The sequence below is a fragment of the Monodelphis domestica genome, chromosome 8 (genome assembly GCF_027887165.1).
Source record: "Monodelphis domestica isolate mMonDom1 chromosome 8, mMonDom1.pri, whole genome shotgun sequence".
NCBI lineage: Eukaryota > Metazoa > Chordata > Mammalia > Didelphimorphia > Didelphidae > Monodelphis > Monodelphis domestica.
Genome location: NC_077234.1, coordinates 181,209,382 through 181,497,739, shown reverse-complemented (window position 1 = coordinate 181,497,739; position 288,358 = coordinate 181,209,382). Strand labels below are relative to the sequence as shown.

At 38.3% G+C, this 288,358-nt stretch overlaps 3 protein-coding genes across 17 annotated transcripts; 1 reads left to right on the top strand and 2 right to left on the bottom strand.

Annotated features, from left to right (window-relative positions):
- Positions 1-73,087: 73,087 nt before the first annotated feature.
- On the bottom strand, positions 73,088-81,503 carry ING1 (inhibitor of growth family member 1). 4 transcript variants are annotated; one of them, XM_001365121.5, is made up of 3 exons: positions 81,270-81,503; positions 80,671-81,114; positions 73,088-74,676 (listed from the first exon to the last, which is right to left on the bottom strand). In XM_001365121.5, the coding sequence occupies exons 2-3, from the start codon at positions 80,804-80,806 to the stop codon at positions 73,973-73,975; spliced, it is 840 nt and encodes a 279-aa protein (XP_001365158.1). In that variant the 5' UTR covers positions 80,807-81,114; positions 81,270-81,503; the 3' UTR covers positions 73,088-73,972. The 4 variants fall into 4 exon arrangements, with proteins under 4 accessions (XP_001365158.1, XP_056663928.1, XP_056663926.1 ...); XM_056807950.1 differs by lacking the exons at positions 80,671-81,114; positions 81,270-81,503 and adding an exon at positions 78,369-78,499; XM_056807948.1 differs by lacking the exons at positions 80,671-81,114; positions 81,270-81,503 and adding an exon at positions 78,175-78,313.
- On the top strand, positions 78,565-182,711 carry CARS2 (cysteinyl-tRNA synthetase 2, mitochondrial). Of its 9 annotated transcripts, none has more exons than XM_056807942.1 (16): positions 78,565-78,819; positions 86,662-86,748; positions 93,262-93,312; positions 101,968-102,085; positions 109,122-109,193; positions 109,354-109,459; positions 112,930-113,013; positions 119,805-119,934; positions 125,026-125,159; positions 136,542-136,606; positions 148,790-148,856; positions 163,525-163,663; positions 173,942-174,065; positions 177,477-177,575; positions 181,835-182,086; positions 182,515-182,711. In XM_056807942.1, the coding sequence occupies exons 2-16, from the start codon at positions 86,729-86,731 to the stop codon at positions 182,581-182,583; spliced, it is 1,530 nt and encodes a 509-aa protein (XP_056663920.1). In that variant the 5' UTR covers positions 78,565-78,819; positions 86,662-86,728; the 3' UTR covers positions 182,584-182,711. The 9 variants fall into 9 exon arrangements, with proteins under 9 accessions (XP_056663920.1, XP_056663922.1, XP_056663924.1 ...); XM_056807941.1 differs by lacking the exon at positions 78,565-78,819 and adding an exon at positions 82,557-82,819; XM_056807944.1 differs by lacking the exon at positions 86,662-86,748.
- Positions 182,712-198,016: 15,305 nt separating this feature from the next.
- Positions 198,017-272,968, bottom strand: NAXD (NAD(P)HX dehydratase). Of its 4 annotated transcripts, XM_007501290.3 has the most exons (11): positions 270,328-272,134; positions 267,638-268,009; positions 262,873-263,023; positions 259,177-259,222; positions 253,704-253,792; positions 233,507-233,615; positions 224,279-224,329; positions 224,086-224,190; positions 221,536-221,656; positions 200,243-200,363; positions 198,929-199,251 (listed from the first exon to the last, which is right to left on the bottom strand). In XM_007501290.3, the coding sequence occupies exons 1-11, from the start codon at positions 270,860-270,862 to the stop codon at positions 199,101-199,103; spliced, it is 1,851 nt and encodes a 616-aa protein (XP_007501352.2). In that variant the 5' UTR covers positions 270,863-272,134; the 3' UTR covers positions 198,929-199,100. The 4 variants fall into 4 exon arrangements, with proteins under 4 accessions (XP_007501354.2, XP_007501352.2, XP_007501353.2 ...); XM_007501292.3 differs by lacking the exon at positions 267,638-268,009 and having other exon boundaries at positions 198,017-199,251; positions 271,358-272,117; XM_007501291.3 differs by lacking the exons at positions 267,638-268,009; positions 270,328-272,134 and adding an exon at positions 272,579-272,968.
- Between the last annotated feature and the right edge of the window lie 15,390 nt (positions 272,969-288,358).

Here is a 288,358-nt window from a genome sequence, read left to right as displayed (position 1 = left end):
AGAGATGGGAGGTCCTGGGTTCAAATCTGGCCTCAGACCCTTCTTGGCTGTGTGACCCTGGGCAAGTCACTTAACCCCTATTGCCTAGCCCTTACCACTCTTTTGCCTTAGAATCAATACTCAGTATTGATTCTAAGACAGAAGGTAAGGGTTTTAAATAAAATTTTTAAAAGATCATATAAGCAGATAATATAATAGAGGAAGGAAATAAATTTTAACAGCTATCAAAAAGGGGAGAATTCTTAACTAAGAGATAAAAATAATTGTAAATGATAAAATGGATAATTTTAAATACACAAAACTGAAAAGCTTTTGAATAAGAGAAATCAATGCAGTTAGAATTAGAAAGGAAACAGTTAACTGGGAAAATATTTATAATAAATTTTTCTGTTAAAGAACCAATTCAACATATTCAAGATAGGTAGGGAATTGATAAAACCCTAATAACAAGAGCTATTTTCCAATGAATAAATTTGTCAAAGAATATGAAGATGTAGCATTTAAAAGAGTGTGCAATCTATCAGTAACCATATGAAAAAATGTTCTAAATCACTAACAAAAAAGAAATACACATTTTAAAAATTCTGAGGTTCCATCACACTTTTCTTTTTTCTTTTTTTAAAGTTTATTTAATTAATTAATTTAGAATATTTTTCCATGTTTACATGATTCATGTTCTTTCCCTCCCCCTCTCATAGCCAATGCACAAATCCACTGGGTATTACTTGTGTCCTTGATCAGAACCTATTTCCATGCTGTTGATGTTTGCACTAGGATGTTCATTTAGAGTCTACATCCCCAGTCATATCTCCCTCGACCCATGTGATCAAGCAGTTGTTTTTTTTTCTGTGTTTCTACTCCCATAGTGTTTCCTCTGAATGTGGATAGAATCTTTCTCATAAATCTCTCAGAATTGTCCTGGATCATTGCATTGCTGCTAATAGAGAAGTCCATTACATTCGATTGTGCCACAGTGTATCAGTCTCTGTGTACAATGTTCTCCTGGTTCTGCTCCTTTCACTCCACACTTTTCAAATTGTCAAAGGTGAAAGAAGAAACTGGAATTATTGGAGGAGCTAGTGGAGATGCACTTTCTTTACATCACCAACACCAACTACAAATGAACTGCCACTTACAGGCAGGAAAGTCCAAGATCCCTCTCTGTGCCTCCTGGGCCATAAATTCTGTTTCCAGACTGACCCCCACAGTCATCATTCTAGGAAGCAACTTCACCATGGAGGGTGAAAGATGAAATGACTGAGGAAACAAAGGTTTGACCTTCCAAGAATCTCGATTTATGAAGCAATATATGGTAAACCATTCAACAAAATAAGACTGGAACCACCTCAGGTTAGTCCTGGATTCTGAATACAGAGAGAGACAAACTTTTATACATTAAAACAATCAAATAAGACAAATTAATTAAAAGAAAACAATGTATCATTAAGTAATCTATTTTCTAATTGGAGGAAAGATTAGGGATTTTCTAAGGTGGGAGGAGCACAAAGTGGGGATAGGGGCAATCCTCTGAAACTGGGGAAAGAGGTGCAGAATCTTAATTATTATGAGTGCCTCCTCTTGCAAGAACGTTTTCACATTTCAATGATCCATTTATACTTTAGTGCAACCTTAATAAATAGCCCAGAAATTCTAGCTTCTCTTGCCCAAATTGACATTTTTCCAACTTTGAGAACAGATGGTTCTGGTACAGGTGCCGGAGAACTGTTTCTACCATGGTTAAATCCTGGCAAGGGTCCCATGAGTAAATCAAGATGTCACAGAGAAAAGCTACTCCCCTTTGATCCAGCAGGTTGCAACAGACTGAGTTCATAAATTGCTGGAAAACTGCAGGGACCTTATGGAACCCAAATGGCATAAATCTATATTTAAACTGACCCACACAATTTAGACTGTGTCTGAAAACATGGTCTTCCATTCATCCCCATCCAGACACCCTCTGCACATCCAGCTTAGTGAAAATGATTGCTTGATGATGCAGCTGATCCAGTCCATTGAAATCAAGGGCAGAGAGATCTGGTCTTGTGCCACGATTGGGTTGAAAGTACCGTTAGTTTACCATTTTTCTCCAGGAACATTAAGGAGAGTGCCAATAGGAGAAATATTACTAGCCCATCCTTGGGTCGTGCCAATATAATAAAAATGATGATATTACCTAAAGGTTCATAAATGAAACTCTAATGGGCATTTTTTTTCTCAAACACATTTATTTCTTATTTCTAAGCAAAGAATAATAATAATAAATGCTGTTCAAAGGAAATGTAGTGTTGGAAATCAAGTCAGTTATTTTAGGGACATCCTTAGAATATGAGGGACTTTGGGTAAATATTTTGGAGGAATTCTGTTTTTATAAATAATTTGATTTTAAAATATATTACAAAATCCATGGGCTCATGAGAAGAATACTAATTTATCAATAAATATTTCAAATAAATAGCTTCTGATAATTAATTCTACATAAATGTGCTGTGATTTAAATACTGAATTGTACAAAGATAAAATGACTGCATAATTTGGATTACTGTTATATTCTACCTGTCCATGACAGTTAATTCTTCATTTAATCCAGGAAAAATGTTTAAGCCTTGACCATTCGCCTTACTCCAATACTGCCTGAAGACCCTCAGCATGCCACAAACATCCATAGTTATATTTTCAGAAAGTTTTCAACAGCATTCCATATCTAATACCCATTAATTAGAATATATCAAACCACTTCCTAATACACCTCAATAATACACATTAAAAACCAAAACTACGTTTTGCCAGATGGAAATGAAAGGTCCTGAGTTCAAATGTGACCTCAGACCCTTCCTAGCTATGTGACCCTAGGCAAGTCTCCTGACCTCCATTGTCTAGCCCTTAGTGCTCTTCTGCCTTGGAACTTATATATAGTATTGATTCCAAGACAGAAGATAAAGTTTTTTTTAAAGACTGTAGGTAAAAGTGTCCATGATCTCTAAATAGGATGCATAGGATATGTTGCTCTTTTTGCAGTGGCATGTGTCAAGAGTATAAAATGCAGTGAATAAAAACTTTTTCATAAATCAGAACTCTGATTTTAGATATTTAATATGAAAAGAACCCTTCCTAGAAGGTCCTGTTAATCATATTCATTTTCATAAAATACAGGTTTTTGAAGATAATTTTGTTGCATCTCATGCTACATTGTTTGAAGATTGTTTGAACGTTGATTTATTGAATCTTATTTTCAAATCCTGATATCTTAAAGATATTATTTGTTGTGTTTGGCAGTACAAATAAAGCAGAGAATGGAATGTTAATATTGTCTTTGTATTTCACAGTGCCCTGATTTTTAAAACCTCTGATGTGATAATTCTCAAAATTAGAATAATAACAACTTTGTATTGAACATACAAAATATGTCTAAATTGTAATTAAAAAACAAAATCAACTAGAATTTAGGTTCCATTGCTAATATGAATTAATAGAAATATTTCATATTAAAACATACATTATACTTTGTTTTTTGCACTGTTTTACACCAGTTTAAACACAAAAAATGTCCCAGTCTGTACACAAACTATCAAGTTTCTAACATGTTGTGTAACAGAAGACAACATCCTACACAATATGGTGAGCTCACACACTTGGCACTTTGATGATAACTGTCGATCTGCCCCCTCTATAGATGGGAGAATTCTCAAATTTAAGCTTATTACAGCTACAGGCATAACGTTAATGATAACATTTCAAATTAAAATTAATTAAATTGGCTGTTTAGAAGCCAATTTGAAGAAATAGTGGCATATTTTGTGAATTATTAAGAATGTAGGTGGCAGTTAGGTGGTTCAGTGGATTGAGAGCCAGTCCTAGAGATTGGCAGGGGGAGAGGGGGTCCTAGGTTCAAATGTGGACTCAGAAACTTCCTAGCTGTGTGACCCTGAGCAAGTCACTTAACTTCCATTGCCTAGCCCTTATCACTCTTCTGCCTTGGAACCAATATACTGTATTGATTCTAAGAAAGAAGATAAGGATTTATTTTTCCAAAGAATTTAGGTAAAAATGCCTGTGATCTGTAAATAGCTAACATGGGATATAAAAGTAGACCTGAGAGATGTCAGGGGTTCAGTTCCATAACACCACAATAAAGTGAATAGAGCAATAAAATGAGTCACAAGAATTTTTGCTTTCCTGGTACATATAAAAGTTATGTTTACACTATACTGTAGTCTATTAAGTGTTTAATAAAATTATGTCTGAAAAAAATTCTCTATGCCTTAATTTAAAAAGAGTTTATTGCTAAAAAAATGCTATTATCTGAGCTTTCAGCAAGTCATCATGTCTTTGCTGGTGGTGGCTCTTGCCTCCCTGTTGATGGCTGCTGACTAATCAGGGTGGTTGGTGAAGACAATTTCTTAAAATAAGACAGCAACTAGATTTGCCACATCTATTGACACTTAATCTCTTCTGAACACTTAAAGTCCATCATAGGGTTATTAATTGATCTAATATCAATATTAATGTGTCTCAGGGAAAGGGAAGTTAGAGAAGAGGGAACTAGACAAGGAATGGCCCATCAGTGGAGTCATCAGAACACACAAAACATTTATCTTTTATGGGTACAATTTGTGGCACCAAAAATAAAGTAGAATAGTAACATTAAATATCACTGATTACAGATCACTATAATGTATAATAATAGTTTAAAAGTTTGAACTATTGTGAGAATGACCAAAATGTGGCAGAGACACAATATGTTGGGAATATGGCACCTGGAGACTTGCTCCCCAAAGGCTTGCCACAGACCTTCAATTTGTAAAAATCCTGGTATCTGTGAGCAGAAATAAAGCAAAGCACAATCAAATGAGATATACTCAAATTAGAAATTCTAAGAAGCAAATACAGGACCATCCCTCCTTCAGACCAAATCTATTGTAAAGATTAAAACTGATTATTCAATAACTATTATATTTAAAAAGTTTTATTAATAATAACTAAAGTAAAAGAACTACTTAACCCAGCCAGCCTGCTCCTGAAAAAAGAAAGGAAGGAGGAGGAGCTACAGAACTTATAACCAATCAAGCCACCACACACAAATATGAGGATGCGGGGAAAGGGATGCTGGGAGATACTAAAGGAATTCTGGGGAATGTAGTTCAAAGGTTCAAGATTTTCCAACTATATGCAATCAAGCTATATTTCCGCTGGTGCCTTCTTGCCACACAATCCAGAACAATTGGCTAACAATTTAGGTGTATTCAGATATGCCTATATTCTAAACAATTTCTCTCACACAAATAAGGCAACATTTGCCTGGCTGCACACCTCATTCATAATTATTTTGTTTTATTCTGAATATTTCATTTTTATCTTCATTTTTTAAATTGCCTTCCATGGTAGAATCAATTTTGTGTATTGGTTCCAAGGCAGAAGAGCTAGGCAATGGGGCATAAGTGAATAGCCCAAGGTCACACAACTAATAAGTGTTTGAGGCCAGATTTGAACCCAGGACTTCCCATCTCTGGAACTGGCTCTCAATTCACTGAGTCACCTAATTGTCTCCTTTTAGTTTTTTTGTACCTAAGATGAGTCAGGTCGTCCAAAGGGTGTTGCTGAGGTATGGTGTGTCTAAGGAAAGTACTGAATCACTTCATCTTTATCCAATAAAAGTGGAAGTGGGGGGGGGGGAGGGAGCTGGGTAGCTCAGTGGATTGAGAGCCAGGCCTAGAGATGGGAGGTCCTAGGTTCAAATCTGGCCTCAGACACTTCCCAGCTGTGTGACCCTGGGCAAGTCACTTGACCCCCATTGCCTAGCCCTTACCACTCTTCTGCCTTGGAACCGATCCACAGTATTGACTCCAAGATGGAAGGTAAGGGTTTAAAAAAAAAAAGTAAAATATGTAATATCATTATTCTCCATGTTAATGCCTGAGCATGTGCACTGACCGAGGCCCCTCTCTGCCCTCTGGGGCGCTGTAAAAAATAGACTCGAATACAGGACTACAATCCCCATGAGCCTTTGCTCCACTTCCCCAGAATGCCTTGTAATCTCACCTGGGCCGAGATCGAGAAGATATTTAAGCAAAGGCTTTTGAAGTCTTGGGGCCCTTTTGGACTTCCGTTTTTGGAGCAGAGGCGTCTCTTCCATGATGTGAGGTTATTTTGTCTAGGCCTCTGGCCTAGGCACATGTTTCTTACTTGTATATTCTTAATCTTTAACCTTTAATAAACCTCTAAAAATATATATATTCCTTGCAGAGAGAAACTAATTTCTACCTGCCTCAGTCTCCCCTTCTCCCCTAAATTTTAATCTTTACAGTTGGCGACCACTAGATTGGATGAGAACTTCTCAAAAAATTTTTAGCCTAGAGAATTTTTTTTTAAAGCCAAGGTTCTCCGAGATGCTCTTTAGAAAACCATCTTGATCAGCTCCTGCCTGCGGCCCTCTCCAGCTCCTGCTTCTGCTCCTGGCCTCTCACCTGGTGCCTGAGCTGTGCTCCAGCTCCCAGCCCGACCCACCCCGGCAGTCTGTCTCTCACCCATGAGCGTGACCCAGCCGGCTCATCACCCAGATCCTTGGAGCAGATCGCTGAGGACTCATTGCGACCAGCTGGTAACAGTATTGGCCACGTGGGCGGAGGGGAGAGAAGAGAGGAAAAGGAGACCGGGCAATTTTCCCTTAGGCTAAGCCTCCACGTGGCTGGGGGTATTATCAGAGAGGGGAAAGACAGAAAAGACTAAAGAGAAGAAACAGATCTTTTCAAACAGAAACTTAATAGCAATGGGCTGTTTAAAAGGATTTTTGACTCTTCTGGCAATTTCATTGATTTTACCTGCCTGTCTGGGAGCAGACTCAGCCCAAAGATTCAACTTTAACTTTGGGGAGGAAAATGGGTGGCCCAGCGAACTGGAAGCCAGGCCCAGAGATGGGAGGTCTCTAGTTAAAATCTGGCCTCCGATGCTTCCCAGCTATGGGGCCCTGGACGGATCCCTTGAACCCCACAGCCTAGCCTCTACTACTCTACCTTCTGACAATAGATATTTAAATGGATAAGAACCCAAGGAACTTTGAAGAGACTAAAGGCTATATTCTAAGGCATTTCAAACTGCAATGGTTTATAAAAAAATCTCTGTATTCTACTGCATTGTTTTGTTTAAGATATAACTTTGTGATTTTAAGTTCATATATTACTGGATTGAATATTATTCTGTGAACTGAAGGTTGATTGAATTTATTTTGAATGTACTGAGTTTTGAAATTCTGTTGTTTTCCCCTATAATTGTGTTGAACAAATATTGTGAATAAGCCCATATATGAAAAAACAGCCTTTTTCTATTTTGCTGAGGATAGATGGACTTCAGAACTGGTTATAATTGTATTAACAACCTTTGAAAATTTAATGTGCTAAATACCTCAAATGATTTGATTTTAAGGGTTTTTTAAATATGATTTTGGAATTTTTTTTAACAGTCTGGTTATTTTTGCCTGCCCCTACCACGAGGTAAGGCCCATTCTAGTAGCTGAAGTGAAATGTATTTTATAACCCCCAACCTTCCCACATGTGAATGGAAGTTGGGCAGTTAATTTCAGGGCATTTGTACCCTTAAAAAGCCTCCAAAAGGAGCACCCTTTATTTATACTCTTCAGCTCACTACTTTACTTGCACCAGAATGATATATAGATTTCTTGATTATGTTCTTAACCCAAGATGAGTTTTACTTTGTTTAAAAAAAAAATATATATATATATGTTTATTACCGAGGTTTAAAGATTGCTATGTTTGTAAAAATTGTGACAAATGTCCATCAATTCATAGGTTTTAAAAATGTCATACAGCAACTTATGTGAAATATGAAAGTGTGTTTGTTTGCTATTGTAATTAATTGGGCTATTGAGAATTTTGGGGATTTTGATATCTACATATTTGTACTACTATATTTTTAAAGATGAAAAATTGTTAACCTTGTTCAATTCATTTGCCTTCTACTCACAGTGATCATGGCCAGATACAAAGAGGAAATGGATCTCATTTTTTGGTGAGAAAGCCTTGTATTTTATATTTTCTTAACTGACACAGAGTGTCAATGGTCATAAGCTATATTTTTGAATTTTTTAAAGCTCTTTTATTATTATATTTTTCTTGCATGTGCAATATACTTTTTCAGTTTTTTAATTATTTTTTCTTTCCTTTTTATATTTGAAGCACATGTCACCAGTATTAAGATTTTCTTTAACCTTTTGATTTTCAGTGCTACAAGTTTAAGATACATTTTCTAATGCATGCCCTAAAAAGCTTGTGACTATGAAAATGATTCCACTAATTATTTAAATAAATTATGGGACTTTGCTTAATGATTCTGTCTGATTCCAGGACAAGAGCTACACACAAGAGCCATTTCATAGAGCCAAAGAAAGGCCAATCTAGGATGGATTAATGCACTTCTAGGCCAATACAAAGGTCTTGAACCTAGGGTGAAGACTCAAGGTTACTATGTTTAACATGTGTTAAGACATAGGCTTTCCTTGTATCTACACTCACTCTGAAGATACTCACAGATGAGTATCCCCAAAACCTTGGCTCCTACTTGGCTTCTATAATCTCGTCCCTTTCTTTTCTGCCTCTCATAGTGTGGTACCTTTCTGTAGTCCTGGCACTGACTGGGTAAATGCATCATTACTTAGATCATTTTGAGTGGGCCCTGATTGAAGGACCTGTTATCGATTTATTTTTCTTCTACTTGGAATTTTTACACATAAGACGTTGATAGTCTATATTTTCATCCAGAAATTTTTCTTTTCTTTTTGATTTTCTGATGTCTTTTTAATATCTCTTGCCAATTGATTCATATACCTCATACCTCAGCCATGCATCCCTAACTGATTCTGAATCTTTCAATCACCCACAACACGGGGGAATGTAAAAAATATCATTATTTAAATTGCAAAGTTTAAATTCCTTTTGAGAAGAATTTTAGGTGAAGAAGATGCTACCTCTCTGAATCCAGAACTGAACTGTTGGAGAAGCCACCATGAAGAAGCCTCCAGACCACAAGTTGCACAAAATTGAACTTTGGGTGTGGTTGATTGAACATTTATTTGTATGTATACTTTTATGCCAAAGGGGACTGCCCCCTAACGGCTTTTTGTCAATGTGTTCAGAAATTATTGGTTTTATTCTTTTTTCTCTTATCCTCACACTATTGTAATCTTTTAAGTTTATTATGTTTTTATGATCCTTTTGGGGAAAAATTAATTTTTCCACAAATGATCACACGGGGGGGATGTAAAAAATAGACTCGAATACAGGACTACAATCCCCATGAGCCTTTGCTCCACTTCCCCAGAATGCCTTGTAATCTCACCTGGGCCGAGATCGAGAAGATATTTAAGCAAAGGCTTTTGAAGTCTTGGGGCCCTTTTGGACTTCCGTTTTTGGAGCAGAGGTGTCTCTTCCATGATGTGAGGTTATTTTGTCTAGGCCTCTGGCCTAGGCACATGTTTCTTACTTGTATATTCTTAATCTTTAACCTTTAATAAACCTCTAAAAAATATATATTCCTTGCAGAGAGAAACTAATTTCTACCTGCCTCAGTCTCCCCCTCTCCCCTAAATTTTAATCTTTACAGCGCTCTGTGGGCTAGGTCATTCATAGCCCAGCCCCTTCATTATCAGGACTCTTCCAACCTTAAAGCTGTCCAAGGAGCATCTCAGGACTTGAGCCCGAGCACCCTTATCATCACCCTGTCCATACTCTTCTCCTGCCATGGTGGAACAGATTTGGTTCCTGATCCCAGCAAAACCGAACTCCTTTGACTAAGTTAGGTCAGGGAAAGAGGTTTTGGACAAGATGGCCAGATCTCTACCTGAAGAAATGGCACCCTGCCGGCGACCTTTCCCTGGCCCTGGCTATTTCTAGTCTTATGTGTCAAATAACTTGCTTGCATTATCTGATTCCCACTTTGGTAGTTCTTCTGTTGCTGCTTCCTAAATATCCCAAAGAACATCCCACCTGTGGCCCGGTGCCAAGCAGCTCCTCTCCCACCGCTGTTTCCCCAAGTCAGAGGAGCTGGATAATATTCTATCAATTCTTCATCATCTGCCTTCTTGGAAGGAAAAACTGACCTAAATAATACAAAACAGATGAGAACCCTGCTATCACTGATGCCCACATAAACGCATGCCCCTGCAACTCCACAGAAAGGGTGCAATTAGGAAGTAAGGGTGCTGTTTAAAACAACCATCTCAGAGTTTCTTACATACCAATAAATGCTGCTCCTTCAAAGTAGTTGCTTTGGGACACTCTACATTAGTTGTAGTAATGCTGCTTATTTCTCAGATCAGTTTTGGAAGAGTCCTTTTGGAAGTGCCTCAGAGACAACAGCAGAGTTGTTAAAAAGTCTTCAATGGTCCCCAATTTTTAACCTTCTACGACTAGAAGAGCTGGGGTTAAATATGGCCTCAGTCACTTCCTAGCTAGGTGATACTGGGACAAGTCACTTAACCCCCTCACCTTTACTGCTCTTCTGCCTTGGAACCAATACAGTTTTGATTCTAAGATGGAAGGTAAGGAAAAACAACTGCTTGATCACACGTTTCGATGGGGATATGATTGGGGATGTAGACTCTAAATGAACATCCTAGTGCAAATACCAATAATATGGAAATAGGTTTTGATCAAGGACACATGTAAAACCCAGTGGCATTGCTCATTGGCTACAGGAAGGGGGTGGGAGGAGGGGAGGGAAAGAACATGAATCATGGAACCATGGAAGAATATTCTAAATTAGTTAATTAAATAAATAAACTTAACTTAAAAAATTTAAAAAGATGGAATGTAAAAAAAAAAAGAAAGTGACAAAAATCAGTCTAGAAAAGAAAGCAGTAACTTAGAATTCTTTCACCTGGAGCAAAACCAATTAGGGAAGGTTGAGGAGGACAAGTGAAGAGGACAATCCAATGGCAATAGCTAGGGGGCAGGAGGAGCATTCTCTGGAGAGAAACCTGAGTTGGAAGTGGATGTGGTCCAAAAAGAAGGATGCCCTGGGAATGATGGCATAAAGTTCCATGAAGGAATAGAGCCAGAGCATCCAGGACAGTCTGGTAAAATAACTGTGAGGTTAGGACCAAAAAGGGTTTTGAACGGTGAAGGAGAGGAAAAGTTTCCCTCTCTGTTGGCACCTGAGGCAAAGCCCTGGTTGTGCCTTGCTAGTGATGGCTCTGCTAGTGAATAAAGTGGGTGGTCAGGCTAGGTAATGGTTTAGTCATCCCTTTACTCAAGAACACCTATTATATTGTAGGTACTCAGGATACAGAGACAAACACAGAATGGCCCCTATCCTCATTGTTGTTGTTGAGTCATGTACCCAACTCTTCATGGCCCCATTTGGGGTTTTCTTGGCAAAGATCCTGGCGTGGTTTGCCATTTCCTTCTCCAGCGCATTTTATAGATGAGGGAAACTGAGGCAGAATTAAGTGACTTGCTCAAGGTCACAGAGCTAGGAATTTATCTGAGGCCACATTTGAACCCAGGTCTTCCTGACTCTAGGCCACCTAGCTACCCCCATAGTAGATATAAATACATTTTAATATTAATACTTATTATCCATTAATATTTATTTTATGATATAATTTATAAAATATAAAAATAAATTATTTAATATTAAAATATTTTAAGCCTTTACTTTCTCTTTAGAATTGATACAATAGTGGTAATGGCAAGACAATGCGGATTGTGACTTTCCCAGGGTCACACAGTAAGGATATAATATATATTTAAAAAAAGAAAACTATATGTAGTTGTGTTTGTTTTACAGTCCTCTCTTGTTCTCCTTTATATGTTGAAATATGTGATTTATTGAAGATATCATTTCTTATTGTGATGATGTTGTTGAAATGTTTGTGTTCTTTGTTCAAAATAAAAGATAGTTGTTTTAAAATTCTCCTTGTGCTTGACATTAGGCAACATGTAGTGAAAAGTACTGGAAGTCTCTATTTTGGTATGCTAATAAAATTGGTGATCCATCTGCAAAAAATGAAAAGTTGATTGGGTTTTCTCTTTGATTTGGCGTCAGAGCTTCCTTGCTTCCTTCATTGTCTCAACAATGTCTGCCTTGCCTCTTTTAAGGTACATTTTTCCAGGCTTATTCAGCACTGCTTCATTGCAGGAACCCCACCTACCTTAGAAAACTGTACAATTTCTTTTTAGAATAACATTTATTTCAATGATCAAATGCCTCCACTTTCTTATTCTGGCAGCTAGAAAAGCTTCCACCTCACCAGGAAAGAAAAATGCTGCCGTTGCAGGGAGAGAAGTAGGAAAAAAATATCATATCAAGTTCATTTGAACACTTAGGGATTTTATTTTTATCTTATATTTGCCTTCCTGAGAATGAAATTTTTTAAAGTTGCAAAAGTTCAGTCTCGGGTGGAAAAATTCAAATGAAGGATGGATTGGAAGAGATTTTTAGCAAACCGGAGGCTCAAGCTATTTAAATATTAATTCTTCCCCAAAGTGAGAATTTAAGAGATAGCCCCATCTGTCTGAACTTCCTTTGATAAAACTGAGGAAGAGATTTCAGGCATTTTCCCCACCCCTATCTAACATCTTTTACAGACTTCACCTAGCTCTTCCCCATATTTTAACCCCTAAGGGGCCTATTTGAGTTTTCAGCTTAAAAAAAAAACTGCACAAGACTTCTGATAGAATCCAATTTCCCTTCTAGCATGATAATTTCCCCAAGGTATCAATCAGGCACCGAGATGGAGGGAGCTTCTGGCAGGGTCAGTGATGAAGACTGACGTGCTATCAGCGTGAGGGAGATCTTTATGGGCCCCAGCCCTGGCCTTGATCCCTTAATGTGCCGGTCTCCTCCGCTAGTGCCAGCCAAGGGTTCAATTGTCAAATTTAATTGCTGAAAGGTATGGGAAAAAGTTGAGGAAAATAAGAAAAAGCTGTTTCCCTCCTTCTTCAGAAATCGGGAGCGGAGTTTGGCAGCAGCTCTGGGCAGAGGGGCAACAGGGCAGCAAACAGGTGATGGACTAGTTAAGCCCCCCTCCCCCCATTTCCTTCTAATTTTTCCCCCGGAAGAAGAAAACATCCAACAACTGAAATGAATTCTCGATTGCAAGCAGCTATTCTTTACGCTGGCACGAGGAGACCAATTTTGCTTGACCATCGCGACCTCAAAATTAGGTTTTATTAAAATGCTTTAAAAATCTACGAGCCTCAATGTTTCTTTCGTATTTACTGAACAACTGGGGAGCCCTCCTGTGGCTAATTTAACACCTGTATATTCCCAGAGACATTAATTGCTACAGGGCGGAACTCCGCAGCCCACATAGTATCCTGAACCAACAAAGGGGACGAGAATAAACGCAGAGAGTGAAAAGGATTCGCAATTTCTTTTGGAAATCCTTCCTATTATTCTCCCCAAGTTGAACGGCTCATTAAGTCCTAGTTTTATTCCTTCAGACCACAAAATAGACTTTAAAATGTTATTATTAAAGAAATCTGTCCCTTTTCCTAGAGAGCCTTCTCCAGTGGATTAAACATAACACTGAGTCTAGACGGGAGACTTCTGTTCCCAAATCCTCTTCTGCTTTGCTGGGTGGCCTTAGGCAAGGTACTTACCCGAAAATCCGCTTTTCCCCCAGACCTGGAGAGCTTTTGCTGGGTACTAAAACCCCCTTAGAAGCCAGACAGAGCGGGGAATGACACTTACGGGCAAGGGCAAGTTTGTGATCATTTTTAAGTGATTTTTAAGCAGCACAAAAGTAACATACTCCATCTGCTAATGAACCCTCTGAAAAATAAGCTCCTCTAGAGGGGAACTGGTCAGATGAAAAATAAATTCCGCTGGCGTTTGTGCAGCAGGCTCAGCGAGGGACCCAGAGACAGAAAGGAGACCTCCCGTGCCCTCAAGGAATTTACATCCTACCGAGGTAGGGCCACAGATCCACCAAGCAAATGCAGTGTTGTGAGAGGCTCACACTTACGGAGGATGGACCCCCACAATTTCCAATTCTTTGCCCTAAGAATTATTCAAAGAAAAGACCTCAGGCATGATTGAACAACAAATTATTATTATTCCTCTTATTGGAACTAGAAAAGATGATACCAATTATTTATATAAACTCACTCTTAAGGATGAATGGATTTCGAGAGATTATACATTTAGCCCTGGAAGGGAAAAGGCAGTTTAGCTCTTTACAAAGAGGAGGTGCTCAGGACTGGAGAAGATAAATGAGGAGCCTTCAGGTCACCCCCAAATAGCAAATAGCTGAGCCAGGATTTGGAACTCCTTCTCCAAATCCATTGTTCTTTCCACTGTCCTATGCTTCCTCCTGTGAACTGATCTTCTCACAAAGGATTTTGGTTTTAAAATCTTTTATTTCTAATACTCTCGGTACAGTGGAGGTGAACCTGGAGTCTTGAAGGCTATTTTTCTTTGGCAGGTCCTACTCAGCTGAAGGAGCATCTAGGTGGCCCCTTGGTGCATAGAGTTCCATGCCTAAAGTCAGGGAGCATTCCCCCCGCCCCCAGACACTTATTAGCTTGGTGTCCCTGGGCAAGTCACTTAACCCTGTTTATCTCTGTTTCCTCATCTGTAAAATGCACTGGAGAAGGAAATGGCAAACTATTCTAGATTGTTAGCCAAGAAAACCACAAATGGGGCCATAAGGAGTGAGACAGGACTTAAATGATTTAACACACTAATCTGGAAAGGTTCTAAGTATGGGCTCCCATTCATGGACCAGACTAGTTAACATCAGAGGGGTTACATCACTAGGTAGATGGCAGGATGATGAATTTTTCAGCCTATCAGCTCTAAGACCAGCCATCAAATTTTAGATCTGATGATGATGATGATGATGATGATGATGATGATGGTAACTAATATTTACATAGTCCTTTAAAGTTTGCAAGGTGTTTTACAAATACTACCTCATTTTATTCTTATACCTCTTGGAAGCAGGTATTATACTCACTTTGAAGATGAAGAAAATGAGGCAGACTAAGGTTAATTGAGGCCCTTATGGTCATACAGTTAGTAAATCTCTAAAGCAGGATTTGAACTCATATTTTCCTCACTCCAGAACCAAACAAATGTGTCCATGGAAAGATACTAATACCAATGAATTTATAGATTCTTGAAGTATTAAAGTAAATGTCAGTCAATAAATATTTATAAGCACCCAGTGTGTTTCTTAATTATTGAATGAAACCTTTTGTCATATGTTTCTCTTTTAATTAGCCTTTAATGATGTGTTCTTATCAAAAATACCACATGTAATTTCCTATCCTAAAATTTATTCATTTTTTATTATATATTTTTCAAGATGACATGTAGATACAATTTTTAATCATCATTTTCTAACATTTTCTGATCTAGGTTCCCTCCCTGAGACAGCAGTTAATATGATATAGATTATTCATAGTTACATGTTCATCATGTTATAAAACAAGATACATATTGCTCATATTAGAAAAAAAATCTCATGAAGGAAATAAAGTGAAAGATGGTGGCTTCAATCCACATTCAGATGATCCGTTCCTTTTTTGGTGGTGGATAGAACTTTTTTTGTCATGAGTCTCTTGCATTGCTGTATCCTTGCATTGCTGATAATAGTGAAGTCATTCGCAGTTGGTCGCTGTTCTTTATTGCTATTGTTGTGTACAATTCTCTCCTGATCTGCTCACTTCACTGTACATTGCTTCATATGTCTTTCTGGTTTTTTTTTGTGTGTGTGATCATTCTATTTGTCATTTCTTATGGTTCAATAGTATTCCATTACAATCAAATACTACAACTTGTTCAGCCATTCCCCAATTGATGGATATTCCTTCAATTTCCAGTTCTTTGCCACCACACACACACACACACACAAAAGCAGTGATATTTTTATACAAGTAAGTCCTTTTCCCTTATCTTTGACCTCTTTGAGGTACAGATCTAGGAGTAGTTAGAATTTATTCATAATGTGAGGAGCATGCAGAGGTAGCTAAGTGGCTCAGTAGATAGAGCACTAGACCTGGAGTCAAAAGGATCTGGATTCAAATATGGCTTCTGACACTCATTAGTTGTATGACTCTGGACAAGTCATTTTTTAACCTCTGTTGACCTTAATCCCCTAGAGAAGGAAATGACAAACTACTCCAGTATCTTTGCCAAGAAAACCCCAAATGGAGTCATGAAGAGTCAGGCAAGAATGAACAACAAAAACAGTATCCATAGGGTAGTTATGACAGGGCCATCCCATTGAGCTTCTGTTGAAGAACTTCTGACATCCTTTAGGAACATGTGGGGCTCAGCACTGAAAAGCTTGGGGCTTTGAGAATTGGAAACTGAAGGGATGTCCCTCAATTGGAACATGGCTGAACAAACTGTGGTACATGACAGTGATGGAATACTATTGTGCTATAAGAAATGATGAACAGGGTGATTTCAGAAAGAGCTGGAAAGACCTGCATGAAGTGATGCAGAGTGAAATAAGCAGAACCAGGACAACATTATACACAGGAACTGAAATATTATAGGATGATCAAAAGTGAAAGATTTTGCTACCAACAACAATACAATGATCCAGGACAATTCTGAGGGACTTATGAAAAGAATGCTATCCAAATCAAGAGAAAGAACTGTGGGAGTCAGAATACAGATGAAAGCATATGATTTTCCAATTGTTTATTTGGATTTCTGTTTTTTGAAGTTTTGGTTCTTTATAGATTATTTACTTAGAAAAATGAATAATGTGAAAATGTTTTGTGTAATAATTCATATAACTCAAATTGAATTGCTTGCCAGCCCTAGGAAGGGAGAGGGAAGAAGGGAGAGTGACAATTTGGATCATATAATTTGGAAAACTTACATGGAAATTTGTTATTACATGTGATTGGTAAAAAATTTTTTTTAATTAAAAAAACTAAAAAACTAAAAAAAGAGGACTTCCAGGTAAACATGGCAGCAATTTAGATGCAGGACTCTTCCTCTCCTCTCCACCTACTGACATAGAATACCTCAAAAGGCCAAAAGAACCATTCATTTGAATGAAGGGATTCTACAGTAGGGCGCAGCATTAAAGGTATATGGGATTTGGGCATTTCCCATATATAAGGGGGTAAAATAGCTTCCACCAAAACACAAGCAGATCAACCTTCCCCCATCCCACCTAAAGAGCCAGAGCCAGAGTAAGAGCTAGCACACTCTAGAATCAGTGAATGAGTGAGGGGCACCTCTAAAGCGAGTGAAGGCCACCTCTAGGTCCTTGGCAGCTGATTAAGACCACCAAAGACCTACCCCTAAGTGTAGCTACATCTGAGACCCCAGGAGACTGAAGACCTCAGACCCTGGGCACCTGCACAGAGATAGCACAGAGAAGGGCAGTAAATAATAGAAACTGCAGAGGTGATCTCAGGCAAAAAAAAAAAAAGCTCCTTAGCTCCATACACAGAGAGGATGCCCTCCTCACTCAGACTTCTGACTGGAAAGGGAAGGAAAAACCACCATAGTGATGGCAAACAATGCCCAGGAAAAACAACTTCCCAACACCAAGAAAAACAAGAAGGCTTTGAACCCGGATAATTTTTATGGAGGAAAAATCCAGACTACAGAGGAAATAGCAGAAGAGGACATACAAATAAACATACACACACCTTACCAAAAAAATGGAAATTGGCCACAAGCTCTTGAAGAATTTAAATCAGATCTTATAAAAAATATGGAAGGATTCTGGCAAGAAAAGTGGGAAATAGTTCAAAAAAGAAAATAACAGTTTAAAGGACAGGAACTCTCAATTAGAGAAACAGCTGGAAGCCACAAAAAGCAGGATAGACCAAACCAAAGAGGAAAATCAAAAGATTATAGCAGAAAACCAGTCCTTAAAGACCAGAATTGGGCAATTGGAATGATCTTGCAAAACATCAAGAATTAATAAATCAAAGTCAAAAGATTGACAAAATAAAAGAAAATATCAAATATCTTACTGACAAGATGAGAGATCAGGAAAACCAGTCTCAAAGAGACAATTTGAGAATCATTGGTCTACCTGAAAACCCAGAAATAAACAGAAATTTTGATATCATACTACAAGAAATTATCCAGGAAAACTTCCCTGATGTTCTTGAACAAGGGAGCAAAATAGACATTGAAAGAGTTCATTCAATACCCTCTACACTAAAACCTCAAAAGACAACATCCAGGAATGTAATTGCCAAATTCAAGAGCTTCTAAGCTAAGGAGAAAATTTTGTAAGAAGCCAAAAGGAGACAATTCAGATATCAAGGAGCACCAATCAGGATTACACAAGATCTGCCAGCTTCCACATTAAAGGATTGTAAGGCTTGGAATATGGTATTTAGAAAGGCAAGAGAATTGGGTCTTCAAACAAGGATAACTTACCCATCAAAACTGACTATATAATTCCAGGGGAAAGAATGGGCATTCAAAAAAAAGAAGATTTCTAAGTATTTGTAAAGAAAAGACAAAAACTAAGTGGAAAGTGTGATATCCAAACACAAAAATCAAGAGAAACATGAAAAGGTAAATAAGAAAGAGAGGGGAAAGGAAAAAAGTTTTTTTTATTTAATCTTTTCTCTTTAAGGGCTTCAATAAGATCAAATTGTTTATATTAACAGATGGGAAAATGTTATTTGTAACTCTCAAAAATTATATTCACTATTATAGTAATTAGAAGAATCATTCTCAGGTAGAGATTGGGATGATAAGTTATATAAGATGATATAGAAAAAAGAAAGAGGGAGGGGGGAATAGAAGATGGCACCAAGAGAAACTTGAAGAAATAAGATAAATAGTATAATCTATATCACAGAGGCACATGGGAAGGGGAGGGGAAGAATACTATTATAAGGAGAGAAAGAGAGAGCTAATAGGTAATACTTAAAACTTACTCTCAGTGAAATCAGTTTTGAGAGGGAAGAGCATTTAGATCCATTGGGGTATCAAATTCTATCTTACCCTATAGGGAAAGTGAAAAGGGAAAACTAAGGAGGGGGAAAGTGAGGAGTACAAAAAGGAAGGTAAAGATAGGGGGGAGGGAACTTAACAGACCATTAAAAAATGAACCAGAAGGGGGGGCAGATGGGTAGCTCAGTGGATTGAGAGCCAGGCCTAGAGACGGGAGGTCCTAGGTTCAAATCTGGCCTCAGCCACTTCCCAGCTGTGTGACCCTGGGCAAGTCACTTGACCCCCATTGCCTAGCCCTTACCACTCTTCTGCCTTAGAGCCAATACATAGTATTGACTCCAAGATGGAAGGTAAGGGTTAAAAAAAAATTAACCAGAAGGGAACAAAAAGGGAGGGGGCAGAAAGGGTAGCATAATAAAGGTGGGGAGTAGGGTGACTGATTAAAAGAAAACCACTGAATTAAAAGGATATAGCAAAAGAAGAAAGGGCAGAACTAGGAGAGGATATCAAAATGTTGCGGAATACACAAGTGGCAATCATAACATTGAACATGAATGGGATGAACTCATCCATAAAATGAAAACAAATAGCAGAGTGGATTAGAAACCAAAATCCTACCATATGTTGTCTACAAGAAACACACATGAAGTTGGTAGACCATCACAGGGTTAGAATTAAAGGTTGGAGCAAAATCTATTGGGCCTCAACTGAGAAAAAGAAGGTAGGAGTTGCAATCATGATATCTCACAAAGTCAATCTAAAAATAGATCTGATTAAAAGAGATATGGAAGGTAATTACATTCTGATAAAAAGGCAGTATAGACAATGAGGAAATATCAGTAGCACCAAATGGTTTAGCATCCAAATTTCTAAAGAAGAAACTAGTGGAGTTGAAGGAGGAAATAGATAGTAAAACTATACTAGTGGGAGATCTGAAGCTTCCTCTATCAGATCTAGAAAAATCAAACCAAAAAATAAATAAGAAAGAGGTAAGAGATGTGAATGAAATCCTAGAAAAATTAGAGTTAATAGATATGTGGAGAAAAATAAATAGGGACAAAAAAGAATGCACCTTCTTTTCAGCAGTACCTGGTACATTCACAAAGACTGACCATGAACTAGGGCATAAAAACATTACAAACAAGTGCAAAAGAGCAGAAGTAATAAATGCAAACTTTTCAGATCACAATACAATGAAAACAATAATTAGTAAGGGTACATAGAGAGGCAAATCAAAAATTAATTGGAAATTAAACAATACAATTCTCCAAAATTGGTGAGTTAAAGAACAAAACATAGAAATAATTAATAATTTCATTGAAGAAAATTACAATGATGAGATCTCCTTTCAAAATCTATGGGATGCCACCAAAGCAGGACTCAGGGGGAAATTTATATCCTTGAATTCATATATTAACAAATTACGGAGGGCACAGGTCAATGAATTGGACATGTAAATCAAAAAACTAGAAAGTGAACAAATTAAAAATCCCCAGATAAAAACCAAATTAGAGATCCTAAAAATCAAAGGAGAAATTAATCAAATCGAAAGTGAAAGAACTATTGAATTAATAGATAAGACTAGAAGTTGGTATCTTGAAAAAAACAAATAAAATAGACAAAGTACTTGTCAATCTAATAAAAAAAGGAAAGAAAAAAACCAAATCAACAGTATCCAAGATGAAAGGGAGATCTCACCTCTAATGAAGAGGAAATTAAGGCAATCATTAAAAACTATTTTGTCCAATTATATGGCAACAAATATGGCAATTTAGGTTATATGGATGAATATTTACAAAAATATAAATTGCCTAGATTAACAGAAGAAGAAAAAGAATACTTAAATAATCCTGTATCAGAAAAAGAAATTGAACAAGCCATCAAAGAGCTCTCTAAGAAAAAATCCCCAGGACCAGATGGATTCACAAATGAATTCTAACAAACATTCAAAGAACAACTAATCCCAATATTATACAAACTATTTGACAGAATAAGCAAAGGAGTTCTACCAAATGCTTTTATGACACAAATATGGTACTGATTCCAAAGCCAGGCAGGTCAAAAACAAAAAAAGAAAACAATAGACCAATCTCCTTAATGTATATAGATGCAAAAATCTTAAATAGGATACTAGCACAAAGACTCCAGCAAGTGATCATGAGGGCTATTCATTATGATCAGGTGGGATTTATACCAGGAATGCAAGGATGGTTCAATATTAGGAAAACCATCCACATAATTGACCATATCAACATGCAAACCAACAAAAATCACATGATTGTCTCAATAGATGCAGAAAAAGCCTTTGACAAAAATACAACACTCATTCCTATTGAAAACACTAGAAAGTATAGGAATAGGAGGGCCTTTCCTAAAAATAATAAACATTATATATCTAAAACCATCAGCAAACATCATCTTCAATGGGGAAAAACTAGAAGCATTCCCAATAAAATTAGGAGTGAAACAAGGATGCCCATTAACACCTCTATTATTTAACATTGTGCTAGAAACACTAGCAGCAGCAATTAGAGAAGAAAAAGAAATTGAAAGTATTAAAATTGGCAATGAGGAGACCAAGCTATCACTCTTTGCAGATGATATGATGGTTTACTTAAAGAATCCTAGAGAATCAACTAAAAAGCTAGTGAAAATAATCAACAACTTTAACAAAGTTGCAGGATACAAAATAAACCCACATAAATCATCAGCATTTCTATATATTTCCAACACATCTCAGCAACAAAAATTAGAAAGAGAAATTCCATTTAAAATCACCCTAGATAATATAAAATACTTAGGAATCTATCTGCCAAGCCAAACACAGGAACTATATGTACACAACTACAAAACACTCTCCACACAATTAAAACTAGATCTAAATAATTGGAAAAACATTAATTGCTCATGGGTAGGATGAGCTAACATAATTAAAAATGACAATCATACCCAAACTTATTTACTTATTTAGTGCCATACCCATTGAATCACAAAGAAACTTCTTTACCAAATTAGAAAAAACCATAACAAAGTTCATTTGGAAGAACAAAATATCAAGGATATCCAGGGAAATCATGAAAAAAAAAATGGAAAGGAGGACTTGCAGTCCCAGATCTCAAACTATACTATAAAGCAGTTGTTATCAAAACAATTTGGTACTGGCTAAGATACAGAAAGGAAGATCAGTGGAATAGAGTTGGGGTAAATGACCTGAGCAAGACTGTATATGACAAACCCCAAAATCCCAGCTTTTGGGACAAAAATCCTATTTGAAAAAAAACTGTTGGGAAAATTGGAAGACAATATGGGAGAGATTGGGCTTGGATCAATATCTCACACCCTACACCAAGATAAATTTCAGAATGGGTGAATGATTTGAATATAAAGAAGGAAACTATAAGTAAATTAGGAGAACACAGAATAGTATACTTGTCAGATCTTTGGGAAAGGAAAGATTGTAAAACCAAACAAGAGTTAGAAAAAACTACAAAATGTAAAATAAATAATTTTGATTACATCAAATTAAAAAGGTTTTGTACAAACAAAACCAATGCAACCAAAATTAGAAGGGAAGCAACAAATTGGGAAACAATCTTCATAACAAAAACCTCTGACAAAGGTCTAATTACTCAAATGTATAAAGAGCTAAATCAATTGTATAAAAAATCAAGCCATTCTCCAATTGATAAATAAGGAGGGACATGAATAGGCAATTTTAAGAAAAATAAATCAAAATTATTAATAAGCACATGAAGAAGTGTTCTAAATCTCTTATAATCAGAGAAATGCAAATCAAAACAACTCTGAGGTACCACCTCACACCCAGCAGATTGACTAACATAACAGCTATTGAAAGTAATGAATGTTGGAGGGGATGTGGCAAAATTGGGAAACTAATGCACTGCTGGTTGAGTTGTAAATTGATCCAACCATTCTGGAGGGCAGTTTGGAACTATGCCCAAAGGGCACTAAAAGTCTGTCTGCCCTTTGATCCAGCCATAGCACTGCTGGGATTGTACCCCCAAAGAGATAATAAGGAAAAAGACCTGTACAATAATATTCATAGCTGCACTCTTTGTGGGGGCAAAAAATTGGAAAATGAGAGGATGCCCTTCAATTGGGGAATGGCTGAACAAATTGTGTTATATGTTGTTGATGGAATACTATTGTGCTCAAAGGAATAATAAAGTGGAGGAATTCCATGGGGACTGGAACAACCTCCAGGAATTGATGCAGAGTGAGAGGAGCAGAACCAGGGAAACATTGTACGCAGAGACTGATACACTGTGGTACAATTGAATGTAATGGACTTTTCCATTAGTGGCAATGCAGTGATCCTGAACAACTTGGAGGATCTATGAGAAAAAAACACTATCCACATCCAGAGGAAACAGTGGGAATAAAAACACCAAAGGAAAACAACTGCTTGAATACATGGGTTGAGGGGGATATGATTGGGGATGTAGACTATAAACAATCACCCTAGTGTAAACATCAACAATATGGAAGTAGGTTTTGATCAAGGACACATGTAAAACCCAGTGGAATTGTGCGTTGGCTATGGGAGGGGAGTGAGGAAGGGGAGGAAAATAACATAACTTTTGTAACCAAGGAAAAATATTCTGAATTGACTAATTAAATAAAAATTTTTTTAAAAACCTAAAAACTAAAAAAGAAAAGGTTGGGGCTTTAAGATGAGAAAGTAAGCACCATATTGTCAAGTAAACAAGAAGAGCCACTGACTCATTGGACTTTATATAGGAGTAACACTATGTTTGGTTCTTTCCTTCAAAATTGCTAAATATCCTTTCCTCAGGGGAGTGGGGGCAAGGTGAGCATTCTTTATCCATAGAAACAGATAAAGCACACATACAGGTTTAGATAAGTCAGATTTTGATCCTTCAGCTCTTGGCTACTGCTTCTGTTTTATTTCTTTCCTGTTGGAGGTGACTGAAAAGTGATGCTGAGATAGACATGTCCAGCTTTGGAGGTTGACAGATCCTCAGTCCTCACTGCAGAGAAGGAGTACTGGCTGGATGAGTCCAATCTTGTGCCTTGATTTCTAGAAGCCATGGACCTAGAGGAAATTATTTGAACAGAACTGATGTAAAATGTCAAATTTGTATTCACTGATCTTAGAAAATACTTTATGTTTCGCTGGTTTAAGTCTCAACCTCCTTTGATATTATATACTTTTTTAAGTCCTTAGTCGGTACACCCTTGTGGAACTTGTTTTAAGCAAAATCAGACACTTACTGGCTGTGTGACCTTAGGCAAATAAATTCTCCAAAAGCCTCCGTTTCCTCATTTGAAACATGGTACTAATTAAACTTGTATTCCTTCTTCCACTGGGGCATGGGGAAGAAGGCACATTATAAACCTTAAATGTGCTTCAGAAATCAAAACACTGATTATGTCTGGCTCTCTCATTTTACAGGTAGAAAGACTGAGACCCAGAGAGGTCAACTGCTTTGGCCTGAGGTCGCACAGCTAGTTAGTGACTGAGCTAGGATTAGAATGTACCAATTTCCTGAAATGGAAAGCAATTCAGAGATCTTTCCATTACACCATGGTGCCTGGGGTATTATTTCTCTCTGGTAATGAAGCTGAAAGGAGTGACATCATTAGAACACAGCCTACTTATTAATAGGATTATTACTTTCCTCCAACCCCTCCTTCTCCCCTTTTTTCCATCTGAGGGCTCCCCTGCTCCTCCCCTAAGGGCTTCAAATGTGTCTCAAGAGAAACTTTATATAGAAATCTACCATTAGTTGATGCATTCATCCCTCAAAGGCCCTCATTGTATTCTTAGGTGAAGGAAGACATAAGTCTTTTTCCTGGTGGACCTTCGGGCATTAGTTGGGTCAGTGCCACAAGTGCTGGTACAGGCTTTGTCTGCCTTTAGCTTCCTTTGTCACATTCTCCATTTTTATGCATGGTGCCATGGGAGCATCAATTAAGAGCCAGAAGGGAGCTCAGTGGTCATCAGGTCCCATTCCCTCTTTTCACATATGAGGAAACTCAGAAAGTTAATTGACTTGTTCAAAGTCATGTGGACAGCTAGGTGGCACAGTGGATAGAATGCCAGGCCTGGATGGAGGAAGATTCATCTTCCAGAGTTCAAATCTGGCCTTTGCCACTTACTAGTTGTGTGACTCTGGGCAAGTCATTTAATCCTATTTTCTTCCATTTCCTCATCTGGCAAATGAGCTGGAGAAGGAAATGGCAAACCCTTCCATTATCTTTGCCAAAAATACCCCAGATGGGGTCATGAAGAGTCAATAAAACAAAAATGAATGAGAGCAAATCATGACTGAAACAACTGAACCATAACAAGAACTTAAGCCACATAGGTCATGAGTGGCAGGACAAGGACTCCAAGTCAGGTCCTCTGGCTCCAAGATGAGGGCTCTTTCCAGGGTACTGTGCTGTCCTAATACTCTAGCCAGCACCCCTCGTGATACCATTAACTTCAGGGAATGGAGCATATTATTCACTGGAAAATTGGAAATGCCTTCTGCAGTCTTTAGTCAGCCCTTTGACCCAATAGAGATGTAATGATGGAATCAACTTTACTAATATTTGACATTAATCTCACAAAAAGTCAATCGATCTGAACATACAGAGATGCCAAATACTCTATCACCATTTCCAAGCTCAGAAAACTAAGGTTCAGAGTAAGTGATTTGTCCCATAAAACCTGGTTCGAAGCAAATGTCCCACATATTTTGAACGAATTAGTACCATGTGTATAATTGAAAATCTGTTACCCTAAAAAAAGAACCACATTTCCCAGGAGCCCACTGACTTCCTGTCATTACATACTTCCTGTAGACAGAGGATATTAGGCAGGGACTCAGAGGGTCCAGACCTCTTTGGCTTGATGGCAGTGAGCATGGTGGTGGTAAGTGAGGATTTGAACTGGCTGATCAGCCATCAGCACATGTTTTTTTTATTTTGTATCCCTTTTATTCCTTTATTTCTAATGATCATTTAATAAATTTCCTAAAATATAATGTTTTTATATTTGAGATCTAATTTTAATTTTTACATGCTCAAGGTTGGTGCTGCTTAACTGTTGTTCAGTCATGTTTGACTCTTCGTGATGCCATTTGGGGTTTTCTTGACAAAGATTCTAAAGTGGTTGGCCATTTCCTTCTCCAGCTCATTTTACAGATGAGGAAACGGAGGCAAATAGGGTCAAATAGTTTGCCCAGGGTGACCCAGTTAGTAAGTGTCTGAGGCCAGACTCGAAGTCAGGAAGAGGAGTCTTCATAACTTCAGACCTTTATCACTAAGCTACCCTACCATGCTATGAATTTAGTCGCCTAAGTAAAGCTCCTCTGATTCATTAACTTTTTTTCTTTTTGTTAGATATCTTGCCCTGATAGATAAATATGCAGGCAGTAAAACAAATAAAACCTGAACTTTACCCCCGTAGCCATATTACCTTGCAGATGGGCCAGAAATTATGCCCTGAAGAAATTAACTTTTCAACTCTGGAACTCTTGCCTTGGGATTCTCCTCTTCCTCTGCTCCTCACTCTGTTTCCATTCCCAGCAGTGGTCTAGGGACTACCTCAAGTGATTCCCCACTATCTAAGACTCCAGACATGCTTCACTTGACTCCCCCTTCATCTTCTCTCCAGTCGCCTTGCTCCTTGCCATGTGAAAACCTTCAGTGTCCTGCCCTAAGGGGAGAAATGGAGACACCAGGTAGGGAAGGAAGTAGAAGGCTAGACCTGATTTCCCACCTCAGATATTTGCTACCTGTGTTAACTTGGGCAAGTTTTTTAACATCTGCTTGCCTCAGTTTTCCCAATTATAAAATGGGGATAATAATGACATTTATCTTGCACATTGTTGTAAGGATCAAAGGAGATAATGTTTGGAAAGCATATAGCACAGTTTCTAGCATGTCATAGACATGAGACAAACGAATATTTCCTTCTTCTCTTCTCCTCTTTCTCCCACCACCAGAAATTATGGTTCCAGAATCATCATTGAATCAATGCTGGCATTGCTACTGTAAAGGGAGTGTGAATATCTCTCTTCTAGCTCCACTTTCCATCTCAGTACTTGCCAAACCAAAATAACCCGATCACCACTTCGTATATTTATTGTCTCCTCCATTACAATGTGGGCAGCTAGGTGGCCCAGAGGAAAGAGTGCTTGCCTGGCCTGGAGTCAAGAAGACTCCTCTTCTTGAATTTGAATCTGGACTCAGACCCTTACTAGCTGTATGATCCTGGACAAGTCAATTAACCTTGTTTCCCTCAGTTTCCTTATCTATAAAATGAGCTGGAAAAGGAAATAGCAAATCACTGCTGTATCACTGCCAAGAAAACCCCAAACAGGGTCATGAAGAGTCAGATATGATTAAAATGACTCAAACAACCATTATAATATGAGCTCCCTGAGGAAGCAACCACCTTTGCTTTTTTATTTCTGTTCCCAGCATTTAGCATAGTACTTAGTGGATTAAAATTACTAACATGATTTTTTATACATTCATTCATTTATTCCATTTTTTACTCTATGTAGCATTATTTGATATAGGTAATTTGGATATTTGCAAGGCTGTAGCAAGTTAGTGACAAGAACTTCCTTTAACCTCCCAATCATTTAAGTTCTATCCCATCATCTTAGTTCATAAATAAGATTTAATGAGACTGGTATAATACTTTAAAAGTAATTATAGTTGTACTCCCCAAATAGAAATTATAATAGCTCATATTTATAGCACATTACAGTTAACAAAGAACAATTTATGCATGTTACCTCATTTGATCCATATAACACCTTTGTAGTGTAGAAAATTCAAGTGTAATTACCCCCATTTTATAGACAATGAAACAGAGTCCCAATAAGCTGAAGAGACTTGCCCAAGGTCATCCAGCTAATAAATTGTAGAGTTGTCATCCACACACAGCTTCTACCTCCTGAGCTAGAACTCTTTCTATAACACATATCACCTCTCCAAAGGATAATTAATAAACATAGGATTTGATTGGATTATCAGGCTAAGTTCATGGAATTTTCCTTCAGAGATGACATTTGGGAAGTCTTTGAATATGTGTAGTTCCTAGTTATGGTTTAAGAGGTATTTGATCATTAATTATTTCTTTGTCATGCTCAATATGTTTTGATGGCATTCTGGGAACAATGGGCTTTTCCTCCTGTGGCTAATTTTCCATCTGTAAGTTTGGACAGCTGTTAACCTCAGACTTTGTGGCCTTATGGGAAAAGTTTTTATTTCATAATTCAAAGCCATTGAGTTTAAATCTTGTCAAAGTCAAACATTTCATTAAAATTTCTATTAACCTTTTCCCACCAGAGTGACTCTAAATTGATTAATTTTTATCCCATTTTGAAAACCAAAAAAAAAGTAAATTCAGTCATAGAAAGAAATGTTTCTGGAAGGAGACAAGGAAGAAAGGAAGGAAGGGGGGAGAAGGTAGGTAGAGAGAGAGAGAGAGAGAGAGAAGGTAGGGAAGAGAGAAAGAAAGAAAGAAAGAAAGAAAGAAAGAAAGAAAGAAAGAAAGAAAGAAAGAAAGAAAGAAAGAAAGAAAGAAAGAAAGAAAGAAAGAAAGAAAGAAAGAAAGAAAGAAAGAAAGAAAGAAAGAAAGAAAGAAAGAAAGAAAGAAAGAAAGAAAGAAAGAAAGAAAGAAAGAAAGAAAGAAAGAAGAAAGGAAGGAAGGAAGAAAGGAAGAAAGGAAGAAAAGAAAGAAGAAACAAAGAAAGGAAGGAAGGAAGGAAGGAAGGAAGGAAGGAAGGAAGGAAGGAAGAAAAGAAAGAAGAAACAAAGGAAGGAAGGAAGGAAGGAAGGAAGGAAGGAAGGAAGGAAGGAAGGAAGGAAGGAAGGAAGGAAAAAATAAAAAAGAAAGAGAGAGAGAAAAAAGAAAGAGAGGAAGGAAAATTGGAAGGAAGGAAAGAAGAATGGAAGGAGAAAAGGAAGGAATGAAGGAAGCAATAAAAAGGAAAATAAAGGAATATAGAGAAAAAGAAAGTCATCATTGGAATGATTAATAATCTAAGGGATGTAGTATTGTACTGTAAGAATTGGAAAATTTCATTTCTACCTGCATATACCACTTATTATATGTATTGTGAGGGGAGAGAGGGGCAATAGAGAAAATGGAAAATCCAAAATACTACTATATGTACCCAGCTTATCCAGAAGTCAGATGCCTGGAAACCTTAACTCTTCAAAACAAAGCCTTGGATCTGCAAGTTAGTGAAAAAAGTCCTTTGAGTATACCCAAATAGCTATCACACAGGTCTTACACTAAAGGCAATAAAAGTTAACATTTAGTATTGATTATATACACATCACTAATGAAACAAAGATGAAAAACAATATAATTTCAATCCTCAAGAAATGTAGAGTGCAATTGGGATAATATGAAACAGCCATAAAAGTCGCAAAGTAGATTGTAATAAGGGCCAGGAGAGGTCTTGACAAAGTGTGCTAGGGAAATTTTAGAAGCAAGCTGAGAGATCATATTAAGTCTTCATGAAGAGGTGATACAATCTAGACTTTAAAGAAACAGAAGGATGCCTATCAATGAAAAGGAAGAAATAAGTCCTAGGAATGGAGATCAGCCTGTGGGAATGAATGTGTGGATGTGGAAGAGTTTGGGGAAGATCAAGGAAGACCTAGCTAGTAGACCAGTTTCACTGGAATGGAGCAAATTTAGAGGGGTATCAAAAGAAGTTGGAAAGTTAGATTGGACCCAGTTTGTGGAAGACTTTAAATATCAGACTAAAGAGTTTGTCCTATAGGCAAAAGGGATCCAGGGAAGGTTTTTTCCTTTTCTTTTTATTTTTTTAAACAGAGGAATGACAAGTCTGACTGGTACCTTTGAAAAATTATTTTGGCAACTTTGTGAAGGATGGATCAGACACGGGAAAAATTAGGAGAGCAATTAGAAGATAATAAAATAGTTCAAGGAAGAGATGATGAGAGGAGTGGTGGCCAGATAAGTGGAGAAATAAAAGCACATCTGCTTTTCTGCTGGTTGCCCTCCATGCCTGAAATATACTCTTTTCTTCCCTCTTCCACTTCTCATTCCTTTCTTCCTTCAAGAGACAACTAAGGCATCATCTTCTGCATGAAGCTATTTCCTTCAATAGCTACTTCACTTCCTTCTACTTAACTATTTTGTTAGTAGTAGTAGTTGTAGTCTCTCGGTAACTGAGGATGACGATTGTCTTTGTGCGTTTTCATCTATGATAGATGAGTGTGCACAAAGATACTTGTGCGCGAAGGAGATTTAAGTGGACAAGTCGATGCAAAGAGACAGTCCCACTCCCTCGGCGTTGGAAGCCTGGGTCCAGTGGCACGAAAAGTCGTTACACCTGGAGACTTCCTCAGCTGCATTGGATGACCGGTTTGTCTTTTGTGCTCCAACACGCCCTAGGCACTCCACAGTGCTTTGTTGCGTTGCCCTCTCAGCCGTTGAACCTTCTTATTGGTTTCTTCCACCTGTTCCACTGAAGCAGTCTTCACATGCTGGGTGAGCAAAGCCCTGGTTCATCAGGGGTCGACAACAACCCGATGGCTACTCTCACAGGGTTTAGCTGGCCTGTCAAAGCCGTTGACTGGGGTGTGGCCACTGCCGCATGCTAGCAGCTACTCGGAGCCACAAGTGAGAGCTGGATGTCAGGTAGGGGTCAGAGGCTGGAGAGCTGCCCTAGGAGGGCACAACAAGCCCTCCATACCAGAGATACTAACCCTCCCTGAACACCCCATACACTATTTTGTATAGAATGACATTATAACACGGAAAATTATATGAAAGGAGAATACAACAGGAGGATAAAGGAAGTGTGACATAATAGGGTCAATTCAAGGGTTATTAATGAGGAAAGTGAGTTTTGACATCTCAAAAAGAGAAGAGCCTATGGGGAAGTGAATAAAGAGGAGTGAGAAAGATTGAAAAGGGATAGAAGAAAAGAATGGAGGTCTTACTTTTGAAATAGAAAGGAGTTCCACTGAAGAAGTTTCCTATGGGTGGAAGAAGGTAAAGGGCTTTACATGGGATAAGATCTAGAGGGTTTGGTGCTTGAATAGTCTACTTGTTCTGGGAGGAGAGAAATTGGAACCCCTAGGGCAACTGGCACATAAAGAAATGGGAGAGCATGGACATAGGGAGGAGATTTCCAAGAAAATATAGGGGAAGAAAAGATCAATGAGAGAGGACACAGGTCAGTGCTGAGGGAGGAGTCCTGCCATAGGACAATATCCTTTATGCTACTTGCACTAATTAGCATTATTCTGAGAATGGAGCACAATGGAAAAGGGGAATTCATAGAGTAAGCCCTACAAAGCAGTGGCAGAAAGTTCATAGAGAGGAAACCCTAAGATACCTTGGAAGCTTTGAATGTCTGAAGAACACAGAGAAAAGAAAGAGGCCAAATGGTTATAATAAGGATCATGAAACAGAGAATGAGAGTCTAGAGAAAACATAAAAAAAGAAAGTAAGAGGATTCCTTCTTTTCTGGAAAAGAGTGCAGAAAAGGAAATTTAAAAAAAAATAAAGAATAAGAATAGCTGAAGGGCAGGAGAGCATGGGGGCCATATACTTAAATAAAAGGGAAAAATAGGGGAAGAATTATATAACCAGATAAAAACAGGGAAGAGGAACTAATAAACAAATAAACAAAAACTCTAAATGAAAGGGCTAACAAACAAGAAGAGAGAATCAATGATGCAGGGAAGAGAGCCAAGGGCTATAGGGCCACCTTAAAAAAGATTGAAGTAACTGAAGGAAAATAATACTGTATTTATAAGAGGGAAAAAAAATCATAACTTGAAAAAAGACATTTTAGAGACATATAAGAGAAAATACAAAACTAACGCATATCTTTAAATGTGAATGGATTAAATAATCCAACAAAAATGAAAAAGAATGACAGATATAAAAACAAAACCTAACAATCTGTTGCTTATAAGGAACACTTTAAAAAAAAAATAAAGACATCCACAAACTAAAACTGGGAGAGGTGGATTGGAAAAAATTGCTATCGATAACTTTAATATTAAAGATTATACTATAAAAAATGAGAAAAGAAGCAGATCATATATCTCACTCAGCTATGGCTAAGAGAAGTACTTGTAACCAAACAAAAGACAGACAACTTTATTATTTGAAACTGAAAAGCTGTACAAACAACATTAAGGCATTTAGGGTAAGAGAAGATGAGAATTAATGGGGGAAAATCCTTTGTATCAAATTACTTCAGTTTGGTATCCAAGATATGTAAACAATTTATATATAATATATGTATGTATGTGTACATATTAAAATATATATTTACATGACTAACAGCCATTCCCCATGGAAAGGTTATGAACAGTTCTCAAAAGAAGAACTGTATTCACAACCCCATGAAAAAAATGACCCAAATCATTAATAATAAGAAAAACGCAAACCAAAACAACCTTGAAGTTTTATCTCATACTGAAAATTGGCAAAAATGTCCTGGAAATGGCAATGGTTAGAGCTAGGTAATGACAAAGTCATTTTGGAAAGCAAATTGGAGAGAGAACCATATTAGTGGAATGGTGGGGATGGAAGCCAGATTGTAGAAGATTAAGTCAGTAAGGCAGTAAAGGTAAGGAGACAGTGAATGCAAACAACTCAAGAATTTAGTAATGAAAGGGAGAAGAGACATAGGTAATAACTTTATGGATTGTAGAGGCTTTTTTTAGGATTGGAGTGATTCAAGTATGTCTAAGGTATAGCGAGGGAGAGACTAAAGATGAAGGAGGGAGAACCCTCAGGCTCTAACTTACACAATTTGTGGAAGACAGGTTGTTTTATTGCTGCCTTTTGACTTTGTGGCACTATCCCCACTTTCTCCTTTAAATCCTCCTTTATAGCAAATAAAAACTATTAATCAAAACCAACCAATATGAACTCAGCAACCTGGTTTGAAAGTGTATGCAACATTCTGTATACATAGTCCCCCTACCTCTCTTACTAAGAGGCAGAGGAGATGCGTTAAATTATTGATTCTCTGGAACTAAGATGAATTATTACAACCAATCAAAATTTGGCTGCTTTTAAATGTTATTTTCACTTAAATTGTTGGTTCATTATGTGCATTGTTCTGGTTCTGCTTACTTCTCTCTTATTAGTTCATATTGTAAGGATGATATTAGAAAATAAGTGTTGTTTTATTCGTTTAGAGATAAGTAGAGTGGCTGCTTGAGAAAAAAACTAGAGTTTGAAGCAGAGCTGAGAGAGCTTGTTAATTTCAACTGCTGACAGTTATAACTGTTTTTCCATGTCAATTACTCTCTCCAGCAATTGGCAGAGACACACTCTCAGAGACTCTCTTTTAGAGCTGGAGGAAGTAACATCTTTGCCTCTCTCTCTGTCTGAGGGAAAGATCTGAAGGAGCTCAGTGTTTTCCTTTCCCAACTTGGGAAACACTATTGACTATCTATTGGAGTTTTATAGATTATTTAACTCTGAGAAGACCAAAGAAAAACCTGGACTTTGGTTTGGACTCTGAGTCTCTTGTTGAGACTCAGCTAGCCTTTGCTATTTTATAATTTGAAGGTGAAGTTAAGATTTATAAGGAAAATAGCTTTTTATTGGTAGTTTTTATTTTAATAGTATAAATTTGGGTTAGTCAGATCAGGGAGGAATAGTGTAGCCTGTGAAGCACAGGAGAAGCAGTTCCTTGTGGAACCTGGGAATTTATTTGGGTGGATTTAGAATCCCTTAGAATTAGAATTAGAAATCCTTTATTTATCCTTATATATTTCAATAAATACTTTATTTTATAATAAGAGTCTCTTTAGCATTCTTGCACCTGGCTTTGAAGGGAAGTTCACATTTGAGTTTCACTACATCACTGAGGATACTTTTGATTACCTCCATCAAAAGTATCGGAAAGTATCTGAACCGTTTGACCCTGATTGGCAGGTAGTTTTGAAAAGTTTTGAACCTATATTGGAATAGTTTTTCCATCTAAATATTTTATTTTTATGACTTGCCAAATTTATTTTTATAACATAGGTCTTCCCATGTTTCTCTGAATTTCTAATTTTCATAATTTCTGATGATGTAATAGTATTCTATTACATTCCTATGCCACAATTTGTGTAGCCATTCTCTAATCAATAGGTAACTCCTCTTTCCCCCCAATTTTTTCAGCCACAAAAAGTGTTGTCTCATAAAATTCTTAATAATCCTGATTATTTGATTTTTCAGCCTACAGGAATCTAGGAACAATGAATTAGAATTGGTATGGGGGGACTATTAAAAGTTGGCTTAATCTCAACAATGATATTATTGAAGGGAACAACCTTTGTGAAGGAGTAGCAATAATGGCTAAAAGTTTTGGTGAGCATATATGTTTGATTTCTGTTTCATTTGAAATCAATCAAAGAGTCATTGGACAAAATTATCTCTGTTTTTACACTTCTCAAGGATTCCTGTATGTTTCTGACATACACTGAGTTCACTTCTTTTGAAGGGAGTTTTTAAGCTTTTTTTCCCTTTTTTCCCCTTTCTTTCCTCTACTGAAATGTTTTGTTTTGTTTTTGTAGTTCACAAATGACAAGCACATTGGATCTTATATTCTTTACATCTACATTCTCTAGGGAAGAGGGATTACATATGGATGGTGATATTTTCTAGATACTTTTATTTAGAGAAGATATTATGCTGATTGCAAAAAACTCCAGAATGCTGTAGCTCTCTTAAATGAAATTCATCATCACTAAAAAGAACTTGTTCATCTATCCACACAGGAAAAACCAAGTGGATGATTATTGCCAGATTATGATATGCTGCTGAATGAACAGCCCATAGAACTGATCCATCAGCCCATGCAACTTGGACATATACTATGAACCATGAACTAGGCTCAAATTAAATAAGTAGAAGAGATAGTTATATTGCCTTTGAGAAACTGCATAATGCTTTTAATAATTCCACCTTCTCCTTGAAACAAAGGCTCATCTTTTTAATGACAGTATTCTTTTGTTGAAGTTATATAATTCCAAGTCATGGGATATCAATATATCCAATGAATTAAAATTGCTGGTCATCCAAAGGACAATGAAGAGGCACAGAAGAATGGCTGGACAAATTGTGGCATAGGAATGTAATAGAAGAGGACAAAGAATAGGCACCAACATATTACCAACCTAGAACTGAGGAAAGATCACTCAATCAGCAAGCATATCAATTAATTAATATGCATTAAGCATATCAATTTATTAAGCAATGCAAGCCAATTGCCTAACAAATTGGAACCAGCCCCTTCCCCAGTTTAATGCCGGACCCCAAATGTAGGTAGACACACTTTTATGTATTAAAAACAATTAACCAAACAAAGCCAACTGATTAAAAGGAAAAATATTACATTAAGTCATTAACTAATCTGATTTATAATTGGAGGAAAGGTTAGGGACTTTCCAAATTGGGAGGGGGAGAGTGAACATGAACAGTTCTCTGAATTCAGGGAAAAAAGTGTCCCATTCCTCCCCAAGAATCTATAAACAATCAAAGGAACACAGAAACAGCAACTGATTGATCAGTATGAAACCAGTTTTCAGATGAGACACATGTTCCCTGAGATGTACAATTATAAGAAAACCCTTGGGATCTGACTGCGTTTCTCAGTTGACATAACCTAAATCTTAGGTTAAAGTTCTCTAAATAGCAGGAATAGGTGGTCCAGTTTCCCAGCCACACAGGGCTAGGTTCAAACAATGTGATACAGTTTTCTCCCAATTCCCACAATTCAATAAACTTTTGTTGTAAGATAGAATTTGGACTAGGTCTATAATTGAATAGAAGGGGAAGTTAGCTAGCTTATAGCCATAAAATAGAGTCAGAATGGTTCACTCAGTTCCCACAATTAACCACTTACTGTCCTAATCCCTTCAATTTCCTCCATTTCTCATACCAGGCACCTAAAAAAAAAAGGCAAAACAGCCCTAGCCCTAGGAGTTCCCATTATAAGGGAGGAGACATACTATATAAAGCTAGGTATATACAAGATATACATAGACTGAAAGTAATCTTACAGAAGAAGGCAGTAGCAGCTGGGGTCGAGGAAAGACTCTCCTGCAGAAGCTAAGATGAGCTGAGTCTTGAAGGAACCGAGAGGCAGAAATGGAGGAGTAAAACATTGCAAGGATGGAGGACATAGTATAATGGGAGAAGATGGAATTTTGTGTACAAAGAAGAGCAAACAGGCCAATATAGAATTCATGAAATGGGACAGGTTCTGAAGAGTATTAAAATGATCCTGGACTCAGTATTGACCTATTGGAGTTTGAGTAATGGGGTGTCATGAGGCACCTTAAGGAAAGTCATATTTGGCAGCTCATCAGATTTATCCAGCAAGTATAAGTGAGAAGTCAAGAATAATACTGAAGTTGCTTAGGTGATTAGGAAAATGGGAAGATGTTAGTATTCTTGAGAGTAACCAGAAACCTGGAAATAGAGGAGATTGGGGGGAGAGGGGGGAATGTGAGAGATGAGTCCTGTTTTGGATATATATTCAATTTGAGATGAATTTTTCAATCAATAAACATTTATTAAGTGCCTGCTATGTGACAGGCACTGTGCTAAGTACTGGGGATACAAATACAAATAAAAACAAAGACAGCCTCTGTCTACAAGGAGCTTAAAATCTAGTAGAGAAAATAACTATAAGACATTCAGTTAGAGATATCTAAAAGGCAGTTGGTGAATCTAGGGCTGGATATACAGATCAGAGAATCATCTGCATAGGGGTGGTAGTTGAAGAGCAGATACACTGACCAAGACAAAAGCAATGGAGAGAGAAGAGAAAAGAGGCCGTACAGAGTCTTAAGAGATATCCACAGTGGGACAAGCTAACATCATAAAAATGACCATCCTACCCAAACTTATCTATCTATTTAGTGCCATACCCATTGAACTACCAAGAAACTATTTTACTGAATTAGAGAAAACCATAACAAAGTTCATTTGGAAGAATAAAGGATCAAGGATATCCAGGGAAATAATTAAAAAAAAATACAAAGGAAGGTGGCCTTGCAGTCCCAGATCTCAAACTATACTATAAAACAGTGGTTATCAAAACAATTTGGTACTGGCTAAGAGACAGATAGGAGGATCAGTGGAATAGACTTGATGTAAATGATCTCAGCAAGACAGTCTTTGACAAACCCAAAGACCCCAGCTTTTGGGACAAAAATCCACTATTTGATAAAAACTGCTGGGAAAATTGGAAGACAGTGTGGGAGAGATTAGGTTTGGATCAACACCTCACACCCTGCACCAAGATAAACTCAGAATGGGTGAATGACTTGAATATAAAGAAGGAAACTATAAGTAAATTAGGTGAACACAGAATAGTATACCTGTCAGACCTTTGGGAAGGGAAAGAATTTAAAACCAAGCAAGACTTAGAAAGAGTCACAAAATGCAAAATAAATAATTTTGACTACATCAAATTAAAAAGCTTTTGTACAAACAAAACCAATGTAACCAAAATTAGAAGGAAAGCAACAAATTGGGAAATAATCTTCATAACAAAAATCTCTGACAAAGGTCTAATTACTCAAATTTATAAAGAGCTAAACCAGTTGTACAAAAAATCAAGCCATTCTCCAATTGAAAAATGGGCAAGGGACATGAATAGGCAATTTTCAGTTAAAGAAATCAAAACTATTAATAAGCACATGAAAAGTGTTCTAAATCTCTTATAATCAGAGAGATGCAAATCAAAACAACTCTGAGGTATCACCTCACACCTAACAGATTGTTCAACATGACAGCTATGGAAAGTAATGAATGCTGGAGGGGATGTGGCAAAGTTGGGACATTAATGCATTGCTGGTGGAGTTGTGAATTGATCCAACCATTCTGGAGGGCAATCTGGAACTATGCACAAAGGGCGATCAAAGACTGTCTGCCCTTTGATCCAGCCATAGCACTGCTAGGTTTGTACCCCAAAGAGATAATAAGGAAAAAGACTTGTACAAGAATATTCATAGCTGCGCTCTTTGTGGTGGTCAAAAATTGGAAAATGAGGGGATGCCCTTCAATTGGAAAATGGCTGAACAAATTGTGGTATATGATGGTGATGGAATACTATTGTGCTCAAAGGAATAATAAAGTGGAGGAATTCCATGGAGACTGGAACGACCTCCAGGAAGTGATGCAAAGTGAGAGGAGCAGAACCAGGAGAACATTGTCACAGAGACTGACACACTGTGGTACAAGAGAACATAATGGACTTCTCCATTAATAGCTTTACAATGTCCCTGAACAATCTGCAGGGATCGACAAGGAAAAAAACTATCCTCAAGCAGAGGACAAACTGAGGGAGTAAAAACACCGAGGAAAAGCAACTGCTTGACTACAGAGGTTGAGGGGACATGATCGAGGAGAGAAGCTAAATGAGCGCCCTAATGCAAATACCAACAACAAGGAAATGGGTTCAGAGCAAGGATGCATGTGATACCCAGACAAATCGCACATAGGCTAGGGAAGTGGTGGCGGGGGTGGGGGGAGGAAAAGAAAATGATCTGTTTCCAATGAATAATGTATGAAAATGACCAAATAAAATAATGTTTTAAAAACTTAAAAAAAGAGAGAGAGAGATATCTACAGTGAATGGGCACAACCTGAAGATGTATGAAAGAGACTCAAGAAGTGGGGCAGCTAGGTGGCTCAGTGGATAAAAAGTAAGGCCTGAAGATGGGAGGTCCTGGATTCAAATGTGACTTCAGACACTTCCTGACTCAGTGATCCTAAGGCAAGTCACTTAACCCTAACCTTAGTGCTCTTCTGACTTGGAACCAATACTTAGTGTTGATTCTAAAACTGAAAATAAGAGTTTTTAAAAAATAAATCTAAGAAGGAGCTGTCAGGCAGGTAGGAGGTGAAAAGTAGTGTCACAAAACCTAGAAAGTAAAGAGATCAAAATCTGCAGAGAGGTTGAGAAAAATGGGAAAAACTAATGGGGAAAGTTTATTAGATTTGGCAATTAAAAGAACATGGTAACTGTGTAGAAAAGAGTTTCAATTAAATGATGAGGTTAGGGGCTAGATTGTAGAGTGTTGACAAAAGAATGAGAAAAAAAAGATAGGGAGCTATCTGGTGAAGATGATTTTCTCAATGAATTTAGCAAAGGAGCACCAGAACTGGAATCAGGAGCACCCTGGGTTCAAATCTAGTCTCAGACATTGCCTAGCTATGTGATCTTGGGCAAGTCACTTAACCCCAGTTGTCTAGCCCTTACTGCTCTTCTGCCTCGGAATCCATACGCAGTATGAAAGAAAATAAGAAAATAGTAAGGGTTTTTAAATAAATGAGTTTGCAACAACAACAACAAAAAAAAAGCGGGGAAGGGGAGAAATATAGCACAGTGGCTAGCAGGAATAGTAGAATTAAATAAGGATTTTGAAAAGTTGAATGAAGAAAGTAGTGAGTGATAAAAGCGTTTATTAAGCATTTACTTTACAGTAAACACTATGCTTGGATCTTGGGATATAAATACAAAAGCAAGTCAGTCCCTTTCTTCAAGAAGCTCACATTCTAATGGGAAGGAAACAACACAAATAAGAGAGTGGTGACCAAGGAGATACACTTTGGTCCTAAAAGTTAAAGGAATGGTGATTCAGCCCTTCCATGAAGAGATTAGCAGACTCCAAATAAGAAAAATGCTAGTCGATTTGGAATTTTAGAACTGGAGGTAGAGTGGGATAGGGTGGATTATAGGCATGGTGACAAGGCAGTTGCTGAGGTTGTGAAGATGGCAGAAGGGTAAGAATGAATGGAGCTTTCATGAAATAATAGGTCTAGAGAGGTCTTCACCAATCAGAACAGAGAAGCCCCAGGGCAGCAGTTCCAGAGGTAAAAGGGTTTTGTATGCTTAATTACTATCCATGATGAGCCAAGAGTTCTAGAAGAAGGTCCATAAAATGTTGGACAGATGCCTTATGGAGAATTTGTAGAGAGGACTTGGACAAAAGAGACGTGAAGGCAGGTTGTAATTACCATTAGATGTGTATCATCATAGGGAATGCTCATAACAAGATCACAGATCCACTGAAGTAATTACAAAGTACTTCCCTCACAACAAGACTACGAAATATCAAGTCTCCATTTTACAGATGAGGGAACAGAATCTTTTTAGAAATCAAGACATTTACCCAGGGGCACCTAGCCAATAAATGTTATAAGTGAGATATAAACTCAGTTCTTCTGACTTTTGAGTTCCATACTTTTCCCCACTACAATTCATTTAGAAAGATTTACAAATGGTTAATATCAAATTTTGCTCCTTGAAGTAGAAAACATCTGGGAAATCCATTGTAGACCATTCTGCATTTCTCAGTGATGCCAGACTGATGAAGAATTAGTTACTTAGCATAAATACCTGGGAAATCTATCAGGTTTTGGCCACAGTTCAGAAAATGGTCATCTTAGACACTTGTATCTACAGGAAATTCAACAATAGTTTATTAAATTGTTCAAACAATAAGTTCATGCTATTATAATGAGGTAATGCTGGATTCATTAGAGTTATAATATTAATAAACTGTTCAAAGGAAGCTATGAAAGGAAGGAAGGCCAGCTGTGGCTACTGCTCAGAGGTTTCATTGAATTTTTTTAAGGTGCTTGAATGATAGTGAAATTTTCTATCCTCTCAAGAAGCATGCTTTTTCTGTTTTAAATAAGTGGACATTGATATGACCAAATTTAAAGCTGATGCAATGTTGGAAATTGCCTTTTCCTGAGTAGTCCTGGGTAAGTAGAGCAAGGTGGAGCTCAGCTAAGTGACCAAAGGATAAAGATGAACCAATGTTAAATGGAGGTTTGGGGATCTTAAAGTTGGTAATAAGCCATTGTTGATGTTCAGGCATGGTCTTCATCACCCAGTCTCTCATGATGATAACTCCTTGATAAGGTATGACTTACTAGGCTTGCTCTGGCCACTTATTGTCCTGCTGACACCATAGGATCATAGACTCACAGATGCAGAACTGGATGAAAGACTTTATAGGTAATTTTGTTCAAACTTTTCATTTTATAGAGGAATTGTCCAAATCATCACAGGAAAGTGAAGGTACTTTCTCAAAACCCTACTACTGGGTTGGTAGACTCCAGATTCTGACCCAGATTTTCCATCTCCAAATCAAGTACTTTTTCCATTGTCCCACATTGCTTCCTTATTGATGATGTTTGAAGAGCTAATGATGATTGATCTATGGCCCAGCTCACATACTAGAATTTTGCCTTTGGCCTGGAGTTTTAAAACAGGGCACAGCGAGGAAAAAAAAAAGAGGAAGTCTAGACAATGGAGAGCAAGGGATAGAGAATTGTGCAGAGAGGAAAGGCTGCACATCAATATGGATTTTGTTTTCTAAAGAGAGGTCTGTGTACATATGCAACCTCTCCAGACAACCATATGATTCTTGGACCAACTTGGGGAGTTACTGAATCAATCAGAAGAGTTTCTGAGCCACATTGAGTTAGTTTCTTCCTTCCTCTCTTCCTCTTTTCTTTTCTTCCTTCCTTCCTTTCCCTCTTCCTCCCTCCCTCCCTCTTTCTTTCCTTCTTCCTCTCCTTCCTTCCTGCATTTCTTTTTCTGTTTCTTCAGTAATGCTTCCTTTATTCCCAATTATATGTAAAAACAATTTTTGGCATTCCTTTTCCAATATCTTGAAATCCAAATTCTCTCCCTCTCTTCCTTTTCCTTACTCCTCCCTGAGATGGCAAGCAATTTGATATTGGCTATATTAAGTTTCCAGAATAAGTGAAAGAGTTCTTGGACAAAACTAGTGCCAGAGAAAAAAGAAAGCCTAACATAAGGAAAAAATCTGAACCTTGCCTTTCAGTAGTACTCTGAGTTACTTGGACTATGCATTCTAAAGAAGAGTGACTGACTTTCTATTAAATTCCAGTACTTGCTTCTTGGAATGGAGATAGGGATAGCATCCAAGGAAAGCTAGAAGACTGAATATGATCCCATGAGACAAAGAGCTATTGGATAAGAAAGGGCAGTTGTCTTGTTTATTTATGGGCCCAGGTTAATAAAACCTATTTTATGGCAGATATTTTTTAACCTGTGTGGGAGCTGAAGGTCATTTTCCTTTTTGAAGAGACCAGATGCAAGCCAAATTCTAATATTCCAAGGGGAAAGGCTAGGTTTGAAAAGTTGAAAAACTTGGGAGACTGCTAAGATTTTTTTAAAGACATAGATAGAAGATGGAAGTAAAATCACCATGGATGAATATGAAACCATATCATGGAGTTGACATATTAGAATGTTGGACCTAATAAGATGAAAGTTAATGAGGTCAAATAATTAGCTTCACAAGGGAGAGGCATAGTTAGACAGCAGTTAGGAATGAACTAAAAATATGTCAACTATGACATAGCAGTTGAGAAAGCTTTTTTTGTTGCATTGAAAAATTATAGTATTAGAGACAATGAGAGTATTCTGTGGCACTCTGTTCAGACTATATTTGGAGGTATTATGTTCAGTTTTTGGCACTATATGTCTTTTAAATAACATTTTATGGGGATAGCTAGGTAGCTCAGTGGATTGAGAGTCAGGCCCAGAGATGGGAGGTCCTGGGTTCAAATCTGGCCTTAGATACTTCCTAGCTGTGTGACCCTGGGCATGTCACTTGACCCTCATTGCCTAGTGTGAATTTCAAAACTACTCAATCCTATTCAGACCATTCTTTAGAAGATGGGATTTAGCTATTTCCTGATCAATAACAATAGAGATACTTGGAATAACAGAATCAGGTCTTGGAAAGTACAATCTCCACCCTACTCAGGGTAACAAGATCAGGAAGGGCTGCAGCAAAACTCAAGATTTAATTATTTGAGAATATGGCCTTCAAAAGACATGTGCAAAAAGGACAGACCTCTGGGCAGTCCTAGGTCAAGCTAGAGCCACCACTGGCACATGTGAGAGACAGGAAGTGAGGTAGAGGACAGCTCAGGAGTTCTGGGGACTTCCTGTGTGGAGGAAAAAAGGTGGTTGAAGCCTGGTGCTTGGAGTGGAGGAGCCCACAGACTGTTTCTCCATTTTGGTCACGTAAGTGATAGGGACTGATCTCTTTTCTTTGCCTCGGCTATCCAGGGCTTTGGACCTTTGGCTCAGCCTAAGCAGAGTGGGTATTTAAGCCCTATTTCCTTCTCTCCCTTTTCCCTCTCTCTCTCTCTCTCTCTCTCTCTCTCTCTCTCTCTCTCTCTCTCTCTCTCTCTCTCTCCCCCTCTCTCTCTCTCTCTCCCTCTAATACTTTTCTTCCTCCTGTTTGTAATTAAAACACCATAAAAAAGGTTGACAGCTGACTTGAATTTTCATTTAGGAATTACGTAGCTGAATTCCTTGGTGACCTTAAATTAATATATATCAGTCTTTTAAAGTGATTTCCATATCACACTAGCCCTTACCACTCTTCTGTCTTGGAACCAATACACAGTATTGACTCCAAGATGGAAGGTAAGTTGTTTTTTTAAAATAATAATAAATAAATAAATAAATAAATAACATTTTATTTCCCCAATTACATATAAAAACAATTTTTAACATTTTTTTTTTAAATTTGAGTTTCACAACCTCCAGGAAGTGATGCAGAGTGAAAGGAACAGAACCAGGAGAACATTGTCCACAGAGACTGATACATTGTGGCACAATCTAATGTAATAGACTTCTCCCTTAGTGGCAATGCAGTGATCCTGAACAACTTGGAGGGATTTACGAGAAAAAACACTATCCACATTCAGAAGAAAAACTGTGGGAGTAAAAACACTGAAGAAAAACAACTGCTTGATTACATGGGTCGAGGGGGATATGGTTGGGGATATAGACTCTAAATTAACATCCTAGTGCAAACATCAACAACATGGAAATAGGTTCTGATCAAGGACACATGTAATACCCAGTGGAATTGCATGTCGGCTACGGGAAGGACGGAGGGGGGAGGGGAAGGACAGAAATAATGTGATTCTTGTAACCAAGGAATAATGTTTGAAATTGACCAAATAAAATTTTTTTTAAAATGAGCTTCAAATTCTCTTCCTCACTTCCTTCTCCCTTCCCCAAGGTAGTAAAAAAAATCTGTTTAAATTAAAAACAACAACAACAATATTTTTCTATATTAGTCATCTTGTAGAAGAGCTCTTGAACAAGAAAAAAGAAAATGAAATATATTATGTTTTGGTCTGCATTCAGACTCTATCAGTTCTTTCTTTGGAGGCAGATGGTATTTTTCATTAGTCTTTGAGATCATCTTGGATCACTACGTTGTTGAAAATAGTTGTCATTTACAATTGTTCATCATATAATATTACTCTTATGTATAATATTCTTTTGGTTGTGCTCAATTCACTTTGGTCAGTTCATGTAGATCCTTCCAGGATTTTCTGAAATCATCTTGCTCATCATTTCTCATACTGGCACCACATTTAAGAAGGATATTGATAAGTTGCAAATTTCAGAGTACAGTAACCATATGGGAATGGGGGCAGGTAGGTGGTGTAGCAGATAGAATATAGATCCTGAAGTCAGGAAGATGAGTCTTTCCAAGTTTGATCTAGTCTCAGACATTTAGTAGCCTTAATAGCTTTGTGACCCTGGGAAAGTCCCATAACCCTGCTTGCCTCAGTTTCCTCATCTGTAAAATGAGCTGGAGAAGGAAATGGCAAACCATCCCATTATCTTTGCAGGAAAACCCCCAAAGGCTCATGAAGATTCAGGCTTGACTGAAAAATGGCAACAAACCATATGACGATAGGTTAAAGTAACCTGGCAGGTAGCTAGGTGGCTTAGTGGATTGAGAGCTAGTCTAGAAATGGGAGGTCTAAGAACTTCCTAGCTGTGTGACCCTGGGCAAGTCATTTAACCCCAACTGCCTAGCCTTTATCACTCTTCCTCCTTGGGACCAATACACATTCTTGATTCTGTGACCAAAAGTAAGGGTATTTAAAAAATAAAAATAAAATAATTTGGGCTGTTTAGCTTAGAGAAGAAAACAATTAAGAGAAGACACATTAGCATTCAAGTATTTAAAGAGTTATATTTTGGAAGAAGTATTAGATTTGTTCTGCTTGGCCCCAGACAGCAGAACTAGAAGCAAAGAGTGGAAGTTGCAGACTTTTAGCCTTGAAGCAAAGATATATTACTTATATTTTTATTATATTTATATAAATTTATAATATTATAACATTAACTATTAATAAATGTATTAATTAGAACTATTCAAAAATTAGAAAGGATTGATTGACAGATTGGAATTAACTTAAACAGGACTCAACTGGGAACACCTGATAAGAAACTTCACAGATAGATAGTATGGGCCTAGGTTCAGACTCTCAGATGAGTGGCTATCTACAGAGAAGAGGCTTCCCTGAAGCAAATAAACAGCCTGTCCCACCTGTCCTTAGAAAACCTTCAGATTTAATGGTACAAAGCTCAGGGGAGAAAGCTGTAGTTGGTTTGTCCAAGCCTTTGCCTTCAGTGCCCCACTGATTGTTCTCTTGAATAATAACGTCTCCTTAATAAGGTACCAATTGCTAGGTTTGCTCTGACCACTCCCTTGGATCATTGCCCACCACAGGATAATATAGAATCAGAGATTCAGAACTGGTAAATCCCTTCTAGCTGACTCTACCTCTGGGGAGGATTCAAGGAGCATACCTTTGGAAACACTGGAGGGAGTTCAGCCCATTATTTAGTGTTGTGTAGCTATTTAGCTAAAGTGATCATAGAACAATGCACTTAAGACCTCGAGTACTTTATTGCTTCATAAAAGAACTGATTTTGAAACTGAGCCTGAGAGAGGTGGCTGGAGAGGTATTGGGGGAAGACCATTGGAGGTCTTCAATCAAACACTGCATGACAACTTGAGGGGATGTTATTTTATATTATATTTAATTATGAGTTAGACTAGATGGCCATTGAAGTTCATTCCAACTCTAATAAATTATGTGAAGATTGGACTTGGTTCAAATAAGCCCAAAGGTTTTGTTCTGGGTCATCTCTCAGTGGTATTTGAAACAAATCTATTGGGGATGATATGACGGGGGCTCCAAGATTACAGTCAGAAGACCCAGGCTCCAATCCTGACATGTGTACTTACTAGTTGAAGGATCCTAGACAAGTTAACCTATCTAAGTCTCAGTTGCCTCTTTTGTATAATAGTAATAATGATAATATCTCAAAATGCTGTTGTAAGGAAAGGGTTTTTTTTTTTTTAATTTTTTATTAAACCCTTACCTTCTGTCTTGGAGTCAATACTGTGTATTGGCTCCAAGGCAGAAGAGTGGTAAGGGCTAGGCAATGGGGGTCAAGTGACTTGCCCAGGGTCACACACCTGGGAAGTGTCTGAGGCCAGATTTGAACCTAGGACCTCCCATCTCTAGGCCTGGCTCTCAATCCACTGAGCTACCCAGATGCCCCCTAAGGAAAGGGTTTTTAAACCTCAAAAGCCACAAGAGAAGGTTTTTTAAAGCCTCTCCAAGGGTATAGTGATACTTCATTCTATCACAGTCATTTTAAAAAGTGACAAATGTAATCAGTAGGTGGGCAAATTGACTAATTTTTCACTGATTTAATGAGTATACTAGCCGATCCAGAAGCCCACATGCCAGGAATAGTAGATATGTCCAAGAAACAACACTTTTTGTCCACTTATTTGGATTTTTCAAAGAGGCTGAGGGGAGAGAAAATGGCAATCAAGTGGGAATAGCTTGCCTAATACACACATACCCCTGCCAAAAAAAAAAAAAATTCCATTTGCTTTTGAAAGAATTCTAACTAGACAGTGGTTACTTTTTTCCCCTCTGCCAAGCCACATCCTAGCTTAGATAGACAAAAATATTGATACAACCCAGAAAGGGATGGAGCCAAGAGGCGAGTGGGAAACCAGAAGCTCTGAGAACTAGAATGAGGAAGCTTGGCACTTACCCCAGAGCACCCTCTGGTGTTGGGTGGCACATAAAACAGATGGAGCTAACCATTGGATTGACAGTCATATATACTATGCCTAGGGTTCTGATTACTGAATAGAACCAAGCATTGAGCATAGCACTGTACCCCTACTATGATTTCACATGTGAGAATATCTTATAAGTGATTTTTAAAATATAAAGATATTTTATTTTCCCAATTACATGTAATAATAATTTTCAATATGTTTTCCAAAATTATAAGATCCAAACTGTTGCCTTCCTGCCCTTCCCTCCCTGCCTCTCTGAGATAGTAAGCAATTTGATCTGGGTCATACATGTAATATCATGAAAAATACACTTTCTATATTGGTCATTGTTGTAAGAGCACAGCAAATGAATATTTTTAAGTAAATATTTTTTAAATATTATTTAGGAATCTTGCTTTGTGTCTCTTCCCTTTAGTTCTAAAAGACATGTTGGACTTTTCTATAAAGTACTCACCACCTGACATCAGAATTCTTTTAAGAGCAAGCTCCTGAAAAAGGGCATTTTCTCTGTCTTAGTCTCATTTAAAATCCCATGTGCCACCAATGTTTCACGCAAAGGCACACTTCATCTGTCATACCTATCCCTGATGGATACCATATCCCATATATGTGTAGACATATATAAGAAATTTTATATATACATAAAATTTCTAACATCCTATAAAGTATTGTCTTGTAAAGTAAGACAATTTGCAATTTCCTTCTGTAATTGAGTCAATTTTTTTGAAAAATGTGTTTCTTAGATACTCAATCAACATTTATTTTTAAATATTTAGAAAATTAATGAGCATTTATTTTCTTCTTCCTCATTGTACTTCAATGAAAAAGGGGTAAGAAAAAAGAAAGAAAAATCTTTCTAACAAATACAGCCAAGCAAAACAAATTCCTATGCTGGCTACATCCAAAAATGTCTGTCCTATTCTGCATCTTGAATCTATCACCCAACACATCTCTATCAGATGAGTAGCATTTTTCATCATCAATCATGTGGAATTATGATAGGTCTTTGCACTGATGCCAGTCCTTAAATCTTTCAAAGTTGTCTTTCGGAAGTTCAACAAGCATTCAAGTGGTTACTTTTCCCTAGGCTGTGTTAACAACTAAGGGGGGAAATAAAGGGGAAAACAAAACAAAACACATTGTTTCTGTTTTTCAAAGAGCTTACATTATTATATTAGAGGATACATGCAAATAACTTGGTACATATAAAATATATACAATGTAATTAGAAGGGAATATCAGACAGGAAGCAATAGTAATAGTACTAGAAAGGGACTAGAAAGACCTCCTCCAGAAAGTGAGAATTCAGCTGCCTTGAAGGAAACCCAGAAGAATACAAAGTGGAGGTGAGAGAGCATTCCAGATCTAATGAACTGGTATGTCTGGTTTGAGGAGGAACAAATATGCCAGTGAAAGTCAACTTTAGAGTGCAAGGAAGGAAGTAGAAAGGTAGGAAGGAGCCAAGTTGTAAAGGACTTTAAATGCCAGATAGAAAACTTTATATTTGATCCTGGAAGCAATAAGAAAGCTCTGGAATTTATCAAGTAGGGAAGATGTGGCATGGGGATGTGAGAAGACCTACCTTTTCTGAAAATCACTTTGGTGGTTTGAATGGAGGATTTATTAGAGTTGGAAAAGATTTGAGGCAGGGAAATTTAGGCAGCCTTGTTTGGGAAATTATTGCAATAATACACACACATACATGCAGGTATACATATACATACACACATGTGTTTAGGTGGCACAGTGGTATGTGTATAGGTAGAGCACTGGGCTTGGTAGCAGGCAGACTCATCTTTATGGGTTCAAATTTGAACTCAGACACCTACTTATGTGAGCTTAAGCAAGTCACTTAAATCTGTTTGCTTCAGTTTCCTCCTCTGTAAAATGAGTTGGAGAAGAAAATGGCACATCACTCTAGCATCTTTGCCAAGAAAACCTCAAAATGAGGTCCTGAAGAGTCAGGCTGAAATGAGTGAACAACAATAATTCACACACACACACACAGTCACACACACAGTCATACATATGATGATGTGAATGTGAAAGCAGTAAGATTTTACAGCTGATTTGACAAGTAAGGTGAATGCAAGTGATGAATCAAGAAAGGCAGAAAGGTTGGGAGCCAAGGCATAAATTGGTAGCATTCTTGACAACAATAAGAAATTTGAGAAGAACAAAGATTTTCAGAGTAAGGATGATGAGTTCTGTCTTGGGTGTATTGAATTGGGACTTTATTTTGCTTACTTTGTGTCACCAGGAGAGAATATAGAAAGAATAGTGAAAAAACCAGGACAGAACTCTTGGGGATACCTAAGTCACTTTGATGTAGACGAAGGTCCAGCAAAGTAAAATAGAAGCCAGTCAAGAAAAGAACCAGAAGAGAGCAGAATCATGAAAATTTAGAGAGGAGAGAATAATCATATCAAAAGAGTGATCAACAGGATAAGAATGGAGAAAGGACCATTAGATTTAGCAATTTAGGGATTGCTGGAAAATTTGGGAAAAGTAGTCTAAGCTGAAGGCTACAGAGAGTTTAGAAGTGAATCAAAGGCAAGGAAGTATAAATATCTGGTGCAGACTTTAGCTGAGAAGGGGAAGTGAGATATCAAACTAAAATGAGGTTTTTTTTATTTTTTTTGAAGAATTTTAGAGACAGGTTTGTCTAGGACATTGTCTAGGACATTGTCGCTAGACAATGAAGAAATATTAGTACTCAACATGTGTGTGCCAAATGGCATAGCATCCAAATTTCTAAAGGAGAAACTAGTGGAGCTCAAGGATGAAATAGATAGAAAAACTATATTAGTGGAAGACCTGAACCTTCCTCTATCAGATCTAGATAAATCAAACCAAAAAATAAATAAGAAAGAGGTAAGAAAGAGGTAAGAGATGTGAATGAAATCTTATTAAAATTAGAATAAGTAGATATGTGGAGAAAAATAAATAGGGACAAAAAAGAATACACCTTCTTTTCAGTAGCACATGAAACATAAAGATTGACCATGTACTGGGGCATAAAAGCATAAAGAACAAATCATAGAAACAATTAATAATTTCATTGAAGAAAATGACAATGATGAGACATCCTTTCAAAATCTATGGGATGCTGCCAAAGTAGTACTTAGAAGGAAATTTATATCTTTGAGTTCGTATATTGACAAATTAGGGAGGGCACAGGTCAATGAAGTGGGCATGCAAATTAGAAAACTAGAAAGTGAACAAATTAAAAATCCTCAGATGAAAATGAAATTAGAGATCCTAAAAATTAAGGGAGAAATTAATAAAATCGAAAGTGAAAGAACTATTGAATTAATAAAAAAGACAAACCTGGTATTTTGAAGATAAAACAAATAAAAAAGACAAAGTATTGGTCAATCTAATTTTAAAAAAGGAAAGAAGAAAACCAAATTGACAGTATCCAAGATGAAAAGGGAGACCTCATCTCTAATTAAGATGAAATTAAGGTAATCATTAAAAACTATTATACCAATTATATACCAATGGCAATAAATATGGAATCTAGGTTATATGGATGAATATATACAAAAATATAAATTGCCTAGACTAACAGAGGAAGAAATAAATTACCCAAACAACCCCATATCAGAAAAAGAAATTGAACAAGCCATTAAAGAAATCCCTAAGAAAAAATCCCCAGGGCCTGATGGATTCACAAGTGAATTCTATCAAACATTCAAAGAACAACTAATCCCAATGCTATAAAATGTTTCTTACAGGATCAATGAGCAAACACCCACTCTACCAGAAACAGACCTGTTTCTGAACCTTTGAATGAGGAAATTTCCTTCCGTGAAATAGAGATGGAAAACACCTTCCCTATAGCCCAATTAACAGACTGCTTCTCTCGTGCAGTGCAAATCTTGACTGAATTTAATCCCCAAAACCCTTCCCCTGCAATCCTAGTTTCTCATGTTCCCTCTCCTACAGAAAACCAAATTCCAACACAAAGGAGATCTTGTCCTCCTAGAGAAACCTGTCCTTGTCAAACTGACCCACAGGTACAAAATTCAACTAGAGGCCTGTTTCCTCTAAGATAAGTACCTGAAATAGGACGAAATGGGGATGTGGTGACTTTAAGACATAGGATACCGTTTACTCCCCAAGAAATAAATGAATTTACACAAAATATCCCCACATATGAACAAGATCCTTTTCTAGTAACAAAAAAGATGGGAGACATATTTTTTCAGTATAATCCTTCTTACAAGGACGTTGAGAACTTACTACAGGCTTTTTTAAGTGAACGTGAAAAAAATAAAATAATTGCTCATGTCAACAAAACCCGGGGGCGTAATGCAGCACATTGGCCATCTCAGGATCCCGAATGGGACTATAAAAATCCTGAGGATTATCTACAACTATATCGTTGTAGAGAGGCCATCCTCACGGCAATGAAGGAATGTGCAGACAGTACAGATAAGTGGATGGAACTTGAAAAAATTAAGCAAAAGGAAGAAGAAACACCCTCCAGATTTATGGATAGAATAATCGAGTTTGGGGACAGATACTTAGATTGGGACCTAACTAAAGAGAGTAGCTTAAGACAAGTTAGAAGGATCTTTGTAAATAACTCTTGCAAAGCAATTAAGAATTATTTTAGAACACAATGCCCAAGATGGTCAGATATGGACCTTGAAGAATTGTGAAAAACAGCTATATATGTTTTAAAGGGAAACAAAGAAAAGGAGGAAGAAAATAATGATGACATGGAGGAAATGAAGAAAAAATAAGATATTTAATAGATAGGATAACTAAATTAGAAAGTGGGCATGATAATGAACCAATGACAATTGCCCCTCTCCAGAAATCCAATTATCAATCCATTACTTGCCACTTCTGTGAGAAGAAGGGCCACAAAATGATGGAATGTAGAACCTTTCTTAAGATGATTGGAAGGAATACACAGTTTAATAATAGCTTTAGAAATAATAACTATAGAAATGATGATAATGGTTATAGAAACCAGAATTCTAGAAATTATAATAATGACTATGGAAATAACTATAATGAATATAGAAATAAGAACTTTAGAAACCAGAATTATAGAAATAGGAATTGGGAAAATAATGACAATTCTCCAAATGAAGAAAATGATAATACTCATCAACAATATATGAGAAATGGAGCTCATCCAAAAAATACTGGAGGTGCTAATGAACCTCAGAGAGGTGCCCTTCAGGAGGGTGCCCAGGGAACTTCCCAGTATAATGAAGATGATTCTTCTTAAATTGTATTGATTTTGTTGACATTAATTAACCTTTTTCAGTTTTTTTTTTCTCCTCTCCAAATAGTAGGAAAGAATGAACAAAGAACTTAAAGACTATGATTGGAAAATTATGCACTGAGACCCATTCTCCTTCTGGCCCTATTTTATCTTAGAAGCAGGCCTAGAGGAGACTTACATATTTCACCATTTGAGATGGTTTTTGGACATCTGCCTATACAGGCTAAGCCTTTCTCCCCGGCTTATACAACGCTATTAGGGGGAGATATTACTATTGCTTCCTATATACAGGAGTTACAGCACAAACTACGTGAACTTCATGAATCCGGAGCTGCAGTACAAGCTGGACCATTAGACTTTTCTCTGCATGACCTGAACCCAGGAGATAAAGTTTATATCAAGAATTTCAAGAGAACTGGAGCAACTCAACCTTCATGGAAAGGACCATTCCAAATATTATTAACTACTCCAACATCTATAAAGATTGGAGAAAAGGACTCTTGGATTCACTGCTTACATGTGAAGAAAGCATCTTCTGCTGAGACTGATTGACTGTATCCTATCATATGAATTGTGACTCTATCTTATCATATGAATTGGAGATAATAATCCATAGACAAATGGATGCTGTTTTTTCAAGAATATATTGAATTACTGATTTTTTTTCTTATTTTTCTTATTTCTTCTTTTCTTTTTTGATCAGAATATTTGAATTTTTTTCTCATTTTTTGTACTGAAGGTACACATAATTAATATTAATATTATTTTTTTCCTGCAGTAATACAAGTTAATATATATACTCTTGCTATAATATCAATATATGCCTAAAAGCTTTAAACTATGGGAACCTGCCATTTATTGATAAAATATTATAGGACTGTGATTAATGTTTGTGTCTGATTCCAGGAAAAGGGATAAAAACAAGGAGCACAGACTAAACCTGAATAGTGCCAATAGAGCACACAAGAAATATTAAAGTGAGACTCAAGGTTGCGACGCTTAACTTATGTTTAAGTCGTAGGACTTCCTCGTATCTACACTCTTTACTAAGTACTCAAACAAGCACAAAGCTTGAATATCATGCTGGCTCCCTATATCCCTGAAAAAAAAAATCAGACGAGGGAATGACATTTCCCCATCAAAATAGAATTCTAATCCTTTTCTTCTTATATTATGGCAACTTCCTGTAGTCTTGGCTACAAATGGCTAAGTGAAATATTACTGCATTCTGTCCTACATACTTGTGGGATAGAAATTACTTTAAGCTGGACCTATACAAGGCCTATTTTGAATTTTTCTTATGTTTTTGATTATTTTTCTATTCTTTTGATAATTGACACATACACCCCCATAACTGAACATTGCATTCTGAGCTAAATTTGATATTTTTTAAAATACTTACTTCAGGGGGGATTGTATTTTAATTTAAAATCTAAGAATTTTTTTTATTTTTGAATTTTTTTTGTTTAAGATTGTATTTTAATTTAAATTCTAAGAATTTTTGAATTTTTTGTTTGAGATTGTATTTTTATAAAAATCCAAGAATTTTGAATTTTGTTTAAGATTTTACTGGTATAAAAAATCAAAGATTTTGATTCTGTTCGAGAAAAGATCTTCAAGGAAGAAGCTTGAAACTTTTATATCCAGAGAATGAACTGTTGCAGAAAGATGCTGAAAACCTACACTTCATCAAGAAGATCAAGAATGAACTTTGGATATGATTGACTGGACTGAACTTTTGATTGAACATTTATTGTAATTGTACACATTTATGCCAAAAGGGACTGCCCCTAATTTGGCTTTCTGTCAATGCGCCTAGCAAAACATTGGTTTTGCTTTCTTTTCTTTTCCATTTCCTCTCTCACTATTCTAATTTCTCTTAGAAAATTGAATATTGTGTATATCTATAGTTAGAAGTGCATTTAGAACTACAAAATGATTATGTTAAATGATCAATGGGGAGACTAGTCTCCCAATGATCATCAGGGGGGATTGTAAACCTTAAAATTTCTTAGACTTATAAATGTTGGAAATTTCACCATTGGGAAATTTCATACTTGAAGAATTTCCTACTGATAGTGGGAACTCTATTGGAATGTGAACCCCATTGGCATGGGAGGTTCCTTCTCCTCCCTACTTAAGATTACTTTAGGACAGAAACCTTTTGCTGAACAATGGAAAGGACTTTGACCTATGCTTAAGCATAGAACAGGAAGTTCTTTGAGTCATGATTGATTTTAGAATTGATACAATGGAGATACTTGGAATGACAGAACCAGGTCTTGGAACTTCCAATCTCCACCCTACTCAGGATAACAGGATTTAGGAAGGGCTGCAGCAAAGGATCAAGATTTAATTATTTGAGAATATGACCTTCAACAGACATGTGCAAAGCCACAGACCTCTGGGCAGTCCTGGGCTAAGCTAGAGCCACCATTGGCACAGGGAAGACATGGACAGTGATTGGTAGATGTGAGAACTGAGGGGAGGGAACTGAGATGGTTTCCTTAAAGATAGCGAGGTCTGAGGACTGGGAGAGTTTGGAGAGGTTTTGCTCTGAGAGGTTGTGCTCTGAGAAACTTGCTCTGAAGGAAGTTGGAGGTGGAGGCCCCTGAGACTGTTTCTCCATTTTGGTCATGTGAGTGATAGGGACTGATCTCTTTTCTTTGCCTCAGCTATCTAAGGGCTTGGGCCTTTTGGCCCAGCCTAAACAGAGGAGGTATTTAAGCCCTATTCCCTTCTCTCCCCTTTCTCTCTCTCTCTCTCTCTCTCTCTCTCTCTCTCTCTCTCTCTCTCTCTCTCTCTCTCTCTCTCACATACCTTTCTTCCTCCTGTTTGTAATTAAAAACTCCATAAAAGATTGACTGCTGACTTGAGTTTTCATTTAGGAATTACATAGCTGAATTCCTTGGCGACCTAAATTAATATATATCAGTCTTTTAAAGTGATTTCCTTGTCACATATACAAACTATTTGACAGAATAAGCAAAGAAGGAGTTTTACCAAATATCTTTTATGACACAAATATGGTACTGATTCCAAAGTCAGGCAGCTCAAAAAATAGAGAAAGAAAACCATAGACCAATCTCCTTAATGAACATAGATGGAAAAATCTTAAATAGAATACTAGCAAAAAGATTCCAGCAAGGGATCATGAGGGTTATTCATCATGATCAGGTGGGAATTATACCAGGAATGCAAGGATGGTTCAATAAGGTAAGGGTTTAAAAAACAACAACAACACAGGATGAGCGAATGCAGGAGAGCGAATCTATTATACAGGGCTTAATGGGTAGACAACCTGCATCTATACAGATTAAATACATATTATTGGTGTGACCAGGGACAAATTAGCTAATCAACTTTAATGTTATCTTTAAAATAGAGGAAAATAATGCATGTACTACCTACCTCACAGGGTTTTGAGATGCTTTTTTTTTTTAACCCTTATCTTCTCTCTTAGAATCAATACTGTGTAAGGCAAGGAGGTTTAAGGACTAGGCAATGGAGGTTAAGTGACTTGCCCAGGATCACACAGCTAGGAAGTATATGAGGCTAGATTTGAACCCAAGACCTCCTGTCTCTAGTCCTGACTCCCAATCCATTAAGCTCCCCAGCTGCCCCTTGCATAGTATTTTTGAGCCAGAGTGCTCCCTGATCTCCCCAACAGGCTGCTGCTGTAGGAGGGTCTATCTCTTTTCTTCATTTTTATGAGTTGGAGTTAGGACCAGAAGAAGGCAATTACTCTCTTCCTAAAGGACTAATAATAACAGAACTATTGACTCAGAGCACTGAGATGCTTTCTCCCACTGAGCCAACTAGCTGCTTTTTGAGGTTAGTGTTTTTTTTTAATGCAACACTGTTTATTTGCAATGATTTTTCAAAAGGAACTGATAGTAGATCAATCATCACATCTATTAGAAATATCTCAGTACTATAGGCTGGGGTCCCTTCAGACTTTGGTTTTTTGGTGGTTTTTTTTTACAGTTTATTTATTTTTTGAAAATTTGAATTAATTCATTTTAGACATTTTTAGACAATTTAGACATTATTCCTTGGTTACAATAATCACATTATTTCCCTCCCTCCCCTCCACCCACCCTTCCCACAGCCCACACACAATTTCATTGGGTATTACTTGTGTCCTTGATCAGAACCTATTTCCATGTTGTTGGTGTTTGCATTAGGATGTTCATTTAGAGTCTACATCCCCAACCATATCCCCTCGACCCATGTAATCAAGCAATTGTTTTTCTTCAGTGTTTTTACTCCCACAGTTTTTCCTCTGAATGTGGATAGTGGTTTTTTCTCATAGATCCCTCCAGGTTGTTCAGGATCACTGCATTGCCACTCATGGAGGAATCCATTACATTGGATTGTACCATAGTGTATCAGTTTCTGTGTACGATGTTCTTCTGGTTCTGCTCCTCTCACTCTGCATCAATTCCTGGAGATCATTCCAGTTCACATGGAATTCCTCCACTTTATTATTCCTTTGAGCACAATAATATGCCATCACCAACATATACCACAATTTGTTCAGCCATTCCCCAACTGAAGGACATCCCCTCATTTTCCATTTTTTTGCCACTACAAAGAGCGCAACTATGAATATTCTTGTACAAGTCTTTTTCCTTATTATCTCTTTGGGGTACAAACTCAGCAGTGCTATGGCTGGATCAAAGGGCAGACAGTCTTTTAGCGCCCTTTGGGCATAGTTTCAAATTGCCCTCCAGAATGGTTGGATCAATTCACAACTCCACCAGCAATGCATTAATGTCCCAACTTTGCCACATCCCCTCCAGCATTCATTACTTTGCTTTGCTGTCATGTTAGCCAATCTGCTAGGTGTGAGGTAATACCTCAGAGTTGTTTTGATTTGCATTTCTCTGATTATAAGAGATTTAGAGCACTTTTCATGTGCTTATTAATAGTTTTGATTTCTTTAACTGAAAATTGCCTATTCATGTCCCTTGCCCATTTATCAGTTGGAGAATGGCTTGCTTTTTTGTACAATTGGTTTAGTTCTTTATAAATTTGAGTAATTAGACCTTTGTCAGAGGTTCTTGTTATGAAGATTGTTTCCCAATTTGTTGCTTCCCTTCTAATTTTGGATGCATTAGTTTTGTTTGTACAAAAACTTTTTAATTTGATGTAATCAAAAGGTTAGTGTCTTTTAAATGATGAAAGTCTATAAAATTTCAAGCTAGCTAGACCCAGACCAGCTCATTAACTATAATAGATATGCCTCTTGAGATCTTTCAGACGGGCTATTTCCAGAGTGTAATCTTTGCCTTGGTTCCTGCAGAGTCTAGATGCTGCTCATTCAACTTTAGCTAAACCACATCCCCAATCCTCTTACTGGACACTAGGTAATCAATTTTGGACCTGGGTTACAAGAACCTTTACATCTCAACCAGGTGACAGAGCAACCCTATGCCTGGACTCCTGAACTAGATGGAGGACAGTCTAAGAACTTCAGGACAGAAAACTTTAAACAATGGAGGGGAATTCATCATTTCCCATATGGTGTCTCTTCTATATTGGCTATCTACATCTAACATTAGGGTTGAGAAAATTTGGCATATGATGGTGATGGAATACTATTGTGCTGTAAGAAATGATGAACAAGAGCTGGGAAGACCAACATGAACTGATGCAGAGCAAAATAATCAGAACCAGGAGAACATTATACACAGTAACAGCAATATTGAACAATGATCAACTGTGAAAGACTTGGCTACTATCAGCAGTAGGATGATCCAGAACAATGCTGAGGGACTTGAGACAAAGTGTTATTCACTTCCAGAGAAAGAACTTTTGGGGTCAGAATGCATATCAAAACATACAATTTTTCATTATAGTTCATCTGAGTTTTTATTTGGGAGTTTCGGCTTCATATGACATTCTCTTATGAAAGTGTTTTGCATGATAATAGATGTATAACCCAGGTCAAGTTGCTTACCATCTCTGGGAACGGACAGGGAGACAATATGGGACTTATAACTTCAGAAAACTTGTATGGAAAATTGTTATTACACGTAATTGATCAAATAGAATATCTTTTAAAAAATAAATTTAACACTACTATGTTTGAATTGTTATATTTTAGCTTCAGCTATCTTTTTTTTACAATCAAAAATTTTGGATCACAAGAAGTACAAAATGTTTTTCTCACTGTGTATGTATGTCCTTCTCTGCAAGTCTCCTCTCTTCCCATACACTCCTCTTTCACCCTCCCCCTTTCTTTCTTTTGTGCTTCTGTCTTGCCAATAATGGTGAAAAGAAACTCATCTTAATAACATGAGATTACTTTTTGATTTTAAAAGGGGGGTCAAGAACAAAACTATCAAATCTAAACTTGACATAAGGTATGAAAGAAATATTCTACTGCTCCCTTATCAAAGATTTATTTAATGTCTTAGAAAACTATCTTAGCCAACCAAGTAGTTCTCTCAGAGAACCCCCAATTTTTTTTCTTCTTTCATTAAACAAAAATCATTTGCTTCGGTCTGAATGAGAAGATAGTCTTTGGCCTAGGCCAGGGGTTTTGGAACTCTTTTGTGGGATTTGTGGAATTCATTAAAAGAAAAGGCAATCACAGTGCACATTCCATACATGACTAGCCCAAGTTCTGGGGTTTGAAAAATCACAACTCTGACACAAGTTGTCAGTACTGATTTTGTAGTTGTCTTTTCAGTATGTTAAGAGTTACACTTTTCCTTTTGTTAACTCTCAGCTAGATCCACATTAGAGAATAGGAAGCTAGAATGGGAAAGAATGACTAACAATAAAAGGTAAAATGTGCATTTTCCATGGGCTGAGGGTGGATGGGTGGTTAGGAGGTCCCTGCTGGTCTTAAACTGGGTGTGTAAATGGGGATAAGAGGAGGGAAGAGAAAAAAGCTTCCAGAACTCATTGAGTTTTAGCTGTTGTCAAGTCAACCAGCCCTTGTTTTGATCTAGGTAGGTTTTTCTAAGATGTAAGAGATGTAAAACTTGGCAATCGCTCAAATCCCTTTTTATCAGTACAATCAAACTATATCTAGGAGAGCACTTATATTAGAAGGACATGTGGTCTAAGAGACAAAATTTTCTTAGTACTATACACCTATACTATACATATATATTTCAGACCACAAATTACCAAGAGGTTGAATTCAAAGGTCACCTATTCAGAGAATCCTTTTTAGGGGAACTCACAGTGGTCTTCTCAAGAAGACTTCTGGGTACTAGCTGCTATTTTTTAAAACGTGTTAAGGAAAATGTATTCAGCCTTTTGTATAGTTATTTTGCCCATATATTCATAATTGAATTTTTTCATATTTCTTTGTGTTCTAAAGTGAGAAAACCAGATTGCCAATAGGAAAGAGCATAATTGGGGCTTTAGAAGCTGAGTGTGGATATTAAACTAAGCAAAAAGGGTAAAAGCTCAATGACCTGAAATTTAGGCTTATCAGTGCTATGGTATATTTCCTCATCAAACTGCCAAAGGTCAATAGGAGCTAGATTTTGAAAACTATTTTCTGTAATGGGGCGGTAATTATTTACATGGAATAATATGAGCATAGACTAGATTGTCTTTATTTTCAAAATTCCAAATTACTTTCTAGAATGATTGTAGTCATTCTCAGCTCCATCAACAATGTATTAGGGGAGCTACATTTTGATGAGGTTGGAGAGTGGCAATAAGTCCTGGATAGCTAACTAGGGCAATGAATGGGGAACAGCAGCATGGATCTGAAAGTCAAATTCCATCTCTGTTGCAAGTTTGTACAATCTTGATTAAGTCTCTTGGTCTCTCTAGGTGCTAGTTTCTTCACCTATAAAACAAGAGTTAGTCTAAAACAGCTGTGCCAATTGTAAGTAGATCCAGTAATCTATACATAAGGATCCTTGTGCAGCTGCTACACAAGGATTTATTTATTTTGTTAAATATTTCCTTAAGATATTTTAATCTAGTTTGAGCTGCATTTAGAAATGTGGCTGTCCCATGTAGTCCATGTGTTTGACACCTCTAGTCCAGAAGATAAAGGTAGAATATGGTGGGAAGAGTCCTGTTACAAATTAGTGTAACTAGACATGCTTCTTCTTCTTTTGGGACTCAATTTCCTCAGCTGTAAAATGAGAGGGTTGGCCAAGATGATCTTTAAGGTACCTTCCAACTTGAAATCTTATTAAACTCTCTTAACAACAGAGGTATTTCCATGAAAGCTAGAAGGAAGTCATCAGAGTACCTGACCCATGTCACTGGGTCCAGGGCAGATGCCTGGGAGAATGGGAAAGGAAATTTTAAGAGATAAAGGAGGTTAAACATAAACTCTGCCTTCTTCAATTAGGATCATTCTATCTACCTCCCCTTTTTCATAGAATCACAGAATCTCAGAGTTGAAAAGGATTTCTGTGGCCATCTAGTACAATCTATACCTCAGTCAAATAATTAATCAACTCATCATTCAACAAACATTTACTACTTAGGTATCATGCTATGCATTCAGGTTATTAAGATCAAGTACCCAAAACCAGTAACAACAAAAATACAAAGTACTGAGGCTATAAAGACACAAATAAATGAAATAGCAAAGAATTTATATTCTATCTTGGGAAACAAAAGGTATACTTAAAAATAAATATAGAATTAAATCTAGGTAGTTTCAGGTGAAGGCACTTAGTAGCTGAGAGATCTAGGAAGGTCTCAAGGAGAAAATGGCACTGGAGCTGAATTTTTAAGAAAACTAAGGATTTTCTGAGATAAAAGTAAGGAAGAAGTTCATTACAGGCTTAGGTTGGGGGGAGGGGGGTTTCCACCTTTGCAAAGGCACAGACAGCAAGGGTAAGAAGGATAGTTTGTCTGGAATGTAGAGAGCTGGAAGGAAAATAATGTGGTATTACATTATTACGTAGCCTAGAAAAATTGGTTAGAGCTAAGTATAAAAATATAAATGTATAAATAACACACAGGGTGTCCCTAAAATCTTTAGTACAATTCTAAGCTTTAACAGTTTGGAGACTATTTTAAGCTTATTTTTTTTTCTTTTTCTAAAATCCTTACTTTCTGTCTTAGTAACAAGTCTTAAGACAGAAGGGCAAGGGCTAGGCAAATGGAGTTAAATGATTTGCCTAGGGTCACCCAGCTAGGAATTATCTGAGGCGAGATTCAGTTAGTGGCTCTGTGAGGGACAGATTGGAGAGGGAAGAGACAGGAGGAAGGAAGATAGCTTTGTGAAATAGTCCTCCCATGTGGTAGCTGAGGCGGTAGAATTGGTGAAATTGGACAACTTATTGGATATGTGGAATGAGAAGAGATTAAAAAGATGTTGGTGCCCTCCAAGAAATTGGGAAATTAGGAAAAGGGTGAATTTGTGTGGGGAAGAAGGGGAAGGTAATGAGTTCTGGTTTGGACTATACATGAGGAGGTCCTAATTTCAGGTAGGAAAGTCAATAAAAAGTCACAAGCTGAGAAGCCAAGAGAAAATGAGAGAAGGTAACCCAAGACAACCGAGCTAAGGAGTTCAACTGAACGGCTTGACTATGGCCAGCTCACTAGTGATGAAAGGCTCTGCAATTGATATGGGAAACTGAGCTGACTGGGGGAGAGCCTGTTGCAAGGACCTAACTATAGAAAAGAATATCCTATGTTGTGTGACTGGGGAAGAGCCCTTGTGGTCTCTAAGATTGTCTACAGTTTGAAGGAAAGAATCCAAGGATTAAAATAAATTGCTTTTCACCCAAAGTGTCATGCTGTTTCAGCATCTAGCCAAGGGTACATACCTGGAAAGTTCTGAAAATACCAGGCTTAAAAATGCTAAAGCAAAGATTAACTCCACTACAGCAGTTTAAGCATAGCAAAGGAGCAGATCTGTCCAAAAGCAGAATGGGAGGCTTAGAAAGGGAGCCAGTGACACATGGTACAGAGGGCATGGACATCCAGATCTGCAGGCCAATCATGAGCTGCCCTGAAATCATGGGTTGCCCTTCTTAAGTGACTCACTACTAAGTTCTTATACATATACTATGGACACTGATGGGAGAGGTCAACCTAACTTTAAAAATGGACTATTATATTTTGCTTATTCCTCCTTTTTCCTTCTATTGAATAAATGTTATGGTAGCATTTCTTGAAAGATGGTCCAGGGATTCCTGGGGGGCATACCAAGCCCCTTTCAGAGGATCTGCTAGATCAAAATTATTTTCATAATAATACTAAAATGTTTTAATTTCTAATATATTGATAGCTATAATCCACAAAAACAAAAATCTCTTTGGGAGGGGTTCCTCAATAGGTTTTTCCCTTATTATTAATAGAATTTATCCACAAGTGTCTTAGCCCCTCTTCTCCTCCCTGAATCACAGGGGGGCATCATCTGGGAGATGGACATATTCATACAAATTAGGTTTTTCATTCTTCTACCTCTCCAGAAGTAACATTTACAATTAATTCTTCAAGAACTGAAACTGTAGCCATGTATGGTTCTCTTAGTTCTACCCATTTCACTGTTCCTTGTCCTGTCTTAATACTTTTTAAGAGTATAAAGGGGTCCTAGAGAATAAAAAGTTTGAAAATCACTATTATGGTAGGATTGTTATTTCTTTCATCTTCTTGTTGAGTAAATGTTTCACAATTAATTCTTGATGGTAACAATTTTGTTGATTTATTTAAATGGAAAACAATGTTGAGCATTTTAGTAACTACAGTAGGAGTAGAAGACATATAACTTCTCCCTATACAAGGGTGACTTCTAGGACCTTAAGACTGAGTTGTAGCATCAGGGTCATCACTTCCAAGGAACCATTCCAAACTGCTGGAGTGGGTTCAGGTAAATTAGGCACTTAGCCTAGCCTAGAAAAGAAAGGTGGGGGGATGCCGTGTCCTTGCAGATGACAAGTTTGGATTCAGAACCTTACACATCTGGTTGGACTTGTCCAATAGATAACTGGTAATGAAAGACTACAGCACAGAGGAGAGACCAGGGCTAAATATATAGAACTGGGAGTCATCCACATAGAGAGGATCATTTAATTCATTGACTTAGTGAGATCACCAAGAGAAAGGGTGTAAAAGCAAAAAAAATGGGACAGAGCCTTTGGGTAGAACAACAGGATATGAATGATGACTCAGCAAAGAAGGCTAAGAAGAAATAGCCAGACAGGTAGGAGGAAAACCAAGAGGGAACAACATATAAAAACTCCCTCTACAACCTACTCAGCAGATGAGACTACTCAGCCAGAATTTGCTTGTACACTTTTAAGCAAAAAGGAACCACGCTGTCCCTAATTTTCTTAACTGTCCTGCTTTCCACTTGACCTCCATACCTACTCTGAGGCATCTCTCTTCATTTCCAAAGTCAATTTTGCAATATTCCAATGAAATATTTAAAAATACATTGCTCAAATATGTAATTCACTCCCCCACAAGATAAGAATTATTGAGTTTCTGTCAACACTAATGAAATAAAAACAATAAAAGACAAATGCCCTCACTCTAGGACGCTTTGTGGGTAGAAAATCCACAGTTTTGTGCTTTCACAATTTCCAGAAGTGCTTTATCTATGGTTTGAATGTAAAACTAACAGTTTTAGACTTCATGTTATGGCCTCAAGTCTTTCTCTTTAACTTCTCATATGGGGAGAAGGGGAAATAAAATTGTCTCTAAGATTTTGTGATAAAATGATTTCTGGCCCAACTTTATTACCATTATTTACTTACGATGAGAAGATCACATAACTAATTAGAGCCTACAGAATCAAGCAGAGACATTAGCTATAGCTTTAGTGTCACCTGGTTAGTTTTGGTGCTTGTTGCCAATTTTAGCTTAAAATAAAAGTCAGGTCTGGTATTTACCAATTAGTTTCCTGTTTTACCTTAAATCTTCCTTTTCTGCCATCTATTCTTTGACGTGTAAATCATTACCTCACTCAGCTGCTTTTGGTAAAATTTCATAGTACCCATCCTGCCTATGTAACCAAAACCTATATGATGCTTCCTAAAACATTTACTCAGGACTTACTGATTTTTATGCACAATGATGCCTATGCTCCAAACATAATAACCCAGTTTTTCTATCTTTCTGGGTTGTTCATTGTATAATTGGCAACAAACAGATCCTGACCATTTTTATTACACTTTGGAAATAGATATATAGGTTTTAGACAAATGCCGTTGTCAGAGTTGAGACAATCATTTGTGACTTTTTACCTTTAGCACATGTAGAGGAAAAATAAAAGCCTGTTTGCAGATACTGAGCTCCCACAAAGATCTATATATCACTATACCAAGTATCTGATATAACCTGAAATCAGATTGGCTTGGATAGGATTCCAAGCTTAACTTTAAGGATTCATTACCCTAATACCTATTTCATTCTCTCAAAATCTTTGTTCATTGTTTAAATATGACTTTACCTTCTATTATTAATTAATTATTTATCATTAATCATTAATCATTAATTAATTAATTATTTTTAATGTATTTATATATAATTAATTAATAATTAATTAATTATTAATTAATCTTGGATATCTTTTTAAAAAATAGATTTTAATGTAGAGACATTTCTCTTTCATAATGTCTTCAAATTGGACTTGTCCAGCTCTCTTTAATATTATTTCTTCTTTAAAAATGTTATTTTCCTAAGCCTTTAGTTTAGTTCTGGAGTTCTCCCTTTTTTCTCTAAGTTTTATTAATTTCTAAGTTGAATATCTCCATATTTCACATCTCTTCCTATCAATATGCAGAGAACAATGACTGTATTGTGTGTATTTCCATCAATATACATCTAGTGTTATGGTTTTATTAGGGATGGAAAAAGTTATCATTCACTACCTATTTCCTGTGGCCAATATAAAATATGAAAAATTAGGCAGATAAATAAGTTTCATAAGATTTGTGCAATGGAGTGAGCACATAAGAATACATGAGAAAATGGAAGGAGAGAATGTTTTGCTTTCTCTATCATTAATCCCAGGAATGACTGTAATCCACCTCAGATTTTTACTGCTATGGCTCTTACTTCTCATATATAGTCTGTTTTAATTGTTTTGTCTTTCTAAAAATTTAGATTGCAACCTCATTGGGCAGAAACTGTAGCTTCATCTCATATTTGTACAGCATGAGTGCCTTGGCAGAGCTCAATAAAAAAGAATAATATGCTTAATCCACAGTGAACTTCCTAGATCATCCTTTCAAGTAAGCTTGAGTAATGTTCAATAAAATCCATACTGTTTAGTTTTGCTTTATAATTATACTAACAAATTCTACTCTCAATCTTAATTTCTGCTACATAGACTTAGTTTTTCACTTTGGTTAGTGAGACTCTCAACTAATCAAGTTTTTGATTCATATCCTCTTACTCATGTGAAAATGATATACTGACTCAAAAAGGTGAACAGCATGACATGGAGACCAAATGTTAGGCTGTGCCGAGAGGAGTGCATGGAAAAAATGCGAGACCTCTGGTCAGACCATATCTGGAGTCCAACTTTGAATTCTGAGGGCTATCTCTTAGTGCAACCTGGCATCTAATCATCTCTACACCTTCCATATCATAGAGTTCAAATCATAGGGCATGTTCTTTGTAGTAGATCCCCCATTTGGCTTCCTTTGCTCCCACCAAATTAAAAAAAACAAAAAACAGCGAACTTCTGAAATCAAGTCTATCACATTGAGGTATTCAGTTGCTTTCCAAGGTGGCCCACCTAAGCAAGCAGCAGTGCAGAAACCATAAAATATTTCACTGGAACAAAAATGAAAAGCGAACAAAACTTGTCTTATGCAGCCTCCCAAGTGAATGCAGTGTTACTCCTTTTCTCCCATGGTAGTTTGCCATTCAAATTCCCCCAGAATTCATAGCTCCCAGACGAGGCATGCAATCTAAGCAGTACCACTAGCCAGACCTCAGCCTGAATATATCTGTGAGTGGGGCACATCCCCAACTCTCACGTATGGATAGCCCCTGCTCTATATCCCATATTTGTCTGTCAAGCTCTCAGATTGCTTGGTCTCAAGCACTTCTCTGTTTACCTCTAGCTTACCACTATTTCCATGCAGTTCCTGGTATAACTTGCCTTATATATTTCTCTCTATTCCACACATACACAAACCCAAGAGAACTCTCCATTACATCCTCCCAGGAGTGGTCTAACCACACCAATCCATAGTTACCTCTGGGCACGTGGATTCATGGTAAATGGAATTTCCATACATTTCTAATAAAACATGAACTCTAGGCCCAAGCAATGGCTTCCCAACCTTCTCCATGCTTGTTTTATAGCCGGGACATGAGAGCTGTCATTTTTCTGACTTTGTATCAGTTCTTAGACAGGAGCGTGGGGGTGGAGCCAAAATGGCGGCTTAGTAGCAGTGAAAGCTGGAACCACTCTGAGAATCTGCTAGGACAGCTACCTGCCAGACTTTTCTGATAAGTTATAAAGGAGTTGCAATTTATATTGGTAAAGAATCCACAACAATGAAATTACAACCACTGATATATGGTTGTACTACATGACCAAGTAGGAGGTCTCTTCCTATCCTGAAATTCTAAGATCTTGTTCAAGGCATTTCTCCCTAAGAGGAGAGTGGCACTGTACAATCATTAAACCAGCCCTCCAATTTCAGATTAGATGATTCTGAGTGTAAAAATCTCATGTTAGGCTAGAGAGAGAAGGTAGGGTCAGCCAAATTCAATAGGCTCTTTGATTCCCTCTGAAAAAAAAACACCACCAAAAACAATTCTAGTTTCCTTTCTTCAGAGGAATAGAATTATAAATCTCTCAACAAAGCAATTGCAATGAGTCACTCCTTAAGGAAGATGGGATAGAGATGATCATTTTCCTACTGATGCAAGGGTTGATTATATCTTTCCCTGAGATTGTTGAAGTAAAATATACATCCCTTGGCATAGACCTTTAAATCTGAGAGAGCTAAAAACAATTATACAAGATTTATTATTCAAATAGCAACTGATCAATCAGCCAAAGCTCTGTGGGTAAGTAATGTATTTCTTATTGTTCAGAAAATGGAGAAATAGATTGTTTTGGCTAGGGAAGGAATCAGTTATACTGGTATAATTTGCATGTGCCAGAGAAATACCTGATAAAAATGTTCCTTTAGGTAGAGTATGTTATTTCTGGCCAGTATTAGTAATTTTTAGAAGTAAAGCACTGGGCTACTAGTATTATTAACTGACAACCTAATTGATTTCCAAAAAGTATTTTCTATGTATTTAGAAGGGCAATTGAATTGTCATAGAATGTGCATTGCACCAAGCTTTGAAAAAGACTAATTTAATGGAGCATTAAATGCTTTAAAGACATTATTTAACCTATTACTCATCCTAGAAATTTTGCTTGCAGATGTTTCTCTTAGAAGATAGGGTTACAAAACGTGGAAATTACCACTCCTATTCTTAAGAACAAATCACTATGGCAAAGGATTGGAAGGAAAAGAAAATATGAAAACCAAACTTTTTACTGTTTCCACAAAAGATACTACTTTGGCTAAATTACTCTTGTATCAACAACATAGTATATGCAAAATGGGAGAAAGGATATAAAAAGATGCATACAACTTGTTTATGAAATTCATTTTTTTTCATGGGTTGCAAAGAAACAATTATTATGTATATTGGTTTAATAAATATTGAGAAGTAACTGCTAAAGTTTCTCCAGTTGTGCAAAACTTTAAGGAGTCTCTGATATGGCTGCATAAAATCTTTCTTGGTTGTCACTTAAAGAATTTTATTGCTAGAAGGATCCAAAACACTATATCTTAGGAAAGCAGGGGATACTTTAAATGTATTTTTCTTTCCTTTTCAAAGTTTTATTGATGCCTTTTGATTTCTACATTATTTACTAATATGCTTTCCTTCTCTTCATCCCACATCAAACTTCTTTATTTTACAGATAGGGTAAATTGAATGACATGCCCAAATAACTCATGGTAGACTCTAGATATCAATCCAAGGTCCCCTGGTGCCCAATATAGTCCTTTTCCTAATATACTCCTCAAGGTCTTTATTTCTCTTTTCTATATCTTTCTCAGTAATTAAAACCATTTCTGTAGGTTTTTATAGTACCTCCAGATAAATTAGGGGTGAGAATGATCTAAAGACAAATTATACCCAGGTGATCTTTCTAGATTGAAGAATCTCAGAATTATAAGAGTATAAAAATGCCCTTGGTAATCTAATACTTTAAGGTCAGGACACCGAAGCCCTGAGATAGATTCACTTAGTTGAGGACACTGACGTCCATGTATGAAAGGTGATTTGCCCAAGATCATAGCTAGTAAGAAGCAGAACTAGACCACTACTCCTAATAAGGTCTTTTGACCCCAAAGCTAACAGTATTTCTACTAACCCAGTCCAGAGCCCAGCTCCCAAGTTTTTTAAGACAACCTAAGGTGCAAAGTTGGCATACTAAAAATAGTTGTAAATCTTTCCTCAGAGGAGCTTTTGTCAGTTATATTTTATTTTAATTTTATTGCCAGTTATATTTAGAATGATTATAATCAATACACTGTAAATTCTTAAGCTGAATTCCTCAAAAACCACCCAGTCTGAGCCATATCTGGTCAACACTCACCTCTACAAAATACTCATTAAATGATCACTTAACTTATCCCTGAAGACATTCATTGAGGAGGAAATCAACTAGCTCCAAAGCAGCTCCTCTCACCTTTTGGACTGCTCTATGGGTTAGGGACATTTTTCTCACCTCAAGCTAAATTTGTCCCTTTACACAACTAGTACCCCCTGCCCCTGGGTCTCCCAGTGACCTCCAAAGGGCCAAGTATTACAAGTGGAATACCTCTTCCAAATGAGTTCAAGCCAGCTATCACATACTCCCTTGATCTTTCCTCCTCCAGGCAAAATATTTTCAGTTGTTTCAAGTAATTCCTCATATGGCATGAGTCTGAAGCCCTTCCCTATCTTGACTATCCTCCACTGGATGCTTTTCAGCTTATTAATTTCCTTCCAAAAGTATGGTGCCCAGAACTGAACAGAATGCTCCAGAAATGGTCAGAGAAGGCAGAGTCCTATGGGGCCATCACCTCCCTAATCCTAGGCACTATGCCTCTCTTCAAGCAGCTTAAATTGCATTAGCTAAATCACAGAACCTTAAGACAGGGGTTCCCAAACTATGGCCCGTGGGCCACACACAGCCCCTTGAGGCCATTTATCCAGCCCCCACCGCACTTCCCGAAGGGGCACCTCCTTCACTGGTGATCAGTGAGAGGAGCTCTACTTCAGGTGACATAATCTTTTGTGTGGCACCTTGTTCTGAGAGTAACTGAACAAGAGCAAGGCGCCACGCAAAGGATTATGGGGCTGCACAATGGAAGACATCAGCACGGTGAGCAGCGATCTGGGGGAGGGGATTTCACACTGTGTACTGCTGCTGCCCGGTATAGTGGTGGCAGTGATGGGCCTGTGCAAGGTGTGACAGGCTATCACAGCCAGCGCTGCAGCTTCGGCTATCTCAGACAGCGCTATACAGATTTGTTCATAGTTTTTTTCATAGTCCGGCCCTCCAACGGTCTGAGAGACGGTGAACTGGTCCCCTGTGTAAAAAGTTTGGGGACCCCTGCCTTAAGAGCTTCAAAGAGGCTTAAAGAGTTCATTGAATCCACTCATTTTATAGGTGAGAACACTGAGGCTTAGAAAGGGTTACTGCTCTGAAATCAAACTTAATTCACAGAAAAGAGTTCCTAAAAAGAAAGGCAAGGACAGGATTCCTCAATTTTCATAGTATGAATGGAAATTCTGAATGGCCTAACATGTACTTTTCAACACAGTAGATGCTTGATAAATGTTTGTTGTCACTGTTAAAAGTACATTCATAAATTTTACACCGGCACATTCTATGCGTGAGACAAACAAGCTTTTAAGTACACTTTATCTTTTTAAAAAATACTTAATAGCAATGTCCCCGAATAGCTAAGTTTAGTATTTATATCATTCTGCCTTGTTGAGAACAGTCATCATTGCTCACATTACATCATACAATAAAAGAACTACTATAAAATATCCAAATTTCCTGAGGGAAACAGAATCTAGAATGCATTTAAAGTGTTTTGCTTATGGAAAACCATTTTAGCATTCTCTTGTTAAATATTTCATTCATTCAGCTAGTTATTGAATACTTATTTCTAAGGCATTGTTCTATGTTACAAAATTACCTTTCATTACTTTTTAATACATTTTAGTATCAGCACAATTCACCAGGCATTACTTGAGCATCATATACTATATTTATTGCTTTTTGACTTGCAATAATAAAAACTTACTGGTTGTTTATTCATTCAACAAATATTTAAAGGATAGCAACTCTGATCTTTAAATAGCTTTTAGGGCAGCTGGATGGTTCAGTGGATAAGAGCCCTAGCCTGAAGTTGGGAAGACCTAAGTTCAAATATGACCTCAGACCCTTCCTGGCTGAGATATGGGCAAGTCACAACCCCTATTTCCTAGCCCTCACCAATCTTCTGCCTTAGAAACCATATTCAGCATCAATTCTAAGATAAGAAGGTATGGTTAAAATAGGGTCAGGCTATTATAGGTGGGTTATAAGGATAAAAATGAGAAGCTACTGGAAGACTGAAAAACCAATACAATTTCCCATTTCCAGTGTTCCTATTTTTAATTTAAGGGGCCAGGGGAATCTTCATCACAATCTATGCTCAGCGTGACAATGCAAACTTGGGCTCTATCAAGAAGCTGGGTCCAGGCTTAAGAAAGTTAGCCTGCTAACTCTGGTTTGTTCAGACCCTATCTGGAATATTATATTCCATCTGGGTTCCTTTAAGTTAGAAAGGGTCTAGATGTGAGCCACTGAGATCGTAAAGGGCTTTGAGTTCATGCTCTACAAGGCCTACTTAAAGAAACTTGAGTTTAGTCAAAAGTGGAGAAAAAGGAGAAAAACATGAGATGTGTTCATGTATCTGAAGGGTTGTCATGCGAAAGATTAGACTTGTCAGCTTGGTTCCAAAGAGTGTTAATAGGAGAAAAAGATGGAAATTGCACCCAACATAGGAAAACATATTGGGAAGTGGTGGATTTTCCTCTATGAGAGTCAAGTTAGGAAGCCTATTTGTCCGTATGTCAAAAGAAGGGCTTTTAAAATCAGGTACACTTTGGATTAGTTAGCTTGTAAATTAAAGGTTTGATCAACAAGCTTTTATTAAGCACTTCTTATGTACCACATAGTGTCCTAAGAAATTTGGAATAGAAATCAAAGCAAAAACAAAAAGTTTCTGCTCTCAAGGAATATTTCCCCCCTTCTAATGGGAGAGAACATGAAGTCCCTTTCAACTTAAAACTCTTTAGTTCAGAGAAGATATTGAACTCTTTATCTTTTCTGAGCTGTTTTATGAACTAAACATTTCCTAATTTTTCTGTAAAACCTACCTGTTTAAAAACAATCTTACTAAAATTTTGCTTTATAAACCCACTCACAAATGAGAACTTAACCAAAAGGTAGTTTAACTTTCCCTTTTTCTCCAGTCACAGGTATCTTTCTTTCCCCCTCTCCATACCAAGTCCAAGCCTTCCCTTAGGTTACTAAACTTTCCTCTTTTATCTTTTTTTAAGACAGAATGTATATAACCACAATGGCCATTGACGTTGCTTTTCCATTATCGTGATTAATTTTTCACCTTCTTACTTCTAGTTTTTTTTTCTATCTGCAACATGCCCATATGCCTTTTTTTTTTATCAAACCACCAAGTTTTTTTGTTTGTATAAAATTATTTATCAAAGAATGTCTTAAGTATTTCTGAATTTTCAAAAGCACTCCAAAAAATAAAATCACTGATATGCAAAACACTGCTTTTTCCCACTCTAAAGTTCTTTGTTTTATGGAGTATAAAATATATTGAGAATTTGTTCATAGGTAACAACTATAACTTTCATCTCATCACAAATGGGATTCATCAGGGAAGAACATGCTCAGCCAGCTAGTTTTAACAGTCATATGCAGTTCCATCATTTATTACTTCAATCCAGATCTGCTACTTCTTAGTCTGATAGCTCAAAACCTCTTATCCCTCTAAGAAGTTGAAACAGTCACCACTCTGGAATCCCATAACTAGTTAGCATGCCAGTCTTCACTATTGAAGTTAACTAGACAAATATCTCTACCAAGTTAAAACAGCCATATCCCACAAAAGGGCAGTGTAGCCCAATGGATATTTAATTGACCTTGGTGCAACAGACACATATGTTCAAATTCTACCTATAACACATACTGTTAGCTGTACTATTCTTAGGCTAGTCACTAACCTCTTAGTGTCTCCAGGAAACTAAGATTAACTCTAAGTTTCAGAGATAGAGCAAATCTTACATTGGTAGAGGGTTTCCTCATTCATTGAAATGGCCGCTATCCTTATTTAATAAATAAAAATGGAACCTATTATAATGAAGACTTGTTCGGCAGGCCTAGTGTTAACTTTGATACCATTATATCTATTTATAAATATATATATACGCACACATATATATAGCTGGTATAGCAAAAAAAAAAGTTTTAAAATGGCAAAAAAAAAAACCCTGACAAAAGCAGCTTTTTAGTTGCATTTAGTTGCAACTGTTCTTTAAAAGGTGACTTCTTTATTCATAGCATAAACTGTAGATACAACTATTTTTTACCAGCTTTAAGGCAGTCTTTACGGCAGAAGTGAAAAATTAAACAAATTGTTTTCTATTAGAAATAAGACACCACCATTTTCAACGTATTGGCAGATCTAGAGGGGGAAAAATGAAGTCTTAGGTAGGATGTTAAGAAAAGATGTAAATACTTTTTTGTGTTCATTTGTTGTCATCTTATTTCAATACTTATATACCCTGTAGGTCAATGATATATTCTACTCAGTTTCTAATCAACTTGTTGGTATTTGACATTTTAAGCAAATTTTTAAAAATACATTAATATTAAATGCTACTAAAAGAGCAAACTGTCCAAAGTTTGATTTATTCTTTAATATCACAGCTGTACAACTTTCATACATACAGAAGGAAATGCACATTGGTTTCACAATGGCAATTGGCTGCATTTCCGATTATAATACAGTAAGTGCAAGTCCACTCAAATTTACATTTATACAACTTATACAAATTAAAGATTGCTACACTATTATTTGTGACAGTATAAAGCTTGATTTGTGTTTAAGTTCCACTTCTAGATCACTTTCTGGTTAAATATAAAATGTACTCAATCATTTTAAAATGGGCCCTTTGGGACTAGGCCAGTATATAAAATATTGTCATGTAAAATTTAACCATTTTCTTTTTTAAAAAATAATCTTTTAACCCTAAACCTGTTATTGAACTGTTATACTGACACATACTATAGTAGCAAGAGTCATGTGTTTAATATCACATTGGTTATTTAAAAATGCAGCAGGCTGTATGTTTATTCAAATACAGCCATCTGGCTAAACATTTTCCAATTTTTTGTTAAGGTAAATATTTTCCTTACATAAAAAATTGGCTTTATGAAATTATTTTCTTTCATATATATTTTAATGGGCTTAAGTGCTTCCCGGGCATGAAAAGAAATTTGAGCCTCTTGACTCACTTGGGTGCTTTATCCAAATCTATTTTTGGAGTTTAAAAAAATGTTGATCCACAGACCACTTTCTGGTTCAGATGTACCAAATGAAAACAAAACAAACGAACAAACAAATCACTGCCACCCCTATAACAGGAATGGTTTATTTTCTAACTTTCTTTAAAAATATACATTTTACAATCCTTGTACCTCCACAAAGGTGGTAAAGGTAATAAATACACTGGTTTTAATTTTTTCCCCTCACTAGTAAAATAAATGTCTACAAACTACCTGTTATAAGCTCTTTCTTTTTTGGATTTCTCCAGTGCTTTGTCCATTGTTTTCTCATTTTCCCCTCTACATTTGGGGCAGTACCATTTGCCCTTTGGTTTATGATTAAGTCCTACACACGAGAAATGAAACCACTCAATTGGGCATTCATCATTATCACAACCTATCATTTCTCCATAGGAGACTTGATTACATAAGCAGTATGTTGGTTCATTTGGATCAATGGGAAGGTCTGCAGGGGAGGCCTCCCTCTCTGCTTTGGCCTTGGATCTCTTCTTTTTCTTTGAAGTTTTAGCTTTTTTCTCCTTTGGAGTTCCTGAGGTGATATCATCATGATCGTGATTATTAGATGCATTCTCCCGGTTCTCGTTATTGCGTTGCCGCCTGGATCGTTTATTATTGGGCTTTTCAGCTTGAGTGATTGTCTCATTCTTAGACTTATCCTGGCTAGTTTTGCCACTATTGCCAGTGGTATCATTAGCCTCTTGACAAGTCTCAAAAAGTTCCACATGACTGTCCACTTGCCTGGTCCGATTCTCAACTAGTTCCACCATTTGGCTAACAATCTGGATCTTTTCATCTCCGAGTTCCTGGCTCCGTATTAATGATCTTTGAATGCAGTGTAAAACTCTCCTCTTCTGTACTGAGTCGGTCTCTCGTTTGAACTTCTCATAATATTCATCCAATTCCTTTAAGATTTCTGCAATGGAAAATAACATTATATTTATACTACAAAAAAAAATTAATACTGTGTATGTGGATTGAAAACAAATTGTCTATATTATTTCTTATCCTATAAAAAAGGGTCACTACAAAGTAAAGTGCTAGAATCTGAGGAAAAAACTATCTTAAATCAAATAGAAGTGCCAACATCTTTCCTTAAAACATTCCAAATTTTTTAAGTAGAAAGAAAAGATGACATCCTTTGAGGAATGCTAATTAATGGGAAAACCTGTGGTTAACAAGTATCTGATCCTAAATCTTTTATTCTACCAAATTAAATGGTGTCCTCTATTTTTTTATATCTACTTATTTCTAGGTAACTCCATCATTTAAAGACTGTTCAGTTTGGAAAATCATTAGAGGAATTTATATTACATACTCATATTTTCTCAACTTTTGAGTTTAAATAGGCTCAAGAGACAGAAATTATTGAATGTTTCTCACCGACCTATCTTCAACCTGAGAACCTGTTATTTTTACACAAATGGAAAAAAATGTAGTTACAATATAGGGAAATAACCTGAGAAAAGTAATGCAATGAGCAATGAAAAGGAGTCAGATCTAGGTCCTAAACTGTTGTGCCACAAATAAGCTGTGTCAGAATATAAGTCTATTAGTCCTAACTATCAACCTAAGTAACGTCCATAAAGAGGCCTCATTAAAAAAAATAATAATAAGATTGGAGATGAGTTTGTGCAAACAGAAAGACATATTGTGGTTTACTTCATTCTCTATCCATGAGTGACTAAATTAGTTTACAGATATCATTTTTTAACCCCAAACCTGGAAGTAGTAAATGTTACCATTTTAAAGATAAAGAAAAAAGGCAAAATAAAATATGGTCAACTCAACTACCCAAAATTCAGTACTCAAAATTCCCAGAAGTCCCCCCTCCATTTTACCCCATCTATATCTTAACTTTCAGACAACATATTAACAAGTGATGATTTTTTAAAAAATGCATTTTGAAAATATATCAACTCAACTAAATTATTTTACAGATATATTTTTAAATGTAGTAAGTTCAACAGGGAAAGTAATCATGACTGTCAAAAGCCTACTTTAAGAGTGTATTTCTCACTATTCTGTACTATTAAGCTAAATGGAATATTTTTCCCTTGAAAGTTTGCAGTCTTTAAAAATACCTGACTTCTCAGGTATACAATTCTACAAACATGTTTATATAAAGCTGTATATTAAAATGTACAAAATGTGTATGTCAATTTCAAAATCTAAACTATAACTGTAATCTACAAAAAGTTGGTACAATAATCTAAGTACATAACAAAAAAGTAACCGTATAACTTACAATAAAAATATATTTCAGGACAATCTCCAAAATTACTGACACAGAGACTAACTAAAATAGCTTGTGTTGCTATTTCTTGGACAATATCCCCAAACTCAGAAGCTCTGATATACCCAAAGATTGGAACAAAGTGGAGATGATCACTAAAAAGTACAGGACTGCCTAATAGTGTCTCTTAATGTAGACAAATGCAACTACAATTTGTATTAGAAAATTCGAAGTTGAACACAAATTTACTATATTTACAAGTACTGTTATTCCATTGACTTGTAAAAAGCTTTGTGTTCATAATGAAATTAGAAACTAAACTAGCTGGGGCAGCTAAGTAGCTCTGTAGAGAGCCAGGCCTGTTGCCTAGAGGTCCTAGATTTAAATCTGTACTCAAGATACTTTTAATCTGTGTGACTCTGGGCAAGTCCTTTAACCCCTACTGCCTACCCTTTTAACTACTCTTTTGCCTGGGAATGGATATGGTAAGGATTTTTTTTAAATGAGGAAGAAAAAAAAACTAAGCAAAGTGGCATTTCACAGAAAAAAGGAGAAAACTAACCCTACTGTATTGCTAAATTAAAATGTAATTACATAGTTGTCTCAGAGTACCTAAAAAAGTAAGAAAAGAGAATTTGAGTTCTTAATAATTTGATACTTAGTACTAAGTACTGGGGAAAGTCCCACAATGTCTGCTAATCTTAATTTCCTATCTATAAATTGGTGAAAAATGAACAAGATTGATGCCTTATAAGAACCTTTTTAGTTGTAAAACTCTGATTCAAGAATGTTTTGTAGGCCACCGAGTTAGAAGTTGCTTGTATTTACTGATTAGTATATGATTCTGAAATACCTTCCTTAATAGGGCTGTAAATAATTGACAAGAGTTCATTTGTGAATTAAAAAAAAAAATCCTACCCAATGGCATTAAGTGCTTATAGAAGTCTACAAAACAGGAAACAAAATAATGCCAAATACAGAAAAGTCTCATTCTTTTTACTGACACCATATTGTTTTGACACTTCAGCCTCAGATTTTAAAAAACTTAAAAATCGCCCTCTAAGATTACAGTAACATGGTTTTGACTAATTTGACTAATTAGAAATGTGGAGGAATTCCAAAAAGCATTTGGACTGAAGTCTGAGATGTGTTAGTAAGTTTCAGGGACAGTGGGAGAAGTAAGAGGGAAGAGAAATGTGCCTACAAATACGAAAAGAATCAAGCATTCAGTGTAACTTTAAAAGACCCCATACACAGCCAACAGCTAATGAAAAACACTGCCTAATATTTATTAAGGCAAATCTCCTAAAGACTTTTTAAGCAACACCCTGTGAACCTATTGAGATGCTGTCTTTGAAAATAATAAAGCTTAAGTTCTTTTAAAAGATAATTTGGGTTAGTCTTCCTCTAAGCACAAATTATGCGAAATTTTTTACGTTAAGGAATGACATATAAATCAAGATGTATGACATGTTAGTACATCACTAAGCTTTCATTTTTCAAAGGGAAATTTAAGTGTGCCAATATCTGAATCATAGGATGGTAGAGCTAAAAAGACCTCTCATTTAACAGGGAAACTGAGGCCCAGAAAGGCACTCCATAAGCTTTATATTTAAGAAAAGTAAATGGTTATTATCATTGGGAAGAAATATCATCTACCTTTCTGATGGTCACAGAGTGGCTTTAGTAGCCCTAAAAACATTTAAGGATTCTAAATTGCATAGTTCAAAATCTACCGAAGAAATAGGGATTCAAATTCAATGACTCCGACCCAGCAATCACTTTAAAATATAGGATACAATAAAAATCACCACCTTTCTTTTTTTGCCTCAGCAATTAGCCACTTGTGGTAACGCTTTTTGGGGTAATGGTGATGAGAAGGTGTCTCTGAGTACGTAAACTGCTCATTCAGCCGTTTCTTACGGCAGATGGCTCGGTTCAGGAATGGCTAGCATTCCCGCGTCGATCAGCCAGGTCAGAGGTTAGGGGTGGCAAGGTGGTCCATTTCAGGGTAGTGGGTTATTCACACATCCCGAATACAGGACTCGAAGGTTTATCAGAGAACTTCTCCCACCCACCCCGGAGGCGGGGGGCTCTAGGCCAGCCCAAGGCCCGCCCGCTCCCGACAGCCAATCCGATTCCGACACAGCCTTCACCCCCCCCCCCTTCCCCGGAAACCTGCAGAGAAAGAAGAGCCGCGGGCCAAACAGGGGCGGTTAGGGAAAAACCTGGAATAGCAGGTGAGGGCATTATCTGGGACTACGTCTAGGCGGCGAAGGAAGGTTCCTTTCTCTTGGCCCATAAAGATATCTCAACCCCCCACTACCCGCTATGGGCGCGCGGCACACCAACAGGCCTGGCCGGGAACTCACTTTTCCCACGCAGCACCACAGCCAAGAAAGCTCTCCGGTTTCCACGCGCGAAGAGCGCGGATCTGTTCCAGGGACCCCGGCGAGCGGCGGCGTGAGTGACGAAATCCGTGGCGAAGGCAAAGAGGCGAAGCCGGGTGCCTCGGGCATCTCGGCCCCGAAGTGACCCGCCCGAAGCCCGCCAGTACAACAAACCCTTTAGGCGCTACAGCTAGCCTGGGGTAATAATCCGAGCCACGGCCCAGGGGAGTGGCCAGAGGTACAGTCGCCTCCAACCGCTACCTCCGCCCACCTTCCCGTGCTCTAACGGCCGGACGTGACACGCAGCCATTGTTCCCAGGCCGGAAACACACCGAGTTCTTTGGTGCCTTAGGAATGGCGAACTTAAAAATCTGACCTGGGCCGGAATCCGTCCAACCCCTCCCGGACGGGCCAATGGGGATCCAGTTTGCAGGTCAGAACTGCTCCACCTCTCCTCTACCCCACCCTGTGCCCTCCTCCTCCTTGAAAGAGAGCGCCTATCAGAATGGGAAGTTGAAGAAGGGTTAGGCTCAGAGACCCGCCCTTCTAAAGGGAAAGCTCCAATCCGTGGTTAGATGCAGAGGGACTGGCCCAGCCCGCGGATCCCAAAGTACCAATCTGAGGCTGGAGGCAAGGGGACTTCGAGATATTCAAAGCAATCCGACCTCCTACCTCCTCACTCCTCCCCGCTTTCTCCCCCAATCCCCCTCCGCCCTAGCCGGGAGGAAAAAAAAAAAGGAAAGCGGCGGAAACTGAGACCGAGGCAAGTCACTGGGCACAACCCACCCCCCCTTCATCCCAGAGACCAATAGCCCGGCGGTGAAGTGATAAGGACATTCCATGGGGAACGTCACGGCCAATTACTAAGAGGCTGAGGCGGGGACGTTCCGCAATATGCTAATAGAGTGAGCTATAAAATTCGCTGCGAAACCGACTATCCGGCAGAGCGCACAGGGCGCCTTCAAACGAGGGGGTCTCGGTTCTTGGGGGTAAGCCACTGCTTTCCCCGCCCTCCCCCCACTCCTCTTTGCTCCCTGCAGCACAGCCTGGTAAACGGTAAACATTAGAAAACTAAGAGTGAGGCTCTTCTGTCACAACCGACCCCACCACCACCATCACGCCGAGTGACCTCCGAGAAAAGTTTCCCCACAAGCAAACAATTCCCCACGGGCATTCCCTGTACCCCCTTCCTCAATACACCCTTCACAGCTAGATCTGTAGAGACTCACAGGTTCAATCCCCTGCTACCTTTCTACAGGTATTAATCTCTTCGCTGCTTCCTCATGAGCACAATATGGATCCGCGGTTTCCTCGCCTTCCCTCCAACCCCCTCCCCCATTACATGCACACACACACACACACACAAATACACACTGCATAAAATTTTTCCTTCAACCCCTCAGCAAACTACACCCTGCAAGCCTTTCCCTTGCAGATCAGTCTTAGTAAGTCTGCACTGAAGAGGAGGAAGTGCAAGAGGGGGGCTGGAAAAAAGAAGGTAGCAGGGACCGCGCGGTACAGAGTATGTACCCCCTACACTTTATGTAACACTTAGGTTTAAAGACCACCCGATGAGCTGATGATTGGGTGTTTAGGGGTACGAGGAGATAAGGAGGACGGAGGTACAAGCATTTCTCAGGAGGGACGTAGCCCTGGTTTGGACTAGACAACCTTGCCCAACAGCAGCAACCTCTCCTCGAACAGCCTCTTTACTATCAGTCTCTGTCTCTACTGCTACTACAGCCATAATGAACACTGTACATTCCTCAATGTTGTTGTGCTGTAATCTGTGTCCACCCTGCACTTCCCCCTTTTCCACCCCCCATTAAACACACACACACACACACAACCTCCAGCACACACCACCTCACCATCACCCCACTAGAAAGCTGTTCTTGTAGTCTAGCTTATATTAAGACCTTTCTTTCTCTCCTCCTTCTTTCTTGTCCCATGTTTTACACAGAAAGACCTTGGTGAATAAAAGAAGCTGAAGACCTTTTGTTCCGCCCCATGACAAGAGCTACCGCTGCAGATCCCCCTGTGCAGCTCTCTCCAGCTCAATAACAGTACTTGCCCCCTCCGCTTCTGCCACCCCCCAATGAAAATTCAACTACCCTTCTTAACCAGGGGCCGAGAAGAGGGAGGTGTAAGAGACTAGGAAAGGGGTAGAAGCATTCACACAATCTCTCACACACAGAACACACACACACACATACTCAGATGAGCTAGGGGGGAAAAAAGAGGGACCCGACCAACCGCCCCATCCATCACCCCCAGCTCTTACCTTGGTATTTCGCGTCTATTTCCCTCATCAAGGAGACGTTTCTCTGCAGATCGAAAGGCAGGGACTCGATGGAGTCCAGATAATCCTCCACATAGTTCACCAGGTGAATCTGCTCCCCGTTTGCAGGACTCAACATGGTTCACCCGAAAGGTCCCCGGCGACTCTGCACTGCTTTCCGCTTCCTCCACCCCCCACCCCCCGCCCCCCTAAAAAAATAGCACTGCAAAATGCAAAGCTCTCTCTCACCCCTACCCCCCACCCCCCGCGGTCTCCGGCTCTCAGACCCCCCAAGAAAGCTACATCTGCTGCTGCTGCTCCGTTTCTCCTTCCTCCTGCGAAACGGAGAGAGACCGAGGAGGAGAGACACCTCCCCCCAGGCCCCCCCTCCCCGCCTATTCGGCGGCGGAGAGATCGGCTGTCGCTCCGGTAACTCGCACACAGGAGCTGTAAGAACAAGCTGAGGGTCGGCTGGGGAGGAAGGGAAACGGAGAGGCGGAGGGGTGGGGGAGAGAATTAAAACAACCGCACAGCCCCCCCCCTCCCAGATGGTGGGGGGAGGAGTGAAGGGGGAGCCGAGCGTACGAAGCGCGCACACACACCCAGAAGGGAGGAGAGAGGAGTAGCAGCAGCGAAGCCGAGTTGCCTTCTATGTATTTGTGCGTGTGTGTGTCTGTCTTTCTCCCTGCCAGTACCGGCTCCGGTTCCGGGTCGGTAAGAAGGAGGAGGGAGGGGAGAAACAGAGCACAGCCTCCTCGCCGCTCGATGCGCCGTACTTATCCAACGTGGAAAACCCAAATACCAGTTTCAAACACTTGGGAAACATTCAGCCCCGCCACGCATGGCGCATGCGTGCCCCTTCCCCCTCTCTCCCTTTTCCCCCCTCCCATCTCCTTTTCACTCCCTCCTCCCTCTCGTAGTCCCCCCCCTCCCCCCGCCCTTTCCGGGGCAACGGCAGCCCCGCCTCCTCTCGGCCTCCCTCTCTAGCCTCACGATGCATAATGGGGGGCGCTGAGGGTGGCCGGGACATCTCCAGGGCCTGCCGTCTGGTTGGAAGTTTAGGTTTCTAATCTGGGGTTTTGTGTGTGTTTGACGGTGGCGGATGGGATCGATGAGAGGGCAGTGGAACCGGGCGCTCCGAGGGCTAGGCGGCGGCCGACTTGAGCCACAAACTTTATTGAGAGTTTTGCGCTTGGAGGCCAAATTGAGGCGGCGGCGCTGACAGCCCGCCTAGGAGCTAGGAGAGTCGCGCCCTCCCAGATCGTAGCTCCGCCTCCGGCCGGCCGGCTGGGCGGCGGAAGCGGCCCCGCCACCGCTACTACCCAGTTCGTGAACGGCCCCGTTACTTCCCCCTTAAACTCTCCCCAGCATCTCCTCCTCCCACATCGTAACGGTGTATAAGTATGACGTTGGCAAGAGTGGCGACTCCAGGATCCAATCTGCTGTTCTCCCTTAGCCGCACAATCCAATCAGAGAGAAGGGTCGACAGAAGGCGGGATGAGCACTGACAATTCATTTCAGGATTTTACTTACTGGAGCCCCGGGTCCTAGGTAGGGCGGAGGTTAGGGAATGAAGTGGGGAGTTTGGTGAGGAAGAATTGTCGGGAGCGTACATGCGCATCGCGAACTACTAACAAGAGGTGGGGGGAAGGGCAGAGGCAAGGGAGAATGTGTGTCCTATCGCCGTTTTAGGGCCGAACTACCATTCCCAGCCTCCTAGACGGCTTGGGCGCTTGCGCAGTTGGCAGCCGCCCTCCCTCCCGCCGTCCCTTTGTGTCTTTCTCAAGAGTTCAGTTTCGAACGCGCTGAAGACAAAGGGTCTTGGGAGTTTGCTTGTTCCTTCCCCAAAAGGGATGAGAGAAGCCAAGTAGGAGTCACGAGTCCCCACTATATCCCTTGGCTGTAAAACCAGTGCCCCGTAACCACCTTTCTCCTGTCTCTCCTGGCGGCCATGAACCCTTATGTCCCCAACAAACTCTTCTTTGCCCTAAACCTTCCCTGGCCTCTCTCTTCACGAATCCCTAAGGTCCATATCCCAGGGGATTTACAGATCCCTCAATCCTCAGACTCTCCTATCGTCTTCCCATTCTCCCGCTTAAGCCTCGAAGACTACCAACCCTTTTCCTCCCTTCAAATCCCAACCCCTGATCAAGTAAGTAAACAAACCGTATTTGAAACTAGCTGTACCCCTACCCTTCCGGACCTATCTGTTTCCATAGATGCTCTCTTCTTTCTCCCCTATTTGCTCTCCGTACTCCCTTCCCTACCCCCCCACCCCCAAACTCCCGGATTTAATGCTTTTTGAAAAGCTCAGGGGTTGATCAACCTCGTTGCCAGGACAACCAGAGATTGGCGAGGGTGAGCGGGCGCCGAGGCCCGGCCCCTCCTCTTCCCTCCCGGGCTTAAAACTCCACGCCCACCTCTTCCTCGTTACCTCCTTCTCTCTGGCTCGCTCCTCTACCCTCCCCCCCCTTTTTTCCCTTTTTTCTTTGCTTTCTAATCGCCCCTTACTACGCCGATCCCCTCCCCTACACTCTGAGCTTTCACGTTCGCTTTCGTTTTCGACGTTGTGGGGCTGTCTCTGTCTTTGTTTTCTTTCTTTAAAAACAAAACAATAATTTGGAATTTACCATCAGTGCAATAACAGGAACTGTGACTACCGCGGGAAGACTCATCGAGTGGGATTATTTGTAGGTAGCACATTTCCTCCTCCTTCCCTCCGTGACTCCTGAGAGACCACTTCTGGTGCACAAACTACTGTATAGTAGCTGAACAGACAGTAATAAAACCTGCAACATCTTTCAGTTAACCCTAGTTGCTTTTTGCTTTATCATCTATTTTGATGATACTGTCTCCTACTCGCTCAAGTGGAGAAGTCTTGATTTTATTTTCTTCCAACAGAAACTATCAAAGGTGATCTCTTTCTTTCTCACACACATTCCAGCCTTTTAGTATTTATGTGTGCCTGGTTTATTTTCTTATCTTTCTTTTTTATTTCAGGATTATTATGTCATTACTTTGCCAATCATCTTGGGAAAAACTATGAAAATCTTATGGTAGTTCTGAAATTTACCTGAGTATATACCTCTGGTGGTTTAATATGGAATGTCTTACAAAATAACTGGCTCCTTATATTGTGTGGAAAACTTGATATTTTGTTGTAGACAGAATGATCTGGTGAAATTTAAGAGTTCCGAAATTAAAAAGAAATGTAGTAAGGGACAGCTAGATGGTTCAAATCTGGCCTTAGTTCCTAGTTGTGTGACTGGAGAAGTCACTTAATGCCCATTTCCTACCCCTAACCAATCTTCTGCCTTGGAACCAATACACTGTATTGATTCTAGGATAAATAGTGAGGTTTAAAATATATATATATGTATATATATATAATGTATAAGACGATATCTTGTGATACTGTCTGGGAATAAAACTTGCTTGAGATGTACTGTGATTATAAGGATGTGTATCTAAGTTGTTAGCACTATAAATATCAACTGAGGTATTATTCATTGCTATCCTCAGGATCAGTTAAAGTTTTAGACTACTGGATGCAGCAATTTCATCACAAAGTCTAAGAAAAAAGATGACTGGCTATTTGCTTGGTAGTTGGAGAGTGAAATGTTTCCTTTGCTCACAGGTTTATATTTCTTTTAGATTTGACCCAGCTTAAAATGAAACCTGAAGCCATTTAGACATTTCTGAAGTTTTACATTTTTCAACACTCCAACTTTACCCTCAACATTAAAAAAGTAAAATGGATAAAAAATATACTTTTTTTTAAACACACTTACAAATATGTACTCTTCTCTTTGATCTGACCATTCTGATAGCTATTCTTCTATATAATCCATCAGATAAATAGCTTGCTTCTTGAGAAAGCTGTCTACACTGGGTAGGACCACTTCCTGTCCTATTGACTGATGATAAATTCTCTGCCATTTGTATTCCCACTTCTGATCTTTATAAAGTCAGTAATGATTTTTAAAAACTATGTCTTAGTAACCACTTTAAGAAGGGCAAACAGGGTTAAGTAACTTGTCCAGAGTCACACAGCTTGGCAGTATGTGAGACTGCATTTGAACCCAGGCCCTCCTAACTCCAGGCTTGGTGCTCTAGCCACGGAACCACCTATTGTCTCAGCCAGTGATTCTCTCTGTCTCTGTCTCTCTCTCTGTCTCTGTCTCTCTCTCTCTCAACCCTTACCATCTGTCTTAGAAATGAAGGCAGAAGAGCAGCAAGAGCTGGGCAATGGGGGTTAAGTGACTTGCCCAGGGTCACACAGCTATGAAGTGCCTGAGGCCAGAGTTGAACCCAGGACCTCCTCTCTCTGAGCTTGAGACTCCCATCTACTGAGCTACCCAGCTGCCCCCCCCCCCCCCTGATGATCTCTTAATGGCTAAATCTAATAGCCTTTCTTGGTCCTCAATTTTCTTGGCTTCTCTGCAGTCTTTGACAATATCAATTACTCTTTTTCTAAACTTATCTCTTAAGTTTTCCTCACACTACTTGCTTCTGGTTCTTCTCTTGCCTTTCTTGTCCTCTCTTCTCATTCTTTGTTGGAACTTCACCCAAGTCAAGCCAGCTAACTGTTAGATGCCCCCAAAGACTAGATTACTCTTTTTCTCCTGCCTAACTAGGGGTTCTTAATCCAGAGTTTGTTAACTTTGTTTCAAATACTGAATGTTTGTGTGTATATGCACATATATGTATATGTAATTAGTTTCTACTATGATCGTATTATATTTATGTATTTAAAACTTTTATTATGAGAATGAATTCACCAGACTGCTGGAGGGATCAATGACCAAAAAAAAAAAGTTAACTTCTGTTCTTTATCACTATTTGGTGAGTTCATCAACTCCTGTAAGTTTAGGAATCATCTCTATGCGTATCATTCATAGATCTGTATATACCCAGCTCTTGTTTCCTAAACTACATTCTGAAATCACCAAATGCCTTTTAGACATCTTGAACTGGACATGCCATAAACATCTCAAACTCATCATACTCAAAACAAAACTCGTGATCATCTTCTTCAAACCATCCCCTTTTCCTAACTTCTCTATTACTATTGAGAATATAACCATCCTCAAAATTACTCAAAATCTCAGTGTCATCATCTTCACCTCCTCAATGATAAGTCATCTCACATATCCAATCAAGTTTGTGCCTTCATAATCTATTTCCTATAGCTACCTTCCTTTTCATTCAGAGCTACCACTCTGGTACATGTCCTCATCCAGCCTTACTCCTGGACTATTTCATTAGCCTTCTTTGGTTTCTTGGCTTCTCACTCCCCATCCTCACCCCTTCCAAATCATCCTTAGAGATTCAGCTGCTAAAGCTAATTCACTTTTTACATTATACCTTTCCATGTACTCCACACTTTAGCAATACCTGCTTTCTTACTATTCTTCATCTCAAATTACTAACCATCTACTGGATTTCTCAAACTGAATATCTTATATCCCAAACTCAATGAATCCAAAACGACTCATTTCTCTTTGCTCCAAACCTCTCCCTTCCCATCTCTTAATTACCAAAGGCTTACAACCTCAGTCCTGAACACCTCGTACTCACTTCACATATTCAATTGCCTGACAAATTTTGTTGTTTCTACTTTTATAACGTCACTTATATAATGACTCCTCTCTTCTCACACATCTACTATCTTTATCATATCACACCTGGATTGTTTCTGATACCTTTTGGTTGGTTGTCCTGCCTCCAGTCTCTCTCTACTCTAGTCCATCCTCCATTCAGCAGCCAAAGTGGCCTTAAAGCACAAATCTGATGATGTTACCTTCCCTACTCAATAGACTCTAATGGCTCCTTATCTCCAAAACCAAAAATAAAACTTGCCCTTTGACAATTTAAAGGCTTTCACAAGCTGGCCCTACCTACCTGTCCAATTTTCTTATACTTCTAGCCTTCTTGATTTTGCTTAAACTAGACTCCCTACCTCCCAATAATGTGCCTTCTCTCCCTCCTTAGCACCACCTCCTGGCTTCCTTCAAGACTTAATTCATAATACTACCATTCTGGAGAGCAATGTGGAATCATGCCCAAAGGACCAAAAAAGTATGCATTCTTTTTGACCTAGCAATACTACTACTGGAACTGTATCCCAAAGAGATCAAAGGGTTTTACTTTTGCAGCTTTCTTTGTGGTGGCAAAGTAGTAGAAACTGAGGAGACATTGCCCATCAATAGGGGAATGGCTAAAGAAGTTCTGGTATATGGTTGTAATGGAATACTATTGTGCCACAAGGATTGATAAAACAAGATGAGTTCAGAAAATCCTGGGAAGACTTATATGAACTGATGCAAAGTGAAGTAAGCAAAACTAGAACAGTGTATACAATAATAGAAATATACAGTGGTCAACTGTGAAGAATTAAACTGTTATCAGCAAAGCAAGGTTCCAAGATAAGCTCAAGAGACTCATGATGAAAAATACTATCCATAGTCAAATAAGGAACCAATGAAGTCTGCAGATCAAAGCATGCCACTTCCCATTTTATTCCTTCGTTAGTTTTTTGTTGTATATGTGATATGCATCTTCTGTCATGGCATGAGGAATATGGAAAAATAACTTGCATGGCAGCACTGGTATAATCTACATCAGTCTATTTACTGCCTTGGGGTGCAGGGGATCGGGAGGAAGGGAGGGAAAGAATCAGAATTGAAAAATGTTGGATAACAATTGTCAAAATTTGTTTCTATAAGTAATTCATGAAAATGTTAAAAGTTTAAAAAAGGTGGTTCAAATTTCCTCTACTGTAGTCCTTTCCCCATTTTGTGGCTTCCCCCTTCCCACCACCCCAAGTGCCTTCTCTCTCAGTTTACATTCCATCTACCTTATATATTGTACATACAGTTTTTTAAGTGTTGCCTCATAATGAGTTCCTTGAGGCCAGGATCCACATTTTCCCCTTTCTTTATATCCCCAATTCTTGACATAGTCCTTGGCACAGGGTTATTGTTTAATATATAGACTTTTTTTAACTTGATAGACTGGTACTCTAGTAAGCAATCATCTAAGCTTATAAATCTAGAACTTTTATTCATGAATACTTAAACATTTTTTTGAGAATTAAACAAGTAGGTACAGCTAGGTGGTTTAGTGGATTGAGAGCCAAGCCTGGAGATGGGAGGTCCTAGATTCAACTCTGGCCTCAGACACTTCCCAGCTGTGTGACCCTGGGCAAATCACTTAACCCCCAATGCCCAGCCCTTACTGCTCTTCTGCCTTAGAACCAATACACAGTATTAATTCTAAGACAGATGGTAAGTGTTTAAAAAATAATAACCAAGGAAACTAGAACTACATGATCATTTTTTATTGAAAGAGTTATATAACAAGTACTATTTACTAGTGGGTTGAGAGGAGGCTTCAACATCAAGGAGACTTGGTTTCACGTGCAAGTTTCATATTTACTATGTGATTCGAGGCAAAAACCTCTCAGTTGTCTAGACAGCTCACTAAAAGTTGCAGAGAAGTGACCCTATCCACGTTGGCAGATATGCATTTCAAGTGGGAGTTTTTTATACCAGTGAGATCACAGGTCCAGTGACTATCCCATCATTATTTGTATAATAATATCAACCTTTTGGCTCCGTTGGGAAGATTTGCCTTTAAAAAGCTCTTTACTTCCTAGCTATATGACCCTGGGCAAGTCACTAAACCCCAATTGCCTAGCCCTTACTATTCTTAGCATTGATCCTAAGACAGAAGATAAGGGTTAAAAAAAAAAAAAACCTTTTTACCATAGAATATAATATACTATGGACTTTAGGGGAGAAAAGTCAATTTTCAAATGGGTGACTAATGTCACCCATTTCAGGTCTAAAATACACATGAGGCTCAAGTGTAACCCTAGATTGAAATGTAATTGGGAAATGATTAATAAAATACTATACAATAAAACATACAGAATGCTCATATGTGGTTTTCTAAGTCAATATTCAGCCAATGGGGATCCTTATGTAGGACGCAGTGCCATGGTGGTGAACCTATGGCAGCATGGCAGAGGAGGCAGTCAGAGCTGGTGCCCCCTCCCCTCTCCATACAGTTTGCAGTTCGGGCACTTGGTCTTTAAAAGGTTTAACATCACTGATGTAGTGGCTCCTTTTCTTTTGAGTTACATCCATTGTTTTGAGTCATAGCCATTCTTTAACTGTGGTTAAACATTCTAAGGAATTAATCCAATTCAATAAGCATTTATTAAAGCCTAGTAAGTATAAGGTCCTGGAAATAGAAAGGCAAAACAAGAGTCTTTTCCCAAGAAGCTTAATTTCTATTGAAAAGATACAACATTTCACAGATACAGTGCAAGATTAATAGAATGGCTGCTTAGAAGAGTAACTTTGAAGTGGATCCCTGAAGGAAGCTACATATTTTAAGGGAGAGAGTGTGCAGGGGGAATGAATTCAAGATATGAATGTGAAAAGTCATGAAGGTAGGAAATGGAATGCTGAGTTGGAGGTACAGCTAGAAGGCCAGTTGAACAGAAAAATTGTCATAAAGCATTTTATTTTATTTTTTAAACCCTTACCTTCTAAAGCCAGAAGGCTAGATTTTTGGGATACTCAGGATCACATAGTTAGGAAGTGTCTGTAATATTTAAACCCAGATCCTCTGCACTCCAGGCTCTATCTGCTGTGCTTTGTAGCTGTCCCAAGATGAGGCATTTAAAAAGAGTTTTAAGGTCTCCAAATTATTTAATCAGTGGAAGTCTATTAGGAATCTGTATTACTTTTAAGTTTTGCTATTTGAGTATTATTACAGAAAAAGATGTTAAAATGAGCCGGCTGAGTGAATTGAGAACCAGTCCCTGAGATCTGAGTCCTCCATTTAATTTGGCCTCAGATACTTCCTAGTTGTGTGACCCTGGGCAAGTCACTTAACCTTATTTGCCTAGCCCTTACCATTCTTTTGTCTTATAGATTCCAAGATGGAAGGTAAGGTTTAAAAAAAAGTTACAACTTTTGGAAAAAGGATATTTCTAGATTAAACTACCTTTATAAATTAAGGTAAATTTTATAAGTGATACATATGCAAAATTTTTTTTCAGTTTGAAAAACAAATGCAAAAGTAAAACTAGAATAATTCATTTCAAGCTTAAAATTCCTTAAAACATGTTTTATTCTATGTTTTGATATATGCTAAAATTTTGGCTGAAAAACCAGATAAGTAATTTGTATGTGAAAATGCTTACACTAACTTAAAAATCAACCTCTTTTGTCATCTGCAAGAAATGTTTGTGAAAGACAGGTCATTTCAAAAGGCACTAGAAAGAGGCCCAACTGCTGCCTGATTTTTTGGGCTGTTTCAGGAAGACAGTAAAATCCATTGTTGGTAAAAAGTTAGATTTTCTCTGACCAGTTCAAATATGCCAACCACAGGAATCTACCATGTATGGAATTTGATCTTGGTTATTCTGAATTTGTGATCAAAGAAAGTTCTCTAGATCTTTTTTAAATCAAATATTTACAGATTGTAAATATGATTAACTTTTTTTGTTTCAATGCATCTGGTTCAGGGCTTTTCTCACAATTTATGATTTTATGATTTCATTTTACCTGTACAATTGATTAAAGTTGTTCAAGATTAATTTAGCAAACATTCAAAAAGAATTTCCTGAGTGCCTACTGATTTCTGAGAACAAAATTCTAATGGAGTATTCAAAAGGAGTTTGTATTCTATAGTATTTAAAATATACTTGACTAGAAATAAGAAAATTACAAAGTAACAAAATCATGAAGCCTATATTACAAAAGGTAAACCTATGTACTGTACTCAGTTATCATAGTGAAATGGAATTAGAAATTAAGAATAACTTTGTACTCACGCATTAATCAAAAGTTCATATTTATACTCAGTGCTATTAATTATTAACGTTTTAAGTCTTAGAGCTGTTTTAAGATGAAATCTACCTTTTGGTGACACTATTTTTCTGGAGAAAAAAGAATAGGAATCAGTAGCTCCAGGGATCTTGGCTTTGTTATTTTGACAAACATTTGGGGGAGATACCTTCAAACTGTCCCTGTATTTTAGTATTTGTTACTGAAGTAGTATGATGAGAAAAAAGAAACTTTTTTAGGTGTAGTTCCTCAGAAGCCTCACTCTAGGGAGAGACAGAGTCTAGAGACATTTTATTTTGATAGTTGTGAGAGAGAAAGTGATTCTTTGGGAAACACTATACTAAACATAAATAGGGATGAGATGACTGGATGGAGCACATAGGCCTTGTGCTGGGGTATGCTGTCAAAACTGTTGACAGTTCGAGATTTTGAAAGCTGAGTCTCTTGGTTAAATGTACATTTCAAAAAAAAAAAATTCCCCCAGGAGGTGGGAGGGTGAGGGTTAAGTTTTAAAGTGTCTTAAAATGACTCCAAAAGAAAATGTATTACCGCCCATGCGCGAGGACTGGGTAATTTCGTACAAGCTTAAACATAGTATCTCCGATATTTAATTTGGTTAGGGGCCTGGAGACTGTGTGTTTTTTATGTGAGCTAAAAGATGCAGTGCTAAGATTTCTGGCACCCCATTCCTATTTTCATCGTAGGGGCTTTCCTAGAGGAAGCAGAAGCAAACTGCGCCCTACACGGTTTGGGAAAAGGAGACTTTTTCCGCTTCAGGGTCGGGAACCAACACACAGTGTCCTGCGGATAGTCAGGCTTATCCCAGTCACCTCCAGCACGGCCGCGGGGACCCTCCAGGGCTGAAGGCGCCTTCCCGAAGCCGGAGGCGCTCTGCAGCGCCAGGGCAGAACCTCGCACCAACATGCGCTTATTAGGAGAACGTGTCTCTTTCTTTGGGGAAGGGAAGACGTGGCTGAACGGGGTGGAGGAAGACGGAGAGGGAGGGTCTGGGACCACTTCAAATCCCACCCCTTTCCGGCGCCCTTGCGAGCTCCAGGGGTTTCCCCAAACACTGTCCCAGCTCCCGGGAAGCCACAGCTGTAGCTACAGTCGTTGGAAAGGTTGTTCCTCTCCTCCTCCTCCTCGGCTCCCCCTCACGTGGCGTTTCGGGTTTTTCAGCCCCGCCCTCTCTGGCCTTCCTCGCGCTTCCCATTCACACACGGCCGCGAACTTGCAGCCCCACGGGGCGGAGGTGGTACCCCACTAGGTCTAACCTCACGGGCTAGGGGGCAGGGGCTGCTCGGCCCTGGCGTCGCAATTTCCCCAGCGTGAGCACTCTCCGTCTGGGCGGTGCTTGGGACCGGCCTAGGGCTGAGAGGAGTCAGAAGGCCGCCCCAGGGGGCGGGCCCAGGGAAGAGGTGGCGGGCTTTCCGGCTAGCTCCAGGCCGGGGCGGCGGAGCGGAGTCTGCGGCTCTGGAATAACAGTCGAGCCTCTTCTAGCTTTCCGCGCCCTCCCCACTCCGGCTAGAGGGATGTGGAGGCTCGAGCCACAGCCTCACGTTCCCTTCTTGGCCCCGGTCTCGCGAGGGCTGCGGGCCGCGGGCCGCTGGCGGGTGCTGCCAGTGCTCGCCGCTGTCACCCGCTGGCAGCCGACATGCTGGCTCTCCTTGGCCCGCTGCGTCTGGGTAGGCCGCGGGAAGGAGTGGTGCCTGCCCCCGGGTCATGACACCGGCATCAAGATCTACAACAGTCTAACCCAAAGGAAAGATCCTTTAATCCTGCCCCGCCCGGAAGCCACCTCCTGGTAGCGCTGGCGATTCGTTACTGGATTTGGGGGTCGCCATCGAGGGCCGGGAGTGGGGGTGGGGGGGAAGAAGGCCAAGAGTGGGGGAGGGTGAACCCACAATTTACCGGAAGAAGTAGACTTTGTGCATCTGATATCCTAAATTTGGGCAGTTAGGAAACGCATTAAGTCTGTCTTACACGATCATATTGAATTCGTAGCTTTATTTTTAAGTTGCGAAGTTTAATGCTAAGCCAAATGTTTAAGGGAAGCAGTTTGGTATGTTTGGTATTGGTATGATAGAAAGAACGTAGGAGTTTGGAGTGTGAACATTTCTTCCCACCTACTCACCTGTGCCACCGCAGGCCAGCCACTGATCCTCTTTGAACTTTAGTTTCTTCCATTGTAAAAAGAGGGAGTTGGACTAAAAGATCCCAGAAATTCTTGACTCTTATTCGACAACCTAGTGATTTGAGATTAGAGTTAAAATCCCATTTCTATTTCTTGCTAGTTCAAGGTACTTAATCATTTTTGTATATTATGGCCCTTTTGACAATCTGATGATGCTCATGGATCCCTTAGGAAAATGTGAAATACGAAAGTACTTAAAAGTTACAAAGGAAACCTGTTACAATGGAAACCAGTTGAAATAAAATATCAAAAAATATTTTAAAAAAGTTTTTGGACCCCAGGTTAAGAACTGCTTTGCTAGTTATATGCCAATTATTTCCCTTCCTGGGCTTGGGGGTGGTTCACAGTTTTAATTCCCTCGTAATGGGGGAGGCAATAGAATCCTCCCAGCACAAAAATCCTCTGACTGTGTATGAATTTGACTTCGACCGACACAGCATTGTGAAACTAATGGCTATCTTGTAGTTATGAATATAATATATTGTTACTGAAAAGTCATTTCAGTTAAAATGATGATCTTAATTTTGTTCACAGGTATAGTTGTGGACCAACTGTTTATGATCATGCACATCTTGGGCATGCTTGGTGAGTTGTGATACATTTGCCTATTTGTATTTCAGAAGGTTTCTGCTTGTAAAAGAATGGCCTTTTTATTTATTAAAAATTTTTTTTGAATTAGTTTATTTAGTCAATTTAGAACTTTATTCCTTGGTTACAATAATCACATTATTTCCCTCCCTCCCCTCCACCCACCCTTCCCACAGCCCACACACAATTTCATTGGGTATTACTTGTGTCCTTGATCAGAACCTATTTCCATGTTGATGTGTGCACTAGGATGTTCATTTAGAGTCTACATCCCCAACCATAATCCTTCAATCCATGTGATCAAGCAGTTGTTTTCCTTCGGTGTTTTTGCTCCCACAGTGCTCCCTCTGAATGTGGATAGTGTTTTTTCTTGTAGATTCCTCCAAGTTGTTCAGGGTCACTGCATTGCCACTAATGGAGAAGTCCATTACATTCAATTGTACCACAATGTATCAGTCTCTGTGTACAATGTTTTCCTGGTTCTGCTCCTTTCGCTCTGCATCACTTCCTGGAGGTTGTTCCAGTCTCCATGGAATTCCTCCCCTTTATTATTCCTTTTAGCACAATAGTATTCCATCACCAACATATACCACAATTTGTTCAGCCATTCTCCAATTGAAGGGCATCCCTTCATTTTCCTTTTTTTTTTGCCACCACAAAGAGTGCAGCTATGAATATTCTTGAAGGTCTTTTTCCTTATTATCTCTTTGGGGTACAAACCCAGCAGTGCTATGGCTGGATCAAAGGGCAGACAGTCTTTTAGCGGCCTTTGGGCATAGTTCCAAATTGCCCTCCAGAATGGTTGGATCAGTTCACAACTCCACCAGCAATGAATTAGTGTCCCAACTTTGCCACATCCCTTCCAGCATTCATTATTTTCCTTTGCTGTTATGTGAGCCAATCTGCTAGGTGTGAGGTGATACCTCAGAGTTGTTTTGATTTGCATTTCTCTGATTATAAGAGATTTAGAGCACTTCTTCATGTGCTTTTTAATAGTTTTGATTTCTTAAAAGAATGCCTTTTAAAAAAATGGATTTGCCTTTTCTCTTAAAATGACTTTAATCTGTCGTGGTCAGAATCACCACCTTATTTTATGAAGTTATCACTTTCCTTTGCATCTCAACCTGCAGTCTCAAGAGATTTTAAAGCATTTTATGCATTGGAGGGAAATGGACAGTTTAAGTACTCTGGCATTTATTTTCATTTCAGCAAACTGGGTAAATGTTAAATAATTGACATAGCTGAAGACATTACTGTATTCATTTATTTAAAGCCCACCTTTTTAATTAATTTGACCTCTGCATAATGTGTGAAAAGTCTCACATGTTTAGTAATCCTAACCAGAATGGTAAAGAAGAAACAGTCCTAAAGTATTTGAGAGTAAATGATTACAAATGTAAATTTCTGTATTTTGTGTGATAAGATGAAAATTAGTTTTCATAAAAATAAAATGGACAAAATAAACCATTAAAAGCTGTAGGCATTGAAAATATTTTTTATCTTCCCAGTGTATGCAACCTATGAAAAGAAGACATGTTTATTTTTTCCTTCATTTGGTCTTCTCTGTTTTCCAATACTTTTGTACTAATATTAACTTTTCAATAGTATCATTTAAATTCAGTTATTAGTTTGATAACATGCCCAGATTTCTTTCTGGAAGACCATTTTTCAATTTTGAAGAAATATAATGGACGTGTAAGATGATACATTGTAACTAATGATGGTATAGTTTCTGTGTAGCACAGAAGCCCTAGGTATTTAATTTCAGTCATTCAATCTTTTATTAAGTGCCTACTATGCCTAGCACTGTGTTAAGTGCTAGAAAAACTAAGAAAGATATAAGGTAGTTCCTGCACTTGAGGAACCAACAATTGAATGATTTTACTAGGTGATATCTGATCTCCTTCAGAGTTGTTATCTTTTACTTACAATCCCCCTCCATTCCCTTAACCCCATTTTAAACTACTGTACTAAGTAAGGAATGAGACTAGAAGGAAAGGTGAAATGTTTGGAACTGAGACTTCTTGGTAGCCTGGGCAGCAGATTTCTTTTCCAGTTCTATTGCAGCCTGTAGTCTCAAGGGCTTGAAGGCATTTAAGAACTACTGAAGGGAGAAATATGAATAGTTAGATACTCTGAAATTCACCTTTGGCTTTTAATTAACTTATCTTTTTATTAGCTCTTATTAAACCTTCCAGAATAGGTTGGGAGGAGGGAAGTAGTTTGTAGAAAAAAAATATTATAATTCAAAATTTGGCAGAGAGAAATAGATGGGGAAAGAAAATGTGGTTGATTTCTACCTATTCTGAGAAAGTAGAATTTTCCCAAACTGTCAAAAGGTTATTATTCAGTGAAAAAAAATTATGTTAAAAAATATGCATATATCTGCAGTCTGTTCTACGTAGTGGTGTTTTTTTTTGTTTGCATTCTGCAGGAAATGGGGAGTCATTAAAGATTTTTTAGTGTAGAATATGAGAAAATCATGGAATTATAGAATTAGACAGAATTTTAGGGTCAGTTAGACCCTTCATTTTACAAATGCAAAGAAGAAGGCCAAGAGATTTTAAGTGAATTAAAAGAAATAGTGAAGGGCCTAGAACCCTGACTTTCTGGTACACCACTTCAAATCTGGTGTTCATTTGCCTTGGGTTACGATAGTAAGTGAACATTTTAAAAATACCTACTGTGCTAATTTAAATTCCAGCACTGCAGAACAACGGTTTATATACTTTTTGGTTTCAAGTTCCCTTTACACTTAAAAATTAATGTGTGGGGGGGCAGGGTCAGCTAGATGACTCCGTAAATTGAGAGCCAAACCCAGAGATGGGAGGTCCTGGGTTCAAATCTGGCCTCGGACACTTCCTAGCTGTGTGATTCTGGGCAAGTCACTAATGCTCTCTTGCCTTAAAATCAATATACAGTATTGATTCTAAGATGGAAAGTAAGGGTTTAAAAAAAATAATGAGGATCCCAAATTTGGGTTTCATGGGTTATATTTGCCATGCTAGAAATTTAAACTGACAAATTTTAACAATATTCATTTGTTAAAAAACAATAATAAGCCCACGACATGTTGATATAAATAATTATATAAAAATGCAACAATTTAGTGAGAATAATTCATTGTTTTATATATTTTTATAAATTCCTTTAATGTCTGAATAACTAAAAAAAGACTGGATTCTTATGTTTGTTGTATGTAAATAGTTGTGATGTTGTTTTGGTTGAAGTATATATATATATATATATATAAAGAAAATTTGACCTCACATAGATATGTAGTTGAAAAAGAGAGGAATATCTTAATAAACAAATAATATCTTAGAATTACGTAGATACTCTTGACCTCACAGGTCACCAGAAAGGTTTTGGGGACCCTCAGATGTCTAAGGACCACACTTCAAGAAGTGCTGATAGATTGATATGAAGTACTGTAGGAGCCTCCTAAACTTTCTTCATTAGTCTTTCACACAACTGCCAATTCTTTCTAAGGCATAGGTCTGACCACAACTCTTCTACCCCCAAATCCTTAGCAATTCCTTATTTTCTCTAAAATAAAAACATTCTCTTTAGTCTGACCCTTAAGACTCAGCACAATCTTGATGCAACTTGCTTCTCCAGATTTATTTCAACGTATTCCCTCTTCATGTATATTCCATGTTCTAGCTAACTCCAGCCTGCCCTAAAGCCTTGACTTCTCATTTTCTCTTCATAGTTCATTTCAGGTGTTGCCATCTCTATGAAGCAAACCTTCATAATTGAATGAATTACTTGTCACACTGGCTTGTGGCAAGTTGGAGGGAAGCCCACAAACTATCAAAACAGCACTGCCCCCTGCAGCCCACAACTTATCAGCATTTGAAGATAGATTTCTTTTTGAAAGTCTCTCTACAACATAGTCTTTTATAGCATCTTACTCTTGGATATTAGAAGCCATTTGTCTAATCCGCACTGAAGAGGAATTCCCTTTCCAACATCTCCAAGACACTGGAAGACCTTCAGTGGAGGGGAATCCACTACTCCAGGCTGTCCATTCCAGTTTGAGATGGCTTTCACTGTTGGGGTACTTTTTTCTAATGTGGCGCCCACATCATTCTTCATTTCTCCTTTGCGTTGGGTTATTACCCAGTGATGTGGGTACTACTTTCCAACAAAGCAGTGACCGACCCCATTTAACCTGCATTCCTCTTTGAGTCTTTTTATCCTTTATGCCTTTTGTAGCCTGCTCATAGATCCTACATAGATGGTTCATATAGCATTTTAGGGGCTTCCCTTTATATCTTTTGGCATCATTTGGCTATCATTATGCCCTGCAAGCTGCCTTATCTGTTATCCCTTGCTCTTCCTATATGACTAGCACACCTTCCTTTTTCAAAAATACTTTTCTTTGACTGCGTGCTGTTTCACTGTTTGTCCTTTGCAGTTCTTAATTAAGATTTTTCAACCTACTTGGGTCAGCCACAGACCTCTCCTTCATATCCAGTCTCACACACTTACCTCTGGACAAGTCACTTAATCAGGGTTTGCCATATGAGCACTTATTTCACAGGATTCTTGTGAGGCCTCAAATGAGATAACATTTAGAAAGTGTCTAGTACAATGCCTGGCACAGGGTAGGTGCTATATAAATGCTTATTCCTTTTTTTCTTCTTCCCATTGCTTTTTTTTAATAATAAATTTCCACATGAGTTTTCCAAAGTTATATAATCCAAACTGTCTCCCTCCCTTCTTCCTTTCTCCATCCTGGTGCTGGCAAGAAATTCTTCCCATTGCTTTTTGAATAAACTTCAACTTAATTTTAAAAAAATCAACCATTTTTTTCCTCCTCTCAATTCCAACCACTCCCACTGAAAAAAAGAAAAACAAATCTTGTAACAATTTTCCACAAACTATATAAAGATAAATTTCTATACTGGTTATATTTTTAAAGTGTTATCTTATTTCGTGTATTTAATTTGACAAGGAGGTGAGTAGTATTTTCATTATTTGTCTTGTGGAATTGTGGTTTGGTAATTGCTTTGATCAAAATTCCTAAGTTTTTTAAAGTTGTTTGTTTTTATCCTTTTGCCACAATTTAGTTCTTTAAATTCTGGGGTATTTTATGAGTTAAAGCCATAGGTCATCCCTAAAAGAATACATTAAAAAGGATGGGCCTCTACCATCATCTTCGAAAAAGTGGATTGTTGGATAGTTGTGTGGCATGTTTATGTGGTTCCAAGTTATAAATTTACAAAAAAGGGGGATGGGTTTTATTTTTTACATACTCTTTGTAAGGGTCTTTGCAGGAGTCTGATTCTTATTCCTATATTACCTACTGCATAAGATTGTTTGGAAAGTGTTTTGTAAGCTGTAGCCCTTTAGAAACTTGAGTAGTTTTTATGGAGAGAAACTCCAGTTTCATTACTCTCTTCCATGAGATGAAGGTTGGGCATATTAAGATCTCCCTCCCCTGTGCAGTAGGATCCAAAGGAAATACTCTTTTGATGATGTTATATCACCAGATTTTTTATTCTTGGGTCTAGATGACATTTGGCCAGCTCCTCACCTGGACCTTGATGATTTTATTTTAAAAAATTATTTTATTGATGACTTTTTACCCCACAGTCATTTCTTTATATACTTAGCTTCTCTCCCCTTCCTTTTTTTCTCCCCTCCCACCCCTGAATCCTCCCTTTTAACAAGGGGAAATTAAGCAAAACCAGTTAACACAGCTACCCAATCTGATAGTATATGCAACATTCTGTATCTCTAGTCACCCACCTCTGTACTGGGAAAAGAAAGAGGTGTGTTCTATCATTTGTTCTCTGAAACCAAGACCTATCAATCTAGTTGCATTTTAGTATTTTTAGTTATCTTAGTCATTTTATATGTTTTTCTGGTTCTAATTCTTTATGCTCTGCATTTTTTTCCAAATTTCTCATTATCTGAGTATGATAGCACTCTACTTCATTGGTATGCACTATTTGTTTAGCTAAAATGGTTATCACTTTGTTTCCAGTGTTTTAGTGCTACAAAAGTGCTTTTATGAATATTTGGTGTATAAGGAATCTTTTTTTGTCTTTGTTCTCTAGTTTTGTGAATTTTATCACAGTTTCAAATTGTTTTCTGGCACAGTGAAACCAAGCCATAGCTCCACTAATATCTTCTTCCTATTATCCTTCTAAAACATTAATTATTTTGTTTTTTATATCATTGCCGCTTTGTGAGTTGAAACTTCAGAGTTGTTTAATCTTATGCTTATTTATTATTATTTGTAACATTTTTCATATGGTTTTTGCCCGCTTGCAATTCATTTTAAAACCTTATTTTTGGATTTCTTTTCTATTAGGCAACTGCTCTTGGTCAAATATTTATGCCAATTGTCTGCATATCTAAGGTGTTAGTCTTTTATCAGAGGTATTTGAAAAAACTTTTTTCCAATTTGTAATTTCTGTCTAGCATATTGATTTTGTTCATGCAAAAGGTTTTCTGTGTTATATAATATTCAAATTTGCCTATTTTTATCTTTTATGACCATTTTTGGTTTGATTAATAATTCTCCCACCCCTCATTCTCAACCAGAGTTATGAAAGATATCTCCTTCCATACTCCCAATTTGTTTATGATGTAACCATGTAGATTTATCTTGAATATCAATTTCAAGCAAATTGTGGTATCTGGTGTGAGATGCTGACCTATGTAATTTACGCCAAACTGCTTTTCAAGTTTCATAGAGACTTCTTTGAAGAATTGTGAGCAATTTAGGAAATGAAGCAGAATTCATTTTGTGTAGTATAGATAATTTATTATTATTATTATCCTTTACCTAGTTTAAATGACATTAATTAAAATGTTGTGACATTGATCTATGTCACATATTCAATATTCAATTGAATATTCAATAGATATCACTGTTTGTCCTTCTTACATAAGTGTTATTGCACATCAGTTGTGTATAAGCTAAATAGTTTTACAGAGACATGCCTGTGTTGACAGTGAAGCAGTTGTTGCCTTATTCTCCATAGTTTGTGTAGAGACTAAGTTTTAGTTATCTTTGTATCTTCCCCATTGCTAAGCAAGAGTATATAGTGAATGTTTATGAAACTCTTACTGAATGAAAGACAAATAACCCTCTTGTTTCTTTGACAAATTGACATTTTTATTACTCTTCTTTATGCTTAATTTTGTGAGACTACTTCAGGCTTTGTACCTGAAATCAGAAATACCTGAGTTCAAATGTGGCTTCAAATAGTTGTATGATCCTGGACAAGCCATTTAACCTATTTGCCTATAAAATGAGGATTAAAATAGCATGAACCATTCAGGGTTGTTGTGAGGAGAAAATAAGTTAATATTTAAAAGGCATTTTTTGCAAACTTTGAAGCACTAGTTATAGTCATTTAAAAAAGTATTTGGGCTGGGTGTTCATATAGGAATCTTTCCAGTACATGTATATATGTTGTATTATGTAGTTCTTTGTGTACTTGTCTTCTTATATAATGTGTATAGACAAAATATGTTGTGTGTATATAAATATATTTACCATCCATCCACATTCATATAGGTGCAATTTTTTTTTTTTGTAAAATAAATGTTCATGGATACCTTTTTTGTTAGCAAGTATTCTTCTGACTTTTTTTTTTTTTACCAAAATTGGTCTTAATAGCTTGAAGTTAAAAAAATGTGTGTGGCTCCTGGCCCTGAAAGTTGGTACTGCTACTGGAGAGTTTAAGTATCTACAGAATAAAGTAATTGCTTTAGTGGGAAATCAGACCCAAGAGCTTTTTGATGATTTCTTAACAAGATATTTTTTCCTCACCCTTAAAAGTAACAATAATATATACTATCAAGTGCAGTATAAAGAAATAGTATTTAATTATTCAGCAGTGTAAAAGTTTTATTTTTAAAGGTTTGTCCTATATATCATTACGAGGAATGCATTTATATTTACTAATTTTTAATTTTTTCTTAGCATTGCCTCTGTGAGAAATGGGACAGATTGCGTGTAGACTATGGAAAAGGCTGCTGAAGCTTTCAAACTCTATAGTTATTTAATTATGATATTTAAAGAGAATTTCAGTTTATTGTATGATGTAAAAAGCTGAAACTCCAAAAACAAAAGCCGGAAGATGGTACTGCAAATTTAAAGTGTAGCTTTAATGGTTTATTGTTATGTAGGCTTTTTGCACTGCAGAGTTGAATGAATCTGGAACAGTTTTTTTCTTTTACAAACTAAGTTGAGCCAAATTAGCCTTAGGTCCTGTCTGCCTTTTAGTCATGGAAACTTGGATGTCTAGGAGGAATCTCTTCTGAACTCCCAGGGCCCCTTATTAAGGTCTTTTTCAATCAAGTTTTCCTTCTACTTGTTTCTTCTGACTTTTTGTGTATTACCTTTTTTCCCCATCCCTATTTCTATATTATAAACTCCATGAGAGGACTATTAATTTTATCTTGATATTTCACATTCCATTTGTCTAGCACATTTATTCTAAATATAGTGGGCACTCAAATACTTGTTTTATGATTAAATATCTTGAAGTATTTTAAATGGAAGGTGTATTTAGATATGAATTATTTTAACAGTAATTATTTTAAATAGTAATTTAATGCTAAATTAAATGGTAGTTATTTTCTGTATAAAAATAGTAATGAAAATATTATTTTCTCTTTCAGTTCATATGTTCGGTTTGATATAATTAGAAGAATCTTAACAAAGGTTTTTGGATACAACATTGTCATGGTGATGGGGATTACAGATGTAGATGACAAAATAATCAAAAGAGCAAATGAGGTAAATATGAAATATTGTTAATTGTTGGCTGAGCATCGTGATGGCATATATTATTTTTATTTAAATACTTTAAAATATTTACTTTATTCACAGATGTACTAATTTTTACAATCTAAATACATAAACCCTTTATAGGTTGTACTCATTTTTTAATCATGTCAGAACCAGCTTGATTCCTGGGCAGTCGGATGCTTTAATTCTTTTGGATTCTTAGGTTCTGTTAATAAATTAGTTGTATTCTTTCATACTAAAGAAGACTTAATTTTTACCTCCAAATGAGTAATTTATTCCTTTTTGATAGGGTAAATTATATCCATTTCGAGTACAATATGGCTTATCAAACTTGCAGTAACTTTCCAAAACTATTTTGTTAGTCATTGATTAAGGACATGGGTCTTACTCATTTTACACCATTTATTATTACATTTTTCTAAGTCTACAGAAACCCTTAACATTTCTTATGCTCTTTGTTTTAATTTTTCATGGCTATTTTTGTATATTGTATGTATTGATGAAGGAAAGGAAGGTGAGATTATATGATTTTTTTTTGACATGGGGGAGAGTTTTCTAGGCAAAAAATATTCTACAGTTAGATAATCTTATCTTTATATAGCTTCACAATTCATTAATAGATTAATGGGGTTTTATGGACATAGGAAAAATATTTTTATGATATTGCTAATCAAGATAAAAATTAGTATAGAGGAAAATCAGATGGGCTAGGTTGGTTTTTGGAGAAGAGGTAAAAATAATTACAGCTAGCTGAAGAGAAAACTTCCATTCTGAAAATAACTGCTAGCTGAAGAGAAAGTTTCCATTCTGCTTTTAATCTCACTTCCTTGTAGTCTTTAGATATCTTTCTCAGGTCCTAACTAGTCCTCTCATTTTATAAGGCAGCATGATATAGTGGAATTGTGACTTGCGAGTAACTGGATTTAAAGCCCAGCTCTAACTGTCTGACCTTAAGTAATTCAACTATTCTATCTTCTGTTCCTCAGTTTCTATAAGTTAAGAGATGTGGCAAGGAAATCTGTCTGATTGGAAAGAGATTGTGGGGATGAGAGGCTGAAATAAGATGAAAGTTAATTTATTAGAGGACTTTGAATTCCAAATTTGAGGAGTTCATATTTTAATTAATAGTATGAGATGGGGTACCATTGTAAGTTCAGGAGAGTAACTGATAAAAATGCTCTTGTTTGTTTCTTCCCAGGAAAATTCTCTTGAAAACCATATTTCTAAATTATTTCTTGTTCATAATTGACAGAAGGTGGAGTAGAGGTGGATAGAGCATATAGAGTACCTCTAGAGCAGTGGTTCTCAACCTTTCTAATGCCGTGACCCCGCAATACAGTTCCTCATGTTGCGGTGACCCCAAACCAAAAAATGATTTTGGTGGCTACTTCAAAACTGTCATTTTGCTACAGTTATGATTCAGAATGTAAATACCTGATATGCACCATGTATTCTCATTGCTACAAATTGAGAGTTTGAGAACCGCTGGTCTAGAGGTTGTTGCAGGAGCTTAAAAGTGAATTCAATAACTCAGACCAGAGTCTGAAAGGAAGAGACATTGAGAAAGAAGAATTGACAGGATTTGCTGGTGGAGTATAGAAGGAAACAGAAAGAGAAATTAAGCTTTGGTACTATTTAGAACACTACTAGGTGCTGTTAACAGGAGGATTTATCAGGAAAGGGATTTTGTTTGGAATTATCTTGTTTGTCATAGTATTTCATTACAATCATATTCTACAACTTGTTCAGACATCCCCTAATTGATGGAATCTCCTTAGTTTCCAATTCTTTGTCACCACAGGAAGAACTACTATGAATATTTTGTCCAAATAGGTCCTTCCCCCCCTATCTTTGGTCTCTTTGGGATATAGACTTAGTGATATTCTTGGGTCGAAAGGTATACACGATTTTACAACTTTTGGGGCACGGTTCCGAACTGTTCTCCAGAATGGTTGTTGCAGTTCACAACCCCACAAACAGTGTATTAATGTCCCAATTTTCCTACATCTCCTCCAACATTTATCATTTTCCTTTTCTGTCATATTAACCAATCTGATAGGTGAGGTGTGGTACCTCAGAGCTGTTTAATTTGTATTTCTCTAATCAATAGTGATTTGGAGCATTTTTTTTATATGACTATAGACAGTTTAAATTTCTTCATTTGATAACTGCCTGTTCCTATCTCGACCATTTATCAATTGGGGAATGACTTGTATTCTTATAAATTTGTCTCAGTTCTTTATATATTTGAGAAATGAGGCCTTTGTTAGAGATACTTGTTATATAAATTTTCCCCCAGGTTTTGGTTTCCTTTCTAATCTTGTTAGCTCAAAACCTTTTTAATTTAATGTACTCAAATTTATCCATTTTACATATCACAATGTTCTCTGTCATGTTTGATCACAAATTCTTTCCTTATCCATAAGTCTGACAAGTTAACTATTCCATGTTCCCTGTTTATGTTATTACCCTCTATTTATAAATTATGTATCCATTTTGACTTTATCGCAGTAAATTATGGGAGATGTTGGCCTATTCCTTGTTTCTGCTATACTGTTCTCCAGTTTCCCAGCAGTTTTTGTCAAATAATGAGTCCTTCCCCTAAAGGCTTGGATTTTTGGGTTTATCCAGCACTAGGTTAATATGGTCATTTATTACTTTGTGTTTTGTATCCAATCTGTTCCACTGATCTACTCTTATTTATTATCTAGTACCAGATTGTTTTTGATAATTACCATTTTACAATACATTTTGATATCTGGTACAGCTAGGCCACCTTCCTTCATACTTTTTCATTAATTCCCTTAACATTCTTGACCTTTTGTTCTTCCAGATAAAATTTTAAATTATTTTTCTAGCTCTATGAAATGTTTTTTTTGGGGGGGGGAGGGGATAGTTTGATTGGCATGGCACTGAATAACTAAATTAATTTAGGGAGAATGGTTATTTTTTTTACATTGGCTTGACCAACCCATGAATAGTTAATGTTTTTCCAATTGTTTGGATCTGAAGGGGAGTTTATTTGGGAAGGAAGTGGTTTAACTTCTTTAAAAACTCAGTTTTAGATATAGAATTATGTTCTAGGGGTCATGCTTGAGACTAGTTTGGGATAGCAATGTTGATTTGGCAGTCACAAGTAAAAGACTAGTTCAGGGGGCAGTTTATATTTTTTACTCATATTTAATAAAGATTTGGAACAGGTACATTGGATAGAGTGCCAAGCATGGAGTCAGGAAGACTTGAGTTCAAATCTGATATCAGACACTTACTACCTATGTGATCCTTTGTAAGTCACTTTTTTGCTTGTTTGCGTGTTTCCTTATTTGTAAAATGATCTGGAGAAGGAAATGGCAAACCATTCCAGTATCTTTGCCAAAAAAGTACCAAATGGGGTCATAAAGAGTTGAGCATAACTAAAGTGACTGAACAACAACAAATAAAAGTTTGCAATCAAGGAACTTCTGTAAAATTAGTTGGAAGTCTCCAAATCCTCAGAATTTTTTAAAAATCCTTACTTTCTGTCTTAGAAAAAGCAGATGCTATAAGAACTAGGCAATTGGGGTTAAGTGATTTACTTAGCTAGGAAGTGTCTGAGGTCATATTTGAACCCAGCACCTGAAGTCTCCAGGCCTGGCTGTGTATCCACTGAGCCACCTAGCTGCCCCAAATCCCCAGAATTTAAAATTTTTCCTCACTTGTAAATTTCTGTGGCAGTGTTTACTATATTGAACTTTATTACAATATTTACATAGTGTTTTAAGACTTTCAAAGTGCTTTTCTTATAACTACACGAGATTGATAATATGAATATTATTAATATTCCCAGTTACCAGATGAGAAAATGGAGGTTCAGAGAGACTAAGTGACTTGCCCATGGTCATAAACTTTGTGTCAAGAGCTAGGATTTGAATATGATTCAAATTTTTTAATCCAATGCTATTTAATTCAAAATGCTCTTAACAATATGTCATGCTATTTCACTTTGTGAGAAGTCACAAACTAGTTTAATTTTGCTTCTAAAGAAGTGTTACATTTTTGATGATAAATATGTGTTTGTAAGGCAGCAGTAATGATATTCCAGTTTTTGGTATTTGTAAAAAAGGCTATTATTTTATCTTACTGCCTCATTTTCTAATGAAGGCAAAATCTTGCATGCCATCTGCTTCAAGATTTGTTTTAAAAATATTTTAAATTATGATACTACACTTATCTGAATTACTCTTGACATTTAATTTCTGGCACAGTTTTGGGTTTGTCAGACAAAAAGCAAAGCAGAAGGATTTATTAAATGAACTTGAGATAAAAATTGAGAAACTTAGTTCCTTGGCATATTAACATTTCATTCCTTAAAAAGGGGAAAATATCTTCTCTTGGTTTGAGGCAATTTATCTTTTCTTCTGATCAGATACAAGTGTTTGTAAATACCCTGAAGCTCTGATAATTGGATAGAGGTACATCTCTGAACAATTAGAAACTTCTGAGTGGCAGAGTCCTTTGTGTTTCAGCGACCCCTTTTAGTGGTTTCTTCTTAGTGGCAGAAATTAGTGTCATAAAGCTGACTCTTTAATTATCTGCATAAATGAAGGAGAACTGGAACATGATTAACTTAAATAATACGTGGATTATTCTTATAGGAGAATATGTAGAAAAAAGAAAATGTTAGCTCACAATTTGCAGCCTTTCTGTGTTATAGTGTGAGATATAGTTTCAAATCATTGAGGACAGAGTTATCAAACCCCTTGGGTTAAGCCAGATTAAAATGTAATTATGAGATATTTAACAAAATAAATTAAAATACAGCATAACAGATATTAATTTGTGGTTTTCCAAGTTAATGTGCTATTTTCAGGAATCCGTTCCTATTTAAGTTTGATAACATTGGATTAGATGATACTACAGTTATTTTGAGTAATGGTTAGATGACCAGACTCGGCAATTTGTTTATGGTTCAGTGGTGGGAAGAGGTTTCATATGGACTAGCCCAGGGCTGTGTGCTTGACTTTCTGATATTTAACATTTTTGCTAGTGATTCAAAGATGTAGCTAGCATATTCATCAGATTTACAGGTGACACAAAGCTGAAAGAGATCTCTTGGTGAATCTTAAAGTCAGGATCCCAAAGGATCTTGATAGACTAGATCCTGGGACTGTATCTAGTAAGATAAAATTAATAGCAGTAAATGTTAAATCTTGCACTTGGGGAGTAACAGTCAGGTATAAGATTGGGGACTCATAGTTTGATAGTTGTAAAAAACCAAATGCAGTCTTTAGGAAGGAATTTAAGTTCTATAAATAGGGAGATGATACTTCCACTGTACTTTGCCCTGTTAGACCTCACTTAGAGTATTACATTAGTTTCTGGGAATCACAGTTTTTCTTAAACATTTCTTAATGGTAAATGTTTAATGTTAAATGAAAGTTTTCAAAAGAGGGATATAAGGATCATGAAGAACCTTGAATCTATATCATATGAGGATTGTTGAAGAACTTGAGCATGCTTAACTTGGAGAAGACTCAGGATCGTCACCTTGTGGAGGAGGGTTTAGACTTGTTCTATTTGACTGTCGAAGGTAGAACCAGGGGCAGTGGGTGGAAGCTTCAAAAAGGCCCATTTTAGGCTCAAGGTCAGGAAAAATTTTCTAGTGGAGTTGTTCAGTGATAGAATGAGCTGCTCCGAGAAGTAGTAGATTCCTCCTTTTTGGATGTTTTCAAGCAGAAGCTAGACCTGTTGATCGTATGTTGGGGTAAATTTAATATATTATAGGTTAGACTAGATAGTTGTTGAAATATCTTCTAACCTTCAAATTCTGAGATTCTGTGTTTTACTCAGGCTAATATACATTTCAATTTTTCCCTGAACATTTATAAACTGATAAGCATCCTAGAAGGAGTAACTGGAAAGGAAAAGAGACAGCATAGAATTAAACATTGTCTAAACAAAGTTAGGTTAAAATGATTATAAAGTTTTATGATCATTTTAACCTAACTTTGTTTTTGTGATTTGTGGTTAAAAATAATATTTGAAAATTTTGAAGCAGCCACCAAGAGACTTTAAAAAATCTCAATTTGGATGTGTTTTGGATATCTTGGGTGACAACATCTCATTATTATTACTACCTATAGGTAATGATTAACTTCTTGGGTGGTCTTCAGCAAATCAGTTGACCTTTTCATCTCCAGTTCTACTATTTTACCTTTAGAATGTTTAAGTAAGTGTTTATTTGGTTTTGGTTGCTGTGAGAAGTGCTAAATAAAGTATTTGTAAAACTGCTTGCATATACATAGTGCCTTTGAAATTCTAATAATCATGTATGAAATGCTAGCAGGGAGCCTATCTGAATGATTGCTGGTTTAGGGTTTTCATTCCAGGTTCATTTTCCTCTTGTTTCTTTGATGGCTAGTTAAATTGATTTTTTTTCTCATTTAAAAAGTAGAAATGATTCTTGTAAGATTGAAAATTAATACCCTTTTAGGTAGCTATATAAGTTTGTGTATTTATAACCTCAATAGCTCTTTAATGGATCTCTTCTTCCTCTCTTCTTTTCTGTTGCCATATTTTAGGTTATTTCTTTTGACATCTGAGAGTTTAGAAATTTAAACATTCCTAATCATAACAGATTGGTACATAAAATAGTTTGATAGTTTACTTTTTTTTTGAGAATAGAGCACAATAAACATTTATAGTGCAAAATAATACTGTTATTTGCTTCAATCTGTCACTTTGCCTTCTAACCAGAAAACCATGTCAATTAAACCTTTATGAGCACTGAATGCTTGGATACAGATGTGGCACTTGCCTATACTAGGCCTTTAATGTTTCATAGAATTGAATGATTTAAAGTAAAAGGTACTCGATTGAGGGACTCTGAAAAAAAAAGACCAAGAACAATGAAATCACTTTACCCAGCTCCTTTTTTGTATTTAAAAAATAGCCATAGTTTGCCTTTTGTTTTTTTATTGGCAGGTAGTTGACTGCTTTCTCTCAGTAGGTTCTTATTATTAACTAATAAGCTTCTCTTTTGTAGATGGATGTTGCACCCTCAGCTCTGGCCCGTCTTTATGAGGAAGATTTTAAACTAGATATGGCTGCATTGAAGGTATTGTCACAATTATTATGGTCACAATCATTAAAAACTGAATGCATTTTCTCTCTGCTTTAAATTCTCAAAGTCTCTTTAATAGTAAAATACAGTTGTATTGTATATGATTAACATTTCCATAAGTAATCTAAAACCAGCTCTTTCTCCTTTACTTTAGATACTTCCACCTACAGTGTATATGAGAGTAACTGACAATATTCCTCATATCATTTCATTTATTGAAGGAATAATTGCTAAGGGTCATGCTTATTCAACTATGAAAGGTAGGATTTATGTGATTAATATCTAGTTGTAATTTGTGTATGAACACATTACAATTGTGATCTTGAGAAACTTGACAGTATATTATGAATATAATTTATTATTATTATTATTATTATTATTGACAATAGTAGTAGTTAGCATTTATATAGTACTTGGAGAGGCTTTCATTTTATCCTTAAAACAACCCTGGGAGGTCTGTGGCATTATTATCCACATACAAATGTAAAGATTAAAATTTAGGAATTTGGGGAGACTGAGGCAGGTAGAAATTAGTTTCTCTCTGCAAGGAGTATTATATTTTTTAGAGGTTTATTAAGGATTAAGGATTAAAGAAAATACAGAATAAGAAAAAACACGTGCCTAGGCCAGAGGCCTAGGCCAGATAACCTCACATCACAGAAGAGATGCATCTGCTCCAAAACAGAAGTCCAAAAGAGGGACCCCAAAAACCTTTGCCACCAGCTTAAATCCTTCCTCAATCTCGGCCCACCTCAGAATTCCCGTGAGATTACAAAGCATTTTGGGGAAGTGGAGCAAAGGCTTGTGGGGATTGTAGTCCTGTATTCAAGTCTATTTTTTACACAAATGAGGAAATTGAGGCATATGGAGTGACTTATATGGTCACATAGTTGTCCTGAGACAGTTTTGAACTCTAATCTTCTGGATTCCAAGTCTTCTGATCTATCCACAGTGGCATCCATCCATCCATTCCTCCCTCCCTCCATTCCTCCCTCCCTCCATCCATCCATCCTTCCCTTCCTTCCTAGTATTAATTATAAATATTTTCAGATGACAAAAAATTTAATTGAATTTTTTTGATGTAATTCTCACTTAAACATTTTAGTCATTTGTAAAGTAACTGTGTTCCATTATAATACAGATACAGTAGATTCCCCCCTTCCCCTCAATCCTCAGGGCACTTTCTAGGATCTACCATGAATTTCTGAAACCTCAGATATAGGCCAACATTTGCAGACCCCATATGTGGCATGGATTTTTTAATACACATATATATGATAAAGTATAATTGATAAATTAAACATACAATAAGAATTGTTAACATTAATACAGTAATAATAAAGTACATTGTATATTATTATGCAGTACTGAACAGTAATCACCACTTATCTGCAGGAGATATGTTCAAAGCTTCTATCAAATGAATGTCTGAAAGTTTGGACAGTTTTTGCTTTACCTTTTAATACCTATGTTAACTTTATAGTATTGTGTTCTTTCTCTCCCCACTCTCAGCCCTTTGCTTAGCAATTCTCAGCCTTCCAGCCCCCCTCCCCCCAATCTTTAGAAAAATACTGTCCAAGTAAAAGCAGAACTTACACAGAGAGAATGCCACTACTGGTAGACCACTGCTGCAGTCAGACCTTCAGTGCCCTGTGCAGTGACTGCGAGTGACTGAAACCAAAACTGTGGATAGAGTGGACTACTGTAGATTTCCACCCTTCAAGTAAAATTTTTTTTAAACTTAATCATCTAATTACATAAATTTGATGACTATCCAGAGTGACTTAACCTTGGCCAAGAGTTCAGAGTTTTAAAATATGTTCTTCCTAGTTTCCCAGGTAAAGGTGCCAATAATTATGGCATTTTATTTTGGTCAGCAAGTATCAAAGTATCTCCCTTGCTTTCTTGTCTGACAGTCTAAATCTTGTAATTCTCTCAAGGCCTACTTTGGCATTTATCATCTCCATTAATTTTTTTTTGACTAGCAATAGCACACAGTAAACTTTCTTATTTGTGGATATTGAATTATCAGCACACAATTCCATAGTTCATTATGAATGGTCATCTTATATAATTTTAATCATCCAGTATCTCCAGCTAGTTCATAAGCTCTTAGAGTAGTACATGGACCATGTTTTCTATCTTCCTCTTAAGATATAGATTTTGGCACAAACTGGCTGTGGGACCTTGAGCAGGTTATATATACTTATCACATTAGTGCCCTCAAGCAACTCTCTTAACACTTTAAGTTATAGAGAAGGTGCTCACTTGCATCAGGAGTGTTTCTTCACCAGTAAATTTCTTGTACCAGTGAAATCATAGCTCTAGAACCTATCCCTAAATCTAAAAATAGTGGAATTTTAAAAATTTGCATTTATTTGGACTTTTTGTTAATTCCATAGGGTCTTCTTAGCAATATGAGGGTGGAAAGAGTTACTTAGTAAGTTAATAATTTAAACAAAATTGGAAAGGGAGATACTTATTTAAGAAAAATTATATATATATATATATAATATCCTTTTATATAGGATATATCAAATGACATAGTAATGATTTTTTTTTGTCTTAAAGTCCCTTTCTCTTTTCCCTCACACACATGCCTCTTTACTAGGCAATAAATTGTTAGCCTAGTTAGAAAATTGGATAGGTTTTTAGGCTTATTACCTGCTAAAACTATATTTCTTTTTCCTATTATCCTGTTATTGAGATTTGTTCCTCACACAATTTACTCAAATATGAGATTTAACTAAATAACTAGGCATAATCTGATGATGTCAGATTTGAAGAATTAAGAGCACTGTCATGGTATGGTCTAAGATGGGAACAGCCAAAAAATAGTCATATAAAAGTTGAATCTAGTATATTTGTCTTTTGGAAAATAAGCAACATGAAGTAGAAGAGTGAGACCTGGATTTAAATTCAAAGAACCTGAATTTCTATCCCAAATTTGCCATTCACTACTTGTTTGTGACCTTAAGCAAATCTTTGAATCTCTTAAAGTCTCAGTTTCTTTATCCATAAAATGAAGAGATTGAATTAGGTGATCTTTAAGATCTCTAACTCTAAAATCTCTGATTTTAATTTAAATTCCTATTTCTGTGCTACTTAGTTGCTTAATACTACTTACTTTCGGTGAAGAACATCATCCTTAGCATAAATAGCAGCTTAAATAGCTAGGGAGACTTCATAAATTAGAATTTGATAGTATTCTTACTGTTTTGGTAAAGCTTCTACAGTTCTAAGGTTATTTTTTTTCTGCTTCATTACAATTTTGTAATCAGAAATGGGATGAGTCAAAAACTGATTCTGTAGTGAGTTTTCTGATTAAGTATTGCTTAATCTCATTTAAAAATTATGGTGTGTGTCTATGTAAAAATATAGGCAAATATTATTCATTGTAGAGATTAGGATTAGAGAAAACATTTTATTTATGAATTCCTGTGAATTGGGAAGCCCAAAATTAGAGAGATTACCTTGCCTTATAATTTATCTTTTTAAAAAATCTCCCCAAAACTTTATTATAAAGAATTTGTACCTTTTAAACCCATTCATTTATCTGTGTACTATTTTGTACAAATATATTGTTAAAAAGTGTTTCTTCTATTTATTATCCATAGGCTAACAAAAATAAATGTCATCTAATTTTAATAATTTGGTTTGATATTATGTTAACACAGCTGTTGATCTTTAAGTCTGAGATGTTTCATTGATTTTAATAATTTTTTTAAAGGTAATGTTTATTTTGACCTTAAGTCTAGAGGAGGCAAATATGGGAAATTAATTGGTATTGTCCCGGAGCCAGGAGTGGAACCAGGTAAGTTGATTTAGTTTTTGCCCAAGTGCTTTAAATCTGCTTCAGCTTATTCTTGATTAGATTGTAAGTTCCTTGAAGATGAAGATGACATATTCCATTTTTTAAAAAATAGCTTTTTATTAATATCTTTTTAACCTCACTGAGATTTCTTCCTATCCTTTCCCTACCACCTTCCCAGAGATAACCCATATAAGAAATTATTTTTTTGTAAAAAGAAAGAAAAAAAGGGCAGAGGAAAAAAATTCAGTGAAACTGATCAAACATTGAAAAAAATTAATGTTATATATAGTGTTCCACATGGACCCTCTAAACTCTTGAATTCTGCAAAGGAGCAAGGCTTGGCATCTTTTCATATCTAATCTTTGGGATTGAGCTTGTCCATAATTTTTGTGATATTGTTTTGATTGTCTAATGATTATTCTTTCCATTTTGTTGTGATAGTGATTATGTATGTTGTTTTTCTATCATTTTATTTCTAGTACTTAATCCATGTAGTTAAAATTCAATTTGTGCTCTCGATGGGTACTGTAATAGGGGATTATTTAAGTGAGAAATAATAATTCAGGATCAGATTTTAATAGCCTCAGATCAAAATTGCTTTGGGAAATGTAGAGCTAATCAAGTTTGTACAAAAGCTGAAAAGAAGTGTGCTGTTACATCCAGGGCACCATTAACCTTTTAGCCTCCCAAATTGTTTGATTAAACCAAATAGTAGTGTTGCTCATTTGGTTCTCAGGAATGAGATCTGTTTTAATGTAAGAAATGAAGTTTTTTTGTTTGTTTGTTTTAACTCATTTACGATTAGGGATATGATGGAAATAGTGTGTTTCATTAAAGACCATTGTTCTGTATGAAGTATGAGCAATGAAACTGATTTTCTTGTGTGACCTATAAAATTGGAGGAGGTGTGATCATAAGCAAATGTAAAATATTTGAACTTAGAGCAGACAGTGCTTTGAAAGTTGGCCAGTCTTTTGTTGGCAGCTTTAGTGAATGGAAGTATGCCTTTCCAACATGAAAATGAATGACTGTCATATAGAAGTTAACATAGAATTTTGTATGAAGTTAAGTCTGTAAGTGACATGTTAAAATAAGCTTTGGGGAATGAATGACAAGAAAAAGTCTTTTGACTTGCAAAAGTATTTAAAGAAGCCACATAAGTTATCTGTAATGAAATGAACGCATGGAATAGTTCTCTAGTAAACCATAGAACCTCTGGAAAATAGTGAAACAGTCTGAGGCTTGTTTTGTGCTATTTACATAGGCTGACTGATAACCATTATCTAAAAGAGAACTTATAAGATGAGAAAAAATTTTGAGAGGATTGTACCATGAGTGATTTAGTAATTTGTTTAAAAAATACATATTGAGTACTCAAGGTAGAAGATTGACAATTATTCCTATCTTTCAAATGAAACTGTAAAAAATAATTTAAAAAAAACCTCTTCTCTTCCTTCTTAGAATCAATACTGTTATATGAGTTCCAAGACAGAAAAGTGGTAAGGGCTAGGCAGTGGGGGTTAAATGGTTTGCTCAAGGTCACACAGGAAGTGTCCGAGGCCAGATAAAACCCAAGATCTCCTGTCTCCAGTCCTGGCTCTCTATCTACCGATCCATTTAGCTGCCCCCCCAAAAATAATTAATTTTTCAGGACAGAGTAAACAGTAATAAAACATAGTATTTCCTGTATGACCCAGAATCACATGTCTCAATCACCAGTGAAGAGAATGTTTCTTTGAAATTACTGGACCCCTTTCTATAGAATTTCCTTCATTAGGTCAGTTAATCAAGCTTAGGTGGAAGTTTTGGAGGATTTGGAGTATACTGTGTGTGACCCAAGTTATGGCTTTATCACCAAAACTATGCCCCACAGTTTATTATTACCATTTCTTGGCAATCATTTTTGACCAAGAACCCAGGTTGATCATTCACTTTGCCAGCCTGATTTGGTTTCATATGACTTTGGGTAGTTTCTAAGAAATCAAATTTCTTCTCAAAGAAGACGAGATGGATATTTACCACCAATGAGAATATTTAGTATAACTTGTTTGACTTTTTTTTTTAAACCACCTTCAAAAACTGAAGCAATTACTGCACTGGTTGATTTTAATATGTGTAAAGCTTCCCCAAGATGACTCTTTTAAAGAACATTCAGTATACAAATAACTTCTAATACTGTAGAGTCCCCCTGATTCATATCATCAGCTCATAATTACATATTTAGGACTTCAAAAGTCTTTTTCTTATAAGCAACCCAATGAAATAGAAAAGATGTAAATAAAATTATTCTAAGAAAACTATTTTGAATAACTTTTAATTTAACAATTAGTCCCTCATTTCCTGTATCTTGTTAGATGACCTGTTTTTATTGAAATAGCTGCTCAAAAGTTCAGCGAATATAAAACTTTAAATTGGCAAGTATTGCCAATAAACTTTGCTAACATGAAAAAAAATCTTTAACAGTAAAATACTACAAATATAAGTATACAAATGTCATTTATACAAATTCTCCAGTGTTTTCTTGCCAGAGGCTGCAGATCTGGGAGTTGGGAAATCTTTCATTTAGTTCCAGACTCTTATCAGTCACTAAGCCTTTATTATGTATTTACCATGTGCCAGGCACTGTGTTAACTAGATACAAGTTGTGTTACTATTGTATCAGTGGCTTACTATTTGTAATCCTTAGTTGTTTTGGTTATAAAAAGAAAGTTGGAGTAGATAATTTCTAAGGTACCTTTCAAGCTCTTAACTAGACTTTGTAGAAAGGAAAGATCACTTTATCTTTTAATACTCAGACTTCTAGTATTGTAATATTTAAAGGGATTGAAGTGGACTGAAGAGAGGACAGGGGATAAGGAAGGTTTTGTAGCAAGGAATGGAGAGGTTGAAGGGAGAGAGGGAATATGACTGCTGGTGAGGTAAAAGGAGATACCCCTGCTGAGAGACTATCTTTAAAAATTGGGTTTCCCCAAGAAATGGGCCACTTATGATAGTCTGAGGGGATGTCTTTTTGATTGATGTTGAAGATACCCCAGAGCAAGTAAGCACGGACCCTTCTGAGGGACAAGCCTCCCCCAAGACCAAGGTTGCCCAGCAGGGTTCAATAAGGACCATTTAGGGTTGAATGGTTGCCCTTAGTTTCAGCTCCCTTCATGTCCCCCTGAAATGATAGTCCTCTTATCTGACTGTGGTTATTTAAATAAAGATGAATTTTATTTTATTTTATTTTACTTTTTTAATTTTATAATATTTTATTTGATCATTTCCAAGCATTATTCATTAAAGACAAAGATAATTTTCTTTTCCTCTCCCCCCACTGCCCCATAGCTGACGTGTGATTCCACTGGGTATCACATGTGTTCTTGATTCGAACCCATTGCCATGTTGTTGATATTTGCATTAGAGTGTTGGTTTAGAGTCTCTCCTCAGACATGTCCCCTCAAACGCTGTAGTTGGACAGTTGCTTTTCCTCAGTATTTCTACTCCCTCAGTTTATCCTCTCCTTATGAATAGTGTTTTTTCTCCTAGATCCCTGCAGATTGTTCAGGGACATTACGTCGCCATTAATGGAAAAGTCCATTATGTTCAATTATACCACAATGTATCAGTCTCTGTGTACAATGTTCTCCTGGTTCTGCTCCTCTTGCTCTGCATCACTTCCTGGAGGTCATTCCAGTCTCCATGGAATTCCTCCACTTTATTATTCCTTTTAGCACAATACTATTCCATCACCAACATATACCACAATTTGTTCAGCCATTCCCCAATTGATGGGCATCTCCTCCTTTTCCAATTTTTTGCCACCACAAAGAGTGCAGCTATGAATATTCTTGTACAAGCCTTTTTCCTTATTATCTCTTTGGGGTACAAACCCAGCAGTGCTATGGCTGGATCAAAGGGCAGACAGTCTTTTATTGCCCTTTGGGCATAGTTCCAAATTGCCCTCCAGAATGGTTGTATCAATTCACAACTCCACCAGCAATGAATTAATGTCCCTACTTTGCCACATCCCTTCCAGCATTCATTATTTTCCTTTGCTGTTATGTGAGCCAATCTGCTAGGTGTGAGGTGATACCTCAGAGTTGTTTTGATTTGCATCTCGCTGATTATAAGAGATTTAGAACACTTCTTCATGTGCTTATTAATAGTTTTGATTTCTTTGGCTGAAAACTGCCTGTTCATGTCCCTTGCCTATTTATCAATTGGAGAATGGCTTGATTTTTTGTACAATTGATTTAGCTCATTATAAATATGAGTAATTAAACCTTTGTCAGAGGTTTCTATGAAGATTTTTTCCCAATTTGTTGTTTCCCTTCTGATTTTAGTTATATTGGTTTTGTTTGTACAAAAGCTTTTTAATTTGATGTAGTCAAAATTATTTATTTTACATTTTGTGACTCTTTCTATGTCTTGCTTGGTTTTAAAGCCTTTCCCCTCCCAAAGGTCTGACATGTATACTATTCTGTGTTTACCCAATTTACTTATGGTTTCCTTCTTTATGTTTAAGTCACTCACCCATTTTGAATTTATCTTGGTGTAGGGTGTGAGGTGTTGGTCTATTCCTAATCTCTCCCACACTGTCTTCCAGTTTTCCCAGCAGTTTTTATCGAATAGTGGAGTTTTGTCCCAAAAGCTGGGATCTTTGGGTTTATCGTATACTGTCTTGCTGAGGTCGCTTTCCCCAAGTCTATTCCACTGATCTTCCTTTCTGTCTCTTGGCCAGTACCAAATTGTTTTGATGACTGCTGCTTTGTAATATAGTTTAAGGTCTGGGACTGCAAGGCCGCCCTCATTTGTGTTTTTTTTTCATTATTTCCCTGGATATTCTTGATCTTTTGTTATTCCAAATGAACTTTGTTATGGTTTCTTCTAAATCAGTAAAGACATTTTTTGGGAGTTCAATGGGTATGGCACTAAATAAATAAGTTTGGGTAGGATGGTCATTTTTATTATATTGGCTCATCCTATCCATGAGCAGTTAATGTTTTTCCAATTGCTCAAGTCTAGTTTTAGTTGTGTGAAGAGTGTTTTGTAGTTGTGTTCATATAGTTCCTGTGTTTGTCTCGGGAGATAGATTCCTAGGTATTTTATTTTCTCTAAGGTGATTTTGAATGGGAGTTCTTTTTCTAGTTTTTGCTGCTGAGCTGTGTTGGAGATGTATAGAAATGCTGATGATTTATTCCTGTCTACGCTAATCTATGTTAGATTTCTTAAGTTCAAAGTCTTAGCAGTAGACAGCAAGAGGAAGAAAAGTTTCTGACCTTCAGAGCTGGTTGGGCCTGTCTCTTCAGGGTGATATCCTAAAGACTGGCTTTACAGTTCAAACTGCTCCCCTTAAATCCTTTTGTTCAATGACACGATCACAGGAATCCAGGTAGAGCTTACAATTGGGAACAATCCAGGAGTAGAGGAACTTCTATCCAGAGACAGGGAGAAAGACTCTTTCCTGTCCCAGGGCCAGGAAGAAGAGAGACCGTCACGAGACCAACTGGCACTCTCAGTTGCCCTTCCCCCCACCGTCATTACTGTCCACCAATTTCACTCTATAATCTTTCAACTGCTGTTTGCTCCAACTCAGTGACAGAAAGTCCAGGACTTGCTTCAGTTTTCCTTTCCACAATCATCCCCTTTTTTTTTGTGACCTTCCCCAAATCACTTAGTTTTATTATACTTACCAAGCTACTAAATTTAATTCCAACTACTCCCCCCAAAATAATAAAATTCCCTCAATTACTCTATCACTATTCTATGCTAACTTTCTACTCTAAGGAATTCTATGCAGGAAAGTTTGGGTAAGGGTAGTTTTAGAGTTTTACAATAAATTCAGTACAATTAATGTTTGAACAAAACCATTACAAAGAAATTTGAATCTTAGTGCTAATACTACTTTTGCTAAGTCAAACTAATACAAATAATTTCCCCATTTTATATATTAATAATTCTTTGCAGACTATTTTATCTATATATATTTCCATTAAACACAATTTCAGCATCAGCTTTATAATAAACAATTAAAATTTTACTATCTGCAAATGCAATTTAAGTCTATTTCTAAGTATAACTAACTGTCTATGCTATATCTAACTTAACTTACTCCTAATCGACTCCCTACTTATTATAACTATTCTCTAAATCCCTAATCTAACCTATAACCTAATTTTATGTGCAACATATATACATGCTATGCTAAATAGTTATAGACTCTTATCATTGTTATTAACCTAATTATAGCATATACATTATTCACATATAATACAATAATATACATAGTTCCCTAGACTTCTAGTATTCATCTGGGAATAAAAATCTAAATAAAGTTAGTATGTCTCTTATCATATTTTCATGAGCTTAGGCATATAGTAAATACCTAATATGGTGTTTACTATAAATGGGCCTTTCCTTGGTTTGCCTTGACATGCTTTATTGTTGTAATTCATAGTAGAAAAATTATTTTATGCCTATAGTGAAGGATTACATTCTCACAGATAGTGTTTCATTGATGTTTGAAGTAATGTCCAATTCAGTAAACTCTTTAGCATTATATCAATTCCCATTCATTTAATTGTTTTATTAAAACTGGACCAATTATTAGTGTCCTTCAGGTTCTTTGGTGTACTTAGCAGATTTTACATTTACCTCTGCTATCTTTGTAGGTAGAGAAAAATCAATGAGAAGAAAAATGTTTAATCACTTGTAAGACAGAATTGTTTTTTGAGTGTATTTCTGGTGGCCTTGGTTTCATATGTTGGTTTAAAAAATCTTTCCACTAACCAAATACTTTATTGTTGCAGATGATTCTGATAAACGACATGCCAGTGATTTTGCTCTATGGAAGGCAGCTAAGCCTCAGGAAATTTTTTGGGCCTCTCCTTGGGGAAATGGAAGGCCTGGCTGGCATATTGAATGCTCTACAATCTCAAGGTTAGTTTTTTTTGATAACTTGCTTTATATATATTTTTTAATCTTGGCAAATGGAAAGCAAACATTACATAGTTTGGTCAGCAGAGGGTGTTGATGTAAGCAGATGTGTAGACAAAGAAAAATTTTTTGACAGTTTGTGGGTGAATAAAGAGAAGTATATATGTTCAACTCTAATTAAATTTCATTTAAAAATTTTAATCGCTAATAGAAACAACTGCCTTATAGAATTCTGACTTTCAGGTTTTATAGAAGTGATTTCTGCTCTTGCTTTAATATCCATCTTGTAGATCACATTATTTATTCATCTATTTATTTGCCTTTTGCCAATATTTTTAATTACTTAGAAACAGACATTTTCTTAGAGTAGATCAGATGATGAAACTTAGTTCTCACTACCAGAAAGTGATGGGACTTTAGAAAAAAGCACATCTCTGTGGTACACCCAACCTGGTGTTTGATACTGGGGGAAATCAATATTTAATCATCCCTATTGTCTGTCAGTCAACAGGCAGTTATTTAACTTTTGTTTGTGTACTTCATCCTATATTTATGTTCCTCCCTAAATTCTAGTTTATTCATGCATATAAGACAGTTTTTACTCAGTACATCATAAAATTGTTCTACCTCTTTAAGGAAAATCAACTCAAAATATTTAAATTGATTTGAACTAACATTTAAATGCCTACTATGTACAGAAAGAGCACTGTGTTGGACACTTAGTTAAAACAGGGTCCTTGCTGTTATGGAGCTTATAATAGCTCCATATGATTTGATTTATCCTTTGTGACACTATTTTATGCTTGTTACTCCTGTTTAATGTTTAGAAACATTTATTTTATCAAACTCTGAATTAATTGTCAGCAATTTTGAATATTCTGAATTAATTTATTCTGAAGATGAATATTGCTTTAGGAAGGATTCTGATAAAATAAAGAGATTCTTATTTCACTTTAGTTGAAATATGGTACAAATTGTATTAAAATGAACCTGAATTTCTTTGTTGTATTAGTCCTTAGGCTAATGGATTGATTTTCCACTTTTATAATAATTTGTTTTATTTTGTTGACTCTTCTTTAACCCATTTGGAATTTTCTTGTCAATTTGCCATTTCTTTCTCCACTTCATCTTACAGATGAGGAAACTGAGACATACAGTTAAATGACTTCCGAGGGTCACACAGCTAGTAAGTGTCTGAAGCTAGATCTGAACTCAGGAAGATGAGTTTTCCTAACTCTAGGTCTGACTCTAACCACTGTACCACCTAGCTTCCCCTTTTTCTAATAGTAAGAGTACATTTAATAAGCATAGATGTGTATATAGTTAATCTGAACAGCAGTCATGGATACATAAAAAGCACATCATGGAGTAATTGGTAGAAAACTTTTAAATATTTCTCAGTGACACACCTGAAGAAGAGAGGTCAATACCATATCTGTTCTAAAGAATAGAGAGAATTTTAGGACAGTGAAATGTTAACTGGCCTCTTAAATTATACTCTTGGTGACACAATCACCATTCCTTGCACATGTGATCTGTTCTATTTTCTGTTTTCTATTGTGACTTATTAATAAGGAGAAATAGGTTTTTACTTTTTGCTATTAAATTGGGATGTGTTAAAATTGAATTGTATTACGTCGGGGAAATTTTGAGGGACACATTGATAAGTGATAGTAAACAATCCAGCCAATATGATATAAATTTAGGAAATTTTAAAAGTATATTTCATTATGAAGATTGCCACTATTCTTAGTATACCATTTAGGGATTGCAAACTCTACTGGAGGCTTTCCATTATGTTACTGACAACACAATTAGCTTCCATTATTTGTTTATTTATTTTAAGTTTTATTTAGCCAATTTAGAACATTTTTCCTTGGTTACAAGAATCATATTCTTTCCCTCCCTCCCCTTTCCTCACCCTTCCCGTAGTCAACGCGCAATTCCACTGGGTATTACATGTGTCCTTGATCAGAATCTATTTCCATGTTGTTGATGTTTGCACTAGGATGTTCATTCAGAGTCTACATCCCCAATCATATCCCCTCGACCCATGTGATCAAGCAGTTGTTTTTTTCTTTGGTGTTTTTACTCCCACAGTTTTTCCTCTGAATATGGCTGGTGTTCTTTTTCATAGATCCCTCCTAGTTGTTCTGGATCACTGCATTACCACTAATGGAGAAGTTTACCTTACATTCGATTGTACCACAGTGTATCAGTCTCTGTGTACAATGTTCTCCTGGTTCTGCTCCTCTCTCTCTGCATCACTTCCTGGAGGTTGTTCCAGTCTCCATGGAATTCCTCCACTTTATTATTCCTTTTAGCACAATAGTATTCCATCACCAACATATACCACAATTTGTTCAGCCATTCCCCAATTGAAGGGCAGCCCCTCATTTTCCAATTTTTGGCCACCACAAAGAGCGCAGCTATGAATATTTTTGTACAAGTCTTTTTCCTTGTTATCTCTTTGGGGTATAAACCCAGCAGTGCTATGGCTGGATCAAAGGGCAGACAGTCTTTTTTCACCCTTTGAGCATAGTTCCAAATTGCCCTCCAGAATGGTTGGATCAATTCACAACTCCACCAGCAATGAATTAGTGTCCCTACTTTGCCACATCCCCTCCAACATTCATTACTTTCCTTTGCTGTCATGTTAGCCAATGTGCTAGGTATGAGGTGATACTTCAGAGTTGTTTTGATTTGCATCTCTCTGATTATAAGAGATTTAGAACATTTTTTCATGTGCTTATTAATGGTTTTGATTTCTTTGTCTGAAAATTGCCTATTCATGTCCCTTGCCCATCATCCTCGGTTACCGAGAGACTACTACCAATTGGAGAATGACTTGATTTTTTGTACAATTGATTTAGCTCTTTATAAATTTGAGTAATTAGACCTTTGTCAGAGGTTTTTGTTATGAAGATTGTTTCCTTATTCGTTACTTCCCTTCTAATTTTGGATGCATTGTTTTTGTTTGTACAAAACCTTTTTAATTTAATGTAATCAAAATATTCATTTTACATTTTGTGATTTTTTTCTAACTCTTGCTTGGTTTTAAAATCTTTCCTTTCCCAAAGATCTGACAAGTATACTATTCTGTGTTCACCTAATTTACTTATAGTTTCCTTCTTTATGTTCAAGTTTTTCACCCATTCTGAGTTTATCTTGGTGTAGGTTGTGAAATGTTGATCCAAACCAAATCTCTCCCATACTGTCTTCCAATTTTCCCAGCAGTTTTTATTAAATAGTGGATTTTGGTCCCAGAAGCCTAGATCTTTGGGCTTATCATAGACTGTCTTGCTGAGGTCGCTTTCCCCCAGTCTATTCCACTGATCCTCCTTTCTGTCTCTTAGCCAGTACCATATTGTTTTGATAACCACTGCTTTATAGTATAGTTTGAGATCTGGGACTGCAAGGCCTCCTTCCTTCACATTTTTTTTTCATTATTTCACAATTAGCTTTTAATTGAGATCACCCAGCTTTTTCACAGGATCATATCTCTGGCTGAAATGACCACATTATGGACCTCTATATTTTTCAGGATTGACATTTTTTTTTTCACCAGTCCTAGACAAGGAGGGACATTAGTTTTTTGATACTATCATACTGTTAACTGTAAATAATACTGTTACACTGTTGAAGAACTTTTTTTTTTAATGATCAAAATGTGAAGGCACAATGCTAGAAATTTGAAGGTATTTAAATAACAGCAAGTTGATTATTTTGTGTTTGACTTTTTGACTGAATGTAAATGTAAGCTTTGCTGTGTAGGAATGCTGCCCTTTCCTCCCTTCAAATGGTTTTTTACTCTTCTGCCTTTACTTTTTTTGTTTGTTTGTTTATTTGTTTGTTTGTTAATGTCATTCAGCCTGCTGGAAATAGACTGCTTTATCTTCTCTACTTCTTTATTTAAGGGGCTCCTAACCTGGGATCCCAATCTCTTTGTGGGTTTAATAGATAGGTTTGAAGGGGTTCCTGAACTTTGATGGGAAAAGAATTACATCTTTATTTTTACTAATCTCTAACTGAAATTTAGCTTTTCCTTCAATTATTTGTTTTTAAAAAATTCTGAGTAAGGGTTTCTTAGGCTTTACCTGATTACTGAGGAGTGTATGACACAAAAGAAAGTTAAGAACTCTTGACCTATTCAAATGTTTCCTTGTACCTTGATCAGACTCTCTTTGTAAAGCCTTTTCTGACCCCCCCAATCCAAAGTGATTTCTTTTTCCCATGAATTTCTGTAGTAATTAGTGTCTGAATAATTTATCTGGCAATTACTCATTTGCCAATTTCTCTTACTGTATTGAACTGACGATACTTAAACTTTAAAAAATTTAAGAGTGGACATATTTCTCTGGAAGCACTTTGCTGGCAGAAATACTCGTCTTTATATTGCTCTTAGTGCTTATCTCAGTACCTTGCATGTAATAGATACTCAGTTTATGATAAGGCTATAGGACATGTAAACAAGAGCTGATATAGATAATAGCATGGTAGTAAAATTATTGTTTTGGTTACAGTTCTACAACTTGTTTTGAATATAAAAGTCAGCAGGTTTCAAATGAATTTAATATTAAATAATTTGTTTTGGTAGCCATGTCTAGTATGAGATTGTCATAATAATGAAAATATCACTAAACAAACGGGAATAGCATGACTGAAATATATTGCTTTGAATTTGTTAACTTGGTTTCCATGGTATGATGTGCTGAAGTCCTGAGCCAGGCAAGAAAAACAGTCTCATTACTTTGCAGTCATCCTACAGATATTAACTTCTTGCAAGTCAGAGCAATTGTCTATGCAGTGTTCTTTTGTTTGTTTTTTCAAATAGCATTTGTTGATGTCTAGGATAAAAGAAAGATTAGGACTATTCATTGGAAGATAAAAAAACTAGGTAAAAATACCAGTCTTCATTTGAGCTTAAATTTTTTAACATATTGGAAATGAACAAATGTTCATTTGTGAAGCTTTGTGGTTTAATTTTTGTAATTTTCTCTGCATATTATGTGAGGCTAGAGGTAATGAATACTTAACATTCTGGAGAAAAGTTGCTATGTGAGTGTAGTCAAACCATGGAATATATTTTTTCAGTTTGGTGTTTGGAAGCCAATTGGATATCCATACAGGTGGGATCGATTTAGCTTTTCCACATCATGAAAATGAAATTGCACAGTGCGAGGTATATCACCAGTGCAAGCAGTGGGGAAACTATTTTCTACATTCAGGTAAGTGCCATTTTAAAATTAGTTTTATTTATTGTGCAAGGATTCATTTTTTACTGATATTGACAGTGCTATATTTGGAGGGAGGTACATGAACTAACGTATGTATAACTTCAGTGAATTGTCATCTATTTGGAATCTACTCATTTTCTGAATGTCTGTTTTATGTTGGAAACAAGTTTTTTTGTTTGGATTGGAGTCATATATATTTTTATAGGAATAAATTAGACTGACTAGATTGTGTATACTGGGAAGGAAATTGTTCAGCATGATGTGTAAGATATTCACCTGACCTGTTTTCTCTACTTTTAACATTACTTTGTATTTCATTGTACATACATCATAATTCTTTAAAATTGCTTCATCAGAAGTTCAGTTATATAACATGGATCTGAGATCCTGAAAAATAGTATGGTTGGATTTGTCTGTCATCAAGAGGAAACTATGGTAAGAGCCAGGGAGATAATAACGCATGTGGTAATTTGATTTTGAGAAGAGTCTTTGGTCCAGAATTAGTTAGAATTGTCCAAGGTACAATGAAGACATTTTTAAGGCATAGGATAAAAAGGCAACATAAAGTAAGTTAGTCTACAGCATACTGTAGATGATGGCAGTTTCTTTTAGGTGTCAAGGTCATTCTTTGCCATATTATAAGATATCATTAGCATCCATATACTGCATAATATAATGTGTGATGCTTATGTTTTGCTAAAACAAATTTGGTCTTTTTGTTTTATAATAATGACAATAAGCAATATATGTGTGTGTATATATATGTTTAATGGCAATAGTAATTGATATTTACATTGTTCCTTTTAGTGTGATTTCTTTGTAGCTACGCAAAGGGAGGAAGGTAATGCAAGTGTTATTTTCTAATGGGGAAACTGAATAGGCTCAATGACTTGCCTATTGTCACATAGATTGTAACGGTTAGAATCAGCCCTTAAATCTAGATTTCTCTAATTGTGAATTCCATTATATCATAATGCCTCATGAGATAAAGGAAGTGGCTTATCTCCAAGTATGTTTATGACAGTATTTTCTTTGTATTTATGTGTGTATTGCTCCACCAGGACCTATGGAAAACCAAGAATTAAGTTTCATTATATCTTTCATATCATTGTCATGCTCCATGTATCTTTCCCTGTGGAGTAGGAAACTATATAGCCTCCTTCTACCCCCACCTCACATACACACACACACTTTGTCTCCATAATCTAATAATAATTATTTCTTTTCTCCTGTCAATTAAAAGGACCTTGACTTGTAACCAGTTGTTCCTCCAGCCACCTAGGTCTCATATCCTTCCATGTCCATTGTGTCCAACAAACTAATCAGTACAGATCTAACATGATGATGAGATTCTAAATTTATTTAGGCTGATACTCAGATGAAAAATACATGCTTTATCATTGGGCTTGTTCTTGAAGCCTTTCCAGCTTGGTAAAACTTGCTAGACTATTGGAGGAGGATATTAGTGTAAGAAATTAAATGAACTAAGTGAAAAAGAGGTGGGGAAACATCTAGAACAAACATAAAGAAATAATTTATGGGGTACATATATGGTCTGTGAGATACCTGGTCTTGCTTCTCCAAAGGAACACTAGGAATAATGGATGACAATCACAAATTGGCAAATATAGGTTTCATGTAGAGAAAGAGTTAAGTTACTTGGACTTCCGGTCAAGATGGCGGCTTAGAGAAAGCTAAAGTTCAGATCTACGGAAACCCTTCCCTACTGAACTCAAACTATATGCTCCTAGGGCACCGAAATTCAAAATGAACAACAGCATAGACCCCGGGAATCCTCCTCCTGGACCTGGATCAAAAGGTACGGCTCCCCCTAAGAGCCAGAACCCGAGATCACTCGGACCTAAGGGGTAGGCAGAAGGAAGGTCCCAGGACCCATTCCCCCCAACCCAGAGCGCCGAGTCCAAGGCAGCAGAGGGAACCTCAGAGCCTCAGGGCTGGCTATTCTGAAGGCCTCTTCCTGAAAACAACCTGACTCAGACGAGGGGGCACCCAACACAAGACAGCAGGGAAACAGAGAGAGAAGGGGGAGCCTGTAACCCCCTGGCTGGACCCTTCCATCTGAGTCTCACAGAAGGTCCCTGCCTCAGGGCATACTCAGTTTGACCCAGGGAAAGCTAATCCTATCAGGAGCCCTCTGGAGCTCCTGGAAGCCAAGGCCCCTCCCCCCTCAGTGCTGGTTCTCCTAGCCGGCTAAGGCACAGAAACAAACACCCTGCAGAAAGGGCCAAGCCAGGCTCAGAGCGTGGAAGTAAGGCAAAGGAGAAGCATCGGGAGGGAGCCGAGGAGGGCAGTAACACGGAAACACCAGCAATTCCTGGCTTCCCCGGGAAGACAGAACAACAACTGCATAGAACGGACAATCTACCTAGGGCTAAAACCTCTGAACACCAGATAGAGATAAGAAAAGCTAGCCCTCCCAACTCAGATAGATATGGCAAACTCCACAGAAGCACAAAAGCCCCAAAATTCCAAGAAAAACAAGAAGAAGGGGGCAACTTTGGACACATTTTATGGAGCAAAAATACAAAATACAGAGGAGATAGAAGAGGAAACACAAGCAAATGCTCTGAAACCTTCCAAAGGAAATGGAAACTCTCCACAAACCCATGAAGAATTTGAATCGGAAAGGATCAAAAAGATGGAAGCCCTCTGGGAGGAAAAGTGGGAAATAATGCAAAAGAAATTCACGCATCTACAAAACCAGTTTGACCAACGTGAAAAGGAAAACCAGGCTTTAAAGTTCAGAATCAGGCAACTCGAAGACAATGAGCAAGAATTAATAAAGCAAAGCCAAAAGACCAAGAAATTAGAAGAGAACATAAAATATCTCACTGACAAGGTGACAGGCTTGGAAAATAGAGGAAGAAGAGATAATTTAAGAATAATTGGACTTCCAGAAAAGCCAGAAATAAACAGCAAACTCGACATCGTAATACAAGATATAATCAAAGAAAATTGCTGAGAGATCCTAGAACAAGGGGGAAATACAGCCACTGACAGAGCTCACAGAACACCCTCTACACTAAATCCCCAAAAGACAACTCCCAGGGATGTAATCGCCAAATTCCAAAGCTTTCAAGCAAAAGAAAAAATCTTACAAGAAGCCAGAAAAAGACAATTTAGATATAAAGGAATGCCAATCAGGGTCACACAAGACCTTGCAAGTTCCACTCTGAATGACCGCAAGGCATGGAACATGATTTTCAGAAAGGCAAGAGAGCTGGGCCTTCAACCAAGAATCAGCTATCCAGCAAAACTGACTATATACTTCCAAGGGAAAGTATGGGCATTCAACAAAATAGAAGATTTCCAAGTTTTTGCAAAGAAAAGGCCAGAGCTCTGTGGAAAGTTCGGTATCGAAAAAGAAAGAACATGGAATACCTGAAAAGGTAAATATGAAGGAAAGGGAAAAGGAGGAAAATGTTATCTTTTTCTTTTACTCAAACTCTTCTATAAGGACTACATTTATATCAATCTATGTATACTAACATGTGGGGAAAATGTAATGTGTAAATAGGGGGAAAAGAAAGACCAAATAGAATAATCTTTCTCACACAAAGATTCACATGGGAAGGGGAGGGGAAGAAAACTCCTATAAGAAGGAGAGGAAAAGAGTTTTTACTTAAACCTTACTCTCAGGGAAATCAACTCTGAGAGGGAAGAACATCCAGATCCATTGGGATCTTGAATTCTATCTTACCCAACAAGGGAAGGGAGAAGGGAAAACCAAGGGGGGTAGGGGGGAACACAAAAAAGGGAGGGAAGAAGAGGGGGGAGGGGGAGGGAACAAAAAAGGGAGGGACTAGAAAGGGAAACATATCAAGGGAGGGGACAAGGGGGACTGATTTAAAGGAAATCACTGGACTAAAAGGTAGAGCTGAAGAAGAAAGGTTAGAATTAGGGAAGGATATCAAAATGCCAGGGACAGTCATAACTTTGAACGTGAATGGGATGAACTCACCCATAAAACGTAGACAAATAGCAGAATGGATTAGAATCCAATACCCTACCATATGTTGTCTTCAAGAAACACACGTGAGGCGGGTAGACACCCACAAGGTCAGAATTAAAGGATGGAGTAAGACCTTCTGGGCCTCAACTGACAGAAAGAAGGCAGGAGTTGCAATCATGATATCTGATAAAGCCAAAGAAAAAATAGACCTGGTCAAAAGGGATAGGGAAGGTAATGATATTTTGTTAAAAGGGACTTTAGATAATGAGGAAATATCACTAATCAACATGTATGCACCAAATAATATAGCACCCAAATTTCTAATGGAGAAACTAGGAGAATTGAAGGGAGAAATAGACAGTAAAACTATATTAGCGGGAGACTTAAACCAACCATTATCAAATTTAGATAAATCAAACCAAAAAATAAATAAGAAAGAGGTGAAAGAAGTGAATGAAATCTTAGAAAAATTAGAATTAATAGACATATGGAGAAAAATAAATAGGGATAAAAAGGAATACACCTTCTTCTCAGCACCACATGGCACATTCACAAAGATTGACCATACACTAGGTCACAGAAACATGGCACACAAATACAGAAAAGCAGAAATAATAAATGCAGCCTTTTCAGATCACAAGGCAATAAAAATAGTGATCAGTAATGGTACATGGAAAACCAAATCAAAAACTAATTGGAAATTAAACAATATGATACTCCAAAATCGTTTAGTTAAAGAAGAAATCATAGAATCATAGAAACAATTAATAATTTCATTGAGGAAAATGACAATGGCGAGACATCCTTTCAAACCTTTTGGGATGCAGCTAAAGCAGTAATCAGAGGTAAATTCATATCCCTGAGTGCATATATTAACAAACTAGGGAGAGCAGAGATCAATCAATTGGAAATACAAATAAAAAAACTCAAAAGCGATCAAATTAAAACCCCCCCGCAGAAAACCAAACTAGAAATCCTAAAAATTAAGGGAGAAATTAATAAAAATGAAAGTGATAGAACTATTGGTTTAATAAATAAGACAAGAAGCTGGTACTTTGAAAAAGCAAAATAGACAAAGTACTGGTCAATCTAATTTAAAAAAGGAAGGAAGAAAAGCAAATTAGCAGCATCAAAGATGAAAAGGGGGTCAGCACCTCTGATGAAGAGCAAATTAAGGCAATCATTAAAAATTACTTTGCCCAATTATATGGCAATAAATACACCAATTTAGGTGATATGGATGAATATATACAAAAATACAAACTGCCTAGACTAACAGAAGAAGAAATAGAATTCTTAAACAATCCCATATCAGAAAATGAAATCCAACAAGCCATCAATGAACTCCCTAAGAAAAAATCCCCAGGGCCTGATGGATTCACCAGTGAATTCTATCAAACATTCAGAGAACAGTTAATCCCAATACTATACAAACTATTTGACATAATAAGCAAAGAGGGAGTTCTACCAAACTCCTTTTATGACACAAACACGGTACTGATTCCAAAGCCAGGCAGGTCAAAAACAGAGTAAGAAAACTATAGACCAATCTCCCTAATGAATATAGATGCAAAAATCTTAAATAGGATACTTGCAAAAAGACTTCAGCAAGTGATCAGAAGGGTCATCCACCATGATCAAGTAGGATTTATACCAGGGATGCAGGCCTGGTTCAATATTAGGAAAACCATCCACATAATTGACCACATCAACAAGCAAACCAACAAGAACCACATGATTATCTCAATAGACTCAGAAAAAGCCTTTGATAAAATACAACATCCATTCCTATTAAAAACACTAGAAAGCATAGGAATAGAAGGGTCGTTCCTAAAAATAATAAACAGTATATATCTAAAACCATCAGCTAATATCAACTGCAATGGGGATAAACTAGATGCATTCCCAATAAGATCAGGAGTGAAACAAGGATGCGCATTATCACCTCTACTATTTGACATTGTACTAGAAACACTAGCAGTACCAATTAGAGAAGAAAAAGAAATTGAAGGCATCAAAATAGGCAAGGAGGAGACCAAGTTATCACTCTTTGCAGATGACATGATGGTCTACTTAAAGAATCCTAGAGATTCAACCAAAAAGCTAATTGAAATAATCAACAACTTTAGCAAAGTTGCAGGATACAAAATAAACCCACATAAATCATCAGCATTTCTATATATCTCCCACACAGCTCAGCAGCAAGAACTAGAAAGAGAAATCCCATTCAAAATCACCTTAGAGAAAATAAAATACCTAGGAATCTACCTCCCAAGACAAACACAGGAACTATATGAACACAACTACAAAACACTCTCCACACAACTAAAACTAGACTTGAGCAATTGGAAAAACATTAACTGCTCATGGATAGGATGAGCCAATATAATAAAAATGACCATCCTACCCAAACTTATTTATTTAGTGCCATACCCATTGAACTCCCAAAAAATGTCTTTACTGATTTAGAAGAAACCATAACAAAGTTCATTTGGAATAACAAAAGATCAAGAATATCCAGGGAAATAATGAAAAAAAAACACAAATGAGGGCGGCCTTGCAGTCCCAGACCTTAAACTATATTACAAAGCAGCAGTCATCAAAACAATTTGGTACTGGCCAAGAGACAGAAAGGAGGATCAGTGGCATAGACTGGGGGCAAGCGACCTCAGCAAGACAGTATACGATAAACCCAAAGATCCCAGGTTTTGGGACAAAAATCCACTATTCGATAAAAACTGCTGGGAAAATTGGAAGACTGTGGGAGAGATTAGGAATAGACCAACACCTCACACCCTACACCAAGTTAAATTCAAAATGGATGAATGACTTAAACATAAAGAAGGAAACCATAAGTAAATTGGGTAAACACAGAATAGTATACATGTCAGAACTTTTGGAGAGGAAGACTTTAAAACCAAGCAAGACATAGAAAGAGTCACAAAATGTAAAATAAATAATTTTGACTACATCAAATTAAAAAGCTTTTGTACAAACAAAACCAATGTAACTAAAATCAGAAGGGAAACAACAAATTGGGAAACAATCTTCATAGAAACCTCTGACAAAGGTTTAATTACTCAAATTTACAAAGAGCTAAATCAATTGTACAAAAAATCAAGCCATTCTCCAATTGATAAATAGGCAAGGGACATGAACAGGCAGTTCTCAGCCAAAGAAATCAAAACTATTAATAAGCACATGAAGAAGTGTTCTAAATCTCTTATAATCAGAGAGATGCAAATCAAAACAACTCTGAGGTATCACCTCACACCTAGCAGATTGGCTAACATGACAGCAAAGGAAAGTAATGAATGCTGGAGGGGATGTGGCAAAGTAGGTACATTAATTCATTGCTGGTGGAGTTGTGAATTGATCCAACCATTCTGGAGGGCAATTTGGAACTATGCCCAAAGGCCGCTAAAAGACTGTCTGCCCTTTGATCCAGCCATAGCACTGCTGGGTTTGTACCCCAAAGAGATAATAAGGAAAAAGGCTTGTACAAGAATATTCATAGCTGCGCTCTTTGTGGTGGCAAAAAATTGGAAAACGAGGGGATGCCCATCAATTGGGGAATGGCTGAACAAATTGTGGTATATGTTGGTGATGGAATACTATTGTGCTAAAAGGAATAATAAAGTGGAGGAATTCCATGGAGACTGGAATGACCTCCAGGAAGTGATGCAGAGCGAGAGGAGCAGAACCAGGAGAACATTGTCCACAGAGACAAACACACTGTGGTATATTCGAACGTAATGGACTTTTCCATTAATGGTAGTGTAATGTCCCTGAACAATTTGCAGGGATCTAGGAGAAAAAACACTATTCATTAGCAGAGGATAAACTGTGGGAGTGGAAACACCGAGGAATAGCAACTGTCCAACTATAGCGTTTGAGGGGACATGTCTGAGGAGAGACTCTAAACCAACACTCTAATGCAAATATTAACAACATGGCAATGGGTTCGAATCAAGAACACATGTGATACCCAATGGAATCACGTTTCGGCTGTGGGGGGTGGGGGGGAGGAAAAGAAAATGATCTTTGTCTTTAATGAATTATGGTTGGAAATGATCAAATAAAATATTATAAAGTTAAAAAAAAAAGAGTTAAGTTACTTTCAATTAGAGCTATCCAGAAGTAGGCTCAGGAGGAAATATGTTCTCTCACATTAGAGGTCTTCAAGCAAAGGCTGAATGACCATGAATAGGTTATATTTTTGAAGAGATTCTTTTTCAAGAATGAATAAGGCCAAATGATTTTGGAGATTTCATTCCATTTTGAAATATTTGATTCTTTAAATATATAAGTCTCTAAAATTCAGCCATTGTTTTGGTATATATTTTGAACAGCACCTAATACACTGAGATTGTCCAGTAAGTATCAAATAGCCAGTTTTCCTTTATATTTTTGCAATCCTCACAACTTTAATTTTACCCATCTTAAATTTAACTTTCTAATAATATTTTTGAAGTATTTTTAAGAAAATCTTTCGTTTGTGAAGATCATCAGATGGTTTTTCAACTGTGGTTGTGAATTGTTGTTTGGTTTGGGTGCTGAGTTTTTCTAATCTGTCACAAATTTCCCCTTATTACAAATAAATAAGATCTAAATAGTAGTTACATTCTTGATGGTGTTGCTTGCTACATTGATGTTTCTCTGAAAACCAGTAGAAAGGAAGATGAACTTCAGTAGCTGAGAGAAATAGCCTACTATATTTATTGGTAGAAATTTGAGAAATTACTTCTTAAGGAATATGTATATTTTATAGTGTAAAGTGCTATACTACACTTTAGTGATTATGTAGAAAAAAAATTCAGACTTTTTTTCAGTGCTGCATAGATGAATAAATATACATTGATTCAGAGTTTGTAAAACTTATTCATGTAAACTATTGAAAGCCTTCGGCATACTTCATTTTGAAGGAGTCATTAGCTATAGACTTGGTATTCTTGATCATTCCTGAAAAAATATAGTACTGCATGCAGCTAATACCCTATTGGTTCATTTTTTTCAGTGGTCCATAGATTGCTAGGATGGTTTCCTAAACATTCTAGCAAAATGCATTGGTAATAATTAGCATACTTCCATTATTTTTATTCTTGGGGATGAGAAGGTAATTTTTGATATTGATTGTCGTTGGTGCCTTTAAACCTTACTAACTAGTCAAAGCTATCCAACTCTTAGGTTGATATGAAACCATGCAGTGAATATTTAGAAACAATAGATACTTTCAAATCAGGGGGGAGAGGCATTTTAAAAATTGGTTTAATTGCTCTAATTACTAAAAAAATCTTAAGTAGTGTAAAAATTAAATTAGTCTCTAGTAATAAAATATTATGTTTTAAAAGGTTTATTAAGGATTATTAGAATTAAGGATACAAAATAATAAAGAAATCAAGGATACAAAATAAAACCACATTTTTGCCCATGGCTGATTAGCCCATTCAGAATCCCCCCCTTTCCCCCACCCCTCTACCCTCCACCCCCTGCTTAGCTTACTTACCACATCATTGCAATGGGAGAGCAGAGCATAGAGGAGGGCAAGGTAGGCTTTACTGCCAGTTTAAATACTAATTGTGATCTGGCCCAGGTGGAGACTCAGTTGAGATTATAGGAAATTCTGGAAAATACCAAGGACTTCTGGGATTGAAGTCTAGGGTTCAAGTCTCCATTTTACAGTAGACATCTTCCTTTTTATATTACCTAAGCTTTATATTGGAGACATAAGAAATATAATGTATCTCCTTTCGTAAAACAATTATTCTTTTTTTTTTTTAAACCCTTACCTTCCGTCTTGGAGTCAATACTGTGTATCGGTTCCAAGGCAGAAGAGTGGTAAGGGCTAGGCAATGGGGGTCAAGTGACTTGCCCAGGGTAACACAGCTGGGAAGTGTCTGAGGTCAGATTTGAACCTAGGACCTCCTGTCTCTAGGGCTAGCTCTCAATCCACTGAGCTACCCAGCTGCCCCAATAATTATTCTTCTTAAGAAAAAAAAGCTGAATTGCATAAATAAAGAAGTTAGATAAATCTTACTTGAGATGCCACCAAACTTAAGTTATTATTAATGTAATATTCTTTGATGACTCAATCCAGGTTGTGTCACTTTCTAGATACTCTATTATATAAACAAACCCCAGAAAACATTCTTGTTGCAACACATAATTAAAAAACAAACAAACTCTTAACCTATCTTAGAATCTAGGCATCAGTTACAAGGCAGAAGAATGGTAAGGGCTAGGCAATTGGGGTTAAGTGATTTGCTCATATTTACACAGGTAGAAGGTATCTAAGGCTAGATTTGAAATCAGGGCCTCTAGTCTCCAGGCCTGGCTTTTTTGCATATTATAGTCACTTAGTGCCCTAACAGCATTTTTAAGCAAACTAGGTAAAGATCTCTGTTAGGAAAAGGAAATCCCTCCATTATGAACAAATATTTTTGGGGGAGGAGAAGAGTTGTACTTTGTGGGGAAAATGCCAGCCATAGCTTTTAGAAGCTCCTTTTAGTGCATGTTTTAAGAAAAAGAAGCCTTTGATGAAGATAAATGAGAAGACATGAACTAATTCTAGAAAGAATCCAGTGAATTTGTAGAAACTTATTTAGCCTGGGAAAGAAAGGACTTGGGACATGACGGCAGACTTCAGATACTGGAAGGCCTCCCATGGAGAAGAGGAATTAAACTTGATCTTGTATAGCTCCTGAAGACAGGACTAAAAACAGTAGGAGGAAGTTACAGGGATGAAGAATTTTCTCATTATGGCCAGGCATTTCTAGCAAATAACTAAAGCTTTCTCAAAGTGAGATAGGCTTCCTAAACTTCCATCCCTAGAAGTATCTAAGCATAGGTGGGATAACTATTGGTTAGGGATGTTGTAGATGGGATTCAGACAGTAAGGAGAACATTGAACTAGGGAATCCATAAATTTCCTTCATGAGATTATGATTCTATTTATGAAAAGTCAGAAAAGTCTAAACATTTTCTGGTTAGTTTTATTCCTCTCTTGTCATTCATTGTACCTAAAATAGTTGGAATATAAAGCTTAAGTTATTTAATTTGTTTCTAGTTCCTCATTTGTAAAAATTAGTAAGATACTATTATGCACATGCTTAGTCTATTAACTAGATATTTCTAAATTGTGAGATCAGAAGCAAAAAAAGGCATATTAATGAGCCAGTTGGATTAAATGGGTCTTTGAACCCCTTCCACCTCTAGATTTGTGATTCTATTATCTATGTAGTGTTATGCTTATATTAAATGCTAGCCCTGATTGAGCCAGAGGTATTTAATTTTCTAATTCCTGTTATTATTTATATTAGTTCCTTGAATTTTTCTTACAGAATGGCTAATTTTCTCATGATTCAAAAACAATTAATTTAATCTCATTGTTTTTCTTCCAGGGCACTTGCATGTTAAAGGGAAAGAAAAAATGTCAAAATCACTAAAAAATTACATTACAATTAAGGTAATATACTTTAAAACTTTTAAAAAGAATGACAAATTCTTAAATTGGTTTTAACATGTGTGTTGCATGCCATATAATTGACTCTGACTACCTACAGTCTCTTCCATGGTTCTAAAAAAGGTTTTCTATCTAGCATATATCACTTTTCTTTGTTCTATCCTAGTTATTTATACTTTTACTTGTTGACATATTTTATTATACTTACATACATATATCATGCTAAGTGATGGTGAGTGAAATGTAGAAAGTACATAATGAGAATCAAAAACAAATATGATTGAAGAAAATGTTTTTTGATGGTTTGACCAAATAATCTTTTGACTTTTGAGTTTGCAGAACCAAATAAATGTAATCCCAAATTAGGAAATAAGCATGGATGGAAAACAACCAGATTCTAAGCATTCACTTCTCTTCCCAGTATAAATCTGGCCACTAAAAGGCACCAGCCACAGATCAGTTAAAATGCTAGAAATATTTTTAGTTTATTCATTCAATGAATGTTTGTTGATTTTAATTTTCTTTCTAAATCTTAAATACTTAAAAACCTTCAGAGAAAATTTAGCAAACTTGTTAAGTTTTTTTTTTAATAGAGATTCTTGTTTTCCCTATACTTCAGTAATTTCAGTGAAGCAGCATAGAGCGTTCTTCCTGTAAAATCTGATTCTGATAATTCTTTGGTATGGAGGTGATCTTGGTTTCTTGAAGATTGTGCTGTTGGAACTCAAACTGGGAGGTCTCACTGAGTTCCAAAAACTTAATGTATGGGGTTAATGAAAGACCCATAGTAAAACCAGTGTAGTAAAATACTCATTTTGAGAAGGTTGGTTGCTAGGGAAGAAGTTGGGGTGTGGAGGATTTGTGTTCTTGTGTTGGTCAAAGGAGCACTGTAATAAATAGAATTACTTATCTTTCAATCTGTGCAAATATATAGTTGTAGGTTAATCACAAGGTTATGGCTTTAAAGCTGAGAGGATCCTAAAGAGCATCCACCGTCACTTTCCTTTTAAGATAAGAAAGCCAAGCACTATGGTAGAAAGGACTCTGGAATGCAGGCCCTTTGACTACAAAGCCTATGTTATTTCCACTGCACCTTGCTGCTGCATGGTATGAATGAATGGTTTTATTTTTCTTTGTATCCCTAACACTTAGTACAGTGCTTTTGTTTTTGTAAATACTTAATAAATGCATGTTGATTGATTAATTGTTGGAAACAGAATTAGTGAGTTTACGGATTTCTAGTCCAACATTTTTTCACTGTGCTACATAACCAGTGTTTTTATAAACATAAGTTGACATCTATTCTGAGGAAGTTTTCACAACTAACTTTTTAATTCTTGGTCTTCAGATGACTTTTATTTTTTACCCCTTCCATTCTCCCTGTAAGAATTGAATAATATTTCTACCCAGATATATATTTATAAAGTTTATTGCAAAGGCTAGACAATCATTCCTATAATTAACCTGACCATGTGGTCCCTAGCCTGCAAGTCTCTTCCTCATTCTCTTCAACCTGCCTCCTTTGTTTCCAACTTCTTCTTTCTCTTCTTGGTTCTCCCCTCTCAAGTCCCAAAGCCTTGACTTTTATTGATGTACGGTACGCAGAGGGATGCAAACCTGGTGCAACTGTGTTCTCAGGAATGTTTGATGGGCAGGTGAAGCTATTCAGGAGGGGGAGGGGATGAACTTCCTTTACACATCACCCCATGATCCTTAGGGAGACCCGTCTCCCCAATGGATCATTTAAATATAACTAGCTTATAACTAAATACCTTCTAGCTAAAAGTACATAAAATATTGTATTTTTCTAAGAGGAAATTTCAATAATTAGAGGTGAGAGTAAAATACAAAAACTGAGTGATAGATGCATTGACGAAATGCCAATTATCAGGCAGTCCCCTTTGGCATAAGAGTTTACATTCAGAATAAGTATGTTCAACCCCCTTCAATTCAGGTCATTATATCCCAAAGTTCATTCTAGATCTTTTGATGCATTATGTGGCTTCTATAGGCATCTTTACAGTACCTTCTCCAAAAGGATCTGCTTTCTTGATTCAAGGTGTTGGCAAGTTTCTTTTCCTGAAATTTCTTCCAAAAATTTTAAACCTTGCATTTTAGGATAATTACACAGTCCCCCTGAGGAGAGTGTTGACCAACATCAGAATCACACTGGGATACATGACTGAGTTTTGAGGTATATGAAACAATTGTCAAAACAAAAACAAACCATCCCAAGAAAATCCCAAATAAAAGAGTAAAAAAAATGAAATTCTGTATAAAAATAATAAGTACAAAAATGATAAAAAATAAGGTTTACGTGTATAAAATAATGAGTAAAAAAAATAAACCCGTAACAGGTTCTTGAATCACAGCAAGACTCCATTAAAGTGATGTATGTCCCACAAGCCTATAGGACAATAGCAGCAATATAGCACTTTACTCATTTTCAGCCAGGACTACAAAAAATTGCCAAACTATAAGAGAGAAAGGACTAAGTTTCAGCAGAAAAGAGGAAAAAAATCATTCTCTGGTCTGATTTTACTGTTACTGTCAGGGATGAGGGGCCCCAGGATGATAGCCAACCTGAAGTAATTGACTCAAAGTATTGCACATGGAGTGTGGTTCAAGGGAAGTCCTGCATCTTCACATATGTCAAGCGTCACAACCATGATTCTCACACTAGGTTCAAGTTCTTTTGTATTGGCATAGAAGTTCAACAATCCTCCCTGGATTGGTTTTGGTCCTTTTTTGACCTTGTGCTACTTGGCACTGTATAGTAGCTCATTTGTTCCCTTCTCTTGAAATCAGCTATAATCATTTAACAAAGTCCCATAACATTTATCAATAAATGGCAGGTTTCCATAGTCGAAAGCCTTTTGGGTATACATATTACTAGGGCTAATAGATACTGTAAACTTATACTGTAAACTTTCCTTCAAGTAAAACAACATTAATACTGATTTCATATACTATAAGTATCACCAAGGTTAGGAAAAAAGAAAAGAAAAAATAAAATATCCTTTCACAAACAAAGAGAAAATTTTTTTTATTAAATCATAATTTCACAGTTCACATTCCATGTGATAATGTGTTAGCCAAGCAGAGACACAACGCAAAAGGTACTCACTCAAAAATGAAATTTATATCACTCATAACTTGGCCAGGATCCACAGTGTGAGTGTACATAACAGTGTGAGTGTACTGTAAGGATAATTTTAGGGTTGTGACCTAATCTAAATTAATTTTGTCACCAGATAAAATCCCAAATAAAATACCCAAGTCAGTTTGGAAATCTATGGTGGTTTTAATTAATATAGAGGGAAGGAATTAAGGAGAAGAGAGAGAAGAGGGTATAGGATTTCTCCCACCTGGCTTGTACCAGAGGGAGTTCAAAGACCTCCACCACGATGTCTTTGAAGAAGATTAGAGGATTTTCTAAGAGGATAGTGTTTGGAAGGTAAAGGAGGAAAGAATCAACCTAAACTCTGAGAGAGCTCAGTGAAGATGCCTCATCTGAACTAGGCTACTCAGCTTCTCCCAGTATAGTATCAAGGAAAACTCACCGTCAAAACCAGACAATAGTTGCCATCATTCCAAGATGCTGAAATGCTCAGCAAGCTGCCGCCAGAGCCACCTCTCTGCGGAAAGAGACCTGAGCAAGGAAGTGACACGAAATATATAGATGGTTTTTACATCACTTTCCTGCATCTCACATGTACCAATGGTAGCTTAAGCTTGATTTAGGACAGCCCAGGGGTCTGTCAGTTGTTTCTGATTTGTCCTTTGCCAGCACATGTCTGTCATAGGCCATCCTCCTAAATACTTAATCCTTAAGTATGGGTATAGACATGCCTGTTTTTGTTAGACTAAGTAGGGTGGAGTAATCTAAAGTTCACAGTACATAATTTTTTCACCAGGTAAAAGCCTTTTAAAAACAGTAGTACAACAGCTAATACAGATTCTAAAAAGTACCAGAATCCCCAAAATTATAAGGGCCCATTAATGACAATAGCAAACAAACCCACTATCATTAGGATTCACATGAGTAGCTGTATGACATCCAAAAATCCCTTTGAAACAATGAATATTTGTTACAAGTTCTACAGATTTAGCCAATCTTTCAACTTTGGCAATGATATTTTTTAACAAAGTCTATTATTACCATCATTCCAAAATTTGATGGGAGAGAAAACCCAGAAAAACCTCTGTACTGGTGATGAAGAGTTACAAATATAAGAAATCCATTTCGAAGCTACAGGGCTTCACAGGAAAAATCATTCCCACCTACTGGATGAGATTATAACATATCACGGGGCAACTAAGCTAATTAGGCACCTCCCTCCCTCTTGGTATGAAACTGTAACAGTGTAACAGAACTGTCTTCAGTATGTTCCACTCATTTTCATATGGAGCTGAGGACTAAAAAGTGAAAATCATTTCAGATATGTCATCCGTTACATTTACAATACAGAGATGGGAAATGTAACAGTGCCTTGCACTTTACTTCATCTACAAATAGACCCTTACTTCTTGTTACAAACAACTTGGAGGAAGGCAAATAAATGATCACTCAGAGTTAGGGATGCTCCCAACTATCTGAAAATCATTTCTGAATAACCATTAAAATCAATTTAAATTATTAAATAAATTCCCAAAACTTGTATGCAGGTTGAAACCAGTTTGATGAAGTCCATCCATCATCATATATGTGACAATTAACTAAGGCAAAAAAAGGAATAAAATGTTGTTCATGGACTTTTTACAAAGATATTCTTCAGTACAATCATAATCATAGGGGAGGTACAAATAAAGATAATGTAACAGAATATTTCCATTTTGACAACTTATGAAGTAGTTGACAGTAAATTATATACATAATTATATACATCTTATATTTAGAATTAAGTTACAGAGACTTCTTCATTCTGGGAAGGGGAACAAATTGCAACAGTTAACACCAACAAGGCAATGAGATTTGAAAAGGCTTAAAATTCACCTCCAGACTCTTTGAGGTTCCTTCCTCTTCCATGTACCATCAGTCCGCACAATTTCTTTGTCTATACCTCTTGGGTCCCCCATACTGAGGGAAGGTTCCCCCATTGAGTACAGATGTTTGGATGTGAGTTTTGATTTGCTTTATTTGAATAACTATTTCTCCTATTAATATCATTATTCCTGAAACTTCTATTTCTAGTTTCCTGATTCCTCTTCTTACAATTCATAACTACATGACCAACTTTTCCACTAACGTAACATTAGTGGTTGTTCTGTGGATTCTTTTAGGGGAGTTATGATCTGTCCTTGCTTTATCTTTACAACTGTTTCAGTTAATTCTTTTCCTTCCTCAATGTCTCCACTAAAGTAGTGTTCTCTTTATCCTTCTCACAGTGTTTAGAAGACAATTCCTTTATTTCCTTCCTTAATGCTTCCACTAAATCAGTGTTCTACTCCTTTTCCTTATGTCCCTCAAAAGCATAAACTGTCACTATTTTCAATTCTTCAAGGTCCATAGTAAGCCAATTTGGACAGCTAGTCATAAAATAATTCCTAACTACCTTACAACTGTCTTTTACAACTTGCATTCTGATTGGTCTAAGGGCCCATTCTCTATCCAGAGCAAGCATATGTTCCAATTCAATCAGTCTATTCATAAACTGGATGGGATTTTCACTGTCTTCTTGCTTAAGATTTTCAAATTCAGTCCATATACCAGGCCTACCAGATCAGGCTCTCCTAGCTTTTAGCAATGCATTTCTAACCCGGAATACTTGTAAGTTATTTTGCTCTGAATTTGGACCCCATTTGGGATCTTCAGTTGGCCAATGAGCTGCTCCCACTCCTTGGGCTTGATTAACAAGAGAAAGAATCTTATTCCTTTCCCTTTCTGTTAGCAAGACCTGGAGCAAATCGTTTACATTAAGCCAAGTGGGATTATATATGCGAAAAATGCTTTCAAACTTATTTATCATCACCACAGGCTCAGCTTCATAGGAAGGTGTTTTTTCTTTGAATCTCTCAATGTCCTGTGGAGAAAAGGGTGTATGATGTCTAATGTTTACTAAATCTCCACATCTGTTATATATAGGGACATCTCTTAGAGGGAAAAGGAATTTATTTGAATCATCTGTGGCAACTGCTAATTAGCCTGTGTTCTGGAGTTCAGTGGAGTGGGTTGCAGTGAGGCTGGTAGGAGAAGGGGGTAGGGTGGTTGAATGGAGTTGTCAGCAGTTGGGGAGGCTGAGTGAAAGTTTTGGGGGCAGGGATGGGGGCATGGTGGAGAGGAACGGGGGTAGGGCAGGGGATGGGGTGGCAAAGAAGAAGGGTGGGACTGGGTATGGGGTGGAGAGGAGTAGGAATGGTATGGGTGGGGATACGGGAGATGGGTGTGCACTGGGTGGTGGGATGTTAAGGGAGGGTAGAGAGGTAGATTGGGGGAAAGGGAATGGGATGAGTAGGGAATGAGTGAGGTTTGACAGGGAGAGGAGCTTAGGGGTTCAAGACCTGGTGTGGGTCAGTATGAGGAGAAACCTCCTCACAGGCCAGGTGGAATGATAGAGTGTGTTTCTTGCTAGATTTCACTGAAGGAGTTTGAATGGTTTGGTTCCAAAGAAAGAAAGGTTTCCTCACTGAAGGGAAAGGTCGATTTATCAACATGATATGCCTATAAGTACCAATATTTATAATCTTTGGGATCTTTGTTTTTAATGATTTTAATCTTTTAAGATCTTGAAGTCAGAAGAGCCATATTTTGATCAGGTAAAAGATATGTCCATCCATGCTTTACAAAGCTTTCTAGCTTCTTTCTTTGTCAACCAATTCTCCTTAGGTAAATTAGGATCACTCCAGGAATTTAAAAATTTATTCAGGGGTGAACTAGGAGGAATAGTTCCTGATTTCCCTTGATGTTGTTGCAGTATTTCCCATACTGTCTAGTCTGTATGTCTTATTTAAGCTAGTTTGAGTATTGCTAAATGGTCAGCTTAAAAAATGAGAAGTTCCTAAAACATAAAAAAAAAATGGAGACACAAAGTTCTTCAATGTTATTGTGGAAGGCAATAAGAGGAGGTTTAAAGCAAAAGGCTAATGTAAGGAAATGGTAATTTTTGCACAGCAATAGTATCAATAATGAATGTGTATTTAGTGTAATAATTGTTGTCATTAATAATTAATAAAATATGAATTTACTATAAGTGGTGTTATTAATAATTAATAATGTGCATTCATTATACTTGTTGATAAGGTTATCAATACTTAATACTATGCATTTATTATAATTTTAATTAATAATTAATGGCCATAAACCCCAAACAAGTATCAATCCTCAATAATAATTATTAGTCATTAATAAATGACTAATAATAGTTATTAAAAACTGATTATTCTTATTGATAGTGTTATTAATACTATTGTGTTCTAAAATTATTCCTTAATATTGCATGTAATTAATTTGATTTAATGTTGTCTTTGTTCAATTTTAGAAATTTGGTTTTATTTTAAATTCAATATTATTAATATTTCATAGTAATAGTCCTTTTATTTAAATGTATTCAATTTAATAGCATTATTTTAGATCACTAGTAACAGTAGCAAGGGAATTCTTTTTATTTTCCTGCAGTTTTAATTCTCTACAGTAGGTGGCACTATAAATGCGTGTAGAGTGGAAGGCACCTGTGGGTGCTTCTATCTAAGCAAGCAGTCAGATAAAGGAAAGAAAAAAAATGTGGCTTTTGCTATGCTAAAAGAGGCAAGCAGTCTGTCAGGAAAATTTGAGGGTGGGGGAGGGCAGAGAAAAATTCAAAGAGAACTTCCATGTAAAAATGCAGTCTGAAGAAACATGCAGAGGAGGGAAGGGAAGAAAGAAAATAATTCCAATAAACACTTCCTCTTAGCCCAGTTCTAAGGATTGTTTGAGGGGGGAAGGGAGAAAGGAAAAAAGATGGAGTTAAATCCTTTCCCCTCCCCTAGAATGAACAGCCATGTGTTTTCAAAGTTAGGGGGGCAGGAAGCACCTAACCCTAATCCACACCCCGGAAGGACCCCTAAGATTAATTTAATGGGAAAAACCTCTGTTCTGTTTGGAATTGAGGGGGGGGGGTGCTTCCATGAGCTGTGCTGTGCTGATCATGCCTGGGAAGAATGCAGAGGCTGGGAAGAAACAGGAGTCTGTTTTTTGTACCTGGGAAAGTCAGACTGTCAGGGGGCATGTGGGATTCTTCCCCGTCCTCTGCTGCCCCATTTTCATCCAAAACGGGGTCCGGTCGGGTGGGATGGGGGGTGGGGAACCACGTGGGGAGAGTTCTTAGCCATGGGGGGGTGGGGGGGGAGGACAACCTCTCCCCTGCCTGGGTCCCCGATTCTGTTTCGGGCAAAAAACATCCTTTCCCTTCTCTACTGCCCCAGGGAGCCCCTAACTCTAACCCACAGCCTGGAAGGACCCCCAGGATCCATTTAAGGGGTTCCCCCTGCCTTGCACTAGGCTGAAGGAAGAACACTAGGACCTTGTATGCTGTGGAAAATAAAAGAGCAGGAGTTCCTGTTGGGTTCTAAAAGCCACTGGATTCCATATGGGCAAAAAGGCCCCTTCACCCCTATTCAAGCTGAAAGATAAAAAGGGTGGGGTAGGGGGGATGCCGCCTGGGAAGGAGCTTTTCTCACCAATCCAATGTGATCTGATTCAGGAAAAACAGCAGCCTGTTCAATCTCTCCGCCAAGGTTCCTTTCGCATATGAAGGCAGGCCCAACTGAGTTTCTATTCTTAAGCTTAACTATGCACTCCCTAGAAACTTCTCAGAATAAAATTAAAGGTCTTAAAGTCCTTTTGTGGTCGCCATTCTGTAAGAATTGAATAATATTTCTACCCAGCTATATATTTATAAAGTTTATTGCAAAGGCTAGACAATCATTCCTATAAGTAACCTGACCACGTGGTCCCTAACTTGTAAGTCTCTTCCTCATTCCCTTTAACCTGCCTCCTCTGTTTCTGACTTCTTCCTTCTTCCTTCTCTTCTCAGTTCTCCCCTCTCAAGCCCCAAAGCCTTGACTTTTATGGACATACCATGCGTAGAGGGACACAAACCTGGTACAACTGTATTATCTCAGGAATGTTTGATGGGCAGGGGAAGCTATTCAGGACGGGGAGAGGATGATCTTCCTTGACACATCCCCAAACCTTTATGTTTGAAATGTACAGCAGGGAAGAGAAAAGTTTAGGACTGAGTTGGCCGCTGATCTGCTTTATAATTTGGGCAACATTTATGGAAATAAATATGTTTGGACCAACTACTTTGGTGATTGAGCTATGTACTTAGAGTAGAAAATTAAAGCAAGATAACAGACAATACAAGACAAGCTAGATTAGTCCTGAAGGCTGTCTCCATTTGCTGTTTTGAGTAAATAAACTTTTGAGCTTTTGAAGACTCCCTTCTTACTCTTCATTGTTTTAAAAAGTGTGTGTCAAACTAGATGAAAGCAATTTAATTTGGCTTAGTGGTTTTAGCATTGTTTGAGACCTTAGCAGGTATGAGGGACTGGAGAGGGAGATCTATTTATGAAATTTGGCTGGGGTCGGGGGAAAAGATTGCATGAGCAGGGAAAAAAAAGATTGCATGAGAATCAGACATTTTTAGAATGAAGATTGGATGTTTCAGAACCTATGGGAAGAACTTTGGAGAATAGCACTTCTTTCTGCCATCTGATAGTATTAATCAACAGAGAAGGAGAAATTAATTTACTCATTCATGCATTAATAACTAGTATATAAGCATCATTGTTGGATAAATAGCCCCCTAGTCTTGGCATTATATTTGTTTTGCCTTTAACGTAGTTGAGCTGTTTGGACCTGAGTAAATCACTTAAGTTCTCAGGATCCCAGGTGACCCTCCAAAACTATATATTTCTGGTTGGGTATTGATTTACATTCGTAGAGACAGTTTTCTCACTGGAAATTTTCTGTACTAATGAAAGCACAGATCTGAGCTACCCATTCCTTCTTCCCCCAAAATGCAGACATCTTTTTTTCGCTGTCTATAGATAGAACCGTAAGACTTGAGCTTACACATTAAGGCCAGTGGATAACCCAAAGTAGATAGAAAGTACTTGCAGGAATTTAACACCCATTCACACCTCGTTAAACTTCAGTCCATAAAACATCTTTGCATTAGACCAACCTAATCCGCCATTATTTTAGCATCTTTGGATAGTTTTTATGTGAGGTGGTTAATATAAATTTATGGTTTTGTTGTGATCGGAGTTTGGTCTCTTTCCAAAACAGTTTGTCATCTCAGGCAAAGCTTTTATTGGGGTTATTGGAAAGAAGTGGCTCGGGCTGGTGGTCGTGAAGCAGCTACTGATTTTTGGGAGTGGAGCCACCTTCTCCTGGAACAGCAGGAGATAGGCCTTTTATAAAGAAGAAGTCAAGGTCCATCTGCCTCCTCCCCTAGGCTAGGCTTAGAGAGATGGACAGGTGCTTTTGGGTAGTTCTACACAGTGGAGAACTAATGGAATTTTCTCTGGTGGCCCGTCATTGGAGAGAGCCAACTGTCCTGACAAGTGCCCCTGGCCTTGGATATGTGCAGGTGCCTGGATCTGGGCCTAGTCTGATGTCATTTGATACCTGGCTCAGCGGTCCCAGCCCCCATCAAAATTGTATTTTATTTTTTTCCTTTTTCAAAAGATTTCATTATCTGACCTCCTATAGTAATCTTAAAGTAATTGTGGATACTTTAACTCTGGCTTCCACATACAGATTCCACACATTGCATTCTGTATAAAGGGACTTGTGGAATTGATAGAGTGCCAGGCCTGGAGTCAGGAAGACCCAACTTCATGAGTTCAAATCTAGCTTCAGACACCTAGCTAGATGACCCTGGGCCAGTCACTTCCTTCTGTCTGCCTCAGTTCCTATCTCTAAGTATCTTTGCCAAGAGAAACCCCAAATGGGGTCTTGGAGAGTCAGATGCAAGTGAAATGCTTAAACAACAACAATGATAAAAGACAGTATAATACACTTCTCATCATTTCTGCTGATTTTCTTTCTTTGCTTCCCTGCTATTAGAGAAATATTTATTCTTTCTCTCATAGATTAGGGCTTAGAGGCTGCACAACAACCACCATCAGAGCTCCATAAGAGAATATTGCTGCGAATCCTGCTTTAGGACATTCCCTAAAGGGATCTCAGCAGGAGCCCAGGCTCACATAACCATTTCACCAAGCTGGCCTCTGAGTCCACAGTCAGCCTCCAAGCCTGGACTTGAGGCTGCTGAATGTGTTCTACAGCTATTTACTTCAGAGGGGAAGGCGTTTCCTTAGTCTTTCTCCTGGTTAAGATCTGTTATTACAGCTATGCATTTGGCTTTGTTGAGCGTTCTTTTCATTTACATCATCGTACTCTATAGCTCTTGTACTCTTGATTCTGCTTATTTAACCTCTAGTTACTTTCTTGAAGTCTTCTCACATGTTATTGAAATTCCTGGTTTCTTCTGACACAGTTCTGCTCCATTACATTTATCCACCACAGTTTTGTCAGCCTTTCTCCGATCAAGGAGTACCCACTTTGTTTCCAGTTTTTTGCTACCCCACAAAGTTTTGTGTATAAAATTTTGAGTCTTTTGGGGGTCTTTGACTATGTTTGGAATGTATATTTAGCAGTGGAGATATAGTTAGAATGTGTAAATGAGCAGCTTACTCTTTTTATATAATTACAAATTGTTTTTCATAACAATAGTTCCACCAACAGGGTATGAATATATTGATAAAATTTAAGGGGAGGGAATAAGTGATCAGAAAGAACTTTTATACTTAGTGTTTGAACAGGAATATCTCCCCTAAGATTTCTTGATGTGTTAGCATGCATTTGTCATAATAGCAACAACAATAATAATAACTTAAATTAATATATGAACTTAAGGTTTACAAAGCACTTTGTTATGCTGCTTCATTTGGTCCTTATGACATTTCTGTGAGGTGAATGCTATTATCCATTTTACAGATGAAGATGTTGAGTCTTAGGGAGTTAAGTAACTTTTCCCTGGGATAACATAATAAATGTATTTAAGGTAGAATTCAAACTCGGGGTTTAATTCCGAATTCCAGTGCTCTATCTACTCTGCCACATAATCTTTGAGTTAATATTAAAATTGCTTGTAGTAGAAAATTGTAACAAATGTACTTCATTTTAAAAAATTTTAGGACTTTCTAAAGAAGTTTTCTCCAGATGTTTTCCGGATGTTCTGCATGCTTAGCAGTTATAGGTCAGGTAAGAAAACAATTTAGTATTTCATTTTCTGTCTTATTCTCTTAGAACTTTTTAGCTCAGCTTTCAGAATATATCAGAGAATTGCAAAACAAATTGTTATATGAGACCAGTGTGGGGGTTGGGGGTGGAGGGGTGGGGCAGGCCAAATAGGCCTCACTGAGGAAATCAAGGAAGACTTCATGAAGGAGATGATTGATGGCTTTAAAGAATGGACAGGAATTCAGCAGGAGAAGACAAGGAGGGGCCATATTCCAGGCACAAGATATAAAGGCACTGAGATAAGAAAACACAGCATTTGATAGCAGCCATATTTCTTTGGTCACCTGGTTTAGACAGACACACATGGTGGGTAGAAAAAGAGCTACTAATGCACAATTTCCCGTGGTGAAACACTGACATAGAATGCTGAACAGTTTAATAAACTGACTTGCCATGAAATAATGATGCTGTGGTGGAGGGAAGGGAGCCTTTCTTACTCTTTTGCTCTTTAAAGCATAGCTTAGTTGTAATTTTTGCGTTGGAGGCATTGATATGAATGAAGTGACAGTAGCATCTATATTGAACAGATACATAAATGCATGCCAAAGTGGCTGCTGCTTATGCAGAACTTATTTTTAACTCCCAGATCCTCAAAAGAATAATAGCATTTTGGGCTACATACTGTCAGTTCTTTATTTTGCTTGTTTCAGGTTTTGTGTGTATGTGCATATACATGTACATACCTTATTCTTACAGGCATTTCTGTGTAAACATACACATATATACCATATATGTGGTTGTGGCACAGAATAATGGAGAACCATAGATTCGGTTAGATAACCAGAGGGAAAGGGAAAGCCCATTGTTAAAAATGAAGAAAAGAATGCCATTTAGTTACTTGGTTTATGGTTTTGTGGGCAATTTTCCCCCAGTGAGCTATGCCAAGTGAGAGGTAGGTAAGTAGGTAGATAGATAGATAGATAGATAGATAGATAGATAGATAGATAGATCTACAACTAATACAGACATATTTTCATTTTAAATCTGTGAGAGAGAAAAAAGATAAAACTAAACTTTATATTTATTTAGCAGTTGATAGCTTTTCAGTTTGTCTCTGTGCTTATTTATTAAAGTAATAAGCAAAGTTATATTTAATATTTATAGAGAAATTATAGGTAGAAGTTGGTCTTAATTGAGTAAACAACTTAAAATATAGGGATGTAAGCACTTGAAAATTTTTAATAAAAGCAGTATTTAGGGGAGTATTTTTAAGTAGAGGCAGAACACTAGTGGCTAAAGTCCCAAATGTTTATTAAATTGTAGTTTTAAAGTTTAAGCTTTGTGCTGAAGAAAATTAAAACAAATTGATTTCGGTAACAGTTCCTTGTGCCCAATCCCACCTTATGGTAGATTCTTTGCTTAGAACTTTTGCCTTTTACTTTCTATCAAGTCTTAGCCCCCTTTAGAGAAGGAAGCAGCTTGTATAAATGAATAATTACATTTTAGTGAAGAAAGAAATGGTTTTTCACTCTACTCATAATCAGAGGTGAAATCATATATTCCACAGAATATAGGGTCTGGTTCATGCTGGTGGTATTGTAATTAGATGTGAGAGCATGTCCTGTATTAGTTTGGAAGAGAGGAGAAAAAAGAATTAATGAAGTCCCCAGCCTGAGAGCAATTTTAAAGGATGAGAGGAAGGAGGTAACAGAGGCAGATTATTTGGTTAATCTATGTCAGCATGTGACTCTTTGTAAGCTTTGTTGTATAGGCAATTTGATTTCAAAGAAGCTTTTTGACTGACAGTTTCAGAAATTCTAATTATTTGTGGAACCTTTGAATTTTAGTTTATTTGCTAGTTAGGAATTTCTAGATGCTCTGAACTGCTTGCAAAATGGCATATAAATAAAATGAATAGAATTTCATGTATATGAGTGTTGCTATAAAGTAGAGTGTCTCAGAATGAAACACCATAAAAGATAAGAATGATGACCTTGGGTCTTTTGCACAGATCTCTATTATACTGATTTGTCTGTGTCACAGACCTATCAATTTCAAACAGGGTGGAAGTGTTCACCATTATTGCTTGGGACTTGGGACTTCACATGCATTCACTTCCTCTGAGGTAGAGTGATTAATGGATAGAGCAAGAAGTCGGGAGAAAGACCTGTAATTTTCTCAGTAAAGCTACTTTGGGCCTTGGGCATCAGTGTCCTGATGTCTGAAAAGGAATTTTTGTGGAAGTTGTTTCTTAGAAGAACGGCCTTTATCAGTTTTCTGATCCTCCATATTTGTAGGAGATAAAGAGTAATGGAAAGTTAGTATATATGAAATGCTCTCAGATTTAAGAGACAATTTTTTTTATATGAAGATATCCAAGAAACAACTGAACATTAGAATAATATTCCTTCAGTCAGATCAAAAAAGTCTGTCAGTTTTTTCTCCCCTACAATTAAACCATAGGTCAGTAGCAACTTCCATCCTGACTTTTAGAGTTCTGTGATGTGAAGGACAAAGAAAAAGAGCAGTAATGGAATTAGAGTGTTGAAAAAAACAGGCCTGTTTCAACCTACTCCAATAAGAATTTGTGATGTTAGCCATCACTTAGTAGTTTTGCATTTTCAAGGTTAGCCCTATGGAGACTGAACATTTCTTCCTAATTGCTATGACAGGTATTAGGGTAGGTACTACAACATGAATGACTCTGGCAGCCAACTGCACAGGCTTTTCTTAGGTACAGATAATCAAGCACATGATCTAGCCCAATTAAACTTTAGGGAAGGAAAAAAAAACCTTTTTATTAAAGTAGAATCACAAACATTAATTTTTAGAGACCTTAGAAAATAATCTAGGCCTATCCCTAATTTCACAGATCAAGAAACAGAAGTCCAGGAAAGCTAAATGATTTGTCTAAATCACATAGCTAGTGTTAGGACTAGAATCTAGGTTTCATTATGCTTACCTAGTAGAGTTTTCTTCCTTGAACAGCTTAATTTTCTTCACATGGTCTGTTTGCACTTGTGCTTCACTTGTTTTCCCTCATTTATTTTGACTTCTCTTCCCCCCCCCCCAACTTCAGACTAACAGAAACATAAAGGAAAGAATATGGAGTTATATATTTCATTTTCATGTGCCATATTTCCTAGGAACTGTCTTTAACTAGCCAGTAAGAAGTTAACTCCAGCACTTTTTTTTCCTTTTAAACCCTCTCTTCCATCTTAGAATCAGTACTGCGTATTGGTTCCAAGTCAGAAGAGTGATAAGGGCTGGGCAATAGGAGTTAAGTGACTTGCCCAGGGTTACATAGCTAAGAAGTGTCTGAGGCCAAATTTGAACCCAGGACTTGCCCCTTCCCCAGACTGGCTCTCAATCCACCGAGCCAAGTAAGTGCCCCATAGCAGTTGTTTTCTGTGGCCCTCCTCAGCCTCAATATACACAGAACCAAAGCTTTTATTGTCTCAGAAAATTAAAAACACATTTAAGAAAAAACAGCCACTTCATTTCAAGACAGTAGTAGAGAAGCTTTCCCTGTGGGTCTTGTCTGGTCCTTGGTAGGGGAACAAAGAAGAGCAGAACATTAGCTGAGGCCTTATACGTAAGCAAATCTGTTACAGTCCAGCAAGGTCTTATTATGAAGTTGGACATGTGGAGAACTTTGTACCATAGCTCACTGCTTTGCTTTTGTTTCTCATATTCTTTTACTCAAATTAACTGAGTATTATGATTGACTGAGTTATACATGACAATCTTATTGGTATTCTGATGACTATTTTATCAATGAATGAATGGAATAGTGTATAGAAAAATTTCCCCATTTTTCTCAGAGGTTATATTAAAGCTAAATTTGGCTTTTGCTTCAGCCTAGCTTAAGTGACAGAGTATCCAAATTATATTTCTGAACCTGGCCAGAAGTATGCCATTGATCAGCAGAGATTCAAGTAATAGAAAGTGGGTGAATCAATGCTCAATATGATAACTGAATAAAACAACTCAGAAACATATTTCCTACTGGTACTAGAGTAGTAGTTTCATCTTCTATGTAAAAAGTACTGAATATTAATATAAAAATCTGTTTGTCATAGTGACTTCAGGGTAGCTTCTATAGCCTGGATTTCCAATTTTCCAACAGAGATGAAATGGACCATGGTATTATCTTTAATTTGTGTTTCATTGCAAACTTCAAGGACCATCAGATGGTTACTAGTTTCATACTCGGGGATGACTTAGAACATATTTAGAAACCCATTTTGGAATATATCCCATGTGAACACCCTTGGGTTCTATTCAACAGACATCAAGTATCTATTATGTGTGAAGCACTTTGCTAAATGTTGAAGGATACAAAAATGAAGTAGTCCCTGTCCACAAGAAACGTATTCTATGGTGTTTTATCCTTGAGTATATAGACTAGCATTCTTTGATATTCAGATAAATTTTGAAAAAAAATTCACATTTCTTAAAAGGTTGACAGAATGATAGAGGAAGTTTTTCCCTCCATAAAGACTACTTTACTCAACAGTCAGCAGGTGAGGTTACTTTAGTCTATTTGTTCTTTTTTTCTATAAAATACTATTGGATGAGTGCACGATCTTTCTGAATCCATACTAATTCATCTATCAAAATTTTTCTTTCAGTTTTTAAATAGAACTTTGGAAATCCAGTGAGTAGCTCCTTAGTTGTCTTTTTTTCCTTTGTTGATGACAATTCAGCTAGGTTCTACCATCCAGTAAATTTGTCTGGTTTCAAAGAATTCAATTTTCTCCAAGTTCTTTGGAATATACTATTAACTTAATGTACAACATATGTTTGTTCATCATTGGACCGTAGTCCTTTTTGTGTTCTCTTTTCCTGGGAATGAATATTCTCTGGCTCTGCTTAGAAATTGATTAGTCCTACCATCTTCTACTAGAGGAATTATCTGACATTTCTGGCTCTAATGCACTGGGAAAATGTCAGCCTTTAATTGTAACTTTCAAAGATATACTATATATTTCAGCGATTTTAATGTGTAATCCAAACTTCCTTAGTTAATAATTTTTTTGAATTTTCATTTGCTATTTCCTGTAAATAAGTTTTTGGCAGTCTTGATAGACAATTTTAATTCCCCCCACTGTCCAAACTGTAATATTAATTGGGGGACTTAAAAGAGATTTCACTAAAGAATCAGACCAGTAATGGGTAGGGCAAGAGAACTTAATTGTTGTTTTTTAATCCATATGTAGGAATATTTATGGCCTTACTTGTGTAGTACCATGCTAGGCACTAAGGTAAAAATATAACCATGGGGGCTGCTAGACATGTGCATACTTGCCCACCCTTCTTTCCTGCCTGTCCTTAAACTATAGCGGCAGAGCCTACAGTATGATTGATAGACTGGGTTGGAAGTGGGAACAAGACAGTGGTTGGAGATGGAGGGGAAACTCATAGGATAGAAAGACTACAAAGGACCTTAGAGATCAGATCTAAGCTTTTCATGTTACAGAAGAGGCCTATAAAGGGGAAGTGAGTTGGCCAAAACAAGAGCAGAGGAGGGAGATTGGTTAGTCTCAGGGAGGGACTGCTCCCTTGACTTGGGATACTAGCTTCACCAGTTTTCCATCAGCCTTCCTAGTCAGTGTGACATAAGAGCTGTCTTTTACCCTAGGCAGATCAGGAGGGCAGGCAAGGGCCTTCTTAGTGCAGTGCTTGGCATAGACTAGCCGCTTAATAAATATTTAATTGGTCTTTAGGAATATTTAGTTTCCCATCTCTGATGTAACAGGTAAGGGAGCTGACAATGAATAGCCTGAGCACATCCTTTCTGTTAAAGCATGGAATATGGAAACATCTAGAGAAGGATAGGAAGAGATGATAATAATAAGGTTAGAGCAGAAGTAGCCAATGCCTTATGTGTCTTAAAGAGTACCAGATTTCAAGGGTTTTTTTGTTTTTGTTTTGTTTTTCCTATCAGCTGTAAGACCCTGAGTACTGTAAAGTAAATACCCCACTGTTGTTTGTGTTTTTTCACTAACAAAGAGTTGGAAAGAAGTATTTTAAAGTTTTTTTTTAAGTTTGTAAATACATTTATAAAAGCTTATGTTAAATTTTTGTCAATGTTTGACAGGAACTTGTTTATTGAAATGTTATTTTTGAATGAGGGTTTTAAATATTCACTCCTCAGCTTTGTTTATACCCTCCCTAGAATTGGCAGGAATTGGGATGGGAGACTTCTATTAATGAGCATCTCCTTTTTTTTTGGCTTAAATCTCATTCTGGTTTACAAAACAAATTAAAATGAAAACTTTTGTTCTACAACATTCCAGATTCAGCATTGTATAGACTTGAGTTTTTAGGGCCAAGGGAAACGGCTTTTCTCTTAATTCTTCTAAGGGAATCAGGATGAAGATTAGAGAAGAATACTTTCTCTCCTTTGGGTATTTCTTGCAAGTTCTTAATTATTCACCCAAAAGGACTTTTTTTTTTTTGGCATCTGCTCACAAACTGTCCAGAGTTAAGCCCTCATTTTGGAGTCTTATGGGGTTTGAGAGTTTTCTGTAGCTCCCCCCCCCTTTTTTTTTGCTCCAGGTGGGAGAGAAGAAAAGAAGGAAAAAGGATTTGTTAAGCATCTCCTATGTGCCAGGCATTGTGCTGAACACTTCACAAATACCATCTCATTTGATCCTCACAACAACTCTGGATGATAGGGATTATTGTAACCCTGATTTTATAGATGAAGAAACTGAGGCAAAAGAAATTAGTGACTTGCTCAGAGCCACACAAATAGTTTATATCTGAGACCATATTTGAGCTTAGGTCTTCTTGACTCTAGGTCCCACGCTATCCACTTAGCTATCCATCAGCAACTTCTAAAACTGTTTAGATTCTGGCATGGAGATTTGCTTAAATGTAAAGGAAAATTGAACCTGTCAAAACAATGGCTTCAAAATTTTTGGAAAATAGATGAAAAAAAAAACCAGGATAAAAAGAGTGACCTTGCCAGCCTTATCTTTAATGAGAAATTTTAAATTATTCTAAATTTAATAAATACCAAAAAAGGAAATTTTCCACATATAAAATAGAATATAAAAAGAGGATTGTATCTAAAGTTATGGAGCTCTGTTCCATATAGCTTGTTATTATTTTAAAGTATAGAATAAAGTCTATACAATATTGTCAAAGCTATTTTTTTTAACGAACAAAAGTTTTAATGCATCACAACCTTATCCTTGTGAATTTTAGATTTACTCCACCCTGCTTAGTCTAAGAAAAGAGGAATGTCTACACCCCTACTTAAGGATTAATTTTGAGGAGGATGGCCTTAAGGATTAAGTATTGAGGAGGATGGCGTATGACAGACATGTGCTAGCAAATGGCAAATCAGAAACAACTGACAGACTCCCTGGGCTGTCCTAAGTCAAGCTTTAGATACCATTGGTACATGTGAGACACAGGAAGTGATGTAAAAAAATGGTCTATACATTTCACGTCATTTCCTCTCTCGGTCTCTTTTCTCGGAGAGGTGGCTCTGGCAGCAGCATGCTGAGCATCTTGGCATCTTGGTATGGCAGCAGCTATTGTCCAGGGTTGGCAGTGAGTTTCCTTGATACAATACTGGGAGAATCTTAGTAGCCTAGTTCAGGTGAGGGATCTTCACTGAGGTCTCTCGGAGTTTAGGCTGATTCTTTTCTCCCTTACCTTCCAAACACTATCCTCTTAGGAAAGCCTCTAATCTTCCTCAAAGACCTCATGGTATAGAAATCTTATACCCTCTCTCTCTCTCTTCTCCTTAATTCCTTCCCCCTATATTAATTAAACCACCATAAAATTTCCAAACTGACTTGGGTATTTTATTTGGGATATTCTCTAGCGACCAGATCAATTTAGATTAAGTCACAACCCTAAAATTACCCTTACATCCTGAAGGTGTATGGGTAGGCCTTATTATGCAGGGACCAATTGTTTCCCTGTCCTTGGGCCTCTTGGGTATTCTGTATTGTTCTTATTCTTGGAGGATTACAGGGCAAAGTATAGGGTAAGGGAGAGGGAGATGATCTCTTTTTTAAAAAAATTAATTTAGAATATTTTTCCCTGGTTTCATGATTCATATTCTTTCCCTTTCCTCTTCTCTCCCCCCTCCCTGAACTAACAAGCAATTCCACTGGGTTATACATGTATCATTACTTAAAACCCATTTCCATATTATCAATATTTGTAATAGAGTGATCTTTTAAAGTCAACAGCCCCAATCGTATCCCCCATTGAACCTTATGTATTTCTTCTGCGTTTCTGCTCCCATGGTTCTTTCTCTGGAAGTTGTTGTAAGGGATTAGCGTGGCAAAAAGCAAGAAGGAGGTTGTAAAAAGCAAGAAGCAAAAGATCCCACAGGGCAATAACAGGGCCAACATTCCAGAGCTCCCAGAAGGGGAGGAACAGAATACAGAGGCTGGCACTTGGTAGACTCTGGATGAGAGAGAGAAGCTGCTTTGGCTCTAGCTGTCAAGATACCCCACAGGGTAGCTATTTGGTATTTCTGGGGTGGACCCAGAAAAGCCATTGCTTCCCTCTCTTTGGCTAACTTGATATTTCTTCCTGTTCCTACTGCTGATGCTACAGAGAAAGTTGACTTCTACTGGTGCTGGTGACATCTCTCTGGGACTGCTGTCTGGAGCAAAAGAAGGACTCTTGGTTGTGAGATTTTGTTGGCCCTGTTGTCTTTGCCCCTATAAACCCCCCCCCCCACTTTAATTACTCTTTTAATTAGATAGTTTAGGATAATTTTAGAAAGTTTAGGGTTTTAATATCTGTGGTGGGGTTTAGAAGTAAGGTCGTCCCTGATTCCCTTCCCCTCCCTCCTCCTCTTAGTTATATGAACTTTTATTTTTTATATATAGCTTGTTTAACCATTCCTTTTAACCCTCCCATAACAGTTGGTGAGCTAACCTACAAAAATTTGACTTTGGCCAGGGTAAAACAGAGAGTTAGATTATCTGGGAACATTCCATTGACCCACTCCAGCATTTTGCTACTTTTGCTTATCCTGCTTGGAACGAAATTCTGACATTTGACTGACTGTGAATGGGGATTTAATTTTTTTAAAGGGCCCAAAGGCACGTGTGCTAAGAAGCCATTTTTTTGTTGTTCTGTTCTTTGGTGTTTATAAATAATAATCGAAGTGGATAATAATAGAATATATCCTGTATTGCATAATAACTTTATGTTCACACTGTAAACATCATGTCGGGACATGACAAATGTTGTGCTTTTTTTCTATGGGATTGTGTTTTACATATTCCTTATGGAATTTTTACCCTGTTCCCTGTGTTGCTATATGGTTTTAGGGTATGAGTGGATGGAACCTGTGATGGCATTAACTATAAGATCTATGTTAGTCTATGAACCACTGATTTGTATATGTTTATTTGTATTGTATAAATATAAATTTGTGTTTTTTGGTGTTGGCTATAGATTCAGACCTATTGTGTTATGGATAACAAAGGATTCTGAGATAAAACAGATGATTGTGATAATGAAAGAAAAATAGAGGCAATGGAGTTATATATGAAAGAGAGGATTATTTTAACCAATGATATTGTGAATGATTTAAAAGATAGTGATATTAAGGAAAATAATGATGGGAAAAATAAGAAGTTATCTAGATTGGAATGGGAAGAGGCAGAATGCAATAAAAATCAAGCATCACTGTTCCCTTTAAGAGATATCCCTGTTGTGACACAAGATGAGATATATAAGATCAAAACTCATAAACTAGTTACACTTGAAGATTTAGAAACGATTAGACGTAGGATCGATCCTGTGCTTTTCAGAAGAACCTGCCTTAGTAAGAGAATTTCAAAGGGAAGTAGATATTTTTTGACTCTGATGATGATGATTTTTATTTATTAATGAAGGAATTATTAACTAAAAGGAACAAATTCATAGAAGAAACAAGGAATGATCCATTAGGTTTGGGTATGAATTTATACCATGATTATGAAATGATGAAGCAAGCCAGGTCAATTATGGATGTGATAAAGAGACACACTAAACACTCTAATGTTTGGTCTAAATTTGAAAATATTAATCAGAAATTAAATGAGGCATCTACAAATTTCCTTGAGAGAATCACAGAAATGGCTGAAATATTCTTAGGCCTGGATGTGTTAGAAGAAGACACAATTACACACATGAAGACAATATTTGTAAAAAATGCATGCCCTAAGATTAAATTATTCTTTAAAAATAATTGTCCTGATTGGGAAGAGATGGGTCTAAGAGAATTAAGGAGAAAGGCAACTTAAGTATGTATGGACAATGATGATAAATATGAAGACAGGGATACTGTAATAGAGGATTTGAAAAAGAAATTGAGGGATGCAGAAAATAAAGCAAGACACAGTGAAATAAGGGGAATAAAGGCAGTGGGCAGCAATAAGATCTGTGCAACCAATATAAGCCAAGAGAAAGGAGATCTGGACCTTAGAGATGTATCTTGTATAATCATGTTGGACATTTTGTTAGGGAATATAACTAATTTACAACAATGTGAATAGCATTCTTTCTCCTAAGTTCCTCTGTATTGGCCTGGGTCATTTCATTGTTGCTAGTAGAAAAGTTTATTACATTCGATTGTGCCACAGTGTATCAGTTTCTGTATACAACATTCTCCTGGTTCTGCTCTTTTCACTCTGCATCACTTCCTGGAGGTCTTTCCAGTTCACATGGAATTCCTCCAGTTCATTATTCCTTAAAGCACAATTATATTCCATCACCATCAGATATCACAGTTTGTTCAGCCATTCCCCAATTGATGGATACCCCCTCATTTCCCAGCTTTTTGCCACCACAAAGAGCGCAGCTATGAATATTTTTGTATAAGTCTTTTTCCTTATCTCTTTGGGGTACAAGCCCAGCAGTAGTATGTCTGGATCAAAGGGCAGGCTGTCTTTTAAAGCCCTTTGTACATATTTCTAAATTGCCTTCCAGAATGGTTGGATCAATTCACAACTCCACCAACAATGCATCGGTGTCCCAAATTTGCCACATCCCTACCAACATTTGTTACTTTCCTTTACTGTCATATTGACCAATCTGCTAGGTATAAGGTGGTGCCTCAGAGTTATTTTAATTTGCATTTCTTTAATCATGAGGGATTTAGAACACTTTTTCATGTGCTTATTGTTAGTTTTGATTTCTTTATCTGCAAACTGCCTATTCATGTCCTTTGACCATTTGAGATGATCACTTCTAAAGCAAGTGTAGAAGAGGTTTTTATTGAAGGACCAGTTGGATGAGTTGTGAGATCCCCTCCAACTCTGTTGTTGCTATTGTGATTAATTATTTCTAATCTTTACCTATCTGGTGCTCATTTTCTAATGTCAAGGTAAAATTTTATTAACCAGATAGTTAAATTTTGCTTTTATAAGAATTTTTTTCAATCACTTTTTAGGCTCGCTATCCAATATCCCTAAAGGATCTGATGTATAATATAGTCATTGATTATATTTCTCTAGATTTTTCCATTCCTTCATGAATGTGGAAGATGAAATTTCTTATGTTCTTCATAGTCAGCTGTTGTGCCTATTTATCAGTGGAAATATGGTTGTCAGGCTCGCCTGCTCAACTAAATGGGCTTTTGAAGGTTTTCCTTTGGACAGTGTTTTTTCTTTTTTTGTTTTCTTTAATCAAGGAGGAAATAATTCTATCAAGGAGGAAATAATAAAAATCAAAGAGGATAAAGATCAAGGAATAATTAGGACCACATATACCCACTAATGTTTTTTGGTACCATGAATAACAGTGAATAATTAGTTCTTCTGCTTGATTTTTAAAGGATTGTAATATATTAAGGCTAACAACAGGAGTACATTGGTTTCCTGGGAAAATGTCAATGGAAAACCTTATTGTGCTTAAATATGTTTGATAACTGTACAATAAACAAAGTCATATAGAGGTGTCATACTAGTTTTTTTTTAATTTTATAGTATTTTATTTGATCATTTCCATGCATTATTCATTAAAGACAAAGATCATTTTCTTTTCCTCCCTCCCCACCCCCCCAGCCGATGTGTGATTCCACTGGGTATCACATGTGTTCTTGACTTGAACCCATTGCCATGTTGTTAGTATTTGCATTAGAGTGTTCGTTTAGAGTCTCTCCTCTGTCATGTCCCCTCAGCCATTGTAGTCAGGCAGTTGCTTTTCCTCGGAGTTTCTACTCCCTCAGTTTGTCCTCTGCTTATGGATAGTGTTTTTTCTCCTAGATCCCTGCAGATTGTTCAGGACATTACACCGCTACTAATGGAGAAGTCCATTACGTTCTATTGTACCACAGTGTATCTGTCTCTGTGTACAATCTTCTCCTGGTTCTGCTCCTCTCACTCTGCATCACTTCCTGGAGGTTGTTCCAGTCTCCATGGAATTCCTCCAGTTCATTATTCCTTTGAGAACAATAATATTCCATCACCAACATATACCACAATTTGTTCAGCCATTCCCCAATTGAAGAGCATCCCCTCGTTTTCCAATTTTTGGCCACCACAAAGAGCGCAGCTATGAATATTCTTGTACAAGTCTTTTTCCTTATTATCTCTTTGGGGTACAAACCCAGCAGTGCTATGGCTGGATCAAAGGGCAGACAGTCTTTTATCACCCTTTGGGCATAGTTCCAAATTGCCCCCCAGAATGGTTGGATTAGTTCACAACTCCACCAGCAATGAATTAATGTCCCTACTTTGCCACATCCCCTCCAGCATTCATTACTTTCCATAACTGTCATGTTAGCCAATCTGCTAGGTGTGAGGTGATACCTCAGAGTTGTTTTGATTTGCATCTCTCTGATTATAAGAGATTTAGAATACTTCTTCATGTGCTTGTTAATAGTTTTGATTTCTTTATCTGAAAACTGCCTATCCATGTCCCTTGCCCATTTGTCAATTTGAGAATGGCTTGATTTTTTGTACAATAGATTTATCTCTTTATAAATTTGAGTAACTAAACCTTTGTCAGAGGTTTCTATGAAGATTTTTTCCCAATTTCTTGTTTTCCTTCTGATTTTAGTTACATTGGTTTTGTTTGTACAAAAGCTTTTTAATTTGATGTAGTCGAAATTATTTATTTTACATTTTGTGATTCTTTCTATGTCTTCCTTGGTTTTAAAGTCTTTCCCCTCCCAAAGGTCTGACATGTATACTATTCTGTGTTTACCCAATTTACTTATGGTTTCCTTCTTTATGTTTAAGTCACTCACCCATTTTGAATTTATCTTGGTGTAGGGTGTGAGGTGTTGATCTAGTGCTAGTCTCTCCCACACTGTCTTCCAGTTTTCCCAGCAGTTTTTATTGAATAGTGGATTTTTGTCCCAAAACCTGGGATCTTTGGGTTTGTCATATACTGTCTTGCTGAGGTTGCTTGCCCCCAGTCTATTCCACTGATCCTTCTTTCTGTCTCTTGGCCAGTACCAAATTGTTTTGATGACTGCTGCTTTGTAATATAGTCTGAGATCTGGGACTGCAAGGCCCCCATCATATGTGTTTTTTTTTCATTATTTCCCTGGATATTCTTGATCTTTTGTTGTTCCAAATGAACTTTGTTATGGTTTTTTCTAAATCAGTAAAGAAATTTTTTGGGAGTTCCATGGGTATGGCACTAAATAGATAAATAATTTTGGGTAGGATGGTCATTTTTATTATATTAGCTCGTCCTATCCCTGAGCAGTTAATGTTTTTCCAATTGCTCAAGTCTAGTTTTAGTTGTGTGGAGAGTGTTTTGTAGTTGTGTTCATATAGTTCCTGTGTTTGTCTCGGGAGGTAGATTCCTAGGTATTTTATTTTGTCTAAGGTGATTTTGAATGGGATTTCTCTTTCTAGTTCTTGCTGCTGAGCTGTGTTGGAGATTTATAGAAATGCTGATGACTTATGTGGGTTTATTTTGTATCCTGCAACTTTGCTAAAGTTGTTGATTATTTCAATTAGCTTTTTGGTTGAATCTCTAGGATTCTTTAAGTAGACCATCATGTCATCTGCAAAGAGTGATAACTTGGTCTCCTCCTTGCCTATTTTGATGCCTTCAATTTCTTTTTCTTCTCTAATTGCTACTGCTAATGTTTCTAGTACAATGTCAAATAGTAGAGGTGATAATGGGCATCCTTGTTTCACTCCTGATCTTAATGGGAATGGATTTAGTTTATCCCCATTGCAGATGATATTAGCTGATGGTTTTAGATATATACTGTTTATTATTTTTAGGAATGACCCTTCTATTCCTATGCTTTCTAGTGTTTTTAATAGGAATGGGTGTTGTATTCTATCAAAGGCTTTTTCTGCGTCTATTGAGATAATCATGTGGTTCTTGCTAGTTTGCTTGTTGATGTGGTCAGTTATGTGGATGGTTTTCCTAATGTTGAACCAGCCCTGCATCCCTGGTATAAATCCTACTTGATCATGGTGAATGATCCTTCTGATCACTTGCTGGAGTCTTTTTGCTAGTATCCTATTTAAGATTTTTGCATCTATATTCATTAGGGAGATTGGTCTATAGTTTTCTTTGTCTTGTCATACTAGTTTTGTGGATGAAGAAACTTGCTCAGATGTAGACTTGTCCAAAGTCACACAACTAGTAAGGGCCAAGCCAAGAATCATGTACCATATTGGTTTTCTGATGTGCTAGCTTCCATACTGCAGCCTAAATGAAAACCTCTGCTTTTTTTTTTTAGCAATAGACTATAGTGATGACAACATGCATGAAGCCAAACATCACCTTCTTGGAATAGTTTCTTTCATAGATGATGCTATTGCTTATATGAAAGGACAGCTGGCATGTGACCCCATCAGGGAGGACCTTCTCTGGGAAAGGTAAGATGTGTGCCTACTTGTTTCATTTGAGGATTCCAAAAAAGTGGTTTTGTTTTTTTCCCCTTCCTACACTAAATATGGTTTGCCCATTCAAGAAAGGAAAAACAGTGAGGATCCAAGAAGATTTTAATAGGGTAATGTTAGGCTCAATACCCAATAAAGGTAAACATAAATTCTTATATTTGGGTCCAGAAACTCAACAGCATGGTTAAGGATAGAAGTGTGGCTAGATGGTAGTTCATGTAAAAGTGATCTGAGTAATTTAGGACTTTTTAGAATTGAATAGTATAACATGAAAGCCAAAAAATGCTAATACAATTTTAGGTACCATGAGTAGGAAAGAAACAAAACTATAGAGAGAAGCAGTGAAAGGAAGTGATAGTCATTTTGTACTCTGCTTTGGTCTGATCTTGAGAAGGTTTCATTCTGGGGATTATATTTTTGAAATAATTCTAACAAATTTGAGCATGGCTTGAGTAACATAATCATGATAGTGAAAAGACTGTAAGATTTCAATCACTATAAATAAGTCCAAGTATTAATTTTATAAAGTTTATTAATAATCACTTGAAGTAGAAGGAATAAAAAGGAAATAGGAGTATAAAAACCTAATTATCTAACAAAAATGACCATGTGAGTAAGTTCTCCTATCTGGCCCAAAAGCCAGCTTCCACAGCCTCTATTACAGGAAGGGGGGGCGGAGCTACACAAAACATATCTTCCCTATGTTAGCACATAACATAAGAAGGAACATGGGAAGCTGGGATTTAGAGTCCTGGGGAGAAAAATCTAATTATACAACTGGAGTCTTCCCTCAGAATTGGTTGCAAGCAATATAGAGGTACTTATTTTGGAGAAAAATAGAACTGATAGAAGAGACATGATAGCAATAATAATAATAATAGCTAGTACTTATGTAGCACTATTTGCAAAGTGCTTCACACATGCTATCTCATTTGATCTTCACGACAACTCTGAGAAGTAGGTATGGGAAAGGTAAAGGAATAAAGATTTGTATAGTTCTTGCTATGAGCTAGGCACTGTGCTAAGTGCTAAAGTCATTGAGCAAAAACTGTCTGACTTTTTGTCATTGTTATAGAAAGGTTTCGTGGTGGATACCTGAGGTCACTTATGTCTCTGAGAGTCTAACAAATGAAAGTTATATGGTTAAGTCACTTGATTTAGTTCAAAAACAGATGGTAGTGGAGCTAGGTTACTCCAAATGTCCTGAATTCTTATTTCAGTGCTTTTTCTCCTACACCAACATGGAATGTATTTTTGTGATTGCTGTCCTCAACACTTTGGGTTTTAAGATTTGGGGTAGTAGGCACAATTTTTCCTGTAAATTTGAAATTTTCTTCTCTGTTGACTTTATGATAACTTTACAAGGTATAGTATAATTATTTCATATATTCTGATTAATTCATTTTTCATTATTTTAAATTAATGAGTTTTGCATAATTACTAATAATTATGAAAATGCTAGTTACTTATAGTGGAATATCAATGTAAATTTAATAGACAGAATCCTTGCCTTTTAAAAGTTTACAATTTCTTATAGTCTCATCCCTTTGACCTGGTATTCAGTAATTCTGTTGCTATTGGGCAGAAAAATAGAAAGAATTCCTTGGGTCTAGAAGATCAGAATTTGGGCCCCAGCTCTTACGTCACTTACTTACTTTGTAATTTGAGCACATCACTTTTCTAGGCGTTGGTATCTTCCTCTGTCATATATGGTGCACAGACTTTTATTTTCTATTTTATTTTATTTTTTGTTACAGTACTTACTTTATTTCCCTCCCTCTACCCACCCTTCCTGCAGCCAATGCGCAATTTCATTGGGTATTTATTACTTGTGTCCTTGGTCAGAACCTATTTCCATGTTGTTGGTGTTTGTATTAGGGCGTTCCTTAAGAGTCTACCTCCCCAACCCTTCAACCCATGTATTCAATCAGTTGTTTTTCTTCGGTGTTTTTACTCCCACAGTTTTTCCTTTGAATGTGGATAGTAGTTTTTCTCATAGATTCCTCCAAGTTGTTCGGATCACTGCATTGTCTCTAATGGAGAAGTCCATTACGTTCAATTGTACCAGAGTGTATCAGTCTCTGTGAATAATGTTCTCCTGGTTCTGCTCCTTTCACTCTGCATCACTTCCTGGAGGTTGTTCCAGTCTCCATGGAATTCCTCCACTTTATTTTTCCTTTGAGCACAATAGTATTCCATCACCAACATAGACCACAATTTGCTCAGCCATTCCCCAATTGATGGGCATCCCCTCATTTTCCATTATTTTGCCATCACAAAGAGAGCAGCTATGAATATTCTTGTACAACTTTTTCCTTATTATCTCTTTGAGATACAAACACAGCAGTGCTATGGCTGGATCAAAGGGCAGACAGTCTCTTATCTCCCTTTGGGCATAGTTCCAAATTGCCCTCCAGAATGGTTGGATCAATTCACAACTCCACCAACAATGAATTAATGTCCCAAATTTACCACACCCCCTCCAGCATTCATTACTTTCCTTTGATGTCATGTTAGCCAATCTGCTAGGTGTGAGGTGATACCTCAGAGTTGTTTTGATTTGCATTTCTCTGATTATTAGAGATTTAGAGCACTTTTTCATGTGCTTATTAATAATTTTGATTTCTTTAACTGAAAATTGCCTATCCATGTCCCTTGCCCATATATCAATTGGACAGTGGCTTGATTTTTTTGTACAATTGATTTAGCTTTTTGTAAATTTGAGTAATTTAACCTTTGTCAGAGGTTTTCATGAAGATTGTTTCCCAGTTTGTTGCTACCCTTCTGATTTTAGTTACATTGGTTTTGTTTGTACAAAAACTTTTTAATTTGATGTAGTCAAAATTACTTATTTTACATTTTGTGACTCTTTCTAAGTCTTGCTTGGTTTTAAAATCTTTCCCTTCCCAATGGTCTGACATGTATATTATTCTGTGCTCATCTAATTTACTTATAGTTTCCTTCTTTATGTTCAAGTCATTCACCCATTCTGAATTTATCTTGGTGTGGGGTGTGAGGTGTTTATCTATTCCTAATCTCTCCCACACTGTCTTCCAATTTTCCCAGCAGTTTTTATCAAATAATGGATTTTTGTCCCAAAAGCTGGAGTCTTTGGGTTTGTCATAAACTATCTTGCTGAGATCATTTATGCCAAGTCTATTCCACTGATCCTCCTTTCTGTCTCTCAGCCAGTACCAAATTGTTTTGATAACCACTGCTTTATAGTATAGTTTGTGATCTGGGACTCCTTCCTTTGCATTTTTTTCATGATTTCCCTGGATATCCATGATCTTTTGTTCTTCCAAATGAACTTAGTTATGGTTTTTTCTAATTCAGTAAAGAAGTGTTTTGGTAGTTCAATGGGTATGGCACTAAATAAGTAAATCAATTTGGGTAGGATTATCATTTTTATTATGTTAGCTCGTCCTACCCATGAGCAATGAATGTTTTTCCAATTGTTTAGATCTAGTTTTAGCTGTGTGGAGAGTGTTTTGTAGTTGTGTTTGTCTTGGCAGATAGATTCCTAAGTATTTTACATTGTCTAGCATGATTTTAAATGGAATTTCTCTTTCTAATTCTTGCTGCTGAAATGGGTTAAAGATATATAGAAATGCTGATGACTTATGTGGGTTTATTTTGTATCCTGCAACTTTGCTAAAGTTGTTGATTATTTCGAGTAACTTTTTGGTTGATTCTCTAGGATTCCTTAAGTAAACCATCATATCATCCGCAAAGAGTGATAGCTTGGTCTCCTCATTGCCAATTTTAATATCTTCAATTGCTTTTTCTTCTCTAATTGCTACTGCGAGTGTTTCTAGTACAATGTTAAATAATAGAGGTGATAATGGGCATCCTTGTTTCACTCCTGATCTTATTGGGAATGCATCTAGTTTATCCCCATTGCAGATGATCTTTGCTGATGGGTTTAGATATATACTGTTTATTATTTTTGGGAACGACCCTTCTATTCCTATGCTTTCTAGTGTTTTCAATAGGAATGGGTGTTGTATTTTATCAAAGGCTTTTTCTGAGTCTATTGAGATAATCATGTGGTTCTTGTTGGTTTGCTTGTTGATGTGGTCAATTATGTGGATGGTTTTCCTAATATTGAACCAGGCCTGCATCCCTGGTATAAATCCTACTTGATCATGGTGGATGACCCTTCTGATCACTTGCTGAAGTCTTTTTGCAAGTATCCTATTTAAGATTTTTGCATCTATATTCATTAAGGAGATTGGTCTATAGTTTTCTTTCTCTGTTTTTGACCTGCCTGGCTTTGGGATCAGTACCATGTTTGTGTCATAAAATGAATTTGGTAGAATTCCTTCTTTGCTTATTCTGTCAAATAGTTTGTTTAATATTGGGATTAATTGTTCATTGAATGTTTGATAGAATTCATTTGTTAATCAATCTGGACCTGGGGATTTTTTCTTAGGGAGTTCTTTGATGGCTTGTTCAATTTCTTTTTCTGATATGGGGTTGTTTAGGTAATCTATTTCTTCCTATGTTAGTCTAGGTAATTTATATTTTTGTTAGTATTCATCCATATCACCTAGATTGCCACATTTGTTGACATATAATTGGGCATAGTAGTTTTTAATGATTACCTTAATTTCCTCTTCATTAGAGGTGAGGTCTCCTTTTTTCATTTTGGATATTGTCAATTTGGTTCATTTCTTTCCTTTTTTTAATTAGACTGACTAGTACTTTGTTAATTTTATTTGTTTTTTCAAAGTTCCAGCTTGTAGTCTTATTTATTAAATCAATAGTTCTTTGACTTTCAATTTTATTAGTTTCTCCTTTGATTTTTAGGATCTCTAATTGAGTCTTAATCTGAGGATTTTTAATTTGTTCGCTTTCTAGTTTTTTAATTTGCATGCCCAATTCATTGACTTCTGCCCTTCTTAATTTGTTAATATATGAATTCAAGGATATAAATTTCCCCATGAGTACTGCTTTGGCTGCATCCTATAGTTTTTTAAAGGATGTCTCATCATTGTCAGTTTTTTCATTGAAGTTATTAATTGTTTCTAAAATTTGTTGTTTAACTAGCTGATTTTGGAGAATTATATTTTTAAATTTCCAATTAATTTTTGATTTACCTGTCCACGTTCGCTTACTAATTATTACTTTCATTGCATTTTGTTCTGAGAAAGTTGCATTTATTTTTTCTGCTCTTTTGCACTTGTTTGCAATGTTTTTATGCCCTATTAAGTGGTCAATTTTTATGAATATACCATGTGCTGCAGAAAAGAAGGTATATTCCTTTTTGTCCCTATTAATTTTTCCCCATATGTCTACTAACTCTAATTTCTCTAAGATTTCATTCACTCGTCTTAACTCTTATTTATTTTTTGGTTTGATTTATCTAGTTTGGATAGAGGAAGGTTCAGATCTCCCACTAGTATAGTTTTTCTATCTATCTCATCCTTGAGGTCCTCTAGTTTCTCCTTTAGAAATTTGGATGCTATGCCATTTGGTGCATACATGTTGAGTACAGATATTTCTTCCTTGTCTATACTGCCATTTATTAGGACGTAATTACCTTCCCTATCTCTTTTAAATAGATTTTTACTTTGGCTTTGTCGGATATCATGATTGTGACTCCTGTCTTCTTTTTGTCAGTTGACGCTCAATAGATTTGGCTTCACCCTCTTTACTTTCATCCTATGCGTATCTACCTTCCTCATGTGTGTTTCTTGTAGACAGCATATGGTAGGGTTTGGGATTCTAATCTACTCTGCTATTCACTTGCGTTTTATGGGTGAGTTCATTCCATTCACTTTCAGAGTTATGATTACTAACTGTGTATTACCCAGCATTTTGATTTCCATTCCTGTTCCTGCCTTTTCTTCTTTCACTATTTCCTTCTATGCCAATGTTTGTTTTTAATCAGTCCCCCAGTTCCCACACTTATTTTAATTCCCTTTCTTCCCTTCTCCCTTCTTAACCCCCCCCTTATTTTCCCTGTAGTCTTTCTAAAATTAACCCCCCCCCCCAGCTTTTTCCCTCTCCACCAGTCAGTTTGTTACCGTTCAACTCCCCTATAGGGCGCAAATCTATTCTCTGTCCCCAATGGATTGGATTGTTCTTCCCTCTTTGAATCAATTTCAAAACACGTAAAAGTTGAATATTTCCTGTCTCTGACCTCTTTACTCTTCCAGTGTATCGATGTTCTCCTCCCTCTCGCCCTGAGCTTCTTTGTGACATATAAATTTACCCCCCTTTGTTTCTTTTCCCATTTCTTTTTATATGAACCTATTTTAAAGCTCTAGTTATATATAATATATATATATATTTGCATACACATGTATATTTATTAATGCATTCATATATCTATATACCTATTTATGTCTTGTCCTTTCATCCTATATAGTTTGTCACTGTTCCCTCTAAGTGTACTTCTTTTTGCTGCCCAGGTAATAACAACAGTTTTTAAGAGTTACCAATGACCTCTTTTCTTATAGGGATACCTATCATTTTAACTTATTGAGTCTCTTAATAACTTTTTGTTTTGTTTTGTTTTTCTTTTTTCCCTCTTTTTTAATTACCTTTTGATGATTCTCTTGAATTCTGTGCTTGGATATCAAATTTTCTGTTCAGGTCTGCTCTTTTTTTTTTAAGAATTCTTGGAATTCTTCTATTTTGTTGACCATACTTTCCCCTGTAAGAATATAGTCAGTTTTGATGGGTAGTTGATTCTTGGTTGTAGACCTAGTTCTCTTGCTTTCCGGAATATCATATTCCATGTCTTTCAGTTTTTCAGTGTGGATGCAGTCAGATCCTGCATTACCCTCACTGTGGTTCTGTGGTATCTGAATGACTTCTTCTTGGCAGCTTGTAATATCTTTTCTTTGGTCTGATAGTTCTTCAATCTGGCTATAACATTCCTGAGTGTTATCAGTTGGGGATTAAGTACAGGATGTGGTCTGTGGATTCTTTCAATCTCCACTTTTCCCTCTTGTTCTATGATATCGGGGCAGTTTTCTTTAATAATTTCCTGTAGTATGATGTCCAGGCTTTTTCTTTTGTTATGGTCTTCTGGTAGGCCAATGATTCTTAAATTGTCTCTCCTTGAACGATTTTCTAAATCCTCTGTTTTGTGAATGAGATGCTTCATATTTTCCTCAATTTTTTCATTCTTTTGGTTTTGTTTTATAGTGTCCTGCTGCCTTGTGAGGTCACTTAATTCTAGTTGTTGTATTCTGGTTCTTAAAGACTGGATTTCATCCTTGGCTTTTTGGTCAATCTTTTCCTTTTGGTCTGATTTTCTTTCGAGGTCATCATTCATCTCCTTTTCTCATCTTTCATCTTCTTCACCTCGTCTTTCATCTCCTTTGCCTCATTTTCCAGTTGGTTGATTTTGGCTTTCAAGACACTGTTTTCTGTTTCCAGATGATTTATCTTAGTATTTAAGTTCTTTTCCCAATTGTCTTCAGCCTCTCTTAATTGTGTTTTGAATTGCATTTTGAGTTCTTCCAAAGCCTGTATCCAATTTGCTGGGATTTCTGATTTTTCCTTTGCTGATCCTTCCCCCTCTGATTCATTCCCTCTTTGCTCGTTACCTGTACAGAAGCTGTCTATTGTAATTTCTTTCTTCTTTTTCTGTTGTTTGCTCGAGTTTACCCCTTCTCTGCTCCCTGTATTTGTTTGTGCTCTTTCTCCTCTCATTTATTTTTTTGGTTTTGGGGCTGTCAGTTTCCCCTCTTGGAGCTTTGTCAGATCTCTTGGTACAGTCTGTAGGGGAGGAATGTTAGCTTCCCTGTCCTCTGGAGGCTTTTGATCAGATTATGTTCAACTGGGTTGAGTTGTATGTGCTCTGAGGTGGAAGATTCCTGGAAGGCTGGAGCCACCCAGGCTCTCTCTGGTTCTCTCCAGCTGTTTCTCCGCTGTTTGTAATGTACCGTAGTGCCTTTGCCCGCCCCGAGGTTCCTGTCCTTGAGGGAGGCCCTTCACTCTTGGTGGGAGGGATCCTGGCCTCCCTGAGCTCTGAGGAGTCCTGATGGGAGTAGGTTCAACTGGGTCGTCTGGATGTGCCCTGAGGCAAAAACCTCCATTGAGATTGGAGGCAGATGGAACAATCCAGCCTCGGCGTTACAAGCTCCCTAGTCTCGCCCTGGCTGACTCCCTGCCGCCCTCGCTGGACACTCCAAGCCCGATGCCCTGCTGCTCATAATGTAGACCCTCCAAACCAGCACCTTTGCCCGCCCAGAGATTGCCACTGCTGCTGAGAGCTCAGTGCTCTGGGTTCGGAGGGAGGAGTCCTGGGACCTTCCTTCTGCCTTCCCACTGAGCCCGAGTGTTCTTGGATTCTGGCTTTTGGGGAGCATAGCTTTTGATTTGAGTCCAGAAGGAGGGTTCCCTGCTTCGGTTCTGTTGTTAAGTTTGAATTTCAGTCCCCTATGAGCATTCAATTTGTGATCGTTAAGGATGGGTTTTCAGAGGTCTGAACTTTTGCTGCTTCTAAGCCACCATCTTGACTCCGCCTCCTTTATTCTGGTTCTTTAAGACTGGATTTCATCCCTGGATTTTTGGTCATCCTTCTCCTTCTGGTCCGATTTTCTTTGGAGGTTATCTTTCATCTTCTTTGCCTTATCTTTCATTTCCTTTGCCTCATTTTTAAGCTGGTTGATTTTGGCTTTCAAGACAATATTTTCTGTTTCCAGATGACTTATCTTGGTTTTTAAGTTCTTTTCTCAATTGTCTTCAGCCTCGCTTAATTGTGTTTTGAATTGCGTTTTCAGTTCTTCCAAAGCCTGTATCTAATTCACTGGGATTTCTGATTTTTTTCTTTACTGATCCATCCATCCCCCTCTGTTTAATTGACTCTTTGCTCGTTATCTGTACAGAAGCTGTGTATTGTAATTTCGGTCTTCTTTTTCTGTTTTTTCCCCTCATATTTACCCCTGATTTGCTCCCCATATTTGTCTTTACTCTTGCTCCTTTCATTTTTTTGTTTTGGGGGTTTCTTTTAGTCTCCCCTCTTGGAGCTTTGACATAAGGTCTCTCCCTGCAGTCTGTAGGGGAGGGGTGTTGCAGTTTGAGCTTTCCTGTCCTTTGGAGGCTTTTGTTTGGGTTAAATTAAAGTCTAGAAATCTGGAGGGTGGGGGGTGTTCTAGTTTGAGCTTCCCTGTCCTCTGTAGGCTTTTTATTGGATTCAAGTCCAGAAGTCTGTGAGGGAGGGTTTTTGGAGTTTGGACTTCCCTGAGTTCTGAAGACTTTTCATGGGATTATGTTCAGCTGGGTTGGGCTGGATGTGCCCCTGAGGCCAAAACCTCCTGGAAGGCTAGAGCAATATGGAGGGTCTTCGTAGCTCTGTCCAGGCTGTCAGCTCTGTGCTCCCTCTCCAGCTCTTTCCCCACTGCCTGTGTTTGATGATCTGAGCTTGGTACATCCCTGCCAGCAAGGTACACCCTCCTGATCAGAACCTTTGCCTGCCCCTGGAGGCTTAGTGCTCTAGGTCATGAGGGGGGATGGGTCCTGGGACCTTCTTTCTGCTTTCCTCCTGAGCCCGAGTGTTCTCGTATTCCAGCTTTTGGGTGGCGTACCTTTTGTATTGAGTCCAGCTGGAGGGTTCCTTGGCTCTGTCTTGTTGTTGGGTTTGATTTTCCGTACTCTAGGAGCAGTCAGTTTGTGATTGGTAAGGAAGGGTTTTCAGAGATCTGAACTTCTGCTGCTTCTAAGCCACCATTTTGACTCCACCCCACAAAGACTTCTTTTCACTTCTTAACAATTTTGAAGATATTTCATGAATAAAGATAAAACATTATACAATCCATACCCTCAAGCTTACATTTTACTAGAAGTCAGGGAAGTTATGACACAAACACAGAAAACAAAACAAATAGAGTATTTAGACATTGTACTGTTTGGAAAATCCAAAGACTAGGGAGATCTAAATTATAGACTTTCATGGGCCTCAAATGGGGAAGGAAAAACAAAAGACTGTAGTGAGGTGGGAAGAAAAAAAAAGATGATGGTGAATTAGAAAGTGGGATAAAGAGAGTTGAGAGCTGCTAATCATGAATGGTAGAGCCAGAAAAATATCCCAAATCACCACTATGATGTTTTACTAGGGAAAGAACATGTTTAAGTGTAGCTGAACTCTTTGACTACAAATTACATATTGTATCTCTGTGATTAAGGAAATGATTGTTGTCTTTTGTTAGTCTTAAAAGTTTCCGATTTGGATAGATGATAAATCTACTACTTTGATGCCTTCTTGTCTCTCTTAATACTTTTTTCTCCACAAAGACTAACTAGCACCAAAGTAGAGATCAAGGCTGCATTTGCTGATGACTTTGACACCCCAAGGGCTGTTGATGCAATTATGGACCTCGTTCACCATGGCAACAGACAGCTTAAGGCTGTTACTAAGGTAACCCATTAGGATATAGAATTCAGAAAATGCTAGCTGTCCACAGTTCTACTACTTAAATACAGACAGATTATGTTGTTATCTTTCCTAAAAAGAAGGAAGAGAAGTGAATCCTACTAACTTTGGGGGAGACCTATATTCTAACAACCCAAGAACATGGGCCCAATACTTCTTTCATGTTTCAGAGTTTGGAGATATTTTTCTCCTTTGCCTTTCTGAAATGCAAGAGGTAAAAAACCTGTCAATTTAACAAAACTTAATACTGAACTTAATATGGATGATTTTATGTTTAAAATGGCAAAAATAAAATCACTTAAGTAGATTAAGCTATAGAGATAGGTCAACATAATGGAAAAAACCTCTTGTCAGGGATTTTGCTTTTTTGAGTCTTTAAAAATTATTTTAATTTGAGAGGGGCAGGTTAAGGGATGGGGAAAGAGGATTTGAAGACAGATCTCCTTGTCTAGTTCAGGCTGGTAATGTAGTGGCCACTTGGCTGGATTTCCAGTACCAATCAGCATAGAAGCTTTAACCTGTTTAATTTTTCCAGGAGGTCCATTCATGCCTCCTTAGGCAGCCTGATGATTCACCATATTGGTGCCAGACTTTAGATAGTCACTCTGTTTTTAGCTCTGTTGCAGCTCAGAACTCCTGGAGCTCAAACCAATCCATGGGTGGACCTTAGCCTTCCTAGTAGTAGTTATAAGTGTGCTCCTCCACAGCTGGCCACCCTTTGTTCTTAAAATACAGTTTATGACTTCAGACAAAGCCGTTAACCTTGCTGGGTCTTAGTGCCATCATCGGTGAAATGAGGGTCTTGGGCTCGATTTTCTCGAAGGTCCCTTCCAACTTCAAGATTCTGTGATTCTTTGAGACTAACTTTTAAAAGAACATTTTCTCAAGGATTACATTTTCCATATAGGTACAGAGAACTGTTTTTAAATGTGGTTAATTTTACATGTAGAAAATTGGTCAGGTGTCTGGGAATATGCAATTTCTAGAAGGGATTTCTGTCTTCTTTTACCTTCTACCTTATTTCTACCTTCATTATTCAGCAACCAGAAAGGAAATCTATACTTAGATTTGTTTCCAACATGAGAATATTTTTAATATTTAAGTAAAGAAAATCATAAGTCAACTTTTGAATTCATAAAAATTAATGGTTAATCAGAGAAGTCAGTGAAGTTTTACTCAACAACAAATGAATTAATGTAGTGGCCTTCACAAATACTCAGTATTGTTGCCTGTGTAGGCTGCAATCTAATGAGCCTGAGATCTTTTTGCATGGAAAAGGAAGCTCTTGGCATAGTCCTACTGCTTCCTATCCACTCTGCTTCATGGAGGTAATAAATGTAAATTTTCCCATGCTTACCCTAAATAATCTCTATCTCATTTTTCTTCCCTTCCCCCCCTTCCTGTGTTTCCTAACTTAAACTAGAATTTCTTCTCGTAGGACAGTAAACTAAAGATACTGGCTTTTTCTTCACCCTGATAAATTAAAAAGTACCTTGTTCATTGGAAGTACTTAAGACCTTAAGACCTAACGCTCTCCAAGACTGAAATGGAGACCAACCCAAGCCAGCCTTACCTCTACTCCCTTCTTCTTTATTCCCAAGCCTGGAAATCCGAATGGCATATAATTCTCTCTACCTGCTTTTTTGGTACTTGACATGGATTTCATACTATGAGACAAAAGGCTCAAGTGGGTGCTTTGAGCATATAAGTGAATCCTAAATCCTCCTGAAGTTCTAGTCAAGCTGAGTTTGAGGAGAAAGGTGTGGCCTGGAGTCAGACTGACCTGGCACTGTTCATATTCATCTAATTACTTTTGCCTCCCTTTCTGTCATGCCATCCCTTTTTCAGAAACTGAATGTCAAAGCTGCCCCTGAGAGGTGGTTGGTCACCAGCCTCTTCTGGAAGTTCTTTGAGCTCAACAAAATGTCCCACTTGATATAGTTCTCTCATTTGTCAAAGAAAGATTGGGGTTTTCTGGGCCTGGCAAGTCTCAGTATTTTGGGGAGGTGGTAGGGAAGAGGAAGGGGGAAATAAGCATGTACTGAGTACCTACTGTGAGCTGGCCACTGTGCTAAGAGTTTTAGAAATGTTCTTGCATTTGATCCTTAGAACAACCCTGGGAGGCAGGTGCTATTTTTATTCCCATTTCATAGTCAAGCGAACTTGAGACAAACAGGTTAAACGGCTTACCCAGGATCACATAGCTAGTAAGTATCTGGGGCCAAATTTGAACTCAGGACTTTCCTGACTCCAGGTTCAGCACTCTGTCCACTACTCCACTTAGCCCAATTCTTGAGAAGCCAAGTAGAAAGGACAGACTCATTGCCAAAGTACAGTTCCATCTTTGTACATGTCACGCAACGGTTAACCTTCTTGTCTTTTCTTTCCTTGTGGGAGGTGAAGGTCAAAAGAAGTGATGCAGACTTGTTTCCCAAATGCTGTGCCAAGAGTGAATATAGGCCAGGAGCTAATTTGCAGAGCAACAAATAATCAAGTTTAGAGCAACTATCTGAGCACAGAAAGATTCAAGTTCAGTATTATCGTTGCTATCAGACAGCCCTGCCAAGCAGTGCAGGATCTCCCTTAGTACATGTTTCTTTATAACCAGTCTAGCGAAGCCCATCAGCATACTATACACCAAAAGCATTTGTGTCCCTCTGCTATTGGTTATTTAGATCACCTAAAACCCTGACCACACTCTGCTTTTGCTTCTAGACTTTGTCACTAAAAGTAGCAACACTAGGACTGTGGCTACCTGCAAAATTATTTCCTGATCCTTTTAGTGAATAGATTAAAAAAAAATCTCAAATTTGCTGTCAGAAAGGTAGTCCCATAGAAAATTCTGTATTCAATTGTAGACCAAGTCCACCAGGGTTGTGGATGAGGGAGAAGTGGAAGAAAGGAGGGTGAAATTCCTCTGCGTGGTGCATTGGCCGAGTGGGGAGAATGCTAGCCTGGGAGTCAGAAGACTGACTGCCCAGGGCGTGAAGCTCAACGTGCCCCTTACTGGCTGCCTGGCCTTGAGCAAGGCACTTTTTCTCTGCGCCTATTTCCACATAAGTAAACTGCTCTGGCATTAATAACCATCCTGCTTCCCCCACTGGGGCGGGGCAGTCAGCAATTACTCTGCACCTTCTTCCTAAAGAGTCGCCTGCACCGCACCGATAGGTTAGCTAACTAGCCCAGCCACACACCACTCGACCTGGTGCTCTTCCCCCCGAGGCAAGCTTTCTACCCATTATTCTTAGCGACCAGGAAAGGCGTGGTTTTTAAATCGTGAAGGGCAGGGAAGATTTCCGTTTGTTCAGCCTTCGTCACCTGCGCTTGCTTTGGCATGGAGCCAAAACTGTCTCTTTTGTAAGATGAGTTATAAACATAATGTGTGATTTGTAACAGGAAGCTCCCTGTCCTAGAAGTCCTGCTGTATATGGAGCCATAGTTTCCTACATTGAAAACTTCTTGGACTCGGTTGGAATTTCTCTGTCAACTAGCCAGGTAAGTCACATTTCCCCAAGCCTCCACCATACAGTGTTCTTCATTTGGCTAGCCCTGGCATGCTCTGTGCGTCCACCCCATTCATATTCATTTCCATTCGAGACCCAACTCGAAGGGGCTTCTGGGTATTCCGGTGCCCTGTCTGCCTTCAGACCCGTACAGCCTGTTTCCACGGTTTGTCCCTGGTGGCCGGTAAGCGCGCCTGTCCGCCCCGGGACCTATCTTCATCGTCCCGACCCCACGTGACGGCGCCATCGCCTACTCCCTTTTGACCTTCTTCCAGGCCTGCTAGCAAGCAGCAGCCCTGTGGAGACCCCCATCTTCTCCGGCAGCCCTCTGGAGTGTCCTCTGTGTGCCGACCTCCGAGTTACTGAGCGCTTCTCACGGCACAAAAATGGGTTCCTGAGTCAGCAGGGAAAGGAGCAGTGTGAAACGGGGTCACTGTCTGCTACCCACTGGGACAAATAGGTCCTGTACGCAGCGGGCAGGAACACCGGGAGTGGAGCGGAGATCGGTTCAAGGCTAGTAGTAAGAGTACTGTGTGCTGAACACTACAGGTATCTCCCTTGATAATCAGAGCAGCCTAGGGAATCACCTCCTATTATGGTCTCTTTTTTGTTTGAGGAAATTGAGGCAGAGGCTCCTAAGTGACGTGCCAACATCACGGAGCTAGTAGGTGTCTGAAGCCAGATTAGAATTCTTGTCTTCCTGGCTCTAGGCCTAACACTTCGTACAGTGCGCCACCTAGCTGCTTCTTGAAATATATCAAGAATTGGGGGCAGCTGGATGGCTCAGTGGATTGAGAGCCAGGTCTAGAGGTAAGAGGTCCTGGGTTCAAATCTGGCCTCAGACTCTTCCCAGCTGTGTGACCCTGGGCAAGTCACTTAACCCCCATGGCCTAGCCCTTACTACTCTTCTGCCTTGGAGCCGATACACAGTATTGATTCTATGGTGGAAGGTAAGGGTTTTGAAAAATAAATATATCAAGAATTAAAGAAGATACAAGAAGGCACCTTCCTCTTCCCATGTCCTTTCTTTCCCTGTAATCCCCTTCTCTCCCCACCCCCCTCCCATTAGCCCTCTCTCTTTTGCAGAGGTAGGGGTCATTGCCTAGTATGTCAGATTTTTTTAAATTTGTTGATTGATTTTGCTAATCTTTCCACCTCTTTTTAAAAAAAAGAAACTTTGTTATAAGGTGTATCTCTCTGGAAGGGGAAGGATACAGGGCAAACATAGATGATGATAGAACAAAAGATATCAATAAAGTCTATTTTTATAAGAAAGTTTATTAAAAAAACAGTAACTAATGAATTAGATTCAAAATAAGTCTTTGACATTAACAAGCATTCCAAGGACTAGAACTATCCATATTGCTCTCTTTGTGTTTCTTCTTCGTCCTGAGGCACGTGACCTGAATGTTTCTCTCATCTTGAATTTTCTTGTCTGTCTTCCTCTAGTACCTTCACTGCCTCAAACCTTTGGGGGCTTACTCTTAAGGACAAACACCTAAAGGAAAGCAGACTCGGAGGAGGTCGAGAACAGTCGAGAACCTGACCCGTGTAGTCCATTCTTTAGCACTGTTAGTTTGAGCTGTCCAGAGACTCGTGTGTAAAGATAACTTTTCCATCCTCAAAACATGTTGATGCCCACGTGTCCCCGGAATATCAAAGCATTGGGTTCTTGGGAAGAATGTTGCCCTCTGTTGCCCCTAACAGATCATCATAGGCAAGCCTAAGTGCAGCCAGGTAGACTCCTTGTGAGTGGATTTGGTAAAGACCCTTGGTAAGGCCCTGAAAGGAAAGGTCAGGGGCCTGCATTTATTTCTCTGCCATAATGGCCGATGGGAACTCTAGGTTTACAGGTGGAATATGATTTGAAAGCAATGACATTTTTAAAAAGCATACCAGAACTTATACTCTTTCCGTCAACTGATAAATTAAGCACAGACAAAATGTATAACTTTGTGGCCAGTTTGACTTGTTGAGGTGACTTCTCTACAGACAATACCGTCAGTATTATTTCTTGGGATTTTGCTATATGCTGAGTACATTTAAGGAATCTGGGCATAGTCAAGGTTTTTGTGTTTTTATTTTTTTTTAAACCATAACTTGGACACTTTGTTTATGGTTCACATTTTATCACTATTATTTTCTGTTTTGTCTAATTGTTTTTAAAAAGTGAGAGAGAAAGAAAAGCCAAGTCTGCTGTGAGAGCTCACTAAATATTTTGGATGAATGAGTGAAAAGGAATGGAGGGCATTTTACAAAAAATTGTTCATTTTTTTCAAAATCTTTTTCATTATCTTTCTTTTACTCAGAAAACAAAGAAAGACTCAGTGAGGATTGTGACCCCAAGCCTCCTTTATACTTCCTACCACAGCTTTAAGCACCGGTTACATTCTACAGATTTTAAATACTCCATTTGAGTGTCCAGAAGATCCCTGGTGGGTTTTTAAGATCAGACTCCCCTCAAGATGAAACTATGAAAGGACAGGGACACTCCCATGCTGTTTCCTCCTCTTGCCAAACGCAGCTAATTAACCTTTTTTCCCCACTCCTCAAGACTTATCTGGCTCTTAGGCTTATGCCTCTGTAACAAAACAGTTTTCAAACCAAGGAATAAGTAAATTACCAAGGATGATGATAATGATTTATTAAATTAAAACAGTGCTTTAAGCTTTATCACACATTTCTCTAGCAACAAACATTTGAGGTAGAAGATGCCAGCATTATTCTTCTCATTTTACAAATGAGGATACTGAGCCTCAAAGAGGTTAAATTATTTCTATGACATAGAGCCTAAATCTACAGGTTTTAGGGGATTACTTGCATCACATGAGTCTGTGTAATATGACTGCCAAAAATGTAATCTAATCTTAGGCTCTAGGAGAAGAAAAGTTGGGTCCAGAATGAGGTAGGAGGGGATAGATCTCCAGTGTTCTGTTAGACTTCAGTATGAGTGCCTCCCGTTAGAAAGGACCCTGACAAGCCAGTGTGTGTCCAAAGGAAGATCGATCACCAACGTAGTGTCAGGACTGGACACAGAACCATATGAGCATGGAGATGATTAGCTTGGAAAAGAGAAGATTACAGGGGAGCTTGTCGTCTTCAAGCTTTTGATGATTAGTTTTTCTCTCCTTCATATTCTACTTTATTCATCCTATTTGTAATCTCACTCTTTAGTTAATATTCTATTACGTTCATGTACCATAATTAGGTCAGCCATTTGCTGACTGATGGACATCTCCTTTGTTTCCAGTTCTTTTCACTATAATTATTCCTAGTGGAGAAATATTGAAAGCTTTCTCATCAAGATGGGCATGAAGCAAGGATATCCACTGTCATAATTATTATTTTATGTAAAATTAGCAATGTTAATCATAATAATAAAAAAGAGATTAAAGAAATGTTCATTGGCCAAAAGGAGGCAAAATATGTTGGTATTCAATAATTTTTCCCCATTGTTTACTGTCTTTGCTAGATTGATAAGTGAGAAGTGCTGCTTCTGTGCTATTTTCAAATTGAATTTCTCAGATTCATAGTGATTTTGAACTTTTTTCAGGTGGTTAGAGGTTTTTTCAGGTGACAATTTGCATTTCTTCTTTTGAAAACTAGTCACAATTTTGACCACTTGGCTGTCAGAGTGTTGAATATTCAAATCTGTATTTTTTATTCTATTTAGATTTTGTCTATTAGATTTTTGTTAGTTATTTGATATGATTTTTTCATAATTTGTATCTTCAGGTTTGAGCTTCATAGTTTTTAAATTTTCTCTATATTATGGAAATTTTGTGTTTGAGATGGTGTATTTTGCTTTTTAAGATCTTTTCTCTTGTGAGAGTCATGAACTTTTCCTCTATGAATGATTGTAAAAACAATAACCTTCAATATCCCTTGCTCTTCTTGATATATTTATTTTGGTTGCTGGTTTTAGAATTTAGTTTTGTCAGAGTATGGTTTGAGGACAAAGTTTAAGGGGAATTAAGGGTAATAGATATTTGATGGCTAGACAAAAAATTTATAAATAGCTTTGCTACAATTTTGTTCTGATTGCTATCTAAAATACAAATAGTCCATAATCAAGCACTTTCTTTACATAAATGTCTATTACCCAGACAGAAAAATTGCTTACTCTGAGACTAGTCTTTGCATCAACTTTATTGAATCAAGTCAAGAAAATTACTGTTTCTGCGAGCTGTTCATCAGGATGCAGACATAGCTGTCTGTGCTTTTTTATAATGGAATTTTGTCTGTGTTTAGTTTATTTCAGAAAATAAGAACTCGGCTACTCTGCATAGTGTGGTTGATGAACTAGTGCAGTTTCGTTCCAAGGTCCGTCAGTACTCCCTGGCTGCACCAGAAGGCACAAGGACTGCCCCAACTGATCTGTCCAAAGATGCCAAGAAGCTGCAGAAAGAAAAAAGGCAACAGCTGCTATTAGAAAGGGAACCTCTGCTCCAAGCTTGTGATAGCCTCCGGCAGAACCTTGCTGCCTATGGAATCAACATTAAGGTTAGTTAACCTTATGTTTTGTGTAAAATATACTCTATAATTTTCTGAGAAAGAAAAAATGATTTTTTTAAGAGATTTTCCAAAAGGTATAGATTTTTAAATTTTCTATATTGGGATTGGAAGTGTTGCTACTTGTGTGTGTTAAACTTTGGGTTCATTGGACAGAAAGGATTTATGTCTTTTAGCAGTTCTTTTTAAAAGGAGTATTTGAGTTATGGCTATCTTTCAGTAGTTTTTAAAATGCCTTTCTTTAAGGAGTCCCTTGAGACTGAAGGCACTAAAGTTCCTACCAGGAAAAATTATAAAAGGCCCATAAGGTCCCTTCTGGATCTCTTTTTGAATTTTAGTTAGAATATTGCCATTAAAATTCTTGTGTAAAAAAGGTAGCTTTTTTAATGCCTTTTTCTATTTTTAATTTTTATTTGTAGGATAGGAACAATATTTCTACATGGGAACTACTGGAACCAGGAACAGAGGAGCAGAAAGCCAGGAAATGAAATGGATTTGATGAAATGTGTTTTTTCATGAATATATGATTCAAGGTTTATTATTGGAAGAGTAAAACTTTATATTAAAGTTTTCCTCTGCTGTTAAATCAACATTAAAACTAAAATTTAAACTTGGAGAATTTATTTCATTTCTATTCAGTGAGCTTAAGAACTTTCCACATTTGTCAGCCATATAATACCACTTCTAACGTCTTTGTTTGCATTGTGGATCATGTTCAATTTAGTTAAAAAGAAGGACTAAGCCTGTGGTTTTATTGGTAAAGAGAACTCCCAGATGAAGAAATGCCTCCTAACAGTGTCGGCTGCACATTTTCTGTTATCTCAAGGAAAATGAAAACTGCTTCAGGCACTGAGAAGTTTTGTGACTTGCCCAAGGCACACAGCCAAGATGCTGTTACCTGAGCCTTCTTAGCCTTGAGGCCAGTTTTGTATCTGCTCTGTCACACCTCCTCTTCAATTAGTTAAAGAATAAAAATAAAACTATTAAATGCAAGCAAATGAATGCATAAGGATTTCAGGATACGCTGGTAGATGAGGGAGGTGGGCCAGTATTCTCCAGTTATAGATGAAGGGGCTCTGTCAGGAGAGTTGCCCACATTTACTGTGTTGATCTTGCCAGCCCTGGAGCCCAGCCCTCAGCCACACCACAGGCCATCCAGTCCGGCTAACAGGGCAGTTGGAAAACGGAGCTATTTGGATTGGGCCCAGCCTTTAGAATGGACAAGGTGGTGGGACTGGTGTGCTTCAAAATGAAGCTTTCAGTTGTGGATTTCTCCTCACCGAGTGACTTGACAGCAGTGCCATGACAGGGTGAGGTCAGAGTAGAACCCTGGGAAACCAAAGCGTTTTCCCTCCGGTGTTCAATGCATGGTTGTTAACAGTCTTTGAACTTGGTGTGCAAATAGTTCAAAGGTGACATGGCCCCAGGAACCATTTTGTTTCAGTTAAAGTTTTTTCCAATCAGCAAAAATCCATCTTTTTTCTTCTCCCACCCCAAATTTGAGAAAGAAGAAACAAAGCCCCTGTTAAAACATATATTGTCAAGCAAAGAAAATGTCTTCATTGGCCATTCTCTCTCTCTCTCTCTCTCACACACACACACACACACACACACACACACACACACACACACATTCTGCATACCAAGTCTTTCCTTTTCCAGGAGGTAGGGAGCAAGCTTCATCATGACTTCTCTGGAATTATGGTCAAGTCATGATGTTGATCAGAGTTCTCAAGTTCTCAAGTCCTCCAAAGTTGTTTGTCTACGTATTACTATCGTATAAATTGTTCGGCTCTGCTCACTTCTCTCTCAATTCATTCAAGTCTTTCCATGTTTTCCCTGAAATGATGCTCTTCGTTATTTCCATCACATTTATGTACATAGCTTGTTCAGCTAAAACCCAAAATGTCCCAATGGGCATTCTCTCCGTTTCCAATTCTTTGCTATAAAAAGCTACTCTATTTTCATGCATCCTTAGGAGTTTATTTTGCTTAGGTCTATGAAAGGAAAATGGTTCCATTGTCTTTATATTACTGATTACAGAGTGAACTCACAATTTTTTAGATAAGTAACTATAGGGTGTGGAAAGAGACCCAGTTAGTAAACGAACTGTGTGTAAGATGTCAATTATTAGAATAGGAACCATCTTAGGATATAGTCTGGGATTTAGATTATAGCAACGAGATAAACGAAGCGTTTCTGTTGGAAGAATGAGACCTGTAGGTGTGTGCCGCTCTCTAGGGAAGCTGAAACCCCTGCAGAGGGAGCTGGGCTCAGCGGGGAGCGGAGGGGACAGCTGGTGCGGCACCTCTAAACACTGATGCGCGCAGGAGACAGCCTGGTACTGAACGCCGAGGACCCGTAGTGATGCTCCAGACCCTCGTTACCAGGCGCCATTGCATGTTCTGCCGGGTTCATGGCTTGTGCTCCCTGGCGCTCAAAACCCCACAAAGCAGAACATCCCAAACGGAATGGTGAGATCTCCAATTAGATGCTGCACCGTTAAAGTTTGGGTCTTCAGCCCAGAGTCACGGTCTGCAGATTTCTTTCTGTCTTGGAATCCCTCCCTTAACGCTCCTCCCATTCCCTCCCTTCCCGCCCCCCTCACTGCTTTATGAGACAACTGCTTTATCCATTGGTTCATGTTCTGCCCTTCACCAGCTCAGGTGAGAGTCACGTTCCAGCGAGGTCTTCTCCCATCTCATTCTCATGGAGCCATCATCAGCCCTTCCCTGTCCTGTAAACCTCAAAATTCCTCAGACTTATAAATGTTGGAATTTTCACCATTGGGATATTTCATACTTGGAAAATTTCTTACTGATAGTCTATTGGAATGGGAACCCCATTGGCATGGGAGGTTCCTCCTCCTCCCTTCTTAAGATTACTTTAGGACAGAAACCTTTTGCTGAACAATGGAAAGGACTTTGACCTATGCTTAAGCATAGAACAGGAATTTCTTTGAATCATGATTGATTTTAGAATTGATACAATGGAGATACTTGGAATCAATCTCCACCCTATTCAGTCCTAACAGGATTTGAGTAAGGGCTGCAGCCTAGATCAAAATTTAATTATTTGAATCTCTACCCTACTCAGGTTAACAGGATTTAGAAAGGGCTGTAGCAAAGGAGCAAAGATTTAATCATTTGAAAATATGACCTTCAACAGACATGTGCAAAAGCCAGAAACCTCTGGGCGGTCCTGGGTTAAGCTAGAGCCTCCATTGGCACAGGGAAATTGATGAACAGTGATTGGTAGATGGGAGAACTGAGAGGAGGAACTTGGATGGTTTCCTTAAAGATAGGAGGGTCTGGAGACTTGAGGGGGGTTGAGGAGTTTGGTCAGGGTGATTGCGGTGGACTCGGAGAAGCTTGCGCTGAAGGAAGCTGAAGGTGGGGGCCTCTGAGACTGTTTCTCCATTTTGGTCACGTGAGTGATAGGGACTGATCTCTTTTCTTTGCCCCAGCTATCTAAGGGCTTGGGCCTTTTGGCCCAGCTTAAACAGAAGGGGTATTTAAGCCCTATTCCTTTCTCTCCCTTTTTTCTCTCTCTCTATCTCTAATTCCTTTCTTCCTCCTATTGTAATTAAACTCCAAAAAAGGCTGACAGCTGACTTGAGTTTTCATTTAGGAATTACATAGCTGAATTCCTTGGCGACCTTAAATTAATATATATCAGTCTTTTAAAGTGATTCCCTTGTCACAGTCCTCAGACTCCCTCTGCGGTCCCTGGCGTTGGCACGGCTCTGAGGAAGCGCGGATCATCCCCCATGTTGAATACATTTGTTTTTGTTTGGCCCTTAGGAGTGTTCCTGTTCTTTTCATGCCTGTCTCGACTGCGTGTGCGCTGCAGCTTCTATTCCTCTGTAGGTTTCAGACAAGGCTGGTAGCTAGGGCTGAGGCACTCGGTCACCGCCTGCTTCCAAAGCTCGCTCAGTGCTTGGTGCAGAATCCCGGATCTGCTCCTGCCCACGCTGGAACGCCGCACCTCGCGCAGGTCTCCTCTTCAGGCCTGTCCAGATCTACGACTAGGATGCAGCGTGAGCAGTAGAGCTGCCCGCCTGTACAGGACACATCCGTACCGGACCTGCGATCTCTCTGCTCTGGGGCGTACGTGGCCTTTCTTGATTGTCGATCGCCAGGATGGGCATCTTTTTTTTTTTAAACATTATTTTATTTGGTCATTTCCAAACATTATTCATTGGAAACAAAGATCATTTTCTTTTCCTCCCCGCCCCCCAACCTCTCCCATAGCTGACGCACAATTCCACTGGGTATCACATGTCTCCTTGATTTGAAGCCATTTCCCTGTTGTTGGTATCTGCACCAGAGTGTTCATTTAGAGTCTCCTCAGTCATTTCCCCTACGCCCCTGTAGTCAAGCAGTTGCTTTTCATCGGTGTTTTTACTCCCACAGTTTGTCCTCTGCTTGTGGATTGTGTTTTTTTTTCTCCTAGATCCCTGCAGATTGTTCAGGGACATTGCATTGACACTAATGGAGAAGTCCATCACCTTCGATTGTACCACAATGTATCAGTCTCTATGTACAATGTTCTCCTGGTTCTGCGCCTCTCGCTCTGCATCACTTCCTGGAGGTCGTTCCAGTCTCCATGGAATTCCTCCACTTTATTATTCCTTTTAGCACAATAGTATTCCATCACCAACATATACCACAGTTTGTTCAGCCATTCCCCAATTGAAGGGCATCCCCTCGTTTTCCAATTTTTGGCCACCACAAAGAGCCCAGCTATGAATATTTTTGTACAAGTCTCTTTCCTTATTATCTCTTTGGGGTACAAACCCAGCAGTGCTATGGCTGGATCAAAGGGCAGACAGTCTTTTATCACCCTTTGGGCATAGTTCCAAATTGCCCTCCAGAATGGTTGGATCAGTTCACAGCTCCACCAGCAATGAATTAATGTCCCCACTTTGCCACATCCCCTCCAGCATTCATTACTTTCCTTTGATGTCATGTTAGCCAATCTGCTAGGTGTGAGGTGATACCTCAGAGTTGTTTTGATTTGCATCTCTCTGATTATAATAAGGGATTTAGAACACTTCTTCATGTGCTTATTAATAGTTTTGATTTCTTTGGCTGAGAACTGCCTGTTCATGTCCCTTGCCCATTTATCAATTGGAGAATGGCTTGCTTTTTTGTACAATTGATTTAGCTCTTTGTAAATTTGAGTAATTAGACCTTTGTCAGAGGTTTTTATGAAGATCATTTCCCAATTGGTTGCTACCCTTCTGATTTTAGTTACATTGTTTTGTTCGTACAAAAACTTTTTACTTTGATGTAGTCAAAATTATTTATTTTACATTTTGTGACTCTTTCTAAGTCTTGCTTGGTTTTAAAATCTTTCCCTTCCCAAAGGTCTGACATGTATACTATTCTGTGCTCACCTAATTTACTTATAGTTTCCTTCTTTATGTTCCAAGTCATTCACCCATTCTGTGTTTATCTTGGTGTAGGGTGGGAGGTGTTGATCCAAACCTAATCTCTCCCATACTGTCTTCCAAGTTTCCCAGCAGTTTTTATCAAATAGTGGATTTTTGTCCCAAAAGCTGGGGACTTTGGGTTTGTCAAATACTGACTTGCTGAGGTCATTTAAGCCAAGTCTATTCCACTGATCCTCCTTTCTGTCTCTTAGCCAGTACCAAATTGTTTTGATGACCACTGTTTTATAGTATAGTTTGAGATCTGGGACTGCAAGTCCTCCTTCCTTTGCATTTTTTCCATGATTTCTCTGGATATCGTTGATCTTTTGTTTTGCCAAATGAACTTAGTTATGGCTTTTTCTAATTCAGTAAAGAAGTGTTTTGGTAGTTCAATGGGTATGACACTAAATAGGTAAATAACTTTGGATAGAATGGTCATTTTTATTATGTTAGCTCGTCCTACCCATGAGCAATGAATGTTTTTCCAATTGTTTAGATCTAGTTTTAGCTGTGTGGAGAGTGTTTTGTAGTTGTGTTTGTCTCGGCAGATAGATTCCTAAATATTTTATATTGTCTAGGGTGATTTTAAATGGAATTTCTCCTTCTAATTCTTGCTGCTGAAATGGGTTAGAGATATATAGAAATGCTGATGACTTATGTGGGTTTATTTTGTATCCTGCAACTTTGCTAAAGTTGTTGATTATTTCGATTAGCTTTTTGGAAGATTCCCTAGGATTCTTTAAGTAAATCATTATATCATCCGTAAAGAGTGACAGCTTGGTCTCCTCATTGCCAATTTTAATACCTTCAATTGCTTTTTCTTCTCTAATTGCTACTGAGAGTGTTTCTAGTACAATGTTAAATAATAGAGGTGATAATGGGCATCCTTGTTTCACTCCTGATCTTATTGGGAATGCATCTAGTTTATCCCCATTGCAGATGATCTTTGCTGATGGGTTTAGATATATACTGTTTATTATTTTTGGGAACGACCCTTCTATTCCTATACTTTCTAGTGTTTTCAATAGGAATGGGTGTTGTATTTTATCAAAGGCTTTTTCTGCATCTATTGAGATAATCATGTGATTTTTGTCAGTTTGCTTGTTAATATGTGGGTGGTTTTCCTAATATTGAACCATCCTTGCATTCCTGGTATGAATTCTGCCTGGTCATAGTGGATGACCCTTGTGATGACTTGCTGGATTCTTTTTGCTAGTATCCTATTTAAGATTTTTGCATCTATATTCATTAGGGAGATTGGTCTATAGTTTTCTTTCTCTGTTTTTGACCTACCTGGCTTTGGGATCAGTACCATGTTTGTGTCATAAAATGAATTTGGTAGAACTCCTCCTTTGCTTATTCTGTCAAATAGTTCGTTTAATATTGGGATTAGTTGTTCATTGAATGTTTGATAGAATTCATTTGTTAATCAATCTAGACCTGGGAATTTTTTCTTAGGGAGTTCTTTGATGGCTTGTTCAATTTCTTTTTCTGATATGGGGTTGTTTAGGTAATCTATTTCTTCCTATGTTAGTCTAGGCAATTTATATTTTTGTAAGTATTCATCCATATCACCTAGATTGCCACATTTGTTGACATATAATTGGGCATGGTAGTTTTTAATGATTGCCTTAATTTCCTCTTTATTAGAGGTGAGGTCTCCTTTTTTCATTTTGGATATTGTCAATTTGGTTTTTTTCTTTCCTTTTTTTAATTAGACTGACTAGTACTTTCTCTATTTTATTTGTTTTTTCAAAGTTCCAGCTTCTAGTCTTATTTATTAAATCAATAGTTCTTTGACTTTCAATTTTATTAATTTCTCCTTTGATTTTTAGGATCCCTAATTTAGTCTTCATCTGAGGATTTTTAATTTGTTCACTTTCTAGTTTTTTAATTTGCATGCCCAATTCATTGACTTCTGCCCTTCTTAATTTGTTAATATATGAATTCAAGGATATAAATTTCCCCATGAGTACTGCTTTGGATGCATCCCATAGGTTTGAAAGGATGTCTCATCATTGTCATTTTCTTCAATGAAGTTATTTTTTCTACAATTTGTTGTTTACCTGGTTTTAGAGAATCGTATTGTTTAATTTCCAATTAATTTTTTATTTACCTGTTCATGCTCCCTTACTAATTATTATTTTCATTGCATTGTGATCTGAGAAAGTTGCATTTATTATTTCTGCTCTTTTGCACTTGTTTGCAATGTTTTTATGCCCTAATACATGGTCAATTTTTGTGAATGTACCATGTGCTGCAGAAAAGAAGGTATATTCCTTTTTGTCCCTATTTATTTTTCTCCACATGTCTACTAACTCTAAATTTTCTAAGATTTCATTCACTTGTCTTACCTCTTTCTTATTTATTTTTCTGTTTGATTTATCTAGTTCGGATAGAGCGAAGGTTCAGGTCTCCCACTAGTATAGTTTTTCTATCTATTTCATCCTTGAGCTCCTCTAGTTTCTCCTTTAGAAATTTGGATGCTATGCCATTTGGTGCATACATGTTGAGTACCGATATTTCCTCACTGTCTATACTGCCTTTTATCAAGATGTAATTACCTTCCCTATCTCTTTTAACTAGATTTATTTTTACTTTGGCTTTGTTGGATATCATGATTGCGACTCCTGCCTTCTTTTTATCAGTTGATGCCCAACAGATTTGGTTCCACCCTCGTACTTTCACCTTATGCATATCTACCTTCCTCATGTGTGTTTCTTGTAGACAGCATATGGTAGGGTTTTGAATTCTAATCCATTCTGCTATTCGTTGGAGTTTTATGGGTGAGTTCATGCCATTCACATTCAGAGTAATAATTACTAGTTGTGTATTACCCAGCATTTTGATTTCTACTCCTGTTCCTGCCTTTTCTTTCACTATTTCCTTCTACACCAATGTTTATTTTTAATCAGTAGCCCTAGTTCCCACCCTTATTTTAATTCCCTTTCTACTCCTCTCCCTTCTTAATCCCTCCCTTATTTTCCCTGTAGTCTTTCTAAAATTAATCCCCCGCCCCCTCCCTTCTATTGCTTCCCTCCCCACCAGTCCGTTTGTTACCATTCAGCTCCCCTATAGGGTGCAAATCTATTCTCTGTCCCCAATGGATTAGATTGTTCTTCCCTCTTTGAGTCAATTTGAAAACACGTAAGAGTTGAGTAATTCCTGTCTCTGACCTCTTTATCCTTCCAGTGTATCGATGTTCTCCTCCCTCCTGCCCTGAGGTTCTTTGTGACATATAAATTTACCCTTTGTTTCTTTTCTCATTTTTAAAAATATTAACCTATTTTTAAGCTCTAGTTATATATATATGTGTGTGTGTATATATGCATACACATGTGTATTTATGCATGCATATATCTATATACCTATTTATGTCTTGTCCTTTCATCCTATACAGTTTGTCACTGTTCCCTCTAAGTGTACTTCTTTTTGCTGCCCAGGTAATAACAGTTTTTAAGAGTTACCAATGACCTCTTTTCTTATAGGGATACATATCATTTTTAACTTATTGAGTCTCTTAAAACAATTTTTTTGTTTTGTTTTTCTTTTTCCCCCTCTTTTTTAAATTACCTTTTGATGATTCTCTTGAATTCTGTGCTTGGATATCAAATTTTCTGTTCAGGTCTGCTCTTTTTTTTTTAAGAATTCTTGGAATTCTTCTATTTTGTTGACCATACTTTCCCCTGTAAGAATATAGTCAGTTTTGATGGGTAGTTGATTCTTCGTTGTAGACCTAGTTCTCTTGCTTTCCGGAATATCATATTCCATGTCTTTCAGTTTTTCAGTGTGGATGCAGTCAGATCCTGCATTACCCTCACTGTGGTTCTGTGGTATCTGAATGACTTCTTCTTGGCAGCTTGTAATATCTTTTCTTTGGTCTGATAGTTCTTCAATCTGGCTATAACATTCCTGAGTGTTATCAGTTGGGGATTAAGTACAGGACGTGATCTGTGGATTCTTTCAATCTCCACTTTTCCCTCTTGTTCTACGATATCGGGGAAGTTTTCTTTAATAATTTCCTGTAGTATGATGTCCAGGCTTTTTCTTTTGTTATGGTCTTCTGGTAGGCCAATGATTCTTAAATTGTCTCTCCTTGAACGATTTTCTAAATCCTCTGTTTTGTGAATGAGATGCTTCATATTTTCCTCAATTTTTTCATTCTTTTGGTTTTGTTTTATAGTGTCCTGCTGCCTTGTGAGGTCACTTAATTCTAGTTGTTGTATTCTGGTTTTTAAAGACTGGATTTCATCCTTGGCTTTTTGGTCAATCTTTTCCTTTTGGTCTGATTTTCTTTCGAGGTCATCGTTCATCTCCTTTTTCTCATCTTTCATCTTCTTCACCTCGTCTTTCATCTCCTTTGCCTCATTTTCCAGCTGGTTGATTTTGGCTTTCAAGACACTGTTTTCTGTTTCCAGATGATTTATCTTAGTATTTAAGTTCTTTTCCCAATTGTCTTCAGCCTCTCTTAATTGTGTTTTGAATTGCATTTTGAGTTCTTCCAAAGCCTGTATCCAATTTGCTGGGATTTCTGATTTTTCCTTTGCTCATCCCTCCCCCTCTGTTTTGTTAGCTTTTTGCTCATTACCTGTACAGAAGCTATTGTAATTTCTTTCTTCTTTTTCTGTTGCTTGCTCAAGTTTCCCCCTTCTTTACTCACTGTATTTGTCTGTGCTCTTGCTCCTCTCATTTATTTTTTTGGTTTTGGGGCTGTCAGTCTCCCCTCTTGGAGCTTTGTCAGATCTCTTGGTATAGTCTCTAGGGGCGGAATGTTAGCTTCCCTGTCCTCTGGAGGCTTTTGATCAGATTAAGTTCAACTGGGTTGGGCTGTATGTGCTCTGAGGTGGAAGATTCCTGGAAGGCTGGAGCCGCCCAGGCTCTCTCCGGTTCTCTCCAGCTGCTTCTTCTCTCCCTGTTTACACACTCTGAGCCTGGCACAGCACTGTCCGGAGGCCCTGCACTCTATGGGGAGATGGGTCCTGAACTCCCTGAGCTCTTAGGAGTCCTGATGGGAGTGGGTTCAACTGGGTTGGTTTGGATGTACCCCGAGGCAATGGTGAGACTGGAGCCAGATGGAAGGACCCAGCCTTGGGGCTCTTCAGTCTCTCTGTCTGCTTCCCTGCTGCCTGTATTGGATGCTCTTAGCCTGCCCCAGGTTGCTTTCAAGATACACCTTCTAGATCAGCACCTTTGCCTGCCCAGATGTTCCCGCTGCTGCTGGGGGCTTAGCACTCTGGGTTGGGGGAGAGGGTTCCTGGGACCTTCCTCCTGCCTTCCCCCTGAGTCCAAGTGTTCTCATATTCCGGCTTATGGGGGGGCGTACCTTTTGAGTCCAGAAGAAGGGTTCCCCACCTCTGTCCTGTTGTTAAGTTTGAATTTCAGTCCCCTAGGAGCATTCAGTTTGTGATTGGTAAGGAAGGGTTTTCAGAGGTCTGAACTTTTGCTGCTTCTAAGCCTCCATCTTGATCCCGCCCCCAGGATGGGCATCTTAAATTCTAGAATTGTCTTATTTCCCATTTTATAGATGCCAGGATCTACCTTAATATGTTATTATTCTAAACTAGTTGGAAGATTGTTGGGCCATGTCTGTTTCCTCCTGAGGCATGTAAACCTCAAATTTCCTTAGACTTATAAATGTTGGTAATTTCACCATTGGGATATTTCATACTTGGAAAATTCCTTACTGGTAGTCTATTGGAATGGGAACTCCATTGGCATGGGAGGTTCCTTCTCTTCCCTTCTTAAGATTACTTTAGGACAGAAACCCTTTGCTGAACAATGGAAAGGACTTTGACCTATGCTTAAGCATAGAACAGGAATTTCTTTGAGTCTTGATTGATTTTAGAATTGATACAATGGAGATACTCCACCCTATTCAGTCCTAATAGGATTGAGTAAGGGCTGCAGCCTAGATCAAAATTTAATTATTCCAATCTCTACCATACTCAAGTTAACAGGATTTAGAAAGGGCTGTAGCAAAGGAGTATAGATTTAATCATTTGAAAAATATGACCTTCAACAGACATGTGCAAAAGCCAGAAACCTCTGGGCGGTCCTGGGTTAAGCGAGAGCCTCCATTGACAGGGAAATTGATGAAGAGTGATTGGTAGATGTGAGGACTGAGGGGAGGCAACTTGGATGGTGTCCTTAAAGATAGGAGGGTCTGGAGACTCGGGGGAGGAGGATTGAGTTTTTGGGCGGTGTGGTTCCTGGGCTCTGAGGAAGCTTGCTCTGAAGGAAGCTGAAGGTGGGGGCCTCTGAGACTGTTTCTCCATTTTGGACACGTGAGTAATAGGGACTGATATCTTTTCTTTGCCCCAGCTATCTAAGGGCTTGGGCCTTTTGGCCCAGCCTAAACAGAAGGGGTATTTAAGCCCTATTCCCTTCTCTCCCCTTTCTCTCTCTATATATATATCTCTAATTCCTTTCTTACTCCTATTGTAATTAAACTCCAAAAAAAGCTGACGGCTGACTTGAGTTTTTCATTTAGGAATTACATAGCTGATTCCTTGGCAACCTTAAATTAATATATATCAGTCTTTTAAAGTGATTCCCTTGTAACAGGCATAGTTATTACAATCTTATTCTCTCTGTGAAACATTTTTTGCCCTATTTTAATTTTTAAAAATTGTAATGGGGTCTGATTTTTGCTTATTCATAGGCTTGCTGTAAGATGCCTCAGCCCATCTAGTCTAACCTCATTTTGCAGATAAAGAAACTGAGGCCCAAGAATGTTGCTTGTGAGATTTTAAGAAAAACTTTCCCTCTAAGGGAAAGGGAGCTGAAGGGAGGCAATATTCTTTAATTTGTTACTATGCTGAGGCACGATGCTCAGTTATGTCCAATCAAGAAAAGTGAAGTAACTTTTTCTTGCAGAAGGGAGAGGTACCATCTATCTAACCCAGAAGAAATCAGTCAAGGTTTCAAAGATTGGTGATAATGGTTAGATCTTGAAGTATGGACAAGATTTTGACTGATGGAATTGCATGGGCAAAGAAGAGGGGCTGGTGAAATCGAGTAAAGAAGATCAGGCATGTTAGGGGAATTGGAATGTCATCAGTCCAAGCCACAGATGGGGTCTGGGGTTAAAAAAAGGGAGGCTGATGTCAGATTGTGAAGGTATTAAAACCAGGCTAAGCAGCTTATTCTTTTTTTCAGTAGCCAAAATGTTCTGGGAATTTTTCCCCCATAGGGGAGTGATGCCACAAGGTAGCTGATACAGTGAAAATACATATCAAATTTTAAGCCTGAATACCTGGGTTCGAGTCCTAGCTCTTCCATTAGTGATCTAATGTCAATTGGAAGGTTTCAGGTGGAGTATCTCTTGATTTTTTTTTTCTATTGAAATTTTCTTGATTTTTTTCCCATTTGAATAAGTTTAGTCAATTTAGAACATTATTCCTTGCTTCCAATAATTACATTATTTCCCTCCTTTCCCTCCACCCACCCTTCCTATTGCTGACATGCAATTTCACGGGGTATTATATGTGTCCTTGATCAGAACCTATTTCCATGTGGTTGGTGTTTGCAGTAGCATGTTCATTTAGAGTCTACATCCCCAACCATATCCCCTCGATCCATGTATTCAAGCAGTTGGTTTTCTTCTGTGTTTCTACTCCCAAAATTTTTCCTCTGAATGTGGATAGTGTTCTTTCTCATAGATTCCTTCAAGTTCTTCGGATCAATGCATTGCCACTAATGGAAAAGTCAATACATTGGATTGTACCACAGTTTATCAGTCTCTGTGTACAATGTTTTCCTGGTTCTGCTCCTCTCACTCTGCATCACTTCCTGGAGGTTGTTCCAGTCTCCATGGAATTCCTCCACTTTATTTTTCCTTTGAGCACAATAGTATTCCATCACCAACATATACCACAATGTGTTCAGCCATTCCCCAGTTGAAGGGCATCCCCTCATTTTCCAATTTTTTGCCACCACAAAGAGTGCAGCTATAAATATTCTTGTACAAGTCTTTTTCCTTATCTCTTTAGGGTACAAACCCAGCAGTGCTATGGCTGGATCAAAGGGCAGACAGTCTTTTATCGCCCTTTGGGCATAGTTCCAAATTTCCTTCCAGAATGGTTGGATCAATTCACAACTCCACCAGCAATGAATTAATGTCCCCACTTTGCCACATCCCCTCCAGCATTCCTTACTTTCCTTTGCTGTCATGTTAGCCAATCTGCTAGGTGTGAGGTGATACCTCAGAGTTGTTTTGATTTGCATTTCTCTGATTATAAGAGATTTAGAGCACTTTTTCATGTGCTTATTAATAGTTTTGATTTCTTTATCTGAAAACTGCCTATTCATGTCCCTTGCCCATTTATCAATTGTAGAATGGCTTGATTTTTTTGTACAATTGGTTTAGCTCTTTGTAAATTTGAGTAATTAGACCTTTGTCAGAGGTTTTTGTAATGAAGATAGTTTCCCAATTTGTTGCTTCCCTTCTCATTTTGGATGCATTAGTTTTGTTTGTACAAAAACTTTTTAATTTGATGTAATCAAAATTATTCATTTTACATTTTGTGGTTTTTTCTAGCTCTTGCTTGGTTTTAAAATCTTTCCTTTCCCAAAGGTCTGACAAGTATATACTATTCTATAATCACCTAATTTATTTATAGTTTCCTTCCTTATATTCAAATCATTCACCCATTCTGAGTTTATTTTGCTTTAGGGTGTGAGATGTTGATCCAAACCTAATCTCTCCCACACTGTCTTCCAATTTTCCCAGCAGTTTTTATCAAATAGTGGATTTTTGTCCCCAAAGTTGGGATCTTTGGGCTTATCATAGACTGTCTTGCTGAGGTCATTTACCCCAAGTCTATTCCACTGATCCTCCTTTCTGTCTCTTAGCCAGTACCAAATTGCTTTGATGACCACTGCCTTATAGTGTAATTTGAGATCTGGGATTGCTAGGCCCCTTCCTTTGTATTTTTTTTTCATGATTTCCCTGAATATCCTTGATCTTTTGTTCTTCCAAATGAACTTTGTTATGGCTTTTTCTAATTCCGTAAAAAAGTTTTTTGGTAGTTCAATGGGTATGGCACTAAATAAGTAAATCTCTTGAGTATTATTGCTTAACACAACACTAAATTGGAAAAAGGTGACCACTTTGTCAGTTTTGCAACTAAAATAAATCTGGAGATCACTAATTTACTAATAGAGGTAGGATCGGAAAAGGGCTTGACAGGCTAAATATTCCTTATTTATTGATTTATCTTTGGGAATAAGAGTAAAAGATTGGAAAATGTGACAAAACTGTGCTTCATTTGAAAAGATCTGGTGGTTTTAATGATCTGCAAGCTCAATATGAATTTCACAAGAGCAGCCAAAAAGGAGGATTTTAGGTTCTACTGGCAGGCAGCATCCATCTCTCTCTGCCCCAACAGACCATGTCTGAAGTTTGGGGGAATCCCATTTTGGGAAGGACACTTGATAAGCTGGTGAGGGACGAGAAGAGTCCATTAGCCTGGGAGGGCAGCCCAAAGGAAAGAGCATGAGTGACCTCAGGAGGGGACCTACAGCTTCTTCAAGTATTTGAAGAGATCTTGTCTAACGAGGTTGGACTTCTTCTCCTTGGCCCTAGAAGGCAGAACTAGACTTGATGAAAGGAATCATTTAGTAACGATGAGAGCTATCCAAAGGGGGAAGAAGTTGCTTCATGAAGTAAAGGGGTCCCCTTCACTGGATGGCTGGATGATGTTTGTAGATAAATCTGTTCATGTTCAGCTCAAACGGCCTTTATTTTTTGAGATTCTGCTTATTCCTTGCGACTTTGAACTTTCACCTTTCCTGACCTCGGTTTCCTGATTTGTAAAGTGGGGAGTGAAGAGCTTTGAGCGAGAGGACCCGTTACTGGTACTCTAGTTCCTTGTCCTGTGATCTGCCCACCCATGAGCGGGGCATTACAAGGATTCGAGCCATTGTGAGTCAAGTGGTTGGAGAGGGGATAGTCGAGATGCTACTGGTTGACTCTGGCAGGACTTACTAGCCATGGTGAAGAGGGAGACCCAATTGAAACCTCACGTGTGACACGCCGATCTGGAGACTGGCCGGGCCGCCTCACCGGGTGTCCCGGGCAGCTGTGACTGTGAGGAGCAGCAGTCAGTGAGCCCTGCGTGCCCTTCCAGCGAAAACGAAGGCGCTGAGGAGAGGCAGAAACCGTGGCGGCCCCACGGACAGGAAGCGCGGGCCAAGGCTGCTCTAAGGGGCAGCTGGAAAAGGGGAGGAGGAGGAGAACTGAGTACTGGTGAGGGAGAAGCACAGCGGAGCGAAAGCTAAAGCCCAAGATGCGGGACCCCCAGCGCGGGCACTGGGATGGGCCTGTGCTGTGTGCTTTCCCCTCCTTTGACTCTGTGGATGATCTGCCCACCCAGCCTCCTTGGCACATGCCCGTCGTGCCCCTGGCAATCGCGCTCCTCGTGCTCCAGACGTCCCTGGGCTCTCACGTGAAAAAGGTTTGTCATTGATAACACAGACAAGCATTCCATGGGGCAAGATTGGTTTTATTGTGTAAGGAAGGGGCTACAGAGGTGAAAGACCACGATTGGTGAATCAAGTTAAAACCCAGAGCAGAGTGACATCTATAGGGATCCGGATCGGACAGTTCAAGAAGCCGAAAGCCACCACCTCTTGGCTTTACTCATTGAAAAACAAATACAACATGGCTCTCTAAGATAAGAGCGTGGGCTGTGGGCTCCGAAGTCAGTTCCCAGGGAAAGACATTTGGTTGTTTCCCCAGAGAAATCCATGGAAACGTGATTACAGTGAAGTATACGATGAGAACAATCCTGAACAAGCACGATCAAGTAGTTAAAAGTTTACCAATTTTAAAGAAAATGTAGTGTTTGGGGGAGTTGAGGTAGACCTTGTAGCGTCCAAAAGATCCATTTTCACTGCAAGACATGTAAAGCGATACTACTGACTCCTTTTTCAAATAGGCAGGGATGAAAGTGCATTAAAGTCAAATAAGGTAAAAATAGTATTTTAAGAAACGGGCCATTAGAAAAAGTCCCAGGAGGGAAGCAGCTGGGAACCAGCACGGCAGGCCCCGCTCCCGGAGGCCGCCCACGCCACTCTGGGATGGCAGTAGGAGATCGAGGCGGGTTCTACGAAGGAAGGTGCGAGCGGGATCGGGAGGGCTCTGCTGCCAACAGGCCACAGCGCCCATTCAGGGCTGCGGACCAAAAGTACCAGCAAGAGCGCCAACCTTACCTTCGGCCTTCAAACCCTTGAGCCTCTGCTGCCCCCTGGCCTCCCCCTCCCCTTAGCTGCAGCGGCCGGCTCGGGTGGAGGCCCCGCAGATGTGCAGCGGGGGAGCTGCGGAGGGGGAGGCGGCCGCGTCTGCCCCCTTCTCGGCCCCTGTGGTGCTCAATAACTATGCCAAGTGAGAGGAATACTTTCAGCGCGGCTTTATTATCACATCTACAACTACATCTTGCGTCAGGGCTTCCTGGATTCCAAGCTCTCCCGAAACATCTACATTTCACCTCAGTGCCGGCTCCTCGCCAGGGGGCGCTGTGGCCGAGGCAGGGCTGGCACCAGCGTGGCGTGGCGTGGCGCTCCTCCTCAAGTTTCAAAGAGCTTGCGGAAGGCCGTCCCCAGCTCGGCAATCATGTCGGTGGCCGTCATGGAGCGCCCGAACTTCTGAAAGGCCTGGTGGTTACACTGGCGCGTGAGAGAACAGGCGCCGAACGCAGCCACCAGGAAAGGGTTCTGACTAGAGAGACAAGCGGCCATTAGTCCAAAGCCGTGGCCAGAGGCCCCGAAACCATGCAATGCAGCCTTATAAAGACGGTGGCGAACCTGAGCCTGTCCTTCACCGCTTCCTGATGCACTTCACTATTTCCTATCTCGGCCCTCTGGGTCCCTTCCGGCTCTCGGACCCTGGCGCTGAGCTCTCCCCACCCCCTCCACCCGGACCCAGAACTCCGGGGTGAGTTGGAGCGCTGCTCTGGCTGCCAAGGCGCCTCTCCTGTACAGGACCCACACCCAGTCCAGCTCGGCTCCTGGAAACTTGCAAAGGAGGTGGGGCAAAGGCACAGTGGGGGGGGAGGGGGGCCTAAGGCCACAGCCTTTAGGAAGCCAGGCTTACCTCTGCGCTGCCCCCTAGAGGCCCTGGGGGAAAGGGCTTCTGGCTAGAAGTTGGGTAACCCCTGAATACGGAGAGCAGAGCGAGTTTGGACAAGGCCCAATGACGCCAATTTTGTATTTAGAATTCTTAACAATTATCCTAATATCCTATTTACTGTTTTAAAAAGAGCCAAAAAATGCACCAGACACCAACGGCTTGGGAGATTGGGTCAGGAGAGAGGAAGAGTGGTGGTTAGGAAGACCAGACATCAAGGCAGTGATTGGAAAGTTCTAGTGAAAGAGCCACTCTCCCCCCCCCCCCCGCCCCCCCCCCATGCCTCCCTGAAATACCCGAGCCCCTTACTGGAGACTAAGAAGGAGGAAGCACTCCCACTGGTTGCTGGGCAGAGGGGTAGGAGAAGTGAGGAATGTCCTCAGCCAATGTAGAGAGGGGGAGAGGAGCAGCTTCACCCCAGTCTCTGGCTTTCTAATAAGCAACTCAAGCAGACAGACTGCAGGCCTACCCATAGAGAGGGCTTTGCATGCCCTTTTGGTAGGAGTGCCATAGGTTCACCACTACTGGTAGAAGAACTGGCCCACCACAGTAAAATAAAGCAAAAAAAAAAAAAGAAGCATACTCATTTGTTTTGTCAGGTCCAGCAAGAAGTGCCCAGTGTGCTAAAACTCCAAGGGAGCCTGACAGAAGGTCTCCTTGTCCTCCACACCTTCGGCTGCTTCCCTCATGGCTACACACGAACACTAAACAAAAACAGGCAGGAGTCAAAAACAGGCAGGAGTTAGCGTGGGTTTCTTATACATTTTACAAATCTGAATCCTTGGAATAGGGAGAAAGGGGTGGGGAGAGATAGGGAAATACCAAGTTATCATAACCTGCATTAAAAAAAAACAATGTAAACAACAAATGGAAGGAAGCAATATGCTTTTCCTCCAAATATCTTCCAAAAATATTAGAAATAGAGAAAGGGGATTAAAAATCACTAGAAAGTATTGTTTTTAAAAGAATATCAGTTAAGTTTTTGAAAAACAAATCCTTTTTATGGTTACTAAGCATGTGGTGGAGGGGGAAACATTTAGATCTGTGCTACCATGAGGTCCTCATTTTATACTATTGTACCTAGGCTGTAGAATAGGTTTATCATTAGAGGAAAGAAAAAACAATCAATAAAAATACCAAAGAACTTTACTTCCTTCTAAGTGTTAGGAAAATAAATATGCTTCATGTATGTATTAGGTTTAAGGGATACTTTTGAAGAAGAATCTACACTGAAATACTTCAGAAATGCCTGGAAGTATTTACTTTGATGTCATAGCTAGCTCCTGTCAATTATGAGGACTCCCATGTCTTGTGAAATCTTTTTTACTTTAACTTTTAAAAACATTTCTTTCCTGTTTCTAAATAAAAGAATAAAAACATTTCCCCCCACATATTTTATATCACAGGCATAGGCATCTCATTTATCAACTGTCAGAAAAATGGGAAAAAATTAAATCGCTCAGTAAACTTTGAAATATTTTATATAATCTTATTTATATTTATAACATACATACTTTTTTGTAGATGGTAACAATCTGATGTCCTGAAATAGCACTCTAGTACAGCTGGCTTTTGATATATGTATGTGTATAGCATTAATATATGTATAGCAAATCACAACTTCCCAAGAGCCTCCACTATATTTTTAGATACTGGGTCCTAATACATAATAAAAACACATTTAAGAATTCTAATGCTGACTATAGAAATTCATGCCTTGTGAAATTTAAAACTGTATCCCTTTAGCTTGTCCAAAGAAGCCCTAAAGAAAAAGTAGGACAAAAGATTTTAGTGTGACTAAAAAACCCAATGGATGAGAAATCAGCTCTGCTTTTGGATTGGCTGCTCTGTATAACCTGAGGCAAGCATTTCTTTTCTTAGGCTTCAAATTTCATAATCTGTAAAATGAAGTAGGATTTGGATAACCTATAAAGTCATTCCTAGCTTGAAATCTCCATAATTCTAAGTAGATACATAAGCTATGTGGTATTTTTGGGCACTTAAAAACATATATATCCAAATGTTTTATAAGTAAGTAATTCCAGTGGGAGTTCGGGGGATGTTGACTTGTTGAATGTTGAAGCAGTTATTCTGGCATGCACTCTCTGTCTCTGGTCTCCCACTCTTTTTAAAAGATATTTCCTACATGAGTTAAATCCAAATTGTCTCCTTGCCTCTCCTTCCCAGAGAGGGTAAGCATTTTAATGTATTATCATGCAAATTTTTGTTTCTGCCTTGTTCATTGTTGGAAGAGAATAATCTTACAAACTGGCTATATCTCTTGATGTTAATAATTCACCATATGATAAAGGACATTCCTTTTTCAATTCACAAAAATCTACTTTATCTCCTTCCCACCTTCTACCCCAGTTGGAAAAAAAGAAAGAAAAAACTTTTAGCAAATGAGAATAAAACAAAACAAACTGCCACATTGGCTGTGGCCTAAAAATGTCTCAAATTGTACCTAGTCCAACATCTGCGTAGCACAATTCATCATGGGTTTTCCAACATGATGATTACTTGCAATGATAATGTACTTAAATATTTACCAATTCCTTGTCTTCATAATACTGTTATTATTGTACACATTCTCCTGGTTCCGCTCACTTCACTATATGTCAGTTCATAACTGTTTTCCCAGGTCTCCTTGAAATGCCTTTCATTTTTCAAAACACAATAGTATTGGGGGCAGCTGGCTGGTTCAGTGGATTGAGCGCCAGGCCTAGAGAGGGAGGTCCTGGGTTCAAATGTGACCTCAGACACTTCCCAGCGGTGTGACCCTGGGCAAGTCACTGAACCCCTTACCGCTCAGTGGTCCTAAGATGGAAGGTAAGGGTTTAAAAAAAAAAAGTGTTCCATTACATTTATATACCATAATTTGTTCAGCCATTCCCCAATGGATGGACACACCCTCCTCCCTTTAATTTCTAGTTCTTTGCCACCACACTGCAGTCCATTAGACGTTCTCTTCTTTCTTTGATCTCTGCGGTATCTGGTACGGCTGTGATATGGGGCGAGTTTCAAAACGTTTCCCAGGATGGCTGGGGAAGACTTTTCCAGACAGAGCCGAGAGGTGGGGCGATGCCCACAGGAGGGCGAAGCCCCGTTAAAGTGTTTACTTGCCACCTTGGTTTATCCCCTAATTGCTTCTTTAACCCACCACTACTTTCCTAATTGAAACAAGGGGTCTTAGAAGTGAAATGGGCTCCAGAACCCGACTGAGGAAAAGTACGTCATCAGGGGCGGGAAGAAGCGTGTGCCTCCTTCCCGCCTCCGGGATATTCTGCCTCAAATCCGGACACCTCCGCTCTGCACCGCTACACCATGCGCAGGGGCTGGAGCCCGGAGGGCTGCGGGGCTCACCACTGCCCAGGGCAGTCTCACCGGAAAACAAGGACATCTCAGGAAGCTGGAAGCCGACCCCTCGGCAGCCCCAACCCGGAAGTTGATATCGGCATGCAAAATGGCTACCTTGGACACCTGGATCCTGGAAGGCGGGAAATCTTGGTGAATTCTGGCAAGTCATTTCCCTTCTGAGGCTTACGTACCTCATCCTGAAAATGGGTTCCATAACACTGCCTCACTCCGCCTCATGGTGAACCCTTTCTCAGCCTCTTTGGAACATCCTAACATCCTAATTGTGGCTGCTTGGGAGAGAACAGGAGGCAAATTTGTCCGACTGGCACGGGCTGTCTTTAAGGACAAGTTTCTACTGCCGTCTGTCCTGGCCCAGAGCTCTCCTAGGAGGGGTTTCTCAGACAGAAAGCCCTTCTCAGCCGCGTTTTAAGGAGCTACTAAGCCTGGGGGGTCTGCTGGGCGCCGGCTGTTTTCTTCATTTCATTTCATCCTTACTGACGGGAGCTGGCAAGGGGGAGCCCAGAGAAATGACAGGCTCAGGTGGTTTAGCCGGAGGCACGAAGGGCCAGCTTTGGATCTAGGATCTGACAAGCGCAGATCTCTAAGAAGTGAACCCAGTCAAGAATTGTTTCCCATTTTAAACTGCAGTATTGCACAGGTCACAAGAATAATTTGTGGGTGAAACAATGTCAACCCTCGGTGCCTCAAGTGGTTGCAAACCCCCCTGCTATAAGGACAGTTTCTGGCTTTCAGCAAGGCTCAGGCCCAGACACACAGCTCAGAAGACTCCAATGTAGAAAATACTGACTAAAATTCATTCTGATTTTAAAGATTAATAAACCTCTGAAACCCTCACCACTTTCGTCATCTAAAGAGCCTAAATTCATCTTCAAGGACTTCTAAATGGAATTCACTGGCAATCATTGAATTAAACGTGTGAATTTTAAAGGATTTGGATAGGGATATCAATTCAAACAAGAGACTTCTACAAGTAATAAAAGTCATCTCATTTAGTTTTTTTAAAAAAAACCTAGAATAGTTTTGAATAATCAAATGTTAAAATTGATTATGAGAAATGTTAATTTAGGCCAGGATTAAAATCCAATTTTGATTTTAATAATACATAATTCCTTCAAGGAAAATGTGAATTACATGTATGTCACTATTTATTAAACAACTCCTAATTATGGACCTGTAAATGATGTTTCTAGCTTAAAGCAGCACCAGACTTTTAGATTACTCTTTATTTTTACATCATAGATGTTTGTTAACGAGATCATAGACACTGATTCAAAAATGATTCTACTACTCTAAACAATCACCCTAGTACAATATTCATAATATGGAACTAGGTCTTGGACACATCTAAAACCCAGTGGAATTTCATGTTGGCTACCGGAGGGGGGGTAGGAAAGAATATGAATCATGTAATCATGGGAAAATATTCCAAATCAATTAATTAAATAAACTTTATAAAATGATTCTACTAAGGTAAATAGTTCCCCCTTTTAATTTTTTTTTCCCAAAACTCTTACCTTCCATCTTGTAATCAATACTGCCTATTGGTTCCAAGGCAGAAGAGTAGTAAGGGCTAGGCAGTGGGGGTTAAGTGACTTGCCCAGGGTCATACAGCTAGGAAAGTGTCTGAGGCCAGATCTGAACCTAGGATCTCCCATCTCTAAGCCTGGCTCTCAATTCACTGAGTCACACAGTTGCCCCCCACCCCCTACCCCTTTTTAAAGGCACGCAGTCTTTCAAACTATTTTGAGAACTTATTCCTTTCCTGAGAAGATAATCTTTCTATTTAAACATTTCAGTTTATCAAAAATACTTGAAGTATAAATCTTAGAATATCAAGGAACATGCTAATACTACTAATGGATACACCAGAAGAAATAGAGGGGACCTAGGCTTTCCCGATTCTCCCCAAGGTCTAAAACTAATAAAAACTGTATGGGGGAAAAATCAAGCCAGCCCTAAAGGAAATGCTTCCATTCTTCATTTCACACCCAAGGCTATTGGTTGGGTCAAGTGAATTGAGAGCCCTTTTCTAACTGTTCACAATGAAAAGGCGCAAAAAGCAATCCTGGCTTCCTTCTCTCCCCTTTCCCTGTAGGAGATCCGGCTTCCTCTCATCCACATCCCCACAGCGGCCTTCATCTGAAGCGTTCAGAAATATCATTGGTAGGGCAAGGACGAGAAGAAGGCACACGCCGAATCCATTTTCGTGCTGGGAGGGAAGACATTTTACATCCGGGGGTCTCATCCAAAAGGAGTCCCCACCATAAAATCAGCCAACGAACCAGCAGTGGGGAAAGGCTCCAGGGCGGGCCTTCCGCGGGACAAGCGCTGGGCTAAGCTCCGGGATCCAAGAAGGGCCTGTTCGCTCTATGAAGCGGGGAATGAGGTGGCGGGGGAGGGGCGCGCGCCTCCAATGGCAAAGGAGAGCGCGAATAGACGAGCACTAGTTCAATGCAGGGTGGCTTGGGGCGGAGGCCACTGCAAGTTGGCACAGACATATTGGGAAATGCATTCCTTCCCAAGAGGATGCAGACACAGATTCTTCTAGGAAGAGAGCCATTCTGGGGCGGGTCAGGGAGGACTGCCTCCATGACGCCAGAGGTCTGTTTGAAGACCGCCAAGAAGGGAGCCCGAGAAGCTCTGGAGGCAGCCTGCTCCGCTTCTGGCCGCCTCCAAGTCCTAGTCTGGCTGTGCCCAGGTCTGAAATGGTTGCCTGCCATGCTGGCTCTGGCGCTCCCCCAAGCGTGCTCATCCCACCCCACCAGCCTGGGGGGAGGGGCTTCAATGCCGGCGCAGGCTCTGCTCAGGGCTCTGTGTTGAGCCCCAGGCTCCCGAGGTGCCCTTGGTTCATGCCAATAGGAAAGCTGGTTGGGGAGGAGGAGGAGGTGCCAGGGGAAAAACCCGATGAGCCCTGAAGGAGCGCAGCCAAGGGAGATGTCTGAGCAGAGAGGATCGTGTCATCGGTAAACTGGACAGATTGGGACCCCTGTGTTTTCAGCCCAGCAGCTCAGTGGCTAGTCAGAAAGACTTCTCTTCCCGAGTTCAAATCCAGCCTCAGATGCTTACTGTGACCCTGGGCAAGTCAGCTGACCCTGTTTGCCTCAGTTTTCTCATCTGTAAAATGAGCCCAGGAAGGAAATGGCAAGTCATTCTGGTATCTTTGCCAAGAAAACCCCAGATGGGATCCCAAAGAGTGGATCCACCACATTTTGTCCAAGTCACCGATAAAATCTTATAGAAAACTGAGCACAGATCCATTAACTACCCTATGAGTCCAATTATCTAACTAATTTTGAATCTAATTATTAGTAGTAATCTACATCTCTCTGCAGGTTCTGCAAAAAAATACTTTGAGATACTTTACCAAAAGCTTTGCTAGGGGACAGTTCCGGGGTTCAAAGCATTGAGAGTCAGGCCTAGAGACTGAAGGCCCTCAGTTCAAATCTGGCCCCAGACACTTCCTAGTTACGTGATTGGGAAAGTTGTGTCAACCCCATTGCTCAGCCCTTACCATTCTTCTGCCTTGGAATCAATGCATAGTAAGGGTTTAAAAAAAAAAAGCTTTGCTAAAATCTGGTCAACTGATTTTATTGTAGGACTTGGGTTTTGTATGAGAGTACTCTTACAGGGACCCATATGGAAGTGATAGTAAAAATAAAATGAAAAAAAATCTAGGTAAACTATACCCAAAGCACTTATTTACTGGTTTAGAAATACTAGAAAAAGTAGAAATGGGATTTAGTTTGGCAAAGCTTATTCTTAATAATGTGAACTTAAGATTACTCCACCCTACGCAGTCTAACAAAAACAGGAATGTCTACACCCCTACTTAAGGATTAAGTGTTGAGAAGGACGGCCTATGGCAGACATGTGCTAGCAAATGACAAATCAGAAACAACTGACAGACCCCTGGGCTGTCCTAACTCAGGCTTAAGCTACCATTGGTACATGTGAGATGCAGGAAAGTGATGTAAAAACCGTCTATATATTTCACGTCACTTCCTCTCTCCGGCCTCTCTGGCGGCGGAGAGGTGGCTGGTGGAGCGTACTGAGCTTTTCAGCATCTTGGGTGGTGGCTGCTATTGTCTGGGTTTAGCGGTGAGTTTTCCTTGATACCATACTGGAGGAAGCTGAGTAGCCTAGTTCAGGTGAGGCATCTTTACTGAGCTCTCTCAAAGTTTAGGCTGATTCTTTCTCCTTTACCTTCCAAACAATATACTCTTATAAAGCCACTAATCTTCTTCAGAGACATCTTGGCGGAGGACTTTGAACTCCCCCTGGCACAGGCCAGGCGGGAGAAATCCTACACCTTTTCCCTCTCCCTTTTCCTTAATTCCTTCCCTCTATATTAATTAAACCACCATAAATTTGCAAACTGACTTGGGTAATTTATTTGGGAGATTCCCTGGCGACCAAAATTAATTTAGATTAGGTCACAACCCTAAAATTATCCTTACAGTCAACACTGTTGGCCTTTCTAGATGGTCACTAATGATCTTTTCTATATTTTCCCCAGGAATCAAGTTAAGGTCACTTCCACAAAATGGGAGAAGTCAACATACTTTTGCTAGAGAAAAATCATAATGCAAATCAAATACAATAAAACAAAGTCAGTTATATTACAACCCAAATTATATCCTAGGAGAGAAGAGGGGAGGGAGAGAGACAGAGAGAAAGAAAAAGGGATGCTGACAGATAAAGAGGGGGGGAGAGAGACAGAGAGAGACAGATGGGAGAGGGGAGAATGACCACTTATTAAATGTTTACAGTGAGCCAGGCACTGACTAGCACTAAGAGCTGGGGATACCAATACAAAGAAACAGAATAGCCCCTATCCTCAAAGAGCTTACATTCTTCTGCGGGAAAGACAACTCATTGAGGATCCTGGCAGGGAGGAAGTGAGCAGTGAAGCCCTTCCCTTATAACATTTCAGTCCCTGGGACCCAGCCTACCTTTCTTCTGAACTCCTGGAAATTTGCTTTTTTGAAATCAAAGATGCCCGTCAAACTCTATTCATGATTTTCTTCTTTTCTATCACAAAGTCTAGGAAGGTCATTTCCCCAAACATTTCCCACCATCCCACCAGTTTCTTCATATTAGTGAGAATCAGATCCATTATAGAGTTTTCTTCATTGTCTCCTCCTCCTCCTGAGGGGAGAAAAAATCTTGAAGAAAAAGTAATTAGTTTGAGGTACTCTGCTTCTCTCAGAGAGGGCTCAGGCTAATGTCTAGATGATTGAAACCTGCCATCAACTATGACATCAAGCTTCCCTGCCAAGTTTGAGGTGTAGTTTCCAAACTCATTTAACTTTTTTTTTCTTCTGAGCAATCCATAAGTTCCAGGAATTAATGACCTGGTTTTTTGTTTTTGTTTTTGTTTTTTAAACCCTTACCTTCCATCCTGGAATCAATACTGTGTAATGGTTCCAAGGCAGAAAAGCGGTAAGGGCCAGGCAATGGGGGTTTAGTGACTTGCCCAGGGTCACACAGCCAGGAAGTATTGGAGATCATATTTGAACCCAGGACCTCCCATCTCTGGGCTTGATTCTCAATCCACTGAGCTACCCAGCTGCCTCCTTGTTTTTTGGTTTTTCTTTTTAAACAGAAAGCTGTCCAGGTGTGCCACCCTATGCGCTGGCAGGGGCACTGGCACCTCTGGAGATAAGCCAGCAGTCTCTGCCAGGCACCTGGGGAGAAAGCATTGGTACACACTGACAGCAGCACAGGAGGACACCCAAGTCCAAAACGATCATTTCTATCAAGTTTTACAGGATGTGAAAGGAAAGCAAGTACAATCTATTTTCATTCACCAACCTACATGCAGGTTGGTATGGATAAAAAGATTTCTCATGTTAATTTCCCATTCCATAACATTTTGGCGTCTGACTTGTGAACGGCACTTAACTCGGTTGGATGGGGAAGGAAGCGGTGTATTTAGAAATAATGGGAAAATAAAAACAAAAGACAACTAAAAAATGAATAAAAAATGCATAGTAGCTGCCAGTCACAAAACTGAATTTGTTGTCTTTGATGTCTGCAGAAATTTATTAATAATGTTAACCCTAAGGGGGGGGGGGGGGCCTGGAATAGGCAGGAGTCACCTCTGTAGAATCTGATTCATGTCTGCCTCTGCCTGCTCACAGCATGGAAAGTAATGACTGGATTTGAGTAAAAGACCAGAGACAAAGCAGGATTCCACTCACTGGGGAATGGATGGAGAAGCTGTTAGCTAGGCATGCAAAGGCATTTTATGGTGCTGTAAAGAAATGACAAATGTGAAATATTAAGAGATACTCAGAGAAGCTTAAAAAGAAATGATGCAGGATGATGTAAGCACAACCAAGAAATCAAATTATACAATGGCTACAGCAACATCCAGGAAAAACAACAATGGAAGTCGTCCAAAGTGAACAGACAACGGATGGGACACAGTCCTGCCCCCTCAGGAGAGGCTGCATGGGTCAGATGTGGGGAAGGAGGTATACATTTTCACACAGAGCTGATGAGGTGATTTGTTCTGTTTGATTATGCGTATTGGTTATAATGAAAGTTAATTGTAGATACAACAGAAATCAGTGTAAAGAAGAAATGACATAAAAAAAGAAAAATCATCAATAATATATGTGTGTATTTTTTTAAAGAGCTCAAGAAAAAAATAATACTAGATTTGACCAGCCAAGAAGTTTTACTTATGTGTCTGACAAGAAAATTCCCTCCATAAAATTCAGCTATAAAACAGAAGCAGATAACAGAAATGGATTAGAAACCAGAATTCCAAAAATATATTGTTTACAAGAAACAAACTTAAAACAGAAAAAACACTGAAATAGAATCTATTCTGCATTAGTTGAAGTAAAAAAATGCAAAGGTGGCCATCATGATCTCAGACAAAATAAAATCCAAAATAGACCCACTAAAAGAGATAATCAGGGTAACTCCATTTTGCTAAAAGGTACCATAGACAAGGAAGAAATATCAGTACTTAAACATATATGCACCAACTGGCATAGCATCTAAATTCTTAAAGGAAAAGTTAAATGATTTAGCAGAGGTAACAGACATTAAAACTATACTAGGGAGGGGATTCAATTTACTCCTCTCAGAACTAGACAAATCTAATAATAAAATAACTATGAAAGTTAAAGATATGAATATAATTTAAGAAAAGTTAAATATGATAATCTTTTGGAAATAACTGAATGGGAATGGAAAAGAATATACTTTTTTCTCCATTGTATATGGCACACTCACAAAAGCTAAAAATTTATTAGGGAATAAAAACCTCATAAATGCAGAAAAGCAGAAAAATTAAGTAATAAATAAAAATTAAATTTATAAACCATAATGCAACAAAAAGTACATTCAATAAAGGGCCTTAGAGGCTAAGATGGCTGCATTGTAGAAGGAACTTCATGACTCTTCCTACTGCCAATCACAATGAAGCGTCTCAAAAAGACAAAAATCAAAATCAGACGAGGAAAGAGGCTCTACCCTAGGGTACAGACTTGAAAGTAGGTAGGGTTTGGGCATTTCTATGCTATAAGGGGGTAAAATTGCACCTATCAAAGTGTGAGCTGATCACACACACCACCAACCCCACCAGAGTCAGAGCAAAGGCCAGGGAAATTTCTAAATTCTTGGGAGCTGGCTGAGGGCACCAGGCTGCCCCTGAGGAGAGTGGAAAGCCTTGGCAGCAAGACTTGGGACCCATGGATCATTAGAGCAGAGATAGTGGAGAGATCGGCTGCCCATAGCAAACTCCATGGAGACCTGAAAAATAGCCTCAGGGCAAAAACCTCTCTGCAAGTGCTGCCTGCCCTCCTAATTCAGACGTCTGCCTGAGAATGGAAGATAAAACTAACACAGCAATGGCCACCAACACCCAAGAACTACAATCTACAACTACCAAAAAAATTAAGAAAAAGCCTCTGACCCTGGAGAACTTCTGTGGAGAAAAACAGCAGACTACAGAGGTGACAGCAGAGAGTGACAAACAAGCAAACACATTCAAACTTTAAAAAAAATTAAATTGGTCACAAGCTCCTGAGGAACTCAGATTGGAGATTAAGAACCACCTAAAAAAGATGGAAGAACAATGGGAAGAAAAATGGGAGAAAGAAATGCAAGAAATTCAAAAAGAAAATAACAGTTTAAAAGACAGAATCTCCAACTTAGAAAAAGAGGCACAGAAATCACAAATTGGAGACCAGAATTGACTTGCTGGAAGCCATGAAAAGCAGGGTAGACCAAGCCAAAAAGGAAAATCAAAAGATCATAGCTGAAAGCCAGTCTTTAAAGACTAGAAGTGGGCAAGTAGAAGCTAATGATCTCACAAGACAGCAAGAATTAATAAAGCAAAGTCAAAAGAATAACAAAACAGAAGGAAACATGAAATATCTCATTGAGAAGACGATGTGCTGGGAAAAGAGGTCCAGGAGAGACAATTTGAGAATCATAGGTCTACCGGAAAAACCTAGGGGAAAAAAATCATTGACATCATATTACAAGAAATCATCCAAGAAAACTGCCCTGATATTCTTGAACAACAGGGCAAAATAGACATTGAAAGAGTCCATAGGTTATCCTCTATATTAAAACCGCAAAAGACAATCCCCAGAAATGTAATTGCCAAATTCAAGAGCTTCCAAGCTAAGGAGAAAATATTGCAAGAAGCCAGAAAGAGACAATTCAGATATTAAGGAGCCCTAGTCAGGATTACACAGGATCTGGTAGCTTCTACACTAAAGCACCGTAAGGCTTGGGATATGTTATTCAGAAAGGAAAAAGAATTGGGTCTACAACCAAGGATCACCTACCCATCAAAACTGACTATCTACTTCCAGGGGAAAGTATGGGCATTTAACAAAATAGAAGATTTCCAAGAATTTGTAAAGAAAAGATCAGAATTAAACAGAAAATTTGATGTACAAATGCAAATTTCAAGAGAAACATGAAAAGGTAAACAAGAAAAAAAAATTTTTAAAGCTCCAGTAAGCTCAAATTGTTTATATCCTATATGAAAAAAAAAAAAACCCAAACAACTGTATTCACTATTATAGTGGTTAGAAGAATTATTCATAGGTAGAGGTTGGGGTACTAAGTGGTTTAAGATGACATGTAATAAAAAGAAAGGGGGGAAAAATAGAAGATGGTACCAAGTGTGAATCTTAAAATTTCTCAGACTTTACCTCAGAATGTTTGGTTAGGACCATTCCTCATTTAAAACAATGAAGGGACTTTGGTCAGGAAGGTGGGAACTTTTACATTACTCCACTCATACTTAAGCATCCCTTAGGGGAAGATAAAGTTGTAAACTCCTTACTGAACAATGAAAAGTACTTAACCCATACTTAAAGTAAAGCTAAAATCCTTAAGCTGGGTCTATTTTTAGATCTAATACAAAAAGGTGCTAAGTACCTATGAAGGTCAAATTAATCACTAAAAGTTCAAGCAAGCTTAGCAAGAGGTGTGAAGTTTTAGTCTACCCAGAGAAGTTGAGAACTAAAGAAGATGTGAATTAAGAATGGTCAGTCGTCTACTGTGATTGGCAGATGTGAAAACTTAGGGGAGGTGACATAGGAGAAATTTCTCTTTAAAAGGAGGTCAGAAGGCCTCTGAACTTAATTCAGCTATGGAGCTGAATTGGAGGCTGGTCTCTGTTTCGGTGGCTGAAAGGGGATTCAGCCTTGGAAGCTGAAGTGGAGCTCAGGAGCTGAACTAGCTGGACCTCTCTGAACACTAGAATCTTGCTTGGGACAAAATCTTGTGGTGAGTGAATTAAAGACTGACTGGTCTCTCTTAAAGCTCTGGCCTGGGCCCCTTTCCCATTATTTCCTCTTATTCTCTCTCCTTTTTCCTTAATTCCTTATTTGTATTAATTAAAATCTCCATAAAAACCCAGATGACTTGGGTATTTCATATTTGGGAAATTTTCCCATGGTGACCACTTTATTTTTAACATAAAATCAAGACACAAAAAATTATCTTTACAGTTTTGGCAATTCAAAGTCTTGAAACCATATTTTCATGGTCACAGTTTAAAGCAACCACTTTTTATCTATTACACAAGAGAAACTTTAAAGAAGAAGAAAAATAGGATAAATTATACCACATAAAGAGGCACCCGGGAGGGGGAGAAGAATACTATTATAAGAAGGAGAGGAAGAGAGTGCTAATAGGTAATACTTAAACCTTACTCTCAGTGGAATCAATTCTGAGAGGGAAGAGCATCTAGATCCTTTTGGGTATGGAATTATACCTTACCCTACAGGGAAGTCGAGAGGGAAAAACCAAGGAAGGGAGTGGGGTGGGGATTACCAAAAGGGAGAGAAAAAGAGGGGGGGAGGAAATTTAATAGACACTGAAGAAAAATAAAAAGGGAATTAAGAAGAGGGGAGGGAATGGAAGTAAAATAAGAGTGGGGATCAGGGGGACTGATTAAAAGCAAAACACTAGTATAGAAGGAAATAGTGAAAGAAGAAAGGGCAGGACTAGGAGTGGAAATCAAAATGATGAGGAATACACAGGTGGTAATCACAATGCTGAAATGTGAATGGTATGAACTCATCCATAAAACAGAAGCAAATAGCAGAGTAGATTAGAAACCCAAATCCTACCATACTTGTCTACAAGAAACACATATAAGGTAGGTAGACACAGACAGGGTAAAGATAAGAGATGGAGTCAAATCTAGTGGGCATCAACTGAGAAAAAGAAGGCAAGAGTCACAATCATATCCGACAAAGCCAAAGAAAAAATAGATCTGATTAAAAGAGATATGAAAGGTAATTACATCTTGATAAAAGGCAGTATAGATGATGAAAAAATATCAGTACTCAACATGTATGTACCAAACGGAATAGCATCCAAATTTTTAAAGGAGAAACTTAAGAAGGAAATAGATAGCAAAACTATACTAGTGGGAGACCTGAACCTTCCTCTATCTGTCTATCAGATCTAGATAAATCAAACCAAAAAATAAATAAGAAAGAGGTAAGAGATGTGAATGAAATCTTAGGAAAAGATTATTAATAGCTATATGGAGAAAAATAAATAGGAACAAAAAGGAATATACTTTCTTTTTGGCAGTACATAGTACATGCACAAAGACTGATCACGTACTAGGGCATAAAAACATTGCAATCAAATGAAAAAAAGGAGAAATAATAAATGCAACATTTACAGATAATAAAAATATTTACTACCAGTAAAAATATAATAAAATTAAAAAAATATGCAATAAAAGAAATAATTAGTAAGGGTACATAGAGAGGCAAATAAAAAATTAACTGGAAATTAAATAATATGATTCTCCAAAATTGGTTGGTTAAAAAACAAATCATAGAAAGAATTAATAATTTCATTGAAGAGAATGACAATGAGAAGACATCATATCAAAATCTATGGGATGCAGCTAAAACAGTACTCAGGGGAAAGCGTATATCCCTGAGTGCATATATCAACAAATCAGAGAGGGAAAAGGTCAATGAATTGGGCATGCAAATTAAAAAACTAGGAAGAGAACAAATTTAAATCCCCAGATAAAAACTAAATTGGAAATCCTAAAACGTAAAGGAGAAATTTTTAAAATGAAAGTAAAAGAACTATTGAATTAATAAATAAGACTAGGAACTGGTACTTTGAAAAAACAAATAAAATAGATAAAGTACTGGTTAATCTAATAAAAAAAGAAAACCAAATTAACAGTATCAAAGATGAAAATGGCAACATCACCTCTAATCAAGAGAAAATTAAGGTAATTATTAAGAACTATTTTGCCCAATTAAATGGCAACAAATACAGCAATCAAGGTGATATGGATGAATACTTACAAAAATATAAACTGCCTAGATTAACAGAAGTGGAAACAGAATACTTAAATAATCCCATATCAGAAATATAAATGGAACAAGCCATCAAAGAACTCCCTAAGAAAAAATAGGCCAGGGCCAAATGAATTCACAAGTGAATTCTATCAAACATTTAAAGAACAACTAAACCCAATACTATAAAAACTATTCAATAAAATTAGCAAAGAAGGAATTCTACCAAATTCCTTTCCTGACACAAATATGGTACTGATTCCAAAGCCAGGCAGACTAATCTCCTTAATGGACATAGATGCAACAATCTTAAATTGAATACTAACAAAAAGACTCCAGTAAGTAATCATGAGGATTATTCACTATGATCAGGTGAGATTTATACTAGGAATGCAAGGATGGTTTAATGTTAGGAAAACCATCTGCATAACTGATGATATCAACAACCAAACCAACAGAAATCACACGATTATCTCAAACGATGCAGAAAAAAATCTTTGACAAAATACAACACTCATTCCTAATGAAAATACTAGAAAGTATAGGAATAGAAAGGCCTTTCCTAAAAATAATATACAGTGCATATTTAAAATCATCATCAAGCATCATCTGCAATGGGGACAAATTAGAAGCCTTCCCAGTAAAATCAGGAGTGAAACAAGGATGCCCATTATCACCTCTATTATTGAACATTGCACTAGAAACTCTAGCAGTAGCAATTAGAGAAGAAAAAGAGATTGAAGGAATTAAAGTAGGCAATGAGGAGACTAAACTATCACTTTTTGCAGAGGATATGATAGTCTACTTAAAGAATCCAAAGAATCAATTAAAAAGCTAGTGGAAATAATAACTTTAGCAACATTGCAGGATACAAAATAAACCCACACAAATCATCAGCATTTCTATATATTTCCAACACAATTCAGCAGCAAGACTTAGAAAGAGAAATTTCATTTCAAATCACCCTAGATAATATAAAATATTTAGGAATCTATTTGCCAAAACAAACACAGGAATTATATGAACACAACTACAAATCACTTTCCACACAATTAAAACTAGATCTAAACAATGGGAAAAACATTAATTGTTCATGGGTAGGTTGAGCTAACATAATAAAAATGACCATCCTACCCAAATTAATTTACTTATTTGGTGCCATACCTATTAAACTACAAAGAAACTTTTTTACTGAATTAGAAAAAAATTATAAAAAATTTAATTTGGAAGAACAAAAGATCAAGAATATCAAGGGAAGTCATGGAAAAAAATGTGAAGGAGGGAGCCTAGCAATACCAAATCATAAACTGTACTATAAAGCAGCAGTCATCAAAACAATATGGTACTGACTAAGAGACGGAAGAGAGGATCAATGGAATAGACTAGGGGTATTAAATGACCTCAGCAAGATAGTGTAAGATAAACCTAAAAATCCCAGCTTTTGGGATAAGAACCCACTATTTGACAAAAACTGCTGGGAAAACTGGAAAAAAGTATGGGAGAGATGAGGTTTAGATCAGCATCTCACACCCTACACTAGGATAAATTCAGAATGGGTGAATGACTTAAATATAAAGAAGGAAACCATAAGTAAATTAGGTGATTATAGAATAGTATACCTGTCATATCTTTGGGAAAGGAAAGATTTTAAGACTAAGCAAGATATAGAGAGAATTACAAAATATAAAATGAATAATTTTGATTATATTAAATTTAGCAGTTTTTATACAAACAAAACCAATGCAACCAAAATTAGAAGGGAAGCAACAAATTGGGAAAAAAATCTTTATAACAAAAACCTCTGAAGGTCTAATTGCTCAAATTTATAAGGAGTTTGTACTTTTGTTTATAAGGAGTTTGTACATTTGCTATATGTACATGTGTTATAAGGAGTTTGTACAATTGTACAAAAAATCAAGCCATTCCCCAATTGATAAATGGGCAAGGGACATGAATAGGCAATTTTCAGATAAAAAAATCAAAACTATTAATAAACACATGAAAAGGTGTTCTAAATCTCTCATAATTAGATAAATGCAAATTAAAACAACTCTGAGGTAACACCTCACACTTAGCAGATTGGTCAATATGGCAGGAAAGGAAAATGATAAATGTTGGAGGGTTTGTGGCAAAATTGTGACAGTAATGCATTGCTGGTGGAGTTTTGAATTAATCTAACCATTCTGGATGGCAATTTGGAACTATGCCCAAAGGGTGCTAAAAAGACTGTCTGCCCTTTGACTGGGGTTATACCCTAAAGAGATCATAAGGAAAAAGACTTCTACAAAAATATTTATAGCTGCGCTCTTTGTGGTGGTAAAAAATTGGGAAATGAGGGGATGCCCTCTGATTGGGGAATGGCTGAACAAACTGTGGTATCTGTTGGTGACTGTAATGTGGGGATTAGGAGAAGGGATAAGGATGATGATCAGAAAGAGGGAATGGCATTGAGAGAATGAAGAGATCCTGCTTCTCCCTTCCCTCTGGGGGGAGATAGCCAAATCCTGTTTCCTTAGAAGGGAAGTATGTTTCCCCAGAGAATATTCTTTTGGAGATGGAAGACAGGAGACTAGAGAAGGAAGTCTTAGTGAGATGACAAGATGCCCCCTGAAGTCCATTCTGTTCTTGAGAGGTAAGATGGTTTCTTACGCCTCTGCTTCTCCCAGGGACACTATCAGTCCCCTTCAGAGTCTTAGGACTACTCAGTTACTAAGGAAGGATGTCAGTTCCTTAGTTAAGTAATCTCAATCACTGGAATTTATAAATCAACCCCCTTTAGGGGAGAGGTGTGACCCTGCCCAATCTTCAATCCCTTTACCTATGTTGTTAGAGACTAGCCCAGACCTAAATTTGGGTTCAAGCAGGGAAGGAGTGACAAGGATATCAGGTAGGAAAGTGGGCAAACAAGGAAGCCCTATAACTTGTCCCCTCTGGCAGACTGGCCCTCCAAAGTCTAGGGGTTCAAGGCTTCTCAGCATTGATCCTGAATATGGGAGTCCAGGGACAGGTAAAGGCAGGGAGGGAGGGAGAGGGAGAGGGAGAGGAAGAGAGGGAAAGAGGGAGAGAAGGAGAGAAGGAGAGAGAGAGAGAGAGAGAGAGAGAGAGAGAGAGAGAGAGAGAGAGAGAGAGAGAGAGAGAGAGAGAGAGAGAGAGAGAGAGAGAGAGAGAGAGAGAGAGAGAGAGAGAGAGAGAGAGATATCCTTGGAAGGGATCTGTGGATGGCTCTCTTCAAAAAGTCCCAATTCACAGCTCCACTGAGGACTTTAGACTGCTGTCATGAAGAATTTGATTGAAAGTATTCAGGGGTTCAGAAGGGGCAATAAATCTCCAAAGGAATTGGTTTCTCCTTAGCTTCTGGCGATCCACCTCTTCCTCTTCTTCCCCAAGCCAGAAGTGACTGGTCAGTTGGATCTCCAAGTCTCTGTCCCTTTCTTAGAACTCTCAGTTTTTCTTTCCCTTCCCTCTATTCCTTCAGCAGCTCTTCAAGAGATGATCTTTAGTCCATGTAAAAATCTCTCTTCTCTTATCTTACATGATGGAATACTATTGTGCTGAAAGGAATAATGAACTGAAGGAATTCCATGGAGACTGGAACAACCTCCAGGAAGTGATGCAGAGCGAAAGGAGCAGAACCAGGAGAACAATGTACACAGAGACTGATACACTGTGGTGCAATCGAATGTAATGGACTTCTCTACTAGCAGCAATGCAATGATCCAGGACAATCCAGAAAAACTTATGAGAAAGAACACTATCCACATTTAGAGAAAGAACTGTGGGAGCAGAAACACAGAAGATAAACAACTGGATCGGTGGGGATATGATTGGGGATGTAGACTATAAATGATCAGCCTAGTGCAAATATTAATAAAAATTAAAAAAAAAACAATGGAATTGCTTGTTGGCTATGGGAGGTGTGTGGGAGGAGGGGAGGGGAAAGAACATGAATCATATAACCACAGAAAAACATTCTAAATTAATTAAATAAACTTAATTTTAAAATAAAGAGCCTTAGAAAGCATAGATGAAAAATTAATTAGAGGAGGCAGCTAGGTGGCTCAGTGAATAGAAATCCAGGCCTATAGGTGGGAGGTCCTAGATTCAAATCTAGCCTCAGCCACTTCCTAGCTGTGTGACCCTAGATAAGTCACTTAACTCCCACGGCCTAGTCATTACTGCTCTTCAGCCTTGAATTCAATACAGTTTTGATGCTAAGACAGAAGGTAAAAGTTTAAAAACAATTAATTGGAAACTAAGTAATTTCATGAAGAATGAGTCAAAGAATAAATAATAGAAACAATAAATAACTTCATTAAAGATAACAATAATGAGACAATGTGTCAAAATTTGCAGGATGCAGCCAAAGCAATAGTTAGGGAAAAATTTATGTCTTAAAATGTTTACATCAATAAAGAAAGAGCAGCTCAATGAATTGGGCATGCAAGTAATAAAACTAGAAAAGAACAGAGTAAAAATTCCCCAGTTAAACATTAAAATAGAAATTCTGAAAACCCTAAGAAAGATAAATAAAATTCAAAGTAAAAAACTCAATGAATTAAAAAACAAAAGTAGGAGCGGTTTTTATGAAAACAAAAAATAAAATAAACTATTGCTTAATATGATTTTTAAAAAGAAAGAAGAAAATCAAACCACCAGTATCAAAAATAAAATGAGTGAATGTACTACCAATGAAAAGGAAAGGAAAGCAATTATTGGGAGCTATTTACAAAAACATAAATTGCTCATATTAACAGAAGAGGAAACAGAATACTTAAAACAATCCTATCTTGGAAAAATAAATTGAATAAGCCATAAATGGACTCCCTAAGAAAAAAATTCCCAAGGTCAGATAGATTTATGTCAAATAGTTAAATACCAATACTATATAAACAATTTGGGAAAACAGGAAAAGAAGGAAGAAAAAAAGTTATTAAATTCTTTTTAGAACACAAATATGGTTTTGAAACCTACACCAGGGAGAGCAAAAACAGAGAAAGAAAACAATAGACCAGTTTCCCTAATTAATACTGATGGAAAATTCTTAAATAAAATATTAGCAATATATCACAAAGATCAAACACTATGACTAGATGACTAGGCAAATTTATACCAGTAATGCAGGGCTGGTTCAATATTAGGAAAACTATAAACAGAACCAAAGATATCAATAACTAAAAAAAAAAACAATCATGATTATATTTCAGAATGCAGAGAAAGTTTTTGACAAAATCTTGACAATTCCTATTTAAAGCACTAGAAAGTCCAAAAAGAAATGAATCTTTTCTTAAAATGATGAGTAGTACCTAGCTAAAACCAAGAGAAAGCATTTCCTATGGGAATAAACTAGAAGCTTTCCCAGTAAGATCAGAGATAAAGCAAGAATGTTCATTATCACAATTATTATTCAATATTATATTAAAATGCTAGTTATAGCAGTAAGGCAAGTAAAAGAAATAGAAAGAATAAGCAACAAGAAAACAAAAATATTCTATCACAGGTGATATGATGGTAATATACTTAATTCTGGAGAATCAACTGAAAATGGAGCTGAAACAATGAACAACTTCAACAACGTTGCAAGATATAAAATAAACCTAGACAAATCATCAGCATTTCTATGTATTAGCAACAAAATCTAGCAGCAAGAAAGAGAAATTCCATTTAAGATAACTGTAGACAGTATAAAATATTTGGGAAACTACCTGCTAAAACATATAAAGGAACTATATGAATATTCACAAAAATAAAAATAAGCCTAAGTTATTGGAGAATTATTAATTGTTAATAGAATAGGTATGCCAAGCCACTATAAAAAAGAATTACAATTCTACCTAAATTAATTCATTTATTCAGTGCCATAGCAAATCAAACTATCAAAGAATTATTTTACAGAAGTAGGAAAAACAAAACAAAAAAAAATTCAATTGGTAAAGCAAAAGTTCAAGAATATCAAGGAAATCAGTGAAGAAAAATGTGAAGGAAGGCAGCCTCGCAGTACAAGATTTCAAATTGCATTACAAAGCAGTAATCATTCAAACAATCTCACACTGGCTAAGAAATGGAGTGGTGGATCAGTGGAATAGATTGGATCCACAATATATAGAAGTAAATGACCATAGTAATCAAATGTTTGATTAACCTAAAGGTCTAAACTTTTTGAGAAAGAACTCACTCTTTATCAAAAACTATGCAAAAAACTGGAAAGTAATCTAGCAGAAAGTGGGCATAGACCAACATCTCACACTGTATACCAATACAAGGTCAAAATAAGTACATGATTTAGACATAAAGGATGATATTACAAGCAAATTGAGAGCGCATGGAAAAAAATTACCTGTCAGATCTATGGAAAAGGGAAGAGTTTATAACCAAACAAGAGATAGAGAGGATCTCAGATTTAAAAAAAAAAATGTATTACATGAAATTAAAAAGATTTTGCACAAACAAAACCAATGCAGCTAAAATTAGGAGGAAAATTAAAATAAATAAAAAAATTAAAAAAACAACCAAAAGAAAACAAAGAAATCCTTCTAGAGAATGGTGATAGAATCTAAAGAAAGAGCAGTCAGTCTAAAGCTCCTCTTTAAATAGCTTGTTTAAAATATGAAATGACCCCAATAGTAAAACATGAGAAAAATTTAGCTATGTTACAGTTAAGTAAAATCTCATTACTTACCCTTTTCACCATCCGAAATAACATCTTTCTCTCCTTTCTGAACGACTGTCAGATTCCCTAAGGCTTGGCTGAGTCTCAACACACATCCATGATGATCACTGCTATCCAGTGAGGCTCTAAGCTACAAAGGTGGGGAAAAATGAAAGAACTGATTTGTGTAAAAACCAATCACAATGCTACGGGACCAGTGAAGGATGTCACCCACCTCCCACAAGAAAGGTCACAGGTAACAGACTAAATGTGCATAATGAGGCACATACTTTGGGATACAGCCATGAGAGGGATTTGTTTTGTTTTATTTACTATGGATTTTACAGCTGGAGAGGGAAGTATAGATGGGAAAGAGAGAAAACATACTTCTTCAACAAAAAAAAAATTCTAAAAAGAGGGGAAAAAGGCTACCACACAAGAGTGCCACAAAAAAAAATTATCTTGAATTACTGCAAGTTTAGGAGAAACTGAGAATGGAGGCAAATAAAGTCTCATATAACCTATTTCTTCCTTTATTTTGTCAACTATTTTTTCCAATTTAAAAGGAATCCTACAGAAAGGCTACATTAAGAAGTCTACTAGGAGCAGCTGGGAGAATGCCAGGCCTGGAGGAGAGAGGAACTGAGTTCAAATCCGACCTCAGACACTTCATAGCTGTGTGACTTGGCCAAATAATTTAATCCCATTTGCTTAGCCCTTGACCTTCTGCCCTAGAGTCCTTACTGAGCCAGAAAGTAAGGGTTTTAATAAACAAACAAAAAAATAGAATCTACTAGGCCTCCCTCCCTTTACTGTAGGGGTAGAGGTCTAACAGTCTGTATTGCATAGACTGTCAGACATAGCAGATGTATTAGCTGGTTCTGCTGAAATGATTTTTTCTTCTCTTACCTTATTCTTCGCTACAGTGAATGGCTCAATGGGTGGGGAAGAAGGGAGGGATACATTTTTATATGAAGATAATGTAAAAAAGATTCAATAAAAATTTTAAATAAATCAAAGTCTGCTAAAAACGTATACAGTTCTTTAATAATCATCACATGAAGGCTTATCCTGACCCATATAGGATTTGTTCAAAGGAACAAAAATGCTTAAGATGAAAACATTTATCAGTGAAATGTCTTCCCTTTGATGCTATCCAGAGAAAGAACTGTGGGAATAGAAACACAGAAGAAAAAGACTTCTTGATCACATGGGTCGATGGGGATATGATTGGGGATTTAGACTCTAAGTGATCACCTTAGTGCAAATATCAGTAATATGGAAATAGGTCTTGATCAATGACATGTAAAACCCAGTGGAATTGCTCATTGGCTGGGGGGGGGGGGGGAGAGGAGAAAGAAAGAACATGATTCATTTAACCCTGGAAAAATTTTCTTAATTAATCAATTAAATAAAATTTTAAAAATCTAAAAAAATCAAATAAGTAAATAAAACAATAATACATAAAAAAGAAATGTCTTCCCTTTATAGGATGGAAACAGACTATATATCTCTTAACTGAGGATGAACTAGAAAGGGCTTTAGACATCATCTGGTCCAACCCTTTCATTCTGCCCATGATTAAATATGCCGATGCCTTGACCACAGTCACCCAATGTAAACCTTAAAACTTCCCAGACCCTACTTTATAAGATTGGATTAAGACCATTCCCCATTTGGGCAGTGAACTCTACTTAAAGCAGGAATGTGAGAATTCTACTTTACCTACTTGGGTCTGCCCTAGGGGAAGATAAAGTTGTAAACTCTTTTCTGAACAATGAAAAGTACTTAAACCCATACTTTTCTTAAGCTAAGTACCTATAAAGGTCAAGCAACTTGTGAATTTACAAGGAACAAAGAACTGGAAAACTTACTCAGAGCTTTCCTGGTGTGAATTACTCAAAAATCCACACCTTCACTGAAAATGGGAGGTCCTTTAGAAACATCTACAGTGATTGGTAGATGTAAGGACTTAGGGGAGGTGACAGAGAAGATTTTGCCCTTAAAAATAAGAGCTCAGGGAAGAGCTGGTAAGTCATTCTGAAACATTCAGATTGGAGACTCATTCTGAGGAGACTGATTCTGAAACATTCAGATGGAGGAGGGAGCTGGTGAAAGCAGCTGAGATGCTGCTGGCCTGGTGTCATTAGAAATCCTTACTTAGACAGATCTTATGGTGAGTTATAAAAAACTGACTGATTTCTCTTTTAAGACTCAGGTCTAGGCCATATTGGCTTGAGGCCCTTCATACTTATTCCTTTCTTACTCTCTCTCTCTTTCTTTGATTACTCATTGTATTGTTAATTAAAATCTCTATAAAACCCAATTGACTTGGGTATTTGAATAATTGGGAATATTTCCCTGGCGACCACCTTATATTTGATTTTAAACCCAAGACACTGTAGTGAAACATACTTCTGCGGTCAAATTTACTCACCCTCTCTTATATCTATCACAATTTATATCTTCCACTATTTTTATCACTACAGTTTAAGACCTCAACCATTTTAAATCTCACACCAAGCAGCAAGTGACGCCACTGACCTCAACCTTGGCTTCTTCTCTGGCCATTGAACTCACCGTGGCTTCATAGAGCCTGCTGAACTCCATATAGTTGGGTGTGAGAATTGCCTTCTGGTAACCTTGAATAAGGGAAGGCTGCTGAGCAATGAGCCACAAGCCGTCCTGCGTAAAAAAAGAGCAGCTATTTACTTGGCAGACTTTAAAAGCGTTCTTACCACAGGAGAGGAAATGACACACGAGCACTACTTACAGCATCAATGACCATGGGAATACCCTTGTCTTTGGATATTTCTATGATGCCCTAGGAGAGAGGAAATTTATGGTAAGACATTGATGCTGCTCCCTCTCCCTCTGACCTAGCAACACCACAATGAGGTTTGTTTCTTATGGTGATCAGGGGAAAAGGAAAAGGACCTACAGGTTCTAAAACATTTAGAGCAGCTCTCTTTGTGGTGGCAAAGAACTGGAAATTGAGGGGATGCCCATCAATGAGGGAAGGACAAACAAATGGTGGCATATGATTGTGATAGAATACTATTGTAGCATAAGAAATGATGAGCAGATTAATTAAAAAAAAAAAAGAAAAGACCTACATGAAAAAGGCAGAACCAAGAGAATATTATAGGCAGCAACAGGAATATTGGTTGAAGAATAACTTGTGTATGTCCATTTCCAGAGAAAGACCCAGTAAGTTGAAACAAGTAAGACATAGTTTTATATAAGCACATATCTTGTCAGAGGACGCCTTCTCCAGTGTGGGAAAGGGAAAATAGGAGGGAAGGAGATACCTGGGAACTTTAATGAACAAATTATTATTTTTAAAAAAGGAGTGGGAAGAAAATCTAGCATTTTCCTTTAAGATAAAAGGGTCATATCAATGAATTTTGTCCTGCCAGTGCAAAGTTCTCAATGGAGAATGCAAGTTATCCAGGCAATAAACTGGATATTCCACATAGATTAAATCTCAAACCCAAAGCATTTGCAAGTGAAAATTAAAGTACTTGTTAAATTAAAAATTACAAAACAACTTTGGAAGTTGGTTGTTCTCAAGAGAAGAAGAAAGTTGATTGCTATAAGCCAAGACTATTGAAATAAAGAGAGTTATTCTCTCAACTTACAGAAGTAAAATTTTAAGTCAGCAATTTGGAATTCAGAATGCCTGGTTATAAATGATACCTATGAAAGCCTACTTCAAACCAAAATGTAGCTAAAATACCATATGTTTACAATGATAAACGTACAAAACAATATCTTTGCAACACTAAAGAACTGAGGTATAACATTAGAATAAAACTTTTTAAAAATTGTATTTCCTAAAATTTATTTCTGGTGCTATTAAGGATAGGTTTAATTAGGGGACGATAAGGAAGTAGATGGAAACTTTTATGGGGATTCTAATGTGACTCACTGGATAGAGTGCTGGGCCTGGAATCAGGAAGACTTGAGTTCAAATCTAGAATTACCAGCTGTATGATCCTAGGAAAGTCATTTAACCTGGTTTACACCTCAGTTTCTTCATCCGAAAAATGAGCTGAACAAAGAAATGGCAAACTACTCCAGTATCTTTCCCAGGAAAACTCCAAATGGGGTGATAGTCAGACATGACTAAAATGACAGAACAACAAAAAGCACTTAGAAAAACATTATTTCTAATACTATTTTGAAATGCATGGTTTTCCTTTTCTTCATTATCAATAGTACTACTTTCCATACTTCTCTGTCAAGATTTCAACCATTTTTTGACTCCTTGTGATTTTAAGCAATTTAGTCTCAATTCTACCTATGTCATCATGCAAAATATATTTCCATATTAGTCATATTGTGAAAGGAGACTCATAAAAAAAAAAACATCCACAAAGAAAAAAAAGTGAAAAATAGTATACTTTCATCTGTAATCAATTAGTTCTTTCTCTGGAGGTATAAGTAATATGTTTTTAAAAAATAAAGATTAAAAAACCACTCTTCAATCTTCAATTTCCCTCTGCCTCCTTATTGCTTCTTCACAGAAGAGGGCCTCCAAGTTTGTTTTCTGGAGCCTAATTAGCTTTTCTATGAGAAAACATTAGCTGAATTTAAGACAAAGAATTTCAGCACAAACAACGGTCTAGCCTCATGCTTGGTCATTCTCCCATCTGAACAGACCCAGTCTGAGATGATTATAACCCACTGAAAGCAAATGCAGGGATGATATTCAGAAGGTCTCCTTAATGACCAGGAACAGTGCTGCTCTACTAGCTTCCCAAAGCAAATCGCAGCCAAACTACGAGCCTCCTATGTGCTGGCTACTGCAAGTGTAACTGAGCCTAGGCCAGTAATGGTGAACCTATGGCATGGATGCCAAAGATGGCATTCGGATCACTCTCTGTGGGCACATGGCTACCCCCCACCCCCAGAGTTACTAGATAGGCAGAGGGACTCAGGTGAAGCTGCTCCGTTCCCCCTCTCCACTGTGTCGGATGACATTTTTTCTCATCCCCTGCCCCTCTGTCCAGCAGCCAATGGGAGTGCACAGGGGGTAAGGTGGGTGGCTCACAGGAAGCAGAGCTGCAGAGGAGCAGAGAACACAGGCCACTTCCCTCCTCCTCTCTCCACTTGCTGAGGACATTTCTCACTTCACCTGCCCCTCTGCCCAGAAGCCCAATGGAAGCTCTTCCTCCCCAACCCATGTGGGGTAAAAGGAGGGGCAGGATGTACCCAGCACTCAACAGGGGAGGGACATGGCACATGGTCTGGGGGTGGGGTGAGGGTGAGGCCCGGCACTCTGTCTCTAAAAGGCTTGCCATCACTGCTAGGATCACGACCTTGATGGCCAGAGACTATAAAACCAAACATTTAATGTTTCCCATTTTCCCCACACGCCACCTCTGAAGCCCTCTAGAGCCAGGAGCACCATTCCCTTTGGGCAGCCCCTTCCCTCTGGAGCATGGTCATTCAGAGCTGCTCAGCGGCTCTTCCCTGAGAACCAGACAAATTCTTGGGCCTGACCACACGCATCAGGCCCTCCTCTATACCTTCTCTTCTCACACTCACCTTTGTAAACTCTACATTTGTTCTCCTCTGACACTGTCCTGGGCCCTTCCCCACATCTGCTGTGGCTAGACAGGATGGGCTCTCACTTCTACTGTGTTTGCAACAAACTAAAATTCTCTGGGGAATTTTTTGGATGATGCTGTGCAGACCCCGCAATGCGTGCCTTTTACATTAATCTCTATTAAATATCTCAGCAAGTCAGATCCGTGTCCTTGCTCGCCGGGGCTGTTTTGGGCGCTGAATCTTCACTTGTATCCTGTCATCAGCTAATTTGATAAACACGCATCAGAGTCACGGATAAAAAGCTACAGCAGCCCCAAATCATGCCCAGACCCCTGCTCCATTAGACATTCTGCAAAGCTAACATCAAACTGCTGCATCCAAGACTCTTTAAATCCAGCCATTCAGCCATTTCTGAATCGACTCCACTGTTGTTGTTCGGTCACTTGAGTTGTGTCTGGCTCTTCATGACCCCATTTGGGGTTTTGGGCCAGCGACTATTTTTCATTTTGTCTTTGGATCTTAGTCTTGACCTTCATGCTTTGTGGTCAATAGCAGGTCCTTAATAAATGTCTGTTGGATTGACAGAGTAAAAAGCATTCTGTACTCTTATCCCTTATTCCAAACCTCTCCGTTGAGAAGAGGGAAGGGTGTTCATTATTTTTTTTTCGGAACCCAGAATCTGGAGTGGTTTCCCATTTACTTCTCCAGCTTGTTTTACAGATGAGGAAATGGAGGGAAATAAGGGTAAGTGACTTGCTCAGGGTCATCCTGCTAATAAGTGTCTGAGGCCAGATTTGAACTCATGAAGGAGAGTCTTCCTGACTCTGATCCTGGCACTTAGTTGCCAACCAAATATACTACCATCTAGCCTAAATCTCTGTCTCATCCACAAGAATAAAAATGAAAGACTGTTCAATGCTATGCTTAATAAAATCTAGGCAACCCAAATGTATAGCATTCCCCTGATGGACTAGTCTGATAATGCAATAAAAAAATTAGTTTGGTTTGGAGTGACCCCCTCTTGAGAAGTGAAATTGATATTCCTAAAAAGCACAGGGTCCTGCTCAAGAATCTGCAATGGCTCTGTTGGCTCTAGGATAAAAGACAAACTCCCTGCTTAATATTTCAAGTCCTTCACAACCTGGCAGTTGTTTACCTCTGCAGACTTACAGCACACTACTTAGTCCTCATACGTTCCATATGCTAGCCAAACTGGCCTATCCATTGTTCCCTAAACTCAACATTTCATCTCCCTCATTTGTAAATTGGCATCCTCCATTTTGGCTGCCTCCCAATGCCTGGAATAGCTTCCCTCCACTCCTCTACCTCGTAAAACCTAGTTCTTTTGAGGCTCAATTCATAGGACGCCAAAACTGAAGTATTTCCTGATCTCTTGAGCTGCTAGCACTTTCTCTCTCTTCCTCAAAGGACAGCATACATACTCATTTGCTTATATGCCTGGCAGATAGTGGTGGTTGTTTCAGTTTTAATTTCATGTGTCTTTTCAATGGATATGGGGAAGGGGTGGTGGGGACGACCAAGATGGCAGAGTGACAGGAAGCAGGGCAGGGGCTCTCTTTCTCAAACTCTTCAAAAAAGGATCCAGACTGAATCTGGATGAGGAAATACAGAAAAAGTTGCAGGATTCATTTGACCAGCTCAGCCTGACAGAGGGAGACAGGTGGGAGCTCTACAGACCTACAGACAGGTAGGAACCTCAACATAAAAGGCTATTATGGTAGCTGACTCAAGACACAACTCCAGAAGGAGAAAATAACTGCAAAATATCTGCAGTGTTTCGGAGGAAAACTCAGCGTGGAGACAAATTCAACTAGAATTCCTGGAAGAGATGAAATAAGGATTTTAAGTTAAAAAATGTTTTCATAAATGGAACGAGGATGCTTGAGGAAAAAAATTGGAAAAGAAATGTTATGGAAGAAAGCACTGGGAAGGGAATTAACAGCTTGGCTCAAGACATACGGAACCATGCCCACGCCATAAACTCCTTGAAAATCAGAATGGACCAAATAGAAGCCAATAACTCCATGTAGTATATTTGTAAGAAATTTTATTTTTCTTGTAGTCTCAATAAGGGATAAGAATGGGAGGGTGAAAATGTGAATCTTGGTTGATTAAAACAAAACAACTATAATGACTATTCTGTTGTTCATGCATTTTGAGTTGTGTCTCATTCTTCATGATCCTATTTGGGATTTTCTTGGCAGAGACATTCAAGTAGTTTGCCATTTCCTTCTCCAGCTCATTTTACAGACAAGGAAACTGAGGCAAAAAGTTACGTGACTTGCCCAGTGTGACAGAGCTAGCAATATTTGGACCTTTCTGACTCCAGGCCCTGTGCCACCTAGCTACCCATAATGACCATACTTGTTTGTAATAGGGTTTGTTTTTCTTGGTTTCTCAATGTGGGGAGAGGTCAGGGAAGTGGGAGAGAGAGAAGGATGAGCTCTGAAAATAAAATAAAATTTAACTTATAAACAAATAAATAAAAAAGGTCATGATCAGTCAATTCCCCTCAACACTCATTTAGATCTCAAGACAACTCCTTGGATCTTCTACATCAGATTTGTTTTTCTTTGTGTGTCTTTACAATTTATTTTTTCTAAAACCCTCCTATCCTTCCCGGGCTAATGTAAAAATTTAGTCTATGGAGTCTTCTAACTTCTTGGTGAATTCTTTGAAAACCATTCTCTTAGAGGGCGAGGCATTTCAGCCTTTACCTGGCTGTCCTTTAGCACACATTCTAAGATGGAGTGGTCACTTCCTGCAAAGTTCCCACCATTTTTATATCAACCACCTATTAGTTGGTACCCTGCAGCTACTATAAAGAAAAGTAGGTCATGACAACAGCTGGCACATACAATTCCTCCCGAGTCCTTCAGCAAGAGTTGGTCTACTTAATTTTCGGATTACTGCTAGCAAAGATGTTAAAGGGTCAGGGTCAACAAATAACGGCCCGGCCATTTATCATGGTGTCCAACTAAGCTATCAACGCACTGAGCCAGCGGCATAACCTTCAAAGGTCAAGTATCTGTCAACATCCGTGATTCCAATTATGAGTCTCCCTGGAGGGGGAAACACCACCTGACCGGGGGTCGGGGCAGAGAGGCCTTTCTCCTCTCTGTTTATCGATACTACCGCGTGACTTGTTTCTTGGTTACTCCTCTCGTTTTTTCCCCAGGAGCTGCGGAAGCTACAAAAGCCAGCCCCTCAGATAACAAATAACACAAGCGTGCCAAGTACTAGTTGAAAGAAAGCCACATTGTAGATTCAGGCTATGCTTGGCCAAAGCAACCGTGCTGTTCACAAAAGGGAATTTCCCAGGGAGAGTTCTTCCCCCATCTCCCTACCCCACATGAGCCCAGAATCCATCTCCTCTAAACTATTATTAAATTCCATTTTTTGGTAAGTGGATAAAATGTAAAGCATCTGAATGGCACCGTCCAACAGACTACTTATACTCACCATGCTAATTCCACATCCCTTCAAAACCAGGAGAATCTTCAATGCCTCTAATTTGCACGATGTGTCATACAATGCTACTTTTAAATTGTATTTGATTGCCTCTCAAATTATTTATCCTGAATGCACCCGCTGCTGGCTCATTAATCACTCCCTATTCTCTCAGCCCTTTTAAAAAAGAAATGAATAGCTACTTGTTCCACCACCAAGGCAACTATTATCACAGCTTCGTATTTCAGAATTGAACCATCACCTCCTTCTGAAGCACACAGGCATTGTTCAAAACTCTAATCCTTCTTGCTGTTCTCCCAACAATTTGGCTGTCCATGTCCATAGGCTGTAGGCTGTGCCTCCTTTTCTTATCACTACTTCCAGGTCTAAACAGCAAATCCTTCCCTGATAGCATTCCAAATTAAAGCATTTTCATGAACATAAATTGTTTGCATTTTGCAGAATGGTAGCAACACATGAGAAAGATGTTTTTGTGTTCCAATTCATTTATGGTAGCAACACCCCATCCTGCTTGAATACTCTGAACTGTATTTATAGTTGGAAGAAAAAGGCATGTCACTTAAGGTACATTTTTTGTCGCAAAATTAATGATCCATGAATTGGGCCAACACTGAATGTGTCAAACCTCAACATCTATGGGAAAATTTTTAAGTTCATCTCAAATTATCAGTAGATTTTTAATTTTTGTTGTTTTTGTTTGTTAGGGATAATTCCACTATGTTGGATCTAGGCTATCCTAGATGAAAAACAAACCAAAGCAAAGATGAAAACCAACCATTCGTTTCAGGAAAAAATGAAAGTGACAAAAGAGCTATTTAAATGAAATTTTGAACAGCAGATAATTTATGATCCTATCTACTGTTCTGATCTATAATCACAATTAGTTTAAACTAGATATTCAATTCTCTTTTCCCTGCTTTAACCCAAGTTCTTGTCCAGTTGTCTTGGTATGTACAATTAATAGAGATAGTTCCTTTAATTGTTTTTCAAATCAGACATTTTACTTGACCACAGAAAACTTTGTAAGATGAGGACTTAAGAAATATTACTTTCCAGCTCCCAAGCTAGGTCTTATCAATAACTCTAAATTAAGTTTGGACAGTGATATCTACTGTTCTAGTTAAATCAAAATAATACTATTTGAAGCGACTGTAAACAAATTCTATTAAAAAACTTAAACGGATCTTGTCTATTTCAAACCAAGATGAAATATATACTGTGGGAAGTCAACAGTTAACGGAAACTATTTTTTTATTGGTTGGTGATGTATTTAAATTGAAGAAAGAGAGGGATGGGAAGGAAGAGGGAAGGAAAGAAGTAGAGAAGAAGGAGAGAAGGAAGAAGGAAGGGAAGGAAGAAAAGGAAGATGAGAACCAATATGGGCTATTTGGCCTCAAAGAGAAGTAAGAAAATCCTGAACATTGGGATACTGGGGGAAAGGAATCCTTATTCTGTGACAGAACAAGAGGATCTAGCCTTCTGAATGACAAAGGCCATCAATCTACAAGCATTTATTAATAAGCACCTATCATGGATTGTGTTTCAAAAGACAAAAATAAAAAGACCCTGCCTTCAAGGAGTGGAAAAATAAAATGAAAAAATATAACTATATCCAAAAATAAATAATAAACTACAAGAATATTTATAATAATAAAATAGCATCTTCTGAGATGATTATTAGGTCTGTAAGGACTGATGAAAGCACAGCGAGGGCGTAGAAAAAGAAGGGTGCCTGGAATAGGGGTGCCCACACACAGGACAAGAAGCCAGCAAAGGAGCCTGAGAAGCAGGGAGACAGGAAGGAAGAAACCCAACAGAGCAGACAGCATCCGGAAAGAGAGAGGGGTCCACATCATCACGATCATCAACGAGGATGAGAACTGAGAAGAGACACACCTGATCATTACAAAGTTGTTGGTGGCCTTGAATGCCGAGAGGAGAATAAAGCAGAAGGGACCTTAAATGCATAAATCAGAAGCCTAAAACCGCCTCCATACAGATTTTTAAAAATTTTAGAATTCTTACTTTCTGTCTTTGAATAATATTAAATATCAGCTCTAAGGCAGAAGAATGGTAAAGGTAGGCAACTGAGGTTAAGTGACTTGCCCAGGATCACATAAGCTGGGAAGCTTTTGGGGTCAGATTTGAATCCAAGTCCTCCCGACCCCAGCCCCAGCACTCTTTCCACTGAGCCACCTAGCTGCCCCTCTCATATACCCTTTATTTCTATAAAAAAGAGTGCCAAGGAGATGGTCAGACTACATATGTGTGCATATTATTGTTGGTCAGTCTTTTTGTTCACGTTTGATTCTTTGTGACCCCATTTTCGGTTTTCTTGGCAGAGACAATGGAGTGGCTTGCCACTGACTTCTCCAGCCCATTTTACAGACAAGAACACTGAGGCACTTAAGTGACTTGCCCAGGGCCATAAGCTTTGTTGAGACCAAATCTGAACTTGGGAAGATTCATCTTCCGGACGCTAGCCCTAATCCACCATCCTACCTAGGTCGTTTGTGCTTTTAACATTTTCTGAGTTCCTCTACAAAATAAGCATAACAATTCAGGAGGGGACTCATTTGGATATTTGAATTTCTCATCACGTAAGTTTAAAATGTATAAAAAATGTAAAAATGAAAATATGCAAAAATGACTTTGTATTTTATTTTTTGTAAAGCCCAACAACAACCGTTTCTTTTCTGCTTATATTCAAAAATAATTTTTAAATATATCAATTTAGACACATCGCTTCCATATAATCAGTCAAAAACATACCTCATTATAATCATTCACAACGATTTCCCCAATTATTAAATTATATTTATTCCACACAAAGGCCTACAATGACAACACACTTTTAATACTGAAAAATAAGGAAGACAAAAAGTTTTGGCGTGGGTGTTGACATGAAAATTAAAAGTGATTAAAGGAGACGACCAATACCTGGATACATTACCTTGACATTCTCGAGGAGTGCCTCCTCTCTGCCTAAGCCCGGGCCTATGACGATGGTATGTAATCTGGGTAGCCACTTCTCAACTTCAGGAACAGCATGAGGACTATCCCTGCACGGGGAAAAGGACAAAATGACTTACATTTAGAACCCTGAGGCAGCATTTCATCGCTCCATTGAAGTCCTAAGATGATGCTTTCGAGCGGAGGTGTCTGAAAGCGACACTGAAGGTCCCAGAAAGTCGGGAAGCTTTGGAGTCAGGCCCCGTGATTGGCCAGATGCACCTGTCAGCCCAGGGCCAGCCTAGCAAGCTCGGGAAGGCTCCCCATCAAAGGCCATGAATCTCTGTCCGCATTCGCTCATGGAGACCAGCGAGGGCGGCTGAAAGGGTTATAACCCCTTTCATGCGTGAGTGCAGGGGATATACACACTGAGGAAAGTGCAGATTCGTGAGCTACGTGAGAAATTCAGAATCCCCACACCGAATATTAAGACAAGATTAGAGCAAGAAATTACTGACGGGGCAGCTGGGTGGTTCCGTAGATTGGGAGGGAGGGAAAGAGAAAAGGAGGGAAGGAGGGAAGAGAGGGAAGGAGGGAAGGAGGGAAGGAGGGAAAGAGGGAGGGAAGAGAGGGAAGGAGGGAGGGAGGGAAGGAGGGAGGGAGGGAAGGAGAGGAGAGGAGGGAAGGAGGGAGGGAGGGAAAGAGAAAGGGAGGGAAGGAGGGAAGGGAGGGAGAGAAGGAGAGGAGAGAAGGAGGGAAGGAGGGAGGGAGGGAAAGAGAAAGGGAGGGAAGGAGGGAAGGGAGGGAGAGAAGGAGAGGAGAGAAGGAGGGAAGGAGGGAGGGAGGGAAAGAGAAAAGGAGGGAAGGGAGGGCGGGAAGAGAGGGAAGGAGGGAAGGGAGGGAGAGGAGAGAAGAGAAGGAGGGAAGGAGGGAGGGAGGGAAAGAAAAGGAGGGAAGGAGGGAGGGAGGGAGAGAAGGAGAGGAGAGAAGGAGGGAAGGAGGGAGGGAAGAGAGGGAAGGAGGAAAGGAGGGAAGGGAGGGAGGGAGGAATATTTTTTCAAAGTTGGGGTACCGAAGATAGCACAACAGAGTGGGAAAAGGTCTGGCTCTAAAGTCAGAAGATTGCCAGCATTTAACGCAGTGCTTGGCACACAGGAGGTGCTTTCAAAATGTTTACTGATTTACTGACAGGTTTTAAAGTACTCGCTGATACTTAGTGACCTTCAGGCAAGTCACTTGGCAATAGAAGGGTATTTTTGAAAAGACAGGAGATGCAACATGACCAATATGGAAATGTTTTACATGATATCAAGTGTATAAACTATACCGAATTATCTTCTCAGGAAAGGAAAGGAATGAGGGAGAAAATCTGGAACTAAAAAATTTTTATTATTTTTTAAAAAACCTTTACCTTCTTTAAATATCAAATCTAAAACAGAAGAGAGGCAAGGGCTAGGCAATTGGGATCAAATGACTTGCCCAGGGTCACATAGCTAGGAAGTGTCTGAGGCCACATTTGAACCCAGGTCCTCGTGATTCCTGGCCTGGTGCTCTATCCACTGTGCTACTTAGCTTAGACAATAGTTTTCTAAAATTTTTAGTTCCAGGACAGCTAGGCAACCTTTTCCACCTTGACACCAACACATGACAAACTCAAATTCAAGTGTAGGGAAAGTCCAGCTCTTTCCACTACAAAATGCTGCCTCACTTAATAGACTACTTGCTGTTATTCCATTGTTTCAGTCGAGTTTGACTCTTTGGGACTCCATCAGAGGCTTTCTTGGCCAAGCCACTGGAGCAGTTTGCCTCTTCCTTCTCTATCCGACTTGCCCGGGTCCCAGGCAGTCAGTTTTTGGGCTCAGGTCTTCCCCCTCCGGGCCTGGTGCTCCATCCGCTGCCGCCTCGCTGTCCCTACCCGACTATAAGGAAGACCAAATATGCACAGTCTTACAGCGGTGCCTGGCCTACTGCCAAACCACTGAACTTTGTCAGTTTCCAAATTTAATCACAAGAAAAATGCAAGCAAAAGGAAGTTTCTTCCAGATCCTTTAACTGTTTTGAGCAGATGCATTTCAGAGTTCTTTGAATGACCCCAACCTTCTCCCAGAAACAAGACCCACTTTCCTAATGCCAGGGTTCTTCTGGGGTCAGACAGCCTCCCATCTGGGAACAGCCCAGGCCCTTGGAGAAAGGAAAGTGACGGTCACCCAAAGGGCCATGAAGAGGTGGCTGGGAGAGAGGACTTCTGAAGTGGCAAAGAAATAGCTGAACAAAAAATGAAGGGAGGCCGGTCCCCCAGCTAGAGCAGGAGTTAATCCATGGACAGAAAGCAATCAAAGACGTGTCCAAAACACTGGTGGAGCCCCTTGGGGCAGACTTATGGAAGGATGCAGACACGAGTAGTTATAATCTCTGCATCTGTCACTCTGGGGAGCATCTCACTGATGGGAGCCCAGGCCGATGTGAGCAAAGCATCTCCTTTCTTCTTTCTTGGTCACTATAGGAGACGCGTTTTAGCATCAGGAGACGTGAACTGTATTTTTTGTTCATTTTCCTTTAAAGTATCTTATTGTCTTCTCTTTCCACTGTGTCTTCTCCCCTACTGAAGAATCCTTTTTTTAAAGAACTCACCCAGCACTCATATGAAAGGCAAAACAAATTCCCATTCTTATCCACGTCCAAAAATGCACGTCTCATTCTGAAGTTTAAGTCCATTTGGCAGAAGGTGGGGGTAGGGTTCGTCATCAGTCCTCTGCACTTAGGGCTGTTCATCGTGATATGAATTTTGCCGTAGTTTTCTTACTGGGGCGGCTTCAGAGAGGCACCCTTCTATTACTATTAGCATTCCAGAAAGGGAAAACAAAACATTAAAGTCACATCTGTAATAGGAAGAGGACGTTTGCAAAGAGACTGTGCAATGCAGACGTCCTCTTCCTATTACACATCTGAATAAAACTTGGAGATTGAAAGACGCATTGTGGCAGCAGGAGCCCTAAAGGAAAAACTCAGCTAGGCATGAATGTCAGGTCAAATCTACACACTACATCACTGAACTTCAGCTTCGGAAGGGACCTCAGCAAGCATCTTCAAATGACTACTTGAGGGCCGAATCACTGGGTTTTGTTTTTAGGAGGGAAGCTAAGAATGGTTTTTATGTTTTTAAGTACTATAAAATAGTATCAAAAAAATAGAAAAACCATCCGGATCTAGTCTCCCTCATTCCCAGATAAAAATCCCTTCAACAATTTATCTGGAGTAAGGGGGAAAACAGCTGGGTAGCTCAGTGGATTGAGAGCCAGGCCTAGAGACAGGAGGTCCTGGGTTCAAATCTGGCCTCAGACACTTCCCAGCTGTGTGACCCTGGGCAAGTCACTTAACCCCCATTGCCTAGTCCTTACCACTCTTCTGCCTTGGAGCCAATACACAGTATTGATTCCAAGAAGGAAGGTAAAGATTTAAAAAAACAAACAATTTATCTGGCAGCTTTGATCCAGCTATACCACTACTGGGTTTATATCCCAAAGAGATAAAAAAAATGTACAAAAATATTCATAGCTGCGCTTTTTGTGGTGGCAAAAAAATTGGGAAACAAGAGGGTGTCCCTCGACTGGGAAATGGCTGAACACATTGCGGTATCTGGTGGTGATGGAATATTATTGTGCTGTAAGGAATGATGAACTGGAGGAATTCCACGTGAACTGGAAGGACCTCCATGAACAGATGCAGAGTGAAATGAGCAGAACCAGGAGAATATCGTACATAGAAAGTGAAACACTGTGGGACAATCAAATGTAATAGACTCTGCTACTAATAGCAATGCAATGATTAAGAATAATCCTGTGGAACTTATGAAAAAGAACGCTATCCACACTAGAGAAAGAACTATGGAAGTGGAAACAAAAAAAAAACCAAAAACATGATTTATCACTTGGTTATATGGGTATATGATTTGGGGTTGTGGTTTTTAATATTACTCTATTACAAATATGAATAATATGGAAATGGGTTTTGAGTAATAAGGTATATATAAACCAGTAGAATTGCTCATCAGCTCTGGGAGGTGGGAGGGAAGAGGAGAGAGAGAGAACATGAATCATGTAACCATGGAAAAATATTCTAAAAAATAAATAAAAAAATAACATGGGGAAAAAAAAACAATTTATCTGGCCAGTAATCATCTAATCTTTTCTTGAGAACCCACAATATAGCATCCTACCACTTTCTGAGGCATCCCATTTCATTTTTGGATAGCCCTAAGGAAAACATGCATCAGATGATTAGAATGTATAAGAATAAGCAGTGAACCTGTGATTTCAATGGTATACAGAATGGCCACAAAAGCAAATTTCCTTTACCAATGCAGGTAAATACCATCTCCCAAACTTTTAGACACACACTGAAGAAATATTAAGTGACTAATTCTAGAATCATACCACCAGAAAAGTCAGAATCAGGACTTGAACTCAGATCTCTCTAGCTTAGAGGCCAGCTTTCTTTCTACTACAAAATACTGTCTCTCAATAGAGTATAAGGGGAATCAATTATACACAATTCTGGCTCAAATTATGGAAGTGACGAGTAAGAACACTGATCACATTTTCAATTTGGGGAAGCAATGATTTAATTTTTTGGAGTATGCTCTCTCTTCCTAAGGAATAACTTACCTAACCTTTAAATGTTTTTATTCTCATTTCATTCAACTGAGAAAAGTAGTTGCATTTATATAAAAAAGGCCATAGAACAAATAAATGCATATGAAACAATGAATAATAGCCAGGGAAACAAATTATAATGTGAATGATTAGAGTGTTGCCTATAATTCTACAGACAGGACTAATTGGTTAAGTAAGAGATCCTACAGTTAATTAGAGCTATTTGTAGCTGGAGTAAATGGAAATGTATTTGTAGTTCCACAATTATATTAGACTTTCACAAAGAAGCTTATGGGTTTCCCAAAATAAGAAACAGTGCAGCTAATTGTTCTCCACTCTCCCTCCCCACCCTTAACATATCCACAGTCACCTCAAAGGTGATCATTACAATCCAAGCTGTCTACATGTTAATTATCATCTTTAATTATCCACAGTAATTTTAACTCCAAGGATGGCTCTTTCATTCTGTTACCCAGCACAGACCTGCTGGTGTTTGCTCAGGAAATGCAAATTAATTTTAATTTCAGACAATGCAAAACATAATTAAGAAGGAAGATTTGTTAACATAAAATCATAATGCATGACAAAGGGGAAAAAAACTGGAATCATTCCTGCTGTGAATTAACTCACTGATCTCTTCCTCTTAGCATTAGTTTTCAACTTAGGGTTCATGAACTTGTTTCTATATTAATCTGATAATTGTATTTCAATAACATTGGTTTCCTTTGTAATTCTACTCATTTAATTTTTTTCTTGTTGCTGTTACTAGAATCCTTTATTCCTCTTTGTTGTAGATCTGTTGGTCTACTGATATACTTTCCTTTTTCTTAACCAATACCAGATATTTTTGACAGTTGCTTTTTTAAAATACAGTTTCAAATCTGGTATTGCTAGACTTCCTTCCTTTACATTTTTATTAATTCCTTTGATATGTTTAATCTTTTGTTCTTTTAAATGAATTTAATTATTATTTTAGCTCAATAAAATTTTTTTTGTAATTTAATTGGGATGGCATTGAATACGTTTAAGTAGGGTTGTCATTTTAATTATATTGGCTCTGTCTACCCATGAACAATTAATATTTCTCCAATTATTTACATCTGACTTTACTTGTGTAAAAAGTGTTTTACGTGCATTTAATTTTAGGCATTTATAAACATTATTCTGAGAAAGGGTCCATGGGCTTCACCACATTACCAAAAGGATCCATGACCCAAAAAAGGTTAAGAACTCCAACCTTGCCATAAATAATCCATTTTCCTACAATCAACCCAAGAATAGTTTCCTATTTATTTAGTACAATCAGGGAATGTATGTTTAATTTAAATGAAAAATTATAATTAACACGTGATAACAAGGATTACCGATTCCAAAAATTAGAGCACAATGAAACACTTTTATATATATATATATTTTTAATACCCTCAATATTTTTTCTCCTCTAATTGCTATTGCTAGTGTTTCTAGTACAATGTTAAATAATAGAGGTGATAATGGGCATCCTTGTTTCACTCCTGATCTTATTGGGAAGGCTTCTCGTTTATGCCCATTGCAGATGATGTTTGCTGATGGTTTTAGGTATATACTGTTTATTATTTTTAGGAAAGGCCTTTCTATTCCTATACTTTCTAGTGTTTTCAATAGGAATGAGTGTTGTATTTTATCAAAGGCTTTTTCTGCATCTATTGAGATAATCATGTGATTTTTGTCAGTTTGCTTGTTAATATGGTCAATTATATAGATAGTTTTCCTAATATTGAACCATCCTTGCATACCTGGCCACAGTGAATAACCCTAGTGATCATTTGCTCACGTCTTTTTGCTAGTGTCCTATTTAAGATTTTTGCATCTATATTCATTAGGGAGATTGGTCTATGGTTTTCTTTCTCTGTTTTTGACCTGCCTGGCTTTGGAATCAGTACCATATTTGTGTCATAAAAGGGACTTGGTAGAACTCCTTCTTGGCTTATTCTGTCAAATAGTTTGTATAATATTAGGATTAGTTGTTCTTTGAATGTTTGATAAAATTCATTTGTGAATCCATCTGGTCCTGGGGAAACACTTTTATACTAAAACTATAATAAATAATAAATCTTTCTTCGATCAAGCAGAAAAAGCATTTCAAATGTTCAGAGACTTGGAGTCATCATTATGAAGATCAATGAATAGCTTTTAAGAGTCCTACCAAAGAATACAAACTTTTCTGATAGTTTTAATATATCAATTAACCCAGAATTCAATCACTTAATAAGCACTGATTGGCAAGCACCTTGATGCTAAGTATATACCCAGAAACACATAATGAACTTCCATTTAGATAGAATCTCTTATGATTCACACACATATACACATACAGAAGAACAGCGTGTTTAGAATCAATGTGAAGATGTCATGGTATGAAAAGTCCTCCCGGAAAGACCTGCTATGAATCTGCTATGATTCACCCCAAGCAATATTAGAAGTTTGTCTGGGAAATGGAGAGGTTAGATAACTATCGAATGGTCATACAGATGTAAAGCAGGACACAAACCCTAGTCGGATGCCACGTGCAGCCCTCTGTCCATTATACGTTATATTACTATAATAATCAAAGATGAACATTGTGGCCACATCCTCTACTTTAATATGGTTCAGAAAACAAGTTTGCTGTGAAAATTATGTTTCACCAACTTGGGATCCCTCTCCCTAAATGAATGATTTCTTACATTAGTTTTGGAGGTATGTTCTCCCTTCTCAAAGAATAGCTAAACCTTTAAGTATTTTTGTCTCCTATTTTATTTAACTGAGAAAAGTAATTGCATTGATATTAAGATGGCCACAGAACAAATAAATCCATAAGACACACTGGATAATCACATTAGCTTTAGAATTCTATATCACATTAAATAAATTTTTTTCTATTCCAAATTTTCTCCCGCTCCACTGAGAAGGAAATAGGATTGCTTTATAGAAATGAGGTCATTCTGTATTTGCTTATAAAAACACCTATCAACCTCATGTCTCTCAGTCTTGAAGAGTACCACAACCACAAAACAAAAGGAATCAGCCCCTTTCTTAATTCTCCCTATTTTCATGGGTCATGAGGAAAGTTCTTGACCTTCGACCTCCCTAGCCAGGCCCTGGCCCTGCAGGACCTAAGGCCTAGACCCAGATTGGAGAACCCATACCGACCCACTCATGACATTATTTCACATCACCTGCCCCTCTTCCCAGCAGCCCAATAGGAGCATGTACTCCCCTCCCCCTCTCTCCCCAAGCTGAGGAGATTCCACCCTTCACCCATCCCTCTGCCCAGAATCCAATGGGAATGCTTGCTCCCTCCTCTGTGTGGGGTGAGGGGGGAAAGAGGGCATGTGGCACTTGGTGGGGGGGGCATGGCATGCTATCTCTAAAAGGTTCACCATCACTGACCTAGCCAATGAGGAGAATGAATATTATGCTGTATTGTTTAATGACCAAGATGACTCTGGAACCCATCCAAGCCCCATTTCTCCACCTGGCTCAAAAAGAGATTTCTCCCAGTCAGCGCTAATGGCCCCATCCAGGAAAGTGACCCCTTGTAGCCCCCAGCCTTGGATGCAGTTTCCCACCAACACTCTGGGGTCCTCTCCCCGGCCCAAGTCTGGGTTGATGTGGCCTCTGTGGTGAAGACCAAGGGGGGAGAATTCTGCTTGGTGCTTGGATGGTGTTTTTGGGAAGGAGGGGCAGCCGAGTGCTCTAAAACAATGAGTTTTCCTTAATGGTCAGAGGCCTATCTGCTTTCCCCTACCACAGCAAATCCTAAGGTTTTCCTACTCCCCTGATCCCCACTTCTTTGGGGTCTTCCTCACTGCTGATCTCAACTCAAGACCTCTGACTCCAAATTTAATACTGTTTCCACTTTACAACTGTGTACTCTCAAGTCCATCGGAACTGGGGGAAAAAAAGAGATGTTTATTATCTGTGCATGAAATGCTAGAATCAGAATTTTGCTTGTTTAGTTCATTCATAAACCCCAAGCTTATTATCTGTCCAGAACACTGGATCAATTCCAAATTAAATTCAAAACAGATTATGTGATCTAAATAGTATGGATCATATCACTAAAAATCAGAGGTGAAGCAGAACATGGACCTTTCACAGACATGTAACATATACATTCTTAGGCAAATAAAAATGTATGTTAGATCCAGCCATAGCACTACTGGGCTTGTACCCCAAAGAGATAATAAGGAAAAAGACTTGTACAAGAATATTCATAGCTGCACTCTTTGTGGTGGCAAAAAATTGGAAAATGAGGGGATACCCTTCAATTGGGGAATGGCTGAACACATTGTGGTATATGTTGGTGATGGAATACTATTGTGCTCAAAGGAATAATAAAGTGGAGGAATTCCATGGAGACTGGAACAACCTCCAGGAAGTGATGCAGAGCGAAAGGAGCAGAACCAGGAAAACATTGTACACAGAGACTGATACACTGTGGTACAATCGAAGGTGATGGACTTCTCCATTAGTATCAATGCAATGTCCCTGAACAATCTGCAGGGATCTAAAAAACACTACCCACAAGCAGAAGATAAACTGTGGGAGTAAAAATACCGATGAAAAGCAACTGCTTGACTACAGGGGTTGAGGGGATATGACTGAGGAGAGACTCTAAATGAACACTCTAATGCAAATACCAACAACATGGAAATGGGTTTGAATCAAGAACACATGTGATACCCAGTGGAATTGCGCGTGGGCTATGGGAGAGGTGGTGGGAGGGAGGGGAGGGAAGAAAAGAAAATGATCTTTGTTTCCAATGAATAATGTTTAGAAATGACCAAATAAAAATAAAAAATAATAAAAATAAAAAAATAATTAAAAATGTATGTTAGATGTGTTCTTAGGCAAAAATAGGGAATTATAAAAGATAAAAATAGATATTTTGATTACATGAAACTAAAAAGCTTTTGAAAAAATGATGCATCTAGGATAAGGGAAAAAAAGATATTCAAATAGGAAAAAAAATCTTTGTATCTAATTTTATAGATAAGGATTTAGCAAACCAAAACATATAGACAACCGTATTTCAAATGAAATTGAAAGCTTTTACAAAACAAAATTAATGTTATGCCAAGAAAGGAAGAAGTCAACTGTGAAAAAAATCTTTGAATCAAATATTTTGATAAGGGCATGATATCCAAAATACCAACTGTGAGATTTATTTTTTATATACTGCATTAATTCTAATATATTAGGGAGAATTACTGTTTATTTCTGCATCTGGGATCTGGGTCAGAGATACCATTTAGTCTGCTACTTTTTGCATTTCCTTTGTCCTTGGGAATCAATCCCAAAGAAAGAAACAGAATTTTGTTAATAGATGAAATGAAAAAGAGTCCTTTTCCAGCATATGTCCACCTGTGGAGATGGGGAGGGGTACATAGATTGATAGGCCACCCCTTAATTAGCCATCACCAATTAAAGATGTCTTGGGATGTTCAAGGAAGGGACTGAAGAATGAGCTCCTAAAAATCTATTTATTAGGCTTCCTGACTCAGCTTGGGTTGTCCCCGGTGCCGAGAGAACCATAGAGACCTATATCACTTTATAAGTTATGATGCTAGCCTAACCAATAAACCTGATATAATCTATATACTTAGAGTTTTACCCAAAAGTCAGCCTCTTGAGATAATTTTAATCATAACACAAGTAACAGAAATATATAAAACCAAGAGTCATTTCCCAACACAGTAAAAGGATATGAACAAGCAATTCTCAAAAAGAATTGCAAACTATTAATGATTATATGGAAAAAAATGTTATATAATAAGAGAAATAAAAATCAAAATAAATGATCACAACCAGCAAAATGGCAAAGATAACAAAAGATAAGAAGAGTCAGTGTTGGAGAGATTTTGGAAAGAGACAGGCTTGTGCATTGTTGGTGGAGCTGTGAAAAAGTACAACTAGAATTATGTGAATCAAGTGACTAAAATGTTCATATCTGTAACCCAGAGATTATCAGGTACCTGCCTCATAGAAGTCATTGGCAAAAAAAAAGAGGTCCTCATATTTATTAAAATATTTATAGTAACACTTTTTTTGTGGCAGCAAAGAACTGGAAACAAAATAGAGGGATGTCTGTTGATTTGGGAAAGATTAAACTAATTATGGTACACAAATTAATGGCATATTATTGTGCTGACAAAAACAGAGCCAAGAAAATCTCCACAATAACTACAACACTATAAATGGAATAAACTATAAAATAACTTAAAATGAATGCTCAAAAATTAAAAAGAATAAGTATGGCCCCAAAGATACATGAGATGATACCTCTCATGGGTATAGAATATTGCATATATTTTCTGATTTCTGATGTATCAAATGATTTTGCTGATTGCTTTTTCTCTTCCTCTTTAAAAAAATTCTATGTTCTATGAGATGACTTAGGAAGGAGAGGGAAGGATTATGGGGGTGGGGGATTTAAGGAATGTAAAAAAAAACAAAAGATATCAAAATTATTTTTAAAAAGTGAATACATGGGACAGCTAGGTGGCACACTGGATAAAGTGCCAGGACTCAAGTTGGGAAGACCCGAGTTCAAATGTGACTTCAGACACTCCCTAGCTCTGTGATTCTGGGGGAGTCACTTACCCCCGTTTGCAGAGCCCTTGCCCTTCTGTCTTAAGGAGTTGTTACTAAGAAGGAAGATAAAGGTTTGTATTTCTTTTTAAGTGAATACAAAGATAATTTTAAAGAAGAAAGTATAGGATGGTTAGGGGACAATCATGAATTCAGACAGAAGCGAGAGAAGCTGAGCATGGGAAGAATCAGGGGGAAAAATACACTCAACTGACAAAGTGAGCCTGCAAGATGTTTTTCTAAGAGCTGTGTAACTGGAAACATTGCTCAGCAGTGAGCTAATTGGGTAAGAAAGGCCAAGTCAGAAAAGAGAGTTGACCAAGCCAATTAGGGTCTGTGGCTACTGGAAGATTACTGAAGGAAAGCTATATGGGCTTTCTATCTACATTCTTGCAACATCTATAAATCTCTAGGGGAACCTCTGTTGCACTCTACAGCTTAAGGGGGAAGGAGAAGAGTAAAATGGCTTTACAAGTATCTGGCATGAAATAGACTTAGACCAAGATCTCCCACCATATCCCACAATAAGCCCCAAATAGATATATTACCTAGACATAAAAGAGATATCATAAACAAATTAAAGAAAAAATATCTTGAACAACCATAGAAGTGAGAAGAATGTATGACCAGACAAGGGACAGAAAGGATCACAGAAGAGAAAATGGACCATTTTTGCTAATCAAACTGAAAAGGTTTTACACAAAACTGATGAAGATAAAATGAGAAGGAAAATAGTTAAATGAGCAAAGATCTTTCTAGCAAGTTCTTCTGAAAAAATTCTCTTTCCAAAATACACAACTGATTCAAATATGTAATAATGACACCCATTCCTTCATAGAAAAATGGACAAGGCAAAGAAACAGGTAGCTCTCAAAGGAAGATAATCCAAAAAATCAACAGCAAGCTCAAATAATTGAGGTTTTACCTCTAACCTTTAAGATGGACAAAGATAATTAAAAAAAGAAAAGAAAATGACAGTTGATGGAGGGGTTAGAGGAAAACAGATGGTGGAGCTATGAATTAATCAGCTGTGAATTACTCTAGCTATTCTGGAAAGTAATTTGGAACTATGCCTGTAGGGCAGAGATCAAAGGAATAGGGAAAAAAAGACTCATACAGACAAAAATATTTATAGTGGCTCTTCTTGTAGCAAAGAACTGTAAAGGAAAAGGATACTCACTTCTTGGGGAATAGGTGAACAAATTATGGCATACTAATATGATGGAATGTTGTTGTACCACAAGAAATAACAAAAGGGACATTTGAGAAACTTGAAAATACTTTTACAAACTGATACAGAGTGAACAGAACCAGTAGAACAATTTGGAAAGTCTTAATCTCTGATCCATGATGACCAACCACAACTCCAGAGGTCAGGAGATGAAGCATGTTAGCCATTTCCCAAGCTGGGTGATGATTTCAAGTTGCAGAATAAAACATACATTTTTAGATGGTGAAAATATGTGAATTTTTGTCTATGCTTATTTGTTTCAAAGGCTGTGATTACCTCCCCCCCCCCCAATTTTATTTGATGTAGGAGTTTTGGAACTTAACCCCCACTGCCCAGCCTTTACCACTCTTCTGCCTTGGAACCAGTACACAGTATTGATTCCAAGATGGAAGGTGAGGGTTTAAAAAAAAAATTCAGGGAAGGAAATAGAAGAGAGTTCAGAAGGAAACACAAACAAGCAAAACAGATTTGAAAGTAACAATTCATTGTATGCACTAAAAAAATCAAGCTACAGGTAATAGAGATTCAGAGTTTCACATATAATCTTCCTTATATAAAAATCTCTTTGGGGGAGAGTGCTTCTTAAATTTGAAATAAAAATAACCTTTTTTTTTTTTGAGGATCGGGATTATAGCTGTTTTGAGTTAAACTGAGATTTTTCTCAAAGAATATAGCATTTTCTTAGCATCCTGCCAAGGGAAAATGAATGCTAAGAGAGCGCTTGACCCTGCCTCAGTGGCCTGGGAGGAGCAGACAAGTAGCTTTGCCCAGGAAAGGAGCTTTAAGACCAGAAAGGAAGTGGCTACCGATGGATCCAGACTAAAATGTCCTAAAAAGGTCAAGGAAATGAAGGCCTCCTAGCCAGTCATAAGCAGTCCCAGGCCCTGGGCTCAGGTTTCTATATATGCCCACTCTGCAGTATGGGCACTGAGGAGACTGGAGAGTGTGACCCAGGTTTATGGATGTTTGTTTGTTAGGATGTTGATTGTTCTTGTCTGGCCTTCTGTAGAGGGAATGTTGAGATGATTTTTGGTTTTGTCTTTCTCACTTGGTAACTGTTTCATGTCTGGTAATCCATGGTGTTATTGTGACGGATTTTGTATCAATGGGAAACACATAGATGGGGCTCAAGAGTTAAAGTGGGAAAAAAAAGGGGAAGGAAACAGTATTTTCCCCCACACCGTGACTATCCTTAGCGTCCTAATCAAGTGGAGTAGCAGCCTCAGACTCAGGAGACATTCACAGACCTGCCAGCAAGAGGACAGCTTAAGGGCAGGTTCATTTGAATGAATCTCTAAGACATCTACAAAAGGATCACACAATCACAAATTAGACTTGAAATGATGGAAGAATCATAGAACCTAGAAAAGACCTGAAGTCACCACATGCCCAAGCTCAAGTCACATCCCTCCAAATCTTCTCAGTAGACAATGACCTATGTTACACCTTCTGTTGAAAAATATATATTTTTTAAACCAGGCACATTCACAATCTCCAAAATGATCATCAGAATGGTTGGTTTTTATGGTTTAGGGGCACACCATTCTAAAATATTTTGACTGTAAGGAAATACTTTGCAAATCTTTAAATTGGATGCCCTATTTAAAAATGTTTACAAATAAAAAAGGAAAATCTATCTGAAGGAAGATTTAACGACATTGCTAACCATTTTTCTATTCACAAAACTGAAAAGAGACAAATGGTATAAAAGCAAAAAGGCCCGGACCGATTCACAAGAGATCCAATCTTCCTCTTGCTCCTCCTTAAAATGAGAGCAACCTAAGTGACCCTCTCCCCTTGCCAGGAAATAAAAAGAATAAATCCCACAATATGCCTAAAATACTTAGAACTTCTGGGAATATACATGCTATACATACAAATACAATATCATTTCTGTTTTGAAAAGTGGACTAAGGAAAAACAACATACAGAGCATGAAGATAAGTGACTCCAAATATGCACTCACCAAAGAAGAAATTGAATACGAGAGCTAAGAGAAATGTTTGCCGGCCTAAGGAGAGAGATGCCGATCTGGGCTTTACATTTTAATTTTAGGTTTCATTTGGCGACTACTATTAGAAACCGCTCGGAAACTATTGCTCCTCCACAGTCACACCTAGCCTAAGAGCTGCAGACTGTGACTGGCATGTTGGCGCACTGATGTCTACCATAACAGGGTGTTGGTTGAAAATTACAAGATTAGCTCTGTTTTGGGATGACTGTTGGCAGTCTGTATTTAGCGAACATATGCTTACTTCCAATCACACCTACACTCAATTTGCATTTCTTAAAAGACATTCTACGCCAGAAGCAAATTTTACAGATTTCGTTATTCTTTTTTTCCCAAAGCCACAATCTAAAATAAACACATAGAATCCCAAATAATATCTCAGCAAGCTATACACAGGATAAATAGGAAATAATGAAAAGAAAACAATATTTTGGGATCATACAAAACTTAATTCCAAAGTGGGTTATATTTAGGGAGACAGAAGGATCCTGGCAACAGGTTGGTAAGAGGGTTTGTCAACAACTCATATCAATAAGCTCTTGTTAATAAGCATTTCATGCAGACAAGACCCTGCTTCTAAGTATTATTGTTCTCATGTCAGGCAGTAATGTGGTCCAGTTCTGAAAGGACCATTCCTATTCCAGACTAGACAGTCCTAATTCGTGAATGCTCTTGCTTTCTACAGAAGTTAAGGGTTAAAAAAAATTCTAAGAGACCTTAGAGAGTAATTTATTCTAATTCCCTCCCTCATTTTACATATAAGGAAATTGGGACGCAATTGGTTAAATGACTTGCCCAAAACCACACAGGAGGTGAGGGATTTAAACCTAAAGTTTTTAACATCAAAACTAGATCTTTTTTTTTATTATTATGCCATCAATCAGGAAAATTGATGTATGCTAAAACTGAGACTTCACATGGTAGGAACATTACTTTAAGAATTGGACCATGCTACCCCTGACATGAGAACCACAGTACTTGAACCCAGGGTCTTGCCTACACTAAATACTTAATAATTTCTCAGTGAGAAGAGTTATTGTTGACAAACCCTCTTACCAGTCTGTTACCAGGGTCCTTCTATCTCCCTAAGTATATAAACTCACTTTGGAATTAGGTTTTGTAAAACCCCCAAATGTTATTTCCTTTTGGTTATTTCCTATTTATCCTATATATAGCTTGCTTTGTATGTATTTGTTTGCATAATGTCTCCCCCATCAGACTGTAATCTCTTTGAGGACACAGAACTTTTTGCTTCTTTATGCATTCCTAGTGTTTAATGTAGTAGGCACTTAATGTTTATTAAATTGAATCAAATTCTCTAAACTTGGATTCTTTCTGCTTACTGAACAATTTGAGATGAGGAAAAGTATTATATTATTAAAATTAGATATTCTTTTAAAATGTACCCTGTTAAAAGTTATGTCAAAGTTTACATATTCTAGCTTTATAACTTAGGACTGATATTAAAATGATCATTGCTCTAAAAATGAAACAATCACAGATTAGTCATTTATTTGAGGAAATTTCCAACATAATAAGTCCATAGTGTGAATTTTAGTTTTACTCGACCCTGCTTAGTCTTTAGAATTCGAGCAACCAGGAATGTACACCCCCACTTAAGGATTAACTATAGGGGAGGATAGCCTATAACCAGTATGTGCTAGCAAGTGACAAATCAGAAACAACTGACAGATCCCCTGGGCTGTCCTAAGCCAAGCTTAAGCCACCATTGGTACATGTGAGACACAGGAAGTGATGTAATGAACTGCCTATATATTTCGCATTACTTCCTGTGAGGTTCTCTCTCTCTCCAAGACATTGGGAGCTTTTGGCAGCATTTGGAGTTCTGGCATGCTTGCAGCTTTGGCGGACTTGGCGTTGGAGTTTACTGAGAGGAGCTCTGTAGCGTGGTCTACGTGAGGCGATTTCCCTGAATGACCTTTGTGAATGAGAAGGCTTACTCCCTTTCCTTGACCTTCTGAAGATACTAGCCCCTGAGGAGGCCCCTCATCTTGGAGGAGGTCTTGTGGCTGGAAGCTGAGCTAGATTTAATCATCTGAGAAGGTCCCTTGGCTGAGGCCTCTGAACTCCCCCTGGCTTAGGCCAGGCCGGAGCAGATCTTCTACTCTTTCCCTCTTCTCCTTCTTAATTTCTTCCTTCTATTGTAAATAAACCAGCATAAAATCCCATATTGACTTAAGTATTTCATTGGGATTGAAATTAAATCCCTGGTGACCACTAAAATAATATATTTAGTCCAACCATAAATTTTTACACATACCAATAGGTGCCATTCTAATGTCCTCTGAAGCATTCATTTTTATTTTAACTTTTGATTTTTAAAAGTTTTATATCACTTATAATTTGCAGCATATCTCTTTTCTCTTCCTCTCCCAAAGAGTCATTCCTTATTTCAATAAAGGGGGGAAAAAATTGAGCAAAATTATCCAACAAATTGAAATAGTCTAACACTGGATTAAAGCAGTTTTTTTCCAATACGTTTTCCCACAGGGAAAATAGGTACATTAATGTATCGTTGGTAGTCTTGTGAATTGGTACAAGCATTCTGGAGAACAATTTGGAATTATGCCCAAAGGGCTATAAAACTATACATCTTCTTCAACCCAGAAATACTACTACTAGGTCTGTATTCCAAAGAGATCAAAGAACAAGAAAAGACCCAAATGCATAAAAATATTTCTAGTAGCTCTATTTGTGGGGACAAAGAACTGAAAACTGAGGAGATGCCCATCAATCGGGGAATGGTTGAACAAGTTGTAGTGTATGACAGTGATAGAATACTACTGTGCTACAAGAAATGACAGAGATAGTTTCAGAAAAACCTGGGAAGATTTATTGGAATTAATGTGAAGTGAAGTGAGCAGAACCAGGAAAACACTGCACACGGTGACATCATTTAATAATTATCAATTGTGAAAGACTTCACTATCATAATCAATAAAGTTCCAGAGAGAAGTCTTAAAAATTAGGATTCAGGGACTGAGAAGAAGAGGACAATTTCTCCAGAGCAAATGCAACTATTTGGAAGTGGGCCTGTGGTTTTAAATAATTAAAATTGACAAAAGGTCAAAGGTCTTCAAAAGACCTGGAAGTAACCTAAACGTTGCCCTTCCTCCAGCTCAAAGCATTAAGAGACCAAATAAACAAACAAATAGGTACAGAATTGGGGCTGCCTGCAGTGAACAGGAAAAATTCCTACTAAATGTTTTGCTGTTCAGTCACTTCAGTTGAGTCTAACTCTTGGTGATCTCATTTGGGATTTTCTTGGCAGACATACTGAAGGTTTGCTATTTCCTCTTCCAGTTCATTTTACAGATGAGGCCACTGAGGCAAACAGGATGAAGTGACTTGTCTAGGGCTGCACAACTAGCTTGCCATTTCCTTCTGCAGCTCATTTTCCAGATGAGAAAACTAAGACCAAAAGGGTCAAGTGACTTACCTAGGGTCATACAGTTAGTAAGTGTCTGAGGCCAGATTTGGACTAAGGTCTTCCTGCACTCCATCTGCTACATCACCTAGCTATACCCATCCTATGCTGTGTATACATTAAATATATTTTTACTTTTTTACACAAGAGATTTCATTTTATCACAAATTTTTCCGTAACTAAAGGCTCTCTATTTTTAAAAGGTGTCACACACCCAGCTGTATCTGTGTCCAAATACAACCCCGTAGATGTCCAGCTTTCCCACCCAAATCACAAGGACCTCATCCTGGGGTATCACTTAGCCTTGTGTAGCGTGGGTGACCTCTCATGGCGCACTTCCGCCACAACCACAGACACACACTGAGATGAGGGTCTGAGTCAGAGAAAGTAAACCACCTTCATCGGGAGGAAAAGGTTGGGAACAGAGGAACTAAGTGACAAAGGAAAGCGAGAGCAGCCTGCTGAGCCACGCGGTGCCCAAGCCACAGACCCCGGAGAGAGGGCGGAGGGACCCGTCTCTGTCCCAGAGGCCGGACTTCCAGCCTGAGCAGAAAGGACGGAAGAGCCGAGGGTCAGCCCAGCTAGGACACGACAGAGACCTTCCCGAATCTTCCTCTTTCAGCACTTAAATGATAATGACCAAGAGTGGTCCTAGAACTGGCGCTCTGCCAGGTGCCCATTTGTTGTTCTGGGAATGTTCTCAAGTTTCAGTCCATTCAATATTCATGAGGCATCTACTCCATGCAAGGCACTAGGCCGGGTCCCAGGGGTTCAAAGAGGCAGCGAGGCGGCCCCAGGGATAGAGCGCTAGAGGGCTGGAGTCGGGAAGACCAGGGTTCAAATCCAGCCTCAGACACTGACTAGCTGTGTGACTCTGGGAAAATCCTTTAACCCTGTTTGCTCCCTTTCCTTATCTATAAAATGAACTAGAGAAGGACATGGCAAACCAGGCTAGTGCCTGTGTCAAGAAAACCCCAAATGAGGTTCTGAAGCGTCAGACACCATTGAAATGATGGAACCAAACAAGAAAATCATCAGCTTTCCATCCTTTCCACCCCGGAAGCAGCATCTGCCTGTGTGTGGCAGAGGACAGGGCTCGCAGCAGGGAGCACCCACGACCCCCAAGGCTTTTAGCATCTGGCTCTGAGGCTTCCAGGGAGAGACTGTAGCACACTGCTTACTCCCCTTATTCCGTGCCTGAGCCACCTCCTTCCCTTCTCCTCCATGCTTCCTCTACTGCCTGGGCTTCCCGGTGGCTGGAGAGCTGGCCCGGGGGGCTGCGAGGACCCAGGAGCTGGGGACGCCCTCCTTAGGGAAGGTGCAGACCCCTCCAGTGGAGGGAGATACCAGGGAGCCGGGAGGCAGACAGCCTGTCTCTCTCCTGGGGCCATGCCGGAAGCGGCCGGGAGAAAGCCCTGGAAAGGGATTCGTGGACTTCTATGACCTTCCCCTTTATTGTCTGGTAGGAGTAACACACTCTGCACCCCCAGGATGACAAAGAACCCCCTGGACACGCTCCATCAGCCCAGGCTTACCTGGAACAGAATGGAAGCAGCTGCTACAGGAGCTTTTTCTACTTGGGCAGGACAACAGCAGAGGCAGCCACTACGGACTCAACTTGTTGGATATTGGCTTATGCTCTTAATATTACATCCTACGGAACCCATGAGTTACCCCCTCTTTTCTGTGTTATGTAGATCAAATGAGAAAACACAAAGAGTTCTTTGCCAACTTTAGGCGCCCTCTCTCAATGCTAGCTATTTATTTATATTTTATTTCCTCTAGATGGTATTTTTGTCCTCACACACCTTCTTTCTGGTGTTCTGGTTTGTTGTTGTTCAGTCAATTGTGTCTGACTCTCTGGGACCCCATTTGGGGTTTTCTTAGTAAAGATACTGGAGTGCTTCGCTGTTTCCTTCTCCGGCTCATTTTGTAGATGAGGAAACTGAGGCAAACAGGGTGAAGTGGCCCAGCCAGGGTCACACAGCTAGTAAGTGTCTGAGGCCAGATTTGAACTCATGAAGATGAGTTTTTCTGATGTCAGCCCTGGTCCTCTCTCCCCTTCACCGTCTAGCTCGCCCCTTGCTGCTAATTTCCTTACATCTTCCCAAAGCAATTGGTATGGTGATGCATGCCCAGCAGTCACTCAGTAATTGCTTATTAATTTATTAATGGAAAAAAACAATTTCCAAAAACTCAAGGGAAGAATTTCTTTAAGTGATTCTGAACAGACATACTTACAGAACAGGATGAACAATCAGCTCCGGACTGTACGACTTAATCACAGGAGCCGCATCTTTAGTACAGAATACATGGGACAGATCTGCACCCTGGGAAATAAGGAGCAAAAGACAAAGCATTAATTTAAGCTAGTTCACCTACTCAATAACCAAGCTAGTTATCATCAACATCTCACTTAAAAACAAGAGAGTTAATATTGAATGAGTCACTAGGTGAAATATCAGAAGAAAAGAAACTTTCATCAGAAACTGTAGCTTTATTTTTCACGGGATGGGGGTCGTGGGGAGAGAATCTGAACCATAAAATGTCAGAAAACAATTGTCAAAAATGGCTTCTACATATCATTAAAAAAAGAAACTGGTTCTAGTCTTTTACTGGCACTTTTATTTGTGTAAATAGAGATAGGCATAATTAACATATATAATTATGGGGTAGAGAATATGTAAATTAAGAAGAATCAAAGCAAAAACAGCCTCAGGGAAAAAAGGATTTAAGATGTCTGTCATTACCTGAGAGGCTAATAAAGATCAAATTAAGCCTACATACAACATAGAAGGAGCACTGAACAACAAACCCCTCTGTTTCCAGTCCCCAAACATGCAGTGTCCGAAGACTAGCAGTTCCAATGTTTTTCATTTTTTAAAACTAGCTCTTGGTCTTTTCAGATTTGTGGTCACGGATATACGGGGTTTGCATTGTTTTATTTGCTGAAGAACTAATACTCTCAGAATTGCTGAATGCATGAATAAAAGCCAGGCTAAAAAGGCTGTAATTTCTTTAAAAAACAAAACAAAAGCTAGAAACCAAAGAAGCTTGTAAATGAGCAAAAATATCCTCATTTGAGGTATTTATTTAGGAAATTCAATACCAACCTTATAATGTCGCTCAGTTAAAGCAATATCAACAAATGGAATTCTGCCAAACAGTTTTCAAAAGAAGAATGGAAAATATTACAGACTTTTCATATTAATATGAAAGATTGCTTGAAATTACTAGTAAGAAAAATGAAAATTCAAACAAATGCTGACAAAACCTCACATCCAGCAAATTAGTAAAGATAAAAAAAGTGAAAATAATCCATGCCAGAGGGATTGCAGAAAAGGCCCATTAAATAACACTTGGCAGGGCTGTAAATAGGTAGATCAGTTCAGACCAATTATTCAGAGAGGCTCTTTTTGTGGCAGCTTGGTGGTATAGTGGCTAGAGTGCCAGGCCTGGACACTTACTAGTGGTGGGACCCTGGGTGAGTCCTTTAACCTATTTGCCTCAGTTTCCTCACCTGTAAGATAAGCTGGAGGAAGAAAAGGTAAACCATTCCAGTATTTTTGCACCCCCCCCAAAAAAAAACCAACAAAAAAATAAATAGAGACACAAAGAATAAGACAAGCCTAACTGACTAAACAACAATGAAGCTCTTTTTGTGTTAGCTAATAATCAGAAATGGAAGTAGATGCCTATTGACTAGTAAATGTCTAAACTATGTAGTACATGAATATAATTAAATAGCATTGTGACAAAAATTGATGCCTAGAAAAACTAATAGGAATCTAAAGGTAAGTTGGTGGTAGAGTAGATAGAGCTTGGACCTGGCCTCAGACAAGACTTGGTTTCAAATCCTGCCCCAGACACTAGCTTTGTGACTCTGAGCAAGTCATTTAATCTGTCTGCCTCAGTTTCACCATCTGCTAAATGGAGATAATAATAACACCTCTATAGCAGGGTTTCTGAGAGAATAAAATGAGATATTTGTAAAGTGTTGTGCAAACCCTAAAATGTGACTTGAATGTTAAATATGGAAGGGGACAGAACAGCATGACAATAACCAAAAGCCTGAATGCTACGTCATGACACTGACCAAGAATCCTGGCTTTGAAAAATGGCTAAGAAAATGTACATCACTCCCCATTTGTAGAGGTGGGATACTATGATTATGAAATATTGCCTACACTGTCAGACTCTGCGGATACACTTGTTAGTTGCTTCCCTCATGTACCATCTGTCCAACCAGCATAGAAGGTCTTAATTTGAAGTTTGAATTTGGTTCTTTATTTATTTATGTCTTGATAACCATATTATAGGGCTGGTTTCTCTTGCAATCCTGTTTATTTTTTGTTTTTAAAAAACATTTTATGCATCTAAAATATTATTCTGTGATGGGGTCCAAAGAGCTTCAGATAGCCAATGGGGTCCATAACATGAAAAAGTTTAAAAGCTCCTGCAATAGGTTCTTCCACAAAGACTACAGGTTCTATTATTGTATCTTTACTAGTCAAATGGAACGCTGAGAAAAGCAGTTCGTGCTTCTCCCAATGGAATTAGGGGGGAAAGTTTGTCTCTGATTTTCATTGATTAAAGATAAAAACAAACTATCAAGAAGACAGAAAGAAGGGGTGGAAATGCTTCTTTCTTGTGAAAACTGATCATTTATTTTATGAAGAAACAAAAGAAATCTATGCACACAATTAGTTAATAGTACGTCCTGAAGAGATTGCTACTGTGATGGCAAAATTGAGGAGAAAGAAAAAGACGAACAAATTCGTTCTCTTGGGAAATAAATTAACTCTTATCTTGATGAGAAATAATGAAAAAGTTTCCTGAGACACACTGGTTATAGTGAGTGAGCTGAATGTTTCCAAAAGAAAAAGCCATCTGCTGAAATGGTGAGCATTTGAGATAACTGGCTAAATTTTTTTGCACAACCAAAATATTGAAAATAACTTTTTGTCTTTTTTATTACTGATAGTAAATGATACATTCAGAAATGCTAATTTTTTTAAATCACAGAAGATTAAGGGATTTTTTTATATTGAGAAATAAGTGTAACTGCTATTGGAAAAGGAGGCTTCTCTAGTTTGCTGAATAAATAATACTTAATGCACTGGGGAGAGGGCTTAGAGGTTGCAAAAGTTTATTAATAAGACAACATTAAGAAGTGTTATAAGGAAAAGTTAAAGTTAAGGAGGAAAGTGTGTGTCTACAGAAGGCTAAGGCATGGGACAGCAGAGTAAGAATTCTGGAATTCTGCAAGGGGAGTTAAGCTGTTGCTAAGGAACAGTTGGGGCTTATGCTAGCTCTATTCTCTCTGGTTTAACTGGAAGGGACTAACTGCCTTTCCTTTCTGGCTGTCAGTCTACAGATAGCTTTCCCAAAGTTTATTCTTCTGATATTGGCCCTACATTTTAACATCGAATCCCACCCCAAATGACCCTATATTATAGGAGCTAAGTCAATTGTACAAAAAATCAAGCCATTCCCCAACTGATAAATGGTTAAGGGTCATGAATAGGCAGTTTTCAGATAAAGAAATCAAAACTATCAAATAAACACATGAAAAAGTGTGCTAAATCCTTCATAATTAGAGAAATGCAAATTAAAACAACTCTGAGGTATCACCTCACATCTAGCAGATTGGCTAACATGACAGCAAAGGAAAGTAATGAATGCTGGAGGGGATGTGGCAAAGTAGGGACATTAATTCACTGCAGGTGGAGTTGTGAATTGATCCAACCATTCTGGAGAGCAATTTGGAACTATGCCCAAAGGGCGATAAAAGAATGTCTACCCTTTGATCCAGCCATAGCACTGCTGGGCTTGTACCCCAAAGAGATAATAAGGAAAAATATGTGTACAAGAATATTCATAGCTGCGCTCTTTGTGGTGGCAAACAAATTGGAAAACGAGGGGATGCCCATCAATTGGGGAATGGCTGAACAAATTGTGGTATCTGTCGGTGATGGAATACTATTGTGCTCAAAGGAATAATGAACTGGAGGAATTCCATGTGAACTGGAACGACCTCCAGGAAGTGATGCAGAGTGAGAGGAGCAGAACCAGGAGAACATTGTACACACTGTGGCACAACCGAATGTAATGGACTTTTCTACTAACAGTAACGCAATGATCCAGGACAATCTAGAGGAACTTATGAGAAAAAACGCTATCCACATCAAGATAAAGTACTGTGGGAGCAGAAACACAGAAGAAAAACATATGATTGATCACATGGTTCAATGGGGATATGACTGGGGATTTTGACTTTAAAAGATCACTGTATTGCAAATATTAATAATATGGAAATAGGTTTTGAACAACGAAAAAAGGACAATATATGGATCAACAGCGGGGGGAAACCCAGAACTGGCCATATTCTTAAAAATTAAATTGGGCAGATGGAATTAAAGGACTCCATGAGCCATCAAGAAACAATAAAACAATGTGAAAACATGAAGAAATAGAAAAAATTGTGAAATATATAATTGGAAAAATAACTGATCTGGAAAATAGATCAAGTAGAGATAATTTATAGTTACTGGACAATGTGGAAGCCATAATAAAAAAAATGAGCCTTGACATTATATTTTAATAGAGGCCTAATATCTTAGATCCTGAAGACAAAATGGGGTTATAAAACTCTGCACATCTTTTGGCCCAGCAATATCACTACTAGGTCTATATCCCAAAGAGATCAAAGGAAAAGGAATAGGACCTCTATGTATATTTATAGCAACTCTTTTTTTTTTTTGTGGTGGCAAAAAAATTGGAAACTGAGGTTATGCTCATCATTTGAGCAATGGCTGAACCAGTTGTAGCATATGATTGTGATAGAATATTATTGTGCTATAAGAAATGATGAGGGTAGTGGTTTCAGGGTGAAAAAATGGCAAGGCTTATTTGAACTGATAAAAGGTCAACTGAAAAAAGCTGTGAGATCATCGTGCACAATAAGAGCAATGTTGTAAAGATGACCAACTGTGAAAGATTTGTCTGATCAATATAATGATCCAATTTCAAAAGACTCATGATGAAAAAAATATCTATCCAGACAGAGGATTGATCAATTCTGAGTACAAAGTAAGGTATAATTTTCTCTTTTTTTTCTTGCTTTTTTTAAAAATGAAAAATATGGAATTGTTTTGCATGAGTTCACATGTATAACTGATATAATACTTGACTTCTCATTGAATGGGGATGAAGTTGGAGGAAGGGAGAGAATTTGAAACTCAAAATTTTTAAATAAGAATGATAAAAAATAAATAATAAATTGAAATGTAAAATAAAAAATAAGACAATATTATAACATACCCCTAGATTAGTCTACATTTTAGAATAAGAAGATTAAATATATAATGAATCAGGTGTCTACCTGAAAGGAGACCAACAAGTGAAGAGTGGTCAGTTCTATTATGCATAGGGTTAAAATTTTTTTTAATTAAATTAAAAATTTTTTAATTTTTTGTTATAAGTTATGGGTAGAGGAAGGATATACATGGAAATTAAGATAATAAGGTAACATAAAATGAAAACAAAATTTACAAGGTAATTTTTTACTGAAAAAAATACAACAAAACTTGTTAGAACAAAACTTCAGATAATTTTAGCATTCCATAGTAAAACAAATACTTTATCCAAATTAATATCATCCAAATTCTCATTAAGACAGAGACATACAATTTAAAAATTTAAATGAACATACCACTTTGAGGGCTGAAATTGCTGCAAAGTATGGAGCCCCTGTGTACCTAAGAAAAAAAGTTTTAAATGTTTAAACTTAGTAGTCTTAGACTCTCCAGACATCTCCAGAATTCATTCAATAAAGTGATCACAATGGAGACCATGTGAAATGTAAAATTAAGTAAAGTAATAACTTTCCATCGTAGCTTACTGGATTGAGAGTCAAGCCTAGAGATGAGAGGTTCTGGGTTCAAATCTGACCTCAGAATTTCCTAGCTGTGGGACCATGGGCAAGTCACTTAAGCCCTCATTGCCTAACCTTTACTGCTCTTCTGCCTTAGAACCAACATACAGTATTGATTCTAAGATGGAAGATAAGGGTTTAAGGGGAAAAATGCTTTTGAATAATAATGAAAAATCTTCAGTATAAAACATGTGGGAGGGGAAACAACTTCTGTTTAATTCACTTTAATTTATTCTACAGGAGACTGCACTAGTTTACCTAAAATTTGAATAAAATATACCATATCTACCAGCATAGATGATTTGATATATATATATATATAAAGTGCTTTTCAAATCTTAAATCCTTGTATGTCAATTGTTATCAAAATGTACTCATGAAGTTCAAATATTAATTTTAACAACCAAAACATTAATATTTCTATGTTCTTCTGCCTAACTGGAAAATCAAATGCCACTTGAAAATTCTATATTAAGATAATAGTCAAATGTCTGATTTATTTTGGGGGGACGTTAAAGGAATAGACTCTTCAACCTGTGACTTCTCTTGTTTAGGGAAAACATGATAGAGAAATTCTTTCTACTAATGCAGAGCAGCAACTCATCTGTCACATAGAGAGAGACTCAGACAGTAGCCTGGGATACTGTCAAGGTAACTATGTGTCCCCAGATCCCAGAAATACAAAGATGTCAGAGAAGGACTTAGATTTTCCAGATTCTAAAGCTGCTCCTCTAGCCAATACACTGCACCATTCCAACTCTCAATAAGACAATAAAAGAATCAAGTAACATGATTTTAAACTTTTAGTCATATTGAATCGGTGGTCTTTCCGTCTGGTGGCTCATGAATTTCTTCTAGCTTCCTCTTATTAAGAAGGCTCTCCATAGGCAGCCTTTGACAGGGTTTCAGTGAAACTTGTAAGACTTGCATGAACTGATGCAGAGTGAAGTGGGCAGAACAAGAACAATTTCTATAATAATAACACTGTAAAAAATGAACTGCAGATCCCAGAGGATCAGCGATAACCATGCTACACACCTCTTGTCAGATAGGGGACAGGTTCAGGGCATCAATGTTTTTTGGACATGTTCAATCCAGAAATGTGTTTTCCTTGACCATGACTTCTTTTTTGATACAAAGGCTTTTGTTTTTGATGGTAGGGACAATGGCGGAAGGGGGAGAAATCTATTTTTGTTAACTGGAAAAAATATAATTTTTTAAAAAGCCTCTTTAAGGGAAAAAATGGCATTCAAAAGGTCTAGAGAATATTCTAACAAGAGCATAAGAAAGGTTTCACTTCAGAGATATATAAGAAACTGATTCATATCTTTAAGAATCGGAACTATTCTCCAAGTGACAAATGGTTCAAAGGATGTGAACAGGCAATTTTCAGGGCCAAAAATCCAAACTATTAATAAGCATGTGAAAAAATGCTTCAAATTTTGCACCCAATCAGATTGGCAAAGTTGACAATAAAGGGAAATGACAAATGCTGGAGGGTTATGGGAGAACAGATACATTAATGCTGTATTGATGGACCCATGAACTAATCTAAACTGTCTGGAAAGCACTTGGAACCATACTAAAAAAGTTATTAAACTGTGCATATCTTTTGACTCGGTGATGCCAATAGTAGCGCTATAACCCAAAGAGATCAAAGAAAAAAAGAATCCACGTGTATAGAAAGATTTATACTACCTCTTTTGGGGGTGTCAAAGAACTGGAATCTGAAGGGGTGCCCGTTCACTGAGAAATGGCTAAAAGAATTAGTATAAAAAGGTAATGGAATACTACTATTGGCCTTGAAGAATGCTGAAAGGGATGATTTCAGAGAAACTGGAAAGCTGTGTATGAACTGATGCAGACTGAAGTGAGCAGAACCAGGAGAATGACTTATCCAATAACAATATTTTAAGGGCAGCTTTGAATGGATTAGGAAAATGGGAGGACCAACCACAATTCCAGAGGGCTTGTGATAAAACATGGTTATTATCCCTTCCTGATAGAGAAATGACAGACTTGCAAAGTACAAAATGAAATGGAATTTCTTTGGACATGGCTGATGCAAGAATTTGTTTTGCTTAACTATACATTTTTGTAACAGGATTTTAATTTTCTTCTTTTCTCAATGAGAAATATAGAAGAAGTGAAAGGAGGATAAGAGAGAAAAAAGCAGATTTTTCTTTGAAAATATGTAATTAAAAAAAACAGTATGAGAGAAAAAATCATTTTCAAATTTATTTATAGAGTCTTTTGTTACTTTTTTGGTGGCCTTTTGATGATTACATGAACTGAAGATCTATTTTCAAGACCGAATTTGCATATGTCTTATTAAGATTGATTATTTGGGAAGAAAAATTAAGTTCAGTTCCTCCCATGAATCTTAACCAAACATTAAATGGATGGGGCAGCTGGGTGGCTCAGGGGATTGAGAGCCAGGCCTAGAGATGGGAGGTCCTGGGTTCAAACCTAGCCTCACATACTTCCTAGCTATGTGACCCTGGGCAAGTCACTTAACCCCCATTGCCTAGCCCTTACTACTCTTCTGCCTTAGAACCAATATACAATAAGGATTAAAAAAAAAAAGATAAGAGGGTAGGTCCTTAGGAAAGTACTTGTTCACATTCCCACATTAGCAAATTCATTCATTTATTATGACAATAATTTTTTATATCACAATGGAAGGCTTTAAGATTATTTTCCTCTTATTCAATGAATCCTTCATCACTAAAAAGAAAATGGAATTTGAGAGTGAGAAGGAACTTATCTGGTGTAAAAAAGAGGATTTGCAATGCATGCAAAGGAATCCATTGGAATGTTACTTTTGATTGACAAATGATGTCCTTTGCACGCGTTGCAAATCCTCTCTTTTACACTGGTCATCTAGTATAATGGTATCAAACTCAAATAGGAGCTGGTCCCTGGGGGAGCCACATAATGACTTAGAAAACCATAAATGAACATTATCTACATTAGACCGTATTTTGTAAAATTGTGTCCAACAGTTCCCACTTTCATTTGGTTCAGGCCGCACTGGGGCATTTCGTGGCTATGCGTCTGACACTTCTGATCTCTTGCAAACCCCTCCTTTGACAGATGGGAAAATGGAAGCCCATCCAGAGAAAACTCAAAATGCCAGGAATCAGCTATATCACAGCTTCCTTCCCCTAGAGCGGAATATTTTTTTGAATTTTTTGTGTGTGTCATATTTTTATTTATTTCCTTAAGCATTTCCCAATGACATTAGAAAAATCCTTTGCCTTCCATCTTGGAATCGATACTGTGTATTGGTTCCAAGGCAGAAGAGTGGAATGGGCTAGGCAATGGGGAGGGGAATTAGTGACTTGCCCAGGGGCACATGGCTATGAAATATAAAGCTGAATATTTTAATATTGTCTTTGGAGAGGGAAAAAAAATTCATCACGTGGTCCTGAAAGTCATTTAAAATAACATGTTTCAAACATTTGTACTTACTCTTGACAGCCTCCAATAATGCCTATTCTTCCATCTTGACCTTTATGCTTTTTGGAAGTTAGAGGGGGTATGATGTTTCTCACCAGCTGAAAAATATTCTCCATGTCCTTTACAGAGTGTGCTTTGTAGAGTGAAAATGATCTCTCTAAAACTAAAAGAAAAAGGAAAATTAATCACTATTTCAGAAGAGTAAGTTTTCATTTTACTGTAAAGGATGTACAGACAAATAAAACAATTCCCATACGTAACAGAAACTTTCGGAAAGTTGATGATTAAAAAAAAAAATTTACAGCTTTTAGAGTATTAATATTTTCTTTTTTTAAAAAGGTTTTCCACATACTGCTGTCATATCACTATGCCTAACACTTTTTATATAGGCTTTGAAAATTCCTGAGAATCCTCACATATTTATAGAACCAGTTATTTTTTTTTATATGAAACTGATATATACATTTTAGCTTTTGAAAACTATTTTCAACCAAGAGACCTTTTGAAGGACCAATTGAAAGTGCCTAGAAATAGAAAGGCCTGATATTTCTCTCCTCCACTCCTAAAAATCATCTTAAAAACATAAATATCCAGAGTCAGAAAACCTGAGTTCAAATCCAGCCTCAGACACTTACTAGCTGTGTGACCCTGGGCAAGTCACTTAACCTATTTGTCTCAGTTTCCTCATCTGTAAAAGAGAATGATAATAGTTCCTTCCTCCCAGGGCTGTTGTGAGGAACAAATGAAATAATAATTGTAAGTTGTTTAGCATATCATCAGGCAATAGTAAATAGTATAAAAGTGTTACTATTACCATGATGATGACAAAAGTCTTGTCTACTCAACATTTTGAAAGGTATGCCAGATAGTTCAAATAAGAATAATGAATAAGTATTTATTCACTGTTAAAACTAGGTATTCATTATTTCCCACCCTGAAAAGTTTTTCCCAAATATATTTCGAAAATTTGTTTGGATACTTATTATTCTAAGTAATAGAGAACAACTGGTGTTCCAAATATAGAGCATTCAATTTATTTTAATCTAATTTAAGTGGCATTTTAAAATCAGTTAACACTTCAGAAATGTTCTTAATTGGTCTTGCCTGATAGATTTCCTGTTGTAAAATAATTTGTAGCTCCCTCATCAAAAGAGTTTGGCCACAAGTTCAGAGAGCCCAAAGTGTCAACTGGGAAATACAGACATCACAAATCAGAGCTAAAAAAGAAAATGAATTTTGCAAACATATGTCTCATTTTTTTTTTAGGTCTCTGTGCCAAAAGCACAACCCCCTACAATTAACTCATTTGCTGAGAAAATGAAAAGGAGTTTTCACAAGTTCAACTAATGGCAGAAAGCTGCCAAAAGACTTTCTCCTAGAAAAGACTGGTATCATTTTTAGACCCTCTTCCAAGTTTATTTCATACTCATTTGATTTTTATAATCTAGAGAGAAGACATAATAGATACAATAGTGAAATTTAGTTGTTTTAGAGGATGTTGATAAAATATTAATTCAACTATGATCCTGTAATACTTTTACACACTTAAAAAACATTTAACATAGGACTCATTTAGAATAAAAAGATAAATACAGACAGGGCAGAGTAGAGTCTACTTCAGAGCCCAGAAGACCTAGGTTCAAGACCTGCCTCTGATATATTGGCTATGTGACCCAGGACAGGTGCCATAATCTCTCAGAGCACTGGGCAATAATTTTTAAGATTTTATTGATTGCACAGAACCATCAATACACATTTTTTACCTACATGCCAGGCACTGTGCCTGAAGAAAGTGCCAACAACTTCCATGGATAGAAGGAGTTTCCTCAACTGAGTTCTCAGCAAGAATGAAATCAGACTCAGTCCTTATCCCAAGTTCAGAGATAAACTGTTTCCCAAATCTCAAATACTCCCACCCTCAAGATACTCCCAAAATGACTCAAAACATGATTACTGTATAAGCCTTCAGATGTCAACAATTTGGTTCCAATAATAAACACAGCTGGCTAATTCCTCATTCAGTAAGTCTTTCATTAAAAATGGACAGACCCAATGAATTAAAAAAAAAAAAAAAACCTTTCCCATCTAGGTCCTTTCTTCTCCATTACTTCTAGGCTCATCACACAAAAAGTCTAGACGTTATTAGAGTCTCTGTCCCATCAGTTCCCCACAAGTCATTGAAGTTTTACACACAGACCCTGTGGGCTCTTCCTCCCTTCCCTGCTCCCAGATTTTTCCACTACTCGGACTACCAAAAAAAAGAGTGCATCTCTACACAGATGACTACTTTCTGAATAATTTTTTCCCCATGTGGAAGAAAAAACTTATGTTAATTAGATGTAGCTATTATTCCAGGAACTGTTGATGAAAAATTAATCCAGCTATAACCATAATAAATATCTTTGTAGGTATTTCACTGGGGACTCAAAAAAACCCAACAAACCATTAGCGTGTCATCATTTAGGATCAAATGGCACAATTACCAACTAATTAATAGTAAAGGCAAATTTTCAAGTGATGGATCCATGACCTGGAATGATCCAAGTAGAATCAATTTTATTAACTCTTTAAAGAATCCCAGTTTTCTTTTGTTCAGGAAAAGAAAATACAAAAATCTCCAACTTCCAAAGTTCACAATGTCACGGAAACAGATGACTGGGATCAGTGTTTAGCCAGTTTCACCAAAGTTCCATGGAGGAAGAAAGAGAGCAACCCTTAGGTAATTTAGGAGATAAATCTTAGGAGTTGTCAGACTCAAATGATGGAACTTGCCCAAGGTCACAGAGTCCAGTGTCAGATAGCTGGGACTGGAAGGTGAGATCTGAGCTCATCCTCAGGACTTTATAGAATTTTATGCACTGCAATGAAGTGTCAAACATGAGCTGTGGGTAGCAAAATTCACTGAGAGACCCAAACCAGATTAAAATGTAACTGGGAAATGTTTAACAAAATAAATGAAAATACAACTTCAATAATGTTCATTTGTGGTTTTCTAAGTCAATAGGCAACCCAAGGGATCCCAAGTGGGTTTGGCACCACTCTGGACCATACAAGGACCAAAAAGAGAGATTTATATCCATGCTCATTAACTCTTCAGAGATGCAAAAAAAAAAAATCTCTCCACATCTAACTATACTATATATTTTAGAAGCTATCCAATTTGATTTATTATGTATTTATACCAGCATAACAAGTGTTATTGTGTAACTTGCTATTGCAGTCTTGAACATTATATCATTTCAAAGGCAAATGCAATCACTGGACTACAATGACTATATAGTTACCGTGCCAGTTTTTTACAGAACTGCCAAAATTTGAAATCACTAGGAAAAACATTCTCTAAGATCTCTGATATTCATAGTATGTCATTCTACAGTACTGTTGTTCCTAAATAAAAAGATAAATGCTATGCTTAAAAATGTCTCTTACATATAATTCTTCCATCATTCTTATCTGAAAATAGACAATTAAAAAAAAGCAAAGAATCATGATCACACCAAATGTATGGCACAGATTAATTATTGAAATACCTCATTTTTTATAATGCTAATCTAAGGTCTAGCCCAAAGGTTTTTAATCTGGATCCACTGACCTCCAGGCACGGTAAATAGATTGCTGGGAGTGGGTCCCTGAACTAGGTTGAAAAAAAATTCATTTTTATGTTAGCTAACTTCTAATTTTCTTCAATTATTAATTTAAAAAACAAAACATTATTCCAAGCAAAAATCCATAGATTTTACTAGACTGCCAAAGTAATCTATGACACAAAAATGTGTAAGAACCTCTGCTTTAGCCTTTGGGTACATGAGGTATGCATAAAATCAGGTTTAAATATAATTGTTAAATGCTTCTCTACTCCAAGAGAGTCTTTGGAAAGTTGAATTAACTGATTAACTATGAAAAATGTCATATTTTCCAGTTTTCAAAAGCATGCTTCTTTCTGTGTATTATCTAAAAATAGTCCAGTAGTTTGTAAAGGTCACTTGTAACTGAAAAGAGCAATGTTTTCACAAAAAAATTTTATGGGATTATTAGATGGAAACGGTTACAGTATCAAGAAATTTCTGCTATTCATATGAAAAGAGGAGGAAATTTAGATATCAGAAACATTAACTTGCAAAACAGGTTTATCTTGACCACTATTATAAATAATCCTAATTAAAATATCATCTGAGAATAAGCTATTTATCTGTATTCTATTAAAGCATTTACACATGGTGGCACAAATATTATTTTTTACTTACTTTCAAAGTCTTAAAAATATACCAGTGATCTAAACACTTGTGACAAGTACTTCAATTTAAATATTTATAACCCTAAAAAATATATTACTGAAACACAACAGATGATAGCAATTTGGTTAGAATTTAATTTATTGCTTGATGTTAGCCTTTAACATTTATAACAAACAGCCCCTGATGAAAAATACGCTGAAAGTAAAATTTAAATTTGGAAACTGTCTTCTTATATTCTCAACTCTAACAAGAGGAATTAAGGAACACACCAGTGAGTAATAAATTTCTTAGACAAATACCTTCTGCTAGATTTAAAATAGGCTTACATTGTATAATATTTGCCTTCATTATTACTGATTTAAATCTCATTTGTTCTGAAAAATCAGTCATAAAAATGAGGCATTAACTATAAAATCAAATACAAAAAGAAACTCTATAAATCACAATCCCATATTCCTCTTCCCTCCTAGGACTAGAAAACCAGGGTCACTAAATGCTTTTTCAAAACAAAAATACTATAGCTATACTACAAAATGTAGTACCTATCGGTGGAGAAAGTGTTGCTGCCATAGCATTATAATTAATGTTCTCTCCATAGGTTGGATGGTTTGTTCTCTGAAGTGGACTGGGTGGTCTGGGCTGTGACCTTTGTGTCATGGCTGATGAAATTCCAGCTAACATCTGTCCCAGCACTTGTAACATTTGTATCTCTCGGGCATGTTCTGTTTCTCGACGCTTGTCCTCAATTCTAAGCCTCTGCTCTTCGTAGCGATAAAACTTTTCTTCTGTATCCATACTCTGTTGCAAGAACTTCTCCATCATTTTGTCCAGGGTTATGTTGGTGTGATGATTTTTTGATCTTTTCGATTGAGGCAGAGGTGCTGGACTGGTCTCTGCACTGATGCGCTTAAAACCTGAATCAAAAAGTAGATCTGAATAAGCACACAGGAAAAAAAAATCAGATTTGAATCAAGTGCAAGGGTAGCACAGTGGATAGAGTGCCAGACTGAGGACAGGAAGACTCCTCTTCCTGAATTCAAGTCTGGTCTCAGACACTAGCTGGGTGACCCTAGACAAGTCACTAGAGTGCCAGACTGGGGACAGGAAGACTCCTCTTCCTGAATTCAAGTCTGGTCTCAGACACTAGCTGGGTGACCCTAGACAAGTCACTTATCCCAGTGTGACTCAGTTTCCTCATCTGGAAAATGAGCTAGAGAAGGAAGCGGCAAACCACTCCAGCATCTCTAATAAAACCCTAATAGAACACAAAGCGTTGGACATGATTGAACAATCACAACAAGGTCATTTGACTTCACCTCAATGGAAATTTTTTCATCAAAACATTTTAATGATAATAGATTATCATGACTTCACTGGAAAATATGTAATAAGATTATGTGTTATATATGTTAGCCACTGTCAAATTTTCAGATATGGCTATGTGAAATAGGAGGAATTTTGTGACCTGCTCTAAAAAAAAAAGCCCCCTTTATCTGAGAAAAAAAAACAACTCATAGCCAATTTATATACAAATTTACCCTGCCATAACAGAAATGTTTTAAGTATTCTGGAGGAAAAACCTGTAGAACCAAGTCAGTGGAGGCATGAGGACAATGTATTAAAGTAAGATTAATGTCCAACTTGTCTTTTGAAGGAGGAGAGGGAGATCCTGCTCCAATTTTTAGAGCATAGTGTGTAGGTCAACAAGACACTGAAAAAATGTGTGGAAACATCTCTCCTTCAGACATACTTCATTCTCACTCACGCCAGAACAGTAGTTTGTGTGAGAAAGGTACAATCTCTAAAGATTTTGGTGCTTCAGCCTGAAAATTAAACAAGCCAGGAGAGCACTTTTCACCATCAGCTGTCAAAGGCTGTACATGAATGTTCATTTAAGTTGGCCAGTCAAAACTCTCTCAGTCACACTAGGTATTAAATCTACTTTCAGAAATTAATTGATTTGTATTCAGAAGTACTTTAATGCAGGTTTCCAGATGGGGCAGCTCAAATATCATCTTATGAGCAATATCATTATGACAACTTTAGATTTTAGGGAAAAAATCAAAATTAAACATCCTCAAATTAAAAACTGGGGGAGGGAGATAATGAACCAGAATTACATATGCCAATAAATCCCAACTCTTTTAAAGGTGTGACCTTTGGCAATCACTCCCTCTTCCTCCTAAGTGTGTCAAATGGTAACTTTTAAAGTTCATCAATTAATTTTGTTTTGAGAGTCTCTCCCAATTTTCCAGTTTGAAATAACTGGAATACTCCAAGGGGTTTGGCTCCAAACTTGGGCCAGAGAATCACTAATTTAGGCTTCTGGGTTCTAATTTTTTTTTAAATAAAAATTCCTTACCTTCTATCTTAGAATCAATTCTGTTTATTGGTTCCAAAGCAGAAGAGCTGTATGAGCTAGGGAATGGGGGGTTAAGTGACTTGCCCAGGGACACATAGCTAGAAGTGTCTTAGACCAGATTTGGCTCTAATTTTCAAAAATAGTTTTAACAAGTGAAAATTTTTGATGAAATCTTGAACATGTTCTGAGAATTTCCTACCAGTTAACTACAAAAAGAATGTTTAAAGCAAACAAAATTTCAATTAGGCAAGAAATATATTTTAAAGTGATCACTAGAATTGCTTGTCAACTCCAGGATGGGGGAGGAAAAAGGGAAGGGACACAGCATGAATCCTGTAAGCATGGAAAAATATTTTAAAATAAAATTAAAAAAATAAAGTGATGGCTAAAATATGACCTATTGAGGTTTCTAGTGATTAGGACAAGGTAAAAAAAAAAACAGCTGGTTTGGCCACAACCAAACTGCTGTTCTGGAAAAATGCTTTTAAGTCAGTTAGGAAACTCATTGGATTGACAAAGAATCAAAAATCAAAAGTTTCAAGTTGCCTTATTCAGTAATGTCAGTTCATACTTAATGTAATTTTTAAAAGGCTAAGAATAATCCCGTTTACATTCCTATCTCAGAGGAGGGCAAAGAAAACATTTAAATGGCGCTCACAGAGAAGCAAACATTAAATTTAAGACAAAGTGCAACAGTCTGGTGGTTAATCCTATTTAGCAATTTCAGGTGAAGGTAGTTAGAGGTGGGGAGCAAGGGTCGAACCTAGTAAAGCAAGAGACCCACGAGGTATCACAGCATCCCTCTTTGCCCGCGGACATGCCCCACCCCCAGCTAAGATACGCACTACATTTCCTGGGCATAGTACTCACCGCTACTGGGCGGCACTGGAATGGCGAAAGGGAGATCCTCCACTTTGATGGGGCGCTGGGCAAAAGAGGAGCATTCGCCCACCAAGTTCTCTTGGGAAGACTCCAGCCTGCATTGGTCCATCTTCTCGTCAACCACTGCTCGGCTGTGGCAGGAGCCCGAGCCGCCTCTCATGCTTGCAGGAGCAGGCACATCACCACCAGCGCAAGGGTCCAGCCCAGAGTAGTTAAGAGACCCATAGCTCAGGATGCGGTCCATCTCATTGTAGTACTTGCAGATCTTTCGCGCATGCCCGTTCTTCTGGAGGCCGTCCTTCGTCTGGTAGTACTGACGTTTTAAGCCTTTGATGCGGATCCGACACTGCTCTGGGGTCCGATCGAAGCCCATCTCCCCCAGGCGGCAGGCCACATCCCGGTACACATGGCCGTTCCGAAAGTTGCCTTCTAGAGCCGACTGAACATCTGCCTTGCCCCAGATGCCCAGGAGGGCTCGAGTCTCCAAGTCCGACCACAGAAATCCCCGAGTGTTGGTGATCATTATGTTCCGTCCTCTTTCCTCCCTCTCCCCAGGATGGGGTCAGAGGAAGAGGCTGGTCTTCCTCCAGCCCCCGCCCCAGGGTTTGGGAGAGATGCAGAAAGACACAGGTGGATCAAAACAAAAACAAAACAAAACAAAATGGGGGGGGGGGGGGGAAGACGGAGAAAAGATTCTACAAACACATCAAACCCTGAGCTGGGTTGCTGGCTGTCCCGCAAAGGGAGGTAAATAGGCAATTAGCAAAGCGTGAAGTTATGGGTCCATCCTCCAGGGTTTTTACAGTTCTAGCCGGGAATCCTAAGAGACAGGGGGCTGGGCCGAGAAGCAGCCTGCACCTCTCTCTCCACTAGCTGGGGGAGGAGGGAGAACAAAGTTTAAAAGGGGCGTGGAGGCAGAGGTAAATCTACCGGGAGATAGTAGCTAAGCACAGACACCCCCCGATTGCAGCCACCGCCGTTTTCTGCACCGCTTTTTCCCCATGCAAAGAAAACCCACCGTTTCCCCAGTTTATCAAAGATACATCCTAGCCTCCCCGGCCGCTAACCCTGCCACCCGGCTCCTGTAGGCGCCTAGCCCCAGGCCGGGCGCAGCAGGAAGCCCCTTGGTCGCACGGCTGCGGCTACGACATCGGCCCGGGCTGAGCTGGTTCTGTTCGCGGGTCTCGGCTCCGCCTCTGACTGTCTTCCTGCTCAGCTAGGCGGCGGAAGCGCCGCAGCAGCCCCGCGCATCTGTACGCGCCCTCCAGCAGCCGCGAGAGCCGCTGCCACAGCGCTCCGCCCGGTCCCCGCCTCCACCACCCCTTCTCCCAGAGGCGCGCACAAGGGTTCCCTCTCTCGGGATCTCCGCCTGCAGGCAGGCTGGGCAAAGCCGATTCATCCTCTCTCTTCCCCGCCCCCTATTCGTAGGCAGACACACCCCTTCCCCTTCCATCTCTCCTCCCCACTCCAAGCCCCAGAGCTCCGTCATTTCTCCGTACGTTTTACCTCAGCGCGCATAACCCAGCTCACGTACCGGCCCGCCTCCCTTCGGGGTCAGGGCCGAGAGCGCCCCGCCTCCAAGAAGTCCCAGAAAAGCGGGGCCAGACTGGCAGTGTCCCCGCGCACCCAGCACCCACCCACCCCAGGGACTGTGCACTTCACCATTTTCTCTCCCTTTAGGCTGCTCAAAGCTCTGAATAGAGATGCCGCTGGGTTCTTGGGAAGAGGTTGTGCCGAAGGAGGAACGAGAACATAGGAGAGGGGATGGAGGCTAATCCGAACTGGAGCGCACACCCCTTTCCCCACCGTCCATCCCCACCTCCCCAACGCCACTCACTCTCCTACCCCCCCCCCCCCGGCCGAAATCTGCAGCTGGAGACTGCTCCAGCGCTCCCTCCCCTCCCCCGCACTGCCCTAGCAGGCCCTTCTGGTCCGGCTCCGCCACAAATGGGGCACCTGCTTTCCTCCTCCCACCCCCAGCCCCCGTGAGGCAGCACAGCTCTAGCTGCGTATACCTGAATCCAGGGGCAGCCAGTGACAGATGAGCAGAGCCGAGAGCACCGCTGCCGCAGCTGCTAGCGCGACCCCCATGGCTCCAGCCCTCGTTTCTCCCCAAATTATCATTTTCAGGAGACAGTGAATCAAGACAGAATGGTGTTTTTCTTATTTTCTTTTTTTTTCTTTTTAAACACACAGGCTCAAATCCCCTCCCTCTATCGGGGCCTGAATCCTCTCTTACCTCTTTGACCAGCTGAGAGGCTGGGACCAAGTGGGGCTAACAAACCACAGAAGCCTTTGATCACGATCATGGGGACGCTCTTCCGGGTTTGCTGCTGTCCAAACCCTGCCAGCAGGAAGCACGTTCCCCACACCGGGTCTCTGGGTCTTTTCTCTGGCTCTCCCACAGAGGGAGTTCAGCCTCCGACCCACTCAGCCAATCACTACCTCCCAACCTTCGCGATTGGCACCGCAGACACAAACTATCCGAGCGTTCGCAATGAATAAGCCTCTCCTAGAGAGTATTTCTAGTGAAACTCCTCGCGGACCTGTAAGCCGCGGCCGCGTTCGTTGGTTCTCTTTTGTGGTTTTTCTTTGCCAGGTTAGTTTGGTGACTTGTTCGGTGTTTTGTCTGGGGGGAGGGGGGCAGGGAGTGTGTGTAGAAAGCGGAAAGTGAGTGGGGGATGGGGAGGGCAGCTAGGTGGCTCCCTAGCTTGAAAGACTGGACGTCCCGGGTTCAAACGTGACTTCCGACGCTTCTTAGCGGTGTGACCCGGGGCAAGTCCATTAACCCCACTGACTAGCCCTTACTGTCCCTTCTGCCCTGGAATCAATACTTAGCAGTAATTCTAAGACTTGGAAGATAAGGGTTTAAAAAATAAAAGAGGAAGGAAGGAAAATGAGTAGGAAGAGTTAATGTTGTACAAACCGGTGCTTGCAGAGAATTCTGTCAACAACGATTTATTAAGCATCTACTCTAGGCCAGCCACTGAGCTAACAGCTAGGAATGCAAATACACTCCGAAAGGCAGGTCCGGTCCTCCCGGGGCTTGCTAAGGAGAACAACTTGTAGATAAATAGGTACATAGATAAGCAAAGCGTAGAAGTAAGGCCGAGAACAATCCTGGAAAGCAGGTGCTAGTATTATCCTCATTTAACAGAAGAAGAAACCGAGGCCCACCGAGGCTCAATGACTTGACCTAGTCACCCAGCCAGCAAGTGTCTGAGACTAGATTTTTAACTCCGAGGGCCAACAGGACCAAGTCCAGCCCCTTAGCAATTAATAAGGGGGGGGGGTAATTAGCACCCAGAAGGAAGCGGAAGGGGAGGAAGGAAAGAAGGGGTCCGTCGGGGAGGGTGGCGAGGAGCACAGCCTGGAAAGGACCAGGAGGTCCTCTTAGGATGCTCTTAGCATCCTCCTTCCAGTGGAGGCTCTAAAAGGAAGAAGTGGCCACAAGGGCAGAGGGCACGTCCAGTGTGAGAAGTCCAGAGCTGCTGCTACCTTCCAGATACGGTCTGAGAAATTCCAGAGTCAGGAATGCGGCCTAGAAAGGAATATGAGTATTTGGGGGAAACCGAGTCAGATGCTTGAACATTTATTTATTGCATGCTTTATCTAAACCAACCCACAACCTCAGGTTTCTGTTGGAAAAGCATCCCCATTTCCCGGCATCAAGAGAGTTTTACAGCGCTGACTTGTGTTTTTTTCTTAGCTTGCATTTTAGTTAAAATGAAGAGTTCATCACAATTTATAACAAAAGCAAACGTGTACTTTAAGTAAAAATAGCGAATGATATTAGAAATAATCGCTGCATTGGATTCCTTGTCAAAGGGCCAGAAGACACCTGGGTATTCGTGGCCCTATTCTGATTAAAATTCTCTGGGGATCATAGCTTACTTTTATAATTATTAAATAATAAAAAGTGGGCCAGAAAAAGAAGGGAAAAGCACAAGCCAGAGCCACCGGCTAGCTCTCATAGCCCCCTCCTCCGTGAGCACACCAGGCACTTCCTCAGTGGTGGCTCCAGGGCCAGGGAGGGACTTCTTGGCCCTTCTACCAATTTAGGCTGTTCGACCCCGACTTTGATTGGCAGATTCAGGTCTCAGTCTGGGCAAGAGGCGGGTCTTCTGGGCATCAAGAGTGACCACTTATAGGTTCTGATCTAGGACACGGGTAATACCCAGTGGAATTGCATGTGGGCTATGGGAAGGGTGGGGGCAGGGGAAGAAGGGATAGAATAGGATTTTTGTAACCAAGGAATAATGTTCTAAATTGACTAAATAAAATTTTTAAATTAAAAAAATGAAAAGACTATGTCAATCTAAAAAAAAAAAAGAGTGACCACTTGACGTTCTGAAAGGCCTCACAAGGCATACCTGGTGTGTAGACAAGAGGAAGGACTCCATCCCTGGCCCAGACAGAGATGGCTCAGAGCTTTGGCCCTAAGGTTTTGTTCCCTTTTGCTTTAAAATCAAAAGGTTGTTTGGGGGTACCAAAAAGGGGTTTGAATTAATATTAACTTTCCATGGCCTCCAGTGCCAGTCGAAAGTCCTCTCCTGCTCTCATCTGCCAGAGGGGACATTCAGTCAGCACTGGGGAACATACTTGATAAGCCCTTTCCCCCAGTGTGGGTTCTGGGTGTCCCTCCCCCCCCCCCAGCCACCTCTTTATGCCGTTGTTTGGTGTTATCACCATTAATCTTTCTTTCTCTTTTTTTTAAACCCTGACTTTCTGTCTTAGTAACTCTAAGAGGAGGGCAAGAGACAGGCAAACAGAGCTGTGACTTGCTCAGCATCACACAGTTAGGAAGTGTCTGAGGCCAGTCTTAAACCAGAATCCTCTCCACTGTGCCACCAAGCTGTCCCACCATTAATCTTTCAACTAAAGGCTCCTCTTCTGTCACCTCCCACCAGTGGGAGAGAAATCAAAGCTAGTTTACTATATCTAGACTTTGATTTGCCCTTTGTTTTCCATTAAACAAATGGATGTATTTATATAAGAATTATTATTGAATGTATCCAATCATTTTTATTATTTCCTCAAACTAACCCAGATTACCTACCACCAAAGTCTCTGGGTTCTCTACCATACGGGTGAAGCTAATAGCAAGTAGCTTCCTTGGATGGGTTGCTTACATTTTTAAATTGGAGTCACTCCTCTTTTCCACCACCATTTTTCTGCTGCTGCTCACTCATTGGCTACATCCAGAGGGTAAAGATCCCAGTCTATCCACAGCGAAGACTCCATGGACTGGCGAAAACTGAACTGGTGAATGGTGAGAGAAATGACGTTCCTTCCCCTGCTCCCCCTCTTTTACTGTGGACTCTGAGAAATGAGCCCAGGGGGTGGTATTTCTCTTCTGTTTGTCTTCTTCCATTTTGGGGTGCCTGAGGTGATGGCGGAGGGCCCCAGAAGTAAGACCTACGGTGAGGTGACCGTGGAGCCAGCTAGCCCACCCCAGAGGCCAAGAGAAGCCAGGATGCTTCAAACTTGAGCTGGAGGCAGGTTTTAGATGTAGAGCTGGGGCTGCTCCTTGGGAAGCAGGCTAATTCATCTGTGGAATGGCCATGCCCTCCCCAAAGACTGAGATGGCAGGAAGGGAGGAAGATTATGCCCCTGTGTGTTGGCATGCATTAAGCTCCTTGGTAGGCAAACTGGACATGCTCAAAATCCCCTTCAAAGGCATTTTCATTTTAGGTGAACTGGACATGCCCAGAGAAGCCCAAATGATATGTCAATAAAAAGGGGGAGGGGTTTTGTTTTTTAAAAGGGGGGGGGGGCATGAATAAAGCTAAACCAATAATGGAGAAGGACAAATAAAAGAAGAGCACATGAAGAATTATGATCATAGTATCCCTGAACTCCGGATTCAATGCAGGACTTTGGTTTTAGAGTCTAAGAAAGTTTTGTTTTGTTTTGTTTCACCATTCTCCATTTGTTTTAGTCTAATAAAAGCTTTTTTTGTTGTTTTGTTTCACCATTCTCCATTGGTTTTAGTCTAAGAAAGTTTTCTTTTGTTTCACCATTCTCCATTGGTTTTAGTCTAAGAAAGTTTTCTTTTTTGTTTCACCATTCTCCACAGGTTTTAGTCTAAGAAAGTTTTCTTTTGTTTTGTTTCACCATTCTCTACAGGTTTTAGTCTAAGAAAGTTTTCTTTTGTTTCACCATTCTCCATTGGTTTTAGTCTAAGAAAGTTTTCTTTTGTTTTGTTTCACCATTCTCCATTGGTTTTAGTCTAAGAAAGTTTTCTTTTGTTTTGTTTCACCATTCTCCATTGGTTTTAGCCTAAGAAAGTTTTCTTTTGTTTTGTTTCACCATTCTCCACAGGTTTTAGTCTAAGAAAGTTTTCTTTTTTGTTTCACCATTCTCCACAGGTTTTAGTCTAAGAAAGTTTTCTTTTGTTTTGTTTCACCATTCTCTACAGGTTTTAGTCTAAGAAAGTTTTCTTTTGTTTCACCATTCTCCATTGGTTTTAGTCTAAGAAAGTTTTCTTTTGTTTTGTTTCACCATTCTCCATTGGTTTTAGTCTAAGAAAGTTTTCTTTTGTTTTGTTTCACCATTCTCCATTGGTTTTAGCCTAAGAAAGTTTTCTTTTGTTTTGTTTCACCATTCTCCATTGGTTTTAGCCTAAGAAAGTTTTCTTTTGTTTTGTTTCACCATTCTCCACAGGTTTTAGTCTAAGAAAGTTTTCTTTTGTTTTGTTTCACCATTCTCCATTGGTTTTAGTCTAAGAAAGTTTTCTTTTGTTTTGTTTCACCATTCTCCATTGGCTTTAGTCTAAGAAAGTTTTCTTTTGTTTTGTTTCACCATTCTCCATTGGTTTTAGTCTAAGAAAGTTTTCTTTTGTTTTGTTTCACCATTCTCCACAGGTTTTAGTCTAAGAAAGTTTTCTTTTGTTTTGTTTCACCATTCTCCATTGGTTTTAGTCTAAGAAAAGCTTTTTTGTTGTTGTTTTGTTTCATCATTCTCTACAGGTTTTAGCCTAAGAAAGTTTTCTTTTGTTTTGTTTCACCATTCTCCAATGGTTTTAGAGTCTAAGAAAGGGTTTTTTTGTTTTGTTTTGTGTTTACTGTTCTTCAGTGGTTTTAGAGTCTAAGAAAGGGGTTTTTTGTTTGTTTTTTACCATTCTCCAAACTTTCTCAATGGGTCAGGATGCCTAGAGAGATTCCCAAGAAAGAATCTTCAAGAGACAAGCAGCACTATGCCCTCAACACCATACCACTGAAGCTGGCATTTCTTTCTCTTGCTGTGCTAAAGAAACAAGCATTTAAAGGCATATTGCATTATGAATCTCCTGCCATAGGAACTGGCTTTCAATTACATATAAATGTTGCAAATGCTCTTGCTACTTATTTCCTTTCATCATTATTTATTTTGTTTTATGTTTTAAATTTTTTAATTATATTTTTAAAGCCCTTACCTTCCATCTTAGAATCAATACTGTGTATTGGTTCCAAGGCAGAAGAGTGATAAGGGCTGGGCAATGGGGGTTAAGTGACTTGCCCAGGGTCACACAGCTGGGAAGTGTCTGAGACCAGATTTGAACCTAGGACCTTCCGTCTCTAGGCCTGACTCTCAATCCACTGAGCCACCTAGCTCCCTCCTATTTTATATTTTCAATGCTTTTGCTATTGGATTTGTGTCTCCTATATGAGCTCCTTGAAGGCTGTTGAATTGAATGAAATTGAATTATATGGCCTCTATAGTTGATTGAATGGGGGCTCCAACTACCAGATGCATGACTGATTACCCAGAAGAGCCACATTGAAGCCTTGTCTTTTCCTCTCTTATTACACATTGTTCCTGTTCACACTCTCTCTGATACTGCTAGAACTAGTCTTTGTGCTGGTCCTCCCATGGGGCACCTTTGCCCAGACAACAAGGAAGAGTACAGTGTCAGGCACTGTGCTAAGCACTTCACCATTATTATCTCATTTGATCTTTTAACAACCCAGGAATGTAGGTGCTATTATAGCCCTCATTTTACAGATAAGGAAACTGAGGCATACAGAGATTAATTGATTTGCCCAGGGCCACACAGCTAGTAAATAGCTGAGGCTGGATTTGAACTCATATCTTCTTGACTCCAGGCCCAGTGCTTTGTACATGATGCTGCACCCTAGATTTAATGGAAATTCATAGTTTCAGATACAATTCTCTCTATTTTGCTTTGTATATAGGAATGCTCATTTTATATGTTATTTGTTAAATTCAGAATTTAAAAATTCAATGAAAAACATTTTAAAGTCACTTTATCTCTCTAGGTTGCAATTTCTTTAACTGTAAAATGGGAATAGTGAACTAGACAAACTCTAAAGCTCATTCCAGTCCTGATTCTATGTTCATATAATAGAATTGCTAAGTGATGTCAATCAATTGATCAATAAACATTTTGAATTTAATCCCTATTTAAATGGGGATACAAAAGAGGAAATATTCTTTGGCAATTATAATTTTATTATAACTGTTTAGTCATTTTTCCATCATGCTCATCTCTTACTGATCCCATTTTGAGGTTTTCTTGGCAAAGATCCTGGAGTAGCTTGCCATTTCCTTCTTCAGCTCATTTTATAGATGAGGAAACTGAGGCAAACAGGATTAAGTGACTTGCCCAGGGTCACAATGCCAGTCAATATCTGAGGCCAGATTAAAATTATATTCCTGACCTCAGGCCCAGTACTCACCCTAGCAAAAAAAGAAGAGAAAAACAATACCTAATTAGACATGATCAGACAGCTTCAAATTGTGCAGATTTATGATATGAAGTTATATGCTCAACAAATACAGATATTTTATTTTATGTCAGCTTTGTTCAGGAGATTTGATTTTTTATTGATACAATTGAAATAAAGATAGATGTTGTTAAAGTTTTTGCATGCATAGTCTTGTTAGAATTTGGATTGTAAAAATAAGAGAGGATTCAATGGGTCCCGAAGGTGCCTTTCAGTTCTCAGTCTAAAGCCTTTAAATCTATCTGGTGTTAAAAATCATTTAATGATCATGCCTCAATGGACACATCGGAGGGAACAATTCAGGGAAATCCTGTAGAAAGTTTCGAAAATAGTAACTGTGAGTACTGGGTTTCTCCATTCTATTTAGTGATCAAAAAATAAAAGGTACCAATAGAAAGATGCCACATTTCTGTGTTTGGGGTCCATGCGGTCCTCATCGATGTTTCACTAGGTTCATGAGGTTCTTTCTTATTTCAAAAGAAGCTCAGTGGCAGAGGGCTATCGAGTTCTTGTTTCTGATCCAATTCATCATTTTAAAAACAAGAAAGATGAAACCAAAGTCTTTGCTTGGCCAATGACAACAGGTGCATTAATGGGCCGGTAAGCAAAAACCATTCCTGTAAAGCATATTGTTTTAGGAATAAGGAAGTTGAAATGGTCTGTGATAAAACAAGCAGCGAAGGTTACCCAAGCAAGAATAATGTAGTATGCAAACTGGTTTTCAACTTCAATTGGATATCTGCCTAGAAAAGTGAAGGAAGAGTTGGCGCTGGTGGTGCCGCTGTAATGGTAAGGAGAAAAATATAATGTTGGCAGTAAATCACAAAATCTGAGGATAGGTTCAGGATGTTCCACATGAGTTATCTTTCATGCCTTTTTCCTGGATTCTCATCCTAAAAAGTATGAAATACCTGAATCCTATTTTATGATAATTCCATAGAGCTATGGAAAATGAATATGATTTTTTAGAACTATCAAACAAAATAACAATAAATAGCATTAATATAGCACTTATCAAGTGCCAGACACCGTGCTAAGTCATTGTTATTTGGTTGTGACTTTTTGTGACCCCATTTAGGATTTTCTTGGCAAAGGTACAGAAGTGGTTTGCCCTTCCCTTCTGTGGCTCATTTTACAGATGGGGAAATGGAGGCAAACAGGGTTAAGTGACTTGGCCAGGGTCACACAGGCCGTGTCTAAGAGCTCTGTGTGGGGCCGCATGTTTATGTGGCTTTTCTGGGGTTGCTTACAGCCTATCTCTAATTTGGACATCAGGTTACTAATGAGGATAAATGGAAGTGCTCGCTAATGAAGTCAGTTCCATTTAGGAAGACGTGCCAACGAGAAATGCATCCCTCCACACAGTGTCCCTCACCGGGAGAACTGGTCCTCTCTGATGACACGTGCAGACAGCTCTGTGATCGGTTGTTTCTGTTCTTACATAATAGTTCACTTGGTTTTTGTCGCATTTCAGGGGAGCATTTTAATTGTCGATTCTAGTGACGTTTTTCTCAGCCATCCTTCTTGACTGTCCTATGGCATTTGATTAGAGAGGTTTGCCATTTCCTTCGCCAGCTCAGTTTATAGTTGAGGAAACTGAGGCAAATAGAGTGAGTGACTCAAAAAGAAGAGTCTTCCTGACCTCAGGTCTGGCACTCCTCTCTCCTGCTGCCCTGGGAAGACGTGGTCCGAGGGCTTGCTGAGCCCTCTTCAGGGTTGCTTTCTCTTCCTCATGTCCACCTGCCCCCCAGCTCTCCAAAGAAGCCACAGCCCGCAGTCACCCCCCTGTAAACTGTTTCGGCAGGGAGGCTAAAGCAGGTGGAGAGTCCCTGAGGAGCCTCAGACCTCCCCCAGGCACAGGAAGATGCCCCCTCCAGCAGCAGAAGGGGCAGATGTTCCAACAGCCAGGAAAGTGGTGGACGTGGGCACGAGGGAGCTCTCAGAGCTTGGTGAGACGTGAGGGAGCCAAGTGCTTCCACTTCCTCCCAAGCCATCACCACCGGCCTTGATTTTTGTCTTGCCGTTGGACTCGGATGGCTCTGGAAGTGAGAGTGAGGCTGACAGCTCTGCACAACTCTTCCTCCCTTCAATCCAGTTTATCCAGGCGATGTCACATCGGTCTTCTTTGGGTATGAGGGACCACAACCAAAGCATTTGACACTTTCGATCACTTTCTCTTCTCTGGATTTTTATGATGCTTCTCTCCTAGTTGGGTCTTCCTCCATGATAAATACTGGCTCCCAAGGCTCTGTCCTGGATCCTATTCTTTCTCTCTTTTTTTTAACCCTCACCTTCCATCTTAGACTCAATACTGTGGATTAGTCCTAAGGCAGAAGAGTGGTGAGAGCTAGGCAATGGGGGTGAAGTGACTTGCCCAGGGTCACCCAGCTGGGAAGTGTCTGAGGTCACATTTGAACCCAGGACCTCCCATCTCTAGGCTTGACTCTTCTTAATCCACTGAGCTACCCAGCTTCCCCAATTCTATTCTCTTTTTGGTCTCTACTGTCACATGGTGGCTTCATCACATCACATGAGATGAAATGATTATTCCTAGTCCTAGATGATTCCTAGGTGTATGTGTGTCCAGCCCTATTATCTTTCTTGAGCTATAGTTCTCAGTTGCCTTTTGGACATCTTCAACAGTGGTCTCAGACTCAGAATGGGTACAGTTGAAGTCATTATCTTTCACACAAATTCTCCCCGCTTCCCAACTGTAATAATTAAAAATAATATTTCTACCCAGATATATATTTTATAAAGTCTATTGGAAAGGGTAGACAACGTTCCTATAAGTAACCTGAGCGTGGTGCCTAGCCTGCCAGTCTCTTCTCTCCTCGCCCCTCACCTGCCTGCTCTGTCTCTTCTCCCTTCTCCCTTTTAATTCTCCCACAGCTCTCTCCTGGTTCTATCGATTCTGCCCCAAACCTTAACTTTTATTGACGTACAGAACATACACCAGCGCCACCCTGGCACAACTGTGGCATGTCAGGAATGTTTGGTAGACAGGTAAAGTTACTCAGGAGGGGGAGGGGATGAGCTTCCTTAGGCTCCCAATCTCAGTACCATCCTTGAATCCTTACTTCCCTCACCCCAAATGTGCAATCCATTGTGTAAGAATTTAAACTTGGCTTTTAGGCTAAATATGAAAATTCTAAAGTAATATTGTGGTCGCCAATTTTAAAATAGTACAGCTTAAGTCAAAATGACTTTTAGCAGCTTTATTTATAAAGAAATGGAAAGAGTGAAAGTGGAAGAATGTAGACAAAGAGACAGAAAGTCCTGCCTAGCTACAAATACCCTAAGTTTAATCCAGATGTCTCCAGACTGCAAATGTGCATTAGAAAGGGAATTTCACCAGAATCCAAAGGCTTAATTAGAAAGCCAAAATCCAAAGAGCCCGGAGATGCTGAAGAATCCGCCAAGAACCTTCAGTGCACATGAGGCTAAGACTGCCAAGAATCTCCCCAGAACTCACCCTGAAGGGAGCATCCCACCAAAGCACCAACAAGCAGAGAGGGTCTCCTCAGCGAAGAACCAAGGTAGGAATCACTCCACTCACCTCAAGAGAGAAACCTCCAGCTGGCCTTGTTAAAGCAGTTTTCTCGATGTCACTTCCTGTTGCTCCCCAACTTTATAGGAACTAATCACAGTCTTTCAATTTGCCTAGCACTGGGGGGGTGGGGGGGGGGCAGCCAGTGACCTTTGGAGGTGTGAGCTTACTCTAGTAAGTGACTCCGAATTCTCTTAGTCTTAAGTAAGGGTGCTTTGAGTTCTTGATTTGTTTAGCTAAAAATAGACAAGGGGAGATTGCTCTCTAGCATGCATTCCCTTCTCTCCACTGACAGACATTTGTGAACCAACAGTCCTGAAAAGAGAGAATGTAGACATGGCCAAGGGAAAAGCAAAGCTTCTACTTCCCTCCTCCTCCCAGGAGGGATGTGCTAGGAAGCCATCGTTGCTCCAGTTCCTGGAATTCAAGCCCTTTTCAACTTGCATGATAATGTATAGACAACCCCTGGGGCAAAGCTAGGGTGCCTCAGCTTATCTGAACACAGTTTCAGTTTTAAGACCTTTAAATCTTTCATCTAAATCAGGTACTCTTAACCTTTTGTGTGTCGTGGAGTCTAGTGAATCCTCTAGACCTTTTTTATTCTGTATTCATAATGAAAAGAAATCCTAAATTTCATTTAGGTTAGAGAAGATAAAGAAGTAATTTTTCTCCATCTAAGTTCATAGACACCCTGAAATCTATCTATGGCCCCCCTTGGAGGTCTATTGACCCCAGAATAAAAACTCTTGTTCTAAGACAGATGAGTGATGGTTTGATTGAGACATGTTTACCTAGTTTAGGTATCAGGCTTGAAAATGAAGTAGGCTGGTTTTTAGCTCACCCAAATTTAGAGGCCAAGCTGTTGAATAAATTGAGTCATCAAGCTAACTGATTTTTTTTTTTTTGCAATTGGTTAAAAAACATAACAAAAACAAAAGAGGACTATAAGTAATGAGATTTCAGTTCTTTAGTAACTCCCAGGGGTCAGTCTAAAAGAAGAATGTCTCCAAAATGTTTTGAACAGCAACAGAGTAACTGGAATAACTGCATATCCTGAGTGTCCTGAAAAAATTCTTTTGTATATGCAGATACTTGGCCTTTGGAAGGATCTAATGAAATCTTCACCTGTCCAGCAAAGTTAATTCTATATTTATACATGTAAATCTTTAGAACTGTTGTGTGTGTTTTATTTAAGCTTTGAGATAGATTTTCTGTTTCCTTGCTCACAATATTTTTATTGCCTTATTGAATAAAGATCTGCTTTTACTGTTTCTTAGACAAAGTCTCTGTCCCCATATTACTATTATTTATTAAAATACATTCCAAAATGTCATTATTGTTTCTTTTTCATTCAAGATAGTTAGAGCACATATTAAGAATAACAAGAAATTTGTTTCTTGTTTGAGTTTCCAAAGAGCTTTCAGGAGCAGCTAGGTGATGAGTCAGGAAGTCTCATCTTTATGAGTTTAAATTCAGCCTCAGATACTTAAAAGCTGTTTGACTCTGAGGAAGTCACTTAATTTTTTGCCTCAGTTTCCTCATCTGTAAGATGAGCTTGAGAAGGAAATGGAAAACCTGTCCAATACCTTTGCCAAGAATATCACAAGTAGGGTCAACAAAGAGTCAGACAAGACTGAAAGATCTAAACAACAAAAATTCCAACCCCTTCATTCTATAAAAAAGAAGAGCCATGGAAGAAATCACTAACTTGTAGAGATCATTAACTCTTTAACAGGTGATAAAACTGAGGCTTCAAAAGTCCATCTCCCCTCCCCACCCCCACCCCCAGTAAAGGGTTCTAAGCTCTCCTTTACTTATTTCTTAATGAGGTTTCATAAAGCAAAAGGCAAAACCAGATCAATTCCTCTGGGTTATTGTGTCCTCATGCCCTCAGCACAGAGCCTGGAACATAGCGGGTCCTTGATGAATGTTTGTTGATTGGCTGATTTATTGATTGTTAGCTGTTGTTGTTCCCGTCCTTTGTTTTCAAAGAGGGTCAAGAATATCAGGATATGGATGATGTCTTGACTCCATCATGAATTGGATTTAAGTGATACAGAGTTGGTTAACAACTCACTAAACCTCTATCTAGAGAAGTGGAGGGAAGAGACAGGTGACTCTCAGTGAATACAGTGCCAGGCCTGGAGAGGTCCTGGGTCCAAATCTGACCTCAGATACTTCCTAGCTATGTGACCCTGGGCAAGTCACTTAATCCTGATTGCCTAGTCCTTGCCTTTGTTAACTTAAAACAAATGAACAAAAAAAGACTTAATAGTCATCTTAGCAAGATAGTTCCTTGTATTTCTTTCTAATGTCTCAATGTCAGGATAGCATCAGAAACTAGGAATTTCCCAACTAACCCAGCTAGGAAGAGTCTGAGGCCAGGTTTGAACCCAGGACCTCCCATCTCTGAGCCTGGTATTCCATCCAGTGAACCATCCAGCTGCCCGTGGTCTTCCCTTTTGATTTTCCTGACTCTACTATGCCTCTGTGGATACCTGTCCTCCCTGACTTTTTCAGCTTCCCTTTAGGTATTGTATTCCCCTGCTAGAACAGAGGCTTTTTCAGTTCGGAGACTATTTCTGTATCTTTGTGTCTTCCCAGCATTTTGCACTATATCTGGGACGACAAACATACTTAGTAAGTGCTTGCTAATTGGACTCAAAATCCACTCAAGAATGTAAAATTCAGCCCAAAGGACGCTAAAAGACTGTCTGCCCTTTGATCCAGCCATAGCACTGCTGGGTTTGTACCCCAAAGAGATAATAAGGAAAAAGACTTGTACAAGAATCTTCATAGCTGCACTCTTTGTGGTGGCCAAAAACTGGAAAACGAGGGGATGCCCATCAATTGGGGAATGGCTGAGCAAATTGTGGTATATGTTGGTGATGGAATACTATTGTGCTAAAAGGAATAATAAAGGGGAGGAGTTCCATGGAGACTGGAACAACCTCCAGGAAGTGATGCAGAGCGAGAGGAGCAGAACCAGGAGAACATTGTACACAGAGACTGATTCACTGTGGTATAATCGAACGTAATGGACTTCTCCATGAGTGGCGGTGTAATGTCCCTGAACAACTCATAGGGACTTTTAAGAAAGAACACTCTCCACATTCAGAGGAAGAACTGTGGGAATAGAAACACAGAAAACAACTGTTCTATCACATGGGTCGAGGGGATATGATTGGGGATGTAGACTGTAAATGATCACCCTAGTGCAAATATTAATAATATGGAAATAAGTCTTGATCAATGACACATGTAAAACCCAGTGGAATTGCTTATTGGCTATGGGAGGGAGATGGGAAGAGGGGAGAGAAAGAACATGAATCATGTAACCATGGAAAAATCTTCAAAATTAATTAATTAAATAAAATTTTTTAAAAAGACTGCAAAATACAATCTCTTTCATAGGTGAAAAGTTTGTTTAATGAAAGGGGCAAAAACAAAAACAATCCCTGGGGGCAGCTGGGTGACTCTTTGGATGGAGAGCCAGGTCTAGACACAGTAAGGCCTGCGTTCAAATCTGGCCTCAGACACTTCCTAACTGTGTGACCCTGGGCAAGTCACTTAACCAATCATCACCTAGCCCTTTCCACTCTTCTGCCTTGGGACCCATACACAGTATTGATTCTAAAGTGGAAGGTAAGGTTTAAAAAAAAAAACAACCCCCAAATTATTTGTGCAGGGAAGTGCATAAAGGGACTTACTTTCCTAAAAGAGCGGAAGTTTAGCCTTTAGGCCAAGATAAAAGAGAGATGACAAACCCCACTTTTCCTCCTTTGGGGAAGAGATAGCACCTCAAATGAGTCCACTAAAGCCCAGCAGAGAAGAGGCAGGGAACAGTAGCAATGTCTGGGCAATATGGCGCCCAGCAATGTGGCATTCAGCAGAAAGCTGTCCTAGAAGAAAGCAATGCCCCATGGGGAGACACTGGGAACAAGAGTTCTGCTCCCCTGCTCCACCTCCCACGCAGACAACAAGCCTCTCTCAGTGCATCTTTTCCTTTCAGCCTGCCTTCCATGTGTATTTTATCTAGATTTTACCAGCAGAACCATAACTGGGAATTCAGGCACTTGAGACAAATTTAGAATCTGTAAGAAGAAGGGAGGAGAGATGGATGATTAAAGCAAGGATGAGGGGAAATGTTCCACACATTTATTTTTCCCATCTGGTTCTCCTCACTCAGTTCTGAGATAGCACAGCATTGAATCAGTAGGTCATCGGCAGTGAAGGGAATGATGCTTAGCTGGACGGGTCATTAAGGCGATAAATAGCAGATCATAAAAGTATCTGATTGGCTGAAAATTCTCTTCTTGTGTTGGAGATGGACTGATAATACTTGATCCTCTTCCAGCGTTAGAGATGAGAACACTTTTTTTCTTTAAAAAACAACAACGAAACCTCACCTTCCATCTGAGAATCAATATTGCATACTGGTTCCAAGCAGAAGAGCAGTAAGGGTGAGACCATGGGGGTTAAGTGACTTGCCCAGGGTCACACAGCTAGGAAGTGGCTGAGGCCACATTTGAACCCAGAACATTCCATCTCTAGGCCTGGCTCTCCATCCACTGAGCCACCCAGCTGCCCCCAGAAAATACTTTTCTTAACAGAGACCTACAAAACTTGGAAAATGTTACTTGAAATAGTGATTCAGCTGCCTGAATGGTTTAAGAAAAGAAATTGAAAACTGATTGAGGTTAAAAGCTTGGGTTAACCATTAGAACTGACAAAGTAATTTACACTCCTAATAAGCAATATAGACTGTTAATTTCATTATCTAACTAGGAGTAGCTACTCATCATAGCAAACGGTAATGTGTAGGAAAGAGCCTTCAATTTTAGATCTGTCTCTGGTGACACATTAAGTGTTCATTTTTAGCTCTGCTACTGAGAAGAAAAAGATTGGTGTTATAGCCAGAAGGAAAAAATGGTATTTATATCCCGGGTCAGCAAATTTAATATTCTCAGGACTATCAACCACCAGTCAGAGTTTAGTTAGATTTGGAGCACATCAAACCCTGAAAAAATTAAGTTGGTTGCAGTGTCCAAATGATTGCAATGATTGCAAGGTCTTTCTGAAAAAGCAAAATGTAAAACAACCAATTAAAATGTAGATTCATTTATCGATTTGCTTGATGATGGGACAGGATCTTCAACCACTCAATTACAACATGGCAGCTGGAGAGGGGACCTCGGGGGCTACACCGGAGAAATATGGCGACATTGATCAGTTTCCTGCCTCCCACTCTAATTTCTCCCCATCAGCTTCATGGGCTTAATGATGCAGAAGGTAGTAAATCTTAACCAAACCCCCAGGTTCTAAAAGCATTTATTAAGGACCTTAGTGCATGGGGCACTGGAGTCAGGACTGTCATATATAGGCAAATATATACCCTTCTTCAAGCCAGCTACGGGCACCCTTTCCCCAGCTGTTTTCCCAGAAACCACTAAAAAAAAAAATGAACTTGAGATCCTATGATTCTGGCCACCTGAATGCTGCATAAGGAGTTACTTTTCAAGAAAACGTGACACCTCCTTTGGTTTTTGCATGTTTAAGTGTAGCCTTCCATTGGGAAAGGGAATGAACCAGTTGGACAAAAAAATTAGTAAATGAATAGATTCTGTGTCCATCGAAGCTTTAACCTTTGCCTAATAATGCCTTTTCATTTGGCCTGAGCTCTTGGGGGAAATCTCAAGGTAGAAATTCTCTTCGATGATGCAGATAAGCAATTCCTCCT

Bases quoted from the DNA above. Each gene is read 5' to 3' on its own strand.
- CARS2 (XM_007501287.2), top strand. From the start codon at position 92,066: ATGTGGAGGCTCGAGCCACAGCCTCACGTTCCCTTCTTGGCCCCGGTC. The intron at 93,313-101,967 runs GTGAGTTGTGAT...TTTCTCTTTCAG, and splicing joins GCACATCTTGGGCATGCTTG to TTCATATGTTCGGTTTGATA. The intron at 148,857-163,524 runs GTAAGAAAACAA...TTTTTTTTTTAG, and splicing joins GCTTAGCAGTTATAGGTCAG to CAATAGACTATAGTGATGAC.
- NAXD (XM_007501290.3), bottom strand. From the start codon at position 270,862: ATGATCACCAACACTCGGGGATTTCTGTGGTCGGACTTGGAGACTCGA. The intron at 268,010-270,327 runs GTGAGTACTATG...TTTTTGATTCAG, and splicing joins TCCAGTGCCGCCCAGTAGCG to GTTTTAAGCGCATCAGTGCA. The intron at 253,793-259,176 runs GTATGTTCATTT...CTTATTTCCCAG, and splicing joins CAATTTCAGCCCTCAAAGTG to GGTGCAGATCTGTCCCATGT.
- ING1 (XM_001365121.5), bottom strand. From the start codon at position 80,806: ATGTTGAGTCCTGCAAACGGGGAGCAGATTCACCTGGTGAACTATGTG. The intron at 74,677-80,670 runs GTAAGAGCTGGG...TTTCCATTGCAG, and splicing joins AATAGACGCGAAATACCAAG to AAATCTTAAAGGAATTGGAT.